Here is a 288358-nt window from a genome sequence, read left to right as displayed (position 1 = left end):
CAGATCCGAGATTCGAGATCCGGACCCAGATCCGAGATCCGGATCCAGATCCGAAATCCGAGATCCGGATCCAGATCCGAGATCCGGATCTAGATCCGAAATCCGGATCCTTTGGATCCGGACCCAATCAGATCCGGATCTTCGGATCCGGCCAGATCCGGATCCGGCCATCCCTAGTCCATGGATGACCATATGAAGATTCCCAAAATCATAATGGAGTTATCACCGGTCTGTCTTCGTCCTCCTATGCTCCTCTTGAAGAAGGCGGATTCTGACATGAATGAACACGGTATTGTGAAATGTTGTACCACTGCTTGTTGGAGCAGTGACGATGGGCGCGTGCTCATTCTAGTCATTAACGATGACGTCGAACAGTTAACATTGGTACATGTGTAAGTCGTCGGGTGCGGTAAACTGCGTGCTCAAACACCTCATACTTTGTCCATTGTTAAAGTATGTTATTAATTTGCTACAAATTGCACCCTATCTTATTATTCCAACCTTGGCACTCTACGATGTCCGACATCTTTAATGATGGTTGCCACCCCTTGCCTTGTCCTTTAATGCTGGTTTCACCGTCCTTTTTGCCACATCTGGAAGACACTAACCACGGCAGTTAGCAAACACCTGACAATTCACTGTTTCCGAAATTCTCATTCCCAGTTCTCTGGTCATCACAATGTGGCCCCTACCAAACTTTGTTACATCACCTGCCTTCGCCATTCCATGCATAAGCATCGCACTTATCGAGTGAGATTCCTGTCCCGCCTGCTGAGTCAACAAATTCGTTGACAGTCTAGTGGGAAGTCGTATTGCTTTAGCTAGTCAGTGGGTCATTCGAGAAAAAGAAAATTTTATGTAGAAAAGAAGTTTGTACAAAATTACAGTATCAAAAACTTAATCAATATTTAGATAATTAAACAATGCTAGAAATAAAGATTTCAATTTCGTTTCACATTTTAAAATGTCCCCGTCAGCCGAACTGGCGGATGTCGTCAACCAATGAGTCCGTAGTGTGCTGTTGCCAAACCTCTGGTGAGAAAGCGGCGAATGGTGCACGTAACAAAGGTAGATACTTGTATCATTAACAACGTCCAGTATGTTATAAGAATATAAAAATATGACGCTAATAACATATCTAATTGTAGCATGTCTTATTAATAATACTATTTTATGTTCGAAATGTCAGTTTGATTCAGAAGTTCGCGAGACAAACATATGAATGTAAATATAATTTAGATTACTTTGCGCAGGTATGTCGTTTGTAGCCACATTAAGATTCACACGAGGATCGAACATAGGACCTCTCAAACCAAAGGTAAATGAGAGAACTACGTGTTGTGCACTAACTCATGAAATATAAATACAGAGTACACGATGGCCCAGTGATGGATCACTCATTTCTGATGCTAAGTGTCGATCCAATCGTCACCAGTTTTTAGTGGAAACGTGTTCATGGGCTTTCTCGGAGGTTCTCATTTCCTCCCATTGTCTTAATTATACTATTTCTTCTATTATTAATACTTTCTGTTTATTATCTACCTGTTTTAGCCTGCAGGCAATGCAAACGGGAGTTGAATTTTATTTCTTGTTCAATGTTCCACATTTATGTACAGTGGTTAGGGAGACAATGATATTAATGAACGACTTGGTTGAATGAAGAAAGTGAGAGGAAGTGATAGAACACCATGAACACTGTGTCTGTCCAGCACAACGTTTACTGGGATTGAACCAGGGACTCCATATACCAGAAGTGAGCGCTCTACCACTGAACCAACGCGGCCGGAATCAATAATATAATTTAAATTCGTGAAATATAAATAAAACTGCATTTACATATTGCATGGTGGTATTTCTTCGTTGCAATCAGACCATCAAGTTGATACCCTCACTTTCAGATTCGACCGATTCACATGAAAAATAATTTTTAAAAAGCGTACACCTGAATTATTGTTTCCTGGGTTTGTCTCCTTAAATTTCGAGTTCTCATATTAGTCTAGGCATTTTAGGAAAAAGTTCAGAAAAAATTCCCGTAAAACTAACTTTTTAAAATAATTTCCTTTATTAATGTACTTTGACATTTCAAAAGTCCCCTACTTTCTGACGCGTGCTTTCTCTCAAAATGGCGGACATAAGAATTTTCAACTTGACGACTTTGGACGACAATAACTTTTTTCTTTATGACATTTTGGATACGTATCAAGTATATATACATACAGGAAAGACTGAAATTAAATTTTTATGATACTTATCTTCCCAAACTCCAATTTCGATAGATTAAAATTTCTTATATGTATACAAATGGCAACCAAAATGGCAAACAACTTTTTATGTTTGAAAGCAATTATATTAGTAAACAAATTTGAAAGGAGGAAAATTGTTTGAATAAAGGTTGAGGAATATGAATCAATATGAATATGAATTCAAAATATGAATCGGAAGACTTGTCAGTGTTGCCATCCATAGAAATTACAGTTTGACCAGAATTTGAATTATCCAAAAATCTAGGTTATGACAGAGACTAGGAAAATGAACTCAACGGCAATTGGTGACATATCATGCTGTCTATGTTCCTTGTTAAGTACTTTTTAAATAATATTTGTATTTTAATTCTACTATTTATTAAAAATTATTTATTTTGTACACGTGCCAATCATCATTGCACTGCAGGGCAATTGCACAATATTGCATGATCTGATGAACCACGATACTGCCTTCATCATATCGATGGCTGGGTCAAAATGCGTCACCTTCCAGGCAACAGCTGCTCGAGACGGGCACAGTAGGATGACAGCTGGTTGGTGATGGCTCCATTATGATTTGAGAAAGTTTTACATGGTTATCCATGGGCCCAGTAGTACATGTGGAGGGCACCATGATGGCTCCTAGATATCGGGAGGTTATCGCCGATCACATACTCTCATTCATGTCGGTCATATTTTCAATTGGAAATAGCATCTTTCAGCAGGTTTTTTTTGAAAATATGTAATTTATTAACAGACATGTCTAGTTTTATTATACTTGGAAAGGAAAAATTAATTTCTAAAAGTGAAGTTAAGGAATCAAGTAAAAATAGGTTGTATTTTTCTCGACTTCAAGAATAAAAAGGAGTATGTCCATTTCAAATGGATCTCGTTTCTTGTTCCCTCATACATAAAAAATAAAAGCGTGACAATAATAAAATTTCTAAGCTGCAGTGTTTCTTGCAGACATGATCTGAGGTCCTCCGAAGTTGATTAACTACCCTGTACCACGCCGGAGCTAAGGTAAATGAAGCTGCGATTTCTTGTCACTCTTACGTAGGGACCTTCTTTAGCAAATAGAGTCTCAGTGCAGTCTTCTAACACTTTGATTTTGTCCCTCGGACGATTTTTTAAAAAAGAAAGCCTGTTCAGTTGAATGTAGAAGTATTTTTAGTTATGTGTCCTTATTGAAATAGAAGCGGCGCCAGAAATTTTGAAAGGTTGTAACTGGAGAAAATTGCACGTTTTTTCATAACCTATTGTATCATAACTTAAGTTCTATAGCTTGTTTAAAACTTCTGTATAATCCAATTTCAAGTAGCTGGCTTTTAATTTTTAAATATTTATCTCTGGTCAGTATGGAAAATTTTATGTTCATTTTCGTGCAATGAATGACTAGGCGCACCATCAAACAAAATGTCTTTAATAATTCTTATATTTTTACAATAAATTAGAGGTTCGACCTCGGAAGGTTTCTCTCTCTTCATTATTGCACAAAATGACGGTGGATTTGGGGGGTGCAAAATATCAGCCGGTGTAACACTTGCGGATATTAACTTGTTTGTACTAATAATAGACTGAGAATGGATTACTGATTTAACACATTGCCCGAGAAAATAACTTTATCATCACGTCTCGGTGAGAAAACACAAAAACTAGAGCTATATTTCTGTTAATGAGGCGTGTAACCCCCTCAGGACCCACCGCTGTTCACGGAGGGTTTATATCTCTTACTTCTTTCGCAAAAAGATAAAAAGTTTTTGAAGGGAAGCAAAATGTTAAATGCTTAACACGAGATGGTATTAGCTAGTTTGTAATACTAATAGATTAAGAACGAATTATTGTTCCAAAACACTGATTTAAAAAACACTCTTGACGTGTTGTCTAGTTGAAGAAACACGAAATCAGTATCATTTTCACTTCAAGAAGGCGGAACCACTTCTGGATTTGCTGCTGAGCCACGGAGGGTTTATATATTTTCATTCTTACGCAAAAGGATGGATTTTTTGTTCGGATCGAAGAATATTATCTGCTCTAACCCTTGGGGATATTAGCAACAATAGATTTAAAACAGATTATTAGTGTAATATATTGGCAGAAAAAGTATCTTGTCGTCTTATCTCTTGAAATTGCTCAAAAAGAGTTATATTATCTTCAGCCGGGACGCGCGCCCCCTTCTGATTCCGCCACTGCGCCAAACTCACCCCATCTTAAAATAATTGAACATTTTTGAGATATAATTGAAAGTTAGTTCTAATTTCCTCGCCCTGCCCTCCTCGGAATTTACAGAAATTAAGTGAGAGTTATGTGTGAAGTGGAGATGAGGTGTACTATGTCTCCAGCCTCCCACCAAGGTTTCATTGCTTCCATACCAAACTGCATTACAGCTATTCTGCGAGCGATACCAGATATTAAGTAGGTAGTCATAATGTTCTTGCTGGTTAGTGTATTTTTGAATTGTTGAACTCAGCTCCTATGTACATAGTTTGGAAACTCTATATAGCAGTGGTGGCGCTGTGCTGCACTATAGAAGCAAGCGAAAGATTTTATTTAAATTTGAAATTCTCAACAACTCAAAGTTAAAATATTTCATCACCAAACAACAAACAATAAAAAAATCCTAAGTGTTTAAGGAAGCTTACGACATTTCCATGGAAATCTCTCCTTCTTTTGTTTGTTTATGTATATATATATAGACTTTTTTTTGAGTTTGGGTGAATTCACCTTAGTCTTTAACCAGGTTTCAGACTGAAACAATAGGGATAAATTTTAAGTATCAAACAAAGGACACTTTGTATTTCAAAAAACTGTGAGAATTTTCGAAATCTTATCATAGAACATATATACTCGTACATACGTATATATATATATATATATATATATATATATATATATATATATATATATATATATATATATATATATATATATATATATATATATATATATATATATATATATATATATATATATATATATATACAGGATGGGTCATTTTTTTGGAACACCTTGTAACTTTTAAACTAATAGATTAAAAATTGCTGAGGAGAGTATCGGCCTTTCAGCTACACACAGGCACTAACCACACTTGAATTTAGCTGTCTTAAGATCTCGATAAATTGGATGATTTTGACAATTTGTCAAAGATTTATATAGTCACTTTTCGAAAACGCACTTCCGTTTTTACACTTTCCACTCGGTGTTAAAATTGTGTATACGGAGGGAAAATGATTTTCCTTGAAATCTATTTGTCTGTTTATACTTTCAAATCCCAATTTTTCACTGCCTGTTTTTCCATTGATGGGGAAAGCAATCATCTTATACCACGAAATAAAAATTTCCAGATGACGTTTGTTTGTGATTTCACATATTTTAGTCACTGAAGACCTTTCTAGTTGCTGTATTTCTCCGTTTATTTTGTTTAGTAACGTAGGAAATGTTTCTCATTTTCTTTTATTTGATGCTGAGGATGTAAGTTGCTAGTTTATCAGATTTGTGAGTCTGAGCATTTAGAAAATTCATAGGAGGTAAGAAACTATTTTCTATTTTTTAAATCCAATATCTTGGGAACATTCCACTACTAAGGCACATTGAAAATCAATGACATAATGCCCTCATGCTGATTCTGAAAGGGGTACGAATTATGAGAATTATATTCCCAAGAAGAACCATTCATGACGAGTCGGAAACTCAAACTCGACCATCTTTAACCTCTGACAGTATTCGTGCAGGCCAAAACATTCGTGCCATAACGCGATCATTTATGGAGGGTTGCATATCGTCCAGGCTTGTGCGACTTTGGTTTTTCTCATTTTGCACCAGGATGCACCGCGAATATCAAACCACGATCAAAATATATTATAGATGGGTTCTTGCTGCTTCTATGGTGGAAAATAGAAGGTGGTCACTCAAACACAATGCAAAAATATTTGAATTTGAATATTTTCGACGTGCTTTTCGTTAGAAATATGAAGGACAAAATACGTTGTTTCCTATTTCCTGCAAGGCCTTCAAACAAAGTACTCATATTTTGGTTCATCCTTGTAACTTAAGTCGTTTTAGAGATATGAACAATTTTTTATTTTGGAATTTTTAACAATAACTCCCAAATTCGAAGGAATTTGAATTTGATTTTCTGGCCGAAGTTATCTTTGGGTATAAGGTACCTGTAGTACAAAAATCACAGCAATCCGTGTATAAAGGCACTTTCAACTGCCTTATGCGGCTATATCTTATAGGAACTGATTTTCCTCTTTAAACATTCTAAGGTATACGAAATAGAAATAGACGAGTATTGTTATTTGGAGTAACGTACGTTCAGATATAACATTTCTGAACCCATTTTTGACACAACTTGTTCCAGTTCGGAGATTGTATTTGATGCGCTGATGGTGAGACATGTATTTTTAAATAACAAAAGTGAAAATGTGTCGTGTGGTAGCATACTGATTGGTTTATAAATATATTTCCTAGTATGTATCATTATTTATTTTCCATAGACTACAGTAATGTATTGCTAGAATATCATTCAACCGTTTATGCTTCAATTACATCCCTGAATTAAAGTAAAAATATGATTATCTATAAAAGCATCCACATATCAGCATCCGTATACCAAAAATATTAGGTGGGTATACGAGGTATACTCGCGTATTCCCTCCATTACATCCTCAATAAGTTTGTAGCAGGGCCGGATTAAGGAAGGGGCTTAGTGGGACTGTAACCCCGGGCCCCCAGGTGGACGGAATTCTTACTCTGATCAAAATTTCAGAAATCATACAAGATACAATCATTATCATAAGATAAAATACCCAAGGCTGTCTATATGGTACATTATTTTATGGTACCCCTTCTTTGATCTAATATTCATCCTATAGTACAATAGCATTGAGTCTAAAAAGGTCAACACCTCCCATATGACTAGTGTAAACGGAAATTGAGTATGGGCATGAAATCATCTTATAGGTTTTCTCTTTTCTGAAATATCTTTCTCTTACTTGTAGGCTTGCTTCCTGCATATGTCGACAATTATCCTGAGAATTATTTATGAGACACAGAGGGACATCATCAGCATCTGAATTCATTGCATCGTCAGATTTAGGTATGACGATCCCCAACAGAATTTTCATCCGAATCCGATAACAAAATATTGGTGTTTCTTGGATCTAGTGCTGATTCATCTTCAGATAAATATGTTAATTCACTGGCTTCACCATTTGGAAGTTGTCTAACAGCTACTAACGAACGACCATCATAAAAAAAAACCTGGATCCATTGCTGTAGCAGAATTGCAGAACGACTATAGCAGTTGTCACTTACGCACTTCAAGGACATAAAAGTACCCGTAACCTCATGGTGTGACATATATGGCATATACATTTTTTCACATTCGTCCAATACGAACATACAAAATAAATATCATATTGTTGGAAATACACCTCAAAGTACTTATCTTGAATGTAATATTTAGCTTGGGAAAAGTGCGCACAATGTTTCCCCACAAAATTATTTTCACTGACAAAAATCCACTGTTTTAAAAAAAATACATATCAACGTTTCATCACCTAATACAACTCACAAAGAACACACCAGATTACACCAAAATCTCTTATTCATACACGTCAAAATCTCACACAGCAGACGAAACAGTCATTTTGCGCCTTTGATAAATCACACAAAAGCTAAAGGGAAAAAAAGGGGATATGCCATATATGGCAAGAAATGCGGTAAGCGGTTAAGACTATATGATAATTATTGGCAGTTTACTTTGAAGTGAAACTTAAGCTACAAGAGCAAGGGCTTAAAATTTAAAGTGGGCTGGGACGACAAATCAGTATCCTGTTAGAGTTCAGTTCCTGTTTCTGTGCGACGTTTTTCTCTTAAGAACATTTGTCCTTGTCCATTACTTTTTATTTTATTATTATTATTATTATTATTATTATTATTATTATTATTATTATTATTATTATTATTATTATTATTATTATGTATTAAACCAAATCTGGAACTTGTGATATTTATTTACTTCCATCATTTCATCCGGCAAATTAGTATGATCAGTACGAGAGGGGATGAAAACATTCACCTTGAACACACACACACACACACACACACACACATATATATATATATATATATATATATATATATATATATATATATATATATATATATATATATATATATACAGGAGTTGGACCAAAAAATCTAAAACGTTTGCAAAAGTGTGAAAATCATACCTAGTATGGTGTGGGGGCTGCTTTTGCGTCCAAAACAGATTGAATCCGACGTGGAATGGACGTATACGGCTCCTGAATTGTGGTGTGTGGAATTTTGTACCATTGTTCCTCTAAAACATGCCCCAGTTCCTTAAGGGATGCTGGTGGAGGGTAATGAGACCAAACACGCCTTTCTAACTCAGACCACAATGGCTCAATGATGTTCAGATCTGGTGATTGTGGGACCCAGGGAAGGTGTGATAGCTCCTGGTCATGCTCCTCAAACAATGATTTCACCGTTTTTGCAGCGTGGCAGGGTGCCAAATCATCTTGGTAGATACCATCACCATGAGGGAACAATATTTGGGCCATGGGTAGAACCTGGTTCCCCAAAATGGCCTCATACGCCTTAGCATTCATCATTCCATGCAGGGCTATAATGAGACCTGCAGAAAACCACGATATCACTGCCCATGCTGTAACAGAACCACCCCCATGCTTTACAGTTGGGAGCAGACACTGCACCATAGGCCTGAGACGGTGTTCTCCATACGTAAACACGACCGGTTGTTAGAAACAAGGTGAAGGTCGATTCATCGGACCACATTACGTGTTTCCACTGCTCATGAGTCCACGCCTTGTGGTCCTTGCACCACTGGATACGCCTCTTCGCATTTACTGATGTGACCAGGGGTTTGGTGATAGCGGCCCTGTCATGAATTTTCATTTTATGAAGTTCCCGTCGCACTGTTTTCGATGAAACCGGGTTCTTCAGGCCGGAATTGAGTTCAGACATAATTTTCATTTCAGTAGTCTTCTTTTTAGCTGCTACAATCCGTTTTAATGCCCTCCGACCCTATCGGACAGGATTGTCTTTCGACCACTGTTGTGCTTTGCAGACGTCATTTTCTCATGAATTGTGTATGTTCTCGTGACATTGGACACAGTGCTTTTCGATACCCCCACAATGTTTGCCACTGTTGCAACTGAAGCTCCAACCAGACGGGCACTAATGATCATGCGTCTTTGAAAGTCTGTCAGGTCGCCCATTTTACCGCACACTTTCACACCACGACACTCACAAGTGAACTTGTTACTGCTGACGGAAGAGGAAGGTCCACATGACACATTGAAAACAAAAAAGGATCGGCAACAGCAACACGTGTTGTACAGTGAAGGGCCAAAGTTACGTGTCCTGTATGAAACGCTTTTAGATTTTTTGTATATATATATATATATATGTGTGTGTGTGTGTGTGTGTGTCTGAATAGAATTTTACGTTCATTGGAGATGGCCCCCTCAGAATTTTCTTAGGCCCTTCATTGGTCCCCTCCTGAAAAAATTCTAGCTACGCTACTGTTTTAAAGAGAGAAAAAGGAAGATTTTACGAATACGAGATATAATGCAAGGAAATTTAGCTCTTCAATAAATGTTATATTAAGCACTACGGCAGTACGAATAAAGGCAGCGGCATTCTTTCCTCAATCCCACCATATGCACAAAATTCAAATGTAACAGAACCTTCATTCCTTTTCTAACAACTCTTCCGCGACCTTGCTAGATAATATCATTGTCAAATATATTTTTGAAGAGGGTATGGATCAACAAACGAAAGGAAGTCAACTGCTCGTGTTGCTTATGGATTGGGTGGCATTATCACAGTAGAAAGAAATGTCTCCAAGGGTTCTCCACCTTGTCATAAACAGTGTTCCTGCATATTGCTTTGGTTTAATGACAACAGTTAAGGGTTGAGAAAGGTCTGCATAAATGAAGTGCATATTATCGAAGTCCAAGCGACTAGGCTTTTTTGTCCATTGATTCAGGGAAGGAGCAAATACTAAGAAAAGTGGGCGGTACAAATCTGATTTTTGATCATTCCCGAGAGAAATTTTAACTCAAGTTTCTAATATCAGTGGCTCACAATCACTGTCCACTGCTTAATACTCACTTTTTTAATGTCTATTAGTCCATTTGTCATTTGTCGACATTTTCGTTTCTATCCTGAGTCTTTTTGATTTTGTTTCTTTTGTTTAAAATGATGTGTTTTCATTTTTCAATAATATTTTGTTTTTCATGTAATAATAACTGCCGACAAAAAAAGTGTAGCATTTTATTGGAAAAGAGACTATAAAACTTGAAAGAAGATGAGAGGCAAGTGAAGGCCCTAAAAAGTTTCCTTGGGCTTTTCTACAATATATCGAAAGTGATAATCATACAAATGCTGAGGTGGGGAAGTTATCAACACCGGTTACTGTTAACGAAGCATCTGCAACTGCAAGTCGACAAACTTTTGAAACTTAAGTTTACTTTAATTAATTACAGTAATTTGTTAATCAAAACGCAATAAATAAGGCCTCTTCGGTTACGGGTCTGAGTTTTTAATGTATTTCAAAATTTGTTTGAATACAACTAGTTTCCACGCAGTATATGCGTATATAAATCGAAAGGGTAACTGTAAACGAAGCCGAAACTGTAATCGAAAGGTCACTAGGATTTTAAATAACACATTTTGTTTTATTTTTAGAACTCTCTGTCAATCAAAGTACCTTATATATATACGCTCATTGTAGTATTATAACAGTGTAACAATCATTATCAATCCATTCTCTCGTATTAAATTCAGATGAGCGATATCTTTAAACAGTCTTAATTCAAAATAGAGTTTTGATTCTTAGTCGGTTCAGGGATGCACCAACAGAGGTGATCCGAGAGTCTGAATCCCCCAGAACTTTTAATTTTTTAAAAAAATTAGCATGATTTCTGGGGGCAAATACACAAAATTATTTGCATTTTGTAATTATTAAAATTGGAATTTTGTTTAGTATTTTCCCATAGTCAATTAATTATAATAATTTCGCCTTTTTTCGTTAATATTCGCAGGGAGACTACAGATATTGAAGAAATTTGCAATTGTATTTAAACAAAATTCAATCCATTACAACTTTCTACTTTTTATTATCATTTAGGTAGGGGAGCCGAAATATTGCTTGCTTATACTTAAGAAATACCTAGAACCGGCCAAGCTCATAACGCCGGACAGGTTAAAGATATCAAGAAATTACGGAATGCCACTTTATTGGTAGAAGGTTTGACGAGAAGCAAACAGCGAAGCTACTTAACGTTAAATTGACTACCATTGGAGCAGTGAACGTATTGGTAGAACCCCACCGTCTACTGAACGTCTCTAACAGTGTGATATCATATTGGGACGTCCTAAATACCACCGAAGAGGAGATTAAATCGGAGATGGATGATCAACATGTTGTAGAGGTAGCTCGCATTGAAAGTAAGAAATCAAGTGAAATGGTTGCTACTCAGTCACTGATTCTTACTTTCAGTTTGCCTACACTTCTGGACTACATGAAGCCTTTGTTATTACCTATTTAAGGTCCATCCCTATATTCCCAGTCCCATGATTGTTTCAAATGTCAACGCTTCGGGCACACCAGCACATCGCGCAATGCGAGATTTTTTTTTTTTTTTTGGTGCAAATTGTGGCCAGAGTAGTCATGGTGTGGAACCCTATAGAGCGACCAAGCCCTTCTGTGCAACTGCAAGGGCAAGAATTCTGCTTGATCTCGGGACGGTCCAGCCTTTCAACGTGAAAAACATTTCCGAGAGCTAATGGTTGTTGAGAAGTTCTCTGCTGCTGATGCTAAGCGTCGCTTAAAAGAAAGCATCCCTTCCTTGCTTTCGGAGCCCTTTGCTACTGTTGCAGCTACTTCTTGTAAAGCTGTGGTAACCCAGACATCCCACGTTTCCACCCAAATTGATCTTCTTCATGGCAAAAGTCCCGAAATTCCGACCCCAGTCGACTAGCGAACCTCACAAAACCCCAAGTGGAATTATGTTTCTGGGAATAATATCTTTATTTATACATTATTTTTTTGTAAACCCTGTATATGGGCATTTCAAATGGATGAGTATTGAAATTATACACTTTAATGCTATACAAAAACATAAGCCCGCAATTGGACGGAAATTCTTAAAATTATTCACCAATCTGATATTTGGCAGAATAATTTAGACCCCTTCGTCCCTCTGAGATGCCCATATCATCCCAAAATCCGGTTTCATTCAGTGTTTAGTATTTTCTCTTCGCTTTACATTTTCCAAAACTCTTTGCTCTGGTTGCAACTATTTCCGACGCTCTAGTATTAAGGCGCGTTTCTTGTCATTCTCTACTTGGAAAAGCATCGAGCAACACCGTTATTTTGCTCCAAGAATATTTTGGTTTTTCTTCAGTAGTAAGCACCAGAAATCAGGTAACAATGTATAAATTAGTTAAATAGACTCATTGGAAGCAGAAAGGCGTGTTGAACAATAAAATTCTGCAGTGAAAACAGTCAACAAATAGTGAGATATGGACTTCAACCAAGGGACACCATGTTCGTAAATGTTAATAATGATGGACAGGATTCATCGTAATTTTTGATCTTTCCAAAAACAGTTTGAAGATTAGTGTTTCCCTTGATAATTCCCGTTATCCTCAAAATTTTCCTGTTAGGTTACGATAGGCCTGTCCTAATATAGCTTTATCTGTATATGTAGTACATGTGAGTTTTTATTTTTATTAACATGGCGGTAGGTGTAGATTTCTTCGTGGTTGAATTTATTACTACAATGTCAGTGTAAGTTAGAACAGGGATTCTCCCTTATTCCTTAGTTGATCACAACGTTCAACACATTATGGGCTAAATAAAGAATCAAAAAGGGTTATTTTCCCTTCAGGAAAGGTACCCTTACCATTAGTAGTTTCAATATGTCCTTTCTGGGGCATTGAAAGTAATTCTGTAATTAGAGTACCATGATTTAATTAATAGGAGGGCCATTGGGCCCTGATTATTTCGTTTCCTTTTCATAGTGCATAGAACCGGTTTAGGATGGTGAAGTTCAGTAATTTGTTTGATTTACGTATAGTTAAGCTGTATTAAAAGATGTTTTAACATGTGTAGTGATATGTATTAATATTTGTTTTCTTAGTTTATGTGGGATGTAGCAGGTATGTGTGTGTAATTTAGTACGTTGACCGTAGAAGTGATGTGTGAGTGAAAGTATGATTCATTTCTTTACGGGCAGTGTATTGTTTAATTAGTCATCTTTTGTGGTCAGTTTAAATGCATAAAATTTAATTCGCCAAGCAAATTCATAGTAATCCTATTTATTGACTTTAGTATAGTTTCCATACTTTACTCGAAACTTCTCTCAGTTTCTGAGGGGTCGGATAATTTTTTTAGAAATTCTAAATTAGAGACCACATCATCATTCCGGTATGGCCGGAGTCTCCAAGGTCTCGGCGGGACACGGCGCGAAGTGAGATTTCCATAAAGCCACTGTCTTTGTGGAAATTTCGCTCAGAAGAAAGACTAGCTCGTGGGCTTGGAGATATTTATCTTAGGCTACATATTTAGTAGGCCACCTTTTTCGGCACATATGGAAGTATATTTGGCTGTGGATTATTGTATGTCGAATTTTGACCACTTTGTAGTTTTAGTGTCCTAGTTTATTCTTTTGGCTCGCTACTTTTTCTTTCTCTTCTCTATATATCTCTCTATTCTCTTCTTCGAGATTTTTTAAATTCTTTAACCTTCTTCCCCGTTTTGAACTTGACAAATAGCAACTATTTAACGTATATCATTTGAACCGGAATTACCAACTGAGATGTCGCTAGACATAATTCGTGGAGGTATTCGTTGATGTGGAATATTAAGAAAATGTTTTTCATCATATTTCGACCCACTGGAATAGCAAGCGATGGTTCTGTACACTATTAAATTTTACTTTCGTTTCTTTATCATTATCCGTTCAGCATTCTCCGTTGGATTATCAGTAATTTCTACTTTTGTTTCCATTGATTACCATAAATGTGAATATTGTCGTAGTTGTTTTGGTCTAAAAGTAGTATTAACAATTTTATAGTGATATGTTTATACATATTCTGTGTTCGAATTAAATATCTACTACTTTAAATAAAACGCTTAAGAATATGAATTTTCTTATTATTTGCGGTCAGTTAGTTAAATTATTGTAATATATTCGGATTCTGTTATGTGAAGTGTTGCAACCAAAAATTTTAATTTGTCGGGGTTATTAATTTGAAACTTTAAATGATTATTGAGTATATGTATATCGAGATATAAATACGTGTGGAATATAAATATAATATTAAAGTAAAATGTATAATGGTGAATTGAGTAAATAAATATATGTAAAGTGTCTTGGTACCTTACCCCGAATGGTCATTGGTTGCCATGGTTCCAAAATATCCAACGAATATAAAATATGAATTTTAGAAAATACCGCCGCATGTTAGATATTCTCTTCAACCTTTGTAATATTATTAAGTAACATATGTAATAGTTAACATCATCTGCATTACACTAACTCCATGTAGTATTATTAAATCTACCCTCAAGTTAGTAAAATGAAATCCTTCTGTAAAATTACATTTTGATTCCATCCCTCCTATACAAATTCTCAAACTTAACCAGTGTTTCCACCTCAGTAATCGTGCTCTTAATACACACGAAAAATCCTTCTGAACCTAGGAAATTCTCATTTCTTTATACGTTGTGTGAATCTAACGACAAATGTGTGCACCTGGTGATATCAGGTGATAGTGATTTAAAGATAGTTAGTGAATGAAATAATAAATGGTATGACTGAATAAGTAAAATAGTCACTGTGATACTAATGACGAAACTTCGTTCTCTTAATCCCAGAAATGGGAGAAATCTACGGACAGAATATGTGTCGTTTACAATTAGTAAACATAAGCTCATGTGTGTATATGAAAATGAAATGAAGTTAAATCCATGGACACCAGAAAGGATGCTTTGATAATACATGTGATATTATAGCTCGTCTAGAACTAGGAGAGAGGACTCGTGTAATTACTTAAAAATTTTTATATATGAGATAAAGACTCATTTTAACCCTCACCTCAAGTTTCTTTTTTTATTTCACTCATAATATTGTAGAATGTAACTATATTCAAGGACTTATACCATATTTCCTAAAAGTTATATATATATATATATATATATATATATATATATATATATATATATATATAATTTTTATCTGTCTGTTAATATATATACAGTATATATATACAATTACATTGCTGATATTCAGTTTCGTATGTGGATTGGTACATTTATATGTATGTTTATTGCATGTTTATAACATTCTGTGTTTAATTTCTCCATAGATGTAATAAATGTTCACCAAATGTAGTTAGATGGTTTCTTTTAAATTATTTTACCCATGTCAATACGCTGTCCTGTATGTATGTGCGTGTGTGTGAATGAATGATAAATTTAGTTTTTAAGTGGTAGCATTTAATATTGATTTACTATTATAGTGTTTATAATAAGTGTGAAATAGCATGTTATATATATTAGTGTATGATGGAAGTCATGAAAGATAACCAATTCTAAAGTAGTCTGAATCGGCTCTGGGAGAAAAGTCAAAATAACAGGATGAGTTTGAATAACGACAGCCTTTTCAGAAACCTCAAAAACTTCTATTTGTGGAAAATATATACATTACTTTTTTTAAAAAATTAATTTTGAAAGAAAACTTCTGTCCGTTGCCATAGAAACCGCCGTTTCTAGGGCAACAGGTCCTGTCACGGTTAGCCAAAATTGAAAGAAGACGTAAAAATTTAACGAAGATAAGAATGCAATGTACTAGTTGTAGAGTATTCGCTAAAATTTTAATTAACTTTGAACGAGGACGATTTATGAAACATCATCTACTGATTGAAATCCAGATTATTTTCTGATAAATTAAATTCCAACAAACTTTCTTGTTATTGTTAATTACTTCATATCGGACTCCCGAAGAAAACTCATCTAAACAACTTATTGACCGTGCCAATAGCGACTACTCTCAATCATGACTCCGTTTTCTTTCAATTAGAAATAGAAAAGAAAGAGAAGAAAATAGAAGGGTAAAAGAAGGAGGTAGGTAAGGAAGAAAGAAAAGAAATATGGTATTTTAATAAGAAGCAGATTACTGGATAATTCCGGAAATATAGTAAAAGGTCGGGAAAGTCGTTGAAAGATGAATCATTTTAAATGTCATTAACAACTAATCAATTTTGGAATGCTCCGGAATAGACACATGTTCCCTCATACCACCCAGACCTAGCTCCAGGCACCACGATCGTGGGGTTGCCCAGGCCTAGACCTGGAAACGAGAAAGGTGAAATTTAATTCTTTGTAATGTTATTCCAACCGGTGATTGATAACCATCCAGTATCTGAACTCTGTTCTCTAGGATCGACCACACATATGAATTAGCCAAGAGGAAAAAAAAAACTTATTAACTCAATATAAATTTATGTATCGTATCAATAAGAATTTCAACTTCCTGGAAGAAAGATGTCGTATTTAGGCTTATTTTGCTATTTTTGCTTCACTCCTCGAGCCGATCTAAACCATTAGTGACGGTCCTTCATGACCTAGGTTATTTACCTTAACACATATATTAAAACATGACACATATATTACAGATGTTAATATGACAAATGATATCACTAAAATTACTTAAATTAAATCTATCATGCATTCACACGCTCACTCACTCAGGACAGTGTATATATGTTTAAAGGAAAATCAACTAGCTACAAGGGTACAAATAGTTTATTACATTCATAGTGAAAAGAAAAGACAAAACAAATAATTATGAAAAAAAAATATTAAAAGCACAAATTCTTAGTTATATATTAATAGAGTACATAGTGTTATATTTTAGTAAATTTTATATATTCAATCATATTGACAAAAGAAAAGAAAAAGGAATTATTACATATATCATATCTTAGGCATGCTAAAGCAAAATTATGATTTGCGGCATACACAAAGAAGACACTTATTTCACTTTAAAAAAAAAATTGGACAAAGAGGAAAGAAAAAAAAACTTTTAAGCGTATCAGAACTTATGAGTCTCTACCTCACGTCGAGACATTAAAATATTAATAATTTTGAGCGTTCAAATCACAAATCAAGCACTACTCGTAGTGTCCAGAACATTTCGCTCCATTTAACTTCGTTCGTGTTTATATATATATCTCTGTATATATATATATATATATATATATATATATATATATATATATATATATATATATATATATATATATATATATATATATATATATATATATAGTGGTTTACAAAACCCATTCATTGACTATATTTAGGTTGTAACTTCTAACAGTTTATATCTGCAATCGCACACTGCTACGTTTCACCCATCTAGGGATTTCGAGAAAATCACTTTCACCAGAGGATGTTTCTCCTCTTAGACGGTCTATTTCCAAACTTATTAATCGAATAATTTCAAATTATTTATCCAACACTGGGACACGTCATGAGACCTTTCATTAGGATCACTTTCGTATATGTTTATATGCATGGTTCGGATTTAATAAAAAAAAAAAAAACGATCTTCCACAGGTGTACGGAGTATAAAGGTTCAATTTGAGGATAAAAAAAAACTGGTCAAGTCATAGGATACATATGCAGGTGAGAAGGATTCAAGGTGCACTTTCCACAATGGTTTTTGGTTGGTAGTTCAGGGATAATATTCGTTATGATGTGGGTTACGTTTAGACCTGCCGTTACTTTCCAATACATGCCATTACAGAATTACATGAGGTATCATTTACATTTATTCAAAAGAAAAGGAAAATTACTTGAATGCACGGCGGTATTCATGACAAAATCTACATTCTCACATTCGTCGGAAAACTCACTGGCAAACTATAGCAACCAATACACGTTTAGGGGGAACAGACACGAGCGCTCTTACATATATTCATAATACATTTAATATTATACTTTTACTATAAAATCATATTCGTATACTAAGTACATATACATCTCGACGTATTCATTTCTCTCTCTCTCTCTCTCTCTATATACATATATATATATATATATATATATATATATATATATATATATATATATATATATATATATATTTTCATATTCAAGAAATGCGCACACATTTAAATTAATCACCCCAATAATAAAATCTTTACAAGGTTGCAAACATTGTCCAAAACAAATGACTTCCGACATTACATATGAAAAAGAAAATCGCTTTTCTACCTGATACCGCGCATCTATAAATTTTTAACTTTTATATAATAAATTCATGCTTAAATAATGAAAAAAAAACTTTGTGAGGCAGGCACGTAACACAGAGCATTTCTAAAAATATAACTAGATAAACCAAAATACAATTTCTGGGCCCAGATCAACTACAAGGTAATCGAAAACCAAAACAGAAAGGAAAGTGACCAACGGATTACACAAAAAAAAAAACTTAAGAGGAACGACGGTGAAAGAACGTAATCGAAGTGTCGTCAAATACTAAGTCTTTGTTCATTTCAGCGATAGGTCAAAATGTGATGGAGGACCCAATCATTATCTACTCCATTCATGAATCGTGTCTTGCAACGTCTCAGCTGGTAATTTCAGATCAGAGTTGTAAGTTAAATAAATTGTAAGCAACAAGTTCAAAATCGGGGGGGGGAAGGTTGAAAATTTGAAAAAAAACTTGAAGAAATGAAGACAGAGAGAGAGATAGAGAAGAAGGAAGACGAAGAATAGGGGCGCCAAAGTCTTAAGTGAGAAATAACTAAAGCTACAAAGACAGAAGTCGAATTTCTATCTTAACAAATCCATAGCCAAAATATACTTAGCATGCCAAATGGGTGGTCTACTCAAATACGTAGACTCAAGGGGCGCCCTGCTGCCAAGGATGCAAGTTCTGTGTCCATCAGATCCCAATCCCACAAGAGTTGGCTTGTAAGATTGAAATCCGATCCCCGTATCCGGCCCAGACCAGCAGGATAAAAGGAGAGGGGGAAAGGGACCAGGTAACTGCGTCCCCAATTTTGAAATCTCTAAGTAAAAAAAAAAATATTCGACCCCTTAGAAAAACTAAGAAGGTTCGAGGACAGTAATGAAACTAGAATAGAAGTATTATCTAAGATATCCCTAACTAATGATTTGCCGAAATAAAAAAAAAATTAAATAAACTGAATTTTGGATCGGTGATTTCTATGCCAAACCTCACCGATAGCTACCCTGCGCAGACACGCCACGGTCTGGGATGTCGTTAATTTCCCTCGTCTAATTAAACTAAGAAAAGAAATGAAAATACTTAAAGGGACTAGGGGTCGACATCCGGGTACGCTATAAATAAATTTCAATAACTAATTGTTTTGATTCTGTAACCCTATCAGGACTGTCGCCTCCATGAACATTGTAAGCTAGCCTGAGTAGGTAACGTGAAGAAAAAAAAAATCTCACAGAGTGGTACATTCTATTTTTAAAACCGACCGGAAGATATGATTCACTACAGCCCTGTTGTCTAACTACTATTGTCTTTTCATAATTTATTATTCAATATGTCTAGTCAGCGATTATATGATGCTACCCATTCTATCAGATGGTATTACTATGGTTGATTACTATTATGACACATAAAACTACAAAGTATTACCGTAGTCCGACTATATGTCGCCCTCCGGTCCGCGTGATATCATGGTGCAGGGGTCAGAACCTGAGATGTTTGTAGTTACACGTATCTATTCAATATCTATATATCAGCACGAGACGAAGTATTCACTGGGCTACTATATTTTTAACTATATGGGTGTTCTATCTACTATATTCATTTACTATAATATTCATATACTTCATATTCATATTCATAATAATATTCATATAATATTCGTATCATCATTCTTTTCATTCACTACGACGCTATATCTTACGAACACCCTGTTTCCTCTATTTACGCCCAGCCTATATACACATTTCATCATAACACTTTAAAACTTATAATCACTACAAACATTTTCCCATTCCGATCACCGCACGACAACCTCACTCGAACCCAAGACTCTTTTACCACACACACAATACTATGTAATACCTGGTAGCTTTATTAAGAACGAAAAAAAAAATCCTACGTATGTTCACTGAAAATAGAATTATCCGCGATAATATTTAATGTTTATAAAATTCTGCAGCAACAATGAGCTTCTGCAGCCACGAAGAAAAATGAACATCTAATATAATTCCAAAGCGAAGAACTAGCATCATATCGCCCGACTTCTGTTAAAAATTTACGTATTGTTTATTTACTTAAATATCTCAATTTCTAGACTATGCAGAATGTTGAAACTTTCAGAATATATTAATTTTGGGTCACTTGACCTAACTGTACATTCATATGGGCTGTGAATTATACCTTCTAGGTTTTATTTCGGAAAGAAAGGTCAATTTCATGAAATCTAAATCACTAAGCATCTCGACAGAAGAATGGCGGTTAGTACTGACTTTTGACACTAGGGCTAGCGACGATATAATCAACCCTTGAACAACTGAATGTAACCTTGTACACGGAATTATTATACTATATTAAGTTCACTATTGTGCCGATGCTGTGTCATCAGTTATAGCTCAGAATACGCAATAAATAGATGCAACCAAATGGGGATGGAACTGATGCACAACACGGTACTTAACTGTAAAATTGTGGTTGAATTTAAATAAAATTCAAATGCTTCCAATTTAGAAAATGACTAGTTGGGGGAAAAGGGTGAGAGAAAGAGAAAGGTTGTAATTAAAGAATAGGAATGAGCACTAGCCTGATGTATCCAATGGCGTCGTCCTGGTCATCTGGGATGAATATCTGGAGAAGTCTGGATTAGCTGGTGACAGTCAACATCTGGATCTTAATCCTGTTGAACTGCAAGGGGCGTCGATGATGCGTCTTTGCGATGTTGTCCTTTACATTCCCATTTTACTAATCGTAATCAACAAATGTATCTGCGGCGATGAACCAGCAGAATGGTATTCTTTGAACTTGGAGTCGGTGGTCCTCCAATGGTGGGATCCGCTTCTCTCCGATGATCCTGCACCTCTCTTGATCGCGTGTCGAATACCCCTTGTTGTTCTGTTCCTCCTAGTTTTGTCCAACTCAAGAATGATGACTTAATCGGGAAGTATCAGGCTGTGCTCGAAGGTATGCGGAAAGGAAAGAAGGAAGCTAGTCGAAGTTTATTTAACAAATATGCATTTACAACAGGTGTCTGAGAATGTACACTTCTAGTCAAAGTTTTCTTCAATAAGTTTCCAAAAGTTCATGCTTCTTTATATCCAATACATAGTCACTTCATTTCCAATAGACAGATACTTCACACCCCCTCCTCGAAATCAAAATACACGAAAATTTTAATTTTCCGTAGTAGAAAAAGAAAAAATAAAAATATTGAAGAAAGTCCAAAAAAAAAATTGTTCGTTAAAGGTAAGAGAGTTCTTTGTGTAACATATTGTTTGTTTTGAATTAATCCTTGACCACAAACTGCAAAATGCTGAGTGTGCGTTCCTAAGACAGTTCATATAGTTCAGTAGGTTGACCTGAAGATATGACGACAGCGTCTCTGGGAAAATGGAAAATAAGAAAAAGAAAAATAAACATTAGTGCTTGCATAATATCATTGTGAGTGACATGTGTTAGTTTGGAGTTCCGTTAAGTGCTCAGGGAAGGGAAATGAAAGGTAGGAATAATACTAAATTTAATTATCACTTACACAGATTATCAAAACTTAGATACGTATAATAAAAAAAATCATAATCAAATAAATAAATATTTCATAATCCAATGTAGACCTCTATATATATATATGTTCCTCTAATGCAGAAAATAACATCAATATCACACGTGACTAATACGCGAAAAGAAAAAAAACGGTGTAATACTATCTAGCTAACCAAAGATAGTAAAGTTAAACTGCACAAGAAGGGTACTGATTTCAGTTTGAGAAAAATGAGCTTTAAGTTATTTAAGCTTAAAGCGTCCGTAGACTGGAAAAGAATTCCAAGATATGGTTATAGCCCCATATACTGGCTGTAATCAAACTATATGAAATCAGCACGACAGAACTATTCACCACATATAACCTACAACCCTAACTAACATATAAATTTTTCTTATCTTCATCTTCTTTCTTCTTAAATATTGTCCTCTTCTGGCATCGAATGCTGAACATCAATCATGGCATCGAATACTGGACATCTAAAGGATGGAGCATGGTTCTTGCGATCTTGATTTCAATCTTCTTACATCTTCTTAATATATCCATCGAAATATCTATTCATATACGTGTCGTTGGTTTTCTTCATTCTTCACATACTCACATTTGAAAAAAAATAAAAGTAAGAAACTTCTGTAGTGATACGCTGTCCAACCAAATGAAATGGTACAATTCTTGAAGATACTAACATGTTCCAAAATTCGAAGTATTCCAAGTTTCAAAGTGTTCTAAGTTTTCGAAGTTTACCACCGGTGGATTTGGATGCACAAATCAAAACCAAGATAAACTAACTTCCAAGCGTGGCCAGTGCTAAAAGAAAGTTCATCATCCATCTACAAGGTGTTCCTATGCACAATCCAATCTTCAAGAAAAGTAATCCACATACAAGTTACGTACGGACAGACGGACTAACAGATTCTTCATCAATGGGAAAATATATGGGGAGTAATCGCTGATAAATGTCCCAATTCTCTCTATCATAAACACAAAATACGACACGGTTTACGTCATCAAGATGTTCCTCTAAAAATATTCTTGTTGTAGCCAAGGCAATTTTGGCAGCTTCTAACTTCGGAAATTTAAATGCTCCAGTGGAAATGTTAGGTAATACAATTGTAGATAGGTCATTCTCCAACATCACTTTAAAACAATTTTTGTACGTCTCTCGTAAAATCTTCTTGTCTGAATTCCGTGGTCCACATGTCATAATTACATAATTAGCTGGTAGACGATAACCATTGGCAATTTTCGCTTCTCCTGGCTTCAATGATGATATGGTCAAACATTCTTCTAAAAATTCAGATCCAGCTGCGTCTTGAATGGCTTTATCTGCACCACCTAAAGGAGTTAAGGTTTCATTCGTTGGATTTACTAAGGCATCTGCTTTTATGTCCACTATGTTACCTTTATAAATACTAATCTTCTGATTGATGTCAGTATTACAAGCAAATTTCGGTTTTTCTTCTGTAGAATTCTTCCCTATAGTTGCCCACGTTGGTAGATTTTCGGCAATTACAACATCCTTAATATGAAGAGAAGGGATGAAAACTTCTTCTTCCAAACATTGTTTCCTGGGGTTGAAAATCTCTTCAGTTGGTGGTCCTTGATGGTCTTCGCGACTCGTCTTCTTCTTTTTCATCGTATGGTCTTCCGTGCAGACGTTGATAGGCATCTCTTCGTCAGAGTCTTCAAGGTGGTCTTCCTCTTCCGGGTTTTCCTTCTCATAAAACTTCTTCAATCTCTGAACTGCTATGCTGTCTATCTTGTAAGATCCTCGGGCGGTCTTATACTTAACAAAATATGAATTTGGATTTTCCACACGTTCAATTATGCCTGGACCAATAAACTTTCCGCTGAATGCTTTGGCGTGACCTTTCTTTCTTGTGGTGTCTAAAATCCAAACTTTTTCTCCTTCTTTAAAAGCAGGTTTCGTGTGTCTCTTGTCAAAAAATTTTGTCGCCGTTTTATGACGTTTGTAAAGATTTTCTTGCGCTTTATCTCTAATCTCTTGTAATTGCTGTAAACGAACGGCATTTTCTTCGTATTGACACGGGGTATTTAAAATTGCCTGATGAAGTAACCTAGGTTTGAAGCCAAAAAGACATTCAAATGGTGAAATTTGAGACGATAAGTTCTTGGTGACGTTAAGCGAAAAAACTATGGGCTGTAATAAGTCAATCCATTCTCCTAAATCTTTGTCACATAAAGCTGATTTCAATCGTTGTTCTATGTTTCTAATACTAACTTCACAAACACCATTACTATAATGCCCATGTACATTTACAAAACGCATGTTAGCACCAATCATAGCACATAATTCTTTAAATAGTCCACTAGTGAATGCACTGCCTTTGTCTAAGACAATTTCATAGAAAATTCCAAACTTTAAAATTACTTTGTGATAAAGAAATGAAGCCAAAGTACTTGCTGTAACATCAGGAAGGGAATCTGCAATTATGTATCTAGTACAACTGTCTACTACAACTATCATATATTTGTGATTTAACATATTATTGGGGGAATAATTCCCAGCTACATCTATGTGGATGCGATAGAAGGGGGGAACGGAGGGATAAGTAAGCAATGTGCCATATGGAGAACCAATTTTTGATTTCGATACTTGACATATCGTACATTCTTTACATTTCTGATATATATATTTCTTCATGTTGGGAAAATACACTGTTTTTACTAACATATCATAGGTTTTAGAATAACCAGAATGAGATGATCCCAATGCAGACGTATGACAAGCATTAAAAACTTTATAACGCAAAGAAGTAGGAACTGCAACTAAAAATCTCATACCTTGAGAAGTTTTCTGTTTTCTATACAAAATTCCATCCTTAATAGTAAAATATAATGCTTGGCGTTCTATTTTAGGATTTCTATTTTCTTTCTGTTCCAACCAAGAAAAAATATCTTTAAAAAACGGATCTTTACGCTGTTCTGTTGCCAGATTTGATTCATTTAAAATTGAAAATGAATTTGTGGTCTGAGTAAACAAAATTTTCGGATCTTCTTGATTCTTTTTCTCATCTTCCAAATCTCTAGGGGGGGTAGAAAAACGTGAAATGGCGTCTGCCTCTACGTTACTGGAGCCACTGATATGTGAAATAGTGAAATTATACGATTCGATCTCACTCAACCATCTAGAAATCTTACTTACATTCTTTGTTTGCTTCAAATAAATTAAACTATGACAATCTGTCTTCAAATAAAAATGACGTCCTAAAAGAAAATACCTAAATGAACGTAATGAGTACAATAATGCTAGTAATTCAAGCTGATATGGGTGTAATTTTTTCTCGCTAGGAGACGTTGCACGACTACAATAACTAATGGGAACTAGATTTGTGTCGTCAGGTGAATTTTGAGGTTGTTTGATTAGTCCAGAAAGAGCGAGTTTGCTGGCATCAAAATAGAGATACAGAGGATAATCAGGCTTGTATCTCATGAGACAAGGTGCTGAAATGATGGCTTGTTTAATATTATTGAATGCTGTCTCCTGTGCGTCCTTCCAACGAAAAGGAGCGTCTTTTTTCAACAAAGAAAGTAACGCTTCTGCTAATTGACTAAAATTAGGTAAATACGAACGAACGAAAGAAGCCAATCCTAAAAAACTTTTAACTTGTTTCTTTGTTTTGGGACGTTGATAGTTGGAGATTGAGTTAATTATCCGTTTCGAAATAGACAAACCATCTTTACTAACAGTGTGACCTAAAACATCTAATGAAAAATATCCCAATTTTGTTTTTTCTGGGGAAAGCTTTAAACCAATTTCTTTTATTCTTTGAAGCAACATACGAGTTAACTGCAAAATTTCATCAAAACTATCACTAGACCAAAAATAATCGTCAACATAGGCGAATATTTTATCTTGTGGAAGACCTTCTAAGGTGAGTTTCACTAATCTGTTCATACCGCTAGTAGATGTCTTGACACCCTGGGGCAAAAAATTAAAATGGTACGATCCCACGCCCGGAATCGAAAAAGCTGTAATAGGTTTTGATTCTTCAGTGAGGGGAATATTAAAGAAAGCTCCAAAAACGTCGCTAGAACATAGATATTTGCGTCCTGCCAAATTAGTCAAAATATCCTGGATAGGAGGAACCGGATAGCTGTCAGGAACCACTTTCCGGTTAATATAACGGGCGTCTTGCACAAATCTATACTGTCCATTCTTCTTTTTAACAAGCATTACCGGAGAATTATACGGACTAATACTAGGTTCAATGATCTTACTTTTCAATAAAATATCTACTTGTTTTTTGATCTCATCCCGTAGATGAAATGGTATCGAAAATTGGGGTCGATTTACTGGGATATTGTCTACTAATTCAATTTTATGCTTATATCCTTTAGCACAACCATAATCAAATTCATTCCAAGAAAAACTAGAATAAAATTCCTCTACTAAATCATATAATTGCTGCTGTTGATGTGGCAACAATTCAGGGTTAACATTTACTCTATATTTATCATAACCTTCAGGAAAAGATTTCGTATCTGCTGCATTAACTTGATGAACCTTATTATTAGTGCTATTTTGTTTCTTGAAGTTGGTATCACTGATAACATGTTCGGCAGAACCCAAAACAACATCTTTTTTTAAGTAAAGTTTACTTTTGGTAGGATTAATCACAGATATTACCGGATGAATTTCGTCTACAACTGATTTACGCACAAAAATTTCTGCCTGCGTATCTATTAACTCATTGGGAACTAATAAATTGCGAGTTCCTGCAAGATCATTTACTTTTTTCAATGTAACTTGAACACTTGAATTTGGAGGCAAAACAACAGAGCGAGCCACTAAAAATTGAGGTTTATATAATTTTGCTATATGGTTAGATATTTCTTCAAAAGAAACGTATGGCGGCAATTCAATTCTTGGAGGAATACCAAATTTAACAAAACTAAAAGAATTCTTATTGTGATCAACCATTGCAAGATGACTTTTCAAAAAATCTTGGCCAATTATGCTATTATACGGAAAATTATTATACACTCGAAAAGGATGCGTAAAATACTGTCCTCCTAATTTAAATTTCACTAAAGCGATTTGATCACTTCCTTGAGAATTTCCAGTGATACCACGAATAAAAGTCGTTCCTTTGAGTATTTTATGCTTATTGCTTAAACTATTACCAGAAATTAAGCTAACAGTACTGCCTGAATCCAATAGAAATAAATGCGGCTTATTATCAATATATGCTTTAACATGAGGCAAATCAGCTTCATATTGAATAGGAACATAATATCGCTTACTATTTTTAACATTATTACACATATTATTGTCTACTTTATTCCTATTATTCGATTTAACATTCTCATTTACTTTGCCTGCATTGTCGGAAGCAAAACGCTGTGAGTGAAAGAAAGATGCGTTGGATGGATTTCTTCGCTCCAAACGCGAACGCTCATAAGATTGTATACACACAGATTTTCCTTTGTGTGCGTGAGAAACTTTCGCGAGCGCTGTTCTTTGCACAAGATCTTGTAACTGGACTTTGATACTTTCTAACTGAGCTATCAATGTATTTTTTTCTTCAGGCTGACTTACAATTTCATTTTCGTTCTGAATATTAGCATCTAAAGTATTTTCTTTTTGCTGTATAGCATTATTACTAACAGGATGTATATTGTATTCGTTTGTTATTGCCAAGGACTTCAATTGCTGACTACGCATGCTGACAAGAAAATTAACTCTTTCCTCTAGACCTAAGGACTTTGCTAACTCAATAACAGTCTTATACGATTTTCTTACAACTACAGAATAAAATGAAGGCAATAACCCATTGATTATCAAGTTAATTTGTTCGGTCACTGGCATCTTCGGATCGTACTCAAGTATTAATTTCCATTTATGAAAAATGTAATCTAGGACAGATTCAGAATCTAACTGTTCTCTATTTCTCATTTCTTGCTCTAAAACTTGCGAAACTATATTATCTTCATAAGCCTCTATTAATTTCTTCTTAATTTGAACATACATGAGATTATCATATTCTGCGGTTGATTGTAAAGCTAGCAGATAAGCACGAGCCCCATTTTCTAAACAATACGGCAACAAATGACGTTTCTGTACATCACGTAGGTTATGAAGGACAGAAAAATCCTCAAAATGACTAAAAAACGACTGAACTGACTCGTTCAATTTGCCGGAAAATTTGGGGGGTTCTACTAAACGATCTATAGCAGAAGACATAACACTAGTATTCTCCATTATATCTATTTTCAAAATCACACTTATAATAAATATCTTACACTACTATGTATATATATCCAACACCAAAATGTAAATAACACTTCTTTCTTATGTACTAACACACACACACACACAAAAAATAATAATAACTTGGCAAAATTTTCTCTTCTCACCCACTTATCATTCGATTAAGATACAACAAAACAAAAAATTACTCTAACAGAGCAAATGAATAAAGTAGCGAGGGAGGGCGGGTGGGTTAAAAATAACTCTACTTAATTTGTCTCGACAAACTATAAATTACACAGTACAAATTACTCAAAATTTGGGATCTTAAAGCATCTACCGAATATTTAGAATCTTAATCTATCGAAATTTTAGGATCGTAACAAAGGCGTAAGCCTCACAATATCTCCACCATGTGCCGATGCTGTGTCATCAGTTATAGCTCAGAATACGCAATAAATAGATGCAACCAAATGGGGATGGAACTGATGCACAACACGGTACTTAACTGTAAAATTGTGGTTGAATTTAAATAAAATTCAAATGCTTCCAATTTAGAAAATGACTAGTTGGGGGAAAAGGGTGAGAGAAAGAGAAAGGTTGTAATTAAAGAATAGGAATGAGCACTAGCCTGATGTATCCAATGGCGTCGTCCTGGTCATCTGGGATGAATATCTGGAGAAGTCTGGATTAGCTGGTGACAGTCAACATCTGGATCTTAATCCTGTTGAACTGCAAGGGGCGTCGATGATGCGTCTTTGCGATGTTGTCCTTTACATTCCCATTTTACTAATCGTAATCAACAAATGTATCTGCGGCGATGAACCAGCAGAATGGTATTCTTTGAACTTGGAGTCGGTGGTCCTCCAATGGTGGGATCCGCTTCTCTCCGATGATCCTGCACCTCTCTTGATCGCGTGTCGAATACCCCTTGTTGTTCTGTTCCTCCTAGTTTTGTCCAACTCAAGAATGATGACTTAATCGGGAAGTATCAGGCTGTGCTCGAAGGTATGCGGAAAGGAAAGAAGGAAGCTAGTCGAAGTTTATTTAACAAATATGCATTTACAACAGGTGTCTGAGAATGTACACTTCTAGTCAAAGTTTTCTTCAATAAGTTTCCAAAAGTTCATGCTTCTTTATATCCAACTAGCAGCGTTCACCCCGCTTCGCTGCGGTCACCCCGGAACGCAATAAACTTTGTTACTTAGATAATTTTTACTTTTTCGCTTTCAAATTGCAGTAAATGTTAACATTATATCGCCTGTCATTTATGTTAACCCGCCGAGTGAAGCAGCGTTCACCCCGCTTCGCTGCGGTCACCCCGGAACGCAATAAACTTTGTTACTTAGATAATTTTTACTTTTTCGCTTTCAAATTGCAGTAGATGTTAACATTATAGCGCCTGTCATTTATGTTAACCCGCCGAGTCACGTGGTCATGCGGGTTGCATATACATACGTTTATTTTTACCTATGATGAACTATGGAGACTTGAATGGTCCATTATCTCAAGACACTGGTAATTAAAAATTAAAGTGATATGATAAAAACCATCTAGGGTCCAAATCCTAACAACCCCCCAAAAATGAAAGAAATCGGTTCAGCCGTATTAGCGTGATGAGTTCACAAAGGATTTGTACGTTCTCTTTTATATATATAGATACATAGTCACTTCATTTCCAATAGACAGATACTTCACACTATTAAATATTGTGTATGAGTTCACTTAATGACGGAATAATAAAGAATTTATCGCATAATAAATACTACACTGTCCAACACACTCTTTCATCACTTAACTACTACTATCACTGATACTACATTACAAATATACACATACTACTCGAACTACAAGACACATCATGCCACATTCATACTACACACTACATTAATACATGTTATGCTAATAAATATACACAGAAATCATTCAGATTTTACCATGTTAAATCGGCTCTAAAAGAAAAGGGAAGAAATGAACAGGGCCAACTGGCTCTTATATTTACTAAATCACATTCTTTACTTAACCTGTTTAATCAATGCCCTGAGGGGACATATCAAAGTATTAGCTAACAATAGGACCCCTGCCCTGAAGGGGCAGGAACCCGGAAACAAACTAAATGTTCAACTCATCCCGCTGGAAGCCGTACTCCCAATTTGGGAGTAAGATAGGAGCCCTTACTGAAATTTACACGTGCATTGTGATTACTGGACTGACTACCACAAAATTAAATACCGCCATGTATGTTAAAAAGAAATCACTCGCTACCTACATAAACAAATCTATAATGGACAGGTCTTGTAACCCTCAATTAGTAGGAAAATTGGGAGGTAGAAATATGATGGGAAACACTGATCTTCTGAACCGGTTTTGGGAAAAGAAAGACGGAAATCACACTACTGTTGAATCCTGTCCATAGCGATCCGCAGATGAAAACATGGCGTCACTGTTGCACTTACTATTTCAGCTTTTTTTTTTTTTTTTTTTTTGTTTAGTCCAGTTTTGACTATGAAATTTAATAGTTTTTGGCTCCTCGAGACTTCCAGAGATTTTTACATGTTAAAAAACTCCCAAATATTACCTTGTTTGTAGTTTTTCTCACTCCGTTGCGACCTTTTAAGCTCGACGATCGAAATCTGGCTGTTGTCAGCAAGATTTTCCGGCTTGGAATGGAATAATTGCGCCCTAATATCATAGCGTGGGTTTATCATCCAATCAAAACTAAGCATTTTGGCGGTGGGGCTTTGAAACGAATAAAATTTGGTAAAATCTGGATTAAACTAGATTTTAGAAGGACCTAGGTATCTAAAAGAGAGGTGAAGGGTGGTCCTGAAAATTCTGTCGAATTTTAGATTGGTTATTTGATCTGGAAAGTTCCGTCCAATAGTGGATCTATGTTTTCGGATAGCACTGACACCGTAAGAATTGTAATAATCCATTTACATATCCATATACAAGACTTATAACTAATTTAAAATATAAATAAAGATATTGATTCCCAAAACTATCATTCCCAATGAATTTTTTACAGTTTTTTCATGTTAATTTGAAATAGAATAACAAATAAAATTACGGATTATCTGAACAGCCAGAAATTTTTTGTTAAACGTCAAGTACAGTCGGTGCAAAAAATTTCGGGCACCCTCCTATTAAAAACATAATCTCATTAGACTGTAATGGCATATTACAGTTCCCCGGCGTCGTTAAAAAAAAATTTTGTTTGAATAACAAAATTTTGTTGAATAGAGTTAACATGTATTAATACTAATAAACTAACTACTCACTCATACTCTCATACACTCAAATGAGACAGTGTAACATTTACTTTGGGTATTGAGATAGAAGTTCCCGTTTTTTGTCCTCGGTACAGTTGAAAAGCTTAAGATTTTGGAAATTGTTAGTTCACCTTTTAGGTAGCAGGAAAACACGAGGCAACCAGTTCGCAATGTTCCCATCAAACGTGGGAAAACGTTCAATATCCCGGAGGGACACTTTAGAGCTCATACTAACATAAGCAGGGGAATAGTTACTGGGAATTAACATATTCTCCTGCACAATCGGAGTCGTCACCGGATTTACCACCGACGACGTAGTAGCGGTGTTATAATTACCCATATAATTAAAAGGGATTCTATTGGTCGTATTGAATATGTTGGGCTCCATCCCCGGACCAATCGCACCCGTGAACAACGACTCAGAATGGCACCCATCTCCTCTTCCCGGCAACACGCTATGTGATTGTATACCTCCATGTAAGGAGGGAGCACTCACGCTAGTGACCGTAGTCGTCACAACACTCGACTGATTCGGCACACTATTGGAATTGAACCACGACTTTGGTTCTGACCGATGCATGGGGTAGTGCGTCGCAATATCCCGTGCATCAACTGACGTTAAATTTTCTTTTCCTGCGCTACATGTAGTTGTTATCGCAGGTAATATTTCTGAGAAATCGCTACCGGGGAAAGGATAGGTTACCTCTGGTTTTCCGCAACTAGGTTTTGTCATTTCTTTTTGAATATTCGCTATCTCGTTTTGAATTTTCGAAATTTTCTGGTCAGTTACTTCCAGTTTGGTTTCCAATGATAAGTCTGACAAGGTTGACTTTAAACTATCAATTTCGGCCTGCTGTGTTTCTAATTTATTGTTAATCTTGTGCAATTTGGTATCTATTTGTTCGATTTCAGAATTTACATTATCTAATTTACCCTCAGTCTCCTGCTGAAGTTGCTTTAGGGACTGCTGAGCTTCGCATCTGACCAAATCAATTTCAGTAGACGTTTGCTCCCTCAATGTGGTTATTGAGGCAGCAAAGTCCGAACATATGTTGTCGATTTTCTGGGTTAATACCTCGAATCGAGATTCGGTTTCTCGTTTCGAGGTGTCAAATTTTTCATTTATTTCACGTCTCATCTCTCGGCTATTCTCATTTATTTCGCGTCTCATCTCCAGGCTATTTTCATCTATTTTTTCATTTATTTCGCGTCTCATTTCCCGGCTATTTTCATTCATTTCGCGTCTCATTTCCTGTAGCATTTGTTGTAATGAAAGGAGGAGAGCGTCATTATTAGACGACCCAGTCTTCCTTTGCTTTTCTTTGGGTTTATCACCAATTGGATCCCCATCTCTTTCATCATCATCGAGGTCAGATATCTCCACTGGAGATATTTGGCCTCGGTTCTTCGGGGTACTAAACCCTCGCTCACCGTCTGAATCGGGATGTTCATTTTCTTTTTCAGAGGATAAACGCATGGGTTCACGCGACTGGTGGAGCTTCCCCTCACATTCTTTACAATATTTGACTATCTCACCAGCCCGGACCTTTTCTGCATTTTCAGCAGTATCCTCTAAATTAATACAACTGAAATGTATCCATTTCAGCCCACATTCGTGACACCTCACTAGCCTACGGGAGACGCGAGCTCTTTTCTCACTACTTTCTAATGTACATTGTGTACATGAGACTTCCGCGTTCTCGTGTGATACGACTTCTCTATTGGTTGCCATAGCTTACACCCAAAAAGACACAATATAAACACATGCAATTATATACTTATCAACTAACAAGACTTATTATTCAGGTACTATTCATAAATTAAGGGACTCCTATCTAATTCCCTCCTTGGGTCAACTTCCAGCATTTTCAAATTTTAGAAGTCACTTTAGCAAATTCCTTCATTTCCCCCTTTCTACAGAGAGAGACAAAGATAGCAGAACAGCCAATGACTATAATTATTTAATCTCACTGTAACTTTTTAATTATGCACCTTTTGTGGCCAAGTCAATATGTGCTCGATCCTAAACAGTGTTTAATAAATAATTTCAGATCCGTTACCAGGGAAAACAATTGTTTCCATGGTAACTGTCCTATGTCAACGGTCGCCAATTTTGAAAGAAATACTCCTGTCCGTTGCCATAGAAACCGCCGTTTCTAGGGCAACAGGTCCTGTCACGGTCAGCCAAAATTGAAAGAAGACGTTAAAAAAAAACTAATAGTAGTAAACGAAGAAAAATAATACTCAACGTAGAGTATTCGCTAAAATTTTAATTAACTTTGAACGAGGACGATTTATGAAAGATCACTTACTGATTGAAATCATGATTATTCTCCAATAAAGTAACTTCCAATAAATCTTTTGTTATGGTTAATTATTCCATATCGGACTCCCGAAGAAAACTCATCGAAACAACTTATTGACCGTGCCAATAGCGACTACTCTCAATCATGACTCCGTTTTCTTTCATTTAGAAATAGGAAAGAAAGAGAAGAAAGTAGAAGGGTAAGAGAAGGAGGTAGGTAAAGAAGAAAGAAAAGAAATAGGGTATTTTAATAAGAAACAGATTACTGGATAATTCCGGAATTATAGTAAGAAGTCGAGAAAGTCGTTGAGATATGAATCATTCTAAATGTTATTAATGACTAATCAATTTCGGAATGCTTCGGAATAGACACATGTTCCCTCATACCACCCAGACCTAGCTCCAGGCACCACGACCGTAGGGTTGCCCAAACCTAGACCTGGAAACGAGAAAGGTGAAATTTAATTCTTTGTAATGTTATTCCAACCGGTGATTGATAACCATCCAGCATCTGAACTCTGTCCTCTAGGATCGACCACACATATGAATTAGCCAAGGAAAAAAAAAGAAAAAAAAATCAAACTTATAAACTCAATATAAATTTATGTATCGTATCAATAAGAATTTCAACTTCCTGGAAGAAAGATGTCGTATTTAGGCTTATTTTGCTATTTTTGCTTCACTCCTCGAGCCGATCTAAACCATTAGTGACGGTCCTTCATGACCTAGGTTATTTACCTTAACACATATATTAAAACATGACACATATATTACAGATGTTAATATGACAAATGATATCACTAAAATTACTTAAATTAAATCTATCATGCATTCACACGCTCACTCACTCAGGACAGTGTATATATGTTTAAAGGAAAATCAACTAGCTACAAGGGTACAAATAGTTTATTACATTCATAGTGAAAAGAAAAGACAAAACAAATAATTATGAAAAAAAAATATTAAAAGCACAAATTCTTAGTTATATATTAATAGAGTACATAGTGTTATATTTTAGTAAATTTTATATATTCAATCATATTGACAAAAGAAAAGAAAAAGGAATTATTACATATATCATATCTTAGGCATGCTAAAGCAAAATTATGATTTGCGGCATACACAAAGAAGACACTTATTTCACTTTAAAAAAAAAATTGGACAAAGAGGAAAGAAAAAAAAACTTTTAAGCGTATCAGAACTTATGAGTCTCTACCTCACGTCGAGACATTAAAATATTAATAATTTTGAGCGTTCAAATCACAAATCAAGCACTACTCGTAGTGTCCAGAACATTTCGCTCCATTTAACTTCGTTCGTGTTTATATATATATCTCTGTATATATATATATATATATATATATATATATATATATATATATATATATATATATATATATATATATAGTGGTTTACAAAACCCATTCATTGACTATATTTAGGTTGTAACTTCTAACAGTTTATATCTGCAATCGCACACTGCTACGTTTCACCCATCTAGGGATTTCGAGAAAATCACTTTCACCAGAGGATGTTTCTCCTCTTAGACGGTCTATTTCCAAACTTATTAATCGAATAATTTCAAATTATTTATCCAACACTGGGACACGTCATGAGACCTTTCATTAGGATCACTTTCGTATATGTTTATATGCATGGTTCGGATTTAATAAAAAAAAAAAAACGATCTTCCACAGGTGTACGGAGTATAAAGGTTCAATTTGAGGATAAAAAAAAACTGGTCAAGTCATAGGATACATATGCAGGTGAGAAGGATTCAAGGTGCACTTTCCACAATGGTTTTTGGTTGGTAGTTCAGGGATAATATTCGTTATGATGTGGGTTACGTTTAGACCTGCCGTTACTTTCCAATACATGCCATTACAGAATTACATGAGGTATCATTTACATTTATTCAAAAGAAAAGGAAAATTACTTGAATGCACGGCGGTATTCATGACAAAATCTACATTCTCACATTCGTCGGAAAACTCACTGGCAAACTATAGCAACCAATACACGTTTAGGGGGAACAGACACGAGCGCTCTTACATATATTCATAATACATTTAATATTATACTTTTACTATAAAATCATATTCGTATACTAAGTACATATACATCTCGACGTATTCATTTCTCTCTCTCTCTCTCTCTCTCTCTCTATATATATATATATATATATTTTCATATTCAAGAAATGCGCACACATTTAAATTAATCACCCCAATAATAAAATCTTTACAAGGTTGCAAACATTGTCCAAAACAAATGACTTCCGACATTACATATGAAAAAGAAAATCGCTTTTCTACCTGATACCGCGCATCTATAAATTTTTAACTTTTATATAATAAATTCATGCTTAAATAATGAAAAAAAAAACTTTGTGAGGCAGGCACGTAACACAGAGCATTTCTAAAAATATAACTAGATAAACCAAAATACAATTTCTGGGCCCAGATCAACTACAAGGTAATCGAAAACCAAAACAGAAAGGAAAGTGACCAACGGATTACACAAAAAAAAACTTAAGAGGAACGACGGTGAAAGAACGTAATCGAAGTGTCGTCAAATACTAAGTCTTTGTTCATTTCAGCGATAGGTCAAAATGTGATGGAGGACCCAATCATTATCTACTCCATTCATGAATCGTGTCTTGCAACGTCTCAGCTGGTAATTTCAGATCAGAGTTGTAAGTTAAATAAATTGTAAGCAACAAGTTCAAAATCGGGGGGGGGAAGGTTGAAAATTTGAAAAAAAACTTGAAGAAATGAAGACAGAGAGAGAGATAGAGAAGAAGGAAGACGAAGAATAGGGGCGCCAAAGTCTTAAGTGAGAAATAACTAAAGCTACAAAGACAGAAGTCGAATTTCTATCTTAACAAATCCATAGCCAAAATATACTTAACATGCCAAAAGGGTGGTCTACTCAAATACGTAGACTCAAGGGGCGCCCTGCTGCCAAGGATGCAAGTTCTGTGTCCATCAGATCCCAATCCCACAAGAGTTGGCTTGTAAGATTGAAATCCGATCCCCGTATCCGGCCCAGACCAGCAGGATAAAAGGAGAGGGGGAAAGGGACCAGGTAACTGCGTCCCCAATTTTGAAATCTCTAAGTAAAAAAAAATATTCGACCCCTTAGAAAAACTAAGAAGGTTCGAGGACAGTAATGAAACTAGAATAGAAGTATTATCTAAGATATCCCTAACTAATGATTTGCCGAAATAAAAAAAAAATTAAATAAACTGAATTTTGGATCGGTGATTTCTATGCCAAACCTCACCGATAGCTACCCTGCGCAGACACGCCACGGTCTGGGATGTCGTTAATTTCCCTCGTCTAATTAAACTAAGAAAAGAAATGAAAATACTTAAAGGGACTAGGGGTCGACATCCGGGTACGCGAAAATAAATTTCAATAACTAATTGTTTTGATTCTGTAACCCTATCAGGACTGTCGCCTCCATGAACATTGTAAGCTAGCCTGAGTAGGTAACGTGAAGAAAAAAAAAATCTCACAGAGTGGTACATTCTATTTTTAAAACCGACCGGAAGATATGATTCACTACAGCCCTGTTGTCTAACTACTATTGTCTTTTCATAATTTATTATTCAATATGTCTAGTCAGCGATTATATGATGCTACCCATTCTATCAGATGGTATTACTATGGTTGATTACTATTATGACACATAAAACTACAAAGTATTACCGTAGTCCGACTATATGTCGCCCTCCGGTCCGCGTGATATCATGGTGCAGGGGTCAGAACCTGAGATGTTTGTAGTTACACGTATCTATTCAATATCTATATATCAGCACGCGACGAAGTATTCACTGGGCTACTATATTTTTAACTATATGGGTGTTCTATCTACTATATTCATTTACTATAATATTCATATACTTCATATTCATATTCATAATAATATTCATATAATATTCGTATCATCATTCTTTTCATTCACTACGACGCTATATCTTACGAACACCCTGTTTCCTCTATTTACGCCCAGCCTATATACACATTTCATCATAACACTTTAAAACTTATAATCACTACAAACATTTTCCCATTCCGATCACCGCACGACAACCTCACTCGAACCCAAGACTCTTTTACCACACACACAATACTATGTAATACCTGGTAGCTTTATTAAGAACGAAAAAAAAAATCCTACGTATGTTCACTGAAAATAGAATTATCCGCGATAATATTTAATGTTTATAAAATTCTGCAGCAACAATGAGCTTCTGCAGCCACGAAGAAAAATGAACATCTAATATAATTCCAAAGCGAAGAACTAGCATCATATCGCCCGACTTCTGTTAAAAATTTACGTATTGTTTATTTACTTAAATATCTCAATTTCTAGACTATGCAGAATGTTGAAACTTTCAGAATATATTAATTTTGGGTCACTTGACCTAACTGTACATTCATATGGGCTGTGAATTATACCTTCTAGGTTTTATTTCGGAAAGAAAGGTCAATTTCATGAAATCTAAATCACTAAGCATCTCGACAGAAGAATGGCGGTTAGTACTGACTTTTGACACTAGGGCTAGCGACGATATAATCAACCCTTGAACAACTGAATGTGACCTTGTACACGGAATTATTATACTATATTAAGTTCACTATTAAATATTGTGTATGAGTTCACTTAATGACGGAATAATAAAGAATTTATCGCATAATAAATACTACACTGTCCAACACACTCTTTCATCACTTAACTACTACTATCACTGATACTACATTACAAATATACACATACTACTCGAACTACAAGACACATCATGCCACATTCATACTACACACTACATTAATACATGTTATGCTAATAAATATACACAGAAATCATTCAGATTTTACCATGTTAAATCGGCTCTAAAAGAAAAGGGAAGAAATGAACAGGGCCAACTGGCTCTTATATTTACTAAATCACATTCTTTACTTAACCTGTTTAATCAATGCCCTGAGGGGACATATCAAAGTATTAGCTAACAATAGGACCCCTGCCCTGAAGGGGCAGGAACCCGGAAACAAACTAAATGTTCAACTCATCCCGCTGGAAGCCGTACTCCCAATTTGGGAGTAAGATAGGAGCCCTTACTGAAATTTACACGTGCATTGTGATTACTGGACTGACTACCACAAAATTAAATACCGCCATGTATGTTAAAAAGAAATCACTCGCTACCTACATAAACAAATCTATAATGGACAGGTCTTGTAACCCTCAATTAGTAGGAAAATTGGGAGGTAGAAATATGATGGGAAACACTGATCTTCTGAACCGGTTTTGGGAAAAGAAAGACGGAAATCACACTACTGTTGAATCCTGTCCATAGCGATCCGCAGATGAAAACATGGCGTCACTGTTGCACTTACTATTTCAGCTTTTTTTTTTTTTTTGTTTAGTCCAGTTTTGACTATGAAATTTAATAGTTTTTGGCTCCTCGAGACTTCCAGAGATTTTTACATGTTAAAAAACTCCCAAATATTACCTTGTTTGTAGTTTTTCTCACTCCGTTGCGACCTTTTAAGCTCGACGATCGAAATCTGGCTGTTGTCAGCAAGATTTTCCGGCTTGGAATGGAATAATTGCGCCCTAATATCATAGCGTGGGTTTATCATCCAATCAAAACTAAGCATTTTGGCGGTGGGGCTTTGAAACGAATAAAATTTGGTAAAATCTGGATTAAACTAGATTTTAGAAGGACCTAGGTATCTAAAAGAGAGGTGAAGGGTGGTCCTGAAAATTCTGTCGAATTTTAGATTGGTTATTTGATCTGGAAAGTTCCGTCCAATAGTGGATCTATGTTTTCGGATAGCACTGACACCGTAAGAATTGTAATAATCCATTTACATATCCATATACAAGACTTATAACTAATTTAAAATATAAATAAAGATATTGATTCCCAAAACTATCATTCCCAATGAATTTTTTACAGTTTTTTCATGTTAATTTGAAATAGAATAACAAATAAAATTACGGATTATCTGAACAGCCAGAAATTTTTTGTTAAACGTCAAGTACAGTCGGTGCAAAAAATTTCGGGCACCCTCCTATTAAAAACATAATCTCATTAGACTGTAATGGCATATTACAAGATGGTTTCTTTTAAATTATTTTACCCATGTCAATACGCTGTCCTGTATGTATGTGCGTGTGTGTGAATGAATGATAAATTTAGTTTTTAAGTGGTAGCATTTAATATTGATTTACTATTATAGTGTTTATAATAAGTGTGAAATAGCATGTTATATATATTAGTGTATGATGGAAGTCATGAAAGATAACCAATTCTAAAGTAGTCTGAATCGGCTCTGGGAGAAAAGTCAAAATAACAGGATGAGTTTGAATAACGACAGCCTTTTCAGAAACCTCAAAAACTTCTATTTGTGGAAAATATATACATTACTTTTTAAAAAAAAAAAAAATATTGGCTGATAGAAATGTGTGTTCGATCTCCATTATAAAAATTCAAATACTGGATATAGGTTATTTAATATTTCGAAATAATAGACAAACAATTAAATTAAAACTTCTCGTCACCTAGGCTGGGTTAGGGCAACTTCCACTTGTACAGTTGCCTGGATCCAGGTCGGGGTAGTATGAGGGAACATGTGTCTCTTCAGGATCATTTCAGAAATGATCTTCGAGTAATAACTTTTGAATATGAATCATCTTTTAATAACTATTTAAGTTCCTTACCATATTTCCATAATTATCCAGTAATCCTTTATCTCTAGTTTCTCCTTCCTTTCACCTTTCCCTCATCCTCTTTTCCTCCTCTCCTACCTTTTCTTCTTTCTCACTTTTTCTTTTCCTCTTTCTAATAGAACTGAAGAGAGGTCGTAACTGGGAGTTGTCGCTATAGATACAGTCATTAAATTGCTTTGATGTTCCTCTTCGGAAGTCCGATATCAGTTAGTTAATCCTAAAACATACGTATGAACCAAAAATTTCAAAATTCATTTATTTTTATTTCACATTTACTAAATTATCATAATTACAAGATTTCCGTCTCAAAAATTAGTCAGCGACTACATTCCCCAATCACGACGTCATGTTTCTCTTCATTTTGATATATTTGTTTCTAAATTTTATTTAAGGCAGTCGTGTTGATCATGACGGGGACAAATAGCCTCGATGCTGACGTCCCCATTAAACCTTAATCAATCAATGCAGAGTATTGAATTTTACCCGTAAATTTTCCAATATGTGGCATGTCAAAACTTGACTAGCACCGTATAATGTTTTTTTTTTCAGTGGTTTGGAACCTTTTGATGTGATATCATGAAAAATTCAAATCTATATAGAAAGATTTGAGCAAGTGATCTCATCTTCTGCACTGCCAGAAGATAGAGAAATTCCAATATTTTTGTCCATTATGTATCTACCAGCGTACGAAGAGCAGAGGAATTTGTGTGTGCAGAAAATGTTAGCACAAAAACCTTATGAGGAATGAATGACCTCATGGTGGGGCATTATAGACAGAAAATACAAGAGATAAATGAACGATATTAATTCCACAATATCAAGCGGGTTAACTGTTGCAGATGGTGCCCGAAATACAAAATTTTGGAAAAAATAAACAGAATCGGACGAAATATCAGGTTGTAGGATGATTAATTAGGGAGAAAAGCGAAGTTAAATTCTGGACTATACTAGTTCGCGCATTCCTGTGATATTAGGTAAATAGGCAACAGAGCATAATATATCAGTGTTTCAAACTCATTGTTTTATTCACCAATCTTGAATGTATATACTGCAGTAACGGAAGGAAATACAGAAATGTAGAACGGAAACTAATAAGAGAGGAGTTACGTTAACCACATGTGGTGAAATGGGGCAAAATGTTGACCCTGTTCCATTTTATGGGGGCATAAATTTGTAAAATCCACGGAAGAAATACCATACTTGATTTCATAATAGGATTGTCCAAGTAATTAAAATATATCGAGATCTTACCTCTTTTTTAATAAGGTGGAAATGCGAAATGGACATTGTGCTCTTTACCATGTAATACTCCATAAGAAACTCATGAAATGAGGTGCTATGTGAAAGCAGTATATAAAGTGATCATAAACGTGTCGCAAAACTGCCCCATGCAAGAGATGTGTTTTATGTCATATAAACTTTTTTTCACTATCCTCTTGTATCCGTATACTCACAGTCACTGTTGCGCCTGCTCCTTACGAACACACTCTCTCGTTACTCCTAAGGCCACCTGCTGCGCTTCTGCCCTGACTCGGTTAGATAGCATTCGTACATTTTAGTGACCATCTACCATAAATTGGTTTGTATTTTTAAGTTAATTCGTGTTTTATGCACTGCAGTTTTTGTCTCATCCGTACACACTTTGTAATACTCTGTTCTTCTAAAGTCAATCTGCACCTGTTAATGCAAATCCTCGTGAAGAGAGACTTTCTAAGGTAGTAAGAGTGCATTTTCTGGTATGTGAAGTTCATATTTCATGAATATAAATATCCCTTTGTGTGGTAATCTAGTACAGAAAAAAGTATTTTCGTAAGCTTTTGAGTTTTTGATGTTCTAGGAACATGTATTTGATAGAGGGCTGCGCTCCCAAACTCCCCTCTAAAAGTTTGTTTACATAATACTATAGTAAAGCGTTGTTTATAGTGCTGGTTAGAAACATGAGAAGGAAGGATTCGTTGTTTTCATTATTTCTGAATAGGCATGGTTTGCAACCATTAGCCGTTGGAAAGTACTAATTTTGCGCAGCAATACAATACAGATGAATACCTACCTAGTGCAGAACAAAGAAAGTATGAAAATAAGAAACACGTGTGATTAAAGTTAAGAGTGAACGACGGAAATAAAAATAGATTAATTCTAGGCAAGATATATATTAATATAACAAGAAATAAATAGTAATACAACGTTGAAAAGAATTTTATGTGGGTCTAATCCGGGATCGCTATCTGCAGAAGATTACCCTATCAAGCAGTTGGAACATCAAAATGTGGCTCAGTTTGTGGTGATGTTGAGAAATCAAACCGCCTACTGCAATTTTGGGATATGCATAAAACATTCTTTAACATACTTTTTTTTATCTAAAGAACAATGTGACGAGAAGACAATTGTTAGCAGCACATTCAATTACATGCTGGCAGGCAGTGGGCATTGCGATAGCGGTAGAAAACACTGAAGAAAAAATGGTCTTTTTCAGTGGTTCAGCAGTTCAGCAGCAACAAATTTGTAAGATGGGAAAACAACGGACGGACTGTAAGAGAAAAGAAGCGAACAAGACTGGTTATACCTCGAGTGGTTGAAGTTCGCAACGGAGTATGTCTTACTACTATTCTTCATCTGGCTCTTCGACTCGAAAAAAAGGCAAACACGTTAAATGTAACAAATATCAGCGGTTGCATATACGAAGCAAATGTCCAGCATACGGCAAGTACTGCTTCGAATGTACTGGCTTGCACCTCTTTGCACCATCTTGTATTCTACAATCGCTGGAGGCAGAAATGAATTAGTTAAGAATTAAGGAGTTAGAGGTGCAAAATGAGAAAGAAATTGGAAATTCCGAAGCCTCAGGATCAACCTAGCAGTCTTGGAGGAGGAAAAAGTAACGGATTTATATCAAGTTTTGGCAATGAAGATGTTTGAGTACCAACCTGTAGAAAATAGCTTACCAGATTCGATGACTGTTGCTGAGAGTGTTGGAATAAGAATTACAGCTGACTCAGGAAGTAAAGTAGATCGATATAGTAACTTGAAGAACGAGACATCACTGAAATTGAAACGAAATTCTGTAAGAAGTAGAAACAAGCCTAAAGTTCAAAAAAGTGCTAGCAAATACCGGTCACTTACGTTACTGACTCAGAAGATGAAAGTCTAGACGAGAGAACGGAGTTCATGATCAGAAGTGCTAGCACTCCTTAATGGCGTGCAGATAAAAGTGTGGGAACTATGGGTTAAATAAAGAAAATAATATTGAGAAGGATTAGAAGAGAACATAAAACTAGATGAATTTGCGCTCTCTACACAGCGCATCATTCACATATGAGCAAGAATCTCCTTGTCATTTCTCACAACATCTGTACATGTCCCTTTACAGAGAAAAGTGAAAGATGTCTTGATAAAAGTCAGCAAGGGGTTTCATAAAAGGGAGATTTTTTCGATTGTTTTTCAATATCTCGCACCGTCTGCAAGATTTGAGCCTACTTCCGGTTGGAGTTTCTAATTCATGTATGATCACTGTTTCCTTTCTTCTTGCATGTAGTATGTAAGAAGCAAATACATTACACACACAATTAATTATAAGGTCAGTGATATATAGTGTTCATTGGGCAAAACACTTCAAACAATAAAGATTCATCTTAGACTGGAGAAGTGGTTATCCTTCGTTTTTCATTATCTTTGCCTATGAAACTAACGCCTGAGGGATACTCAACCCCAATATACAACGATGTTGTGTTGGAATGTATAACTCATAGAATATGATGCTTTACTTTTTTAAAACTTTCAATACTTCCAGTGTACCCCTAAAAATGTAAAAACGGACCTTTTTTTAAATATTCATTTAGTACTGGAGAATCTTACCAAATTTTGGAATCTACCAGTTGTGGTTTTCAAGATCTCACTGTCGAAAGGATTGGAAACAAACATAAACTTTTCTTTGCAGACAAACATATAAACTTAGCATTTTAATATATAGACTAGCTGAACCTGCACTCTCTACACAGCGTATCATTCACATATAAGTATAAATCTCCTTCTAATTCCTCTTAACATCTATACATGTCCCTTTACAGATACAAGTGAAAGACGTCTTGATAAAAAAAATCGGCAAGGTGTATCATAAAGGGGAGATTCTTATGATTATTTTTTCTCAATACCTCGCACCGTTTGCAAGATTTGAGCCTACTTCCGGTTGGAGTTTCTAATTCATGTATGACCAGTGTTTTCTTTCTTCTTGCATGTTTTCTTTCTTCTTGCATGCAGTATGTAATAAGCAAATACATTACATATACAATTAATTATAATGTGTTCATTGGGCAAAACACTCAAATAATAAAGATTCATCTTACAGTTAGACTGAAGAAATGATTATCCTTCCTTTTTCATTATTATTTGGCCATGAAACAAACGCCTGAGACACATACAACCCCAATATACAACTATGTGGTGTTTGAATGTATAATGCGTGGGATATGTTTTTTCTTTAATTTCAACACTTCCAGTGTACCCGTAAAAATGTAATAAAGAAATAATGGCCATGTTTTATAAATGTTCAATTAGAACTGGACAATCTACGCAAAATTTGCAATCGATCAGTGAAAACGTCATCTTTCTAGAACCTGTAGTTTCCGAGATCTCATTGTCGAAAGGATTGTCCACAAACATATAAACGTCCACAAACATATAGTCTAAAAGAACTCCAAAGATGGCAGTACGATTCATTTACATTGATTTTGGAGAAGGCTTATTAAAATACAAAGGCTTTGAACAATAATTTTAAAACATAAACTTTATGAAAAAGATCTATTTAAATAATTTATTTAAATTACACACACTTAAAATGTTTGTCTTTTTTAAACGTGAAATCACATATAATCGTAAAGGAAAGATTAGAAAGTCGAAGTTATAGGTTGGAGCTCAGGTGTTTTTAATTTTCATATTCAATCAAGGTGTCTAACCTCTCTTGTGTATGTTAATGTGCTAGCCAGGACCAAGTGTAGCATACGCATTTGTGAGCACAGCACACGTACAACACTTAGAGGGTTGACGGAAGTTTTCACTTTCGGAGGGCAAACTTGCTTTTTGAACCTCCTTCATCTTTTCTTTCATCTTCACCTTCATTTGGGCTTCGGCCCTAGGATTCATCATCACGACGACGGACTTTGACAACTCACATGGACAATCGAATCTCGGTCGACATAGTGGCTTACCACAAACTCTTCACGCTAATCCAAGCACTTCTCTAACACAATCGACATACCGAGGACCATCCACTCACACCCGGCATTTCTCATGGGGAAATGAGCCTTTGTTGAATACATCTAAAGATCGACACCCATCTAACGACTCTACACAACCTGCAAAACGTATACGGTCTCGTTCACCACTCGCTTCAATGGATATCGAGGTCGATCCACAACAGAATTCTACTATGGTGTCTCAAAATCTCACTTCAACACAGCCTAATATCGAACTTCTTTATCACTTCCTTCTCACTGACTACGACGCTAAATACACCAATCCAAAAATGATCTCTCTGCAAATAATGAAGTATGTTCCTCGAGTTCGGGATACTCTAGCTCAAATAGCTAAAACCAAAAATGGCTACATACTTAAATCGAAAGATCCAAATTTTAGAACAACTATACGCAATAAATCTTCTTACGAAATCTTTGGTAAGAATGCTAAATTGTCGAAACTAACGGACAAACGACAGAAGTAACCTCCACCACCTAGAAAACCACCCTTTCTATCGGTTGTAATCAAAGGAGTTTCGCCTGAACTAACAGATGCGGAAATTCAGAAGGAACTTAAACAAGAAGGAATTTCAGTTGACAAATACATTCGCATTAGAAATAATAATGGACCCACATATCTAGTCCATGTTTTATCACAGCAACAGGACACTATTCATTACCTTCTTCGATTTGGTGCACCTATCTATAAGCGAAGATATACAATGACCACATTACAGCCAACTGTCGTAATCAACCGATGTGGCTATTTTTCGGGGATCCATGACACCAAAACTTGTCATAATCTACAAGGGCTACCTAAATGCAACACATGTAGTAGTGGGCTTCATCCTACGTACAGCTACCGTTGCAAAGCTAAACCAGCACCAATATCTGAACGTCCGGAATTAACTGTACCATTAAAAACGACAGACACTTCAGCTCAACCTAATCAATCCATATTACCTCCACTCAGAGTAGAAGATTATCTCCGCTTTACCAGTTTAGTACTTCAAAAAATCTTTCCATTCCAGAGAGCCCATATTGCCCAACAAATCACATCTCCTGCAAAATCAATTTTTCACATAAATCTTCATGTCACCTATTCCAACAATTATGTTCATTTCCATATTGGGCCACTGGAAACTGCAGTATAAACCCATATATATACTTTTCATTATGGAGATTAGTTTTCTCTTTGTTAATATACGATCATTTTTACAACACAGACGTTTGTTAGAAGCTCTGTTACGACTCGAGGAACATATCAATGTATTTGCTCTCAACGAAACCGCATTAAAACCAAATATGCATTCCTAGATATCTACTGCTACGTCACGATTATTACGACCACATGGCTCGTGGCCAAGGTGTAGTCGCAATAGGACATTCTCCAAAATATCCAATTAGGATATCCAATTAGGACATATACCCCACAAGCTTTCGATAATATCCCGGAGTACCTACTTTGTTCCATATACTTCCCATCAATAACCATAAATTTCAGCACAATCTGTATTAGACCACGCCAACCTTTACCGTTAGAATATTTTCGATATATAGCGAATGTCTTTTCCAATATCATTATCATGGCAGATATTAACATCCATCCTGAAAAAACCCAAGCAGTAGTGTTCTTACCACCTAAAAGACGTTCCAGAGTTCACAGGAACTCAACTCTTCTCCGAGTCACTATCGATGGATATCATACATCCTACACCCACTGTCACCTACTTAGGCGTCGTCTTCGATTCTAAGCTCACCTGGAACGCCGACCTGAAGAGGCTAACTGATAAGGCTAAAAATCGATTGGTTCTCTTACGCCGACTCACTGGAACAACTTGGGGCTTAAAAGCGGATGTCTTGCTTCACATCTATAAGGCGTTCCTCCGCCCTATCCTCGCTTATGAACATACTGCCTGGTGTAATGCTTCTGCTTCTTATTACGAAAAGCTCTGCATACTGGAGAGACACGTTATTAGTCTAGCTTATCACCTTAAGCTACCATATCCCACATGGCTCACCTATGAATACATCTCCTTTCCGAAAATTACAGAACATCTTGCAGAACTCCGTATTAGATATATCAACTCTTGCATATACACAGGTCATCCGCTCTTTTTAGACATTCTTCACTCCGATGTTCTCACCGGCTCCACCTACCGGTACATACTTTCAGCATTAAACATATTTATATCTCTATATATCAACAACACATACCTGACTCCGGACGAACGAGAAATCTACGACATTTATTTCATTGCCGATCACATTCTTCATCTTTTTCCATTATTGCACACAGATCCTCACCATTAACAAGGGCTTACCCCTGTGTTCATTAGTCCCGAGTCACCCCGGGACAGAAGATATAACCCTTCATCTGTCTGATTAACACCTTTATGTTTGTGACGTGCTAGCACTTCATCTCATTTATCATTTTCACTCCTTCGTAATTTCATTGGGCACATGTTGCACCTATTCTATATTTTTGATTCTCTTGCACTGATGATTAAATATGTCTGTTTTTTCTCTGTTGCATTTATTTAATCTTTTCTCCTTTTGCACTATATAATTATTCAATCTTACAGTTATTGTTGCACTATGTATTATATATATCAGCATAAATTAAAATGAATGTAAAACGATGATATAAAATTAAATGATGAGTTCACAGCCCTCTTAATAGACGTTCCACTTCAGCAGTTAATAAAGAATATCTCTTAGCCCATCCCCTACCTTTTCTTGCGCCTATTTTGTATATAAGAATCGCATGCCAAGGAGAGGGCGTAACCTTCTGAGAGGCAGGAGGATAAAATGTTTTTATCATAGACTTCAACTTTACAAGAGAACCCATACTGTATCTTCTCCTTAACAATAAATAAATAAACAAAACGTTTTTAATTGCTATTATAGCATTTTAATAGATAGATAGGAATTGTTGCAGTTTATGATTATGGAATTCATGTGTACAGATCTAAAAATGAAATGCGAACTAAGGTTTTAGAAGTGGAGCAGAGGTTACGAAGATTCGGAAAAAAAAGGGAGAAATCAATTTGCGGAAAGTAAATAAATAAATAATAATAAAAAAGACTTGTCTGATGTTTGTTAGTGTTAGTAATTTGTCAGAAACTGCTTTACTTTTGGGCAATACCCAGGACAATCTCAGGATTTTTCAGTTTGATTTTGGACAATACCCCGGAGAATGCCAGAATTTGACAATTAATCAGCCAATGTTATTTATTATTAACCTGACAAAGTGTTAAGATTTTACAGGGCAGTTGAAGTTCGTTACTATGGGTTTTGTTTATGTGCAAGATATGTTAAATTAAAAAAGATGACCAAGTGTGGTTTATGTTATTAAAGTAGTTTTCGGAACAGAAGATGGTTCCGTTTTAAAGCTGGAAGTCTGGTGTGAAAATGAGATAGCTTCAGTTTTAAAAAGGTACGACAACATAAGGCTATCAGCTGGAAGGCTAATTATAGACTAACCTTGGTAGTATAGTGAGGGAATGTTTATATAATTAATGAGTAAAGAGATACATTAAAATATTAAGATAGCCAGAAGAGTGTTGTAACATTTTATTGGTAGTTTAACCATATATATATATATAAAGGCTACTAACTATTGAAAAAGTTAGCATTTTAGAATTTTAGAGCAGCATTTTCAAGCATCAATTCAGAATCATTTTTCAATACCAATACATATATGAAGCAGCATCTACAAATACTTTCTTGAGTATTCTTTCATTTGCAGTAACAAATTTGAACTACCTAGGTATAGACATCGGAATGGCAAAATGTTGCTACCTTGTTAAGCTATATTGATTGAGAAAACGGCAAATCTATTATCTCAAGAAGCTAAGCGAAATCTATATGTAAGACACACGTCAGAATGATACCATCAGTTTTTTCTTTCTTCTTCTTCTTCTTCAAGCAATCATACCAAGTTCACAATTCTCACTGCTTTTAAATTTGTCCTGAGCTTCGAAGTATTACAAATGAAAAATATTAAAATGTGTCTTTTGTTTTCTTCTCCCCGGTTATGATACAGTTACAATATTACAGAGTAGTATGCCACCTGGAGCAGATGATTGGAAGTTTGGGAACCACTGTCCTAAGCACAACAATAAAATGTTCAATATAATAATAGCTCAAGCTGGAAAGATGAGATTAAGCAGGGAAAAGTATCCGGGTCTAGATGTTATCATGCTAGTGCGGTAATGACTATACTACTCAATGTTTTGTCACATCAGTTCCACATCCCTCTCACATTATATTCGTATAATAAGATAGCTTGTTCCATTACTTATTATATTAGAGCTTCATAGCTACTGAAAATTACTTGCTGAAATCTTAAATTTCAATGCATACATTTCTTGAAGTTAATGTATTCGAGATGCTGAAATTCAAAGTTTCTTGAATTCGACATTCCTAAATTCAAGAAAGTCCTACACAACCATTCAAGGATCCACCTACTAAACGTTATCATATCATCGTACAAAATTTCAGCCTTTTTTATCAGTCAATTCAATAGTTATGAGTGAGTTTCATGATAAATAGCTCTCCCTGTATAAATATATAAGACCTTATGCAGAGTTGTTTTGACGTGTGATTAGCATCATACTAAAGGCCTGACTACTGCAGAAAACATATGTTACTCGACCTCTTTAATATGGCACTAATCACGCGTCAGAATGACTCTGCATAAGGCCCATAAAGTCTTGCACTGGGTTAAATGTATCATTTTCTAGGTTTTGTGTAAAAGAGTATTTTATGGAAACAAAAACCATTGTACTGCACTTTCTGAACGCACGTTTTACAGTAGCAAAAAATTGTGAATATTTAAAGTTCAATAATAGCTATGTGGCTTTTCGTATTACACATTTCTACAAAGAAGTAGCACAACATAGCATGTGATATATATATATTTATATATATAGGGTGTTAATGAACTATACCGACAAACTGTAAGAGGTGATTCCTCACATCAAAATAAGAGAAAAAGTTCATATGGACCTATGGCGAAAAGTGCATAGTTTCAGAGCTAGGGCTGTCCAAAAATCGCGAAAAAGCCAAATTTCAAGAGGTCCTATTTCGAATTCAGACTGTGGATGGTGGTCCTTATAAGCGTAAAGGAAGTTACGCATACGCAATTCAAAAATGCATATTTCATTAATGTTCAATGGGTATATGGATTATTAACTGCTGAGTGAAATTCCGAGTTATACCATCAACCGAATTTTGAGATATCCTCTGACTTTATGATTGGTCCAAACTAGGCAAACGATAAGTCTTGATATCAGTGAACACGGAATCCTTTGGCGCGATGTTGGAAGTATTAAGGATCGTCAGCACCACAGTCTCTCGTACTCGTGAAAACGCATAGTGTGATGTTTTCTTTCAACCTTATAAGTGAAGAAAACGTGAAATATACCGTGACGAAATTCATATCATAACACGTTATTGCGAACACAAAGAAACATGGAGCTGCAGATTCCTAACACTTCCGCCTTCCCTACGAAGCATTGGATGTGAATTGTTGTCAAGGTTTACCTCCTGCCTACTTTGGACCCTTCTTGAAATCAGGGTACATCTGAAAACTCTATTGAAAACATATCTGAGAATTACACCCTGTAGGGAATACCCTCTACATCTATTGACAATTGATGAAATATGCAATTTTGGATTGTGTATGCCTGACTTCCTTTACGCTGATAAGAACTACCATCCACAGTTTCTGGAATTCAAAATAGGGCCTATTGAAATTTAGCTTTTTCGCGATATTGGACAGCCCTAACTGTGAAACTATGCACTTTTGGCCATAGGTCCATATGAACTTTTTCTCTTATTTTGATGTCAGGAATTACCTCTTACAGTTTGTCGGTATATTTCATTAATACCCTGTGTATATATATATATATATATATATATATATATATACGAGGGTCATTCGGAAAGTAAAGAACGTTTTGCGCTAGCGCGTGCGCGTGTTCCCCCACCCCCGCTGCCGCTGGGTTATTGACCTGGGCATGCTTTAGCCTCAGTCTGACACCAGCTGCGATCCGCTACGGTCCGTTATTGCTTCGCTGTGCGACTGTAAAATGTGCGATACAATTACTGATCCCGCCAAGTGTGAAGTTCGTAGTGTGATCAGATTTTTGAATGCACGAAAAGTGCGTCCGATAGAAATTTATAGACAAATCACTGAGGTGTATGGAAATGTAATGAATGGAGCATCAGTTCGTAAGTGGTGCATTATGTTTAATGACGGACGGACGAATGTGCACGATGAGGAACGCTCGGGCCGGCCTTCTGTTGTGACTGACGAACTCAAAGGAAGAATTGAGCGGAAAATTCAAGAGGATAGGCGATTCACTATTGATGGGCTGCACGAATTCTTTCCTGAAATTTCAAGAAATTAAGGAAGCTGTTAGTGATTGGTTCAACAGTTTGGCGGCAACTGTGTATGCCGAAGGCATAGAAAAACATGTACCACGGTATGACAAGTGTTTAAATTTACACGGCGACTATGTCGAAAGGTAACTTAAGTAGTATGTAGTCACATAGTATGTAACACAAATTCCGCCTTTGTATATCAGTTATTAAAGTGTTTATACAAAAACGTTCTTTACTTTCCGAATGACCCTCATATATATATATATATATATATATATATATATATATATATATATATATATATATATATATATATATATATATATATGTGTGTGTGTGTGTGTGTGTGTGTGTGTGTTTGTGTGTGTGTTTGTGTGTGTTTCTCACTATTACTCAAAGTACTTTTATACGTATTCACTCCGAAAGCATATCTATTCGCAGTCCATTTACCTATTATAGCTACACTAGACCACTAAATGATTGGAAGAGAGTAGTGGCTAACGTTTTTCAACTGTAACTGGAAGTAAAAAATAGGAATTGGAGTGAAGGAGTACATTAATAATTAGAATTGAGGATAACCCGTTCGTTATATGGAGCTTCACTTGCATACATCAGTTAATTTTCCCCAAAATTAACGTATTCAAGACTCTTACAGTGCTAAGAGGTCAGATCTTTGACAGTGGTTCTTAGATATTTACTCTCTTGTCTAGTAAAATTAATGAGTATGGAAATAAAACACCCAACATTTATCAACAATAAAAAATCACAATGTTTACTAACTTCAATACAAAAAAAGCTACATCTTGTAATGTACAAGACAAGCGAACATAGAAATGTTTTATTTACTCTTTTCTTTTAAAAAAAATTACAAATTATTTTGCTATCTTACAACTTCTCATCAATAAATATAAATACACTTACCTATGTATGTAACATTTTTTTTACAAATTAACTACACGATTTCGGACAACATACATTTGATTTATATATATTTATATTTTTACATATAAACATGACGTTTCTCTATTTACAGTTTTACAGCACAACCAAATAGAGCGTCTTTATCACAACGCAGGTTCACCTCCCCCCATTAACTTCTTGTTATTAGTTCTGTCATCAGCATAAGCTTCGTTCTCACAGCCATGTACGCACACATACACAAACACCCATACATGCATAAGCTTATATCGTAACATCTCATTTAAAAGCACGAGAAGACTGAACTGTGTACCTTCTACTTTATGTTTGCCTTATCACACTGTTAAATCTAAAACAGCTTCTAGAAAGGAAAAAAAAAAGCAGAATATTATGCAGATTCCAGTAGTACTTAAATAGTGAAAGAAAAGCAAGAGAGGAAGCGAGGAACATACTATTGTACATTCATCTGCAAAACTGGAAACATCCCAATTATTACTTCCAATAAAAGCTTCGTAGTGTGTGAATACTGTTTTAATACAGTTCTGTCAAATAGAATATCATCTTTTGAAACTGAGAAAGCAGAATTAAATCTGTTCATTTATTGTGAAGTTATTGACATAAACGAACTATCTATACATACACAAACTTTTCTTAGATCTAATCAAATTGCTCCGCTAGTAACTTTTAAACGCAAATTAAAAGTTCAAAGTAGTATTCTTACTATTGTAGAGAAAAAAAGTTCTTCATTGTTTGATACACTGTTGCCATTCACTCTAAGAATACAACACAAAGGTATTAATAGCAGTTTTCAATGGAATTTAAGGCATTCGCTGTGCTATTTAATAAAAATACTGCTAAACAATAAACAAAAAATTTGCTGCCAATAATCTATCATCTTACGTTTATGCTATAAATTCATTTTCAGGGTTATAACAGCTGCGGACTCACTAACTAGAGTTCTGAATGCATCATTATTTCTACCGGCCAAAACCAATGGCAAATAGCATTATTAATTTCTCAAATACTATATAAACTTTTGTAAAGTGCATCAATTTCTGCACCATAAAGCATAAAGAGTTCACTCTTAATTTACATAGTTGAATAAGTAAGAAAAATCAAAAGTAAAAAAATTAAGTTTTTATAAGTAATAATGTACATTCACCTATTCATGTGAAGTTCATCAACTATTAAAATGACTCAACAACAAAAACAATTAGTTCATTGACTCTCTATTTAAAATTAATAGTTTCTTTTAAATAGTTAACACTTCTTATTGGATTTTATTATGATGCTTGATTACAAGAAACATCTATTCTTCACTAAAAGTTATTCTGTTCCTGTACATCAGATGTTATACAAATATTTTTCTTACTTTTAATTATTATTTTGTATATTTCATTGTTTATTATTACGTGCGAATAACATTTTTTTCAGACATATTCAGTTATTACGTTTATAGGTACAAGAACAAACTTTGAAACTTATAAATAAGCAAGAAAATAGATGCAGAAAATATAAGTGAATTTTGCACATTGTCTATGAGCTGATTTCATTCCAGTGAAACTAGTTGTAACAACCAACCCAAAACAAACATTAGCTGTTTTCAAACTAGTTGTAACAACCAACTCAAATCAAACATTAGCTGCTTTCAAAATTACCTATCTCTAGTTGTCTGTCAAATTTATATCTTAACCACTTCAACAATACTTACTTTAAACTCTAAACTTTAACGGAAAATCTATTTAAAGTAAGCTGTGAAGTTAATTTCAGCCAATAGTTGCGAAAAAACACCCAACATCAGCAGCTAAACGAATAACTAATAATTTATGTTAGCTACGAGTGAGTTTGTGTTATTAATTACCTAACTACTTTTAGAGAGTAATGTTATAAGTTTTATGTGTATTTGTTAGGAAGTTTTGAGGCTTCATTGTCACTTTTTGATTATTAAAATAGAATACGTGATTTTAAAAAGATGGCAAAAACATTGCATTATAATCTAACACATTAAGGCAATAAATAATCATCTCTTTTATTATTATTTATCTATTTTTAATATTTTTATGACTGATGCAAACACTATTTCTATTTATTTCATTCATTTTTCTAAATTTTTATCTGTCTGATGATAAGAGGAGCAGTGACACAATCCGTTACAATCTATCTACCAATTGAATTCGGTCCGTGGTGAGACCGTTATTTATTTTACTGTTCTACCCTTTCTCCAAAGCAACTCAGGGGTTCACTCAGCCTCTGTAAAATGAATAGTACCTGGTGGAGAACCTGGGAAGTAAAATTCCCATAGTATAGGGATGACTAGATCATCTCTAGAACGTGTCAAAGTTAAGAAAATGTGAAACCTTATCTCCGCATTACCCGCAGATCACCTCGGTCTGTCACGAATGGGAGAGAAGAGAAGAGAATGTATTTTACATTTTACATTTACCTTACCTGATTGATGACAACGAAATCGAAACCATGACAACTGTATACATTACTATATACTGTATACTGTATAACCATATTACTGTATACATTCATTAAATGTATTTATCCCTGCAAACTACTTAAGTACGTAACTTTGCTCATAATTTATTCAAATATTTCTATAAATATAAAATTAAAGTATTTGTATGATCACGAACTAAAAGTATTTAATTATTTCTCTGCGTTCTTATGCATGTAAAATAAGATGTATAAAAACAGAATTATAGTTTATGCTCCACGCATTCAGATTCTTCCATTCTATGTCATGTATCTACAAACATTTAAAGAATTAACATTTCGAACTTGCTAACTACATTCTTACACTTTCTTTATCAGTGTTTCAACTCAGAAAAAGTTTTAGAAATTATCGAAAACATATTTTACAACACATAAATAATTCTTTAAAAAAATACTTTTACAACGCATAAGTTTTTCTATCAAAGAATAGGAAAGCAAACATCGAAGTTTTTTATGTCAATAACTTCAGAACAGATGGACCAATATGCATATATGTATCTATCAAGAATCATGCGATAGTGTTGCGCAATCATTCCTCTTTTATGAAAATATTGTAGTCGAGAAAACGACTATTTGAAAATATTTTACTTCTAGCACTTCATCGTAATTGATTTACATTGCATGATTCAAGTATACGCAAAATTCATTATATTTTCAGTATGTGAATATGGATAAATTCTCTGCCTCGCTAATTCATCAATATAAAATTTTGTTAAAAATGTAAAATTTCTTTAGAAAGGTTAAAATTAAAATCCAAATAATTTTAAAAAGATGACAACAATGCTTAATATTACTACTTATAAACTACTGAAGAACTTGCTTGTTTTCATTATGATTGCCACTGGTCACCAGAAATGCGTACACGCAAAACTACGCTCCCACACGATGATATTACCGAAGGAACAATAATGCGACTTAGCAAAACGTCATGAAAACACTATCACTATGGCATCCTCACACAACAGAAGTCTTAAAAAGAGAGATTCCGTAATTTCATTTTTTTAAGAAATGTCATCCACTTGACATAATATTTCTTCATGTGCTATAAGAATGGTTAATTATTAGGAGGAGAAGCTTTTTTGTTTACTTTCGTCCTTTGGGGAGGCACTGGATTCTTCCTGCTTGTTTTTGGTCTCAAAATAAAGTTCAAATTGTACGCTGTATTCACGGCATAGTACACATTAGCATTTGGAGGAAGAACCATTTCTGAAAGAAACAAATAAAATAGGTTATGGAAAAGTATTTTTTCTACGTCTGCATGTTCTATTAACTATAGGTTTCGAACTGTTAAATTAATTTGAATAAGTTTTCGTGACTTAGAAACAATATGATGCTTCTCTATACATTAACGACAAAATGTAGTCAATGGCAAAACAAAACCTAGGGCTGGAAGACCACTTTTGCCTAGTTATTGTACAGCTGAAATCGCCAAGACAATGAATACAAAAGAATACGAGCTTATTTCACAAAAAGGAAAACTTAATTAAAAATGCATTCATATATCCATAAACTCTGTACCAGCAATTTACATGATTTAATAAACATACTCTATTAAAAGAGACCCACGGTGACGTAGTTGCTAAGACGTCTGTTTACCAACTGTGTGAGCCAGGGGTAAAAGTGTAGGGGAACGCGGGGGGACGCCATCCATCCACCTCGAAGAAATATGTACGGCGTCCCCCCAGTTCCTAAAACATTACAATGGGCAAAGATAAGCAGGGTAAACGGTGTGAAGTCATGCCGCTACCTACAGTCCCCCACCTTTCCAGATTCACTTTTACTTCCTGGTATGAGCCAGATTCGAATCCGGTGGAAAAGGGATTGGTTTTTGCGTTCGTTTTATCTTCGGAGTGTAGTATTGACCATATTACTCCCAATACGTACCAAAGTCAAGCAAATGTGAAACCTTACATCCACATCGCCCGTGAACTACCTCGTCTTGTTTCATATTGGAGAGAAGCACATCTATTTCTACTTTTTTTTTTTTTTTTTTTTTTTTTTTTTTTTTTTTTTTTTACATATGTACTCGTATACAATAGGAAAAGAGACATTTAAATACAAGATATTTAAACTCATTTACGCTTCTTTCTGAATGAATTTTTAAAAAAATATTTAAAGTGTGCATTTCATTATTATTGTTTCTCGTTTTTTATACCACCCCGAATTTGTCACATAATCAAGAATTTATTTCTGTTAGATACTATTAAAAAAGAAGGGGAAGTTGAAAACTGTAGCCAGTATTAATAATCTAACATCAAATTATGTGAATGATTAGAATCTATTATAACGTTCCATAAATGTGGAGTTTTGCCTTAAAGCGATCTCACTACTTCCATACTAAATACACTGATAATTAATTGTTAATTCCTTTATTAATACGGTATTCGTATATCCCACAAAGCATGATTTATTTATTAAAGAGAGATCATACCAAACCAACAAGAATACGCATCAATAAAATAGAAATTCATCCATCAAGAGAACATACTTGAAAGTCCAGAGAATAATATCATACATATGTTGTTTGCACAGATTCCAGTTCCAGTTACCTCCCTTACGGGAGATTTATATAAAGGAAGTCTCGACCTAGAGCCCTGTGGACTGCTTCGCTAATGTTATTTTAAATAAAAACTGTTTGAAATAAGATTATGTATTAAGATGACTCGTGCCAAAATGGCCGAATTAACCTGTTTTAATTATAATTGTTTTTCACACTGTTAATGTAATAAGGAAGGATAAGCGGCGCATGAACATATTGAAATTGAATAACAGTATATTAAAATTGTAACAAATAGCAAAATTGTCAAAAATATTGAAATGTAAATAGTAAAAATTGAATAAAAACTGAGAGCAAAGCTCCCCAATACTTAGTGATTACAGCGCCATCTCTTGCTTTGCACAGATTCATAACAACCAAGCATCCTAAATAGAGTATGTGCAATCTTCTGTGGCACTTTGAGTCCAGTACAAACATTCTGTAGTACTTTGTGCCCGTTTCAATTCCCAACAATTTCTTGTCTCACTTTTGTTGTGTTTCAATTGGAAAAGTGGGTTTTGTATCTAATTCTGTCCTATTAGTTTTTCATTATCTTAATATTTTTCTTAACATATCGCTTGGGATTATTTAAGTATTCTTTCCTGTGAGACTCTAAACCCATATCGCTTTTAAGCTCTGTTAACACGAAAGAGAATATTAAATATTATGACATCTTATCCTCCTCAACGTCATCCAAACCGATTCTACCTTCATTATGCTTATATACGAATAAATATAAGAATCATATATCTACGCTCGTAGTATGGCTCTGTATATATTTTCTCTACCTTGTCACCTTTCCAGATACAGATGATGGAATAGACTATTTCATTCTACGAGTTATAACGTAGAATATTTCGGCAATTCAGTGCATAATAAAAATCATTCTTGTTTCTGGTAAATCGAATATTTAATGTATGAATGCAGAAGAAATTTGCTTTAAATAAATCAAAGTTACTACTTAACTGCTTTCGCGTACTTTACTATATGGTGTAATAAAGATATGTGCAAGTAAGTTATTGTGTTTCAATCGGTATTTAATTGCTGCATGTTGTATAACAATTTTGTGTAACTCACATTCACATATAATCCTTGTAACTGTAATCTTCTTCTACTATATGAAACTAGACCTTATCTATTTTACACATGACTTTACTCAATTAACTGTCATAATTGAGTATTTACGAGTTCTACAATCTATTTAACAAGCAAAATAAAGTAAAATTTTCTTATCTATGTTCTGCTCTACACGCAGATCACAGCCTAATATATATATATATATATATATATATATATATATATAACAAATATGTACTAAAGCTGTACATAAAAATTAATCAAGGTTGTTATTTGGAGGAGAAGGGGTGGGCAATACATGCTTTTTAATAAATTGTACACTAATTAAAAAAACGCGAAACTCTTATATCGGTGTATACTCCCCCCTCTGCAAAACCTAAAATAACGCTACTCCAATTAATAACAGACTCCCTTTCATATTAAGAATCTTACAAAGAGTTCGCATTTTCTAGCTTCGAAAACGTCAGTAGAAGAATACCTGATTAGTATTTTCTGCTATAAATAAATCTGAATTGTAGAAATGTATTCTTACAATGTGGATTATTCAAACGGATAAGATTATACCTAGGTAAAGAAAGTGTAGACCAATTTAGATTTTGTAATATATATAAAAAATTGTACAATGAGTAATTGTTACATGTTGCTAAGGAAGAAAATTTTTTGGGGTTGCAGGTGTCTGTTTTCTTGTTATCTCATCAGGGGAAAAAATATCCGTTTTTTGGACAAAGTATTGACATGCGACGCGAAGTGGGTTATGGGAAGGGAAAATTTTGTTATTATTACATGTTTATTTCAAATTGTTGTACACAAGACATGTAATTTGGTATATGGCGCTTCTTTATAAAACGACACAAAATAAGTACACAAAATAATATTTTATGTGCTTAGCTTGGTACTTAACGAACCACGATAGTATTATTGTCTTGCAGTATGAAGAATGGTATTTAATTCATATAAAAATAATAGGTTACCTCACCCAGTAATGTTCCTCAATCTTTCCTCTTATTTCGGGCGTGACATTCGGACACTATCTTCAGGGTTACACAATGACTTAAGTCATTTTCCACAACACGATTTTTACATTGTTTATGTTTCAAATGGTAATTAATAAATATGGCGTAAATTTTATTGACACTTACGGTGGCTTACCTTTCCCAATGTGTTATATATTGCCCTTATTATTTTATTACATAGAAGTATAATAAAATATATGTATGTAGTTCTAATGTTAATGCACTAACTTAATTTACTAATAATCTTTCTTATTGATATGTTGGGTTTTCTTCCCAAGTATTGATAAAATTTATCCAATATTCATTGTGTGTCCCTGAAGATGAGTGTCCAAGTGTTCCACTTGAAATATTGGAGGAAAGATTGACTGAAAAATATTAAAGTGAGTAATTTAAGATACTACTACAATCTGTTCCATACGCTCGATAAATGATAGCTGTACTTTCATTGTGTACATTTCTTGAATTCAAATTTTGTACTAAATCTGTAGGCAGATAATAAATAAGTAAATAAATACTCAGCCAATAACGAACTTACCTTTCTCAGGCAAAACTTGTGCTAGAGTAAAATCATCCGGATGGCCCTCAATTCCAAGCTTCATCATGGCGTTTCGTATCACTTGGGGTGTCCTTTCATTGTTGCTTAGCATAATGCTTTTATATAATACAATTCCTATTGTAACAACAAAGTAAAACTGGTTAAATAATGTACATTTCTACTTTCTTACTATTATTGCAGGAATATTTTTTCTAACATATATTTAACTTAAGTAATAATAAACAAAAGTGTCAACCCAATACTTTGGAGAAATTTGAAGTAACAAGAGCCACAGCCACTGGGCCTGAGGAGGTGTTACGATACAATACGCTCTGCTATTTGGGCGGCAGAGCCCTTCATCGGCAGCAGCGTTCTCCGAGTTAAGATTAGTTTAATATTTGAAAAATAAAATTCAAGAACTGAATACAACTTCATTATCATATTCTTATTAATTAAAAAAATCAAAAGAAGTAAAAAGTACCTAAAAAGTTTCGTCGAATTTTCATATGGTAGCACTGAACGCTACCTTTGTTTCAGGGCTAATATATATAAAAGTAACGTTAGCGAGTATTTCCTCTTGTCTGTTGCTTGTGGCCGCTACAACTAGAAAGTGTCAGTTAGAGCAGGTCAAATATGAACACTAAACGGCGTTATAGGTTCTGTGTGTTTTATGAGTTTAAATTGGAAACAAGTGCTAGTAAATTGTAAAATAACACGCCAAGCATTCGGCAGGGATCAAGGAAATCAGTGAACAGTACAATAATGATAATAAACTCTTCAAACATTCACCACCTGGAACGTGTACAATCCCATCCAATGAGGCATTTAAGGGGTTATTGAGGCCGCTAATGATTAGACGTACAGGCATTCGGAGAACCATCCAATCGCAGTGCAGAAACCATTCATCATCACCTCCACCAGCTTGGAAAACAGTGTACTGTGCGTCCAAGCGCTGGCTCCCTTTTCTTGAGGTTCCTAGTGTCGCTTTGTTTATATCGTAGAACAGGTACTTTTACAGAGTTGCTAACGGCTTAAAGCGCTAAGAAACTAAACGTGCTAGAGACAAAACCAGAAAGTAGTCGAGAGGGAGAAGCAGTGTCGATAGCAGATAATACATGTTGTTAGTGCTCTGTATCTTATCTTTCTTCAAAGATCGGCGTGCGAACAACAGAAAGAATGATTATTTCAGAAATATAAAAACTTGTGCTTTCTTCTAATATTAAACAAGACGGCATGACCATTTGAAAATAATTTATTATTATTATTTAATAGTTGTGATGCATTTGTTGTGTCAGTACTGTCGCAAGCGGTAGGAATGACCCAGGGCCTCGTGCTTTAAGACCAATGAGCCTAAATACAATTTGACACTGATTTTTATAAAGACCCATCGATTCAATAATTAATAATGTAAATACAAACAATTACGAATTCGGATTTATTTACATAAAACATTACAGAATGGTGGCTTGAAACAAACTCATTATCTATTCTTGTAATATTAGGCCACTAACATAGGCGACAGGCCGTGAGCTTACTTTAACATTGCAATAATGAAAGCAAAAAATCTTTCATTTGTTTAGCACTAATAAGATCGTTGAGATTGATTGATTTCGAGAATTTATTATTATTAGCTATTAAAAAAAAAGTTACAAACTTTTCTTGCCCAGGGATCCGCGAACATTTCTCGCCGAGGGCATCGGAAGAATTTACTACACAGCTAGCTGTATGTTGACATAATGAATCGGAATTAATTTCTTTATAATAACTAGCGTTCGAAAAATGATTCTGTCCAACGCAAGTGTAATGTTTTACTGCAGTGTATATTTTTCGTAAGCTTTTCAGATTTTACTACGACTTTCAACATTGAAGCGAATGAGTAGACCGACTGATTTGTTTTTCTTTCTGCTTTGTCGGAAACAAAGGAGATAGCTACGAGATAAGACATGAAGCAGAGATTAAAAGGAATGTTCAGGTGGTGAGGTCAATGCAGATTTCGGTGAACTAGAAACACCTGACAACTCCTTGTCATACTTTTCGTGGGAACATTCGAAATTCCAGTACGATCAATCGGTCTGCACAACTGTCATACTACCCCCACAGAGCGTGAAACCACACAACGAGTGATTAAACGGAACGGGTGTGTTGTTAGTGAACTCTGCATAGATATCTCATTCTCATTAGTGTTCGTAATCGGTATCGAGTTGTAAGTATTGTGTGTACTCGATTTGTAGAATTAAACTTCTCTGCAAGTATACATCTAATATGTCAGTGTTTGGTGCGTTGGCGTGTCAGTGTGTTTAATATTATTGTTGCATTGTTCTTTTTGTCTATTGTTGCAAAATTACAATTGACTTGTGATAGCAACTAAGCTTCACGTAGTGTATGTCGGCAATCATGCCTCCGAAGTAAGCGCGGGTTTATCATAGCCAAGCGAGGTCTGTTATATACAATATAATTAAATTTTGTGATTCAGAGAAAAGAGATGGTGTAGTAATTCCAGTGTCAATAATTTTTTCAAATCCCCTTTAAACACAGTGTTAAATAATATTGCACAACATTATTAAATTAATAATGTACTGAATAGTATTTCAAAACCTTCGTACATTTCACACGACATGCGATCAAACAAAAATGCGTTGATGGTATTTTACTTGGGACGCAGATCAACATATTCTGTAGTTGGTAACCCTGCTGCCAAAGAATGTTTTGCTGTTCCAATTGTGGCCACGATCCTCTCGCCGCTCTGTCGACCTGTAAATTGCGATGATAATTCCAATGTGAGTTGACTGTAGCTCAGAAAGTGACACAAGTACATGCATAAGTTTTCTTATTGTCTCGTCAGGGAAAGGTTTCTTTTCTGGACAGAGTGATGACGTGCGATGCGAAGTGAGTAGTTGATGACATTTTACGGCGCCATTGTCACTGTTTGGTACTACATAAACCCACTCCAAATAACTAATACACCACTGCATTAAGAATAAGTACCACTATATGTTTGGTTCATTGCTTAGAATACCGAGCATCGAAAATTGTTGTCTTCTGACCAGACAATCAATGTAATTCTATAACCGCAGCAATTGGAAAGTATGGATCCAGTGCTCATAAATCGCATATATGTTATTCTCTCTCAGGAGACACGAAATCACATCCTTCTATTCATTCGTGACAATATCCAACCTCGTTGGGAAATATATTCTCATCCCCGTTCTCTCCATATTCCCCATATAATCCACAATTGAATTACTATTTGCTCCATTCACTAGACAACCAGATGTGGGAACGATAGTTGCGAACCCTCAATGAGACAATCGACGAACTGAATGACTTTATTGGTTCACGTACCGCTGAATCTCTAATTTGTGCACTGTGGGATCTCTAATTTGCGCAAGCGCTGGAGGCAGGCTATAGCTGCTAATGGGGATTATTTATTACTATTATTTTCCACGTACGTTTTACTTTGTCATTGTCTTTCTGTATGTAGGGTCAGTATCTATCAGAAATTTTGAATACCTAAAAAATGAACATGACTACTTGAAAAATTTACGAAAATAATTTTATGGAAGTTAGTGAAATACACATCATCGAAGAGAAACTTTTTTTAAATTTTCAAATTAAATGAAAATCATGTATAGATTAGATTGTTAATTGAAACACATTGATAAAGCATTAATTTAAATTTATCCATTTACAATAATCACTCTGATAAGTTTGATATTACTGATAAATAGAGTTTTTATACGCTGAACCTTATGACGTCTCTCGTTCATCGTTACTCTTAAGCGGGCATTCTATTTCTTCTTCCTTTCCTTTTTTCTAGTTTGCTTCGAGTGATTTAATCCAAAATTATCACATTATATCTTTTAATTTTATTTCATTTCGACTTACATAGCTCACGCTTGGATTTCTACATTCTAATTAAGCAACTGTACATATTATTTAGTAGAACCACGATTATCCCAACCCGGAATAACAGAGTTCCAAGTTCATCGAGGTAATAAAAAAAGAAAAAAAAATGGTGGAGCGAACGAGTCACGCTGTAGTGTATGAGCAGAAGCCGAGACCAATAATTTAACAAGAAATATATTAAAAAAAAAAAAAAAAAAAAAACTATAAAGGAAATTGAGAAAGTTCAAACGTTCGACCCCGGGATCACCAGTATAAAGCTCTCACGCACGGCTATCGAGCTGCTACTTGCTGTACTGTAGTATGCGGAAAATCTACTCATGCCTTCTTTAGTTTTTCTCTGTTAGAAACCTTCACGCCCTTCACGTAATAATGGAACAGCTCTGCAATCATGTGTACTGCTGCCAATTAAAGTATGCAGCTATGTTGTGTTTCGAGATTCGTTACATAATGAGTGCTAAGAGGAAAAGAACAGTTGAAGCCACTAAAAGATTCAATAAAGAAAAAAAAAAATTAAAAGTCGCTGCAGACTTCGGTGTTGGAGAATTACCATCGGTGACTAGAAAAGAAAGCGGATAGAAATCGAATAATGGTGCTCGCAAAAAGATGAGACTGATAACAAGCGAAAACTTATGAAAAGCAGTTGAGTTTAACGAAACAAAAAAATGAAAATGAAATCTGTAAGTTTAACGTCCCACGGTTATGCCGTTTAGGCTAAAGGAGACGGTGATAATGAGAAATGAGTGAAAATGGTGGAATGAAGAAAGTGGGAGGAAACGGGAGAACCCCGAGAAAACCCACGCACACGGTGTTTGTCCACCACAAAGTTCACTTGGCGGAGGCTGGGATCGAACCCGGGACCCCAAACACCAGAGGTGAACGCTCTACCACTGAGCCACCGCGGCCGAGTTTAACGAAACATCGAGTGCTTTATTTATATGGTTTACACAACTGTGAACAAAAGAAAGTCCACAGACTAAACCTATGTTACAGAAAAAGGCTATAGAATTCTATTAAGATGTAGAATTTACAGCATCGCAGAGAGTGGCTACATCACTGGAAAAGAAGATACGTAATCAGGCAGCTTAACATTTCCCGTGAAAAGTTATCATCTAATCATAAGATCATCGTAGTCATCTTTAAAGATGAGTTCAAAGCTCTGAATGAAAGTGAATATTTCTTCATTACAACAGATCTTTAACTATAACGAAACGAGTTTGAACTATCGTGTGCTTCCAATGGAAACAGTTGCTTCAAAACAAGAAGGTCTCCTTTGGGTCCCAAAAGAATCAAAAGATAGTCACACTCATGGCCTGCTCAAATACGGCAAGGAATCGTAAAAAGAAAACCCAGAAAACCTGTATTATCCTAAAAAATATTATCACGAATGTAGGGCTTTCGCTAAATATTTCATCTGTAGGAAGGGAATAACTTTGAAGAAAAATAATATCAAAGTACAGGAAGTAGTTTTGAAGTGTTCAGTTGTGCGTTAAATTAGAATGCAGTCATGTGATAGTTTCCAAATCGACCAAGAAGAGAGTTTTGTGGAGAAAGATAAAAGTAATAAAACAGTGTTGTCGGTAAAAATACAACTGAGAAGAAACAACAAAGAGAAGATTTTATGTAGACATAATCAGGTAAAATAGTAGAGATGAAATAAAGAAACAAGAATTGAAAAATATAAAATATAAATTAATAAAAAATGAATTATGAATTAATAATAAAGGAAAATGATGACAGTGATTAGAGATAACAAACATAAAGTATACAGGAAGAATAATAAATGTTAAACCTTAAAATTTTAAAGGGACACAAAGTATGTGGAAAATGAATTGGCTGTAATGAAATAAAGTATTATAGACGGTCAAAACCAGAAAGACGGTTCACAAATACGATACTAACAAATCTATCCATCTCTTTCTGGTAGCATAGTTTGGAGGAAATATTTTAAGTATATAAGTATGGAAGATACGATTGAATGTACTGCTATAATGGATTTGTATTCTCGACGGACAGATGACTTAATATATGGTTACCTGAAAACAAACAAACAAACAAACAAACAAACAAACAAAAAAGGTAATTAAAAGAAAGTACAAATAAATTTCGCGTATATTTCATCAGATAAAGAATGAATAATCTCCCCATAGCAAAGAGAGGAATCTGTGAAGCATATAAGCAACCAGCATGATAACTAAGTATAATGTTACCACGGAAAGAGCTCAGTGATGGAACTATAAAACATTAACAGTTGGTTGGCAAAGAGTGCAGGGCAAAGAAAAAAAAAATATATTAATAAATGCGTTACAAAGTAAATAAAGCATGAAATGTGAAGTATGAAGCACATCCGTAAAGTAAGATCACAACCTCAGTAGATAGACAAGTAAATTTTTGTGCGTAAATTTGTTATACTGGTTTTCACTGTCAGCCTTCCGCTTTTCCTCTCACAGCTGTTCCTAATTGCTACGTGGAGTCTACTGTGAGTAACACGTATTTACAATCGCTACGCCGATTCAGAAACCCGTCAAATGTGAAGTACGAGCTGTCAATCGTTTTCTCCAACCACACGGTGAGCGCCAAGAGGATGAAGCATTTATTTCCGTTTACAGAAATATCTTTTTGGACAAAACTTCCACGACGAAGAAGAGATCAAAAGCAAAGTTGAAATGTGATATATGATTCCAGCAGCAGGCGCTAAAATTCTAGAAATGCGGCAGACAAAAACTAGTACCCGACTTAACAAGTGTCTTGACAATGTCGGCAATTACATCGAAAACAAAAAAAGAGCTGTAGCACTAAATACGTTGTAGAGGCATTCTGACAAATACCTCAAGTTTTGAACGAATACTAGTCATTGTAACATTAGTTTCCGGACGTGCCTCGTATATGAAATAATAATAACGAAATAAAATGTAATAAATATAAAAATATACGTAAGATAAAAGTTGAAAGTATAGTAAGAATAAAATAGATGTATGGAGAAACGGAAATAGTGTTGTGAAATAAGACTGTGGCTGCGATCAAGGCTACGGGTGTTCGCCGATAGGATGGTAATGTATTCTCCTCATCTCTTGCTAAGGTACATCGTATATGCTAGAGATTACGGGAAGGATTTCGAGAATACCCACTCTAAAGGGTGTTCTGATGTGAAGTTCTGTGTTCTAAGAACAGGCAAATGGGAAGTTTGTGCGTTGCTGCATGAGTGTCGGTGATTTTTAACGAAAATCGATTGGGACATACTAATCTAGAAAGCTTGACAATGCGTATATTATTTATATATACGTATATGATGCACTCACTGTACAGCCTTATGTATGAAGTTTTTGATACAATCCATTGATATCAATTGAAATAGAATCGTAAGTTGTTTACACACATTAGAATGATAATTAAGAAAAAGTTCAGGCTATTTTATTTAGAACCCCACTCACCATCTGTTTCCACAGAATCAGTCTCAAGAGTAACTCGTATTATGTAAAAATCAGGCGATCGCAGTGGACTGGGACTGGAAGTGGAGTTGGGAGGAGCCACACTTGAATTCTTCCCACCGTCAGGAGTTTTTGAACTGCTCTGTGAAGGATTCCCCGAAGTGTTGGTGTTTGTACTGCTAATAGAGACATCCAACGAAGGTAGAGAAGAGCTGCTAGACGACGAAGACAATTGTGATGGAGACATCTGAAAAATTATTAAATAATATAGAGCAAAAATATATAGAAAGCATAACACAGAAGAAATAATTACATAACTACTTCCTCTTTATTCAATATAAACCATAGTTAACAAGTTTCGTAAACAAGTTCTATGATAACAAATTTCAATGTTAATTAAAACATTCTTGTCTTAAGATCTTATTTTTGGATCAAAAGATTCAATATATTTCAATCAAAAATTTTCTTGTACACCGTATATCTGGAGAATTACATACAGTGTAGCGAACCCAAACTATCACTTAACTCAATATGATGTGCTAATTTCGTAGAAAATACGAAAACTCGATTTAGGGAACGTTCAAAAATTTTGTGGCAACTGGTCAAAGAAAAGAAAAAAAATTCAATCAAAAATTTCCCTATACGCCTTATATCTCTAGAACTACATATAGTGTAGCCAAACCCAAACTATCACTTAACTCAGTATGGTGTACTTATTTCGTAGAAAATACGAAAACTCGATTTAGGGGCCGTTCAAAAATTTTGTGGCTCCTGATCTAAGATCTAATATTTTTCAATCAAAAATTTCCTTGTACGCCTCATAGCTGGAGAACTACATATAGTGTAGCCAAACCCAAACTATCACTTAACTCAGTATGATGTGCTTATTCCGTAGAAAATACGAAACGTTGATTTAGGGGCTGTTCAAAAATTTTGTGGCGCTTGATCCAAATTTAATTCTTGGCCAAGATCGCAATCTTTTGATGCATTTTTTGGATCATTCCTAAAATTCTTGGCCAAAATCGCAATCTTTTAATTTTTTTTTTTAATCATTCTTAAAATTCTGGTTCATTGTCATCTCTCGAATTTATACACAAAGTTCAGGTTCTACTCAAATACATCTACTTTGCAATAGCACAACTTTTTTCTCGGTTAGGGGAAGGGGATTTATATAATGTTTATTTTATTTAAATTTCCGCACGATTGTTTCGTTAATTATTTTACTAGCATCTTCAGAGGAACATTAACCACATTAAACCCTCATGTTGTACATATCTAATTTAATATATTACTAATAATTGATTTTTTTTTCTTTTGAGTAGGAGTAAGGCATTTTAGCATTTAAAATATTTTAAAAAAAGATTTTATCGATGTTCACTAAACAAGTTTTAAGTTCTGATTAAGTTTTCATTATTTACCACACCGTTCATAGTAACAGTGTGTTGTTGTTGTTTTAATCTTTTGTTTGCAAATTTCGGTTTTACGGTTTACTTTCATCATTTACTATAATCTTCAAATCTGGAAGCCAAAGATAATCAGACTATATCCATTTTCTTTATTATTGTCGTCTATTCTGATCTCTGTTGCTTCCCTTATCATTTCTTCTTTGTACTTTATTTTTAAAGTATAAAGAAAGAACAGTAAAGGAAGCAACATAAATTAAAATAATACACAACAATAACTGTATTTTTTACTTTCTTTAAATGGGTATATTCTGAATACATTTTGGACTCTTAGTTTTGAACATTACGGAGAAAGAAGAAAAATTGTAGAATCAAAATGAACTACTTCTCTTATGGTTCTTTCGTTAAGCTTCAAACTTAAGATTAAAGAACGAACAATAAGGGAAGCAACAGAAACTAGAACATAAACAATTTTATTTATTTTTACAAATGTATATTCTGAGACTTAGGTTTCCATTTTGAAGATTAAGACTACCAGAAACAAATAAAAGGTCATACTAATTCTTTCGCTCTGATTTTTGTATTAATTACATCAGAAACCATAATACCCTGTTGGTTGTTAATTATATATATATATATATATATATATATATATATATATATATATATATATATATATATATATATATATATATATATATATATATATATATATATATATATATAGATAGATAGATAGATAGATAGATAGATAGATAGATAGATAGATAGATAGATAGATAGATAGATAAACAGATATATCGGATGTTCTAAAAAGGGCGCCCAGGGAGTACAAAGCACTACTCTACAAGTCAAATTAAATCGAAAAAAATATATAATTGTATATCTTTCATATCTTCATCTAGAGACGCGAATTGCACTCTCTGGCAACGTCGCAGATAAAGAACCATGGAGTAGATCTATAAATCCATCAAACAGTTACTTGGTCTTTCCAGATGGTAGTTAATTTGGATAGACGTTGACACTAGCACCACATGTTAGTGCAACAATCGATGTAACCACTTGATGGATTCGTAGAGCAACGCTAATGGTTGTAATGAAGTTTTTGATTGCTCATAGCGCCTGGAGAAGCCCGCGGAGGGTATACTATTATATAGCATTTTTGCTTTATTTTGACCTATAGAATAGCGATCTGTTATTCGTGGGCATCATTTTTAGACACTCGATATACAAATACATTAAATATTAAAAATAATTATACGAGGTCCGGTACTCAAATTGAAATTGTGACAAAACTCATATACTATATATATATATATATATATATATATATATATATATATATTTAATTTCCCAATTTAACTACAACTCAAAGCGTTTCGCGTACAACAATTAGTTGTGAAATATACTGCCTCTACCTTTTTAAAACGTAGAAACCATTTTTTCCAGACGTTTTTCCCATGTCTGAGAGTCGTATTCATTACTAGGGTAACTGAAACCTTCGTATTTCTTTTTTTATTTAATTTTATTATTATCTATTTTTAATTTTTTAAATCCTTTTTACATCAATTCTGTACAGACGTGACTTTTGAGGATAATCGTGACACTATCAAATACTTCATCGAGCATTCATTGTGGAGATCTTTCTTTTAAAAATAATGAGTCAGTGATTGTTACTCAGCAAACATTTCTCCGACAGTTCAATATTCATCAGAATCAGTTTTCCGAGTCACAACACCATAATGTTGTGGGTTACAAATTTTAAAGAGAAGCTCACTATTGAGGAAGAGGCCTTCAGGAAAACCATGTACCATTCGAACTCCAGAGAATATTGAGCAAATAACCTGAAACATTTAATTTTCAAGAAGTAGATGCCGTATGTTTCATAACTAATCGTTGTAAGCAAAACACTTTGAGTTATAGTTCGATTCAGAAATAAAATAGCATATGTGAAATAATCAGTTTAGTCATAATTTTAATTTGAAATCCGTCAGTTTTCTCTGTTGGACTTAATATATTAGATTTTAAAAAATCATGGAAGCTGTTTTCAAGAAATTCGTCAAAGGAAAACTTACCTATTAGTAAACCAACATTTCTGGATTATTTCAATGAGAAATGGATTACGTCGTATTGAAGAGTTATTAATTAAATACGTACTTCTGATAAATGAACAAAATCTTTTGATGACCAAGGGGCTAGCGAGTGTCTTTTCTGTGTGTATGGTCTCGGGTTCGATCTCCATAGTAATACTTCAGATACAAACCCGATTAGAAACTCAGATACTATTTACATAGTAGAATCCCTCACATAGAAACAGTGCCGAACAGAAACGTTAAACTCCAATCACCCAATCAAAACTGTTAGAACTATTTCTAAGAAAGTCAACTGAGAAAACCTAACACACTAGTAAACTACCTTTGTCAAATTTTTCTAAGAGAAATTGAAAGAAATTCTGAGAAAAGTCCATCGCTAAAAATAAAATTAATTATCCTTTATGATTTTTTTTAGGAAATAAACGAATAATGTCATGCAAAGACTGGTCCGCTAACGGGTTTCACAGAGCAATGAAACCGTATGCAAGCATGTATCAGTCTCTCAATTGTTGAGGAACAGAGCAAAGGTGTAGTAGAGGCCCAAATACCGCCCCAAAAAAAGTCGCTTTGGGGCAGAGTACGTCATTGAATGGATTCTTCCCATTCAAACTTTAGTACAACAGTGTCCAAAGAATGACTTCTGGTAGAACTGGCTACTGTTAGTGTTATAATTATTAAACGTTATGCACAACATCCTCTTTCACAACGTAGATCAATAAAATAGCATCGGAAGAGGAACTCACAATGTATGCGATAAAACAAGATCCGGTATATGACGGCCTATGAGAATCTATTGCCACAGCATATTATTGCCAAACGATTACATGTGGTGCAATCAACAGTGAATCGTGCAATCCATCACAAATTGAGACTGCGAAAGCCCACAGTGCATATGGTAGCACCACGGGATATTGCGGGCAATGGCCACGGAAAGATCAATGGCAGAAGTTGTACGAGCGTAACCTAGCTGTTGACCGCTAGAAATTTTCTACAACAATGGACGAAGCATGGATCTGCATAAGCGATTGTGATCAAGTTCGAGCCAACACCTACAAAAAGTGTTAATGAAACGGCAAACAGTTAGTGTAATTTTGTGCGTCAATGTTCAAGAAGTTTCTAGAAAGATACGGTTCTTATTGGCTTCTATTACAGAAGGAAGCTAAAGGTTCGTAAGGTTGAATAAAATTGTCAAAAATCAATATTGCTAATTACCAACATGTCCTATGACCAGTTTACACAGACGAAATACATCATTGTACGGCGATAACACTCCTTGTGTAGAACTGCACCAGGACAACACTTCAAATCATATGACCGAAGCCTTCTGCCGACGCATGATAGCAACAATCGGTATCCATGTTATTTCTTCGAGAATATTTCCACTAACTGAATTTAGGTTTCTGTAATGGTGCCTTTTATTACGTTGGTTTCGCATAGTAAATGGTTTATAGAAAGCTTGCAAGTAGGAGTGGGACAACACATCTCTGGTACAGTAGCCAGAAGGTCTGTTGCAGTGAAAACTGCAATGTCGAGCGATGGGCCATACCGGTAATCACCACATCGAGCATGCTTGACTGTGACGGGATGATGGGATATATATACTGTATATATATATATATATATATATATATATATATATATATATATATATATATATATATATATATAGGGTTAACGTCCCAAATTACGTACTGAGGCTACGAACACTTTGTTGATAATAATGATTGTTCGGATGGAAATGAATCAGCCTCTCTACGGATATCAACATGATATTATGAAATATGGACAGATATTAAACGTCGCAATTGTTTGAGATAAATGCAATTTTTGATTTCCATCTTCCAGTAGACTAGCCTTATTTTCAATTAAAATAAAATCTCATATCTATGTATACGTAATTCGAAACTTGGTCACTCCTAAATTGAACATTATGACTTGTTCTCTGCAAATGCAAACAGACGAAAAAGACATCAAAAAACATATTTTTGCACGTAAGGATCATAAAACGTGTAAATCTGTTGAAAGCAAAATTGCAAGACTTCCCGTCTATCATGTATCGAAAGTGAGGTAAAGTAACAAGCTAAAGTAACTAAAAGAACTTTGAAACAAAAATATAAATAGTTAGGAAAACAAAGAACACTGATAACAATGAAAATTATAACTTACAAAAAATATTGACTTACAATAATTTTAAATGCAATAATCCATCGCAAATTTGAAAGAAAATCAACGATCGTCATTGATATAAAGCTGCATTAAAGCTGAGAATCAACTGTATTTTCAAGAAAATCGATGAAAACAAATTATTCAGGCACTAAAAGATACGTGATTTATGACCAAACTCAATAACACGCTGCCTACTATAATCAAACTGATACTAAAACATATCCCAATAAGCCTTTGATTATGACACTAACAAGAGGACAATACACGCTATGATTAGTGGGGTAAAATGACTTAAAATTACTATTAACTCTTTAAACTTTAATTTTAAATATGTTAATTTTTTTTTTTTTTTTTTCACAGTTGTCACTTTTCCTTGTAAAATAACTAGCAAAGTTGGTATGATAAAATGTAAATAAATCGACAAAAGAAAACGAAATCTTGTTTTACTGAAAAACCGATATACAAAAAAGATCAACATTATTTACGGAAAAGGTGTTTGTAGCTCCAGAAGTATTTGTTGGTGGATATGCAATGCGATTCTAAATTCCAAGAACTGTAATCAACACAGTAATAAGTAAATATTTGTTCTTGGCTTTAGTCAATACTGTTTACATATTTAAACCCCTTATTGTTAACCTTCTATAAAGAAACTGAAAGTGAATTGAACATTAAAATAAGGCAATTGCTTTTCAATACCAACCTTTCTATCTAAGGAGTTGTGTGGTGAAGACGGTAGACTATCCAAATCGCAATAAAACTGACTACTTGAGCTGCTAGATGTGCTGGCAATCGAATCATTTTTCCGATGACCCAACCTAGATAAACAAAAATTAGGGCAAATTAGGGTTTATACAAATTTAAATAACTCAATACTTCCTACATACTATTGAAATATAAATAATATTTTAATTAACTGATAAAAATGTACATAGTATTCTAGCGAATCTTTACCTAGTATAACTTTGACATGAGATACAAGTGATAAAATAGATTAGAAACTGAACACATCACTTTTTCATTTATCACTTTAAGCGCATAATGCCAAAGTTAAAGAAAAATAAAAATATTTGTAAAAAGGCGGGAATTAAAATGCTAAACTATAATAATGAATAATATACTGTTCTCATAAATATTATAGCTAAACTGACGTTATAGCTCTGGAAAAAAAAAAAAAAACTTACGAAACTTAAGAAGATACCAGTAATTTTTATTCTCGTTCTTACCCTGCACGTTTTTTGTACTTGTGTTCTTTGGCTGTTCCTCCAGTAGATGGCCCAGATGGCTCTATTTGGCAAGACAATTCGTACGCTTCTCGGTCATCGAGTACGAGGATCGATTCAAACCATTTGTCAAACGCTGGATCAGCTGGGATGTTATATGCATTAGCTGCCCCTTGAAGTAGCTTAATCTATAAAGATAACCAAGAGATTAAAAAGGGAACTAAAAGGTATCTTCAAAATATATTTAAAAGCTATTATAATAGAGTATTAGCCTTAATAAATAATATTCATGAATAGGATTCATATCTATCAGTAAAGTGACTTTATTGTGATACAATTCTGTTTATGACAGCAAATACTTAACTTTGCATATTGAAAGTGTTAAAAAAAGACATATGTAATTTTAAAAAGTTTACATGAATGACATTTTCAGCCATTATTATAAAAACTTTCGGCACAGTACCGGTATTATATAATACTGTTAGCTTAATAGTCTATCTGTTTGTGATTAATAATATATATGAATCAGGAAATATTAAATTTGCCAATGTACAAAGTATTTACAAAAAAGTGCCTGATTGGAATAAAAGTGCAATACAAATGAAAACAGAAAGTTCTCAAGAAGCATAATTGGTAACACGCTCATTTTTCATTCACAAGGATCCAAGATGGGAGAACAGTTTTCCATTAGGCCACATGAAATAATCAGAGCACATGAAATAAATACATTTAAAAAAAAAATCAAGCATCGTTCTTTTTTTTTTTTTTTTTTTGTGTAAATTATTTTCTATCATTTTTTATTTGCGGCAATATACCATCAGGTAAGACATTATAAAAATGTATCAGGGTCTCTATTTCTAGACTGCACGGGAGAAGCAGTAAAAAAAAAAAAAAAAAAGTTTTCAGGAGGCGCTTTTATTTTACCAAGCATAAGTATGAATCACTTATACTAACAGTACCAAGACACGATTATTCAACTTATGTTTAGAATTGACTTATACCAAGTTAACTGGAGGTGGAGCACGACACACAGATCTCCAATTTTGACTTATCTCATTTTGGCCAATTTCTGACTTTTCTCCCGTCCAGTCTAGATTTAAAACCCCATCATCTTACTATTTGTCTGGTGTAGTAGAGAAAATCCGAAGAAAAATCTCCCTCAATATACAGGGTGTCCCATGAGGAGATCACATCCCTCTAGTAATTCTACAGAGGTGAGACATAACACATTTGAATGTTGATGGAGTGGCCTTTCCAACTGTATACAGTACGTTGTAGTGTTGTCTTTGGAAGACAAGTACTCGGCGACAGCATTGCCATCTAATCTCCTAAAATAATCCTGTAAAGGGAAACCTCAAAGGATGCCATCTAATTTTCTTCAATAATATCCTTTCCAAAAACACACTACCACATGCTGCAAACCGGTAGAAAGACCTCTCCAAAAACGTGTCTCACCTATGTAGAATAACTATAGGATGAGCAATACATACTTTCGCTCAACATACTGTGAAAAACGGTTAACAATATGTAGCTCTCAAACTATTGAAAATAGGACAAATGGTCACAGATTTTTTTTTTTTGTTTGTTTGTTAGAATAACCTTCTCTATCACCTACCAAGGGACGCGATTTCATTTTGGGACACCTTGTATTCCAGTCGTATATGGTCTTCTTATCTATCACACTGAGTTCACGTATTCAATATATCATAAAACTGCACATAAATATTCCACCTGTATTTTGTTGGTAGTTTATCCGATTCTATGCCCATAATGAGACTACTTTCCAATTATATTGTATTGTCGTAACACATTCAACAGTTAGCTTTAAAGATACCAAATTATTATATCTTGCTTCTATATGGCTCACGACATTCCATGTTGTGTGCTACTTCTTTCTTTTCTTATTTTCAATATTTGTTAGATGCTGATTTTTTAAATTGCGGCTAAAAATCCAAATCGGCTGTACTTTATTTTATTTTATTCTATTTTTAGTTGGATTGCATTGTCAGTATTGACGGTAGATTTACTTTCTATTAACACATTCGATACCAAATTGCTATGTCCCATAACTGGAGATTGTCCAAATTATGAATTCTGCTAAGTCTTTATTATACTAGGTTATAAATGTATCTACTTGCCATTTGTAAAATTAGTATAATATATTTTAACTTAATCGCACTTCCAATATATATTAGATTAATTTATACACTTGTTGGTAGATGATTTGATACCTTGTGGTGATTAAAGTTTTAAACATATATGTAAATTGACTTATTTTTATTGAAATTCTCTCTCTCTCTCACACACACACACAATACATACACAAAAAAATAATTGAGATATCATCAATCTAAACTATTTTTGTTTTCACAATTAGTTGTCTTGATAAGTGAGGCCACAACATGTCTAATAGCTGTTTCTTTCCCAGCGATGTCTATACCGTAGATTTCGCCTGTAAGGCAATTTTATTCTTTAGTTATTTCTACATTTGATCATCTGATTGTTTTGTAATCCTCAGTTTCATGATTATGGTATATATTTATACATCTTACTTTGTTGCTTATAAAGTAGTATACACGATTCTCTCCCTGTACTGAAGAATATTTAAACCTGACTTTCCTTTAGATACCACTTTGTTTCAGCTTTATTATTGTTATTTAATAATTCTTGAGAGGAGGTAAGCTGTTTCATATTTAACCTCTTGAGATGATTTTATCCTTAAAAAGCATCCACTGTATTCCTATTTTTAAAGTTTCAAGATTCTCCAGAGATTGTTTAAGGAAAATTATGATTTTCATTTTGTTGTTTAAATTCTACTCTTGTTGTCAATACGGTAGGCTATCGTTAGAATTTACATTAGTTACATTACTAGTAACTTTTACATCAGTTACTTTATGTCCTCTTCCCGAAGAAGACTGTACTATCTGATTAGAGGTACTTTTCCTTGAATGTAGTATTTGATGTGAAGCTTTATCTTGCATTACTATATATGAGTATAATTGTGATCCTTTTTTATTTCAATTTTTGCTAGTACCAAGGGATTCGAGTAAGATCTGTTTTCTTGAATTTTTCCTTTCAGAGAACTAATTTCATTAATGACATATGTTGTTTTGCCATGATTTCCATTATTTTCTTTTGTCGGATTCTTTTAGGACAATTGGTAAAATCAGGTAATGTCATAACTCACAGTGTAAGCATTTTATTTCATTATTGCAGTGTTCAATTTCATGTGAATTTCCACAGCTTTTACGTATTTTTATTTTGAGTTTACACAAACTATAAAACTGGTCGTAATCAGAACATCCTTGTTTACATTGTTATACAGACGAAATGAAAGTTTCCATCGATACTGCAAAGTAATTTAATTACGGTAATTTAATTTAATTTCCTTCGCAATAATTGTGAATTAAATGTCAGTATAACTGAACTAGTGGGAAGTTTGATGTTATTTTGGTCTATACGAAAGATTCTAACTTGATGTAACCAGATGTAACTTGAGAATCAGATTTTATATCCTGTAAAACATCGCCCACTGAAATATCAGTATCTACCTCTTTGATAAATGCTAGTTGCAAACAGCAAGTAATGTGGGATATATGATTCACAATTATTATTTTCTATTATTTTATTAGTTACATTCTACTCAGAGATTCTTATCTATTATAGCTAGATTTAAGATCCCTGGGATTTCAGTGAGGTATAGTTTTCTACTTATTCTCATCGAAGGTTTTTTTTTTTCTATCTTCTGTTTCTGATTTTATTTCAAATCGTTCAGTTTACCGTCCCATGATTATGCCCTTTAGCTAAGGGAGACATGTAATTAAGGCAAGTGAATAATGATGGAAGAACGGTGGAATAAGAATGTGGGTGGCAACGGGAGTGCCCTGAAAAACACACGAACACAATATTGTCCACCACGAACCTGCTTGGCCGAGGATCAAACCAGGAACTCCACTCACCAGAGGTAAGAGCTCTACCACTGAGCTACGATGCCTTCTATTTCTGGTTTTAAATACACAATATATATGGTGCTACATGACTCTTTTTTTTCTATTTGCTGATGTTCCGGATTACCATTTAACTTATCTTGAAATTTATTGATTCTTAAATTCTCTAAAACCTGATCCTTATTTGTTGTCAGGCCATTGTTAAGTATAGAGATATTATCAGTATTTCTACCCTCTGAAAACCTGATCCTTTGAAATTCCATAGTGTCAGGTTGAATGTCACGTGTTTTCAATTCTGTACCATCAATGTTGTCACTTAAATCATATTTTTTTACTTTATGCCTTAACAAAAGACATCATTGGCGTTGGTTTAGTAAGTAAAGGTAAAATGAGCCTTAGAAATAAATATATAGGATAAATCTCATCTGGACATTAATTGTGAATACTTATTTCGAGAAAAAAAACTTCAGAGATTGTCCAGCACTAACACCACTATCACGGAGAACATGAAACCACACAACTTTTGTCCACAGTTTTGAAAACGGGAAACTCACAAACATAAAACTGTTTATGTGACCAGCAGGATCCATTTTCTTACATTATTTCTTAATACATTGATCAAGTACCTTTTAATATCATTTTATTATTGTTTGAATTTTAGAAGTGATAACAATCTTTTGCGTATCAGACGCCATGATTACCGAAAAGCTTATTTCTTTCTTTCTTAACCTTAATATCTTTTGGTGCAGGCTTATATCCCAGTCAACGGTATTGCTGAGTTATTATAAATAATCGTTTTTAATTGATGGAATATACTTCTAGATAATCGAACAGAACCAGAAAACTCCATAATCAGCAGATAACGCAAATTCAGTTTAATAAATTGTTATCGTGGACATCCCTACTGTTTTAATTTACTTATTTTCCAGACTTTACTTGGAAGTTTGTCATTCTCTGTATCATTTTACCATGGAGCGTAAATCTATATAACTGTTTATTAACAACTCAATTTATTTTTGTTTTTCTGAAAATACTATATAGACAATCGAAAGAGTCCGCAATTTATTTTGGTAGGTTGTCCGACACAGAAACTATAACTCATCCTTTGGGAGGTCAGACAACTCGACTGTATGGCCAAGTAGATATTTCAATCCATCGCCGTATGTTTTAAATTTCTAGGTCACAAATATCTTTCAAATTACACCGCAATATTAAACATTCCGTGTTCCACCGGATCCGAAAATAAAACCCTGTGCCACCCACGCTATATATATGCCTCCACAGCAGAACTCTTATATGTACAAGAGTCTTTTATTTTACCGTACACATGTTTCGTTTTATCTATTATACGTTTATCTTTTATTAGTGCTAGAAAGCAAGTAATATGAAAAATTAAGAACAATTGTCTATAGCGTTACTTTCACGAACTACGTATATATATATAACGTCGAAATAATTCTTTATATCTTCTGGCTATATTCTAACGTAATATAATTTCTGAATTAGTTGCTCTTTCAGCTAACTAACCTGAGCCAACACTTCGAATTCTTTCCTCCTTTTATCAAAGTTGATGAGACAATCTCCCACCATGTCCGGAATAGCTGTGTCAATCATTGTCAGATCTGTGAGAAATGTTCCCAGATAAGGAATTGTGCCATGACTAATTGTCTGTAAGGATTAGAAAATATAAACATCATTATTTTGAAGAAACAAAAACAAGTGCTAAATTCAAGTTAGATTAATCTAGTAAAAAGACTCAAATGCCTAAAAATCTCAATGTATCTTAAACAATAAAATTTCATTTTACTGTCAAAGGGTAAAATATTACCATTAAAGTTTCAAAATTCAAAAGAAAATTATCATGATGATGATTTGTACGGAAACGTTGCTAAAGCCTTGTATTTATTAATATAAGAATAAAATTACCAATCAGGGTTATCAAAATATTTAAGGAAAACTAACTACACCATAAATAAACAAGGTAAAAATCCTGCATAAGGTTGCTTCGCCAATTGAAAGATCAATTTATGAACCTTATTTCACTAGAATTAAGGAACCCAAATTAAATCAAGATAGAGGCATCTTGGACAATCGACGGATAATATTATAAACACAAGTTCATTTGAAGGCTTCTAGATTTACTGTAACATTCAATATAGAGACATGTACATTCTACAGATTCAGGACAAAAATTGCAGTTAAGAAGAACATTCTAAGATAATCACAAAAGCAGTCGAGTTTTCTTGCTAGAAACAATCAGCCCAGACGCTTCAGGGCCATTAGAAGTTGATATATAGGGTGTAAAGTCAAACGAACTAAAAGGTTATTAAACTCTCATTACATTCTCATATTATATTACGAGGGCGTGCAGTTAATAATGAAAACTTTTAACATTTTGTTAAAGCATTATTTATTATTCAAACCATTATAACACTGAAAAATTGTTATTTCATTTCTTTGATCATATTTATTGGTTTAATATAGGTAAATAACAAAACAAGTGATTATACGTTAAATGTTTCAGTGAAATAAATATAATTTAACAATGCCCAAAAGCACCGATAAAACACTTTTCGCCTCACAAACCTATACAGTAAGGGGTATCCCCCCCAATAATTATAACTCAAAGGGTCTTACTCTTTCATTAGCTTTAAGAGGAGGTGCCTCAATTTTCAAAATATAAATTTATTCAAAAAAAAAAAAAAATAGCAACGTGTAAATATTTTCTTTTTAAAATATATATAAAGTGCACAAAAGATGCGACTTATCCGTCAGCTTCTCAAAAAGGAATTTATTAGCAGGAACAAGATGTGACAAAAACAGTAAGGTAAAAATAGATTTAATGTGGCTGTTCCATTACAGTTAATAATTAATTAACTAATTTTTACTTCATGATCGGCAATTAAAACATCTTTAGTACGCTAAATATCTTATAGATTTAAATCTTGTTTCACATTATTGCCGTTTCACATCCATTCCCAGCCAACATTTCAAATATGTAGGTGCCTATACCCATCTTTTTTGTACATTATCCCAGTTTTATTGAAACTTTGGAATGACAATTTACTTTATTGCCTTCTTATAACCAAACCTTTAATAAAAGTTACTTTTTTTAAATATCAGATTGTCTAAAAAGTAATGAGCCTTCAGAGGTCAAAATTGAGAACTTATTTATTGTAATTTGAAATAATATTATGAAACCAAATATACACCATTTTGTTCGATGACCTTTTGACATTTTTCCGGTAACACCATAATTTCGTCAACATAGAACTTCTGTAGTTATGGTTAAAAATAAAAAAAAAAAAAAAAAAAAAAGGTTTTACAGACTTCTTTTCAAACTAACATAACAGCATTCAGAAAGTTCTACAGAGACCGAAACAAATTATAATCTGACGATGGCAGGTTTGGACTATACGTAGGTGAATTAAAACCTCCCAGTCAAGATATCTTCATTTCTACGGATCCTGAAAGATGTATACGGTTTGGCGTTGTCAGCGTACATAACACTCTTTCTGTTGACCAGTTCCAGTCCGAACCTATTGTTCTGCCCGGTGGCAGCAACTTGTTATGCACGATGCCCTTCCAATCCCACCAAACGCCCAGCATAGCCTTCTTCGACGTCAGTGGGGGTATGGAGCTTCTTCTCTCTTTTCGGCACGGTCTTTCATGCAGATTGCTGTCGTAGGTTATAGTCGTGATCAACGTCTTCTGAAACGGCTCGAGTTTGTTTGTCATGTCATGCTGGTCTTGCTCAACTTTTACCAGGATATCATCCAATTTTGTTGTGCTTGGTCGCCCACTGCATGGTTCATTTTGAACATCGAAATTTCCAGAATGAAAGCGACTGAACCATCTTTTGGATTTACTTTTGATAACGTATTTTGCCCATAAACAGCAAAAATTTCTTCACGGGCTTGAACAGCATCTGCGCTTTTATCGAGAAAAAAAATGTAAAATGTGGCGCAATTTTGTGGAAAGTTTACTCATTTTCACTTCGCAATACTTTACGTCTGATTATGAGGAATCCAACACTTTGTTCACATCTACAAGCTTCAACTATCAGCTGTAAAATGACGTTAGGTCTGAAATGCTGCAATTTATATGCCTTGAGATATAGGATACTAACGCCATCTCGTGCACAAAAAAAAGGCTCCAATACTTTTCAGACTACCTGATATGCATCTTTCCCAACCTAATTTTTATTTTCCAATATGTTCGTTAAACTAGTTTAAATTCAGGGTTGGAAGAAATGTATTATCCATCGTCCAAGCTTTCCGCAATGCGAAACTAAATAAATAAATAAAATAGATATAGAAAGTGTGTAGATTTACTTTATACGACTGGGAATCAAATTTAAGTTTTATTGAAATTAGGCTAGGTTTAGTTAGGAAAATTACATTATTTTATTACTAGCATCAGAAATATGAGCACAAAAAGAAATTACACAAATAAAACATATTTAAAGTAGGAAAATACACATCGTTTCAGAGAAATTCTTGGGTCAATTCTCTCTCAACGTTTGAATGATAGTAATAAATATACTACTACTGAAAAAAACATAAAGCGTTGCACGTTTTTGTTACGTTTGACAACCACAAACATTAATCGCTAATCGGATTATTACTTTTCTGATATGGTTTCGATAACCAGTCCTGTTGCCATCAACTGGCATACACTAATTGAAGAATAATGGGTTCATAAAGATTGTTAAATGTTATTTTTAATGTATTATTATAATTACTAATTCCTCTTAAAATAAATCACTAATGATAACAATCATTTCCTTACAATTGGTGATCACCTGAACACCTATACATACTAGCTCAAAATTTGGAGGCAACAGTTGTGCATAAATAAAACAATTTTAGTTACAACTAAACGCTATGTACAATACAAAGAAGTGAAATATTTTAAATTGTAAATAACATGAGTGAACATGTAATGCCCCGCTATTGTGCATCAGCACCACATTACAGGTATACTAAATTTTCTATGTGGCAATGTAGACATCGGCGAATCAGAAGATATAATTCTTAATTAAAATGTTTTCTAACCGTATTTAATAAATAAACAAAATATACTAATATGTAAATTCTTTGAAATGGTTCAAGAATTCATAAGTGGAAAGTGATTGAAGAATATAGGTAACGAAAAATCATTTGAGAAGTGCTGAAAAGGAATTAAATACCGCAGGTAATTTTAGTAAATAGAGAAAAGTCAGTTTTGTGGAGTAGTAGTAATGAAATACAAAATGCAGCACTAATTTAAAATTTAGGTCGGGAGAGACTTCCCTCTCCCTTTTCTCCGCAAATATGCTGCCACGATTAATATAAATGGAGTGATTGAATATAAAAATTATTTAAAGTCAAACAATTTTCCAAATCTTCATGTATTTAAGTTTCATTATTTGGATTTTATTACTGCAAATTTTACATTAAACATTCATATCAACTTAATGCTTGCATTGTTTTCTGTAATAACAGATGATTTACAACACAAAAATAATATCAAACTAATATACGTGTTTTAATCCAGAAGTTGTTATTATTAATTTTAATGGAGTACATTAATCCGCCCAAAAGTTGCTTATGCTATTTAATATTAAACAGAGGTATTAAAGAGTAAGACAATATAAACGAAAGATATATAATGAATAAAAGATTTATATGTATATGAGTAAGAAAATAAATAATACAATGAATAATTATGATGATGATGAATATTTAAGACGAAAAAGAGAAATATTATTTATAATGTGGCGGAAAGGAATATTAGTTTTACAAATAATAATAATAATAATAATAATAATAATAATAATAATAATAATAATAATAATAATAATAATAATAATAATAATAATAATAATAAATATTATAGATGAGATGGAATGTGTGTATATAAAAAAGTCACGGAAATATTGAAGTATACGGAATTCTGTTATTATTTTATGTAGAGTATTTTGCAATGAACGATATAACAGCTGCATATGTATCGCATTTTTATTTGTTTTATATTTGTCTTGGATTTAAACCATGTGCCTAAATTTTGAATTAGAATATAAATGATTGTTTTGTGAATATGTATTTTTCATTTATTCTAATGTACAATAACTTCATATTATGCGATTTTATCCAAATTTGAATCTGAAGACCTTCTGATTAGATTTCCCACGTGACTTCATGCAAGGATGGCGACTCCGCTGACCAGGGCCAAATTAATACACGTTAACATAAGACCAGAAGTATTGCCATATTCCTAATCATCACATCTCAAGATTACTGTTTATTACAAGAATTTGGTTTCCACATTCAAGAGCATTTCAAACAGTTGTGCCTAAGGTTGTTTCAACTACGTGTAACTGTTAATTCTAAGTATTGATGTACAATACCCCGGTACATCAACTATTTATTGATTTTAGGAAGGCGTACGACTCGGTTAGGAGAGAAACATTATACAACGTTTTTACAGAACTTGGAATACCGAGAAAGCTAATTAGATTAATTAAGATATGTTTAAATGAATCCCAAAGTAAAGTCCGGGTAGGAAAATTTTCATCCACGAGCTTTCACGTCGAAAATGGCCTGAAACAAGGAGATGCGTTGTCGCCATTGTTATTCAACTTTGTTCTGGAATACGCTATAAGGAAAATCAAAGATAGCACCCAGGTCCTAGAGTTGAACAGTATTCACCAGGTTATGGCATACGCTGATGATGTAAATTTAATAGGGATGATAGAAGAGCAATAGAAAGAAATGCAGAGATCTTATTAAGCGCTTGCAGGGACATGGGTTTAGAAGTAAATGCAAAGAAAACTAAATACATGGGAGTGCGTCGGGACCGTAATATGAATGCGTTAAAATATTAAATAATACTTTTGATAAAGTGGATACTTTCAAACATCTACGATCAGTATTAACAGACGAAAATCATATTCACGAAGAAATTAAATGTCGACTAAAAGCAGGGAGTTCGTGTTACTATTCGGTTCAAAATCTCTTGTCGTCGCGAATTCTGTCGAGGAATTTGAAGCTTAAATTATACGAAACGATAATCATGCCTGTTGTTCTGTATGATTGCGAAACATGGTGTCGCTTACTCTGAGGGAAGAACATAGACTGAAAGTATTTGAGAACAAGATGCTGAGACGAATATTCGGACCCAAGAGGAACGGGAATGGGGAATGGTGGAAACTTCATAACGAGGAACTACATAATTTATACGGTTTACCCAACATTGTTAGGGTCGTCAAGTCTAGGAGGCTTAGATGGCGGGTCATGTAGCTAGAATGGAAGAAAGTAGAAACGCTTTTAAAGTCTTGACTGGAAGACCAATCGAAAAACGACCATTAGGAAGACCTAGGCGCAGATGGGAGGACAATATTAAGATGGATCTGGCAGAGATTGGAATACAAAGTAGAAACTGGATGCAGTTAGCTAAGGACAGAAATCAGTAGAGAGCTTTTGTGAACGCGGCATTGAACCTCCGGGTTCCATAAGCCATAGAGTTAGTTAGTAAGTTAGTTAGTTAGTTTTCATATAAACGTAAGTTTATGCTCCGAAAACGATTGAAACTAACATGTAATATGTATGTAAAATGCTAGCGACTAGATTTGTAATAATCAGTCAGAGGTTATAAATGAGTCGCACAGTTACATTATGTGACGAGTAATGTGAACATGAGTTTAAAAATGATTTTTTTAAAAATAATTGTGTTTAATGAAGAATCTTAAAGAAGCAAAATGTGGTCTAGAACAGTGTCCACTCCATATGCCATATATATGTTAATTCCTTCGCTTCTAAGATTCTTCATGAGCCTGTATGTTAGTACATGTTTCTCAAACTTAATGAATTACAATATTTGGTGTTGCTCAGTTCACATGCAGAGATTGTGGTGCTTAAGAGCTTGTCATGCAGAAGCACAAATAATTTGATAAAAGATTAATAAAAATAACTTACGACGAAAGAGAAGTTTAAATATTAAACAAAGACTGAAGAGTTACGTGAAGTGAAGTAAAATGTTAAAGAATCAGCTGTGATTCTAACATTGCTGTAGTAAATATGAAAATTTAAGTCGAGACTCTCCCAATTCCATTCATTAATTCTGATAAATGATTAAAATGCTTACCCCGCTATTATTTAGCTGCTTCTGAATGACCTTCTGCAATTGCCTATCATTTTCTCCCACGGTGTCTGCGAATTTCGCAGTTCCTTCCTTCATAAGAAGTTCTCGCTGGGCAGATTGGTTATTGTCTTCACTGAAGATTCTGGCTAATTCTTCAAATAATTCCACCTATAAATAATAATAATAATAATAATAATAATAATAATAATAATAATAATAATAATAATAATAATAATTAATAATAAATAATTCAGAAAAAATACAAATACCTTTAAGTCAATAAAACATGATGATTTCATTTATACTTCAATTTAGATAGTATTCAGTAACATATACACAGAAATACAATTAATAATAGCCATAAGCAATTAATAATTAACATTAAATTTAGCCAACACTAAATTTCAGAATATCGTTAGGATTTTTAACAAGTAATAAATCTTAAAAGAGTCTTATAAGAAATAAACAAACATACCATCATTCCCATTTTTAGTCAGCACAAGAAGTCTAAATGTGTTTTATAAACCAAAACATACCTTTTCCCTCGGTAAAGCTTGCCATACTCGTTGAAGCCTATAAATTGGATTTGACTGCAATCCCGAAATAATAGCTTTCAGAGAAGAAAAGTTTTTGAGAACTCTCAATTCCTGAAAAAGAATCAAACTGTTTGTTAGATTCCAAAAAGTATATATTATTTTACAAAAAAAAAAAAAAAAAAAAAAAAAACTATTGAAAAGTTCGTAATACACTAACCCCACTAAATACAATTTCATGTATATAGATAATTTCACGATATTTTCATCCTATCTTTGATAAACAGAGATACTTTTTACATACAATGTATCTTTAAATGTATAATCAATACATTACATAATTCAGAAGGGTGTATAATCACATTTTAAATATATGAGCATATTTCTTACTTTCAAAAGCACTCCTATGGTACCACAGTCTTTGTTGCAGTCTCATCATGTCAAGACAAAATGTCCTACCTACCTATATATGTATGTTCAGTGGTGGCCACTAATCATGTTGCATCAATGCGCAACGACCAATTCTTTCAAGTAAAACAGACTTTTAATAACAGTAAAGCAATTTCAATTTACATTACTTTTGTATATAGTTTACATATATTTTCAGTCCTTTATATATATATATATAAAGGACTGAAAATATATTTAAACTATATACAAAAGTAATGTAAATTGAAATTGCTTTATATAAACATTAATTTGTTTTAAAAATGGAGAATACAATCACTAGCGGATCCAGAAGGATCGTTTGGAGGGGGCGGTTCGCTTCCTGGAAAATGAGTGTAGAATCAAGGTGACCATAGTTTTAATTTGCAAGAATGGGACGCTAATGAATCCGGGGCTGAAGGGGGGGTGTAAAGGAACCCGAATTTGAAAGTTTTTTCTTTTTTATGAAAGTATATTCTTTCCGTAAATTTAAATTAAATATGCACTTCCGTTTCGGAGGCGTGGCGGTGTCATGATTCACTTCACAACTAGTCACAGCCATGTATCAGACGCGCTGTCTTGCACAGTACTTGTACAAAACAAAATACTGTATTGACGATGGCATTCATTTTAACGAAAGAGTGTACAATTTGGTCTAATCATTTATATTTTGAATAAGAATAGCGGGACAACAGTTAAAAAAAAAAAAGAATCGATCTATGCAAAAATAGATAACGGTATACAAGCATAAAGAATAATACAAAATGTTCACAAATTACAAAAGACATTATGATATTTCTATGCATTTCTTGGTAGCTTAAAAATAATACAATAATGAATTATAAAATGATGTTCAGTAGTATATAGTACACAATGTTCCAAGTGGGCCAAAACATAGGGGAGCAATCTTTACAATTTGCTTTCATTTCTATTTATATCAGGATATAATTCAGCAGATTGAAAAGAAAGAAAAAAAAAATATAATATTCAAACTGAACTCCAAGGATGTATTACTGGCACCGTGATTATTCCTCTTGGCGATTGCCCGAACATGAATTCCGTGGATTTTCCCCGACATAAGAATGTTATGGTTTCTCCCTTAGAAGAACTAGCCTGCTCACACAAGGGCACAGATCAAGTACAGGAGAATGAAATGGATACACTTTCGAATGCATAATACTAATCATCACTGCATTTAAACACTATTATACTACTAACAGGAACCCAGAGCGACGGTTTGAAGTCAAACTACAGCAGTAACATATAAAGAAATGAATTGTGAATATAAATCCTATATAAATATAATATATTGCAGAACTCCTTAACCATATAAATTGCTAGTTACTACGAAGGTAAGTGCATAATTTATTCAATAAAGTACTGTAAATAATGTAATAACAAAAATATCAATACTAAACTTTCACTTACACAAACTCAAAAGAAATTTTGTCGGATCTAGAACGAAATGTGTATAAATTTTACATGAATTAAAATATGAATTAAAATTATATAGAATCACAACATAAGCCATTATAATGCATAAATAGTAAAAAGCATTATCAAAGCCTACAATAAAATGAACGAAAGATCAGAAATGTAAAACCAAAATGATGTTTCCGTTCATTACTGCGCACAAACCATACTTCTTTTAACATACCGACTGGTGATATTATTTGACAATATCAGATATTTGAAAAAATGTAAATTAAAATTGAATATTGAAAAAATTCACCTTTTAACGAAATTACCAATGGAGAATAAAGTACGTATAACTTGGTTTTCTTTCATCTCAGACATAATATGAACCCCGTTTGGCCTAATGACTAACACGCTTACCTTTGGTGCACGTGGTCCCGGGTTCGATTCCCGGTGGGAGTACAGTTAAACGAAAAAAAAGTGGTTCGGATTCCATTATAATCAGTAGGTCCACTTCTCCTTTAGCCGTCCTGGCACAATCGTTGGACGTTAAACAAACAAAACAAATATCATATGCATAATATATAACTGTTTATTAAAAATATACTATATAAACACTTTTTTTTTTTTTTTTTTTTTTTTTACGATTGTAGTTGTGCCCTTTTGTTTCATTTAAAAATTTAGAAAAGTTCGTTCATCTTTCTTGATTTTCTTTGCGATTCAGATACATCCAAGGAGTTCAACTGTAGACTCAGACTCATCACTTTCGGGGAGTACCCACAAGTTGAAAATAATTATGGGCAAAAACCACAACGGGCGGAAACCCACAGAACGGTCTTAGTCACCTTGTAGTTCATCTCTGTAAAAATTACAGCACAAAATCAAATCTACGTCCTTTCTTGTTCCTGGCAAATTTCGTGTTTCTAACCTTCAAAGATTCTTAGATATTGATATCATATTATAATAATTGTAATCCCCGTCCCTTTTCTTCCCACCTCTCCCCCCCCCCCATTTTATTAGAATATCAAAAAAACGTTGAAACGTGTGTCAAATAATTTTAAATGATATAAATATCAAATTTCAAGTCTCTAACCTTAAGGGATTCGGAGAGATGGCCACCTTATTAAAATAATTTCCACTCCATCGCCCCTTCCTTTCTTCGAATTTCCAAAAAATCCTTTCTAGTGATACCCTACGTCACAAATCTTTTCTACTGTCCGAATTTCAAGTTTCTAGCTTAAGCGGTTTGGCCTGTGTGAAAATTATTTATTCACTCAGGACTTCGTCTTTTATAATGAATTACAATAACAGCTGGCTTATGTTATTTCCCAAGGAAAGATGAAATGCCATTAAAAGCCACAATGAATACCTGATCCCTTCCTAATGTTCCCGTGTTGAACCCCAAGAGTCACTGCTCTCTTTGTTGATCTAGTACCTAGCAAAACTACCTTTGATCTTTGATGCATGAGGTTCTGTGGTTTGATTCCCAGTGAGTATGCATTGAACGCACTATAGTGGTTCAGATTCAACTTTAAATACTATTAAGTACCACACATTTTGATTAGACTCTGCTAGGCTTGTCACACAGATTGGATCGGTAGGGAGAAGACCATATTTATATTTCTCAAGAATAAATGCTGAAAGTAAAAAAAAAAAAAAAAACACACCTTTGGGGGGGGCGGTCGCCCCCTCCGCCCCCCACGTGGATCCGCCAGTGAATACAATCATTCGCAGACTGAGTAATTTCTATGACCATTCGCAATCGTGTGTAACTATCAGATTTCTATATCACCGAGCATTGGAGCAATGCTGAGTTTCTCTATTTCAATTAAGGGCTCTGGGCATTGCAAACTATTTACAATAGCATTCAGTTGTTTCGCTGAGCTCACGATGTGCGGCTCTGACACTCCAAGAATACTTATTTTAAGATTAGCATACCTGTGTCTTTGGTATACAGCAAAATTGTATTCAATGTATTCAAATTTAATTAAGAAAAAATTATTTGCCTAAGGTACTGGAATGGATATTTGTAATGACAGGGCAAAAGAGAAAAGAATTAAGCCCCAGGAGCTTAACAAAATTCTTGTTCTGAGTATTCCAACATTTAATGCTCACACAGTTTTTTTTTTTTTTTTTCTTGCACCAACGATAGGTCTTACAATAGGAACCAATGTAATTTAGATTGAATGGAACCTCAGCTACAAATCAGTATGAATTTTTGACAACGCTTGCAGAGAATTTGTGTATTATGTAAAGAACAACCAAAGTTCAAGTTAAGAGCTTTAATAAAAAAATATCTGCACTCTAGAATCATTTTATACCTGTTTTGAGTAATATAATGTTTTGAATTTGAGCACTTTTTTAGTCATTCATTATTGTTGGAAGCTTATAACAAAGTCTTCCATATTTTATATATTAAAACAAGTTGGCAGTCTTACCTGAAAGATATATTGAATGTATATGCCAGTATTGTAGTTTTGAAGTAAATACTTATACTTTTATTGTTATAAAACAAATGCTTCGCTTAAAATTGGTCCTTTATTGCTGTCATTCTTTCTGAAGTATTATTGACTCGTCACACAACTTAATACATCAGAGTTGAAGCAATTAGATTAAGACTTGAAGAAGAGTTAGATAAATAACTTATAAATAAAATGAAAAAATGCTAATTACCTGAGCAATATCTATCCACGTACAAATTATTTTTGCTCTTTCCAACGGTCGAACATCTGGATCCATGAGAACTGTACTAATAACACGAAAAGATACCGCATTGAATTGATTTACAGTTGCCAAAACAGTTGCTGCTTCTTGACTTCGATTCTTATCGCGTCTGGACCAAATTGCTCCCAGACATTGATGAGGAATTAGCTTTTTAAACAGTTCCTGGAATTAAAATACACAGCAATTACAATCTCGATAATTCAAGTTAGATTGATATTGTGGCTATCTCAGATAATCCGCAACTCAGATTATACGGATACAATTTTACACATTTTATTAAAGTAAATTTATTTTCAAACTGATCAATTATAACAGTTAATATATAACATAGCGTTGTGTTACTATTTCTTTTTAACTATATGTACACATTATTTAAAAAACTTACCCTGGACCTTCAGAAACTAGCAGAACAGTTCTATTTTGTTCCGTTTTCAATGCTAAAGAACAGCGTGTGTTTTTAATTATCACTTACAACATACAAGAATGTGACTGGTTTAAGCCCCTTCTGATATAGTTCACGATACAATACATAACTAAGGTACTAGTAATGTAATATGTATTCAGTACAATTTCAATAAATTTAATCTTGATAATCTAAATGTTCCGCATAATTCGAACAAAATAATAATAGTAATACGCTAACAAATAGCAATCAATTCATTTAATTCATGACTTAACTATAAAACGTATGTAAGCAAAATAATTATTAACTTCGTTTATCCCTTTTCTTTCTTGTTAAAACTGGAAACCTACTCTCTAATATTAAAGAAGATTGTTCTATATACAATTACTTACAGGTCTCCATAAAATATAAGAACACAAAACTGGAAAGCAATTGTATGAAACATACAATCCCTGTGTATGATCTAAAAGATTATTCTGATTTACAGTAAAAAATTTCCATCATTAACATTGTACACGATACACAAGATAACGTGTAAATACTGTACTGTATGTCACTGGTATTTTACATCATACGTAATCAAACTTTAATGACATATATAACACTGAAAGAAGGCATGAATAATACTGAAAGAATGCCTCTTGGAAATTTGAAACAGTGGAATACATCCTGAAATTTTGTGTATTTTTCTAAGAATTGACGTTTTACATGCATAATAAATATAATTGATAATAAATAATAAAAATAACTGATAATAAAATAGTATTTTTATTTATTTTAATTTACATACTGTCCCACGAATGCTCCTAGTACGTTAAATCAAGTAAATAAGTAAGTTACCATATCCATTCTTGTTAGCTGTTCTGCAAACTGCTGCTCAGGCACATCTGGAAAGTTATAGATCTGAATACTCATTCCATTAGCAAGCATCGGGTGAAGGTATAAATTAGCTGTTAAATGTTGTATCACAGATGATTCTGAAATTAATAATAATACAAAAGAGCTTATAAATATACATTAATTGTAAAAATCTGACATATTCTAAGTGAATTGACATTTATATGTTATTCAATGGGTAAGAAACTAAGATGAAATTATGTCGAGAAGAAATAATTTAAAGTCTGTGTTATACACTTGAATTCAATCAAAGATCAACAAACTGCTAAACCCTTCAGGATCAAGAGACATATGTTTCATTTATTTAAACTGTCCTAAAATTGTACTGAATCATTTAAAATGTTTCAATTTTTGTATATGGGCTGTTAAAGATACAAAAACTAGCTAAGTAAGCTTGAGTATGCTCTATAATAGTTTTGTAGTCAGCCTCTAGTTATGTATAACTATTGCCAACTACTTATGGATTCATGAAGTATATAGAAAACACTTCTTTTGACAATAAACAAATATTACTAATTGTTAACACAATCCACAGGAGTTTAAAAAGAAATTTACCATAAATAGAGATGTTTATGCTTATTTGTTTTTAAAAATCCCTTATTGACCATAGGGACATATTTGACTAAAATCATAACTAGGCAACCGCTGAATTAATAAACTTGCGATGACGGTCTTTGAAATCTACACGTCAGCTTTAGCCTAAATAGCTCAATTTTTTTTTCTCCCTGCGTACAATTTTTATGGTCCTGAAGGGATTAATCTTACAACATCCCTATTTATGCAATTTTTTCGCAAACAAATTAAACTTAAATCCCGATAAAACCAAGTACATCTACTAACGTTTACCAAGAAAACAGCATACCAACTACAGCAGATAGCCATGAATCATGATGTGTGTCAATTTACTAACACAGCAAAATATTATGTTTAAACAATAAATTTTCATCATAGGAAGAGCATGTAGACATATTAAGCAAAACGTTAACCTAAGCTACGTACATAATATGAACTATAGTATCGATCCTTAATCTGCAATCTATTTTATACCTGTACTATGTCATATTACATTATCATATTAAATATGGGATTTCTTTCTGAGGATCTTCGCCATAACTTCAGAATATATTCAAAGAACAAAATCGTGTAATAGAAATAATTATAAATTAACAGAAATTCCAGCCACCAACTGTATAAGACTATTTGCACTACAGAATACGATGACAGTTTCTTCATTGTGCATATTTGAACTACTTAAAATTAACATAGAATCGTTAGGTAATATTAAAAGAGATTTGATACAAGTATTCTCCCCGTGTGAAAAATAATTGAGCATGACTCGATGAATTCGAAAAATAACTAAATTGCTTAATACAAACAAATATTTAGTAATTGAAACGTTATGTAATAAATTATTATTATTATTATTATTATTATTATTATTATTATTATTATTATTATTATTATTATTATTATTATTATTATTATTATTATTATTATTATTAAAATATTTTATGTGTAATTTTCTTTAAAATTCAGCAGCTATAAGTTGTTGAAACAGAAGTATTATATTTGCTGTAAGTACTGTTTGAGGTATTGACGAATTCTACACTATTTTGTACAAATGTACAAGTAATTTAATTTACAGAATAATAAATAAATAAATAAATAAAGTTTTGTAGAGTATCTTCTATAATTTATAAGGTTATTTTCTACATCTTTCAGAGAAACATCAGTTACACTTAAGTTAAAATTACAGAAACTATATTTAAACAATTATTAATATTAGTCTATATGTAGTAGGCTTGAGTACAATGTAATCCGATCTATTTTTCCCTTGTTTTCGAGAAATGTTTAATTCATATTTGTAAATCATGTGTGTGATATACATTTGATTTCTGTAATCTATACTAAAACATGATTGGTAAATCATAAGAGCTAAAAAAAGAATCTCAACTTGCAATTACCTTCTTTCTCAAATTTCACTCAATTTGTCAAATAAATACGGCATCTTATCTGATATGCAGACAATGAAAAGAATATACATCCCAGAAGAATTCTAATGAACAATTGTAAGTCATTGTTCTTAAATACATGATGATAAAATATGCATACAAGTCTAAGTATAATTACTTTAATTAAGTGCCCGTTTGGTCAGATGGTTGATCAATGAAAGGTATCTCCAAACTGAAAATAATAGTGGAGGGGAAATTCGTGCAATGATAAAACATTTACTTTAAAAAAAAATATAAGACAACAAATCAAAAGACATATGCTGATAAATTTCAGGCACTTGAGGATTCTAACCTTTCTTATGACCTAGTGAAAATGTAAAATTCAGAATTTAAATTTGAACGATAGTCTTGTGAAGATGAACATGATTATTAGAGTGAAACGAAAAGGAAAATAACTGAATTTTAAAGTGCCAAATTACGTTTTAAAAAAAAACTGTAAAAATGTGGGTAATACATCAATCAACTTTAGGTTCAATCATCTAACCTCTGAAGAAAGTTTTTCTTTATTATAAACTATATAATAGGAATCAAACCTTAATAATTCTTTCCTTTAAAACATTTTACCTTAACAAAATTTTGTTAGAAGAGAAAACCACTATTTTCAACGTTCTCAGAACATTTTCGATGTTTCAGGTAATGTCACAGAATATGAAAATGTTTTAAGACACTATTTTTGGATACAGAAAGATATGAATGCAAAAGAAAATAACAAGAATCCTTCCGCGAAAGACGCCTGCAGAATTGTCTCTAATGATTTAGAAGCGATCATTTGAACCACGGACTCAATATCTGTTGTTAATCGTCAAGAAATCAATAGGCTGATGAAATCAAAATACAGAAAGAAAACGAAAAAAATAAAACATTTGCAACAATACTTGTATTTTTTTAACATCTTTATTTGTATTTATGGGCAAAATGTACTTTTAAAATATGCACAAGCTGTTCAAAAAAGGAAGAAGAAGAATATAAAAAGAGAAATAGAAGTAATATTTTTCTGTTGTTATGCGATGATATTTTGTTATGATAGTGATTGGACGATGTGAGTTTAGTTGTCATAGCAACGAAAAAAATAAATAATATAGAAATGAAGGATCCATCTTGTGAAAACTGTATGTACAATTTCTAGAAGTGTGTAAATGTTTAACTGTTATGTACTACAATAAAAAGGTAATATCATAATGGTGTTTAGAAGTATTTTGATAAATCAGTAACCTTGGTTGTATAAATATACAAACTGCGGACCTTACGTTACAAATTGGCGTTATCTGTACCAGGATTTCGTCATACATTTGGAATTAACGAAAGGAATTGAGAAAAAGAGGAAAGATTTTGTAAGGAAATCTAGAATTACCCTTTTCGATATATGTAGTCGTTTGCCAATGTGCCGAGTTAAAGCAGTACAGATGTCCAGTAAATAAATAAAAATAAAAATAAAAATAAAAATAAAAATAAAAATAAAAATAAAAATAAAAATAAAAATAAAAATAAAAATAAAAATAAAAATAAAAATAAAAATAAAAAATCCTATCTATGAATGGAATTTCTTACGGGACTAGAGAAATGAAAATGATTATTAGTTTAGTGGACGTTCGGACTATTAAACAGATGAAACGAAGAAAGGTAAGAAAACTGAAAAGAGAATGAAAAAAAAAAAATGGAAAAATCAACGACTGCGCTCTGGATTCCAATTCTAAATTAAGCCAAGTATGAAAAATAGTGATGAAGATCACGAAGCTCGTTCTGATCTTCGGAAATGACTCAAACAAGTATCATCAACATAATAAATAGAATTACTATATACATCAGAAGGATTCATGAAGGATATGATGAAATAATGCTTATGCTAGTATGTATATTACAATATGAAAAGAACACATCCCAGAAGAATTCTAATGAACAATTGTATGGCATTATCCTTAAATACATGAAGGTAAAATATGCATACAAATCTAAATATAATCATGTAAATATACACATCAGGGTTCTCATTAGGTCAGACAGTCGATCAGTGAAAGGTATCCTTCAACTTCAACTTGGAAGCCTTCAAGGAAACCTTCAACTTTAAAATCAGGTCAAATGCGATTATCCTTACCAAGTTTTACGATTGCATGTGATCGAACTGGTATATATAGACCATTTCCGCTGCTATTATAACATTTTCTCTTGTGCAGAACTTCGGAATGGTAGCGCAAGACGATACTACAAAGCAGAGCAGGGTTGCACTGATTCATGTGTCTCTTTTACACCAATGAGCTGCCTCTTCGGCATTTATTTTAAGCTGTTGATAATACTTCAGCACCAAAGCAATACTCAGGAGAAATCAGTAAAGCTCTGCAAGCATGTGAACAATATGATATTGTCAAATTCGATTCTATACCAATAATTATGCCAGAACTGAAGTTGGCACACCTCAATCCAGACCAAAAATAGCTATTCAAGAATTGTGCATCTTTGGGAGATTTGCCTCCGAGTTTGGCCAATAGAACTCCCAGAAGAATGATTCACTCCAGATGGCTCACTACAGCCAATCGAATATTACCTTTAAATATATATACACACACAAAGTAACCACTCTTTAATTTCGTGATTCTAGCTGCATACACCTTGAAAGTGTATGCGTCATCCTGTCAATGCGACTCAAGGTACTCACCACCTCCATGGGATTATTCAGAGAAGCACATACTTACTGAAAAATATAGAACCACCATTCACGATGTAACTCAACGGACTAGTTACTTCCCCAATCCGAGAACGTTCTATTGCTATGATAATGAACGAATGAAAGCATATCCATGAACTTGGCTCCCGAAATATCATGATGGCCTGAAAAGGTCACGGCAAATTCTCCTCGATACACCAGTTTGATATCCCGAAGCTAAAGCTTTCATCAGATGAGTATACTGGTGTGATTAATTGAAAGCAAGGCAACGAGCTATCAGGTACGCTCCACGTCAGCGAGTAAGATTTAGAGGAACTTATATAAACTGGTTGAAGTCTCATCATCGATTTGTGGCCAGAAAACAAGAGATCGGTTCATAAAACACAAATACACTTTCGAAAGGAACTATGAATCCAAGAAGAGTTTCTTTTCTTCCAGTGTCCCACATGAAGATAAGTTCAATCAGCTCTTCATTTTTTTTAAATTTTAATTGGCGACTATTTGAAGGTGAGGATTTTTTCCGTAGTATATTTCACTCTACCCTAATGATTATGGACCACCTATAGCTGTGACTGCACAATAAATGATTATCAAAATGCATGATATTATTTTGTCAAATCAACGCGTGACCACATGTTGTATAGCAGAGACACATGACATTTCAACAGGTTAGATACTTGAAATGATGAAACTACCAGAAGAGGATATGCTGAGTGACTTGTCAGAACTACGTGTGCAAAGGCTGGCAAGGTAGTTTCTTCGTATATTCGTGACTTTGGATGAGACGTGGGTGCACTACTTTGATCCTTGAGTGCAGACTCCAAAGTATACAGGGCAGACATCCTTAGTCTTCCACCCAAAAAGTTCAAGGCCCAACCAACGAAGGGCAAGGTGATGGCAGCTTTCTGGAATGGCAATGGAAAATTTTTCACTGGCTGTTCCAACAAAAAGACAATCAGTGGGCGTTATTTAACAAACTTAATTAATGTCATTAAAGGAAAACGACATGGAACGTTAACCAGTGGAGCGAATTTCCAGTGCGATAATACTCTCCCTAGACGCGCAACCAGAAATCTTTGTTGGAAGAGATCTAAAGTTGGAAGGTTCCGATACTACAAGTTATGTCTATGTATAGTACTGAACTGGTATTGTTCTATCCAGTGTTGAAGTGAAAAAAAAAGCAGAGGCGGTATGTTTTACTATGATTTTGACTCAACATACCTGTTATTTAAATATTGTCTTGATTACTGAAAACCCAGAGACGGTATGTTCTCATTACTGAAAAACCAGAGGCGGTATGGCATACCACCGCATACCGTCTCACTTCGTCCACTGGTTCTATCTACACGCGAGAAAAGATAGGTAATCTCCAAGTTCTTCAGATATTCTCAGAAAAAAAAGAAAGAACTAAATTATTTTGTACAAGAAAGAGAACACAGATGTAGAGTAACATCAAATTTCAGGTTATATCAATCAGTTTATGCTAAAGCAAGTGTAGTTTTATTAAGAAAGTGTATAAATATCTATCTAGTTACTAAGATTGAATAAGGTTCGAGCTGGGTGAACCTCCCGTAACTGCGTCCCTGCTGAAAGTAAAACATATTTTAAAATAGTAACGAAGTTTCTGGGAGGTCCAGACCCGGTGAACCCCTCCGTGGTTGCCCCCCTGACTTCGACCCACATCTCCACGTTCCTTAGCCACAATTCAACAACCGGATTTCAGATTTATTCCACATGAATGCTATTTTCCAGAATTGGTTTCAGTTTTAACCATCAGTTTCAGTTGGTTGGTTTCAGTTTCAGTTTCCTCTCAAACAGTGTAGCGATACAATTTCTTACATTTATAGAATTATTATACATGCACTATTTAAAGATTTTTAAATGCATACTTAAAGATTGCATTATTTTTGAGTATTAATTTATTTTTTATTGTTTCTCTGTTGTACTCTTTGACTTGGTAATAAATTTGTTACTTACTCTGAATAAAGGGAATTGATTTCTATCTCAAGGCTTATCTTGATTTTGTTATTATCAGACCAAACATAGTGATTTAAGTCTATGATTATAAACTTAGTGTTATAGTGCAGTCTTACCTTGTAACTGATCCTCTCTATGAAACCTTTCCAGACGATACTGTACTTTCCCTTCCAACTCTGAACCTGGTAAATATTGTTGGCAAAAATAGTGGAGTTGTTTTAGACACGGGTGATCCGGTGGGTCTTTAAAATCTTCTGGATAGGAGTCTAACCATACGTGCAGCGCAAGTATGAATGTTCTGTAACAAATAATTATTCTTTTTTTAGTGTAATTAGCACAATAGATCTCTTAACTGAAAGTAGAAAAGAGTATAAACATATAACTTAAATTTTCTTTCAAATACTTCCCGCCAATGTTTCAAATTAAAATGGAATAGTAACTATTATTTTCAAATATTTCCTAGAATTATTTACAAATTTACTTCGATATTCATCAGTTTCACATAATTTACAAATCTGATCAAAAAGTAAAATATACATATCATACCGAAATAAATTAGGTTGAGTCATAAATAACTTCCATTTTTTATCAGACATTTATTTTGCTTTCATTAAATAACAAAATTATATTAATTTCTTATGTATTCATCACTATTATGTATGACCTCCTTCCATCTTCCTGACAGCTTCTCAATTCTTTCTTTGTAAAATGTGGGGGCACGGTGGCTCAGTGGTAGAGCACTTATCTCTAATGTGTGGGGTCCCCGGTTGTATCTCCGGCGAGGTTTGTTTGTTGTGGACAACATTGTGCCTGTGGGGTTTCTCGGAGGGGGGTACTACCATTTCCTCCCATTTTCTCATTCCATCAATTCTTTCATCATCGCTCACTTGCCTAAATCTTCCGTCTCCCTTAGCCTAACAGGCATAATACTGTGGAACATAAAACTGAAATATTTAATTTCAATTCATTTCCTTCTAAAGTGTAATTATTTTGGACTAGAATAAATTTTCGACAGCCTGACTGACTTGCCCTTCAGAATTGAATGTTTTTTCCATTCAAAAAAGTTTTGTAAGGAACAGAAAATGTGGTAGTCCGTCGGGACGAGGTCCGGTGAGTGAGGTGGGTCGTAAAACTGTTTATTTTTTCTTGGGTCACCCTCGCTGTTTGTGTCGTGTAAAAGAATGACGATTTTATGATTGACGTGTGCAGAACGTTTTTTTTTTTATTTTTTTTATGGCGTTTCTCTTATTCTTCCCAGCTTCTGGACGTATGTATCCGTAGTAATCGTTAAATTTGACTTCTCGCAATCTCACCACATACACAATATAATCTTTTTTCCATGATATTTGCTTTTGGATCTGGAAAGGGTGATTGATTCTTATCAAGCCACTCTCTTTTGTGGATGATATTGTCATAAATAACTTATTTTTCATCGCCTGTTATAATTCTGTCTATAAGAGGTTTGATTTTTTGCAGACTTCTGGCGATTGATATGCAATCTTCTTTATTTCGTTCACGGAGGTTGTGAGGTACTCACACTTTTAGTTATCTGACGTTCCCTAATTTCTCCAGGTGGCGGCAAACAGTTGGTTATAATATACCCAACCTTTCTCCTATATCTGTTGTTGATTGACATGGATTTTGCTCGAATATTACCTTTAAGAGATTGTCGTCAAGATCGAAAGGACATCCCACCCTCGTTTTGTCTTTTAAGGACGTACCGTACTTCCAGAACATTCAATTTCTAACTCGGTTATTAGTCCTTCACTGTATACAATTAATATTTTTTAGCTGTCGCTTTAGCACTTTTGTCTCGTTTAAATTCCCAAAGTATAACATGACAAATATGCACTTTATCACTTGAGGCTAGGAACAACAGTTTAATGTAGCGTGCACCACACAAAAAGCACTTGTCAAAAGACTAACTGATCTTTTTAGTAAAAGCAGAATCTCGTTTGTCTTGGTGACTCACTGTGGATAGATATGAACAACAGATTCTACCTAGCTGCATCAAAGTTATTTATGATGACCTAATATATATATATATATTAAATGCAATGACTGGATCTATAATAGTAGAAAGTTTCTAAGTAATCACGTAAATTCATTTTCGATCATGCTTAGAATAGGTATTTTCTCTTTCTTCTTTTAAAATACATAAATAAATATATTCAAATATCACAAAAATCAGCCTGTCAATTATACCCTAATAAGCACCATTCAACGCACTCTAGCATTATATCTTTGCCTTCTGCTAAAAGTTCATGCTTTATGGTTTCATCAAGGAATACATATAATTTTGTAGCATATAAAAAAGCATAGCAGTACACCAGTCATTTATAAAACACCAGCACCAGTACTTATATGGTCCATTATTTGCAACACTTATTTTGTACAGTCTTTACATTTTAGTCTATATATAAAGTTTTAAGTTAGTTTATTTTACACGAAAAGGATATACTGTAATTTGACCTTATATATATATATATATATATATATATATATATATAAGCATTTATTCGACAGTCGAAAAGTTCTATATCTACTTTTAATTTTCGTTTGCAGGATTTTTCGATTCTTGGCAAAACGTAATTAACACCAAGCATTTTCATAAAATTTAGTAAAAACCAATTTTCGTATGCGAGCGAAGTCCACGGAAAAACTCATTTTCGGCCAATTATCGAAGCTGGTATGGCATATCGGTAAGATTCCAGTAAACTAAGATTCCAGAGATTACACTAACCGTACGATTTTAAAATAAGCCATACTATATTGAGGTATAGGCAGTGGTGCTATTCAGCCGGTTCGCACCGGTTCGCTAGAACCGGTTATTACAATACTTTGAGTTCGCAAAACCAAAAACTTGCACGCAGCTGAAAGGGAGAGCTTGTTTGGATACAAATTGTTCACTGCCAAAAACAATTGACCTATTTAAAGATCCTTGCTTTGCCCTGTACATGCCAGAAGATTAATGACGGGATGGGGAACGGCAAATTTTATTTTTAAGTGTCTTTGTTTTTAAAAATTCTTATAGCTATAAGGTTAATCATATGATCTCTCAAAACAAAGTATAAGCGTTTATTCCTTAATCTCAAGTGCTCAGATATCAAGAATGAAAATTGAGGTTATATGAGTGAAGTGGAGAGCGTTATTTATATTTGAAACACATACATACCATTATCAACAATTGTCGACCCATTGCTGGATGAAGGTCTTTCCAATACTTTTTGACAATCAATTAACTTGGATAATTCATTTTCAATACATTCACAGTGCTACATAATTTCATAACAACACCTTATTAGGATGCCGTGTAGGTCTCTGTCACTTATGGTATCCAGTAAAAACTTTGGTTTTGTCTACCATGTTTGATTTGTTTCCTAAGAGAATTATATCTACTACTACTACTACTCTCTTTCTCTCTTCCTCTATCTATCTATCTATCTATCTATATCTATCTATATATCTATATATATAAGCGTTTTATTTAAACGGTATCGCATCGCACTTTGCTACACAAAATCCTAGAAATGCGATACAAACGAAAAATTGTATCGCAAAATGCCATACATCTACAGTATGATCATAATTTATCACCGAAGTGGGCTATTTTTGCAACAGAAAACAGTTTATCATGATCTTTCTTTATAACAGAATGGTTCTCTTTCGATCTTACATACAGTTAAAGCTCAGTTATAAGTCTTCTTGCTAACCCAATGTTTACTTGTAGGTGCCTGTTGGCTCTCAAGAACACAATCTACTACTGACTACAAACTAAATTATTGGAAACAGACCGTAGAACTGATGACAGAGACCATATCCTCTTCGACACTTTATTCTGTCTGTAAAGCAAGTGGCTCAATAGACTTTTCCAATCCAAGACTCGAGCTCACGTTTAAAAACTAGATTACTACCTAAAATAGTATACCTTAGCAGTACTCTTTCCTGCCTTCCTATTTTTTCATATTTGTTTCATAGTATTGGCTTAAAAATATATATCTGTTTTGCTATGCTTACTTGTTTTACATTAAAGTTACGGGGGGGGGATAGTGTTCGGTTAAAATGTTTAAACTATGGAAAACGAACTGGATTGGAGTAGCAGTTGGCTACAATTAAGAACTGGACTTTGTATGAAATAAGTTTTGTTTTATGAAGTGACTTCGTGGTGTATAATTGCAATTACCCGTTTCTTTAGGTCATTATGGGTTTAAAATATATATATATATATATATATATATATATATATATATATACGGACACTTTCGAAAACAGCTACCAGCTTTAAACAATCTGTAGAATGTCAAAGTTAAAACTTCTTAAAAATATAATTGCTGTTACATTTTCCTTAACTTTGCTTTTCATTATCACGCTTCTTTGTGATGTATAGAAAATGTTTACTATTTCAATGGATGAAATAATAATAATATATTATAATAATATTTTTCCTGGCTGCCGAGAGTGCGATACAAAACTTACAAATTGCGATGCAAATTTAAACTTGTTTCGCATTTTGCTACGCAAAAGTCAAAATCTAAAAAAATGTTATATATAAAACCGATTGTTAAAAAATTAGAATAGCACCACTGAGTATAGGTACCTAAGACAGGGCTATGCAGAGCAATATACCATACTAATTTATTTCCAATTTGATCACTGACTTGAAGACGCGTATCAATTTTGATAAAATGGAGTAAATGTAACACTGTAGAGACCCTAACATGTAAGAAGGATATTAGGATGGGTTTCAACTTACAAGAGTGGTGACTTTATAACTTATTTAGTGGTTAACGATTTTATAAAATAGATGTTATGTATAAATATAGGCATGCTATTGATAGTATATATATAATATTGATAACAAATAGTAGATTACTTTCTTTTTCAACAATCACAATACCTTCCTCTGTGTTTTAGGAAATACTCTTTATACAAGAGTTTTGGTTACCTAAAGTAATATAGGTTTACCGACTTTTACGGTCCTAAATAATAAAGTAATCACGTTCTACATCAGTTTCTGTACAAACTCGTGTAAATTTCAATTTTGGACATTTTCAGTGTTTTCGAACCACACTTTTATTAAAATGAAATACAAATTCATACTTACTTCCTGTGTTGTTCTCGAAGACATTCTGGTATATCCAGTTTGTTGTTTGCTAGCTGTTCGTACCTACAAGAAAGGATAACAGATTGCATTAATTCTTTATTATTATTATTATTATTATTATTATTATTATTATTATTATTATTATTATTATTATTATTATTAAACTATTAGAACATAAAAGGACATATACATGTTGATAGACTCTTGCAGTTTTCAACCTTTGAACATTGGGGAGGGGGACACGAAAAAAAATGGTTGGATAGAAAGAAAACCAATCAAACTTTCTTTTCAGTGCTTACTCTTCTATTCATTTAAATTATCTTGAATACAAAATGGTATATATTGAAAAATTATATTGTTTGTACATTATCTACATCAGAGCTTTCTACCACCTCGCAGCCAAGATGTCAGATTTTTAATAGGGTGCTATATACGAGGAGGATCGTGTATATAAGCATTCCAAATTATTCCAATATTTGCTCTATCAATTACAAGTAATATGTGCGTCTCTGTTAGGATTCCTATGTGTTTCACTGATAGGAATATGTGTGACATCTTTAGGATAAATCAAACAACAATAGAAACCTGTTGTTACATAAATAATCTATCCCAGCAGAATAAACACTATCAACCGTCATTAAAAATTTTTTTGTGTGATTTTCTCGAAAATTACTCATAAGAATTAACCTTTAACTATGTCAATGTATAATAATTAAACAAAAATTAAAGTTTAAAGGTTAGTCATAAATTTTGGGCTATATCTCTTTAACCATGTTGTAGCTGAAACTGGCCTAAAATGACATACCATGATAAAACGACATACCAAGGGTTTTGAATGATTGGTGCAAAGAAGAACTCTTGAGAATTTTTAAAGCAAGCGTGGAGCTTGCAATAGTGATCCTCTGCAAATGGCAGAACTGAAGTTTCGATACAGACGTCCGTGAGAAATTATTTTTGAAAAGTAAGTATTCCAAATATTTGTAAAGGTATATTGTCGTCTTTTTTGGTTCCACAACGAAAAGCATGATGAGGGAATACTTCAGAGTGAGTTTAATGTTAATAGATGGCGTGGTTGTTGTACAGCATCAATTTTTAAGTTTACGAAAAAATGTAAATATCTTAATTGGTTTTCTCGAAACTTAAGCATAATGATTTACACTCACCCATATCATTCTGTTCAACTTAATAAGATATATTGATTAGTGTTATATCTCATCTTTAGATATTTTTCTTCTCGCTAAACGCTTATAATATTTTTTTTCAAAAACTTAGTTCATTATTTATTTTTAACATATAAAGGTTTGTGTCAAAAGAAGGGAGGAGTTGCAATAAAGAGTTGTTTCACTCATTAGTGATTTAAAAAAAAAGTATTGATTTTTCTAACTCATGCTCATATATGTAATGACAAATCAGTATCTATATAACTGACGTCATTGAGATGCGAAAAGAACAAAGAAGCATAGACTGTTTCCTCCATAAAACTACACTTTTTTTTTTTTTTTAAATTACTCATATTCTCGTCTTACGTACTTCATTGAGTCTAATGGAACACGGAAATAACCAAAATAAAAGCTCATGAATCTGGGGAAAGACAATACAATCGATAAGTTTTCCTTGACACTCATTCCTGCTGTGTGATGCTATCAAACACAGAAAGACGTGTCCATCCGCCCTAGTGATAACTGATAAGTTGGCAAAAGGCAGGAGTATAGTGGAGAGAGACGCTCTAGTACAGAATCAGAGAAGAAAAAAACTTTTTTTTTATTTCGGGGAAGATGAAGTTAAAAAAAATAAAAGCGCCAAACCAAAACCAAACTTACACCAAAACTGTTCAAAATAATGTTTTAAATGTTTGTTCTATGTATAATTTAGTATCAGTTTTGTGTTTTTACTTAAATTGTGTTTTTGGTTATGTCCCATCAAGCGGTCCGGAAGAGATGGATTTGGCACTATAACCTGGCAACAGAGCTAACGGATGAATACGTATTATATGTATTAAACTTCTATGTATGCTCCAATGTGCAGCTCAGATTTTCAGCAATATCCCACTCTAATGTGTGGCAACAAAAAGTGACAAGGTGTCAAAAACGGCTTTTTTGTGCCTACTGTCATTGAGGCTTATAAAAGAAGATACAACAAATCACAAAAATCGTAAAATTTGGATAAGGGCGTAGCTAGCAATTCTAAAATTTTACAAGAGAGCAGAAAAACAAACGTCCTTATCCAATTAACTAACGTATTCATACACTGTTTTTGGAGACAGGCGTTCGCTACTGAGCAGAGATATTACCTTAACACCACCTAGATACATACGGACATGCTCAAACTTGCAGAAAATATGTATATCTCATCTACCGGAAATAGATCGATAAGTCCTTATCCAAATTACAACTTCATCGAATGTATCAGTGATCTTTTAAAATATCTGTTCTTTCTTTACAAAGTTCAAAGTTCAATATACTCATTTGTCCATGTAATTCAGTTTAGTAAGATACAAAAACGTATTGCAAATGTTTTACCCTATTTTTGCCGCTTTATGTACTAACGTTTTGTCGGGTGTTTTCGTATTTTCGTTTCGGGTGTCACGTTCTTTTCATCCTGTTGTTTATGGCGTTGAAAATTCACAGCTCTGTCACATTGACACAAGGCGATTATTAGTAGTCATGGATCGTTATATGAAGAAACAACATGTTGCATAAAAGAATGTTATTTATTTATTTCTGCAATTCAACCAAATATTATCAATCAATACACTCACGACCGTGTATCATACAATTTTTCATTCTTTGATACCACACGAGTCCGTTAATGGAATCAGTCCGTTCACATTTTCATTGGTAACGTTGACTTGGATCATAGATATGCATATCTCATTTTTCTACTATTGAATCAAAAGCAGCAGAATTTAAACACATCGCTCCGTTAGATGACAAGTCCAGCGGTTAACATTTGCTGGACGAAATTGAAACTTCTCGTGCGTGATCCCTCTTACTGTTTATTGTTATTTTTACTCCACAGTTTATTGTTATTTTTACTCCACTGTATTTGTATCCTTTTCTGTATAATACGAGGTAGCCTCGGTCCCACCCAGCTTCAATTATCTAAACTGCTGTAATTCTTTGAACACTGAACAGGAGAAATAAACTGATACAACACACAAAATTATTGAGGTTACAAACAGGCCCCTACCCAAGGGGGGTCTCGGGGGCCGCTCCCCCTAAAATTTTCACGATAGGCTTGCAAATGAACTATAATGTGGTGATGAACTATAGTATGGTTGGATCGGGCCCCCCTAATTTATACCGCCCCCCCCATAACTTTTGGGTTGGCTACCGGCCTGGTTACAAATACAGTATAAACTTGTTGATCCGAATCAGATTTGTAGACATTTTTAATTTAATGTTTACATATATAATAGTAATTTTTAACTATGATAGCAAGAACGTAACTATAAGTATGACAAACACTCGCTTTTTATTTTGATTAAATGTACAATTCCTGCATAGAGCCCGACACTACTCCACCTGAACTATTAATAATAAAGGGGTTGCGTGACCGAGCTTCATTCAAACGGCACACGAGTTTGAAACAGAAGACAGTGGACCAATTATTTGTTAAGAAATGAGTTAAAAGTTACCGTAATAAACAGTAATTCTGCTTATTTAAGGATCTGTTTTGCTTATTTACCCATATTACCCGGATTATCTGGATTCTCGATTTTCCGGATCGCCTTTGGTCCCTGTTAGTCCGGATAAACGATGTTGTACTGTATAAGCATTCTCGGAGTATCGCGATAGACAGTTCGTCATTTGCAAGTTTTCATTTGTGTGTGTATCATATATACCTTTCAAAAATCTTCATTTTAACAATAAATTATTTAAAAGCTTGCTTTTATTACGAAAGGTGATTGGCCAGTCTGGCTGGAAAGAAAGAAAATATAATCGCTTTGTATATAAAAATGTTCATGCTAGATTGATGAACCATAAAGTACATATATATTAAAATAAAAAGCTGTAGCAGGGAAGTGTAAAATATAAGACTTAATATCATAAATTGTACACACAATAACGCACAATATGTTAGTAACCTGGAGTACAAATATACACTATGCTTAAAAGAAATTGTGCACAATCTTTTAAAGTAAGTGGTTCAAAACGACGGGGCTCGATTTTTTTTAATTACTTATAACAATAAAACAATTATTTTGTGCAAAAAGCTTGCATTGCCTCCTTAAAATTATTCATGTAATTCTGTTAAAATCCTTAAACCAGTTGAGAATGCTCCAAGAGCATCACCAGAACAAACTTAAAAAGAATGGAGCAGGAAGGATAACTGTCATTGTTTTTAGATGTAAAAGTAAATCTTTTTATCCGCTCCTTCTTCGCTTTCTCGCAAAAATTAGCAAAATATCATATCTCTATGACTTACAGTTCTCGAGATAGGCTGCTTAAATATCTAGAAATTCGAATTTTTTAGAGCAATATCTGGAGAACGGTGGCCAGTTGGCCATTAGACAGTTAATCAGTGGCCACTGGTTAATATTTGGTACCAAAATGTTCACCATTCTCTTAGCTATTGATCAATACCAATGCCATCTCTCTCTACAACTTATGGTTCCCGAGCTATTCCTCGTTAAATATCTAGAAATTGGCCATTTTTTGGCCAATATCACGGGAACGGTAAGTCGTAGAGAGATTATATTGATGTTAATCAATACCTAAGAGTATGGTAAACATTTTCATGCCGATATTAAGTGATGACCACTATATAACTGGCCACTGGCCAAATCATTTGAACAATGGCCACCGGTTACTATTTGGTACCAAAATATTTACTATCCTTTTAGATATTGATCAACATCAATATGATCTCTCTATGACTTACGGTTCCCGAGATATGGCTCCTTAAATCTCTGGAAGTCGACCATTTTTGGCCAATATCTCGGGAATAGTAAGAGTGACGCGAAAACTTTAACCACTTTCTCTGATAGTTTTTGATGCTCTATGGAAGGCAGGGTTCAAAATTGAAAAGATCGCAAATAACAGACAGGCAGACACACAGACATAGAGAATTCAGTAACGAAATTCTTAAGTTCGTTCAAAATGCTAAAAGGACTTTCAAAATTTAATGTAAACTTATATTGCAACATTTTACAGATTTCTTTATTATTATTATTATTATTATTATTGTTATTATTATTATTATTATTATTATTATTATTATTATTATTATTATTATTATTATTATTATTATTATTATTATTATTATTCACTCCATGTTAATAATTGTACAATGTTATTAGCGTTTAACCAGAGAGGAAAATGTCCAGAGGTGAGACACATACCAATCGACAGGCCCGCAACCAGAGGGAGCTAGGGGAAGCTTGCCTCCCCTAAACTTTTTGTGGCCCCTTCAGATCTCAACACAAAAAAACACAATTTAGATATGAGTAAGAGAATTTTAAATGACTTCCCCCCCCCCCCAAACGTCTGTGGCTGGTTGTGGGCCAGCCAATCAATATATCTCATTGATATGAGTGAGTGTAAATTATGATGTGTAATTTTCGAAACCTTCCAAAATTTTTCGTAAGCCTGAAAATTAATGACGTACGATAACCTGCTACCTCTGAAGATGAAACTTATACTGAAACATAACCTCACCAAGACTTCTTATTATGACATGAACAAGATGGCAGTAAGGTTACACAATATGCTCAATGAGAATTAACTCTAAAATTTTAATTTTAGTTGAGACACATATCAATCCATAGATCGAGCTGAAGAAACTGACATATTTGAGAATCAATTCGCATGCTTACTTTTTGAGAAAATCGTGATAAAACGATTTTTTTTGTAACGCTGTAGTGGAACCGCCTTGAAGTTTTTGAAATAAGCTACAAAATAGTTTTTTCTCTCTCTTTCTTTTTCTTGCAGAATATCCATTTCACACGTTCTCAAGAAAAGCTTCCTAATCGAAAAAAATGTTTTAATAGTTGCCAGATGTTTTAACGATCATTAATTAAATATTAATTCCTGCAACATTTAACTAATTAAATAAAAAATAATAAAATTTTAAATTGATTAATGTGATTAATTTTTGTACCGAATTAGTTACAAGCCTAGGTACATCAATAATGGATTATAACCAAATTTTCTGTATCTGTTTATTCACGGTCAGAAATCTTCTGAAAACACTATTTAGGACCTCAGGAACACATTATAATCAAATTTTAACTTCAAAACCGCGGACCCATTTATCAACCCCGCATATAGACGGTACAATCCATCACAATTTTGGGCAATTTTTTGAGGTTTTCTTGGTCTGAAATTTTCTGGAAACATACTATTTGGGACTCCAGGAACACACTGTGATCAAATCTGAACACACACACACACACACACACGTACAAAATAAAAGCGTGGGTCCTTTTATCTACACACCTACCAAATTTTATTTTAAGGTTTATTATTGTTTATATTTTGAATTACATTATTTATGGGGGGCACAAAATATCTTTTACGTACTTAGGACTTCTAAAGGATTTAATTCGGCCCTGTTCGCTGCAGTTAAGACACAACAATAATTTTCTACAGTATCTTACCAATGGAAATGTAATTCTGCCGACATGCAGACACAAATTGTTCCTCTAACTTGTGTTTAATTTTCTGTCAGAAACGAAGATTTTACATTGTGTTAACGTAAAGAGGTGCTAAGCGGTGTCCCTAATGTGTTTTGTGTTTTGGCACTCACATAGACGTCGCTGCTATTTCAATGATTAGAAGAAATATCTATTTTAGTTGACGCGAAATTTACATCTAATTGGAAAAAATTGCATGGTTTCGAACGGGAAATTTGCTGTTACGAAACTGACAACCTAAGTTACAGTTTTGCATATCGATTACAAACAGTAATCTCTCAATAATGACGGACTCTTCTTTAATTTTAGGTCTATGCTAACAGTTGGTGAGTTTTCCAAGCAAAATGTCAATAAGCACGCTGCATTAACAATCCTAATTGTGTTACTTGTAGCATGTTTGGAAATCATAAAAATAAAAACAGAAACATAATAATATTCATACTGAGTTAATTAGCTACTAAACTAATAATCGAACCGGTTGTTAAATGATTAGAATGACGGCACTGGATATGATATATCGGGAGCCTTCGCATAGCTCAGGGGTTTTCAAACTGTGCGGTGCGCCTATCTGAGAAGGCGCGAGGATTTTTTTTTTTAAATATCCTGCAAAAGAACATATTTATAATGCAACACGCCTACTAAAGTCTTCACCCTTCTCCTTTAATAATACATAGTAGACTATCCCATTGACTTTGGTGATATTTAAATGTGCTGGTTTTCATTATTTAAATTCCGTCTCTGCTCGTATTTTTCAATTTCCACATAAACATCTGACTTACCACAATTAATAATTATTAACACCGGCTAATAACATTAAAAGGTGTATTCAGTGTGTACAATCTAGATCACCTATGTTAATGAGATGTTTCCATTAGTGATTAATAAATGAAACATAATTTATCACAGTCATAGTCTTTCTTTTAGGGATACATGTCTTTATGTTGTGACACATTTCATTTTTGACAGGGGAGGTGCGTTCAGGTTTTGGTGGTTGAGGAGAGACTCAAGTGCAAAAAGTTTGAAAACCCCTGGCATAACCCATACGATTTTCATATTAAACTATAGATGCAAAATTGTAAGAGAGCGTAAGTAGTTCCACGTAATCGCAAAACTCAACATATCTTAACCTTTTTTTTTTTTTTTTTTTTTAAAGTTACAATCTACAATGATGTTCTCTCTTGCACCAGCACATGTCGCTATAAATGTACCCCAAACAACAATCTAAACAAAATGAAAACATTGGATATAAACATTGTGTAGGAGTATAACATTATATTCTCCCTGCTTCACATCCATCCATCCATCACCACATTTTGTTGTTTACCTCGCGTTGAGAGTGTGGAGTGGATTGCCAGCCAGGCAGCCGGCTAAAGAATTTATTGGGAATCGCGTCACGTAGCCACGAAGGCTTGAGGTCATCTCCCGGAAACTACAGCTCACGTGACCTACATACCACCACGTTGAACACCTTCACATGCTAAAATCTCAGCACTTCCACCCGTCACGTTGCTTGGTGATTTTTTTTTATTATTGTTATTAAAATTTTATGACAGGAACATACATACTTTTTTTCTCCTTTACAAGTATTGTTTGGTCTTTAATTCTTGCCTTAAACCAAAAGGCAAGAAGAAAACTCTATAAGCTTCTATTTCTAGATACAACGACGGACGGAAATTGACATTTGCTGATTAAGTTCTTGTTTTAAAAGACAGTTCATATCTCTGCTACTGTTTCCTGTCCTTGAATTGATTGTATTCTCATTTCCTACTTCTCTGGTCAGCAACGTAAACATTCGCTAGAAGACCATTAACCTACCTCGTTAAAACAAACAAAGCAAAAAAAGAAACAATAATAATAAATTCTGTACTGCAAGTACAGTACATATGTAAGTCCAGTATTCTAATGGTATTTACAATACAATCATGAAAACTCCACTTTCTTCCAACGCAGTCAAACTTTCGAATTTCGTTTATTTTACGATCCACTACTGTTTACGAGTTGACTATTTTATTTAAGACAATGTTCTTAACTGGTGTAGGTCTCCCGCGGCACGCGGTGCCACGAAACTTTCGAGGCAATATGATAGTGAAGATGAAAAATAAAAATATTTCAATATAATAAATTAGAAAAGAATTTTTTTAAAAAAATATTCCGAAAGCCAAAAAAAAAAATCATTTTTCACTGATACTTAAAAATGGACACTAGTAATTAATGGGAAAAAATTGAGTCTCTATTGCTAACTTGTACGTTAGTGTGCCGTGACCAAAAATAGGTTAAGAACCACTTATTTGAGGCAAAGAAGAATTGATAAACACTTTGACAGGAGTTAACATTGAAAAACTGAGAAACATGAAGTGGAATATTTAATTTTTTATTTGAAAATTGTCTAGAAATCTATAATAATAATAATAATAATAATAATAATAATAATAATAATAATAATAATAATAATAATAATAATAATAATAATAATAATAATAATAATAATAATAATAATAATAATGTTTACTTTTAATTTATTTATTTATTTATTTGCGTAAAGTCAGGTTTATTTACAAATATAAGCCTACCTGCAAAGTCAGTTTTTTTCGGAATACATTAAGGATCAATTTTTCTTAATAGATAGTTCTAATACCGAGTTTCGTCTTTCTAACACCATAGGCTCAATCTTTTTTGGGAAGTACTCAATTTTTTTGCATATATTTTGCCAGTTCCCCGAGCCAAATAACGAAAGAAAGGGCTTCGTACGCGATTAGATCTGGTGAAAATCTATGTGTGTAGAGAATTTAGTGGCTCTAGGTCACTTCTTTGTATGTGAAAAGTGGACGAGCTGATAACAGATAGAGACGTAGACAGACACACATATTTATTATTATTACTAAAGGTACGCGTAATAGAAGAATTCATTTCCACTTGTAATACTGAAAATGTCAATATGTTGCACGAGTAGAAACGATTGAGATTTAAAGCAGTACATTTCTGAACGGAGTGAGAATTGTAAGGTGATTTTATATGTACTATTTAGCAGGGGTGTCCATCACACAACTACTTGAACGCAATCCCCCCATCCCAAATTGCAACTTACTACTTTCTCTTCCCGGAAAAAGTAGCAAAGACTAGAGTTGGTTGTAACAAAACCAAAATAACTTACTATAGGCAAGGGGCAAAGATAGGCAGGGGGAACGGCGTGACGTCATGCTGCTACCTATCGTCCCCCCACCTTTTCAGATTTACTTTTACCCCTGTCTCATAGTAAACACAAGTAATCTGAAAGGTGGATCAGGCACATAGCCAAGGGGGGAGAGTCCCCCCCTTCGGAACCAGAAATGAAAAAAATAAGGAAGATTAAACAAAAAGAAATGAGAAAAAGAAGAATCAGCGTTAAAAATAAGAAGCTACAGCAAGCTTTTCGTTACTCTTTCTTATGAGGAGATTAGTATTACTTGTAATACATGGTGGCGAATGAGAGGGATATCCTGGAAAAGTCAGGGAATTTGAAATTTCTAGAAAAGTTACGGAATTCTCAGAATTTCTGCTACTACTCGTAGTCAGGGAAATTTCAAGCTTTCGAAAGCATAGTGCCGTTCTGTAACAGTGTGGACATTTTTTATCATAATTTTTCGTCATCGCTTCTCTACAGTATCAAACACGTTATATCGGAAACAGTTTCCTACTTCTCCTTTAACCTGTCATTTGGAACAGATAGTAGTTGATGGAATATTTTTAAAAAAAGAAACAAAAGAGTTATGTGAAAAGTTTTGTTAACATTTGATTTAACAGAGAAAGGAACGCAGATATTGTAAAATATTTTAAAAGGCATTGTTGAATATGTCCTTTTTATAATAGTGGATAAGGTCATAATGAAAGGAAAACCTGTTATATTTGAATGATCAAAGGAAGGAACTTAAATATTGTAAAATCTTTTTCAGCACTTTATTTTATTCTTTTACTCGAGATTTCTTCATATTTTGTTATTAAAATACTTACTAACATATCTCATTTTATTGTCCTGACAAACCAATATTATGTTGTCAGTAAAATAGTTCAGATTGACTGAGCTCCTGGTGTGCTAACCACAGTATTTCGTGTCAACCCCCATCCACCAGTACGAAAGCCTGGCTAAACGAACCAATGGCCAGTAAAATAGTTTAGAATGATCGAGCCCCTGGTGTGATTACCACAATATTTCATGTCACTGACCCCATCCCCCTTCCCTTTACGAAATCCTGGCTACGTGCCTGGATGGATGCATCACATTCATAATCTGGATTGAAGGAAATCCTTATTGTCCCTAACACGTAATAATAAATTACCGAAGCTGTATGTTTTTATTAGGGTTACCTATGAGACAAAAGTTAAGACTGTCTGTCTAAACGATGTCTCGGGCTGTGAAACTGTCTCGATTGGAAGAGCTCTGTCTCGTCTCCTCTCCGCACGGAAATTCTGTCTCGTCAATTCTCGTGGGTAACTTTATGCATTCTGCTTGGCTAGTGGCTACTAATAGCCACAATTATGGGTGCACCCCCAGAGTTCATTCAATACTCTCTTCCATTTTGGAAATGTTACAGGTCCTTCGAAATTAATGCCGCATCCACAGTCCATATACATATTGTGGTATATCCTATTATGAAAGGCAAAATCATCCTTTTATACGTAATTTTTATCTCTCATAATTTCTTGTGAAAATAGCCTGTCTCTTTTTTGAGTTCCAATGTGGCTATATGGTTTGTGTACGTGAATTAGGAGACCCAGGTTTGATTCCTGGCGGAAGCTCATGTGATTTGAATCATATGCTAATCTAAATATTCACGTCTCGTATGAAATAGTTTAGAATGATCGAGCCCCTGGTGTGATTACCACAATATTTCATGTCACTGACCCCATCCCCGGTGCTGAATTCTAATCCAACTAACTAACTTGCCTCTCACTTTTTCTTCTCCTGAACTTCGATTTCATTTGTCACGACTACGCCTGCGAATGTTAATCTATTCTCCTCCTTGCTTATATTACTATAGATTCAATAGTTACGTTGATTTCAAAGGTAAGGTAGGCCTAATCAGTTTCCACCATGAACTTTTTCTTATCTACATTTACTTTTGAACTGTTTCTACTTAAAGACGATATCAGAGGTTATAGGAAAGGGGGGCAAGAGTACGCAAATTTTAATTAAACTTATATATTTTGGTAAAAAATAGTTACAACGGAAAACTTTTACATGGAACACAAAACTTGAACTCTCCTTTACGAAATGTGAACTCAACTTTTATATACCTCTATTCTTAGAGGAAGTAGAACTCATAAAATGAAAACATTCAAATTCGTACTCTTGCCCCTATATGTGGGGCAAGAGTACGAAATCAAAGGGGCAAGAGTACGCACCCAAAAGAGCATTAACAATTATCACAGATGAAGGTGCTACTCCTTTATATGATGTGCATTGTTCATGCCACCATTCATGGCATCTTGCGCACTTGATCCAGTCTTCTATTGGTGGATCACTGTAAATGATATTGCATAATTGACACTCGTACACTACTTCCTCACTGACCTGAGGAGTTGTAGCTACAATTTCGGTTGTAGCTTTCCTGGTGCAAAATGATGTTTGCCATTGCTCTTTGGAGGGCACCGTTTCGAAAGTAAGTTTGCTTGAAAGGAGAGGATGTCAGAATCTCTGATTGACTTCGAGAAGATCAAGATCTACTGGTTGAGTGCTTGGTAGCAGTTGGAGGAGGACTGACAACCACCAAAGGAATGCATGGTGTAAATGGTCCACATGGGCCCCCTGCTTACCTCCCTTACTCCTAAGATCTAGTTTACTGGTTGAAAGTTTGGTAACCGATGAACGAGCAGCCAGCAGAGAAGTGTTTGATGTGGATAATCCGCATGAGCTCCTGCTTGCTTCTAGTGAGAATCCAGTTTTACTGGTTGAAGGTTAGGTAACAGATGAATGAGAACGAGCAACCGGCAGAAGAGTATTTGAAGTGGACAGTCCGCATGAGCTCTTGCTTGTTTCTAGTGAGGATCTAACGTTACTGGTTGAAGGTTTGTTAACAGATGAATGACAACGAGCAACCGGCAGAAGAGTGTTTGAAGTGGACATTCAGCATGAGCTCTTGCTTGCTTCTAGTGAGGATCTAGCGTTACTGTTTAAAGGTTTGGTAACAGATGAAGGAGGACGAGCAACTGGCAAAGGAGTGTTTGATCTGGATGTACTGCATGGACCCCTTTTTACTTCCAGTGAATCATCCGATGAACGATTTTGGGCTCTATTCAGATCTGATGCTTGATTTTTTGCTTCAGGAATGCTTTCGTCTTCAGACCTGGCATCTACATTTAAGTCTATCACATCCACAATAGAAGGAAGAAAATCTTCTTCAGTGAACACATCTGGATTCAGTAGGACAACTCCAGATTCTTGAAGGCTGGATACCAATGGTTGCAGCTTTGTAGTCATCATCATCATAGGTATTCTGCCTTTATTGGCAGGTCACTTGCCGCAGCTGAGAAGCTTCCATGCTCCACGCTTCTCCGCTAACTTCTTCGTCTTCGCGTATGATCTTTCTGTTTTTATATCATCCATTAATTGTAGTCTTCTTCGTCCCTCCCTCTCTTTCCCGCCACCATACCCTCTAGGACATCCCTCATGATACAATATCTTCTTAGGCAATGTCCCAATCAGTTTCTCTTCCTCTTCTTAATAATATCTAAAAGTGTTCTTTTCTCACCCACCATTTCTAACACTCTCTCATTCGTTTTACGCTCGACCCAACTAATTCTTTCCATTCTTCTCCACACCCGCATTTCGAAGGCTTCCAGTCGATTTTCATCACCTTTACGTAATGTCCACGTTTCCGCCCCATACAGTACAACACTCCACACGAAGCATTTTATGAGTCTTTTTTGTAGTAAGCCTCAGTAAACAAACTCGTGGGATGTTGGGATGGATGGTTCCTCATCCATTTATCACACACAGTTGAATATCAGGATTTCATCGGGTCAAAAAAGGAGCGATCTAATAGTTTCAAATTATGACTGGGATTTGGTGGTAAACTCAACATCACTATCCTATTTTGCCTGCAGAAATCAATCGCTTCGATTGAAATGTGATTGGTCTGATTGTCAACAAGTAAAAATACCTTTTTCGTAACCGAATTTGATCGCACATGTTGGTGTAAATAATATAACCATTCTACGAAAAGTTGTGAGTTGATGAACCAGAATTAGATATTCCCACAGAACCTGGCGGCGAACCATCGAATAATTCTTGTTTCATTTGTTTTGTGGGAAATATCTGGGGAATAAAGGAACCAGATGCACTCACCATGAAACAGCTGTTATGTTAACTCCAAAATCACTAGATACAGTTTTATTCACAACTGATTTTTAGTCGCCTTTTGGCACTTTATGAGGAACCGTGTTTATTCCAGTTTTGTACATGTTGTAGATATCCCGTGGAGAAAAGACGTTTTGTCTTACAAGATCTTTTAGACAATTAAAAAAAAAAACATTCAACTTGTGGCTTGCTAAAACCACGAGCTCTCCCCAGACCAGTCTTTGAAGGCTGTTGCAAAGCAATTGTAAAATGTCTACGACGGAAAGACTCTGTCCAATCTCTTTCTGCCATTCGATTCACACGACTAAACGATATGGGGCACCTAGTTACGTTCAGCAAAATTGTATGCCATTCTTCTTAGATCTTTTAAAGTTAATTCATAGAAGAATTGATCCAGTAATGTGATATATTACACTAATTCGTTCTCCATTTCTTCGGTAAATAGGCCTACTGGCTTTATTGTACCTAAAGACGTTGCAGATTCTCATTCAAAAAAAGAAAAGAAAAATCCTTAATTCTCCTTATATCAGTAATAGGAATGCATAGGATACAAAAAAAATCAGATAATATTTAGACCCTTTATAAAAATATATTTCCAGCTTATTCCATCAGTTACAGAATGCTTGCCACCTACAAGGGTAATTTAAAAACTTCCCGACCTATCCTTGATGAAGCTACATATTGTCAAATGTTAGGTTAGGTTAGCTTCATACATCTTTATAGAATCCCTTACCAATCATTGGGCTGATACCGCCTTATGCAGAGTCGTTTTAACGTATGATTACTAAAGGACTGACCACTACAGGAAACATACGGTAGTCGAACTTTTTAGTATGGCACTAATTACGCGTCAAAACGACTCTGCATAAGGCCCATTGAAATTTATCACTTAAGACTACTGACATTTAAGATAAAAGAGGACAAAGCGTACTATTTCTGAAACCTGAATAAAATAAGCAAGCGTAACGTTATTCAATAACTGCAGATGTCACTATTTCGCACGTTTATCTGTTTCGAAAACTCAAACACCACCTTAGATACTGTTATATAAGGAATGGAATTTAGAATAAAAATTTATCCCTCGTACATAAGAAAATATCAGGATTCTTCAGAATTCTTAACGTTAGAGGCTACATATGGGAACCAGTATTCGTAAAGTTTGCCGTCACTCTCTATTACAACGGAATCTACATTCTTTTTTGATTGTTAGTTCTAAATCAAATTGGATTCTTTTTCATAGAACAGAAGGGGCAAGAGTACGCACGCGTACCCTTGCCCCGTAGGTATCTGCGTACCCTTGCCCCCTCACTACACAATTGACTTTCCCGTGATGTTGTACAGCCAACTGTTGGAAGAAAGTCAATTTACTTCATCCTGTCAAACAATGGATATGTTAGAAACTGACGCTTTATAGTACTTTGAAATCGTTATAAAATTGTGTAAGTTATTCATTAACTACTTATGTTCCAATATTATATCGAACTATTAGAAAAACATAAATAATTACCTAGATAGTTTGTAGTTTACCGCAGCACACTCAAATTTGTTTAGGTTCCAGACGCCATTAACATCAAACTCCACGTGACGCATTATTGCCATACGCGAATATATTCACCTGATTTTAGGGAATCGTATCCTTACCCCCCACGTACTCTTGCCCCCCTCTACTCTATTTGTAGTTTCTTGCACTAAACCATTTTCTACATATACAAGAATCTCATTGGGGCCGTTCAATACTAGTTCTCTATTAATATCTTTAATTGTGTGTTGTATATGTAACTTAAAAAGTAACAGGCACAACAAGCTGCAACCCTGATTCAGACAATGAATTCCGAAAGAATCATAGATTATTTCCTATTTGTCCCTTACTGTTTGTTTTATTGATTCACGAGTGTACAAAAACATATTTTGGCTGGTAGCACACAGGCGTCCGATGGACGTCCCGTTCCTGGATATTAGGATGATTATGGGATGTTTTGCCAGTGGTCAATAGTCCACATCCTATAAATTCAGATCTCTGCTTGTCTCGGAAACTAGACTCTCTGCGAGATTCCTATGGAGTATTTCTCGGCCCTTTATGAGATAACTGGATGAACTTTGGACATCAAATATTGTCCCGCGACAGGACATCCCTTTAAAACCCAGTAGAAATCCAATCCTTAAAGTATCCTTAAAGTTTGTGTGTCTAAATGCTCTGTGACAAGAATCAAATGTGTGAAGCTTCTAAAGAACAGTCCGTTCATATGCTACGTGAAGAGAGATGCATTTCGACAATATCTGAGGGAGATGAATACAATCAAGTGAAAGGAATATTTTACTAACCTTCGTGTAAATAACACCCTGGACAAAAGTAAATCTAAGTGAAATCTGTTAAGAAAGGACATTTCATCATTTCTGAAGAAAGAAAGAAAAAAAAAAAAAAAGAAATAGCATTACTCTTAATATTAGTGTTGCGTGTTGTGGATGTGAACTCAATAGCAATGATTATTTAAGACCATTTGAACATGCAGTCTGTGTTCAAAGACAATTTTTGCGCGACACGTGAAATGAATTGTCATCGTAGTGAAAGCTTAATAAATTACATATAATCTAAGCGGGGAGGGGGGGGAGTTGTTGCACAAAACAACTAACGATACGAAAAACTTTCCCTTCGAGTCATGATTCAACGTCTTAAGATACGTTAGCACTTTTTGTTTCTTATATTGAGAAGCACTAACTACAGTTAACAATTCCCACGCAACAAAAGGACTCTATAATATTGTGTTTCATTTCAAGATTTTTTGAAAGAAAGAAAAACCTCAGTACACTTGGGTGATTGCCACAAACGTTTGTTGTTACACAATGGGAAGCACTACAAAAAAAAAAAAAAAAAAAAAAAGTGCATGTGCATCTATTGTTAACTTTTTTGTCTCTCAGCCTCTAAAAGACAATTACTTCCCTTACTTACATACGCTATGTTCTGTATCAAACCCCAAAATTAATTATGCTATTTCAATACTGAGTACAAGTAGTCTTAGGGGTCTTCATTTCCCATCCTACCACTTTTATTTATTTTTGGTAAACAACCCACAACCTACAAACTGCTGGGCAATTTTGGGAAGAAGGCCACTCGAATGTCTGCACCATTTTTCTTTCTTTTTAGCCCACTGATGGGGATTCTTTTTTCTTTTAAATGCAGTGGCATACGCACAATTTCATCAAGGAGGGTTCGAGCACTTAATTTCATATCATTTCAGGACAAGTGTGATTTATATATATATATCAGATGAAACATTTAAAATTGCTTTTGGTTTTTGGAAATATCTGGAAATGGCATTTTTAAAAAGTTGTTCGTCTCAAAGAGGACACTCAATGACACCACGCTTGACCCACTGTACCCCCGGGGGAACGGGAGGGGGGGGCAACTTTGAAATCTTAAATAGGGAGATACAAATTCTCCGAGAAAAATACGTCTTTTGTATTTAACATATTTTTGTTGCTTGATAGATGCCGCTGTAATCGACAAAAATCAAAATGGGTTATAAACAGTTGAAAAATAATAATATCTCAGGAAATACACATCAGATTAGGAAAATTAAAATACATAGTTTCGAAATTTTCGTAAATGCTACCAAATGACACCCTCCTCGGCCATCTCAGGAGGTTAGAAAGGCAGTTGTTCTAAAATCAGTAATGAGAAATCTCTGTTTTATAGCAAAAGCAATTCATTGCTTTGTCTACATTATTGATGTACAGTAATTTCTGTGACAGATGTTGATGAAATGGACAACAGTTGGAAACATTCGTTGGTTTGTTTAACAATGAATTAAAATCTAGTTCTCTAGGAACGAGATGGACGTAGTAGTAGTTTCTTCTCTTCGGAGTGTTTTTTTTTAACCCTTTTCTTGGCAAGGAGATTTGTGTTGCTCAGAAAAAATACTGGAGGCGACTTCCGTGCCATTATAAAATAATAGATAATTGCACATTTTAGTTACATGTTTTATTTAGACAAGGCTGCGATGTAATGTATCCCATAGGATACATTTCCAAAATAGGTAGTCAAAGAACGAAAAATGTTCAAAAAAATATGTATCCCAAAGGATACTTTGTCAAGAAAAGGGTTAAATGTGAGTCCCCTTAGCTGAATCCCTACGAACTAATGACTCTATATAGTACTGAGCATGCAATACTGAGTAGTGCTACCACTGGAAACGTTGACTCGTGAATTTTGTCTCAAAATTGATTTTAACTAATTGTTAAATGCTTCATGAGTTTTAAATTCTAAAATGTCGCTACACACCCTAGGAGGTTGCGTAACACATCGGTTGGGAACGACTGGTCTAACGGACTGCCAACGTTGGTTCCACGTAGTAATTAGCCGGTTTGCCGATCATTTGCCAACGTAATCCCTGCTTAAGAAGTTGTTGGCAAATGATCGGTAAAATCAAAGTTGTTGGATAAATTACACCAAACGGTTGGTTGGCCAACATACACTTTAAATCACATTGGGCCAAGTTATTTTAGAATTTTATTTTCGCATTTTCCAATTGCAAATTATGCCGCCCATTAACTTACGTAGAGTTCACCAAATGTGCTGCTAGGGTTACGTGACAGGGGATCAAGCGGAAAATTCTTCGCAGCAGAGCAGAGTCGCCTTTTTCTTCTTATTCCCTTTAGAATGCATATTTATTAACAATAATACATTATACCGTTGATATAATCAATCTGTAAAACAAGGTTGTTTCTACAAAAGTTGTCGACAATATAAAGAGATTGTTAGGTTCTCAAAGTATGAGCATAAACGCTGCGAACACCCACGTGTCAGCGGTCATTCCATTGCGTACCATTTATTTGTTTGGTGCAGTTATACACACACTATACACAAAGTATACAAAGAAATAAATTATGATACAGCGTTGGACATAGCTGTTCGCAGCTGGTATTTTCAAGGTCAAAAAGTTGTTCCTAAAGTCACCTCTACAAGTCAGTGGGTTATAAGGTCGTAGTATCATACCAAAAGGTAGTCGTTCTAATAGTTGGCGTACACCTTCTGACTTTTTAAATACATTATGAAATTTTGAGTTAAAGATAATACAAAAAAGGAATGATGATATACTCACTGAGAGAACAAAATCTGTGAAATATTCTGTCACAGAAATGTCAAATTAATTATTGTAGAATTCAACTACAATGGCTTTACATTTTAATTGCTTCTATATAAGAATATATGATTGTAATTACTTTATCACTAATTTGCTTTTCAAGTACGATTCAAAAATTGTTAGTTTTTATTATTTCTTGTACACGTAAATCAGTAAAATACTTAAATAATAATTTCATTCGCTTCTGAAAATACAATACAAATGCAAATTTAAATCTTTCGCAAATTACTATCCAAAAAGCAAAATCTAATATATATATTATTATTTCCAGTTGCCATGGCGACTTGATGTCCAAATTTTTTCGAATCCTGTTAGTAAGATAGTGAAAAAATCGTATAAATATATCTTTCTTCCAAAATTCCTTTTTTATTTATTTATTTATCTTCCTAAGACTATTTCAATTTTATAACCATATAAAACATAATTCTCGATAGGAATGTTTATAACATTGCTTAAGTTGTTTATTACCCGTACGTAGTCACGTATAATCCAGCTATTTACATAATTTCATTTTACAAAGAGTTATTAGACTTCTATAACAAAATCTCAAGCAGAATTTAATCTATAGTTGCTAGATCGTCTGCGTTTATCGTTCTTCGTAAGCGAGAGACTCGATATATCTAACATTAATTTGTGAGTATAAAGCAAATATTGGAAATAATAATAATAATAATAATAATAATAATAATAATAATAATAATAATAATAATAATAATAATAATAATAATAATAAGAAGAAGAAGAAGAAGAAGAAGAAGAAGACATGAAAATGTCGTCAATTTCTATGTATGTTTGCCAGTAATACTTTTGCTTAATGACATAACTATTGGGAGACTTAATAATGACACACGTAGTTCTTTCACACTGTGAGAAACTACAAATATGTGGTTTGCGGCGGAATTCTGTATGAATAAAATGTTAAGTATTCACATGTGACTGAGCGCCTTAAGAAATAGGTAAAAATTCATTCATTCAAAGTACTCACCGGTCAAGTAGAAGTGTAAGAACTTGCTTCGTGGTGGCGAAGGTCCTGTACGTGGCCAAGAAAACATTGATGTAGGTGGACTCCAGTTCTCCATCGTCCGTGGCCAGACTCTCAACCAACTTCTCCAGAGTACCTGCTTTCACAAATCGAACCCTTACAGTCTCCCATTCCAAATGCGATATCTCGTCATCGGAATCCTAAAAAAGAATAAATAGTTAAATATAACTTAACACATATACACTGTTCTTTTTTAAACTAAAAGTGCTAATAAGCCAATGTAATGTTTGTAATTCTGAGTCGCCAAAATTAAGAAAAGGAATTTTGCTTTTTAAAAAACTGCAAAAACGCTATCTTCTTATAGATACGTAAGGTAATAAATAAAAGTTTCCATCAAATGCATTTGCATTTCTCATAACAAACTTCGTAGTTTCGTATAGAATAATTACAACCTATAGTATAAACGTTATGGAGATTAGGAAGCCATCTGTTAAATTTCTCTTATATGATCAACTTTTGACCTCTAATATAAATTATTTTCTATTTTACATCTTCATTCAACATCAAGTTATAAAGGATAGGACCTACCTACTGTACTATTAACGTGGGCTCCGAATCACTACCAGCCTTGAATCTGTTATTGCTGGCGGGAGTACGGACCAACATGCAATACCAAGCTGACAATATAGTCTGTTCCTCATCACGCTATCTCGCCTACAAAAGAGCTCGATTATAAGATGAATCCAGGAGTCCCGGTTTGGAATTCAATTATTTCAACGAAACACAAAAGGGTAATGTTCTCATAAGGCGTTCTAGGGAGAATTCCGATTGGTAGGGAACAGGGAGGATTCGAAAGAAAAATTGTAGCAGGATATCCTGAGAATAATACGTTTAGGATTCTGAAATTGAAATACAACCACTAGTCTCTCTATGTGTTATTATTAGTAGCACAGTACTTTCCCCTCTTACGGTGGTTACACATACAAAACACTATGTCATTATAAGGAATGTCTAACTAGCACAAATTTCTCTGCATAGTAAAAAGAAAATTCTTTGTTAAAATTTTTCTCTGCAATTTCACTTCAAAACGGATGCAATCTGTGTCACTGAAGTCAGCAGACGCCAACCAAACTCCTTAGCTTCTTTGCGGAGAGTTCAATCAGCCAGAGAAAGCCATTTGAAGAACCTTTTTCCTCCCAAAACAAACAGACACCGGTCGCTTGACCGACTTTCTAACCATGTGCTTTGAAACTGAAATTTAGTGAGTTATTTTTTTATTTCATTTCATTTCATTTCATTATTTTATTCTAACGCCAGTCAGCAGGGAAAAATAAAGGGATTAATCAGTTTATACTGTCAACTTGTTAAGGTTCACAGTGTGCTTGTGAAATGTCTTTTATTCTTTATTGTCCTAAGCTGAAAATCAAGGATATGTAAATACTTCATTGACTTGAGTGCTGAGAATAGCGGACGTCAATTTATCTATCCTTCCTAACATAAGAAGTAATTCACACAGGAAGTAATCATTACTTAGTAAGTGCGTAGTGAGTACAGTGTGTGTACATTACAAGCTTTACAATTTCACATATCAAAAAATATGCTAATCTTGCAATAACAGTGTAAAGAGGTAAACATTAGAGCCCTATACATAGTCGTTTTTAATGACGTATTAAGAGTTTGATTAACTTTAGTGTATTTAGAAGCACTTTAGTGAGGTTAGTAACGATTTGCATCGAAAAGAGTTAGCCATAACTTTTGCGCAGGGTTGTTCAAACACGTTAGTAGAAATCAAGATAAAACAGAAATATTCTCTTCTACCTTCTTTTCTCCTATTGTGTTTCGATAATCCTACAAAAAAAAAAAAAAAAAAAAGTCGTGCTTGGTCTTTTTCGATGTGAATCGTTAACAACTTCATTAACGTTTCTAAATATGGAAGTTAGCATAACGTGATAGTCAAACTCGTAATACTATAATAAAAATGACTCTGAACACGAGTCTAGAAGTTTTAAAATTGAGCACATCATAAAATACGCTAATCTCGTATTACCAGTGTAGAGATATTCAGAAATAAGAACTAAAAATGGGAAGTTTTACAATTGCATATATCGCAAACATACGACAAATCAGAGGTAACAAATACCAGTCTACAATAACATTAGAATACAAATATTTTTTGAATTCTAATGTTTCTACTTCATAAAGCTTACTGTAGTAATTTTCAACCGGATAATCTGTGACGTTACAGTTTGCTGCTACCCTCTTGTAACCAACACGGAGTAAAGGGGAGCAAGCATAAAACCTGGCTTTCAATAAGAACAGAGTGACATCCAAACAAGAATATAGGTATTATAATCTACGGTGTTGCTGGTATACTACTCCTGGATTCATGACTACTCCTACACTACCAACATTTGTTTTTCCTATTTTCCTACTTCATCCCTTCCCCCTCCTTTGCTCAAGTATTTCTCTTGCAATGTATCAAATGATAAAAGCGTGATCCTACATCATACATCGACTAGTTGGAAATGACTGGCTTACGACTTGTAAACAAAACACTTGTACATCTTGAATGTTTCGTGAAGTAAGTCTTTGTAGACTGAAGAAAACAGAGATAAAATGCACGTAAATGAATGTAATATTAGTGAAAGGAGAAAACCGAGAAAATTCATGAACACAATGGTATTCATCGTACGCGTACAGCCTGGGATTGAACCAGAGACCCATGTACCAAAGATAAGAGCTTTATCATTGATCCAGTAGTCCCTAAAGCACAATGTGTTCTAGTAAACTAATATTTCCATATATTTCCTATATATATATATATATATATATATATATATATATATATATATAGGGTGTTTCAAAACAACAGCGACAACGTTTGGGAGGTGATTCCTGACACCAAGATAAGACAAAAGTATAGACCAACATGGGTGCACAAATGCTTCCTTTCAGAGTTATGGGCTGCCGAAAACATGAAAAAAAAATGAACTTTAAAGGCCCATAGCTCCAATACTATGGGACCTACTGTAGTCGTGTCAAGGCTTCACTTAAGAACTAATATATGACCTATCCAAATATCCATGTTTCAGAATCGTGCGATACTTCTGCAACAATTTGTATAGAGGTAGTTGGTGAGTACTTCAAATCAAATGCCCGTAAGCAAACTCCCTCTATAAAAATTGTTGCAGAAGTACCGCAGGATTCTGAAATATGTATTTTTAGATAGCGCATATATTAGTTCCTCAGTGAAATATTGACCCGACTACAGTAGGTCCCACAGTTTTGGAGCTATGGACTTTAAAATTTCATTTTTTCATGTTTTCGGCAGCCTATAACTCCGAAAGGAGGCATTTGTGCACCCAGGATGATCTACACTTTTCGTCTTATCTTGGTGTGAGGAATCACCTCCCAATCGTTGTCGGTGTTGTTTTGAAACACCCTATATAATGGCATTCGGAGTCTTGTATTTGTTTTGGACTTACATTCTAAGAACTATTATCACACAGCCTGTGCTTGCTCAATCATTGTGAGACATTTCACATTCGAAGAAAAACATTGACACAAAGCACCGACGGCAATATCTTATACAAAAACGCGTCTTTTCACTCAATAGAGAACAAAAACAAATTCTCATAATGTGATAATCACAATAGAATTTAAACATAAAGCCAGAAAGAAAGAAAAGCGGAATTGTAGTGCATTTATTAGCTATATAAATGAAGGGGGGATAGGGAAGCGGACTAGTACCATTATGACTATAAGCAATGTAAAAGTCGTACTTTAAAAAGCATTATTGGTACTGGGAACGCAATAAGTCTACCTTTTTGCTGCCAATCGGTTGCAGCAGATAATTCCTAATATTTGTCACATTATCTGTTTATAAACACACACCCATTAATTTATCCATCAATATATCCAAAGTTACGTAAATAACTAATCTACTTCCTGAAAGAAATATTTAAATTAATACCTAAAATATAAGGCGCTGAGAATAAGATAGTTACAACTAAAAATGAAATGAAATCTTTTTAGCTAATGTCCCTTGATATGCCCTGTAGGCTAAGGAAGACGGATGATTAACAGGTTGACTGCCAAGGTGATTTGAGGGTACTGGTCCCACGAGGCCAATATAATTTATTCTTACCTCTGGCTCGATTACGGATAGTTACATCATATTTTTGTCGCGATATTTTGTTTTTCCCGAAAATATAACAACGGGAGCCGAACACCATATGTGATGCTCATGGCCTCTCACAGTAATTTGTGACAATGAGCATCATATATCTAGGTATAATGCTCAAGGAACCTGGATAGGTTAGTAATTTGTGATATCAAACATGAGTAATCTATGGTACTCATGGCCCCACAAAGAAATAAGGTGAGCACCACATACGTATGATGCTCATGGCAGTCAACCTTAAGGCAAGTGAATGGTGATGGAAGAATTGGTGGAATTACAATGTGGGAGGAAATTGGAGTACCCCGAGACAATCCATGGACACGGTGTTGTTCAACCATAAATGTACTTAGCCGGAGATCGAACCAAAGACCTCATACACTGCAGGTAAGCGCTCTACCAGTGAAGTTACAATTAAAAAGAAAAAGTCCATAAAGAAGAACAGTTGATTTCCTAGAAGATTTCAATATATCATATTACTATTATGATCATTGGCTATATATCAGGGGTGGCCAACCTTTTTAGCTTTAAGGGCTGCTTTTCGTTTCAGAAATTATTGGCGGTCTACGTATCTGTTCACTAGTCCGCTAGAGGGAATCATAAAAACCAAGTACAGTGATAGATACAGACTGCACGGACACGGATAGATATAGAAACGGATCACCGCATGCTATCTTTCGCAACTCGCTGGTCGACTAGCGTTAGCCATCCCTGTTATACGCTAGAAAATCTATAGCAGAAATCTACAACAGAGTACGCCGATTGTAGGTATACATTAGTGGTGGGCGCACAAAAACAGGTTTTTAGAAAAACTGAAACCGGATATATATTACAATAAGCAGTTGATAAACTGAATTCAAGGTGGTCAGTTGCAGTACGTCTATTGTCCAACGTAATATAGTAAGTACATATCAACCACGTGAAATTAGTTTTCCACCCTTACCACAATTCACAGCTAGGTTATGCTTCTCGAATTAAAACGCCATAAATAAGGAACTTCCTTACTGTGAGTGCCAAAGTAAACGTACAAATTTGGCAATGACACATTATGGCATTCTGCGCAAGTTCATTCTCAAAATTTAATTCCTTAAGTATAGATTAACATTTAAATAAAATGTGAAACATAACACGAAAAACGGTCAAACAATATATCTATTTCATAATGAGACCGTAGTTATATCTGAAGAACTACATACAATGTAGCCAAACCCATAGGGATGCGTTCGAGACGAGTCGAGACAGAATTTTTCTGACAAAATTCGAGTCGAGACACAGCTCTTCCAATAGAGAAATATACATTTTTCGAGTCGAGACATCGCTTTCACAGCACATTTTCGAGACGAGACGGCCTCAAAACTTGTCTCGTGCGCATCACTACAAACCCAAACTATCACTTAACTAAGTATGATGTGCTTTTTGCGCGAAAAATACGAAAACTCAATTTAGGGGTCGTTCAAAAATGTTGTGGATCTTCACTCAAAAAATCCAATATATTTCACTCAATCAAAATTTTCTTGTACGCCTTATATCTCGAGAACCACATACAGTGTAACCAAACCAAAATTAACAATTTACTCAGTATGATGTGCTTATTCCGTTAAAAAAAAAAACAAAAAAAAAAAACGGAAACTTGATTTAGGCACCGTTCAAATATTTTGTATCCCCTGACTCAACAACTAATTATTGCCCAAAATCGCAATCTTTTGGTGCATTTTTTTTTTATTATACCTAAAATTCTTGGCAAAGATTTCAATCTTTTGACCCATTTTTTGGAACATTCCTATAACTCTTGTCTTTGTTGATAACAGAACACATAATCAAATAAATTAGTATCTTGTGTTGTAGCTGAAAAATAACTCTAGTTTATAGTGCAGTATTTATAATATGTAACGTTTCATTACGCAGTAGTTAAGGGAATGAACTACAATCTGTACTGACTTCCGGGTAGTGATCCACTTTAAGTATCAAGAAACAACATCTTGTATTTTAGAATTAAATCCTCAAATCGAAATGTATATTGACCATATAAGTTAAAGTACTCCCATTATTGGAAATGTAAAGTATATATAAAATGCTCTTATAAGAATGATAAAGCATAAGACGAAAGAGAGTCTGTATTTTTTTTCCTCAATATCCCACTTTCGAACAGAGAGCAAGCGAAGATTTATTCAAATGACATTGTGTAAAAATTTCAGAGAGGATGAGAGAGATAGGAATAATTTATTTACATTAATTCATTAAGACCTAATACAGTTGTTACTTACTGTGCAAATACTTTTGGTAGGTCGATGGTAGCGTACTTTCTTCAAATAAACGGTGTAGATGGCCCCCTCCACCTTCTCCTCTCCCCACAGTCTCCATGTTGGCTGCTGCAAAAACAAGGAAAAGAGCACCATTCAGAGAAAAGAACTTATTTACCGCTCATATAATTTCATGATAGTCATGTTATTTTAAGCTGTAAGCTAAACGTTTCCCTACACAAAATTTAAAACTTACTTCGCAACTTTTCTCACAGCGAGAAATCCCTCTAGCTGTCATATAATAGATTTCACTAGATGAAAAACATAAAATTGTGTTGTACAGCAAGCTAGCTATTTCTTTTACGTAAAATATAGTACCATTCTTCTTGCTAAAACACTTTTAAAAAATTAGACTTGGCAATTAAAATAACTTATATTAACAGAAGTATGAGGGACTTGTAGGATCATATAAATATTTGATAAAAAGTTTTCTTTACATTAACAATTTTGAGATGCCTATCTTGGGAATAAGTCATTTCCAAGAGTCTTCGTCCCACTGTACCTTAGAGCTTAAAATTGTGCTTGATTAAAAGCTCCAATTGTGTACATTTAATATTTGCTTTTAGCTTTCCCACAAAGCATCCCAAAAAACTCCAAATCATATTTATGCAGTTAATCACGGACTTCATTATACAGGCAAGCAGTAACGCAGGTAGCGACGTCTATTAGCATGACTGTTTATTCATCTATTAGCATGCCTGTTTATTATTAGGATTTGTATAGCGCAGGTAATAACATGTATTAGCATAACTGTTTATTATTAAGATTAGCATAGCGCAGATAATGACATCTATTAGCATGACTGTTTATTATTAGGATTAGCATAGCGCAGGTAATGACATCTATTACCATGACTGTTTATTAATAGGATTAGCGTAGCGCACAGACTGAGACGCTTACCGTTTAGTATTAGGATAAAATTCTACGTTTTGGCTGTTAGATTAGATATAACAAAATAATAATTTGTTAAGCTCATTTCGTAGGAATGCCGAAACAAGGCGAACATATTATAACCTGGACTTTAAATGTTATTCCGTCTTATTTATGGAAACTCTGGTCGGATCTTCGTTTCTTCTATATCATGTGTAAGTTAAAAAACTGAAATCTTTACGTTCCACGGTTATGCTGGCTAGGCTAAAGGAGACGGTGATGATTAGAAATGAATGAAATGGTCGAATCAAGAAAGTGAGAGGAAACCAGGCTTGGACCCACCTGAAAAAACCCGCCTTAAAACCCACCTGGGTTTTTGAGCTTTTTGTTAGTATATTATTGGTATAACTAAGGTGATCACATTGAAAGTTATTTTATCAGATTTTGAACTTTCTTTAGGCGAATTAGATGCTTTCACTTTAAGGTAGACAACAACATTCAACATACGACCTTTATAAAGTTCTGAATAAACTGAATGAATGAATAAAAAAAACTTCCCTTAGCTTGAGATAATTATAGAACAAATTAATGTGTAGATTATGCTTATAGCCTATTTGAAGTAAAATAAGCAATTTTATATTTTAGAAAAATACTTTCCGTGAATAGTGTGCTTGCTGACTCGGCGCCGCCGAGAGACGTTATCCCTCATACGGTGACGGGTTTAAGGTCATAGGTACCGGTACTAACAGTAGATATGTAAATACATTAGTAAAACTATTAGTATTATTTCTTACCTTTGGTGGTAACAAAAGTATTCAGTAAAATTTGGTTTTCCAACAACAACAGTCATTTGTTGCTACCCTTCAAATAAGCATTCTGTAGAGTCAATACCAGCAATAGCGTAAAAATTCTTTTCAAAATTAAGAAGCTTAATGCTCGGAGCTCCCAAGACTACGTAACGCTTACTATTTCAAGTGCTGAATTCAAACTTCAGTATTAATGGAAGTTTCGATGGACAGTAAAGCAAGCTGCATTTTCAGGGAAAACCTGTCGTGAAAGAAGTGTTCGGGAAATTCCCGCAATTGAATGCGCAAAGCATCGGAAATTAATACTTCAACAATAAAACTATTTATTTTACTGTGGTAGATATTTAATTTCATTTATTACATTTTGCAACATTTACTTTATAACATGTGAATTATAGGCCTATCTTTCATAATTGTTTTAAATTAATTTTCGGAAAAGAATAGGGTTGGTTTTTCACCGGTCTGGCCGGAAATATTGCTGTTATTTTGATTAAAGCCGGTGACCGGTGCACACTTCTTACTAGCCCATTTCTGACCGGTTTTTCAAACTTGTATATAGTTCAAAGTACAGATTTAAAAAATAACTTTCATTCTGTAAATACAAAACTCACCTTTCACCATCTATCAGCGATTAATATATTTTGTTCATCTGCTTACATAATTTTGAAGAGATGACAGGGACTATATCACGGATGGCCAATTCTGGAATTCGGAAAAAAAATTCTGAATTCCGGAATTTTCCGAAATCCGGAAAGTGAAATTTCCGGAATCCCGAAAATTTTGGCCATTCCTACTTTATAGCATTAGGCTTATTAGTGAATGTATTAAGGATATGCAGAATACAGGTACTAATGCACTTTTGTTCACGATAGTATTTTCCTTCTCATGGGGGGAGGGGGATCCGAACAGAGATACATCACACTTAGACCTATATCATAGGGAATTTTGAGGGTGTGCCGGTTTTTCTACTTTCCATAGTTGCCAACACTAGAAAGAACCGTCTTGCAACAAGTGCACGGGAAATTCCCGTAATTGAACGCAGAAAACATCGAAAGTGAACTTCAGCAATAAAACCATTTATTTTACGTTGAAAAATATTTATTTCATATAAAACATTTTGATGAATTGTGTCTTTGTTTCAAATTAATATAGCTATTTGGTATTCATATTTGGCGAATGTCACTGGGCTCCTGGGATGATCTACATTTGTTCGTTTGTCTGCCTGTACTACACAGTGTTCAACTTTCGGACTTTTAAATTTTCAGGATACAAACTAGAGACACACTAACTTTTCTGCATAGATTTTGGCGGCATACCAACGTAAAATTACAAAATGACTCTTTTAAAAAAATAGCGGATATCCACGCTACAAAGGGCAGTTTTCAGTGTTTCAGGTTGAAATTTTCAGAGTAGAAGCACGAAAGACTAAATTAGCTGTATATATTTTGGCGGCATAAAATTTCAAAATAGCGTGTATCCATGCTACAGGGTGCAATTTTTGGACTTTTTAAGTTCAAATTTTGAGGGTAGAAGCACAAGACATTCTAAATTTGTTGTATAGATTTTTCAGCTATCCAATAAAAAATTTCAAAATGGCGGCCATTTTTTCAAAACAGCAGTGAATAGAAAAATGTTGCAAGTTGTGACAATGACAATCTTGAAATATAAATCACATTTTAACATTTTTTCCCCAAAGACATTGAAATATTTCGAAAAAACCCAATTAAACCCGAAAATACCCGAAAAAACCCACATGGACCCAGGTGGGTTGGGTTTTTTCAAAAATACCCGGTTTTTTTCAAACCCTGGAGGAAACGGGAGAATCCCGAGAAAACCCATGCACACGGTGGTTGCCCACCACGAAGCTCACTTGGCGCGGGCTGAAATCGAACCAAGGACCCCATGCACCAGAGGTGAACGCTCTACCACTGTGCCACTGCGTCCCCATGTGTGTAAATTAATGTACAAGAGGAACCGTACGTTGAACAATCATCTCCAGATCTTAGAATTATCGTCTTGATTTCACTTGCATGTAGTAGGCCACCATCTTTTCCATTGTCTTTTCTTCAGGATAAATTTAGCCATTTGTATGTATGTGCATAACAGATTTAAAGATTTACTGAGAATGTGAAAAGTAATGTAAACATAATCATTCAATATACTGTGTACCTTCTCCAACTAGAAGAAACAATCTTTAATATATTTAATGCAATGTTATATATGAATATTATTTATCTTTAGTATATTTAGTAAATAGTATATTTAATGCAATGCTATATGAATATTATTTATTATACGTTCGTCGAATCAGAAATCTGAAGAATAGTAATGGAAGTACAGTAATTTGTTTGAAGATGTCTTGCAACCATTTGCGTTGTGTTGGAGACTACTATGGCATTAACGAGATCAATGACACAATACCATTAGTTTAAGTCGTTGCAGCCATTATTCAACCCAGTAGTAGCTAATTTGTTCAAGTCAGTGAGTGCTTTGTAGACTTGTTAAAATGTGATTCACTAAACAAGAAGAAGTAACGTAGTTAGGTATGTATTATATTCCTAGTATAGAAAAGTTTTCGCTTTATAATTTCGCACGGTATTTGATTTCAGTCGCGTAGTCATATACATATACGCACGAAAGGAGGTTTTGTTTCAAACTGTTCATATTCTTGATTTCTATAAAAGAAGAACGGAAAAGGGAGGGAGAATATCTCAGTTGATATATCATATTTGTAGTTGTTGTGTAGAAAGAAGGTATTTCAAATGAAAGTTTAAATTGAAGGTACTATAGTTGTCTTCTGGTAAAACACGAACACTAGCTTTACATACCAGAGAACTGAATTAAGACTTAAAAAAAAAAGCTTTCTAATAATCCTTCAAGTACTTTTACCATTATTATTTTTTGAAGTTTTATTCCATTGTTCATTTTCTAGGCAGAAAGTTTGCTATAATAATAATAATAATAATAATAATAATAATAATAATAATAATAATAATAATAATAATAATAATAATAATAATAATAATAATAATAATAATAATAATAATAAATGAACCAGCTTTCCGTCCAGTGATTTAGGAGACTTCAAGAACGGATGGAACCATTGCGTACATAGAGGGAGAGCTCCAAGTTTTCAACAAGGGGGAGTTCCTAGTTCCCTCTCCAATAAGATTATATGAAGAAAATATATATTTACCATATTAAGAAATATATACAAAGATCTTGAAAACAAATGAATCTAATAGTTTAAACTCTCTCCTTGATAAAATTATGTCTACATCATTGGATGGAAATGAGTAGTACTGGAAGAACTGGAAAAATGAAAAGAGTGGGAAGAACCCACGAAATCTCAGGAGATGAATACTTAAATTTTCCCTTAAGAGTTTGCTCAGATTAAACTAATAATAGAGCTGTTTCGTGGCTAAACGGTCAGCGAACGAACCTTTAGCGTGGGAGACCCCGGTTCGATTCCCACAAGGAGTTCATGTAGACGTCAAGCTGTAGGTCCATGTCTCATTTAGCCTCGCTGCTGAAAGGGACGTTAAACCCAAAATCAAATCAAGTCATATAAACTAATAATAATAATCTATATATTCAAATGCTAGGTTTATATGTTTCTCTCCATTCCTTTGGACAATGAGATCTCGAAAACCACAAGTGCTAGAAACATGCCGTTTTCATTGCTCGAATCCAAATTTTGTGTAGATTGTCCAGTTCTCATTCAAATCTTCAAAACCGTATCATTGTTCTAGTCAACAGTTTAGGGGTCGTTTTGGGCCCATAAGGTTAACATTGTTGCGGCCCAAACTACGATGTTAGGCAACCAGTAGAGAAGTTACGTACGGTTGGTTGACGGACATGTCAGGCGTTTTGCTTAAATCTGAATGGCAAAACCTATTACACGCAGGCAACTTTAAAGGCCTCAAAGGAAGCAATGAGGCGTACTCGGACTGATATGGATTTATTAGAAAAAAAAATATTTCCACTTGCTATCGTGTTACTTCTACAAATTTGCTAGAAACTTACTCCAACATCTATAGATAGCAATTCACTTCCTTTGTGAGTCTCCTATCCTTTACTTGTGTGAGTAAGGAGACATGCACAGCAGTGCCGGATTGGCCACGTTGGCTAATCGGCAATTGGTGGTCCCGTAGGGATTACGAGGCTTAGGACCTGTAGGCCTTGGTCCAAATTTTGCGATCGCAAATGCTTTCTTGAGTCTTCCTACCAAAAAGGTTGCGGGAGCCTAATTTCGTCTTTCCGAAAGAAGTTCTCTCGGTCCGCCCTTGCTCATATCAGGAAGGACCCGTGAGCCAGTAGAACTTCTCTCTAACTCTATGGCCTATGGAACCTTGAGGTTCAATTCCGCGTTCACAAAAGCTCTCCACTGACTTCTATCCTTAACCAACTGGATCTAGTTTTTACTCTGTATTCCTATTTCTGCGAGATCCATCTTAATATTGCCCTCTCATCTACGCCTGGGTCTTCCTAATGGCTGTTTTCAGATTGCTCTTGCAGTTAAGACTTTGAAAGAATTCCTACTTTTTTCCATTCTGGCTACATGACCTGCCCACCAGAGCCTCCTAGACTTGATGACTCTAACAATGTTCGGTAAACCGTATAAATTATGTAATTCCTCGTTATGAAGTTCCCGCTATTCCAATTCCCGTTTCCCCTGGGTTCGAATATTCGTCTCAAGATCTTGTTCTCAAATACTTTCAGTCTACGTTCGTCCCCCAGAGTAAGCGACCATGTTTCGCAACCATATAGAACAATTTCCATGTATTTAGTTTTGTCTGCATTTACTTCTAAACCTATGTCCCTGCAAGCATTAAATAAGACCTCTGCATTCCTTTCCATTGTTCTCCTATCATCCCCTACATCAGCATACGCCATAACCTGGTGAATACCATTCAACTCTAGGCCTGGTTGCTATTTTTGATTTTCCTTATAGCATAAAGTTGAATAGTAATGACAACAACACACATCCTTGTTTCAGGCCATTCTCGACGTGAAAGCTCGTGGACAAAGATTTTCCTTCGCAGACTTTACTTTGGGATTTATTTAAACATATCTTAGTTAATCTAATTAGCTTTCTCGGTATTCCCAATTCTGTAAGAACGTTGTATAATGTTTCTCTCCTAACCGAGTCGTACGCCTTTCTAAAATCAATAAATAATTAATGTACCGGGGTATTGTATTCCCATTTCTTTTCGAGTATTTGTCGAGTGGTAAATATTTGGTCGATAGTTCATCGATTAGGTCTAAATCCGCACTGATAATCTCCAATAATTTCATCTGCGAACTGGGTCAATTTTGCTAATAGAATATTTGAAAGGATTTTATAGAATGTTGACAAGAGAAATGCCTCGATAATTATTGTCGCCTTTCTTGTGATTGGAAAAATTCTTTCCACTCTTGTGGAAATTCTTCCTTGTTCCAGATAAGGAGAATGAGTCTGTGTATCTTTTCCCACAATTTTTTGCCTAAAGTTAAAATCAATTCAGCCGGAATTCCGTCTACACCCGGAGATTTGTGTTATTTTAATTTCTTTTTAGCGATTTCTACTTCTATTCGCTTAGGGTCTGGAATATACGGTTCTCGGATGTGTATTTCCCTTTCTCCACTCATATTAGTTTTTGGCTGTGTGTTAAGCAAATCGTAAAAGAAATCGAGTAAAACTTCAAACTTAGCAAAGGCCCCCTTTAAGCCGTAAAACGGGCCCTTGCGCTTATTCACTTTTCCCTATTGTCTCATGCGAACATCGATAAGTCAAAACCATTTGTCTCCTTTACGTTTTACGTTCACGTAAAATGATTTATTCCAGAATGTAGACAAAGAAAAAGTAACTGATTCGATTGCCTCATCAAGTGAAGAAGTGCGTTAAAACTTTCAAAGTTACTGAAATAACTTCAGGATTGCGTTTGATTACCTCAATATTATTGTAACCTTTTTTGCGATCTGTTTTGTACTACATGTTTATTTAATACAGAAAATATGATTTTGTCACTTATGTTTTGCAACTGACGTGTTATGTATATATATATACATATATATATGTGTGTGTGTGTGTGTGTGTAGGGGCCCTTTAAGGACCCGCGCAAAGAACCTTCAACTGGGCTAGTCCGGCACTGATGCCCAGTGGGAAGAAAATTCATGGTCATAACAGAACGATGCGTTGAGTAGACTGCGGAGGTACAGCTAGTCTACATATTAAAACGCTAGAAAAGTTTATACAGTATGTTCGTGGCCAATCCTTTCGACAATGAGATCTCGAAAATCACAAGTGCTAGAAACGTGCCGTTTTTGCTGGTCGATTCCAAAATATTGTGTAGATTTGCAAGTTCTCATTCATTTTTTTTAAAACTTGTTTTTGTTTTTCTATTCCACATTTTAGGTGTCGTTTTGGCCCTATTAGTTTAATATTGCAACTAGGTTGATACCCTTGTGAAAGCCAACTAGTAGAGGAACTACATATAGCGGGTTGATGGACATTTCAGGCGCTTTCCTTTAATCTGAATGAGAAAAGCTATTGCAAGCTGGAAACTTCGAAGGCTTGTGGACCCACAATGAGGCGTACTCGGATATAGAATTATGTTTCATTTGGTATCATCTATCACTTATCCCAATTTGCCACGAACTCCCCACAACTCCTCTTTGAGAGTCTTCCTGTCATTTACTTGTGTTCATAAAGGGACTTGCACAGATATAGTGAGAAGTGGAAGAAGATTTATGCTCATGTTAGAACTGTGCGCTGTGTAAAGCTAGTAATAATAATAATAAAGATCGGTTATAGCGTACAGTGTTTATAAAAATGCTATTGACAAGACGACTCCCAGAATTTTAATGTGTGTGTTTTTATATGTATACTCTTGTTCACACAAAACTTGAACACCAACCTCTCTTTTAGAGTTCCTGTATGATAGATATATAGATCTATGATAGAAGGGTTACATATCAAACAAATCTGAATCTTTGATATTTCATTTAGAATTCATAATATGGCCTTTAGAGGAGAGGTAAGTGAACATATATCTTTGGAACAATACTCTACGCGTATGTTTAACTAGGGGAAACGTAGTTACAAGAACCACAGGAATGACTGGGGGACTACAGAAAGCGATGTCTCCTTAACCATAGAAGTACATTTCCAGTTCACGCTACACAATTAAAGCCCTGCCTGTTGATCTAATGGCTAGCGCACTTACCTTTGCTACGCATGGTCCCGAAGTCAATTAAATGCTGCTAGCAAATTCAAGTGTCTTTCGTGTTGCTAAGCCTCTTGTTAAGGTACATTTTGTATTGTCAACCTGCACGCGCTACCGAGTAATGTTCGTCTCCTTGGCCACTGGAACATTAATTACATCGTACAAATAAAACCATTGGATTAGTTCATTTACTGAAATAGTGTGACTTGATATAATTTTGGACAATAGTTACACAGTCCATACAGATAAGAATTTAGTTCACTAAACATGTTTATTTAAATGCAATATGTCGAAAGCGTAATATGTTACATTCGTAATTCTCATAATGTTATAAAATACACTGAAATACGTTTTATGAAATTTGTGATGTGTTATGAAAATTTAATGTATATCTTTTCAGTAGTAGATGTGAAGCAGGAGCCAACAGTTTAATATGGAATCTGAGCCACACGTGCTCCAACGGGAATGGAACCACGAGATTACACACAGAGAAAGCACATACGTTGGGCAGTACTCGTGTACAAAGCATAATCGTAAACACAAAATGATCGACTTGTACACATTTTATTTTTACAAGTTGCAAAACTCTTGGGAAGTAATTGCTTCCATAATTTATTTTCCAGGGAATGTCTTCCGAGGATATACATTATTTGTTCTAACGATTCAATTAAGAATATTTTATGACCGCTGTTTTCTTCCAATTTATTTCACATGAAAAATAGAAAGAATAATTTATTGTAGGATTTAGAGTAGAATAACTAGGGATAAACTCCGAAATATGTAATACGCTCCTCTTTTGTTACAAACAAGATCTATGCTTTCTCTACGAATTCGCTTCTCCGTAAGCTTTCAATATGATGAAATGAATTAAACCAAAATGAAAAGATTCAACTCTATAGAGCTTTAGAAGAAGGCTGCTGTGTCTCTCGTAGGCTTCAAGAAAGAAGAGAAAACAAGGCCATAATGGTGGTAATAGACCGACAGGAAATTGATTGCACACGCCCATCATTTTGTTGGTTAATGGCTATTTTACGCGGAAATTGGTCTCAATAGCAGCATGCGATAGGAATTTTCATTAGCTAACAAAACTTCTAGCGAGATAACAAACTACGTAACTAATAAGGGAGATTGATCGTTTCTGGAACATTTTCAGTTAACGAAGTATATAAACGATACACAATTTCATTTTACATCTTTCATAGACGCCTATTTTTATTTGTTCTGTATAAAATAATAAGTATCAATTATATTTTTTAAAAAAGCAACAGATGTTAAAATATCATCACTGATTTCTCTTAAATTTTTAAAAATAATGCTTTTTTTCTAACAGATTAGTGTAAAATCAAACTAAAGTACGTTATAACTCATAAAACTTCGTGATGTTTACAAAATATTATGAAATGCAGAAATATGATCAGTTCATTTAGAAATGCAAGATCTTTACACAAGAATTTTAGGAATGATCCAAAATATGCATCAAAAGATTGCGAGCTTGGCCAATAATTAGTTTTTGGATCAGAGGCCACAAAGTTTTTGAACGGATTCTAAATCGAGTTTTCGCATTTTCTAGGGAATAAGCACATCATACTGAGTTAACTAAGAGTTTGGGTTTGGCTACACTATATGTACTTCACATGTAAGGCGTACAAGAAAATTTCTGATTAAAATATATTCTATCTTTTGATCCAAAAACTTAATTAATATTGCATTCTTATTTTGTTTGTTCAGAATTCTGCTTATAATGAATCATTTAAATTTGTAACAGAAACGTTTTTAAAAATCGAATGAGTCTAAAGAAGAACAGTTAAAAATTGTAAGTCATAAAACAGTATAATAAAGTAAAATAACTTCCTCTCTTACATATAAAAAATTGTAACAACAAATATTTAAAGTGAATGGAATATGAAGTGATGTTCAAGAGTATCGCAATTATATTTTACCATTTTAGAACCTGTTCACATATACAGAACGATTTTCTCCTGAATAACCAGTGTAACGAAAACAGCCCATATTTATTTAAGATTGATGTGGACATACTTTGAAAACTACGTTCTAAAATCGAAATACAATTTTGTTACTTTCACAATAATCTGAGAATATGATTAAGTATTTTATTGAATCTACTATTTAAAAATGTCCAAATATGATGTATTTCCTTTGGAAATTTTTTTTTGGATCAAAAGATTCAATATGTTTGTCAAAAATCTTCTTGTATATCATATATATGGAGAACTACACAATGGGTGGCCCAAAAGTAGGTATACAGTACCGTACTGATCAGCTCATTGTATTCTATACCCTTTCTTATTGTTATCCATGTTTCTTTATTATTTGTTCTTAATGTCTGTTTACCTACATTTTAAACTAGGAAGAGCCGAAGCAAACCCATAAACTGGAATGTTATACTCGATCAATGAAGGGTGTATACCTACTTTTGGGCCACCCTGTACATTGTAGCCAAACCCAAACTATCACTTAACTCAGTATGATGTGCTTATTTCCTAGAAAATAGAAAAATTTGATTTAGGGGCCGTTCAAAAATTTTGTGGCCCCAGGTCCAAGATTCAATACATTTCATTCAATCAAAAATTTTCTTATACGCCTTATATCTGGAAAACTACATATAGTGTAGCCAAACCCAAACTATCACTTAACTCAGTATGATGTCCTTATTCCGCAGAAAATACGAAAACTCGATTTACGGACGTTCAATAATTTTGTGGCTTCTAATCCAAAAACTAATTATTGACCAAGATCGCAATCTTTTGACCCATTTTTTTTTTTTTTTGGATCATTCCGAAAATACTTGTTTTATATAGTGCTTGCTAAGAAGCAATATTATTGTATAGACCACCACCACGAGTTCTTTTCACCAATATTTTGATTTATTCCGAAACGACACTCATATTAAAACATTAGTCGAATCGTTGAGTTCGAAAACCGGTCATCTCCATCGAAGCTAATTTGAGAGGAGTGATAAACAAAACTAAATTAATCAATATACATCTGGCATATACGGCATATATATCATTCTCGGACTGTAGAACTGACATTTTTCTTCTTTCCAAAAATAGAAATAACCCTATGAAAAATGTCAGATACATATTGATTAATTTAGTTTTGTTTGTCACTCCTCTCAAATTAGCTGCGATGGAGATGACCGGTTTTCGAACTCAACAATTCGTAATGCACATATCTCCAAACTTACAGTTTACCTAGTGCTGTCTATATAATACCAAATGAAAGAATTCTATCATATGGTAAATTGAACCTATTACTATTGAGATTCATCTCAAGAGTTGTCATGCTAACAAGTGCTTTCTCCAAGTATCATTAATAACAAAGGTTGATGCTACTCGAAACTTCAATGGCGTGTAATAACGTTACATGAAATTAAGCTATACAAACTCCCATCAACTTTCTTAGTCGTGTATTTTGAGGTACTCTTTCTTGCACTAGAACAGTTAACAAGAGACTACTCTCATAATTTTATATAATAAAAGTTTGTGAGGAGGGAAAAACAAATGAAAGAAAAAAAACAGATTGAAGATCCTCATCGTTCCAGAAGAACGAATAGTTTTTTTTTTTTTTAATGAACGTTTTGTATTCATTATGACGTCACTTTGAAGACAAGAGATTTGGGAAACACATTCATTGACCATGAAGGTTACTTCAGGCCGTCAGCGGAACTAAAAAGTTTCTAAGTTTAAGCACAATAATGCTACTGGGAACATTTTGTTATTCTTCCACTAGATGACTTATAAAAAATTACATTTTACTTAGACATGTTCTTACCACGTGTTTCTATAACCTACATAATTGCGAAGTTGTACTTCTTATGTTACTGTAAGTATTAGCAGTATTTTGCTGCCGTAGCCAATTGTTTTTTTCTTTCGTATTTCTTTTTTTTAATCTTCCCAACGGATAAAAAAACAACATGTAATAACAATTAAGAAATCCCCTTTTTACGTAGTTTCAAAAAATGGGAAAAAGAATGTTTTGCTTTCCTACGCGTCAATGAGAATTCCTAGAAGTCATGCAAGTTATTATGATGAGATAGGGGAAAAAGTTAAATGATACATTGGAAATTATAACCTGTTGTTCCTAGAACGTCAACAAAAACCGTTACATTTTAATGTTTAAACTACACGTGCGCAATAATAGGGAGTAGCTTGTTAACTCCTTACCAGTTGATTCATAAATAAGGAAGAGGATTTTTAATCACTCCTAATTTCATTAAAGAAAATTGCATTGTAACGTAGTTTTTTTTACAAAGTTAAAAAACGGCGACAATCTTGAATTTTCCCTATCTCAATCTTACTTTTATTTTATCTTTAAAAAAAAACTAGAATATTATAAAGCAGTCAAAAATTGAAGAATCTTTTGAAAATTGTCAAATACAAACTATTATAAATTCCACGAAAATCGAAAAATAAATGCAATGTGATCTCTATTACGTTCTGTAGCTATGTTTATAAGTTTTGACTTTGTTTAATTTTGCAAGAGTATATGAGTACGAAATGTTTTAGATTTGCAATAACAGAAAATGATTTAAATAACATTAAATTTAGCGTTAGGTATAATGGCTATACATCCTCTACTTATAACATTACATCTGGAGTACCTCAGGGTTCTAACCTGGGTCTCTTGCTGTTTTTCCTTTATACAAATTATTAACCTAATTAAGTTAACCTACATTAAAATCTTAACACTGTGCAAGATCAAGTTACGTTGCAAGATTAACTAATATTGATATATTAGTTAAATGGTCAGAGAATAAATTCTTACCTTTGACTGCTGCCAAAATTCAGGGTATAACTATTTCCAGGAAAATTTATATTTTGCCTTATAAATATATAATAGGTAATCAGGAAATTGTATTCGGAACTTATATTAAAGATCTTGCAATAATATTGGGCAACAAACTAATATTTCAGAAACATTTACAGGTAATCATCACATTCACAGTAAGGCCAGAAAAAAATTAACAAAATTAAAATGGTTTTGCCTTAATTTTTCCAATATTAATACTTGCAAAATTCTCTACATGTCTAAGGTGTGTTCTCATTTTGAATGAGTACGGTGATTTGGAACAACGAAGCTAACTATTTTCTAAATACTATTGAGTCTATTCAGAATAACTTCCTAGCCTGCTTACCAGGAAGTTCAAAGATTTCGATGATATGAGTTTGTCTAGTACATCTTTTGTCCTTAGCTGATATGCGATATATTTTCTATATTATTTAATATTATTTTTCATAATATTCTTCACGGAGGTTTCTATATTAATGGTTTTATTTCATAAGAATTCCTTACCGCAACACTAGAAATTTAGTTTTTTTCTTTACAGCTTCTACTGTAAAACCATCTATTTATAAAAACAATTTATACTGCAAATAAATTTTATTCTATTCTAAATATTTTTCAAACAAAATTAAAGTTCGCTCAAAATTTATCTAGTTATTAAAAAACGTTTAGTGTTATCTATTTAATTTAAAATGGTGTCATTTGAATTATTCTCTTTTTGTCTGCTTATTTATTTTATGGTTGTTAGTTCAGGATTTTAACTATCTCTTTCTTCTTTTAATTTTCTTCTAGGTTTAAGATTTGCTACTTTTTTTTAGATCTGCATGATCAGATACTTCATGTTTTTCTTTTACCTGTAATTGCAATTTAATTCAATTTTATGCAGTATACATTTTCTATATGATATAAAAAATAATATATTTTCAAACCTATAATTGAGTAAATCCAAAGTACAATTCATCCATATGATATTTTCTCCAAAGTACAATAAGACATTTTGCCCAAAAGACCAAATTTTACAATATTTTACAATGACTAAAATTTGTAAACATGATCACAAAATAAAATTAAAGACAATAATGAGTACGCACAAGAGAATGTTCCACATCATACTTGCTTTGTAATACAGATAATATATTAATATTAAAATTGTTATTTGTGAATTTTATTTCTTACTTCATGTTCTTTTATCTTAGTTAGTATGATTTTATTAATTATATGAATTAGTTTTCTTGTAATCTCCCCTGTTTTATTTATATCATATTTTATTCCTGTATAAGAACATTTATTAAGTTTATTGTATGTTAAAGTTTCATGATTTCGGCTGCATGTGCAGCTTCTATGTAGTACGATTATATATTGCATGTATAATTTACCTATAATATGTTCTACGTCATTATTGCATGAGTTTAATTGCATGTATCATATACCTACTACCCAGGCGCTCTAAATGCTGTTTGCTGCCTAACAAATAAAGAAATTATTCACTGCACCTGATGTAAGTACGCGTTTTATAAAGAACTAGTATTCTGATCTGTTAGTTGTAGGAGTCTTGCCCACGAGACGAGAAATAAGGTTTTCTTATTTTGTCTCGATTCTCGAATATTTTTTTCTCTTCTTTCTCGATTGTTGAGAGCTTTTCTCGCCTCGTCTTGAATTGTTTGTCGTTCCGCTTTTGTAAATTTATATACAAAATTTATGCTCTGATTTTAGACTTCCAAATTATGCTACACATAAGTGTCAGAAGTCTTACAGATAGGCTTTGTTCATCCGTCCGTCTGTTGACAGTATCAGAACAAAACCGGTACGAGATATCGAGATGAGATTTTTTTGTAATCGATTCAGCGTATCAAGAATGGATTCCATCCCCTCCATTAACTCTCTATTCAAACCAAAAGTGGTTCAAATTAGTTATTTCCGGTTTCAACATTTATGGCCATAAAATGAAAACGGTAACAGTTAGCGAGAACCGTTTTTTTAATTTATTTATTTATTTATTGCAAACGATTCAGTATATCAAGACAACGTACCATGATTATTTTGAACATTCTATCAAAACCGGTAGTGGTTCAAGTTTAATATAATTCACAGTTTCAATACTGATTTCCACAGTATTAAACCCTCCATTCAAACCAGAAGTAGTTCAAATTAGTCATTTCCGGTTTCAACGTTTATCATCACAGTACAAAAAACATCAAATACCGAGAAGCGGTGTTTAGCAAACGATTCAGGGTATCAAGGCAACACACCACGACTATCATGAACACATTACCAAAACCAAAAGTGATTGAAATTTACTACTGTTTCCAGTTTCAATACTGATTTTCGTAGAACAAAAACTGTACGAGATATCACGATGCATTTTCTTGCAATTGATTCATCATCCCAAAAATATGTGTCATTTCCTCTCTAACTTTCTTTCAAAGCAGGAAGTAGTTAAAATAAACCATTTTGTGTTTCAACATTTAATGCCATAAAACAAAATAGTATTAGATAGTGAAAAGCGGTTTTCTACAAACGATTAAGGGTATCAAGAGAACATGCCATTACAACCCTTAATACGTTACCAAAACCAGAAGTGGTTGCAAATTACTACTACTTCCGGTTTCAATAATTTCCGTGGGGTAAAAATAGCAAGATATATCGAGATGGAGTTTTATTATTTTTTTTTGCAATCTCCTCCCTTATCCCCTTTTTGACTCCGGAAGTGGTTAAAATTAACCATTTCCGGTTTTAACATTTATTTCCATAGAACAAAAATGGTAAAAGATAGTGCTAAGCTGTTTTTTGCAATCGATTCACAGTGTCAAAAGAACATATTATTACAACCTGCATCATTCTACCAAAACCGGAGGTGGCTGGAATTTACTATTACTTACTGTTTCAATACTGATTTACGTACAGCAAAAACGGTAAGAGATATCGAGATACTTTTTTTTTTTCAATCTTCTCTGCTTCCCAAGCGTAGGTTCCATCTCCTCCCTCAACTCTCCATTGAATCTGGAAGTGGTTAAAATTAACGATTTCCGGTTTCAACCTTCCTCGTCACAGAACAAAACCAATAAGACAGCGAGTAATGGGTTGTTGATACGGGTTCAACATCCGAGAAACAGGTTCTATCTTTGATCTTATTAATATATTGCAACCATTACTTTATATTTGTTGCAAAGGAATTTGACTTTTGAATCTCGCAGTAACTGTGTGATCACACATAGACCATTAGATGTACTACTTCATGTTTGTGTATTGAATACCCGTAGTTTGGAAGTTTATCTTAGTTTCACAGAGTAACATTCATGTCCTAAACGGCACAAGACCTAAATGGCATAAGTTCTAAAAATATAGGCACTGGACCTGAATTTTAGGTCTTGTTCCGTTTAGGATTAGTGCCGCGAAATGATTTTTAAGTCTTGTGCCGTTTAGGTCTTGTGCCTTTTTCATTCACCTGCTTTAGTTCTGAAATTCGCCACCACCACACGAAATTGCGACGACGCACTAATTAGTTGCCAATAATGTTACGAACGTACCTAATTCCAACGGCGACAGCTATATTTGTACTATTAAAATTATTATTATCATTATCTGTTCTGCAGTCATACATGAATTACATTATATAACCTATTTCATTCTAAGAATTAATTATATAATTGATTAAGAAATTAGTTTCTTTCAAATGGAGATACGAGAATCCCATGACAAATTCCTAAAACAGAATTAAATAAAAATGTTTAAAAAGCATATTTTACCAAATTTTTCTGAAACCAAGCAAGCATTCAGAATTGCAATATATATACTCTGTGGAGTGTATTTTCTTAAGAGTAGGACAAAAGCCCACTCTAACTTTCCAAAGGTAGGACAAAAGCCCACCAAAGTTTGCTTAATTAGGACAAAAGCCCACTAGATACTTCACAAGTGAACACTAAATACCGACTATATATATTAAGAACGCAGACAGTTACTGTATTTCACAGTGTGTTTTGATAGAGTTGATACGTATAAGCCAGGAAAAATCAGCAAATAACAATAAATTACTAATGTAATATGCAAGACAATACGTTTCAAGAAACCAATACATTTAGGGATGTAACCTGCAAACTTTTCCAGGGGAGTAGGCTTTTTCATATTAAAAGTAAACCAAAAGTATGTTTCCAAATTAAGAAAGCTTCAATAAGTCAATAAATCAATAAGTCACATATAACAAACGTACATAAATACACATATTATTATTATTATTATTATTATTATTATTATTATTATTATTATTATTATTATTATTATTATTATTATTATTATTATTATTATTATTATTATTATTATTAATAATAATAATATATCTTCAGATTGTTACCTTTTTGATACCTGGGTCTTGACAGTGCGTGAATTTAAAACTACAACTTGTGGGAAATGTATGAGTAAGAAATCGGAAACTGTTCATGAAAGTCCATTTGTTTGACTGTCTTCTTATCATCTTCTGTACTCTTATATAAAAGTGTTAAGATAAGTGACTTTCTGGGCATACTACTACAAGTAGAGTCGTTAAATTTTAATTTTAAAAAAATCATTTTCTTAGGAAAGCAGGATATAAGAGAGAATTTTTGGAAATACGTATCGTAAAAAGGGTGGGGTAAGATTTTTTTTTAGAGAGAGAGAGAGAGTATTGTATCTCGTAAATCTCTGAAGCTAGTAAAATGAAACTTGGCATATAAACTTTCCACTGTAAAACAGACAAATAAACAAATTAAAAAAAACTGAAAATTCAACACATAAAAGGGAAAGAACAAAGGGTGAACTTTCTTCAATGTTCGAATTCTCCATTACCTATTCAGAAAATATTTATAAAGCAAAGTAGGATTTGCTTAAGCGGAATGCGTAAAACTCGGTATTTCAACTTTAAGTAAAAGTAATAAAATATATGTTTCAGCGTCTTGAAAATTAAATTCCTAAGAGAGAAGGAGGGTTAATTTCTATAGTATTAAAATTTCCCACTGCTTATGAAATTTGGGCAGAAAACTCTTTTTCCTTTAGGTCTGGGTTCGTCCAGTTAAGCAAATGAGAGTACAAAATGGATGATTAATTAGGTTCTTTTAAATATTTTAACATGTTGACATAGTTTAATTTTTTTACAGTGTTTCTTTCACATTCCATTATAAACATTTTTAATTTGCTGTAATTATTAAACACAGACTAACCCCCACTTGGGAGGCCAAGAGTTTGTTTTAGGTGATAAGCCATCATTTGCCGTCCGTGACACAACCTTTGATTTTAACTTCACGTACAATAAAGGTTCAGGTCTAAAAAATGTAGCATATCCGAAATATTATTATTATTATTATTATTATTATTATTATTATTATTATTATTATTATTATTATTATTATTATTATTATTATTATTACTAAGATTAATAGTTAATTCCAACGGTAACACCTATGTTAGTAATACTAAAACTATTGTTAATAATGATAACGAGTAAAGAGTAGTTATTTACGAGTATGACAACTATTTGCTACGGAGAAAGTTGAATATGATAAATATATGTGTAAAAATAATTTACTTCTAATCAGCACAAAGAAAGCAAAATTTATGACGTATATAGGGTCTAACTAAAACACAACATTATGTTACTAATATGGGGCCAATGATGTGGGAATAGAAAAACAAACAAACGTTATGAAAGATCTGGAAATCACATTTAATAGGTTGTTAATATTTTGTCACCACACAAATGTTATCATGCAAACTGCAAGAAAGAACAATAGGATTTATGATTTATTATTTTAGAAAGATAGAATATGTATTTATACAAATTACTCGTAAGAACTAAGCTAGAATCTGGTTTCGTAATATGAAACAGTATATCTAAAACTTTTGACTAACAGATTGACAGTATTCTTGGCACGGACGCGATGGTAGCGCCACAAGGGATTTTTAGGTCCAGTGCCGTTTAGGACTTGTGCTACGAAATGATTTTTAGATCTTGTGTCGTTTAGGTCTTATGCCGTTTAGGACTAGTGCCGCGCAATGATTTTTAAGTGGACATAGTGTTCTGTAGCTACAGCAGAATCAGAACGTTGTTTCAGTACATTAAAAAGGATGAGGACTTGTCTAAGGAATTCGATGAGCCAAGACAGACTCAATGCACTAACAATGTTGTCTACACACAAAGACTATATTACCACAATAAAGGAATTCAACACAAAAGTGACCGACAAATTCTCCAGCCTTAAGCATAGAAAGCAGAGTATATGTACAGATAATTAGGTGAGTACCATTTATTACAGAAAATATTTTATGTTACTTGCTGTACTATGATCAGGGCTGTAGTCGAGGGTACACGGCGGTACAGGCCGCATATCCTCTGCTTAATTTCAGTCATTAGAGTGTACCTTCTGCTTCAAAGCGTACAGTACTTGCTGATTTTATTTCGTTTATATTTATTTATTTAATCGGGCCATGACTTCAATGATAAAGTGACTATATCACCTTTTTCTCTTATATTCTTAGCAGGTGTTCAAATATATGAATCATGAAAAAAAAAATCCGCGCGATTTCTCCTGCTGTTTCTTGAAGTGAGTTGGTTCCTTCTCCATAACTAAACCCATTTATGTTATTAATAGCGTGATTTAAGTAAAGAGTATCATCAAGAAAATAGCATGAAATGCTTTTAGACTATGAAACAGTAATGTATTCTTTCTAATTGAATTAATTAATACATACGATTTAAATTGTTTATTAAAAATGCTTTCTATGTCTTGTATGACAATCATAGATGATCACAAAACAAGGCATACCCTCTGAAAATTTTAAGACTACAGCACTGCCTATGATTATGCTTACTGTGTTAGTATGATAAGTTTTTCGGACCACAATTTCGAGTTTTTTAAGCAATTCACTTAATAATCAAATAATAACAATAATAATATCTTAGTAGTAGTAATAGTAGCAGTAGTAGTAACCATAAAGTATTTGTCTTGAGGATTGGCACACCCTACCTTTTATTCCACGAGCCGCCACTGAACTTATGTTTGAACAGAACATACCGTCCGACTCTATACACTATTGAACACCCTTTTAGTGCAGATAGATTTGTGTCTCTCCTTTCACTTTAAATGAATTGTGCTGTGCATAACATTTTACTAAAATCTAGTTATTCATAAAGGTCGATGTCTACCAAGAAAAGGAAAGAAATTAGAAATCGAAAGTACCACTGCGAAAGGCATGTAAGAAAAAATACACGTGAGATTAGGATTATACATGATCCCTTTCTACATGCTGAATTCTTGCATGCTGTCTACATGTACCCAGATTATCCGTGTAAGACAAAGAAAATATGATTCCAGAAATATAAGTTGCAAATTTATGAGCAAGATTAGTTTCTTAAGAAAGCTCACATTTCTCACGAGAATTTTTTTCCATTTAAGACTGCACTGACTAAGTGTTATATAATAATTCCACGATTAAATGTACGAATATTCTTTTGGCTGTAATAATACAGCATCTTACAGAAACGGTACAAGATGAAAATTCACGCTTTTATATGTGCTATTTGAAGTATTATTGTGTCATATATATATATATATATATATATATATATATATATATATATATATATATATATATATATATATTTATATATACATAATTTTAAAGCAGGGTCTAACAAACAAATTCTGTATCAATGATTTAAGTAATACTTGTACGTAAAAGCAAGTACGCAATTAGACATATTCTCAATTGTGACGGATTTACATTTTTTTAAAATCCTGACGAATCATATTATCTTCAATACTATTTGAATAAATCCGTTATGGTCGACTTGCAATTTTAAAATATCTACTCAAATGATAGATGCAAAAAACTGGTTGAAGTGCTTCAAATTAAAATTGATACAAATAAATGTACAAATGTACTATCAATGTTCATGGTACGTATATTCTGTATATAACGGACGTGACAGATATACATTATAACAATTAATAGAAAAATGAAATAAATTCTGCATTGTAGGATGAACTCCCTTTTTCTTATTTTTGAGATGCGCAAATTTTATTTCAAATTAACCGCATATAGGAAGATTTTAAGAAAGTAATTATATATATATATATATATATATATATATATATATATATATATATATATATATATATATATATATATATATATATAACCAAAGAATTAGAAAGTAAATTAGCCTAGATGCAAAGGTCTAAAAAGGGAAGGATAGAGAATGATACGCTTTTTTTTTCTTTCTTGATATAATGATGCCACTAATTTTCGCTGTAATCTCCAACTCTCTCCCAGACTTCCCACCTTTGGTCGTCTGAACTGTTGATGTTATTAAGTTTCGCTGTCTGCTGCTCTTCCACCTACAATCCAGCATACAATGATGACCATCAACAACGCCATCTCCTCCTCCTACAAGAACTGATGTGACTCATCGCCATGAAAACCCCCGAGATTGAAGCTGCCATCCAACCAATTCTCAGTAACAACTTTTTTCCCGGATCCGTAATGATGCGGGTGGAAATGAGATCACAAAGAACCAGGACGGGAACAAAACAACACATCACTGAGAAGGGAAGTCCTTCTATCAAATAACACATTTAACATGTTTCCTCATGACAAGAACAACAGCATTATTTCTGAACAGATTATACTTGTAGATACTGAAAGCTTGCATGAGATGTTTTCATTACTGCTCATTTATTTAGTTTACGATACTTTAGTAAAAATGGTACAATTTTATTCTTCTAATTTAAAAAAGAAAAGAAACTATTTCTTCAGTTGAACTTCTAAATCACTGTTCCTTCATACTTTTCTTCAAGCGAAGACCTCTTCTACTCCTGAAAATGTTCTACGGACAATCCAACTAGTGTTCTCTTTAAAAATAATGTTTTCTTGCTTTGTTTTAAGCATATACCACTATATCAGAATATATTTTGTATGTACATAGTATGCATGAATAAGCTATATAAATTTATACTGCTGATATATGTAAGCCATTCTTGGGTGGATGTGTAAAGTGAGGTAACTTCAGAAAATTGATTTTGAGATAAACGAAATTTAAAGTGCTGGTCTCCGTATAATCACACACTTACCGCGAGATTCAAAAGTCAAGTTCCTTTGCAATTAAAATGGCGATATGAGATACTGCTCTATACATACAGATGCGGAAGAATATAGGCTTTCTTCGTAACTATTTAACTCAATTTTCACAATTTTGAAGGTACCTCTCTTTACATACCCACTTAAGAATTATAATATTTACACTATTATATCGCATGATGTATTATTTGTATAATCTATAACATTTAAGATTTTGAAGTATAGCGTGTACAATATACAACTCATTTTTTTCTATCCTTTTTGGATTAATGTACAATATAAGAAGACCAGAAGATCAGACCTCGAGATCCACAGTTTGGGAAACACTGTTCTAAATCAAGTAGATCTAAAATTATTATTAACTTTTGAAAAAATCGCTATTAATTTGTTAGTACAATAACTTTAATTTACTTTTTACTAAAAGTAACGATAGTATATTATTAAGTGTTCACATATAGCGATATTAAATTTCACTTATACTTCGATAAGTTAACAAGAGAGTTGGTATCTGGTTATTGTTTTGCTTCTCAGTACTTGATACACGTGGGTACAGATGCGTACGTGTATCGAGTACTGGAAGTCAAGATGATGATAACCAAACCAAATACCTCTTGTTTACTTGCGAAGTGAAATATAATATCTGTATATATATATATATATATATATATATATATATATATATATATATATATATATATATATATATATATATATATAATATTTTTAGCACATTTAAAACAAAAGTCCACTTTAATAACAAGTTACTTTCTGCTTATTTTAACGATACATATTTTAGTATAGATGCAATACAAGTAAATTCATCGCAATATGAATCAAGACAAATATCTAGTTGGGTAGGTCAAGAGCAATCAGGCATACAATGAAGTAAGCAAAGTTAATATTTGGAAGAAAGAAGAACATGATTTCGTCGTATCAACTAAAAAAAGTATAAAGTTTAGGTATGATCTGAAAAAATGCACTGGTATTTTGATCTACTTGTGAATCTTACTGAAATACTAAATCAACGTGGTTTGGTCTGCAGCTGTCTTCAGTTTCATACAAATCCTTTCACACTAGGAAGGCAATGGTGTTTAATTATAACAATCACTGACAAAATTTACAAATAAACCGTAATTTAGAACTAATATTGATGCTATCTGTAAATATATAAAATCCAGCCTCTATTATCCACAATATGTCGAATCGAAAGTTATAAAATAATATGCAAATCTCTTACAAAAATAGAAAAGTGTACCTTTAACTTGACTATTTTGTCCATATTACTTCTATATGTATTCAACCTTTATTTTCACAATGCAAGTTATACTTAGCAATATTTTTACTTTTATGGTAAAAAATAAGATTTTGCAGTTCTTTTTTTATTTTTCTAAATTTTGCCCTTTGTTATTCGTGCACTCGCTTATACTTTTTATACATAGTGAAATTCGAGTGCAAAAGGAGTTTAGAACAATAAGAAAATTATTAAACATCTATTTCACAATATCATAGAAGAACGCATCAAACTAAGTTCCAAGGTACATAAATAAGAAAAGTCATGAATTTGTAATACTAAAGTTTACTGAAAATCTTTTGCAGATTTGAAACATTGAGTCTACATATTATGTGAACAGAATTTAAAGCCGAAACTTACTAAAAATAAACCGTAAAAGGATTTTATATTTATTGTGCTGCCAAAATGTCTTGAGTCGTGGCAAAAAAAAACGAACTAAAGCTCACACCCTCATACACCCACGCGTTGAGCCAATAAGGGTTCAGCTGTTGCTAACCGAGAGAAAGCGAGTGGAATACCTTCAGCCGATAGCAGAGCTTGCAACTTAAGACTAGGGATCAAGTCAATGTGGTATATTTATAGTAATGAATAAATCAAATTTCTCACTTGAATGTAATTTTAAAATAGTGAGTTTTATAATAGTAAAACTCTTGCGATAGTCCAATTCCGTTCAACTTCGATGACTTCCAGAAATTCTCATCTCAGTACGTCACAAATTACAATTAACGTGACAAAAGGAGCAAATGACCGTAGGGTTAACGAACTACAAATAATACACGTTAATTTTCTTTAAGCAATCCATACCATCACTATCAAAAATAGTTAATAAAAGTTACATCTTTCCTCAAGCCATTTAGTGAAGAACAAAAATTTACATCTGAATATAATAGCGTATAAATCGGAATCACAAGTTTAAAGATTAATGGTTCAATTTAAACTCACAAAATATACAATAGTATAATTTGTTTTATAATAATATTCGATTATGAAAATTTAAGCAAAATGTTACAACAATATTATATTAAAACATCATTCATTGTAAACATAAATTATTATTTAATATTACAAAATTGTTAAGGGAAAGTTTACTTCACTCATGAATGGGAAAATAAACGGTTCTCATAAGAGAAAATGAAAGTAGTTTTACCTTAAAAGTTAAAATTATTCATACGAAGATATCACATTCTACATATTATTCTTTTAATTATGGGAAAAATAGTATAAACTGATCAACTAGAGAGTAATTAAAGAACAATATCAAATGTTCTCACCATTTGAGAATTAATATTAAATAAAGACAATAATGGAGAAATAATTATTAAGAGCAAATAAAATTTGACCCTAAAATCAACAGTGCGTGTCACCGGATATTTGCAACCATTCCATATCAAATATACATTTATAAAGTCGTGTATGATAAAGTTGGTATAATTCCTAACGGAAAAATTAGGCAACCAACAGAACTATTCACATTATAAATGGTCAACATAACATGCAGCAGTTTTGATCACCAATATCTGTTATATGTAGTGGGTTTATTTTTTTTATTTAGTTTTACTGTTGATCAGAATAAGTTCATGAAAAATACAAAGGAATCACAAAAGTAATATACTTAAATAAATTGACCAATTAGTTAAAACAGGATATTTTAATTAAGCCGCAGAAAATAAGCTATTTGACACAATTTCAATTCTAATAAGTATCATAATTAGTGGCGTGTTTAACGGGGCCCTGGATTTTATTTACTATATTAAAGAAATTAAATATCTTGCAGAATTTTCATATTTCCAGGAATAAAGTTAGCAAAGTCTCCCGAAATAAAATCGTAAATACGATCACTTATCGTAATACATTGTCATGTGCTGTAAGGACGTTTAAAGTACATAGTTCGTTTATTTTACTTTAATATGTCCCTATACCTTGTGTACATGATCAGTCAAGAATAAAAGATAGAAAGTAAATTGACATTTCCTTTATATTGAGCCATTGTTAAAATCTCGAGTTTTGCTTTAAAATACTCGAAGTAGTCTTCAGTCAGAAATTTATAGACAGAAAAGATAATTATATAAGGAGTAAGCTCTTTCGTTTGTTTGTTTGTTTGGTATACATGAAATAATTTCCTTCACAACTGTTCTAGAAGAACGTATCAACAATTAAGTTCCGACTTGTTTTGCGAGTGCTTTATGTCTTGGTAAATGGAATAAAAATGATCCTTAAAGAGGGACAGGTTTTAAATATACCATAACTTCAGTGATATAATGATTATGTTGTGATAATTGACCACAAAAGTGGTCATTTGAAGTTCGACGGAAAGAGAGGGATCGCTGCAGCTACTGCAACAATGTTTTGCTCTATATATGAAAATTCCTAGAGTAATAGTTATTATGGCTTTTATTCATATTTACATTTATTTATACATTTTTAATAATGCCAACCAGAAAACGGGCAAATGTTGGACCAACTCAAGAAAAATAAATCAAATTGGAGAACTATCTCACTTAATTAGACTCAAAATAATACATCTGTTCCAACACTTTCTTTGACACAAACTAACATCAGTAGAAAGCATGTTGAACTTGAAGAGAATTAACTTCTGCCATTTCTTACGGGACAAGTAAGATGCAATGACGTTAACCAAAATATATATGACCATTTAACAGTAAACAGTTAATATGCACTGGAGAGAAAAACAAAGAATGTGTCGGGAATTCAGAAATATATCTTCCAAAAAGAAGGTAAAAAACCTGAAATTCTGTTTATAAAAATACATGTGTGATGAAGCTGGTTGGAGCGCAGGGGAAGAAAAGAAAATTCAATATCGTCTGCGATACGCGGGGGCATTTGATTATACACAAATAAATTTACCACCACCTTCCAGCTCACAATTAAGGGAATAGAAAAAAGTCAGTGCTTTTACTTTGTTAAACCAAAAAACGCATAAGTTCCTTAATTGCGATAGAAAGTCGTCCTTTATTGAGTTTGAAGCAAATCTCTACTAAAATTGTTTTGCGAAAAATTTCAATTAGTATGTACCCCAAACTTAATGATGCATAACTCGGAAACCAGAGCCTCCACACCATAATATTTCACGAACTTGTATACCAGGTCAAGGTTTATTTATTACCAAGCCAAATTTGATCCAGGCCGGATGAGTTCCGTTAAATTCGTACGATATACGTTTATAGTGTCTTAGATTTTTCAGAAAAAATAATCGATGAACGACAAAAACCTAACAGCTCTATATAATTGTAAAAATAAAAATAAAAGTTGTATATACATGTTGTATTAGGAATTATTGTTGTAGTAAGTTTCTCTCCCAAACCTTCTACCAGTCCTTGGTCCTTTGTTTCACGAAGACAAGAGTGTCATGTCATCATTTATTTCCTTCTCTTCGATGTTACCTCATGAGTCCGTCCAGCTCCAGCTCAAAAATCTTTACGGTTCAAGGTCAGGATTGCCTTCTCTCACCTGGAACAGTGCGTAGTTCCTGCACTTTCACTGTCACAAGGTCACGGTGTCTGCCTTATAATTCTTGCAGATGCATACATCACAGTTCGACAATGCAATTATATGTTTTAGATCGAGCTGTAACCAACGACTAAAGTAGAGGTACATCACGTAAACAGTCAACACACATAACATTCTACACGTAGCTTGTATTCGGATCTAGCAGCCTAGATAATAAACAAAATACCTCCTTCATGTACTACAAAATTTTTTTTAGCCCCTTTTATTTTTATGAATCCTTTTACGTCATGAATAATTTCAAACGGAAAACTCTCGGGCAGGGCTGGATTAACCCATCTGGAGACCTGGGGCTAGAATAAATAAGTGGCCCCTGCTGACTTCACCTAATGCATATTTGTGAAAGTACAGTAAAAAAGTTAATATGTTTCATATTTTTGGTCACATTTTATTTTATGATGTGATTGTATCTTGATGATTCTCTTTAGATAGTCAGTTCAGATTCTAATCAGAGTGGAGGCCCCTCTCCACCCGGAGGCCCGGGGCTCTAGCTTCCATAAGCCCCTCCCTTAATTCGGCCCTGCTCTCGAGTCATGATGAAAAGGTTAACTAAAGATCTTAGTGCATGGAAACACTTTTACTTGTAGCAAGTGCTGTCAGTCATAGGAAATATTTATTACTATATCATAAAACAAATTCAATATTTATTAAATAACACCTCGTTCATAGTACCAACACATGGAATAAGAAAAACTAAACTATTATGCGCAAACTGGTACAAAGCATTCTCTTGTAAGTTCCTTACTTTATACGATCACGCTAGTAGGCTTTATAAGATTGTACTGTTAGTACGTAGTACGTTTTATAAGATTGTAATGTTAGTACGTAGTACCGTAAACTGGGGTTACTTGGAAATGTTAGTACGTAGTGCCATAAACGGGGTTACTTGAAAAGTTTTTTTTTTCATACTCCCCCTTGTTATTTATCGCAATTATTTTTTCTTCTTCTTGTGATGTTTCTAGAGCTTAGTCCATGTTACCTTCTCCTTCAGTTATAATAAAATTTTACTGAGACTGAAGCCTCCCACGAGCAAAAATGTGCTGTTTCCAAGTACGCCCACTTTTGAGGCTACTTGGAAAATATATGTCTTTTCATAGTAGTAAGAGCTGTGTGAGAGATGGGACTGTTTGCAAAGAACCACTTGCAAGATCACACTTCCCTGAGAAGACTGATATGCAACATGCCCATGTTTCTTTCATAGCAATGTACGTATTCCTAAGATCTTTTAAATAAAAAAGAGGTTATTTTTGCACAACCTTTTAGTTAAACACAATAAATTGTTGAACCAATCTAAACTAACTACAGTGGTAAACCTGTCTTCCTGAAGGCTTACAGAACCAGTAAAACAAAAAGTTTTTGCAATATGTTTTTAGAAACGGTAGTTTTTCAAACAATGCAAGGGAAATTTTGGCAAATGTCAATACACGCATAAACTCTTGAGACTTCTTTAAGACACTACAACATGTCCTACATAATTTTATGAAATTTATGTATGTATCAGATCAGTAATTTACTTACATTGGTTTACAAAATTACCTAGTACCATTTTTACAAGTGTACATTTACCTTAACTCTGCAAAAATATTATATGGTACTGTGATAACAATAATAATATAACACAGTACAATAAGGACAAAAATTCACATATTAAAATTCTTTGGAATTCAAAGTCATATGGAAAAACAACTTGTTCCCTGCAGTTGTAGGTAGTTTCAGGCAAAACTTCAATAATGTAATCGTTGTCCGTCCCCTGATCAATATAATCATTTTTAGTAGAAAAAAGGAAGGAAATAAAAAATGGCCAAAGATTTTCTCAGAAAAGAAGTGGAAATCTAAAACTAATTCATCTCATTAGGAAACTTCTGAAAGCAATGATATTTAGCACAACCAGGTAAAAATCACTTTTCATAACGGAAACACAGGGACAATTTACAGAAAATTCAAAAAACACAAAAAGTATCAATTGCTATGAGAATTTTTAGACAAGTCTATAAATAAAACACAGAACTTATGAGCATCTACATTGTTTCTTTTAGGTGCCCACTTTTCAATGGTCTGGAAGAAAACAACGTATATGTCATAGTTCTCTCATTATTATACCATATAACACAAAAAATGTTAGTTTTCCAAGTAGACCAAGTTTATGGTATGGTAGTAGGCTTTATAAAATTGTAATGTTAGTACGTAGTGCGCTATTTAGGCTTTAGAAGATAGTAATGTTAGTACATAGTATGCTAGCAGACTTTAGAAGATTGTAATGTTGGTACGTAGTACGCTTGTAGGCTTTACAAGATTGTAATGTTAGTACGTAGTACACTAGTAAGCTTTACAAGATTATGCTGTTAATACGTAGTACGTTACTTCACACAATAACACTTGAATGAAAGTTTTTTTTAAAAAATCATTTTTTGCAACAGCAATCTCGGTCAAATCCGTTAATGGATCAGTCCGTTACTATCTTCACGGGAAACGGTGACTTTAAGAGTGACTGTCAATATCCCATTCATTCATAAATGCACTTTCGCAAAATAAAATTCTAGATATTAAAGCTATAACATGTGTTATTATTATTTATTAAGCTTAAACCTGCTATAAGCAACAACAGTTCTTCTTTATTATACTTTGTATTTATGTTTTAATGTTAGACAAATCTGTTCCTGATGACTGAAACTATTTTAACGCTGTTTGCTTTATATGATTGTTTTTATACTGTTATATTTCACTACTACATTTGTATATTTTGTCTAACATTGAATTTTAGAGTCCGTATTAGTTTTGGGTACAAATGTATTCCGTTATCTTCTGTATATCACAGTGTTATACTTGGCTAACTCTGTCTCGTAGCTCTTTAATCTCATAATTAAATTATAAGCAAGTTGCTAGTGGAACTACTCTTCTTGACAATAAAGACATATAAAGTAGTTCTCTGATAGAATACTATTTATTTCTGTGCGAAGCATATTTTCTTTCCAAATGAACAATCATTTTAATATTCTGATTTTATTGGTTTATTTGTATATTTATTTTAATGGTAAAAGAAAATAGTTTTATCCAAATTCGATACTTGCAAAACATACATATAATTAATGTAAGCTTAATTCATGTATTCTTCAGCATCAGTTTCATCTTAATAAGTAGCGTCACGAAAGTAACAGGTTATTGTACACCACCAAGCTTCAGTTTTTTAAAAATTTTACTCGATTTTCTCTAAAATTAGCATATTTACATTCACTTTTTTTTCGATTTTCTCTAAAATTAGCATGAATATTTACATTCACCTATATTCTCGATTTTTTCTCAAATTAGCATGAGCATTTACATTCACTTATTTCTCTTTTTTCTTTAAAATTAGCATGACCATTTACATTCACCTATATTTTCGATTTTCTTTAAAATTAGTATGAATGTTTACATTCCCCTATATTCTCGATTTTCTCTAAAATTAGCATGAATATTTACATTCACCTATATTCTAGATTTTCTCTAAAATTAGCATGAATATTTACATTCACCTATATTCTCGGTTTTCTCTCAAATTAGCATGAATATTTACATCCACCTATATTCTCGATTTTCTCTAAAATTAGAATTAACATTTGCATTTACCTATATTCTAGATTTTCTCTAAAATTAGCACGAACATTTACATTCACTTACATCATTTTCTTTAGTTCAATAAAATCTATCAATTGGTATATGTCTTATCTTCAGAAAATTTAACAATACAATTTCGATTGAACATACCAAGATTTGAGACTCTTCATATGTAATAGTTATTGTTGAAGATACCCGGAATTATATCTGGCTTCCTTGTGTTCGCTTTATGGTCACGAAAGTAGCAGAAAAATCGTTTTGCTTTTTATTATTTTTACACACAGATTACACATCATACGTGACATACCAAAAATATTACCTATATTACAATACTTTTATAGTATAATTGCTTCTCGTCTTTTCAAGTAGCTGTATAAACTTCCTATAAATTTCCAACAGTGCGAAACCACACGTAAAGAAACGTTCCGTGAAGTGATTTAAGAAAAAAAGTGTCTTTTTAAACGCAGCCATCTAAGATATAATAATTCAAATTTTCTTTCACTTCTCCTTGCACTAGTCACGTTCGATTTCTGCGTACCTCATTAGCTACTGAATAGTACCTACAAAGCTCGGAAGTAACTTTTTTGCTTCTTCGAAAGTGATATGGTCTAATTAAGTTAGTGGGTTTCCATTGGAAACACAGCAATAGAAGATTGATGCTTTTCTTCCTCCTCTCATGCAATTAGTATGAATTACTTAGCGTCATAGATGTTAAAAAGATCACTTCAATCCTACGAATTCTTTTGTTGACAGATATTCCATCGCCAAAGCCAACAATATCGTCTATTGTATTCACGCACTTCTAGACAGGCTACTCCAAAACCAAATACCCAGGAGAAAAATATTAAGAATTGGAGGAACACCCCCCAATAAATCTCAAATGTTGCATAAAATGATAATTTAAATTTATTTTCGGGTCTCTCACCTATCCTCAATAATTTTCAATCTTATTACTATGTAGTTGTTTTCACTAAATTGTTGTGGTTCTTCTAGTTGGTCTGGTGATCTTAGAGTCGAGTTTCTGGTTCGATTCTCGGTGAGAAAACTTTCCCATGGCGATTCGAATTCCACCTTAAGCTGTAATCCACATACGTCCCATATATCCTCGGTAGTAAAAAGGGGCACTTAACAGTAACCAACCGAAAAAAAAGTTTGTTCGGAGTTATCTTCAGATCTATTCGGAACAGCAACTTCAGATCTGCATGAAAACTACATCTACAACTTAACGTGAAATTCGAAGTATTTGTGCTTGTACAGGGATCAAATCCGGGATTGCTGCACCACAAAATAGCTACAATTAGCCTTTAAAAAGGTTCTATTAAATAAGAGAGCAATTCGAAGTATTTGTGCTTGTACAGGGATCAAATCCGGGATTGCTGCACCAAAGAATAGCTACAATTAGCCTTTAAAAAGGCTCTATTAAATGAGAGAGCAATTCGAAGTATTTGTGCTTGTACAGGGATCAAATCCGGGATTGCTGCACCAAAGAATAGCTACAATTAGCCTTTAAAAAGGCTCTATTAAATAAGAGAGAAATTCGAAGTATTTGTGCTTGTACAGGGATCAAATCCGGGATTGCTGCACCAAAGAATATCTACAATTAGCCTTTAAAAAGGCTCTATTAAATAAGAGAGCAATTCGAAGTATTTGTGCTTGTACAGGGATCAAATCCGGGATTGCTGCACCAAAGAATAGCTACAATTAGCCTTTAAAAAGACTCTATTAAATAAGAGAGCAAAAATGTTTTAAATAGCTCTAAATAAGAAAGATCCTCTACAGCAAAGTCAAACATAGATATTCTCCTTCATGGTCAAGTGGTTAATGCGCCACGGTTGCACACAAGACGAGACGATACAGAACTTTGGTGACGACATTTGAGACGAGACAGGGCTCGACCGATAGAAACATATACTTTTTTGTTTCGAGACGAGATTGCACTTTCAAGAAGCCTTTTAGAAAAAGACAGTCTCGTGCATTCTTACTGTACGCGTGAGTAGTGGTCCCGTTATGCCCGAATGACTCATCCTCATTCTCTTTTATGACCAGGATATTTGAACTTCGTTCCCTTTTACGGCTAAGATGAGTGCTTTGGTACCTCGATTCTGATTGGCTGAGAGAAGTCACGTGACGTTAGGCCCCGCCCACGCGGGAAATTCAAATTTTCAGGTCACGTGGTATGACGTCATGAGTCACCCTGACCTCACCAGGGGTTTTTGAAATTTGTTCCCTTTTACGGGTAAGATGTGTGTTTCTGATTGGTTGATAGCTGTCACGTGATTTTAGACCCTGCGATATTTGAAATTCGTTCCCTTTTACGGGTAAGATGAGTGGTTTGGTACCTTGAATTTGATTGGTTGATAGCGGTCACATGATCTTAGACCCTGGGTTTTGAAATTTGGGTATCCTCTTTGATGAGTACTTTGGTACTACGATACATGATCTTAGACCCGCTACACGCTGAACAGGTCACATGGTATGACGTCATGTTTTACCCTTGCGGGGAAATCCATTACTAATTCGTTTCCTTTTACGGGTAAGATGAGTGCTTTGGTACCTTGATTCTGATTGGATGATAGAGATCACGTGATTTTAGGTCCTAGGATTTTTGAAATTAGGGTGTCCTTTCTGATGTATACTTTGGTATCTCGATTCTGATTGGTTGATAGAGGTCACATGATTTTAGACCCATCACACGGTGAACAGATTACATGGGAAAACCCCTCACTCATTTGTTTCATTTTATGGATAAGATGAATGTTTTGGTACCTCAATTTTGATTGGAGGATAGAAGTCACATAATCTTACCCTCACCCCAATGCTAGACATTCAGAGTGGTATGACAGTGATCACCCTCGACCTGGATTTTTTTTAATGGTTATCCTTTTTGGTACCTTAAAGTTCCCGTGGAGGGTTCAACCCATCCTTAAATAACCCTTTTATGGTGTGATATTGTACTGAAGTTTACATTAAATATTATCGTTCTCTCTTTGACAGATAAGATGATTACCAGCTTTGTTTACCTTGATGGAGATCCTGTCCTTGAATTAGTAGCCTATGTCTCTGGAAGTAACAATGGTGAAAGAGGGGTGTTGCTTGTAGATTTCTTATAACACATTGTTGTGAGTTTAAGCGATTTTTTAAACGCTCAGTAAGCGCTTCATTAATGGAAACAGTGTTGCCAGATTTTTTTCTACCTAAACTGCTCCGATTCTTTTCGAAACGGTTCCGCAGAGTGCAAGAAATTTTAAACTAAAAATTTTTCGAACTAAAAAAAATTTGTAACTAAAAAATTTTAAAACAAAAAATTTTCGAACTAAAAATTTTGAAACAAAAATTTCAAAAAAATTCGAACTAAAAAAATTAAACTAAAAACTTTCGAACTAAATTTTCAAATCAAAAAATTTTCGAACTAAAAGGAATTTAAAAAATTTTCGAACCCAAAAAAAAATTCGAACTAAAAAATTAAAAATTTTTCGAAAAATATTTTAAACTAAAAACTTTCGAACTAAATTTTCAAATCAAAATTTTTCGAACTAAAAATTTTAAAAAAATTTCGAACCAATTTTAAAAACAAGTTTCGAACTAAAGATGTAAACCACATTTGAAAATTTTCAAATTAAAAATTTTTTCGAACTAAATTAAAAATCAAATTTTGGACACTAAAAAATTCTTTAATTATTTTTTCGAACAAAATCATGTAAACCAAATCTTGAATATATTTTTCACCTTAAATTTTCAAGATTACCATGATTTGAAAACAAGTGTTCAGGGTTTCAAGAAATAATAAAACATATTTTTTTTTCAACTTGTTGTATTTTAACGAAAGGTATGTGGTCTTCCTATACATGTTTATTAACATAATAAATACAGGATCTAATTAATGAATATGTTGGACGCGTCATCATCTTCGAATCTTGTAGACGTATCCTGTAAAGAAAAAGAAGAAACGACGGATTACTTTATGAATTCTCTTTTTTTCTGAAACAATAAAAATGAGTCAATATTGATAAGAGAGAAATAAAACTTACTCGTAAATGATGGATCTGTTTAGGTTCATCTTCCTCCTCGGGTACAGGATCACTGCATTTTTTTCACCGATGGATGTTTATGAACTCTTCTGGGTACTGCATTTTTCTAGGTGTTGCTCCTTTATGGTCAAGGTTCCTCCTTGGATACGAGATAACTGCATTTTCTTCCACTGATGGTTGTGTTGATGGTTTATGAACTCTTGTGGGTACTTCATTTTCTTCTTGGTGTTGCTGCTTTGTGGTTAAGGAGTGGAAAAAGGAAAAGGAAAAAAAGAAATGCCGGCCTTATTGGGTATTTACAGTTTTTTCTTCTTCATCTTCTTTTTCCAGTTCCATCTTCTGTTTTTTAACGTACCCGTACGGAACCGTATCATAGGAATTGAATTCTTTAAATCGACGTTTTGTGTACTGGATACTGTACATTTTTTCTTCTTTGCGTGTGACGATGGTATGGTCTTTAGTCCTGCATATCTTATGGGGGATAGTGATGGTGACTTGTCCACGGCATTGATTTGTAATCATTTCTTTTAGCGTGTTGAAATTTAATTGTTGTCCTGCATTGTAATTTAATGTAAATCCTCTAATTTTGCATATGTAACTGGTGACGTTGGTATCCGGATTGTATATTTCTAGGCTGTAATTTTTTGGTCCTCCACTGACAAATGTCTTGATGTATGCTCGTGGTCCATAAGACTCCATCTCGTCCGATAAGCATCCCAAGTACGTTGAAGGTTCAATGGTTGGCTCCCCGGGCTTCTCCGTAAATATTACAGAATCCGTGTCGAAATATAAAACACGTTCCTGCAACATTTCCAGGTACTTGTACAGTTCCAGACGTGCCTGACATGTTGTAAATGCACCTAACACGACATTGGTGTTTCGGTTTTGAACAGGCACATGTTCATTGTACTCCCAGAACGCATACAACATCGTATCATTGATGGGTACAATTTGATGGAGTTTAATGTCGGGGGAAGTGAGTTTTTCATAAAATTCTTCCGGCCGATCAATAATTGTGGTCTGGCTAAAGTTTGATCTTTGCGAAAGTTTTCCCCAAAGAGCATTAAGACAAAGCTTAGATAAACTTCTTCGTGTAGGATTATTTTCAATTTTGGACGGATCCAATGCAATACCTTCACGCTCCAGGACGGTTTGTATGAATTTTGATTTGTCTTCTTCGGTCACACAGGAACTGGGCCAGCCAGACGCTTCCATTTTTGATTTTAAAAACGTATTGATATATTCCGTGAACAAGCCACCTGTTTTCGTGGTGGGATCATATTGTTCAATGTCATAGTCCCAAATTTCAAAAATTTCCACTGGTTGATATCCCAATTCTACGGCTTTCTGGATTTCATATGATACCCATGTTCCAGTGAGGCATCGCTCCTGGTCGTTGTGCGTACACGTTGCTGTAGGGTCTGGGTTCATTTCTTCGGCACACGCAGCACACAGTGGAAACAGTAGTTTCTTGTTACATCGGTAAGGCAGGAGACCATGATAAAGATGGCGACTTGGTAATATCGTCATTTTGATTAGACCATTGACTTTATTTATTGGTGGTATATTTTCATCACCCTGTAGATAAATTCGTGGATGGCCTACAGGGTATTTAGCACACTTATTTACATAAGGATAAAGCGAGACAATATCGAAATATTTTATTACTTCCCCCGCTTTTTCGTCGACTTGGTGGTACAATTTCACGCAATTGGTCCTTCCTCCAAAAAAGCTATCTCTTGGATTTAATGGTCTGCGGTTCATGTACGGGTGATTCTTCAGATACGTCGCCATTGCAGGATTTTGTTTTAAGAACTGATTAAATTCACACTCCCACATTTCATGTACAATGTACCCCAATTCACGCAGTCTTGCATTTTTGCGTTGCGTTCGTTCATAACGGAATTCCATAGTGTCTTCTGGATTGCTGTAGATGGGCTGATTACGGCCTGTAGTAAAACATACTTTACACCCGTGGTAAAAGCAACCGGCATGCTCGTAGATGTGCTCCTCTAACGTCTCAGGATCTTGGTAGTAACCATCAACATGGAATCCCGCAATAAACACTTCTTTTTGTCGGGCCGCATGTAAGATTTGTTTTTCTTCGGTTTTTTCAATGTAGGCCAGCCATTGCATTGCAGCGATCGATTGGGTACTTCTCCATCGATAGCCATGTGCCGGTAGAATTCCTATGGTATTGGGTTTGAGGAAATTCCGGCGGAATACTAAATTGGAAGCACTGGCAATCGTGATCGTCTCCAAGAAGGGATTCACTTTGGTTTCTGTTTCAAATGACGTCATAAACGAAACGCATGCTTGTCGCAGTACATTGACATCTTGAATACAATACTTGAGAATTTCTTTCTGAAAATCAAACGTGTCATTACGATGATCGTTGTACCACTGCATGAACTTGTTTCTGTCTTCGACGGCCATTTCATCTGCACCATAATACTTTGTTTCTGGAAGTGGTCCAATATACGATTGATTCTCCTTGGTGTTGAAGAAATGCGGGAAGTAGCCTTTGGTTGCGGGTAAATTGAACGCTTTTGACAATTTACTTAATGCCATAGGTAGGAAGTTCAACGAGTCAATGAACGTCAGATTATTCAAGGTTAAACTCAGTATCTTGGTCCCATTTAATATGACGTCGGGTCTCCATTGGCATTGTTCTACCATAGCCTTTAGGATGAAATGTCCATCGTAGCCCTTAGCGTTGTGAGCGACACAGAAAATCCTATTTATATTGGGACGACGTTCCCGCAAGTACTGAAGAAAATTATAAACTGGATCCTCTCCTTGGAAAATATGCTGGCGCTGACCACACGTACTGCAAGACTGCTGGATATTATTGTTTTCAACACATGCGTAACATACTTGTTGTGCAACCAATAAATTTGGAATGTGTACATACGTATTATCGCCAATATTCGTGTCCTGCATAGATTCTATATCATAGAATATCAACAAGGCTTTCTTTGCGTGCATGAGTGAAGGAACACCAGGTTTCAAGCATTGGCGATCAGGAAGCATAAAACATTGATGCGATCCTGGAACAATCTTCTTACAAACATTGCAAAAGATCTCATTGCAATCATGATGTCGTTGTCCGGTATGCACAAAAGAATATACTCTGTAACATCTAGTACATTGCTTCACCATTTTGCATACAGGTTCCCCTTGATGATATACAATATTACGATGATTGTTAAAACATTGTTCGGCGTAAAATTGACGATTGCAGTCGTTACACAGCACTAGCGTTTGATTCGTGTCGCATAGAGGTCTCTGTAAGCATTTGGAGCATGTTACAGGACAATTTTTCACATGTCTGTTACGTTCACTGTATTTTTTATGGCACGCCTCACAGTAGAACTTGGTTGCAAAACAAGCAGTTAAAGATTGGATGATGTCAAAATGGCCAGCCAAACAAATCAAATTTATGGGAGTGCGATTTTCATCGTTCGGTCCCTCGTACATGATGTCATGGCCTGTGAAACTAGTATACACTGTAATTTTATATTCTTTGAGGTATGCCTGAAATTGTCGTATTTCATTTACACTGGCACCATGATCCAAATTGACTCCTGCATTTGCACATAGCGCATCGACTTCTTGGTCCACAACATATTTCGATTGGCGTTGATACTGCTTATAACGTTGCACATCTACATTCTTGTATGCCTTCAGGCCAATAGCAATAACAAGGGCGTACGCCAAACACCTTGAATCTTGATTTTGTACACGTACAATCCCTTTTTTGCAACGTAACAATTCTTCATTTTGAAGTACTCCTTGCCGCAAACCGCCATAGCCACGTGGAATATCGACACGATGGAAATGAACGGTGAATGGTTCGTGCAGGAGAAATGCATTGTTACTTTGTAACACTCTTTCAAAGGAGGCCCACATCGTTTCCAGTGTCAAGTTTCGTGCTTGGCGAAAACTCACCCAAAACGGTTTATTCGTGTTGCGTGGCGATATTACTGATAAACCAACCATCGCCTCATCGTCGACATTGGCTAACAAATGGTCTAGCATTGCTTGGAAACTGTTGTGTACATACTGTATGATATCGGTTCCTACGGGCGGTGCGTTGAATTGAATTTCGAGCATTCTACCTTCAATGTTAAATCGTCTATAATGACGCGTGATTTCATTGCGAACAATAAAACCCGATTCGCCCATGTTAATAAAAGGAGAAAACAAACACACAGGTACGGTAAAACAAATATGTAATGTGGGGAAAAAAGGAATTATGCAGCGTGAATTTACTACAAAAGAAAAGAAGAAAGAAAAATCTTAATCACCTGATAAACAGGAAATCATAACATTCATGATAAATTCTTAACTAAGCAATTCATGTAAAGGTCCTGAGTTTGATTCCCTGTCGGTGACGTTCAGAATCTCATTATGAAAGCACGTGTACTAGAAATCAAAGTTTTTTTTTTTTAAATAATTATGTTACTGAAATGAGTGTTTTATTGCTGTCAAACTCGAGAGCATTACATCAGCATGTAACTGACCTACCATTCTATAGTGATAAAAAGAATGCATGAAATGAATGAATGTTTCATCAGTGCTGAGATGTGATAAAGTACGCGTAAGCATTTTTTTCCCACTCACAACGACCTTTAAATGATGCGTTTGCAAGTTGAAGAGATTCATCAAGCATTAACGATACACATACGTAATTGTCGAAACAAAATCTGTATAGCGTATTTTTTTTATTATTATTATTGTGACTAAGCGGTTAGCGTACATGGTTCGGACGTGGAAGGTCCTGGTTCAAGCCTCAGTGGGTTTGCTTTTCCACGTCGGTGCATGTCAAACCTTTTCTGTAATTTAATATTCTCACACGTTATCATACATTCTTTTCAAAACTAAGCTAAATGGTTGACGTACACCTCATAATACATAAACGTACATAAATCGTCTATAATGACGAGTGATTTCATTACAAACAGTAAAACCCGATTGGACCATGATTAAAAATGAAAACAACAAACAGGTACGGTAAAACAAATATGTAATGGGAAAAAAGGAATTGAGCAGCGTGAATTTGAGTTGATTTTTTTGATTTTTAGTTTAGCGTCCCTTTCAGCAGCGAGGCTATATGAGACGCGGACCTACTGATTAACGTGGAATCCGAACCACATGAGCTCCCGCCGGGAATCGAACCCGGGCTTCCGACGCCAAAGGCGCGTATGCTAACCGCTTAGCCCAGGAAATCATAACATTCATGATAAATTCTTAACTAAGCAATTCATGTAAAGGTCCTGAGTTTGATTCCTGGCGGTGACGTTCAGAATCTCATTATGAAAGCACATGTACTAAAAATCAAAGTTTTTTAAAAAATAATTATGTTACTGAAATGAGTATTTTATTACTGTCAAACTCGAGACCATTACATCAGCATGTAACTGACCTACCATTCTATAGTGATAAAAAGAATGCATGAATGAATGAATGTTTCAACAGTACTGAGATGTTAGAAAGTACGCGTAAGCATTTTTTCTACTCACAACGACCTTTAAATGATGCGTTTGCAAGTTGAAGAGATTCACCAACCGTTAACGTAACACATACGTAATTGTCAAAACAAAATCTGTATAGCGTAAATCTTTTTAACCACATATTCATGCACTCGTGGCTAAGTGGTTAGCGTACATGCTTCTAACGTGGAAGTCCCTGGTTCAATCCTCGGTGGGTTTGCTTTCCCACATCGGATCGCTGTCAAGCCTTTTCTGAAATTTAATATTCTCATGCGTTATCATACATTCTTTTCAAAACTAAGCTAAATGGTTGACGTACACGCCTCTGGCCTTGGTTCAATCCCAGGTGATTGCTCGAATATCACGTTAAGCTGAAGGGACGCTAATGATTTCAAAGGGTATCGAACCATATTATTCTCAGGCATAGTTTCTGAAATTTTGTAATGTATTCTTTTCAAAACTAAGCGCACACATCTTTGGCCATGGCTCAATTCCCGGCGGGTGCTCGCTGAAGGGGCGCTAAACCATATCATTTATCGTGCTTACTTCTAATGTGTGGGGTTCCTGATTCGTACTCCCACTTTCCCATTCCACTAATTTCTTCATAGTCTAAATATTTCGTACTAAAAGTAAAACACTGTATGAGTGATCCACCCCCACAAATATAAAATAAAAATGATTTTCGAATCTTGTGTGAAAAATAAAATCTCACAGAACTTACCTCAAATTCAATGAACAAAAAGTCGGTGCAGTAAAGCTTAAATGAAGACACTTCTAAAAAAGCAGATCTTCTTCACTTCACAGTTGAGAGCGATGTAGGATTTGAAAAATGAAATTTAGATTTTTATTTAGGTCGTTGTGAAAACGATGTCATCATCAACCAATCAGAAACGAGGAAATTTATAAAATGACATCACAACGAACCAATCAAAACGCTCGCTGCTTTTGTCATGAATCACGAACGAAAACGATGTGTAACAATCGATCGTGACGTCATTCAAGTTTCTCAATAGTTACAACATCTAGTATCGCAATTCCGATGCCAATTCCCTTCTGCCAGGATCATGTCACTACTTGTCGTAACTGTGACGACATTTCATTTTCCTCATATTCCATACGAGAATGTCAATGTTTGCTTTTTTCCATGAATCATGCTGACACGTTCGTAGTAAAACAAAAGTAATGCGATCCGCTGACGTTTGCATTTTCAATCATATGTGCTTCTATGTCTACACACAAAGAAGTCTATCAGCATTTTATTTTAATCCACGTTACACTGTCAGATTTATTTTCTTAAAGTATATGTGTATCCTTTTCAAGAACCATGGTTCGAAACCCCCCAAGCACGATTAAAAAACCGAATTCATTCATAGCTAAGCGGTTAGCATACACATCTTTGGTTTGAAAGACCTGAGTTCGATTCCTGGAGAAACATTTCTTAGGATTTTTCTAGAACTTGTTTCAATTTCTAGTTCGAAAATTTTAAAAGTTTAGTTCGATAAAAAGTTTGATTTGAGAAGTGTTACACTGTCAGATTTATTTTCTTAAAGTATATGTGTATCCTTTTCAAGGACCATGGTTCGAAACCCACCAAGATCGATTAAAACCGAATTCATTTAAGCGGTTAGCATACACATGTTTGGTTTGAAAGACCTGAGTTCGATTCCTGGAGAAACATTTCTTAGGATTTTTCTAAAACTTGGTTTCAATTTCTAGTTCGAAAATTTTAAAAGTTTAGTTCGATAAAAAGTTTGATTTGAGAAGCGTTACACTGTCAGATTTATTTTCTTAAAGTATATGTGTATCCTTTTCAAGGACCATGGTTCGAAACCCACCAAGATCGATTAAAACCGAATTCATTTAAGCGGTTAGCATACACATCTTTGGTTTGAAAGACCTGAGTTCGATTCCTGAAAAAAACATTTCTTAGGATTTTTCTAGAACTTGTTTCAATTTCTAGTTCGAAAATTTTAAAAGTTTAGTTCGATAAAAAGTTTGATTTGAGAAGCGTTACACTGTCAGATTTATTTTCTTAAAGTATATGTGTATCCTTTTCAAGGACCATGGTTCGAAACCCACCAAGATCGATTAAAACCGAATTCATTTAAGCGGTTAGCATACACATCTTTGGTTTGAAAGACCTGAGTTCGATTCCTGGAGAAACATTTCTTAGGATTTTTCTAAAACTTGGTTTCAATTTCTAGTTCGAAAATTTTAAAAGTTTAGTTCGATAAAAAGTTTGATTTGAGAAGCGTTATACTGTCAGATTTATTTTCTTAAAGTATATGTGTATCCTTTTCAAGGACCATGGTTCGAAACCCACCAAGATCGATTAAAACCGAATTCATTTAAGCGGTTAGCATACACATCTTTGGTTTGAAAGACCTGAGATCGATTCCTGAAAAAAACATTTCTTAGGATTTTTTCTTAAACTTGGTTTAAATTTCTAGTTCGAAAATTTTAAAAGTTTAGTTCGATAAAAAGTTTGATTTGAAAATTTTTAGATGTGATTTACATCTTTAGTTCGAAACTTTTGTTTTTAAAAATGTTTTAGTTCGACAAAATTTTGTTTCAATTTTTTTTAGTTCGAAATTTTTTTTGGGTTCGAAAATTTTTTGTTTGAAACTTTTTTGTTTCAAAATTTTTTTGGGTTCGAAAATTTTTTGTTTGAAACTTTTTTGTTTCAAAATTTTTTGTTTGAAAATTTTTGTTTAAAATTTTTTTTTAGTTTTGAAATTTTTTTAGTTCGAAAAATTTTTTAGTTTAAAATTTCTTGTACTCTGCGGAACCGTTTCGAAAAGAATCGGAGCAGTTTAGGTAAGAAAAATCTGGCAACACTGTTTCCATTAATGAAGCGCTTACTGAGCAATAAATCGCTTAAACTCACAACAATGTGTTATAAGAAATCTACAAGCGACACCCCTCTTTCACCATTGTTACTTCCAGAGACATAGGCAACTAATTCAAGGACATGATCTCCATCAAGGTAAGAATCATCTTATCTGTCAAAAAGAACGATAATATTTAATGTAAACTTCAGTACAATATCATGATACCAAAAAGGGTTATTTAAGGAGGAGGTTGAACCCTCCATGGGAACTTTAAGGATAACCATAAAAAAGGGACAAAATTCTAAAATCCAGGTCTAGGATGGATCGCCGTCATATCGCTCTGTATTTCCCTCATGGACTGGTGGGGGGGGTCTAAGATCATGTGACCTCTGTCGGCAAATCAGAATCGAGGTACCAAAACACTCATCTTACTCGTAAAAAGGGAACGAATTTCAAAAGTCACAGGGCTTAAGATCACGTGACCTCTATCAACCAATCAGCATTGGGGTACCAAAAGGATTCATCTTACCCGTAAAAGGGAACGAATTTCAAATATCGCAGGGTCTAAAATCACGTGACAGCTATCAACCAATCAGAAACACACATCTTACCCGTAAAAGGGAACAAATTTCAAAAACCCCTGGTGAGGTCGGGGTGACTCATGACGTCATACCACGTGACCTGAAAATTTGAATTTCCCGCGTGGGCGGGGCCTAACGTCACGTGACTTCTCTCAGCCAATCAGAATCGAGGTACCAAAGCACTCATCTTAGCCGTAAAAGGGAACGAAGTTCAAATATCCTGGTCATAAAAGAGAATGAGGATGAGTCATTCGGGCATAACGGGACCACTACTACTGCGTGGTTTCTAATTCAATCCCCAGTGGAAGCATTAAGCCTCTGATAAAAATTCGAGAGCTGCTTCAATTTTTACGTTGACCAATATATCTGGTTTCCTATAAGCTCCAGTCAATCCAACGTAAGCTTTAATCATTATTTATCTACTAGCTGACATGCCCGACTTTCCGCACAGGGAGTAGAGGTTTACGGAAAATATTTCAATCTCCTTCTCCACCATCCTATATAGATAAAAAAATATGTATTTTAACATAATTTCAGTTAACCAAATTTTTCATTGTTGCTGCAGTTTAAATATGTTTCAAAATAAAAAGTAAACTTGTTCTGTGTAAATAATTAACCAATTGTCATTAAATTTTACCCAAATATTACGACTGTAATGCCACTGCTACGGCTGTTTCCTCCCTCTAGGGAACACTCTCAGGAAAACTAATATACTCGAAATCTAAGTTAGGCCATGATCAATGTTTCTTCCAGACTTGCTTTAGGGGTCGGTCCCCCCCCCCCCGGAGCTGAGAATACCACCGGAGGAGACCAAAATAATACCTCTATAATATAATAATAAATAGAATAGTACCTAGTGATGGGTATATTCCCGGGAAGATATTTCTCGGGAATATTCCCTGGGAATGTTCCGGGGAAGATTCCACAAAATGGGAATTTTCCGGAAATTTATGTACAATCACAAAGAAAATTGCATTATATTACTATATTATGATTTCAAAATTAAATTCGTTTTTATATTGCAGTATATTATTACTGTTATCCCTAGAGAAGTCTTTAAAATGTATATTCTGAACGGTATTGTTATGTTATTAATATTTTTTATTATATTTAGAGAGTACGCATAAATGTAAATGTATTTACAATATGTTCTATGGAAGAAATTATGTGTGAAAAAATAGTATAGTAAGTCCACATACTTTAAAACCGCTAATCAGTTTAAATTCATATATAAGTGGATTTTCTAAATTTGACTCTACTACTGATATTATAAACATATTAAATTTTTAAATGTTATAAACAAATTAGGTTGGGTAACTGCCAGAAGACACATGTCCCACCATTTTATCAACATTTGCGCATAAATATTTATGTTCACAATATCTGCAAGATACTGACTTATCTTTAGAATTTTGCACGTAACATTGCCGCACAGGACCTTTCTTCCTACCCACTTTCTCGAAACTTCCTACGTTAATTCACATGTAAGAGAAGTCCAAGTACCTCTTCAGAAATTCGAGTTAGAGAGAGGAGACAGCCCGACGTCTATTACTAACAGTGGTTCGGGGTTTATTTAAAGTACTTCATCTCTATTCCTACATAATTTCTACATTACTTTACAAACTGGTTCCTTTTCATAATTTGTAAATTAGTACTTGGCTACATTTTAGTGCAAATGGAAATGGAACTTAAGAAATCATATTAATATTTGTATAAAGTACAGTTAACGAATTTTAAATTTTTTAAGCTCCAAATTATTTAAAACCTTGAAGTAAATCATAATAAATGAAAATATAGTAATTAGTCACATGGTTCTTATAATTTGGAAGATAAATAAAGAAATGGAAATAAATTCCTTCCCGGGAATGTATATGCCAGTTAAGAAAACCCGCGAATATTCCCATTTTTATTTTACTTCCCACCGGGAATATTCCCACTGCCCATCACTAATAGTACCGTGTGAAAATAATATGTAACCCTCCGAATATTAACTGTGCCCCCGGAACATTTTTTCTGAAAGAAACACTCCCTATGATACACTAAAAATCATCATCAAAATCCGTGCAGCGCTCTAGAAGAAATTTTCCCACTAAACACAATTCGTTTCAATTTTATATGTGTAGACAGAATCTATTTTTTTACGTACTGAATTCATTTTATACAAAATTAAAAAGTTTAAACCAATCGCTGGGAAGTTATGTTATGTATTGCTCAGCAGTTTTCTGGTAATTGAATTTCCAGGAATTTTGCTTCATTATGAATTCCACAAAAAGAATAACTCTTCTGGATTTTTTTTTTTTAATTTTTTAAATGCAGCTGAGAACCATTTATCATAATTAACAACATGCTCTGTAACAATCTTTTGTTTACATAAAAATGAGAGTCTGCATTCATTGCACGGAGCATTTCAACCACAGATGGATCTCTCTCCTTAAACAAACGAAAAAAAAAAAATCAAGCTTTCTGCTTTGTAATTTGGTTATGCTGTTATGTAAACTTTCTTCTGCCAAGAGATTCATATCAAGAACCAACAAGGAAGCATTATTTGTATATATATATAAAACTACGAGACCATATTAATAACGCAAACGCCTTTCCACATCAAAACCCAACGCGATTTCACTAAAAGCGAGCTCTAGTGTTTCTTTACGTAAAAAGATTATATTAAATCACTGAACAACATGTAATTATTATCTCATTAAAAGTTCCTTTTTAATACAAATTCCAATCCACGTATTAGTGACCTACGGAGTGTAACTTTGAGATGTACGCTGTACTCTTTTAGTTTAGATTTTCAAATATATATTGGTTAATATTGTATATATATATCTCAATGTTCTAGGAAAGTAAAACTAAATCCAATAATATGCTTTATAGGCGTTATCCATGTGCTAATATGTTAGCTGCCACTTTTTGAAATCCGGACGAAGCTGAACAATACCTATAAGCATAGTAGTTACAAGATATGCAATAAATACCGGTAATAAATAGATATTACCTACTTTGCATTATCCAGTAACACACATATGATTTAGAACAATTACAAAATGCCTTAAAATGTAAATATTTTTAAAATTTAAAAAATATTCCTCACACATTATATTAATATACATTCGATGTTAATACAACGAAAATAGTTTCACAGTTTGATGCAACTATAGCGTATTTGTCCCGAATTGAAAGTTTGCCAAAAGGATAGTTGCAGGGAGAAGTCTTGGGTTATGTGATGTTCAAGTCTAAACATACTGCATATTTACTCTTCTAGTTCTTTATTTAGTTAAAATAGATCGCATAGAATCTAGCATCTTACTTCGGTATTTCACAGGTTTTTACCACTATTTCATATTTTACATTTTTAAGCGCAAAAAGCTCGAGAAAAAAAATAGTACATTGCAATAAATTTAAGCATTTTACAAATATCCTTGACGTGCTAGCACCTAACATTACAAATTGGCAACTTCAAGTTGCATACTATTTTAGGAAAATATTACTGTTGAAGCGTAGTATATTTAGTCAAGTAGGAATATATATAAATTTATTTATTATACAGTTAGTTGTCACCTTAGGACTGCCACGACTTACGACCAGTTGTAAATATTAGGTTAGGAGGTTATTATTATCAACGACCTATAATAACAATAATAAGAGGGATAATAACAATAATAGATATGTCACCATATAGAGAAACTACTGTTACTAACATTGTAAGATCATAGAATCATATAAAATATTAAAAAAAAAAACATTAGATATTTACATCATGGTTTCATAAACAAATGTCATTTTTAATTTCATTCATTTTATAGTGTATTGTATAATAACATTACGGAAATATTTAGAGCGCTTCGAAATGTGGTGGTGGAGGAAAATGGAGAAGATAAAATGAACAGAGAGAGCAACAAACGAAGATGCTTTAAAACGGATAGGAGAGAAGAGGACACTTCTAGCCAGCATCCTTCGTAGGAAGACCAATTGGATTGGACACATCTTGCGAAGAAATTGTCTTCTTCGTACCACCATACAAGGAAAGGTGGAAGGAAAGCGAGGAATACGAAGAAGAAGAACACAACTGGTCGATGATTTGAAAAATAGACGAAAATATTGGGAGTTAAAAGAAGAACCTGAACACGAGAAATGTGGAAGAAACATTGTCAGGCCCAAATCTAAAACTGAAAAAAAATCACTAGTCCCAGGACCTGCAGAAAGGCAAAGTACTTAATAACAGTATAGTACGCTACCAGCTGGCGACTTACAATCAAATCCACTAATGACTGGGCAGTCGTAACTGAAGTCGACCATAAGTAGACGACTAGCTGTATTAAGTAAGATTCAATTATGCTTCATAGTCATATATTTAAGAAAATGTATCAATTAGAACTGAACTGCTGAGTAAAATACAACACACTCATAAAAATAACTTTTTTCAACAACAATTGAAAATCCTTTTCTTTCAGTCACACGACTTCCCCATTCATATATAACCAAACCAGTTTGGTCATAATTAATATACATACAAAATAAGAGCTTACAGATCCATGTTTACGAACTTTGCATTATCAAGTCTTTACAACAAGCTTGAACTAATTATTTCTCCATTATCTCATAATCATCTGTGTATTTCTGTTTTTTTTTTTTTTATAAAAAAAAACAATACCTCTACTATCTGCATTAGGAGCAATTTTCGGTATTTATTCTATTCAACAGTGTAATCTGGATAGTTATTCACGTAGTTTCACACAATAGCTGAAAAAAGACGGGTGGGAAAACGAATAAAAAGCAATCAACTAGCTTCTATGCAGAGTAAAAATTAATTCCCGTAATTTCATTTTTTTTTTTTTTTTTTTTTTTTTATACAGCAAGGTTCCTCTGACAAAGTGTTCTATATTTCCTGAGAATGACGTTCAATTTCTAATGCAAATATTTCATTGTTCTTGCTCCACTCTTAAAAACTTTCCCCTTCGTCACATACACACACACAAACACACAATGTACATACTGCATACACGTATTCACATAACTTGGGCCATAGGAATGGAACTCCGCTGCCTCTGTATCTATTTACTACCTTCATTATCACCACACGGCCGAAACAAGCAAGTTTTATGCATTTGTTACTACAATCTAACTTCCGGTTCTAATGAGTTTCAGGCTCTTTTTTTCTCTTTCTCTCTCTTTTTTCTTTCTTTAAAACAGTAAGTTACGACATCGAAATTCAACGACCTTCCCGACGACGACCTGAAATGGTAGCATTGGGAAAAACAAGAGTAAAAAGCAGTTTTACACAGCACATGCTACGGAAGGCCATTCTTTTTGCTTCTTTGAATATGCTACAAAACTTAATTTCATTAATAACATGGACTATATTGACTAACATAGGGAAATGCGTTTACCAAAATACATAAGCCGTGGTTAAAGATTTGATTCCCTGATAAGCGCAACAAATATTTCGTTGCTGGCAACCATTATGAGGCAAATTGGGGAGCTATACCTATTTACGAGGTACTGAACTCTGATCTAGAAAACTGGAAATAACGGCTAGCGTAAGCCAGATATGCGAACAACATATTATCCAATTAAAAGCAGTCTTAACATTCATAAACGTTTGTGGACCGTAACGCCAAAGAAAATTTCGAATAGCTTAGTAAAAAGATTTTTAAAAAAATATAAATAAATAAATAAATGAAGTCTTCAGAGTTAAAGTGTTCTCGGCATGATGTTTGTAGTTGAGAACCACGATATAATCAATTACGCTGCCATCCACAGAAAAAAAGGCGAGTACAAGAGTCACAGTGTACACAATCTGAAAATTAAAATTTGGATGTTTGCCTTTTCCCTTCCCCTTCCTCTTCCCACTCCAAAACTTTAGAAAGGTGAATGAATATCTGAGAATATACAACATTTAAATCATGGTGTTTCACGGACAGAATTTGCACCCTGAGCGTTGTAGTAACCCTCTAATCCCAACAGCACTACGGGTCGTATATTAAGAAGAATGGAATACATTGGATTACATGAGGAATCGATTTTCGATTGTTAATACCTTCGAACCATACAATGGATCACGTCCATCAGCGAACTCGATTCCTAACTATCGATCTTCTACAACTTGGCCACAATTCAAGATAATCCATCAAGTAGTTCCTGAGATATTGTGTCTCCCGGACGGATACACGGAAAGACAGTAAATATGAGCAGCTCGGGGAAAGATGATGGTAAAGCACTATCTCCATTGAAGTTGAGTTATTAGGTGAAATTGGTTGGGACCGGATCACAAAACAGTATATAGCTAGGACCTAAACATAGCAGGGGAAGCTTGCTTTGTGTGTGGAATTACATTGCATTACGATGGGAATGTTGAATTTAAAAAAAAAAATACTGAAAAGTTAAAAAAATCTCGCTCATTAATATCTTCCCCCGAGCCGCTCATATATGAAAGAAAAATTAAACAAAATCTTTGAGTTTAACGTCCCACGTTTATGCCGGTTAGGTTAAAGGAGACGGTGATGATGAGAAATGAATAAAATGGTGGAATGAAGAAAGTGGGAGGAAACGGGAGAACCTCGAGGAAACCCATGTATACAGTGTTTATCCACCACAAAATTCACTTGGCGCGAGCTGGGATCGAACCAGGGACCTCATGCACCAGAGGTGAACGTTGCACCACAGAGCCACCGCAGGGTCTCCGACGTCAATCATATATGAAAAGCTTTAGGTCAAGAAAAAGAGTTAGACAATAGTCCCAATGCTCATTTTTGTAGTACTTTGAATGTTGTAAGAGGCTAAGTTATCTGATAATAATAATAATAATAATAATAATAATAATAATAATAATAATAATAATAATAATAATAATAATAATAACTTTAGTCTGACAATTATTTACAGATGGTTCGAATGTGACTAGAACTGTCTCCTATCAACTGTTTTTCCATATTTTTTTTGCGCTATTTAAAGATGCCACAGACAAAAGTATACAATAAACAAATAATACAGGAATATGTGTGTATACAGGGCCGGATCCAGGATTCTTTGAGATGGGAGTGCACTACAGTACATTTTAATTAAATTTGAGTTTTTCAAATGCCTTTAGGCATCTGTGATGTAAATGAGGAATTCCTTTGAAAATGCTAAGTGTCTGTTCTCGATGAATTCTTTTCCTTTACCCTTCAGAAAATTGACTTAAACTATTGATTTTACAAAACTCACTGCTAGCTTCTCACTTTAGGTAGTGTATATTTACAACGAAGGGGAGGGGTGCACGTGCACCTTTGCACCCCCCCCTAAATCCGGTCCTGCGTGTATAGATATAAGAAATATTAAGTATCAAATAAAACTTGAACTAAAAGGAACGTAGGTACAGCTTGAATCAGTGGCGTTTCTTCAAGGGAGTCACATCGCTAAAATAATTAAGTTTAATCCATACAAGCTAAGAGAAGAAAACTTCAAAAAGTTATATTCAATATTTACTAAATTAGATAAGCTTTTTTCTCGTAGCCTGTAACGGTAAAATTTAATTATCTACGGATGTAGCTGTAGCTTCCCTTAAGAACTGCCACTGAGCTCAATACATTTGAATATAACGTTTCTTCTAAGCATTCTATGTTACATATGTAGATCTACAGTTTAACATGAGATATGAACAACACACAGCCAGCACCACTGAAGGTTAAACTCACGTTAACATATGTACGCTAGTCCTAATTTGTAGATTATCATCCCACAATGGTTGCATACTTGCTGCAAGATGAGAAACTTTCATAGATCGGTTATCCGTTACTATCTTCATTTCAATGTACGAATAACGCTTTTTAAACAATCCTCTTTAATAGTGATATTCTTTCTCCCTATTTATACCTTCTCTTGCAACCCTCAAAATACAAGTTCTTTTCAAACTTTCTTAAAAACCTTCTCTTGTTTGGACAGTTAATCATGATTTTAGGAAAGCGTACGACTTGGTTAAAAGAGAAAAGTTCCACGAAATCTTGGGAAGAATTTGGAATTCTCAAGATATTGTAAGCAGCGAAGGCCTATTTGAACGAAATCAACAGTAAGGAAAAATAAAGAAGTTTCAATGACTCCTTCGGTATTCATAATGGTCTGAAGCCTGTAGATACCTTATCATCATTACGCTTTATACAGTGATCAGAAAAGTCAAAGACAGTAACAGTGGACTAATGTTGAGCGGTCTTAACACAGCACGTGGGTAACATAGACGAGATAGGAGATGATATATCACTGCGGGGAAAATATGACTATTCTGTTTATGATAGTTAAAGAAAATACGACTATTCTGTTAACATCAGGTAAAGAAAATACGATCACCCTGTTAACGACATGTACAGAAAATACAAATATCCTGTTAACGCACGTAAAGCAAATGCGACTATTCTGCTAATGTCAGGTAAAGAAAATATGACTATTCTGCTAATGGAAGGTAAAGAAAATAGACTATTATGTTAACGACATGTAAAGAAAAAAGATTATTCTGTTAACGGCAGGTAAAAAAATATGACTATTCTGTTAACGGCATGTACAGAAATTACAAAATACACTGTTAACGGCATGTGAAGAAAATACGACTATTCCGCTAATGGCATACATATCTGCTGACGGCAAGTAAAGAATTCAACTATTCTATTATTGACATGTAACGATGAAATATTAGGGGATGTAAAGAAAATAGGACTATTCAGTAAAGGCAGGGTAACTATTTTACATTTTTTGTTTTATTTTGAAAAGTTTTGGACTTTAGTTTGAAAATTTTTGGACGACTCTTAGCCTAAGGTAATTGGTGAAAAAAATTAGGACTTGAAACTTGATAGTTAATTATTTACATATACCTAGGTACAGAACACCAATTCAATACTTTTGAACTTTAGGGACAAATCATGGTCTAACATCATTAAGAGAAAGTTAACGTAGTTATTATCCGATCATTATCAAAGGTTCAGTTTTGTTTAACATCATTGTATACGATTTTTTAAGTTTGAAAATGTTTGATCTTGTTAATTTTATATTTTTTTATTATTCTTTTAAGATTAAAAATGTTATGCAATCATTCAATTTTTATTTTTTTAAATTATTTCTTTTAGTTTAAATAATACTTGCAGTCATTTAAACGTTTTTGCAAATATATATATATATATATATATATATATATATATATATATATATATATATATATATATATATATATATATATCATCACTTACAAATTTAGATTTAAAACTTTAAAAGCTTTGGGAACTTTTACTTAAAAAGTTTTCAACACTACTTTTAAATTTTATTTCAATATGTTTATTTAAGTATTTTTTCGAGTTTGAAAATGTTTGCACTTATTGAAAAGTTCTTAAAAACTGTTGACCAACTATTTTAGCTTGAAAATTGTTTGCACTTGTTGAAAAGGATTTTTTTTTTTTAATTTTTAGTTTAAAATTTTTCACTTCCTGAAAATTTGTAGCATACTGAAGAGAATTTTACTACCATATTAAATTTTTAGTTTTGACAATTTCGAAAAATTTAAGAAGTGATCCTATATAATGCTCCCGAAATTTGAGGGGTTGGGCCAACGTAACTATTGCTTAAATTTAGAGAGGATGGTCCTAGGTACTCCTGGATCATGGTCTCTGAACTAGGGACTCAGGGATACCTGAAGCATTTGGCGATCATCCTTGACGAACTACCATCTAACTTTACAAATAAAAACTCCCAAGTTGCATAATATTTTAGGATGATTCCAAATCTCTGTAGATAATATTTACTACATTTAAAAAAAATAGACTATAGATACACTTTTTGTACTTGGTCAAATAGGAAAATAATTAGCATTATCAATCCCCAAGGGTTTGCAATTTTTTGTTTCTGCGATGATGAACCTCTGACAAAGAGTTAGTTAATCTGCATGGCAACGAGGTAAACATTTTGCTTACAAGATTAGATGGAAATGCTACTATTTTCCCCTGAATCGCTCAGTAATCACAAAATGCACAAACATAAATCAAAATGAGCTCTTAAAAGTTGGAAGGACCTATTAATATTGTCGTAATAATTTTCTTTTGCTGTACCAATATGTATACAGAACAAATGATCTGTTCACCTCTTGATACAATTCTTTCGCAAATACAAGCTAAAAAGCATGGCTCACGCTACAAAACAAATTACGAGCAAACGTCCAAGTTAATTATCAGACTCTTGTGAAATAACAATGTGCTCACCTTACATTACATTTTAAAGGCGTTTTCTACAGTTTGTGTATGAATCATCATATGTAAGATAAAAGCTGCAGCACACACAGCATGGCATTGCTAATAGGAAAGAAAGGATCATAACCCACACGTTTTTGGACCATTAAACAAAACTGGTTATGCGGGAAATATAGATCGCCGCATGCGTGTGTAGTGAAAGATTGAGGGCGAAAAAGACTATGAGTGTCACCGAACTCACACAGTTTACTACATATTTTATTTGATAGGGTTGTTCGGAAGCAATACCAAAATACTTCGGGAAATAGACCATGATGGGTGCACAAACGCGTTATTTTGGAGCTACAGACTACCAAAAATTGGTCCAAACGATAAAGTGAAAGGTCGTACCTGAAGAACAAAATGTCGAATAAAAGAACATAATGCTTAATTGGAGCCTAGATTTCATTAGTGTAGCAATGGTGTGAAATAGGGGCGGCAACAAAGTTAGCCTCAAAGCGCGGAAGATAAATCATCAGTCTTCTACAAACGAAAAATAATAAATCACGAGCTAAACACTGGCATACTTTCCATATCCAGTAAAACATGGATGTAATCTAGGCTTAAAATAATCACTGTTATTTAACCCTACGTCTATGCAACATTTCATTTTGCGGTTACTATCATGCCGACCAATTTTCTGTGGACTATAATTTTGAAATGACACATCTTTGCGCTTATGTTGGTCTAATTATTATTATTAGTAGTATTATGTTTGCATGTGAATTCATTTTCAAAAGCTTTTTGAAGTTGTTTCCGAACACCCTGTATATTTACTAAAGAGAATGATAAGTTCTCGTTTCCTTACCAGAGCTTGGGATCTAATCAATTGTGCGGCCAACATGGCTGCAGATAAACGCTCCTGTCCCTTCAATTCTACGAGGCAAATACCGAGATAGTATCTTAAACAAATACCGTAACTGAATACTCGCTGTAGAAAACAATGTAAGAGCCACCTTGAAATTGTTTCACTTATTTTATTTTTCTAAATATCTTTATGCCTTACTTAGATTTTCATACTTCGTTATATGCTAGGTTATATTTCTAAGCAATAGTATTTTATATTTTGTGACGCGAACTATTGTGTTTGGCACTTACATGGTTTCTACAGCGAGTCTTCAATTGTGACATATACCTTAACATTTTGATCGAATTCCTTCTGAAAGTCTTTTCCCGTTTTCCGCTGTTATGCTTTAAAAAACCTAGCAATGAGAATTTGATAGGTAATACATAGCGTATAATGTATAATAAAATAAAATAAAAAAATAGTGAATATTATACATTGCTCACAATTTACATAAGTGTTTTATTAACTAATTGTGATAAGTATATTTATTTTGGCATGGTCCTGTATCTCTTTGTGCAGTTACATAGCAAAGGAAAGGGGAGTCCGGACCTCCCCCCTTCCTGAAAAATTTAAGGAAGGATGAAACAAAAAGAAACGAGAGAAAAGAAGAACCAGCGTTAAAAATAAGAAGCTACAGCAAGTTTTGGTTACTCTTTCTTATGAAGAGATCTGTTTTACTTGCAATACATGGTGGCGAATGAGCGGGATACCCTGAAAAAGTCAGGAAATCTTGAAATTTCTAGATAATTACGAAATTATCAGAATTCCTGCTACTAGTCAGAGAAATTTCAAGCTTTCGAAAACTTAGTGCTGTTCTGTAACAATGTAGACATTTTTAATCATAATTTTTCGACATTGCTTTTCTGCAGTGTCAAACATGTTATTTCAGAAACAGTTTTTTACTGCTCCTTTAACCCGTCATTTGGAACAGACAGTAGTTGACGGAATAATGAAAACAAAAAAAATATGTGGAAAGAAAGTTCTGCTAACATTTGATTCAACAGAGAAAGGAAAGCAGATATTGTAAAATATTTTACAAGACATTATTGGATATCTACTTTTTATAATAGTTGAGGTCATAGTGATAGGAAAATTTATATTTGAATGAACAAAGGAAGGAGCTTAAATATTGTAAAATCGTTTTCAATACTTTTTTTATTCTTTCATTCGAGATTTCTTGATAGTTTTTAATTAAAATACTTACTGGCATATCCTCATTTTATTGTCCTAACAAACCAACATACGTTGCCAATAAAATAGTTTAGATTGATTGATAATCACAGTATTTCATGACACGGACACCCCCCCCCCTCCTTTACGAAATCCTGGCTACGTGCCTGCTTTGTGGCAAGATAATATGTTGGGGAACGATCTACACTGTGGGCTGAATTTTACATGATGGTCTATGCACCCATAAGCTACATCGGATTGAAGACTCAGTCGTGCTTCGGAGTCCACGTTAACAGTAGGGCTCAACCTTCATACACATAGTATTGTATAAAGATACGAAACACCATCGATTGTAATAAGTAAATATTTATTTTGTAAGAGAGACGTGTATCTATAGCAAAAACTATAGAATTCTAGGTGGCATGACACAAATCCGTAGACACATAAATTAAAATTGCTTTTAATATTAATAAGAATCTTCGCTATTGTCCTTCACTTCCTTTTTTATTTAAGCGAATAAACTAAAGACAATACAGGTCACGAAGAATTTAGAAGCTAAGTCAAATAGTATGCATGCACTAAATGTTATTAAATTCAGACAACAACTGTAGATTCGTTTGCAATTCATTGACAACAGAAATGTATAGTGTGAATGTTGTACTAGTGGCTGGACCATTTACGAAGAATTTCTTCTGAACAACATAGAAGTGTTAACACAAAAGCAAAAGAAATACAGAAAAAAATAGCCAATTACTAGGACAATTTGTTATTGCCACTAAGATTCCAGCTGCCACACAAGTGGACACCAATGTCGTTAGTTATTTACTTCAATTATCTTGTACTACGGAAATGGTCAGAAGAGAACTCTTTGTTAATGGATTTATTGTGTCTATTATTGTCATTCATAAAAAGAATGAACATCTACACTATTTCTTCGTCACTATATAAAAAAAGATCAATCAAATCACACTTAAGCCTCAATACAAATGGACATTTTATTCTGTGTATACGGAATTGAAATTAAAGAAGTAACAAAAGACATTTATGGTTATTGATTAAAAAAAAAAAAACACTCAGCTGTAGGGTCCCTCGCAACAATGCTGCGACGGAAGAGGCCTATTACAGTTGACGGCTTTTGTTGATGGAATCTGACATGAATGCGGCACACTCCGTCACACACGATGTCTATGAACTATGTTACATAATGAGCGCATCCATTAAATAACCCAACATCTTTTTTTTGTGTTGAACACCGCTAACTTTCCTCTTTACAGAGAGTACAGTGCCACTCTGACTATGAGTGTAACGGTCATAAGGAGCTTTTGTCTCTTGCGACGCTGGTGGATTGGATAATAGTGGTATGATACAGATTCACTTTAGAAATTATGCGAGTGTTGTTTTTAGTGCATTAGAGATAAGTGGCATAAACTAATATACGTACTTAGGAAAAAGTAAATATATCTATTATGTTGTACCATTAGTTAATTTAATTAAAATCTTCATATATATATAGTAGTCTTGGTAAATAAAATGTTCTTACCCATCCCATATTATTTTACCAGTTACTACCCAGTGGCGGATAAAGAAGGTAAAAAACTAGGAGGGGGCAGCCAGACCCCAGTCTATGATAGGTATATCTCGAGTTTACTATAAACTTTCAAAAATATATAAATAAAAAACTTAAATTATTTTTGTCACTCAAAAAACTAGCCCCCCTTCCGGCCCTGGCCTAGATTCGCCACTGTTACTACCTCTGAAAGAGTGGACTAAATCAATTCGTTAATTAACGTTCCACGGTTATGTTTTTCACGCTAAAGGAGACGAATAATTAATAGAAGTGAATGATCCTGAAATGATTAACGGAATGTGGGAGGAACGAAAGAACCCTGATAAACTCCATATTCACAATCTTGCCCATCACAAACTCAAATGGCTTGTGACTGAATCAGGGTCATCGCGCGTCGCATCAGAGGTTAGCACACTACCAATGAAAGTGAAAAAGTGGAAAATTCGTAGGATGTTACAATGAAAGTATATATATATATATATATCGAATAGAATTAGGAAGTGAAGTGGAAAAATATTTATAGGAGTACAAAGACAAATGGTTGAATAGGCTGTTTCAGACTTACGTATATCAAGTGGCAGTGTATAGATATTATTTACGCCACATCCGTTCAAAGAGATATTCAAATAATCACACACTATATAGTTGTGTAGAACCATGTTAGCATATTCGGTAAGCAATTCTCAATGCACATGCACATCGTTCTAATTGCATAAGGCACTTATAAGTGAAAGATATCTGGTGCAGTGAGTAATTCTGTATGTCCGTAGGTTAAAACTGCTCGGATAAATGGTTTTTATGTCCATGTGACCTATTTGCTTCCAATTCCAAGACGCTCTTGTCACCCGTTTTGATGGATTGAGGCACTGAACTACTTTCCGATTGATCGTCGTTAGTTTTTTTTTTTTTTTTTTTTTTTTTTTTTTTTTTTTTTTTTTTTAGGTCAGTTAAAGTAAAGAGTCAAAGGATACACCTAAATATGAACCAATTTTATTAGATTACCTTCTACTCGAATATGCAATCAAGATGTACTTTATTTTACGCAATCAAAGATGTACGTAGACACACTTTACTTTCCTATGTACTTTACGCTACAGCGATGTTGTGAAAGGAACGTAGGTATATATGTTTTTTGGTGATTGGTAATAAATTGCGCACCACCTTACAAAAAATAGACATCCGAAACAGTCTTTCTATATGTGAGAATCGTAGGTATGTTTCGCAGGTAATATGTGAACTTTGCATCTTCCTATCATTTAATGCTAAGCTTTCAATTACAAAATTGTACGTAAACTACTGCTTTCAGCTAAGTTAACATTGAGAAGGCATACAATATTACTAAAGATTATCGTTGCCCAGGCTTTCCTTTCTTATTCGCATAACATTCTCGTGTCTTCAATGCTTTGTAACTGAAAAGTATGCGCACTTGCTTGATACAATATTTCTGATTAACATATTTAGTGAAGGCACACCTATGCAGAACTCCCACTTCACCTTCGACTTAAAGGCAGCAACGTTAGCCCCATCCTCTTCAGTGGATTGAGCATGTGACATACACGTGTGTATTGTTGCTGTAGAATAAGAAATTTATATATATCTTCTTCAGGCTTTTAACTAACTACACAATTTGGGAGTCTTCTGTGTGTCAACACAAGCAAACATAAAAAGGCAGAAACAACTGCAAGGGAAGAAGTGTAACCCCTAGTGTCAAGATTTTTTTTTCATTTCTTGCTTAAAAGTACATCTTGTTCTTTGTTTCGAAGGGTGGTTGAGAATACAAAAGGGTTGAGAACGGAAGATATCAGTCTAAACGTAAAGGATTCGTTTGTTTTCATATAACAAAAGCAAAAGTGGGTTAAAATAAACATTAGATTTCCCTTGTTAAACTCAAGACAGGGAATGAGAAAAAAACAACACACGGTTGTTACTAGTGAAATAATCCAGAAACAAGTATTGTAAAATTGTTTGCATAGAACTGTCACCCGTATTTACTTAGTTTGAAATAAAAATAATAATGATAACGTTTTAGGTATTATAAAAACTTAAAGCACAAGAATATTACCAGAGGTTTGAGTACAAATCTCAATGTTTTAGAAAAGCATTATACCTATTGTAGTAAATACAGTACATTGTCATACAGTTTAGACACATTGTTTGTTGAGTTTTGAGACAGAAATTTTAATAAGATATCTGTGATGAAACAGGAGAAAGTGGGAGGAAACAGAATTACGCCGAGAAAACCCACGCACACGGTGTTTATCTATCACCGAGTCCACTTCGTGTGGTCTGGGATCGAACTAAGGACCACATTCACCAGAGGTGAGTAGTCTACCACTGAGCCACCGTGGTTCATTGTAGTAAGATAAATTTATGGTTAATACTAAATAAAAACAATATTTGATCGTTTTTTTAACGTCAATCATTATTGAGTTGAAGTGGACTAGTGGAGTTAAGCGCCCAGTTCGACAGCGATGCTATACTGTACAAGACGCGGACCTATAAATGGATGGATAGTCAGAGAATTTAAATATTCTGCTCAGGAATGTCGCTTCAAGATGAAATCGCTGTTAGGACGTTGACTATGTCCCGACAGGACAGCTGTTTCTCTTAGTATGTGTTTCATTAATATTGATGGAGTACTAAAATTTTGGGATATTACAAACTTTAAAAAAAAAAAAAAAAAAAAAAGCACAGTAGAGTGAAAAGATAACGTGAAACAGAAGAAAGGAGAGTTTTTTTCTATGTGTTTCCAAGAATTAGAGCAATTCTCCATAATACCTGAGATGAACCAAAGAATAGTCACAGAGAAGATGGACGCATAATGCAATTTATATGAGATAAAATGTTCCGTGTCATCTATGTGCTAGAAAAAAATGTATCGTATTGTAATTGTTAACTCACTCGTAATCAATAAGGAAAACGCAGTTTGGGAAACTTAAGATAAGTACCATACTAAATCAATACTAAATAAATTATGAATAAATTTTCTTCACCAGCTTCCGCTGTGTTTTCAAACTTTTTTTCTATTGTGTTTTCTATTATATTTTAGTATCGTTTCAATAACTGCTGTTAAAATTATTTGCATGATAATTTTATTTTAACTATTCCAATAATGATATTCGAAGTATCGAATATTCCAATAATGCATTTTAGCAGAGTTAGTTTTAACCTTTTTAATGTTTGGTTGGAGGAGTTTCTTCTCATACTTCGAAAATCAATAACTGTGAATAGCGTAATAAATAATACAGCATCTTAAAAGGTAATGAAACGTACTTAAATTTGATATTTAGAAAATACACTATAGAAATTCAGAGAATTTCATATTGGAGGAATAGTAATGAATGTGTATAAGTGGCTACCTGTGTAATGAATGCATAATTATACAATTGTTGTACACGTGGTATCACTAATCCTAATTCTTAGCCTGTTCCCCTACTCCAACTCATCCGTTTTTGAACCACACAGAAAAGAAACTGGCCATAGGCTCAGCTGCTCTACCTAGCTTCGTTAGGGTAAGTGGGCTATAACTTACCTTTGGTCAGGACACTCAAGACAGACAAGGGAAGGTTTGTTGAACTTAACTTGGTAAAATACGAAAGGAATTTAAAATAATAAACAATTTAAAAATTTAATAGAGTATTCTAGTCTACAACTGCCTCCCTTTTAATTCAAACTAATGTGAAACGATTTCAGGTTTTCGTAATTCAGCAAATTTAGAAACAATATGGTGGAAAGCCTTTGTGGTAATTTGATCGAGAAAACAGTACATCTGACCCTGGATTTAGTATTTAGAAAGCACTGTAAAACAGTGATAAATAAAACCCTCGTGAATAAATTATTAACATTGTCAACCTTAAGGGTCTTCACTACAGCGAAATTAAACTATAGCTAATTTTAGAGTTTTTCTGCAATAGGCCTATCTTCAAAACAAATAAAAATATTCGAAAAGCAGAAACGTAGTGAGTAAGACAATACGATTTTGCATGTGATACCGTTATCACAACTCATCTATCTGTTTTCGATTTGCAACTGTAGATAAATTTAGCATTTTTGACGGGTTCCGTAAATAGCAGCATATTGAAAGCAAGTAGGTGAAATGTAGTAAAGGTATCACATGCAAAATCGTATTATCTAGTTCACTACGTTTCTGCTTTTCGAATAGTGTTATTTGTTTCTTTTGAAGATACTACAGAAAAACTCTAAAATTAGCGGTAGTTTAATTTCGCTGTAGTGAAGACCCTTAACGAAGGAACTCAAGTTCAATTCAAAGTGGGGCTGGAATCGTGGCCGGAAGAACGTGACTTTAATAGCACATCAAACTGTTCGTCATGTCTTTTAGTATTCTGAAAGGAAATATTATGCAATTAACGAGTTCTCGAATTTGTTTAACTCCCAGATAAGCTTCATATATATCATTTACGGGGTCGCGGTGACTCAGTAGTAGAGCATTCACCTCTGGTACATGGGATATGTGGTTCGACCCCAGCTCGCGCAAAATGAGCTTTGTGGTGGGCAAACACTGTGTGCGTGGGTATTCTCGGGGTCCTGCCGTTTTTTCCTAACTTCTTCATCCCACCTTTTCATCCATTTCTCATCATCACCGTCTCTTTAATCTAGCCGGCATAATCATGGGACATAAAACTTAAAAATATATCACTCATTACTTTGCTGCAAAATTCAACTTTCTAGATGGTACGCGAAAACAAAACTCAAATTCCTATATTATTCAGCTATTTGATTTTCACTTATTTAATTATTTGATATTCAGTAATTTTGAAAATTGAACTTTCAAAATGAAAAATGTACTGAGTAATTATTTTAATCAAAGTTCCACAAAGCTAATGTTCAACTGTTTTCCGTAGCCACAATAGTAATTTCCAGGAGAATTTTTCCTTGTCTCTACGGAACATGAGTTTGTCACAAGGGAGGAACGAAACGATAATTAAAAAGACAGTAAAAATTCTAGCACGCGCTTTCTGGATATATTGATTTTTTAAAACATGAAAAATAAGATACCAATATTATTTAGCCAGCCTATGAAATATTGAGGAAATATAGGCAATAAAGAAAGAATGTCGTAATTTTATTTTAGTATAGGCCTGTGTGTGTGTGTGTGTGTAATTGTTAAAAGCAACGGAAGGAGAGGCCTGAGAAAACGCAGTCATGCGTTACCTTCCTACTCCTCTATCCTTTCAGACAAGAAAGAAGGAAACAAAACATGTTATTTGAAACCGGAACACATACTCAAAGACACAAGAAAAGGAAAATCGTGCGTTTTAGTGCGTGTATGCATGCCGTGTGTATGCGTGGTGAAAAGAGAAACAGGGAGAGACATAAAGAATTTGTTTAATTCTATAAATCCAACTGCTGTATCGTTTTATCACTTGAATGTTACAAAAAGAATATACAAAATGGCGCTCCACGTACAAACCCAAACCAGGATAATCCAGGGTAGTAGTAATAATAAAAGGTACATTTAATACTGAGTGTTTAAAGATTGCTTGAAGCTATAGCCTCCGAAAAGCTTCTTTTTCTTCTTTAGATTTTGGGAAAAATATTTATAAAAGTACATCTTTAAGCAAACCAGACTTTGATAAGTAGAAGTCTGCGGGGATGCGGACGTATTCTTAGTTTCTGTGTGAATTGTGGATATTTGTGAAAAGACTAGAATTATCGTGTTCTTTCTTCTAAACACTGTTAATTATCGACGTTTTGTATTAAAGTTTGGTTATCTCTTGGAGCAAATAACCGCCACAGTAAAATTGTGTTTCCTTGGATTTTCTTCTTTCTTTCTTTATGCAAATTTATTTGAGATGACTTACTCTTCTTTCTGAAGGACCTTGTATTTCCATTTCACCTTTGCGTTTTGAACAAAGAACGCCCATGTCTTACGAGTAGTGGGGTTAAGAGTAAATAGTGATGTGCTCTGAAATGAATTGATGAGTACGACACATACAAATTTGAGAAATTTTCTTGTCAGAAATTTGAGTTTGAGGTTAAGTTAAATACTATGTTTTTCCATTAATTTCACATTCTGTTTGTACGAATTTTAATCCATTTTATTTCAAGTACTTAACTTACAATAGAAAAAGAATGTATTTAATATTTGGCTTCAATTTTATTGATATAATATGATATATTCACAAACCGATAAAAGGGGGACGCGGTGGTTCAGTGTGCTAGGGTTCCTGGTTCGATCCCCTGGGAGTATGTATGTGGTGGACTAAATCGTGTCCGTGGGTTTTCTTGGATACTCCCGTTTTCTCCCACATCCCCATTCCACCAATTCTTCGACCATTATTCACTAACATTAATAATCAGTCTCCCTTAGCTTGAAAGACATAATCACAGGACGCTAAACTGAAATATTTCATTTCATTTGCAAATCGATAAAGAAGTATTTACAATTATGTCAGAAACTATTTTGAAATCATAAGTATCATAAAATAAACAAGTTGTATAAATTTAGTACCTCGTTATCTGTCGATGCAGGTGCGCATGCGATATTTTAATATATGTGCAGCAGACCTCTATTAATAAGGGTTTTGTTAATTTCTTAATATTGCTTTCCAGAAGCAGGTTACACAAGATGAGGACTTATAGTAGATTTCAACTACATGCACACCCACTGAGAATCGAACTTGGTAAAAAGTGTACGGCCCAAACGGCTAGTAAGATTTAAAAAAATTCCCTTACTTTAAATTGAAAACATCATATTTGAAGACGGTTTCCGCTCTTACATTTTAGGATTTAGATTTCTGGGCTTTCGGCATCTAAGGCCATTTAGCCGTTCACGTTTTGAGGGATGACGTCCCTCGGCGAGCACACAATCCGGGGATAGGGAAGGAAGGAAGCGGCCTGGGACCTATAAGTTAGGTACCACCCCGGCATTTACCTGGTGTGAATGAGGAAAACCCATGAAAACGTCATTCAGGGTGGCTGGCCTGAAAAAGCGTTTTTACACTTTTTCGACCGAATGCCCCCACCAGGAATCGAACCCAGGGCCGCTCTTACATTTTGTTGTAACTGATAATAAGAGAGTTACCTTATGTCAGGGGACTTTTGAGACACCCTGATACGAACAGAATCTCGATTGAAGAAATTAACTATAGCATCATGCAAAGATGACTGGTATTAAACTAACCACTAACATACCCACTTTTACCATCTTCCATATCATTTTTATACGTATCTTCATATGGTAAACAGCAATTTGTCTATACCTGGCAGAATGGAACGGGGGCTAAAACCCAGTAACCTCCTCTTTACATACGCTAGTGAATCTAATGATCAACAATGATAATGATCAATAACTTTAACAATTATTATTTCTAGTATAATGCTTTATTGTAATTTAACATTATATTATGACAGTGCATTTGTTAGTGAATTCTTGTAAATTTACAGAGTATTTTACCTTGCACCTTCAAGCGGAGTGAGACAAAATAATAAGAATAATAACGATTATAGTAATTTAATGAGGTTTTATACTCAATTTGATATTCCTTTCGCCATTAATAGTTAACTTAAGATTTAGTTACTCCAAGAAAATGATATATAGAGAGATTCTGTCTTTCTCTTTCTTTTTTTCCCTTTCTTTTCATGGACTGGTTCACACAGAAATCAGAATCTGCCGCACCGTTCGTTTCACATATCATTCCATCATAAACAACGCTGGTAAAACTTTTATTGTGAGAATCCTCTCATCCTACGTCACGATCATCCTCATCTTTCTACCAAAAGCCTTTCGCTCACGAGCAGCTCTTCTTCAGAGTTCAAGAGAAGAGCTGTACTTCTGCTCTTTTTATTCTTCGTCTTCAAACAACAACCATCATCTTTCAGCAGCTGTGTAATAAGCTAAGGAAAAACGTGAAAGTGCGTAAACTACTAGACAACAACAAAGAGGGAAGGGAAGATAATTGTTGCCATAAGGAAGAAATATAACGTGCAATCTCGTAAAGGTAAAGGAAAATACATGGCACTTTGCGTGTTACAATAGGAATATTGGGCTTTTTTTTTTTTTTTTTTTTTTTTTAGGTATTCATCACGACTTAAAAAATACAAACAGCCAAAAAAATATTCACAGTTATGGAATGTGTGATTAAATGTTTTAAAATAAACAGATAAATGCATTTATATTGTCTAAAATATTGCGTAGTATATCAGACAATTAAGTCGCCAGAAATTATGTTTCATATTTCAGCTAAATATGTAAAAGTTGAATATTCGAGTGAAATAAGAAAATACATCAGGAGTTCAAAGGACACTTTGACCTTATCATATTTCATAAAGAGGGTTCAAAGTAGTGCTCTTAAAATCATTCGAATATTTGTTTTGAAAATTCCATAGTTATTCGTTATCCGAAGAATTGTTTAAATAATTGCTCTTTATCCGAATAATTGATTGAATAATGAATATTATTCGATTAGCAAATATTTCAAGAAACCATCATTTGAATATTCGAATAATGGAATTATTAGAATTTAACAGCACTAGCTAAAAAGAATTCCCTTTCATGAAATTTGTGGTTTTAGTTTTATAACGCTTTACGGCACGTTGAGGACTGGAAAGAAGACTACACCATGGAAAGCTTCTACCTACGCGAACTTGAGAATATTGTTACAATCATTGTAGATATTACTAATAAATAAGTCACATTTTCAAAGGGAAAGTATAAATTTCGAATGCTGCATGAAACAAAGTATGTTATAGAGAGAAAAAAGGATTTCAGAAGTAATGATTATTTTGAAGGTTGTTTCGTTTGTACTTTCTATGGACTTCAAAAGTACACGTCTATAGCCAAAAGTAGACAGTTTATAAGTAGAAAAATGGAAGCTCACCCATGACTATGGAAGCCTTATTTACTAGACAAACGTTGAAACTGTCTCGTCTCGAAAAGGAATCTTGAAAGTAATGTCTTGTCTTGAAAAGTGTTACTGTTTCTATTGGAAGAGCTCTGTCTCGCCTCGTCTCATGGCTAACCTTATATGGCATTCGGAAGGAACTCATGAATGTTAGTTCGGATCCTACATTAAGCTGTGAATTCACGTTTCACATGACCTCAGTTAGGGTTGTCCACGAGATGAGACGAGACAAGACAGAATTTTAGTAGATTCGAGACGAGACAAAAGCTCTCCTAATAGAAACATATATACTTTTCGAGACGAGACATCACTTTCACGACTCATTTCCGAGACGAGACAGCCTCATCACTAGCCCCGGTACTGAAAAGGGGTATTGAACTCCAATCAGCTAACCAACTAACAATAAACACACATTTTCGTTTCACTATAGCTAAGAGATTTACGAATATATTCTTGAATTCATAAAATTTAATTAGGCAATTTTTCGACAACTTCCACTGGAGAAAATGTCTGAACCCAGCACTGACACAAATTCAGTGAAGTTTTCTGAGGTCTATTCTAATTCGCTTCACGAGAACTCTTAAAATCCGTAGTAGAATTGAGTGGCTCGGAGAAAAAAAATAGTAAATGACTTTTCTAAACTTTGAATAAATTAAAAAGGAAAGTTCAACATTCCCCAACGCAATGCTATGTAACACCAAACAAACTTCCCCTGTCATCTGCAGGTACATTTACGCAGAGCTAAAAATGGATCTGAAAAGGTAGGGGGACGGTAGGTAGCGGCATGACGTCACGCCGTTTCTCCTGCCTATCTTTACCCATTGTAATTTTTTAGGAACTGGGGGACGCCTTACATATTCTTTCGAGGTGGAGGGACGGCGTACCCTGCGTTCCCCCTCACTTTTATCCCTACATTTATGAAATAAAATTACTTATATACTGTTCTCTGGTTCGATCCCAAGACCATTCCACCCAATAACTCAATTTCACCGGAAGTGGCGCTTACCATTGTCTTCCTCCGAGCCGCTCAATTATTGGTTTCATGGATCTCTAAATTAGAAATCATTTCTTACTACGGAATGCTTCTTAATCTAAGAAAATGCGGAAATAAAAGTTATATTAAACAGCACTGCGATCACTGCACTACTTATATTTGATCTTCTTAAGCAGACTACTGACTGATAAGAGATTTCATTCCCTTATAAATCTTTTATCTTATTTACCTTTTATTATCAAGAAGATTTCAATGCTTCAAGAAGTTAGATTAATTTATATATAGATAACAGCAATAATAATAATAAATCAGTGTTCAGATGAACGAAATAGGATTTCACAACTGAAAGGCATGGAATTTAATTAGACCATACAGCATTATTGGCATTATTGTAATGTCAAGTCTCGAAATCGATTGAAAATTTAACTCAATTAGTCTATAAGAAAAAAAAAGGAAAGAATGAAGAATACTGAAGAATGTTTCGGAAAGAACGAGATAGGATGATTGGACACATTATGAAACATGGAGGAATCATGCTATTTGCTAAAGAAAATGGCAGAAAGGAAAAATACACAAAGAAAGGCTGCAATTGAAGATACTGACTATATAATGTAAGGTTGTAGGGAAGAAAAAGTACAGAGAAATGGAAAATCTGACTCAGAATAGGGAAGAGTGGAAAGCTATTTCAAATCAATCGAAAAATTGCTAAGCTGAGAAGAATATATGAAAGTGAGAAACAGAAAACTGAAATGAAATCTTTAAGTTTAACGTCCCACGGTTATGCCGGTTAGGCTAAAGGAGACGGTGATAATGAGAAATGAGTGAAATGGTGGAATGAAGAAAGTGGGAGGAAACGGGAGAACCCCGAGAAAACCCACGAGCACAGTGTTTGTCCACCACAAAGTCCACACGACGCGAAGTGAGAAACAGAATTTAAGCATATGAATGGAAAATGCACAAGTTCGATATGAAACGGATGCATGTGAATTATTAGTTGTTGAATACAATTAGTCTTTATTTCTTCCACATTATCAAACCGTCATTAGAACTAATAACACATAGTCATGTGGAAAGTATGATAAATATTAAAAATTCGTGGATAACATTTGATAATAATGATTTCATGGGCGTACAAAAATGGCTTCTCGCTTTCCTTTGTGCTGTTTTAATCAGACAGAACACACAAAGATAGCGTCATTAGCTGTTCGTGTCAAAAGCCTCTACTTTTTTTTCTTTCTTTCTTATCACTTTGTAAAGTACCTAGTGGAAATGATCCAATTAAATTTCGTTTCGTTTCCTCGCAAAAGACAAACGAGTAGCACTCATCGTAAAGCCTTCACACGATCACTCGTTGACACGTGATTTATCACACTCTACTACTACTACTAATAATAAAACTCTAAAAAAAACTCAAAAATATATTCTTTGGTTCTTGTTTTATCTTCAAATTTCTCACTGACTCTAATTTTACTTGACTTACATGATGCCCAGCAAACTAAAATAGGATTGGGAGCAAACGAGCTCTTCAGGCATTTTCAATGTAATGCAGAAATTATTGCCTTTTTGACTGATGTTCCAGCAGAGTTTCCCATTCGAAATTAAACCACAATTTTGTTGTGCCTTTTGTTAAAGTACGCAATTTCTTACGTTTCACAGGTATAATTCATGTTTGGAAGTTCTGAAAGGAGAAAGAATGCTGATGATTTTGATTCATGCATTATACTCTTACGGCAGGCCAATGACTGGAATAACTAATAGTGTATACACTAGAGAAGCGTTGATCGTATATCTATATATATATATATATATAAAAGGTTCGTTTCGAGTTCTAGAAAATCGTTCTGGTGACGACAGGGGCGGATCCAGGACAGATTTCTGGGGGGGGGGCGGTGGGTTGTAATACTGCTACTTAGTGCTAATATATATATATATATATATATATATATATATATATATATAAAGTTTCCTCTTCTGGGGAGCAATCGTCCTGAACGCCCCCCCCCTTCTGGATCCACCCGTAGGTGACGATAAGAGAACTTCGTCAATGATCCACAAGTAGGTAGCGCTGGTATCAATGAAAGACAAAACTGATTTCTAAGAAGATTTTCTATTCGGAATTAACATTTTTCATTTAAAAACAAACTAACTGTACGAATTGATGTATTGTTTTAAACAACAGTCACCCATATCACTTTGAAAATCCCTGTACTCACATTTGTGTTGATAGAAGGGTATGCTCCAAAAACTAATTTTCTTTATATCTTTTAGATCTTTCTTTCGAGTCTCATTCATAAAATATTGCGTCTACGGTTGTGAGTAGAAAGTTAGTTAATAAAAATACACTTAAATTTCAGTCAATTAAATAAGCATTTGGACAAGCATAATTTGACTATCCTATAAAGAGTGCGCTGGATTGGCCGAACCAATTATTTAATTGGAAAGTACGTAAAAGAAACGATCGTTTTTTTCCTTGTAGTATTTAAACAATAAAAAACTTCTTATGTGTGTCTTCAAATTTCTTATTATAAGAACCATAATCTACATCAAATAGGAAGATAATACATTTCACGGAACGTACGATTAACGAAAGGTAGATTAGGAAATATATCGAGCTCAGATGAAGAATTACTTTTATATTCACATGAAAAAAACTAAAGAACAGTATCTTGCTACTGTCACAAAGATTGGTATGGAGTTTAACGTTTTTTTCAGCATCAAACTTACATGAAGTGTGTACCTAAGCTTAGGATGGGGTTCGAAACATGATCTCCTACAGGAATCGAACCCGGATCTCCCGCGCAAAAGCCATATGTCTGAGGGAGTTCTACATAAAGAATAATGGCATTACTTATTCGTACGTAGAACGAATTTATGCCTTAATCTTTACGATAGGTCGAGTCCATCCTTGCCTTGGGCATACGTCGGTAGCTCAGTGGCAGAGCGCTTAAACCTGGTGGGTTGGGTCGTTGCTTCGATCCCCGACCAAGTTAAGTTTCTGGCGGACGACATCGTGTTCTTGAGTTTTCTCGGGGTATACCTGTTTCCTCCCACTTTTTCATTCCACCCATTCTTCCATCATCAACTAATCTGCCTTAATCATCCGTCTCACACAGCCTAAAGTACATAATCGTGGGACGTTAAACTGAATGATTTAATTCCATTTCATTTCGTTTTGAGCATACGTGTTTCTATTCTACTGTTTCTTTCACTATGGTTGACTATGCTTTAGCTTACAGAACGTTGGAAATATCAAATCCAACAAAGTCAAAAGGCAACCCAATGATTTGATATCTTGACGATCCCGATATAATTGCAATTGTCTCACTACTCTACTCAACATTAGGATTATCTACAAGACATGAGTTGAGGCTGTCTCGTCGCCCCAATAAGATGCCTTGTTATAATTAGTCTCGGAATGCTTGGAAAACCTATGTTTAGCCTCGTATCAAAATTCTGTCTCCTAAGCAATTCTATTCAACATTATTTGTTCTTGATAAAGAGGAGGCAGGTAGTTATGACCTTGTAAGCAACTATCTACTCTTGGGAGCAAACAGTTAGATGCCCATGACTTAATATCATTAAGAGCACGCAAGAAATGTACTGCATTGCACTAGCAGAAAAATTATATACAAATTTTCGAGAACAAAGTTTTGAAAAATAAAACAGTGTACAAATAGATGAACAAGCAGGAAATGGAGAAAATTACGTAACGCGGAACTCATTACAGCTGTATGTCACGAAATACATATCACACAGACAAGTTGAGCATTGTTAGGACACTTTGCTTGATGGGTAATACATGTTAAAGATGATTGGATAGGGCACTAATTGGAAAGCCTTCGTGGGGAAGATTTTTACATCAACCAAAGGTAAGATATAAGAAAATAACATGAAGATGGATCATAGGGAGATGGAATACAATATGGACTGGATTGGTATTTCATAGCAAGATTTACACAAGTCTTTGTGTGGTGATAAGAAAGTCAAGAAAATTCAATGCGCTGTTCTTAGCTAAAACACACTATTAAAAATATCACATCTCGTGAAGAATTTTCAATACGTGGCTTGAGGTCGGGAAGATCTTCTAATTCACAAGTTTTCTTGTATGAATTTGGTTTATTTTTATCCATTGCCTACGTAACTACAACCAAAGCGATAACAAAATAAACGTTTCATTGCATAATTATAGTGACTAATGATCCTTGATACTTTTCAACCTCTTCAAGTATTTTAGGATTGAGACATTTAAGTGCTGGTACCCGCATTTCCTACTGATCTTTGTTTCCCATACACAATGGGTTTTGTACAGAATTCAGAGGAAGAACAGATTGTGTAGCAATGACAAATATCTAAAAAAGATTGATTTGAGTTCTAAAATCAATACAGATAATGAACGTATTCTCCTTTCAAATTACATGGATGTAGCTAAATTACGAACGTTTCATCCATAAAGAAATATACTATATGTATGAGATAAAATCTGCCTGCTAAGATGTATATGCTCATACACATATACAATATTATTTATGCATATAATTATCTTCACCTTAGTGAAAAAAAAAAAGCATTTAATATACCAAGCAATTAAAGCTGATTTAAAGCCAATCTTAGGTGACCATGTTAATTGAAAGACTGAGGGACATCTCTACTTTCATGAGAACACACAAATCGGAGATTAGTTAACGCCCGCCATTATATAGCAAATGAGCTTGACACATCAACACTAAATGTGTCTGGATATCTCAATTCTGCCTATTGTGACTAAATTTTCTGTTATCACGATAGGTAAATCCTGATTATTTTCCAAAACAGTATGTTGGGAAATACCCATTCCTTTTGTGTGTGACGTTAGTGTTTATTGCAAAGTATCCTTCTCCTAAAACCAAGGCAACTTGAATTCCGATTATATGTTACTTTTCTGCAAAGCACGTTCTTTAGTGAATAGTGTCCCAGTGCAGCCTTCTAGCCTGTATGAAAGACAAAAAACTAAGAACAAAGGCGTCATTTAGGGGAGCAATTTCCACCCTGTATTTTTTTAACGTCCCATAGTCATGCCTTTTAGACTACGAAGTTGGTTTATTAATAAACTGAACGATTATGAAAAAATTGATGGAATAAGACCGTGGGAGGAAATATAAGAATTTCACGGACACGATGTTGTCCACCACAAATTCGCATGGCCTGAAATCGAACCAGGGGCTATTTGCAACAAAGATGAACGCTCTACCACTGAGTCACTGTACCCTCATATACCGTGGCGTACGCAGAATTTTATCAAGAGAGGTTCAAGCAGTCGATCTCATATCCTTTCAGATCATGAGTGATTTTTGTATGCATTTATCTATGTATATCTTAATATAGTAAATGTTTATTTTCCATCCCCCGATTCCCGCCTTGCGTACGCCACTGTTTAAATATATAATCAATTGTATAGTCATATAGTAATGAAAAATGTGAAATTTTACAGCATGCATGCCTTTAACCTGAAATGACACTCCTGAATAAACGCTAACATAACCTAGAAAAACGTTAACTATTACTCTTGTGAAACATGGATAACTTAATAACTAGCCCAATAGGCATGCACATATTCCTCCCTACCCAACCTCCAGTGTTTCTGTTTTCAGTTGTTTTAGGCCTACATGTGAAACAATCAACAATATTTTGCAACGAACGCTTCCTTAGAAAATGAGACTCCGTTTACTAAAGTATCCAAATATGAGCTCATGTCTAAACATACCGTTGAAAACAATCCATCAATCAACCTATGTAATAATCTGGTTACAGACAGATAGTCAACGTTGAGAAACTGCCTCAACCCCTTGTATTACTAAGTAAATGACAAGAATCAGAGAGAGAAAAGCGAATGAACATCACAACGTAGCTGTCGTACAAACAAGTCATATATGATTTTTTTTTCTTTCTTTTTATGCTGTTGTTTACAGTCAAACTTCAAAAGCCGTTTCTGACTCAGACATTGACGCACAGATTCTTCGCAGTTTGATGTTCACCTAGTTAGCAACTTTTTATTTTTCAGTCTACATTTCTAACTACTAATACATTTTTTTTTTGTGCGATTGTTCATCACTCTTCGTTCTAGCTAGAAATGCTTCTTCTTTTTTAAAAAATGAATACGACACATCACGATACAATTTCAACAGAGTGATCTCCTTTAAAAATATCAGGGGCGTCTTTAAAGGAAAGTAAAGGGAAAGGGGAAATTGTCAGTTACATCTAATTGATTTCATTTAAGGGGAAAGAGAGGGGTAATTGCCCCTAAAGTTTACGATACACAGGGAAAACTGGGGTATTCGCGAACACTGAGGTAATGCCGAACACCCAAGTTTACGCCCAGGGAAGCTTGTTAGAAAACAGATGATTTTGCTACACGCTAGCGGAGAGACCTGGAGAAGTATAGCATAAATTTGGTGACAGTCAGTTGAGTGGATTGCTAGGAAGAAGACGTTTTGTTGTTTTTGTCGATTCATTTATAACGTTGATTCACCAATGTGGGCAAAGTGTTCCCCTATATTTGAGCATTAGTTCTTTAAAGCATTATTAGCTTTATTAATTAGAATAGTTCGCTATATTTATTATTTGCTTTATTTATTAGTTATGTCTGTAATTATAATTCTTATTAAAGATTTAAATATTAAATTTAAATATTAAATTCGATACTAACAGTGGTCATTTTCGATCATTTTTATATCTCCTCTCTCACCCTCATGCAAGTTGCGGGGCTGAATTTGGAGTTAAACGGCATCGGAAGTGTCACTGTTCATCTCAGAGACCCTAAAAACTATGGGTTCAACACCAATATCGGTCATTTTTGATCATTATCCCACTCCCCTCCTACAAGTTGTACCATAAAAGTGAAATGATAAAAGCTATCCCAGGCTACGTTGAAAATTTGATCGAGATCGATCGGGTGGTTCAAGAGTTATGAAATCACAAACATGGTCAATTTCATTTATAGATACAAAAACGTGAAATTATTTATATCGATTGAGAACCCCCTCTCTGTCTAGTGATGATTTGAGAAATCCACGCCCACCTCCCAGTAGGACAACATACATCATACTGGAGGTTCGTTAATACTGTACTAATCCTGAGCATGTACACAGAATCGCAGATAATGACTTTGTAGAGATGTGTCCCCAAACTAACCCCTGAAATCATTACTGTCTCTCCAAGCAAAATCTAAAACAGATTTGCAATGTTTTAACACAAAAAGTGGTAAATTAGATGAAAGACTAATAAACAGAATCAAGCAATTCTATTAATGGAAATGGAAATTAAGTATTATGTACGTAGGAGTTCTTCAAAAATACGTTCCTATTAACAAGGAACAAACGGATATGACACAGTCTCGTTATCATCTCGTTAAAATTGCCTTTTGATAAATGAGTTGTGACGAGTTGTTGACTAAGCATGGCAGCTGCCAAAGATCGCACTCCTACTTCCATGAATCATATTCAATTAATATAACACAGAGTCACAATATCCAAGGAAAATTTCCTCTAATTCTAAAATGAATAATATCCTTCTCTGATGAATGTACTACACTCTGAACCCAAATGCTTCAAAGTCTGAGAACGTGGAGTACTAAAGACTTCATTACGTAATGTAAATAAATTCGCCTCGTACTTTGGCCTCACTAATATGTTGATGCAGATGAAAATCAGGAAAATTACACACATATGGATGCATATTTCTAATATTTATTACATTCGTTTACTATAACTATGTACACTCATGTCCAAAATTGACGCATGTCTATAAATATGTTATTCTAGGAATATAATTTGATAACGAATTCGCCCGGTATTTCTTATAATGTTAGTATGTGTATAATCGGCAAAGACATGCATGTGGTAAATTTGATGTCAAAAGAGCAGTAAATAAGAACAATAAAACGAAAATAAAACTTTGTTCTCCATTTAGCAAGATTTTGTTTTACTCATTCTAATTTTCGTATTTATAATTCTTTCCCTATGAAATTTACCACAAATATACATTTCCCGATTATACACATAGTATCAGTATTAAAAGTGACCTGCAACACCATTATCAAATTATATTCATACAAGAAGACAGTTATGGATATGCGACAATCATTTTGGACATGAGTATACATAACCTCAAAGAGGGCGGTTGCAACTACTGTTAGATTACATAACCATAATTTGTTCGTTTAACGGGACACGGTGTTTCAGTGGTACATCGTTCACCTCTGGTGCTAGGAGTTCCTGGGTCGATTCCAATCCATGTGAGTTTGAGGTGTAGAACATAGAGTCCGCGAGTTTTCTCGAGCTTCTTCCGTTTCCCCCACACCATTATTTCGACAATTCTTTCATTAAATCATCCGTCTCCTTTAGCCTACAGGACATAACCGGGGAACTTCAAATTGAAAATTTCATTTAATTTTCACCCCTTATTTCTATTGATAATCTTCAGAATTCCTGATAATAACTTCATTAATTCATTAATATAGACCGTAGTATATGCATTATAAATTGTACATTTACTTTCTTGTGAGTACAGAAATGAACTTGAACTATAATCCAAACCAAAATAATCAATAATCTAAAGAATAAGAAAAAGTATGTTTACTCTTTTCATCGATTCCCAACCTAGGGTACATGAATACTCATTAAAATTACACTCATTAATGAACTCAAACTATGTAAAATTATACTCAAATAATGCGTAATCATTAAAATTAGACTAAAAATTTTAATGGGAGTGTTTGGTTTAATTAGAACGGAAGCAGCCCACCACCGCTCACATTCTCTTTAATTATAATACATAATTCCGTACACTAAAAAAAAATTGTAATTAAATTGCCAAACTTCAATGTAAAATCATTTACCCTTCATTTTGTAAGTAAATATACATTTTCTTAGATTAAATTACAAAATTTGCTGTTATTTTTTTTTTTTTACAAATTTACAGTAAATTTATAAGAAAATATCATATTTATATTGAGAAAAATGTAATTTTACACCATTTCATAATAATTTTACTTCATAGGGGTAAATTGATTTACATTTTGAGGAGTGGCAAACATACTGCCAACATTTTGTGTAAATTTACCTATGAATTTTTTAGAATGTACACTAAGTATGCCAAATGCTTAGAAACAATTTATTTTGTGCTTTTTTCCTGATATATACCTAGTCTAGCCATAAATTCTGTCACACACTTTTTTGTGAATATCTGAAATACGGTTTGAGATTTTTCAATCTGCTTTTAATATGTTATAACCACATATATTCTTTACAATTGGCACCAATCAAACTTCAAAATGTCCACCATTGGCACGCGCACGGGCTTTGAGTCTCTTGGGCCAGTCATCTATTGCAGTACGGAGAGTATCAATCGGAAAATCCGCCACTGCTGCCACCAAGGAACGCTTCAAACTTTTAAGTGAAGGGTCTTTTCTTGCAGACCGTGTCTTCTAACACTGCCCACAGTTTGTAGTCCAGAGGGTTTAAATCGGGGCTACCAGAAGGCCACTCAGCACTGAAGATGAAATCTGATACATTGGCCTCCAACCACTGTTGTGTCATCCTTGCCTTATGAGCTGGCGCAGAATCTTGCTGGAAGGTCCAGTGATCATTGTTAAACATGGTGTCACTCAAGTCCTTCACAATAGGCTCCAGAACAGTTTCCAAATATACCCTGGCACTTGTTTTTACACCTTGCTCACAAAAGTGAAGTCTGGTGTGGTCTTCATAGCTCACCCCCCACCAAACCATGACTGAGAAGGGGTGATGACCTCTCTGAACCTTAGGAACTCTCCCACGAGCTTCTCGAGAGCTTGCTGCATATATCCTATCATTTTTGCTGTTAAAGCTCTCTTCAATGGTAAAGATTTTCTCCTCGGCAAAGAGGATTTGCCGATGTCCATTGTTGGCGTACCGCTGTAGGAGCTGTCTTGCTTCAGTTTCCTCTGCTGCTTCAGCTGTGGTGTGAAGAAATGCTCCGTGCTCCGCCGATAAGCACTGACCTTCAGGTCTTCAGAAAGTAACCTGGACAGTGATCTTGGGGCCATGTTGAGCTCCCGTGCCATGACCTTCTGCTTCCGGAGTGGATTTCGCCGCACACGAGGAGTCACTGCTTTAACAGCTGCCACTGTTCTCACACTACGAGGACGACCATACCTTCGTCGGCCACGTACACTGCCGGTCTAAGTAAACCGCTGGATTGTGCGGTAAACAAATCTCTTGCTGATTTTCAGAAGTTTCAGCAGTTTGAAAATCTCACTTGGTGAATTTCCACCCTTATGCAAGGTAAACACTGCAACTCTATTTTTGAACTCACTCCATTCCATGCTTAAGCGAAGCAGATCCACCCGTTCTCTTTCCCTGTTGGACACACACTGGCCAGGGCTGACCTTGAGCTAAATTGTACCTTGCCACCTGCACAACAGGTTCTACAGTCAAAGCCAAAAGTTTGTGACAATATTTATGGCTAGACTAGGTATTAAATGTACGAGTAATTAAACTTGTACATGATTCGCTCTTCCACGAGTTAAGTATAGCAAACGGTTTCCGGTGTCGCCAATTGTAAGCTGCGAGTCAACATGTGAAGGAACATAAATTTCATTCATTTATTATACACTAGTACACCATGTAACGTATTAACTACTACACTAATGCACTCAAGACAAATACACAATAAATTAACGAACCAAGAGCACAAAACAGAACTAGGCTATAACAGAACAAAAAAAAAAAAAAAAAAAAAATCCGCAATAAAGGAGAGTAGTCGCAGAAATCTGGTTTCGTAAGCGGTTTTGATAGTTCACGTGACTGTTTCATTGATTGCTTACAGCTGAAAGCTCAAAGCTTAGTGGCGGATGAAGCAATACAGGTAAGCCCAGTAGCCTATTAGATCAACACGAAAAACAATTCCATGCCAAATATGATCCAGTTTTAAAGATGTTGATCACTCTATTTCATGCTTCTTTGTAAGTACACTGTACTCGTAAACTTTTGGAAATGCCATCGTACTTCAAGCAATTTGGAAAATAAAATGAGATGTAGTAAAAAATCGACTGAACTGTGACTTGGTCGAAATACAATCCGACGTTCAGTCATTTATATCACTAAATGCATATATCTATATCTATATCTATATCTATCTATATATATATATATATATATATATATATATATATATATATATATATATATATATATATATATATATATATATATATATATATATATATACTGCAATGACTTTTTTTCAACTACCTGGATAAAACGAAACAAAATTAAATTAAATTAAAATAAAATCTATAACGCCTCGTGTCATATTCTGTAGAACCAGCCGACGCTTGATATAAGCCATGAAATAATAGTTTTAGAAACAAAAAGATAAGCAAAAATATTAAAGTCCTGAGAAAACTCGCACTGCCTGGAATCGAAAAACAGATCCCTCTAATTCATAGTATATGCTTATGGGGTCAACTCCTTTACCCGAAATCCCTAAAATCGAAAGTATTAAGTCAGTCACTCGAATATTTAAGTTTAAATTGTTATGCTTCCGGTTATAACCGTTCTGCATATCACAATACGGAAGTTATTATAGATTTTAAGAACGTATATCAAAGGAAGGTCATCTACTGGTTGACTAGAAAGGAAAAAAACGCACTTAGTAAAATATAGTACTTACACTTCTGTTAAAATTACAAGACACCACGGATTCTATTATATGGAGAATATTAATTGACACATGCAAATGAATATCTACGTGATGTAGTCTTTATTATTTAGTGCTTGTACATGGGTCGTTCAGAGCAAAAGAGAATCAAATCCAATTCCCAAAGTTGTGAGTAAAAAGAAAAACACGTCTTGTACGACACGCTTAAGAACATGGAGAAGCTAATAATACTTTTTTAAAAACATAAGAATTACTTACAATATCTGGACATGAATCTTTTAAACTCTGAAAAGCACTTCAGACAGAGATCTTAAAATTGAAATGTGTACAAAATAACATTAAAGTGGACTTGATACCCTTACGCACTGAATGTGTCATACGTGATATTCCTAACCCTGCGTTTCAATTTCTCTTCACTCCAGATCCATAATTTTTAACTTTTATATGATCCCAAAATCATAAAGGATAAGAACTGGACATCATACTTCTTGCTTTACTCTCTGAGTCTATTTCTGCTCTAGGAAATGGGATAGTCTTGTTTCCGGACAGAACATCCACATATAATACATATATATTCTTAGTAAAATAATGTTTACAATATATTCATACTTGTTCACTACTTCCTCGCCTAAACCTAAAGTGAAATACTCAGTAGCGCAATTGCAGACACGAGAAAATGGGACTGACTTCCATTCTCATCCGCCAGCACTATTTGTATCACTATTATTACTAACAATCCATTCTTATAATTTCAAGAATTTTGTGACAAATTAAAATGTGGACTTAATCTAATTTTTCGGTCAAGTCTAATTTTTCAGACCGTAACAGTACTTGACTCATCCTATCCCAAGATCAGAATTCTGGATGTGTCTTATCTACTCTGAACAGAAGCTTCAATCTGCTAGTTGTTTTAAATAATGTAACGTTATATGGTTTAGGAAAAGGAGATGGATCATTGATAAAAGTGAATGAAAAGTGATCATTAATAAAAGTATGAGAGTTTATGGAATGAGAATGTAGGCGGAAACAGGAGAATCCACGGACACGATATTGTCCACTAGAAATTCATCGAAATTCGGCGTGATCGAATGAGAGACCTCTAGTATCACAGCTAAATGTTGAAATAATTAGTATTTCAAAACTATGCAAAAAAAAAAAAAAAAGAAAGAAAGAAAAAGAAAAAGAAAAAAAAGAATGCAGCAAATGTTTAAACACTTTTCTTCGATGTATGACAAATAGTCAAAGGAAAAGCGTAGGTTTGCCACAAGGCAGGAGTTCAGGCTGTCTCGTCTCGAAAATATCGTTAAATGCTCTTCTCAGAAAGCATATCTGTCTCTATTGGAAGAGCTATATCTCGTCCCGTTTCGTGCACAATCCATGGAAAGTGTGCAAAGATTATAGCTGGACTCCCGAACATCGTTAACAAAAGTAATTGTTGAATACAAGACTAACGTGGACAAGAAAACCACTGATTATCTTTAAGTTGATGTATTTATAATTTTAATAGCTGTTTGCAAAGGATGAAAAGAATGCTTTAGATAACGCACCTTCACATACCACGTTGTGTTGGAGCCAGTGAAGTTGTTATGATGATGATGATAAGCCCAACACGGGATAGAAATTCGTCCCCTGCACCTTCCATTCGGGACTGATGGGAGCGTCTCTTCTCGAAGGCTCCTTGTCGTCGGTGAGTCATCGGTGTACCAAATCGGCTCACTTGCCCGTCTTCTGGGCCATGTGGCCCAAGCTGGGACACAAGTGGGAATCAGTTTGGTAACTTAAAAATTGATCTCCGACTCTGAGGACACTTGATTTCCACATTTAAGAAACACAAACATCACTAACACACGCACTTCCTTCACTTCACACACACATGAATAAAAAAGAAAAAAGTACCCTCATCACAGGTACATCATCGACTGTTTAGACCTCACTTCCTGTTTTGTATCGTACCTGCGCGCGTAACTATGACGTCATTGCGTTCATTCGCAATTATCTTTCTGACCTTCGATACAGAATATGCTTAGTTATATGCTGGCTGAATAGTCATTGGGCTCCACCTGTCGCCAAGTGTCAACACTATACAGCATTGTTCACTTTTGTCGCAGCTGCGTTAATATCATCTTCTTCCAGTGGCTTCTTCTTCTCATTTAAAAGTCTCCAACACGGCAAAAAAGATTCTCCATCTATGCAAATGAGCAATAATAAAGGATAGGATGCAAAAAGTAGGTCTTCACTAATGTTCCCAACATATAATCTCATTACCAGTTCAAAAATAATATGGTATATGCTTTAAAAATTCCCATTCTCAGTTCACAAACTTTGACCTACATCAGTTCTCTCTCTCTCTCTCTCTCTCTCTCTCTCTCTCACACACACACACACACACACACAGATAGAGACTTTGGAGATACAGGGCGTTCATCTGTATAGTTTCCGGGCGAATTTATTTATTTTAAAAGAAACAAAATAATAAAATGAAAAGTTTGTATTTTCTTGAAAGATGCTTATTTACTAGAGGTCATTAGTGAAAAAATTCTGTCAATTCGAGATTCAATATTATAAAAATTCAGCAACTTATAGGCATAGAGATTGGCAGCAATGACTCAGTGATAAAAGTACACAGCTTACATCCTGAGTACAAGAAAAGAGTCAACTTCCAGATTGGTCAAGCTGGTGCATAACGGACTTCCAAACATTCAACATGCGTGGTCGACACGTTCGATCTTTGCTGGATTTCTTCTTAACTACAAGTCCACGCTTCACGTAAACCGTAAAAGCTAAATCGTGAACAAATAAACCATAGGCTTCGTGAATTTAGCAGTGGATATTTGTCACACAATATTGTATTTTCTTTCTTATCATGTCATCTATTATTTGCAAAAAAAACCGGGCCAAAACCTCGCCACCCAAAACATCGCGTGGCCAAAACCTCGCCGCCAAAACCTGAGATCAAGCCAACGCTCAAGAATTATCCAAATTTCAACACTTCCTTACGAGGAGCATTTTGCAACATACCTTCTTATGGTACAACGAGAAGATTTGTACCAAAATGTAAAGGTTCTGTGCTTAGTAGTTTTTTTTTTTTTTTTTTTTAGATCTGAAGAACGGCAAAATTCATTCAATGTCTTCCATTCCATTCCTCCTTAGGGCATGCATTTCGCAAAATATTGTCTTATCTCGAGCTTGTGCCCTTGTGGAGCAAGAAGATTTATACAAAATGTCAAGTTTCAAAACCTAATAAGTTTTGTAAATCTGGCGATAGAACATTCTACATTGAAGAAATCGTCGTGAAGAGGTTTTATCCTGACGACATTTCTTCCCAGGCGACACTACGTCTCGCTTAATTTAGACCAGGCGAGGTTCTGTGTCGCGAGATCATTACAACGAAGTTTTGGTCAGGCGAGATTTTGGGTATGGCGATATTTTGGGGCGCGAGATTTTGGCCCGGCGAGATTTTGGCCTGCGAGGTCTTGGCCCGCGACGTTTTGGGCGGCGAGGTTTTGGCCAGGCGGGGTTTTGGCCTGGTGAGATTTTGTCCCGCGAGGTTTTGGCCAGGCGAGATTTTGGGCCGCGAGGTTTTGGCAGGCGAGGTTTTGTCCAGGCGAGGTTTTGGTCCCCGAGGTTGTCGCCGCGAGGTTTTGTACCCAAACCATTCAATTTAAATTTTAAATTCATTAGGTTTCTCCAGTAGGAGCACGGACAGTAGCCAACAACGGGTAATGGTCGGCCAGCCAACTGCCAACGTTGACTCCACGTGTACATTGCAATTGACAATTTTGCCAATCTTTCGCTAAGCAAGTTAATTCCTAACGTAACGTAACGTATCGAATTAAAGTTGCGATTGGGAATGCGAGGTTGAAATTGTTGAATAGATGACGGTAAATTATCAGTTGCCCAACATACTTTAAAATACGGTGGGCCAACGTATTTTACGACATTGTTAGACAAATAACAGTAAATTGTCAGTTGCCCAATACGCACTTTAAAATACAGTGAGCCAACATTTTTTACGACATTGTTGGATAGATGACAGTAAATTGTCGGTTGCCCAACACACACTTTAAATTACAGTGGGCCAACATATTGTACAAAATAACGGTAAATTGTTGCTTACCCAACATACACTTTAAAATATGATGGGCCAACATATTTTACGGGATAAGTGACAGTAAAATGTCGCTTGTCCAACATAAACTTTAAAATACGATAGACCAAGGTATTTTACGACATTATTCGATAGATGACTGTTAGTGTTGCCACGAGACGAGACGAGACGAGACTTCAGACTGTCTCGTCTCGTCTCGTGCAAAGCATGTCTCGTCTCGTGTCTCGTCTCGAAAAAATGTACTCGTCCCGTCTCGTGTCTCGTCTCGAGAGGTTCTGTCCCGTCCCGTCTCGTCTCGTCTCGTTTGTCTCGTTTTGTCTCGTCTTGTCTCGTAAAAATATAGCAGCATACCATGGGAACGAAAGTAAAATGTAGCAGGCTGCACCATGCTAATCAAGATACAACTAACAAGGGAAGAGAGGGAGATTATATATCGAAGTGGAAGATGGTTTATATACCAATCGAAAGCACTAATGACGCCTATTACAAAACTGTAATAAAAATTTTCCGAATGCATATACTGTGCGAGTTATATGAATATACAAGGTGCCCAGAAAATCCATTTCCACCCCTTGAAATCGCAAACGATGAGACAGATGCCAAGACTGGAAAACACGTTTTTGATCATTAGAAAAGTACAATGTATCAAAGCAAACATTGTTGTCCCAGGGCCACCCGCAGAGTCCCAGGCAGGATCCAACTCAAAAATTACAAAAGGTAAGGGGGTCAAGTAGTATATCGTTCGAAACTTCTTAGGAAATGAAAGAAGACGAACAAGTACCAACTCTCTAAAATTACCCTGTGCAAAATGGCGGCCGGTCAAACTGTCAGCAAAAACGTCATTGTAGAGTCTATGGTCACCCTCCAAAGAAAGAAAAAAAACTGAAACGGTAAGACATATGTCAAAAAAGAAAAAAACGTGTGTCATCTTTTCAAAAGTACAATGATTGAAAGTAAAAATGTTTGTCCCAGGGTCCTCCACAAGGTTCCAGACGGGGTCCTACTCAAAAGTTTCAAATGGCAAATATGGTCAAATAAAGCTGTTGAGAAATAAAAGAACACAGAACAAGTCTCGATCCTCTAAAATTACCCTGTGTAAAATGGCGGCCGGTCAAAATGTACATCTTCATTTCGATTTTCTGAGCACGTTCACTTTCCATTTTGCAATCGGCACTTGTTTTTATTCTGAGACATTTGTACGTATTTACTCTTCCTGGTGCAAGGAATTCTTTCGTTTGAATCATTTTATAATTGATAAACCAGAAAACGAGCATAAGTGCCACTGTTGTTCAGTCATAAACATAAATAAGTAGAGGTAAGAGTCTTTACTTCTGATGGCTCCAACCTCTACTTATTTATGTTCGTGGAAGTACATTATATGTTAACTAGTCAGTTCTATACTCAAAGATGTCAAATGTTGTCGTTTCTTTTCTTTATGTCTTAATTTGCTTTTATTTTATTTATTTATTTATTTATTATTTTTTATTTATTTATTTATGTTTTTTGTTTATTTAGACATTACTGGGCTCAAAGAGCAGAATCTCACAGTAGGGGCATTTCCTTTCTTTCCGTTGATTACAAGAATTAAAGTGAAAATAAACTAAAACCCGGTTACAGAAAGAACAACTAAAATGCAAGATGTTTGCACAGTATTATCGTAGAGCGTCCATACTTGTTCTATCTGCTTTCATTTAATAACAGCTTTAAACGATGTGCTACTTGACCTCCCTTGCCATTTGAACAATTTGAGCATGACCCCGCCTGGGACATTGTGGAGGACCCTGAGACAAATATTTTTACTTCCAATCATTGTACTTTTGAAATGATGACACACATGTTTTCCTGTTTTGACATCTGCCTCACCGTTTCAGGATTTTTTTGGGGGTGGCCATCGACTTTACAATGACGTTTTTGCTGACAGTTTGACCGGCCGCCATTTTGCACAAGGTAATTTTAGAGTATTGAGACTTGTTCCGTCTTCTTTCATTTCCCAAGAAGTTTCGAACGCTACTTGACCCCCTTACCTTTTGTAATTTTTGAGTTGGACCCCGCCCAGTATACTGCGGGTGGCCTTGTGACAAGAATTTTTGCTTTGATACGTTGTACTTTTAAAATGATCAAAAACGTGTTTTCCAGTTTTGGCATCTGTCTTATCGTTTGCGATTTCAATGGGTGGAAACGGATTATCTGGACACTCTATATATTCATATAACTCGCATAGTATATGCATTCGGAAAATTTTTATTACAGTTTTGTAATAGGCGTCATTAGTGCTTTCGATTGGTATATAAACCATCTTCCACTTCGATATATAATCTCCCTCTCTTCCCTTGTAAGTTACAAGTATTACCCAGAACACAAAAGACAAGGAATGTCACAGTAGCTACACCGTGAAGCCTTCACCTCTGGTGTATGTGGTAGTCGGTTCGATCTCGGTTAGTGCCATATGAGCTTTGTGGTGGACAAACATTGAATATGTGTGGGGACCGCGGTGGCTCAGTGGTAGAGCGTTCACCTCTGGTGCTTGGGGTCTCGGCTTCGATCCCAGCCCCGCCAAGTGAACTTTGTGGTGGACAAACACCGTGTGCGTGGGTTTTCTCGGGGTTCTCCCGTTTCCTCCTTTAGCCTAACCGGCATAACCGTGGGACGTAAAACTCAAAGATTTTATTTCATTTCATTTTTCATTTTTCGAATGTGTTTTCTCGAAGTTCTCTAGTATCCTACCACTTTCTTCATTCCACTAATTTTCCCATCGTCATCCATTCGGCCAAAGTTGCCTAAAGGTCTTAGAAATAAATTCAAATAAGCTCACAAGGCAAGGACAAATAGTTTACAAGATAATATATCTCTGCTGTTAGTTGTCTGAGGCTTCTCGACCCTGGCTTCTCTTTTTACATTCTAAAACATTGAAATTTGTTTTACCAGTTTCAATACACGAATATACAGTAAATTGCTCATAGGTACGTCGAAAATGTAGACACTAATGTTAAATAATGTTTACACGACAAGCAAAGTTCGATGTAAAGGTGTCATCATCTCCGACACTATCGTATACTATCAGCCCACTTGCTTTATAGTGTCTGTATATATATATATATATATATATATATATATATATATATATATATATATATATATAGAGAGAGAGAGAGAGAGAGAGAGAGAGAGATGGAAAGATATATAGATAAATAGAGAGATAGATATGTGTGTACACTTTGATTTCATATATTCCAGCCTTTAGGTTTCACAGTGTTAACCCATAACAATCCAAAAACTACTTTCCATTTTAGCATATTTAGATTTGTTGCAATTATCTTTTTATTAAAAAAAGGTCGGAACCAAATAATTTTATTGAGTAATGGAAAGTATTTGATTGAAATTTTATATGTTACTGCACACGAAGTGCCATAGTAATGGGAGCTGAACGACACATCGGACGAAAGAATGCGTTACTGCACACGAAGTGCCATAGTAATGGGAGCTGAACGACACATCGGACGAAAGAATGCTTGGGGCCAGTCTTCTCCTCCATGGTTCAAATCTGTTCCCATAACCGCGGGGTGTGTGCTACTATGTGGTAGTTTCCCCGTTTGTGTAACAAACTCATGACAGTACACCCAGATTAGCTAGTGGCTAAAAAAAAAAAAGTTGATTTTTGGGTGGCCATTTTGGAATTAAAGTTTCTTATATTGTCGGGATCTATTCGCAATCATACAACGTACATCTTCATACCAACCGAGCGGTCTGCGGCGATAGATCATCGGCTTGAAGGCCCCGGGTTGAGTCCCGGAAGGGTCATGTAGGATTTTAACAACATTTGTTTTTTCGTATTGTGTCAGGGGGAAAATCGTACGGGATAAAAGGATTTCAGTCTGAAAAAATGGAGAGAATATCCTCCCCAGGATACTTTAATGGGAGTAAGGAATTAGTAAAAATATAGGATATACATTTTATAGCAGGTTTAAAAATATGGTTTGGGTATCCTATTTCTTTTCTGTTAATTATGTTCTTCAATGTTCGAATTTTGATCATTCTCATAATATTTTCTGTTTTCAACGGAGTTCCATGAATATTATACCAAATGTTCTTTAAACTTATTAAGTTCGAGAGGTTTTACATGCCTGTAAGAAACAATTTCTGAAGATAATTCAGGTCCTAATGAATATTATTCACTAGGAAAGGGAAGTATTCCCCTCCTCTCAACATGGAAGCAGAGGGCAATTTCGCACTCTGGTCAGATCAAACATTTCCGCGTAACAAAACGAAGGCAGTGTTGTCAGATTCAGAGCAACAGACTTCCCGCTCAAAGCAATGACATTTCCCGATCGCTTGCAAAATTTCCCGTCAAGAAAGAACATCAATCATTAATTAAATAATTCATCATTAATGATTAATTAATTAAGCATTATATTAATGATTTCAAATTAAAATCAAATAGCATGAACAATCAATCAGAAGTACATCTTTCCCTGCGGGAGGAGAAATCTACTATAGGGCCATCCTTTTTATTTTCTATCTGTAGTTTATTTGGTATAGAGAGAAATATACATTTTTTGTGTGTGTGTATGTCAGGGGCGGATCCAGGGGGGGGGCGATCGGGGCGATCGCCCCCCAGAAGAGGAAACTTTCTTATTTTATATATATAAATAAAACCCATCCCAAAGTTTGGAGCCCTTAAAAGTAGCAGTATGACAACTTACCCTCCCCAACAGAAGTCGGTCCTGGATCCGCCCCTGTGTGTGTGTGTGTGTATGTATGTATGTATGTATGTATGTATGTATGTATGTATGTATGTATGTATGTATGTATTTGTGTGTGTATATGTATGTATGTGTGTGTGCTACTTCCCCTCTCTTCTCCCTAACATTCCGTGAATAACTGGGCAACAAATATAGTTTAAAAAAGGCCGTAAACCCTTCCCCCCTTCTTTCTTCTCGCAGAAAATGGATATTGGCCCGATTAACAAGTAGTTCCATTTGGTTCGGTTTATAAACTTCCCTTGTTGTTGTGGTTACCTTCAAAGACGCTTCCAATCGATGTATTATTCCATGCTCATTTTTTTAAATACCCCAGAGATGAAGACAAGAAGTAAGAAAGAGAAGACATGAACAGGGAGAAGATTTGACAAAATTTCCCATTTTCAACCAGAATTTCCCGCATTCCCGCCAATGCTAAGAATTTCCCGTACGAAGGTCCCCCTGTAAAACTTCTTTACCTAAAGTGTTGTTATTAGTATCATAAATTTGCTAAAAGCAAACAATTTGAAGGGTTCGTCGATAATATCTTTGCTTTCTTTGTCCTCCGCGCGCCTTCCACACGAAGAGGTGAATTTTACAACATGACTGCTGTATAGTAAGTGAGCGATTGGTAAAATGGTAAAAGTGTGTTTTTATGTATATGTGTATGTGTGTGTGTGTGTGTGTGAGAGAGAGAGAGAGAGAGAGAGAAGACAACATTTTAGTTGCAAGATGACATACTTCAATTGCCGTTTTCGGTTCATATAGCAAAAAGAATACCGCCACCAGAGAATAAAGACAAGTGTAGACCTTACCCAGTTTTCAAATTGAATAGATGGTGGTGGTAGTTCGATTTCTTGACCTTGTAAAAACCTTCCCTGTCTTTGATTTTGTTTGTCATCATTCCAGCCAGAAATAAAAAAAATGAAAATTCCTCAGTTTACAGCAAGGGGAATTGGGGACAAGACATTAAGGATGATATTCATGGAAGCTCATGTATCACGATTGTTTCATTCAATAGACAGAGGACACTTTTCTATGAAGGCTTTTCAACATGTTTTCTCACAAAGGGGATTTTCCTTTTGCAATCTATATGACCACTGGCAATTTCAATCTTGGCCATTCCCGCCAGCGTTTTCATTTTCGAGACACGAGACGAGACGAGACATTTTACGGGACGTCCCGTCTCGTCTCGTGTCTCGTCTCGTTTTCGAGACGGGACAAGTAGTCTGTCTCGTCCCGTGTCTCGTCTAAGAGAGTTCTGTCCCGTCTCGTGTCTCGTCTCGTTTACGAGACGAGACAAGACGAGACACGAGAAATGTCTCGTCTCGTGGCAACACTAATGACTGTACATCGCCGGTTACCCAACATATACTTTAAAATACGGTGGGCCAACGTATTGTACAAAATTGCTGAATAGATAATGGTAAATTGTTACTGGTCCAACATACACTTTAAAGTACGATGGGCTATCATATTTGACGAAATTGTTGAATAAATTAGGTAAATCGTCGATTTCCCAACACACTTTAAAGTACAGTGGGCCAACGTATTTCACGAAATCATTGGATAGATGACGGCAAATTGTCAGTTGCCCAACACACACTTTAAAATACGGTGGATCAACGTATTTTACGAAATTGTTAAATAGATTAAGGTTGCCTAACATACACTTTAAAGAACGGTGAAACAACGTACAGTATTTTACAAATATAGTTTTGCAATTTCCAATCATGCCGATACGTAAGGTTCATCAAGTGTTCTGCTTGAGAAAATAATTCGCCTTATTTAATATGTAAAGAAGATACATTAAGATGTCAGAACAACACAGAACACTAATTTACATATTCTGAATTGATAAACGCTATTATATAACAAACGCCATACATGTGTACAAAAGATGTTCCTTGCACAAATTCTATTGACGAACAGCGCGCCGGAACACCACAAGTAATAAATATAGTAAAGCTCGAGAGCAATCAACGTTGACACATGTTTACTGATGCAGAACGCAGTATTGTCAAAACGATTTCCATCATATGACACGGTTTGATGGTCAGATGTTAATTCGCTTGTTGTCATCCTATCATCGTATCTATCGCTACTTGTCTCGCTTTAGACGAAACCCAACACAACCATCCAGTGTAAAATTACACAAAAAGTACATAACGGCAATTTTTTTTTTTTTTTTATCATTTAACAATCGCCGCAATATATTTCTGAATATTTCGTTAAACTCATGACTAGTCTTTCGGAATTAAGCATATCTTCAGAATAGAAACTATTCACTTTTCCTTTTTTTTTCATGTATTATTTATGCTGGATTTTATTTCTCCCTTTCCTTCGCCTACATTTATGATTTTTTCATGAACGAAGCTCGAGTTCCAATAAGTGAAACGCGAAATCGATCTCTGAACTATTTTCGTCTCGCACGGAAAGTTACAAGCAAAAACGTTGGCGAGAAATTACTTCGACGCTATGGCAGATACGATACCAACACTCAAGAGATGACTGTGTTGTAGCTACGTACTCGTTCGTATATGAGTTGAAGGCAAACTTTCATTTATTTAACAATATCAAAACCACCATGCCCACCCTCCTACCTTATATATATATATATGTCTATATTTAACTTGATGGAAAAATGCAATATACAATACATTCAAGCAAAAATAAATTTAACAGCTTTCCAACACAGAATAAAAATATAAAATATTACCTGTATAAAGTGGTTAAAACAATCAAAATACATTTCAATTTCAAATTAAAATACAAATTCATCCTGTCATGCACACCTTTCTCTTGGCTGATACGAATCAGAGGCGAATCCACGGGAGGGGGGGGGGTGATCGCGAATCCGAAGAGGAAACTTTCTTATTTTATTTATAAATAAAACCCATCCCAGAGTTTGGAGCTCTTAAAAGTAGCTCTAAGTAGCAGTGTTATAACCGCCTCCTCCCCCCAGAAATCCGTCCTGGATCCACCCTTGATACAAATACACTTAAAATTAGTGGTGGCTCTTAAGGGAAATCATATCGGTAAAAATTAAAACTTTATTGCTACAACCTAAAGGGAAAAAACTTATCTAATATTCTAATTCCCGTAGACAACGATTAGGACATTAGGTAAGTTTTTCCCTTAGCTTTAGCGACAAAGTTTTAATATTTACCGATGTGACTTCCCTCAAGAGTCGCCATTGCTTTAAAATTATTTTCCAACTTACACGAAAGCGTTCACACATCTTCAATATATAACCTCAAATACTGTCGTAATAATGAATCATCTTTTTCCTTAGTTATAAGGAGGCCGCGGTGGCTCAATAGTAGAGCGTTTACCTCTGGTGCATGGGATCCCGTGTTCAAACCCTGCTCCCGCCACGTGAACTTTGTGGTGGACAAACACCGTGTGCATGGGTTTCCTCGGGGTTCTCCCGTTTCCTCCTACTTTCTTCATTCCACCATTTCATTCATTTCTCATAATCACCGTCTCCTTTAGCCTAACCAGCATAATCGTGGGACGTAAAACTCAAAAATTTCATTTTTCATTTTTTCGTTAGTTAAAACTTTATTCATCCAATAATAACTCGACAAGAAGCTCAATCTCGCTAATTACGACTTCAAGATCAATAAACTTATCACGATTATTCCCCGATTGAAGCAGTTATACATATAAGTACTCAAGTAATCTCAGTTCTCTCCGCTAATTTAGTGGACAGCGCACGCCTTTGGTGTTGCACAGGTTTTCAGGTTCGATTCCCGATAGAAGAACCATGAAATTTGAACACATTATGGTGGTTTGAATTCCACCTCAAACTGTAGATCCTACGGCCCATACTGCCTCAGTGCTGAAAAGCGACGCTGAAGTCAAAAAACACAATATAATGTATATGAAATTTCAAATTTCTTCCTTTTCCTAACTATACTCGCAAATCTTTAATCACCTCTTTCCTTTCTTTTTTTTTTTTTTAACTAACATTTCAAAACTAAACATCAGTCCAACAGTGGCTAAATAGTTTGAATTTCCACCTCCACTGCAAGAGGTACTAGTTCGACAATGATAGGAAAAAGTATATACAGTATGTTTTATATACCCATACCTCGATGTTAAAAGCAATCATTAAATTTAAAAAAAAAAATAATCATCTAAACGATCCAAACGACTCAATATATTCTGAACATACTAGTTTATTTATAATTAAATTCTAGACAACGCCAACATAAAAATTACAGTTACTGTTATGCGATTTAGTTAAACGGATGATCCTCATGACATTACAATATACTTTATACTATATACATTAAAATATAATACTATATAATTTTACTTTACAATATAAATATTACTATTACACTAACTTTATACTAGTTGATAATCATGCACTCCTCAAACTCTTTCAAACTATATAGACAGTAGTCTATAAGCATATTTTTAATATATCTTCTGATATCTGTTAAATTCATTTCATGCGTAGTTTGAGGGAGCAAATTAAAATGTTTTATACCATTATATTTGTAACTTTGTTGTGTCTTACATAATCTAACATGAGGAGTATCAATGCTAAACTAAGACCTAGTATTATATTCATGTATATTTACATGTACAGTAAACAAATCAGGGTTCTCTTTTACGAACATTAAACAGTTCTAAACGTATATACATAGATGGCACAGTCATGATTCGGTATTTTTTAAACAGTTCCCTACAGAACGCTGTGTCTGGTAAGCCTTCAATATACCTAACCGCTCTCTTTTACCATCTGAAAATAGAATGAGCTCCAGTAGAGTTACTCCACGATAAATTTCCATATAGTAAGTGGGGATGAAAGAAAGCGTAGTATGATGTTATCATTAGTTCATGTCCCACACTTCTCCTAAGCTTCCTCAACGGATAGAGAACTTTAGTAAGCTTTATACATAGTTCTTGTGTGTGCGCTATCCAATTTAATTTGGCGTCCAAACGTATTCCTAATAGCTTAACTGATTCAGAGCTATTTAAATTGCATGTGAGATTGCTCAGATAGAAATAGAATATTTCTGTTTTTGATTTATTTAAAACTAGATCATTGGATTGAAACCATAGAGAAGACATCTTTACAGTTTCAATATTTTTACGCTGCAGGACCTTTATACTTTTATCATTTGTTATTAGAGTAGTGTCGTCAGCATAAAGAATGGATTTACACGGTAAGTAGTTTGGCAAGCCATTCATATAAATAATAAAGAGAAAAGGACCCAAAATCGAACCTTGAGGTACACCAGTTAGAATTTTAAGTTCATTAGATCTCGTATTTTTAATTTCAACGATTTGACGACGATTGCTGAGGTATGATTTTAACAGTCCGAATTCGATTCCCATTATTCCATAAGACTGTAATTTAGTTACTAAAATATTATGTGGCACCGAATCGAAGGCTTTACTTAAGTCAAGAAGAGCGTCACAAGTATAGGAGCAAGATTCAAATTCATTAATTATTTCTGAGACGACAGATTACAGCTTTGATAGTGGAAAGTCCTGATCTAAATCCAAATTTTTTTTTTTTTAAGAAATTTTGTTCAAAATATAAAGACACTTGGGCTTTAATGCAATGTTCAATAATTTTAGAAAAAACTGGCACTAGCGAGATCGGTCTATAATTATTAAGGTCTGTTTTGTCACCTTTTATATATACAGGCACAGTAATATTAATTTTGAGACAATCAGGAAATATTCCTTCACATAAAGTCCAGTTTACAAGGTACGTTAAAGGATGGAGAATAATGTCAATTATATGCTTCAGTATTACAGTAGATATACCATAGGAATCTTCGGAGTAGGAGTTTTTCACATTCAACACCATTTTTAATATTTCGTTCATACTAACTTGCGTCCAGTTAAATACCACTGACACCGATTGTCTCATATTTAGCATAGCTGGGTCTTTATTACCACTGACATTATTACTTACATGTTTTACGTTATTTACAAAGAAATTGTTAAATTCGTCAGGCGTTATACCTACAAGTTCATTTACAGTTCCACTACTTATTTCGTTTTTTATTACAGACCAAGCAGCTTTACATTTATTGTTAGCATTAGATATGAAAGCATCATTAGCTTTAATTTTTGCTTGACGTGATTCTTTCCTGTAGATTCTCTTTTCTCTAAGGTATCTCTCTTTATCTCTCACATTACGATTCTTAGCTCTATAATGTAAATTAATAATGGTTTCCCTTAGTTTAGCTCGGTTTGGAGTGTACCAATTTAGTGGATTCTTATTTTGTTTTTTGTTTTTTTTTTACCATAATTAAGTCTTCTAAATATTCTTGGACAGCAATGATTAACCCACTTATTAATTATAATTAGAAAACTATTCCAGGCATCTGATACATCATTACATCCCAGTATCTTTTCGTTTAAGTTAATTTCACTTAAAACAGACCTTAACACCGAAATGTTTTTATTGCCTAAGGATCTATAACTTATTTCATTCGTAATTGACTCACCCCTATCAATTTTAGACATTATGAGCCAGAGACCACTGTGATGTGACAAAGATGGTTCTATAGTGCCACAGGATATGTTAATTTTATTTACATTCGTTATGACATTATCAAGACAGGATTCTTTTCTTGAAGGTTGGTCGTTTGCGTGGTAATACCCTAAGAATCTAAGAGCGTCACATACTGACCTTGTACCTAAATTGTCAATTTTGACATTAACATTTATGTCACCCATATACACAACTTTATAACTCTTATACCTTTCAATCGAGCGGTAAATTGAGATACTATTAGCTTAATATTGTTGAATATGATACCAGTCAGTTCAACCACGACAAACATCCAAGAATACCAGATGCACTTCCAAACAGTGTCACAGTCCACAACATTACTTGTGAATATTAATAAATTGTAGTGTCTCGCTTATTTTGGAAGGTAGAAAATTGAGTGCAAACGTTGAATAAAATATATCAGGGGTGCCCACAAGGGGGGAGCTATGACGCAAACTGCGTCATTGAAATATTTGAGGGGGTTAAAAATCTATATAAATATGTTTGAGGAGGTGTAAAAATTAATCGAAAAGATTTTTTTTTCATGGAAGAACACCTACGGATAGACAATTGAGGGGGGTGCGTCATGGACATGAGGGGGGCGTGGGCACCACTGAATATATACTTCTATTTTGTATTAATATAATCTAAAATTGCTGTAATATAATTTTGTTCTAATGTTTAAAAAATTAATACTTCAATTTTAATTATTAAACAAAGTACCTCGCAAAGAGCTTGTATTAAGCACACAAAAATAAAACAAAAATTTACGGTTTCGATAATTCAAAAATAAATACAGATTCTGCAAATGATCATAAATGTACACGTTGAATAAAATGTATTGATATAATCTAAAGTTGCTGTAATATAATTTTATTCTAATGTTTAAAAAATAACTATTTCAATTTTAATTATTAATATGAAACAAAGTACCTCGAAAAGAGCTTGTATTAAATAAATAAATGTACACTTAATACACATAATAAATAAATGTACACTTTTACGGTGTTCTTTCATATCTTTGTCATTGCTCCCTCAGTCTTCATTTCTGCCCCCCTAATAAATCAGGCTGGCTACAGGACTGACTAGCTCCTACTGTGAATCTTGACCTAAACTTACACGGGCAAAGTTTGGAGTGCATATTTGTAATATTACTCCAGTACAAACTAACGGTTAATTTGTGTTGAAATCCTAGACAAATTTCTTGAACGATTAATCTTTTCTTCCTTGACATACAATATCTTATATAATACAAGTATCTTATACAATATAAGTAGTATGTATGTCATTTCTAGGTATAAGTGCGTGTCACTGTTAAGAATGTGTGTGTCACTGTCAGAAGAATACAAACAACAATACGAGATACAATTTCTTACTTAACAAAGTACCCTTTTACACATATACGGTAAAAAAATAAATACAGAAAAACAATATGTTCCAATACAATAAAAATTATCATTTATCAGTTATTATAGGCAACGAACGACATACCGGTACTTTTTACCGCTATAAAAATTTGTTTTTCTTAAAAACTACGCATGAGAATTGACTCTTCCATTTCATTTTGTTCAGCTCAGTGAAATCTATAGATTCTTATATGTCTCCTCTTTGGACGTTTTCCCGTAATTCTCTAATAACATTGTAAAACTGATGGAATTCTGAATGATATCATTTACGAGAATAAGTCAAAGATTATCCGCAATGTAGCTGCAACTTTTCTTACTATTCATCTGACCTCTGTACTCGTTTATTTTATTTCTTACGCTGTTGTGGTCATGCTATGAAAGTTTGGTCCTAATTCCTTCATTTGTCTCCCCTTTGTTGGAGATAGATCACGGCCGCTCCATTGCTCAGAAGTTTGCATCAAAGAGGAACAATGAGCAGTGATCCCTTTCTTTTTTTCTTTTTTTTTTGGGGGGGGGGGGATCGAAAGGTGTATCATTGGCCGCAATCCATCGAAGACTTTCGGCACAATACGGAAACAGTGTCTTGCAGCAATGGAGTGTCTACGAATGGATTGAAAAATTCAAAAATTGTCACACATGTGTTACGCACGAGAAAGGTGCCGTAGATGGTCGTCCAGCTCCTTCCTCGTGCGTAACATTTGTGCGCCATTTTTTAATGTTTCACGGATTTCATGAATTGATTGCGGCCCCTGACACAAGTACACCTTCCGACCACAAAAAACGGATCACTGCTTGCTGTTCCTTTTTGGTTCAAACTTCAAATGGAGCGGCCATGATGTATCTGCAACAAAAGGAAGACAAATGGAGAAATTAGTATCAAACTTTCATAGCATGAACACAACAGCATTACAACACAATAAACGAGAACAGAAGTCAGTATGAACAACGTAAAAAAAGTTACAGCCAAATTGCGGATAATTTTTGACTTACCCTCGTATTTAAAGTATATTGCTTTAAATAATAATAATAATAATAATAATAATAATAATAATAATAATAATAATAATAATAATAATAATAATAATAATAATAATAATAATAATAATAATAATACTAGGGGCAGGAGTTTTTCGCAAGTTGTGAAATCGCGAAAGTTTTCCGACAGAGCCGAGAGTTGTTTTTTTTAACGAACTATGTCAGATTGAGTAAGGAAATACGTATTTTGAAGTCGCGACAAAATGCGATAACTGACATTTTGAGCGAAATATGCCGCAAAACGCGACAAAATTGCGAATATTTTAAAACGTCAATTTCAGTTATTAGAGTTTGTATTAGAGTTTGTTTTAGAGCTTGTAAAATTATTTAATTAGAGACAAAATGAGAAATTTTATATCTCAAAATGCGACAAAATACGAAATTATAATTTCAAATGCAAAATATTTAATTTCAAATTACGAAAAACTCCTGCCCCTAATAATAATGAGTCCGTTTCAATTCATGACTAACAACAAATTTTACTGATAGCTACATGGTCAGCGCATTGACTAAGCTTTCCACGATGGTGAATTACTAAATGGAGAGGCATTAAAAAGAAATTATATCATCCTATCGTTCGCTTTTAAGATATGAATTCAAACAATTCTCCCAGGAGATAATTTACAAGCAAATAACAAAATAAAACTTTTGTACTTAATTCAATCAATCAAGTGGAATAAGCATTAAAATCAAAGGACAGATTACGAATATTTTTATGCACTTTTGCCTTTGTATGGAAAGCAAATCTGCTGAAAACACAGAAAAACCTTGGAACTTCTTCGGAATGCTGTCCTTGGACCGATGCTTAAATATAAATTCACTAACCATATACTTTCTCCTTGTCTGCAGAAAAAAATAAAAAAGTATGGAGCGGAATATATAGTAACACGCCAAATTATTATATTTTAAAAGAAATAACGCTAGTCGTAAATTAAGTATACAGTACGTTGAAGGAAGCTCATCACGGCGCAAGTGCTTCTTAAGAACCATCTAAAAAAATAAAATAATAATCATCCGTGTATTTTATGCATTCTCAAATGAGGACATGGAACAGTGCTCTTGAGAAGGGGACATGGCCTTATATATGATAAAAAAGGTTTAATTACATCCAAGTGCCGCTTCGTCAAATACATTTTTTCCCCGAGGTCAAGAAACACAATGGTCGTTAAGACGCTTCCTTTGCAAGCAGGTTTAAATACATAAGAAAGAAATGAGAGGAAGGGGGGGACTTCACACTTTCCAGTTATTTCATTAAAAAAAAGAGAAAGTAAATTTTGCACTGAGCATGTGGTCTAGTACTTGGTTTTTATTTGAATCTTTCAGTACAGTATACCAAGCGGAGAATAAAGAATAGTTAATGTATTGTCCCTTTGCGGGATAGGGGTCCTGGAATTGAATTTACAACTGACAACTGCCAGTACTGATTAATCCAGGCTCTGTTACCTTATTAATATGAACGTTATGTACACTGTGATTCCCGTAATGATCAAAAGAATATAACACCACACTGACATTGAGTTCATTTTTATTCGCTATTAACCTTGAAATTATGGATATCACCAGTGGTGTGCGCAAGGTGAGGGTTTCGGAGTTTTAATGTCCCCTTAAGTATGATATTATGCAAGAATATACCCAATTTAACAAAATACGATACGTTCAGAATCTCCTGAAATAATATGAGCATGGGATCTTAACCCTCCTTAATGAAATTCTGCGTACGTCACTGGGCACCACTATTACTTAGAATAACAGCTACCACACACCATAGTTGGAGATTGTCATATGAACACGGAAAAACATGGAATGCTATATAGTGTGGATAAGTAAAGTACTAACATTATGCGCTTGTCTGCATTTTTGTTAGTAAATAATATTTGATGCAATAAAGTGTCTCATTATATTAATTCATCATTGAAGTAATTTATCTCTAAACACATGTCAGTGAACTTTTTTCTTCTGGAGTTAAAAATAAATAGCCTTTAATATGTATTTATAGTGTAATTTTACTAAAGATGCTGGTATCGGCTAAAGGTGTCGGTATGCTGGACCCTAGATTCATGACGGGTAAAATATTGCATATATTATTATTAACTATATACGTATTAATATATTATATTCTGTTAATATATTATTATTAATTATATTATTATTATTATTATTATTATTATTATTATTATTATTATTATTATTATTATTAATATTAATAGTAATAATAAATGTCCAGTAGTATATCACTGCAGTTTTGTAACTAAAAACTCTTATATGAAGATGCTTTTATGTCCAGTTCTTACATCTTAATTTTATAATGCAACGAACTTAATGATAATAAATATTTCTTAGTGATTTGTTTTTTGCCTTCTTCTGTTTCTGTAAACGGGCGAAAGTAAGCTGCTATTGTTTGTTTTAAAAAGGCACAAACACTGAATGTCAATAACAACACACATACAGTACATTGTTTACATGTTCTTCAGCATACTAATCACGCTACCAAAATGTTCTACAAACCTCTTCTAAATTAATGGATAAACTTTGCGGAAAAAAAATTAAGGGATGTTTTCATTTAATCCTCTTTCTTACAATGGATTAAAAAAAAAACAGATGTTTCCAAATATTTCTAATCGCTGAATACAATTAACTGACTTCAAGAATGAACAAAGATTCGCAAGTGATTTTCTAGAAAGAAAGAAAAAAAGAAAAGGAAAACAATAAAAACACTGATTTTCAGTAAAACTTAATATTTACTATTTGATATTTTGAACTTTTCTCGTTAGCACCCATTTTAAGTCAGAAAAGAAAATATTTTCTTCTCATTAAAAACGTCTGATGTGTACCACCAATATATATATATATATATATATATATATATATATATATATATATAGATAGATAGATAGATAGATAGATAGATAGATAGATAGATAGATAGATAGATAGATAGATAGATAGATAGATATAGAGAGAAGATTCCAGTGGTCCCTTTAAAAATATTATAGGTCCCCTTTACTGGCTTCCCTGTAAACATTTCTGTCTACGCTATTGCACGAGAATGTCTTTTAGGCTTTAGAAAACGGATGATTGATGAAAGTGAATGATTATGAAAGAATAGGTAAGAATAAGGGAAGAAACGAGAGAACCCGAATAAAACTCACCAGCACGATCGAGGTATTTATAGTAGAGTAGAAGGAAGACAGAAAAAATCTGTGTGTAATAATGTATTTGTTATAAAATAAATAAGTGTGTTTACAGATAATTGAAGTTAAATGTAAGATTTCCGTTCATTGTTTTATTAAAGTGTGATTTGCGTTGATTGTAAATAGATTACGGTTGCTCAAGATAACATATTAGCTTATTTTTTATGATCTAACAGTTTAATAACATTTATAGAAAATGCACATTTGTAAGTTTACTCGTAACTAATAATATTTGATAATACTAGATAGCTTAGTTTCTAAACTACTAACACTGCCTATTGTCTTTGCGTTAACACTATTAATTGATAACTCTATTAAGTGCTAATTCTAAGCAAAATATAGGAATTTCGAATAGAATTGTGGAATAAAAGTCATAAAATCATATTTCATTCAACTTTGACATCTACCTTGCAACGAAGGACGTAACATTTCAGAGGGATATTCCATACACCATGGACATAGCACGTACAATATGTTATCTACTTTTGATGAATCCATATTCCAGAAAAAAAAATCCACCCTAATTCAAATCTCATTTGATGACGTTAACTGAAATATAATTGAAAGAAGGCCGAATCAATAAATACTGTTTGACATATGACGTAGGCCCTAGTTCTTCCTCACTTCATTTCATAAACATTGAATTACGCTGCCGTGAACTTCAATTACTTTTAATTGCGCATTGATAAAAGTTCAAAGAATAGACAAACAAAATGCGCATTACTTTTCTTCCTTTGTTGTCAAAATTTCATGTGCATTAACACTTATATGAAGAATGATTTATTATTATTATTATTATTATTATTATTATTATTATTATTATTATTATTATTATAAAACGCACTAATTTTGAGTCTAACTGAATACACATATATGAACATACAGGGGAACATACCCCATCTTCTAGGTGCACCCATTGTTTTTAATCTTAATTTGCAACCCCTAATTTGCAGAGATAATCACGTTTCTGTATCATGGTACAAAATAAAGAAAACTAAGGTACTACCAGTGGCGTATTTAGGGGGGTGGCTTCCGGGCTTAAGCCCCCCCCGAAATCACTTAGTATATAAAGTAAATGAAATATCTTGCAGAATTTTCACATTTCCAGGCAAAGCCCCCCCCCCCGAAAGTTAGCAAAGCCCCTCCCGAAACAAAATCGTAAATACGCCACTGGGTACTACATATGTAATTAATAATAGTACTTACGCTAAACTCGACAGATGCTACAATTCGCATTTAGAGAAGTTTCAACCGATATCTTTTGCTTTTATGAAACCAACTGTATCCAATTCGTCAGCGATTTGACAAAGAGTCATATCTCAAAAACTTCACTTTGTCATCAATAAAGAGTAAATAAAGAATAATAAAGTATTATTATTATTTATAGAATATATATTATTATTATTATAGAATTATTATATATTATGGAATAAAATTAATAAAGAATAAATAAAAATAATTCTCTACAGGGAAAGTAGTTAAATATGTAATAACTCGTCACGTATTCCAGATAATGAAACAAAATATACAAATTAGTAGGCTGATACATATTTAACTGCTTTCTCTCGACGGAATTATTTCTTCAAATCGTTGACGAATTGTATATGTGAAGGACTGAATAACTCTACTTACTTTTAAAACAATGTATTGGATTAAATGCTTTAAAATTTACGGCGCCAGTGGCAGAACTATGCACATTATTTTCTTTCACAGTTCCCAACACTACGTCTACAGTTTTCGTATCTACGATCATATTCATGCTTCCGGACTTGCGATGTGGTCCAATGGTTACGGGCTCAACAGGTCTATAAATGGCTGCGACTCATGTATATTTTACAGATAAGCAAGAAGAAAGTGTTGACACATATGGACAAACAGGAAAACAAGATCGAAAAATTTTGTATAATTTCGGGGAACATTGGTATGCGGTAAAAGAAATTTTTTTATATAGACTCAGGTGGCAAATAGTATTGCCCCACGGGGTGAGATGAGACAACGAATACGATTTTCTCGTCTCATTTAATAAATTTTGAAGAAATCTAGTCTCCTCTTGTTTTTAGAATAATTTCTTCTCTCTTCTCGTCTCATCTTGTTCTATAAATCAATGTACAAAATTCATGCCCTGATTTTTTTTCTACATTTCATCTAAAGAAGTTTTATCAGAATCCTTCCACGTCATGAGAGATTCGTGATAATATTTAAATCATATTTATTATTGAATTATATTGTGTAACGACTTGCGTATTTTTTAAAGGTTGTTAAATGTTCTTTTGTGCTTGTACACAGTCATTTTATTAATTTATAAGTGTTATACTATGAATCATTAACACTAAAACAGTGTTTGAGATCTAATACTTGGGTGAACTAGTGTTCCTGATGACACTTGCAAAATGGCTCGTCTCGAAAACAAGACGAGAAATGTCATGTTTTTCGTCTGGTCTGAATTTTAAAAAGATATTTCTCGTCTCGTGAGCGAAAACTAGTAACAAAGAAAGTTTTGATATCTATTAACAGGCTCAGAGAAGGATTATAACATCTTCAGAGGCCCTAAGCACTTAAAAGATTTTGGAGCTCCCCATAATATATATAATTCAAAATATAAACAATAATATAGCATAAAATAAAAAATGTTATTTATTGAAATCAAACAAAACTCACAGAACCATGGAAAATAATGTTTACTTTCGTATGTTTCCATTTTATTTATATGTGGCTGTCTAAAATGTATTGAGCCTTCGGAGATCAAAATTGAGAATTTATGAATTTTGCTAGCTTGAAGATAACATTATAAAACCACATAAAAACTCACTTTCCGAAGCGAGGCATTACATTTGAGACAACTTTTTGAGACAAGACAGCTTCAACTCTTGTCTAGTAGGCTAAATTATAAGTTTTTTTTTTTTTTTTAGCAAAATGCCAAAAATTGCATGATGCTAATAACGTTCTATTTTCTTTTCTTTATTTTTTCTTTTTCTTTATTTTTTTTATTACAAAAAAGCACAAATCCTTTCGAAACCTATTAGAATATTGACTTAGAAGAAGATGATAAAGAAGGAAAAAGAGAGAAAATAAATTTGCTACAGATAACTCAAAAACATTAATGATTGTTTTTCCTGGTCATCACAAAAATGCAAAGTAATCAGAGGCGTCATTTGGGGAGGATCAACGGAAGCAATTGCTCTTCTTAGAAGCTTAAAAAATACTATTTTTTTCATAAATTGTATAATAATATAGTAAAAAAAAGCGTGAAATTTTTATGTTGGTGGAGAATTTTGCTCCTCCCAAGGAAGATCTGAAATGAAGTTGCTGATAACTAGTTCAAAATTTCAACATTTAGAATTATATAGAATTGTATACAGAAATATTACGAACTCATCAATATTAAACAAAATTGTCATTTTTGGATTTCTAACAAATTCAAATTTAACTTCGTCTCATGAAAAAAAAATGTTTTTATTCATGGATGAACCTTTTTTGTGTCACTTATTATTTAGTCCTGTTGTGCTCTAAAACACAATGAAACGACATTCTGATGAATTTATTAATGGAAGGAAACCAGACTACCCTCAGGGAAATCAGTGTATCTCTAAACTCATATGTCAGAATCAGAGGTCTGGCGCTGAGCACCACTATCTAATCACATACATTTATTACATGGGTCATACTTTTTTCAGTGTTAGAAATATATTGCTGGGTGTTCGGCATCTATGGCCATTTCAGCTTGTCATGTATGAAGGATAAAGAAGTTCCTCGATGATCACACTGTTCGGAGAATCGGAGAAGGAAGAAAGGAATGAGGAAGCATGAGATCATTATACAGGGTGTCCGAGAAGTCCTTCCCTGATTACAGAAATTGATAACTCAGGCTAGAAATAAGATAGAAATATGAAACTGGTGTTGAATTGTTTACAAACTATAAAAGTCTTTGTCTGTGTTAGGTTTGTTCTGTTTTACCAAGTCTCATTTTTTTTTTTTTTGTTTTAGGTTTGTAGTACGTAAGTGGCGATGGATTGGTCGTGACGGACTAAAAGCTTGGCCTCCACGCTCTCCTGACATAACCTCATTAGACTTCTTTTTATGGGGTTATGTCAAGGATGAGGTCTACCGAACACGTGTACCAGATCTTGAAACCCTGCAGCAACGAATAACCACAGTCGTTGCATCGATCCCTCCAGTGATGTTGGCTAATGTGTGGATGGAAATTGAATATCGCCTAGATGTGCTACGTGCTACCACGGGTGCTCATGTGGAAGTGTACTGATGTGACCAAAACTTTTATAGTTTGTAAACAATTCAACACCAGTTTCATATTTCTATCTTATTTCTACCCTGAGTTACCAATTTCTGTAATCAGGGAAGGACTTCTCGGACACCCTGTATTAGTTACCATCTTGTTATTTGCCTAGCGTAAACGAGCAAAACCTAGGGAAAACCTCACTCAGAATGGCTGGCCTGAAAAACACTTTTTTTCGATCGAGTGTCCCCACCGGAAATCGAACCCGGGACCGTTCGTACCAAAGACGACAGTGTTAGCGACTGCGCTCGCGGAGTATTTTTTTTTTTCAGTATTGTGCTTACAAGTACGAGCACGTACATCACTGTTAAGAGTATCTGCATCATTCTTTAGGATGATATGTGTTATCGTTATAACATACACACGAATAGAAACAATCTGACACTTAACAGTGTATGTTTACATTTACATTAAGTAACTACATGAACAGTTAGTTCCAGCGGAACACTATCAATTATTATTGGTAACGAGGGAACGACATAATGCTTTTTAGCGCCATAAAAATTTCGCTTATATCGATTTTTCTCAAAAACTACGCATTACCCTCCAAACATCTAATTTCGTTCAGTTTGACGTCGTCAATCAACTCATATACACAAAAATTAAACTTGTTTCTAATGAATTAATAATTTATATCTATAATTAATAATATATTATTACATTAACCATATACTGTGTACTGTCGTCTCGCTAGTGTTATAATGAAAAGCTCAATTAAGGTATTCTTCAGTACCGGTATGTATTTTAATAGGTGGCGTGGTAGTCGTACAACATGAATTTTCAAGTTTACAAAAAAAAAATCTTGACATTCTTGGAAACTCACGCATAACAATTATACTCATTCATACAATTTTCTTTAGTTCGGCGAGATCTATCGTTTGATATATGCCTCACCTTTGGATTTTTTTTTTTAACGCTAATAACATTCTAGAATTAAAGTAACGTTAATCTACCAAAATATGACTTTCAGAATGTAGCTTCTCACGCCTTGACCATTCCACGTAAGAATGTACTAGGATAACAGAAAAGAAAAGGTGAAGATTCCTGCTCTGCAATCTTGCAGATCATGCATTGAAACATCTACTACAAATATTGGCATTGCAACTCAAAAGGCTGAGAGAGTCATGTCTTTTTCCTTCCTCAGCATCTATACACCATGAGAAGTTAAGAACAAAACGAAAAGGAAAACTTTTTAAAGTTGAAGTCTTATCATCTGTTGGAACTCATAAAGAAAGCACGTAGCGCGCGCTACTTCGAACTCGATTATTTTTCTTGTGGCTCTCCTTTCATTACAAACTACCAAATTACATAGACGAATTGAATTGAATTGAACTGAACCGCAATTCGTGTTGCAGCAACTGTAATACAGTATCTGTATTCTCTTTCTTTTCGTATATTTTTGCTCAATGGCTTTCTTGAGTGGGATGCGGTAACGGTCTTCTTCAAATAAACTTCCCTCCGCAGAAAAGAAAGAGGCCTCTCATTAGTTGCACGCTAAATGTAACGTTTTATTCTGTTGTTTTCATACTCGCACAGAGTCCACTCATCTGTACACAGTTCGTTGACTACATGCTCTCTTGAATTATTCTAACACCCTATAATAGCAACAGTAGTGTACGAATCATGATTATTATTTTTTTTTTTTCGTTACAAATAAAGAAGGAAAATAAAAGTTAAAAAGAAAGATTGAAACAGATGCAGTTCAATTGACTGGTAGCAAATTGATTCACGTAAACAATGTTGTTCACGTTCTTTACAATACCAAAACACAAATTTTTGTCCATCATCCTCAGCAGCTGCGTGTTTTCGATGATAACTTCATTTTAAAATAATTAGTTGGAGTTCAGCGTCCCTTTCCAGCACTAAGGCCATATGAGCCATGGACTTAGAGAACCAATGTAACATTTTAAACTTCAAGGCTCTTTTACCGGGATGAACTCAGAATAACGTGTACCAAAGAAGAGCGTGCTACGCCGCTAGACTAACGGGAGGGTTACGAAAAATGAAATGAAATCTTAGAGTTTTACGTCCCACGGTTATGCCGGCTAGGCTAAAGGAGACGGTGATGAGAAATGAATGAAATGATGGAATGAAGAAAGTTGGAAAAAACGGTATAACCCCGAGAAAACACACGTATACGGTGTTTGTTCACTTGGCACTAGCTAGGATCGAATCAAAGACCTCATGCACCAGAGGTGAACGCTCTACCACTGAACCATCGCGGCTCTGGGAGGGCTGCGAGCTGCTTGTTGTTTCAATATTTCAACTATGGGAGTTCGACTATTTTTAGGTTCCAAACAAAAATTACTCTTAATGAATCTTAAACCTTTATTATTGTCTTCTTGGCTCTCACTTTATTTGTTCAATCTTTCTTGTATACAATATTCATTATATTTTTTATCTATTGTTCTCATTAATCTTAATATTTATATCTTATGTCCTTTCGACATGTATAATTCTATCTTGAATCTAAATTTGTTTATTCCTCAGTTCCACAGACTTTTGCCTGACCATCACTGCCTAACTCGGTATGCGCCATTATTCATAACCTTTACTGCCAACACCCCCACCTCCGAAACAACTTATACCAGACATATATATTTCTCTTTTCTTTCTTTCTTTCTTCTACATTTCAGGAACTCGTAATTTTGCTTTTTCCCCCCTTTCTTTACTTCAAAGGATCTGAATAAACTACGTGGCACCATTCGTTGTCTCTTCAGCCAGGTGCATACCCTCCAAGATTGCTCCTTAATTTGGCTGTAATTAACAATCCATGAATCCTTGTAATTGTCTGTCATATCTTCCTGATCGAAATTCAAATCAGTATCTTCCCAGCACTTGGAGATTCCGATCGAACTGTTCACCGACTTGTTTCAACTTCCCCACTCTTGCACTTCTGCCTACCAACCAGTGCAAGACTTCATCTCCTCTTCTTTCCCTTTGTCATTTGCAAAGATGCTGGCAACAATATCCTTTGCATATTCATTTGATTTTGCAGCGAAAGCGATTTACGTCCTGCAATTTCACTTAAGTTGCTGGAATGCCTTATTTGAGTAATCATAGCTGTCACTTTGCTTCGATTAGGAACAGTTTTTGGCCCCACTTGCTTGTCATGTAAAATCTGGGAAACTTTAGGGTTCTTGATCTCATTTGTTCATTTGTTTCAACTTTTCCAGGGGCCAGGTTTAAAGATTTCGTCATAATTTATTTTATCGTGTTCTTTAGAAGTTTAATTTCATCTCCTAAATTACTACCTGAAATGAACGAGATCAAATTAAACTTTAAAAGAATAAAATAGAATAAATCACGAGCAAATCTTTAAATTTGTCCCCTGGAAATATTGAAAAAGTATATATAAGATATGCCCTCAGGAGGGTCGGTAAGCAACTCTATGTCGTTCTCCCCAAGCCTTCGGCTTGTCTATGAATTATTAACCTGCACGCTAGCGACACCTTTTGATGTCAGGTAGAAGGCAGCGCAGCTGGGGACAACTCTTACTGACTTAGTCTGACTGAACTACAGATGTATTGAAAATTAATATAACTGGCAGATTAAGACGTCTTGTGTTTAAAACAAGGATTAAAAATACCTGAATATTTTCATCTAGGTGTTCATAAAACCTTCTTGCATATTGACGTTACTCATAGACTGAGATGTGTTTGTATTATAAACAGGATTTTATCTCTGATATCGCTCTTTCCTGAACTGTTTCTAGCACATAAGCAAACATTATTAATAAAGGACTATTCTAATTTATATTTTCTTATAGAAGAACAGTACTTGTCCTCCGTTTGTCGTTTCAGTAGCGCCGCCGGCAAAAGACAAGTGAATGAAACAAGAGAGTGGAATACAGAGGAACAGGTGGTTCCTCACCACAGTCTTCTCAGACAACCAGCGACACACTTTCTGTTGCTTCCGGCTAACCTTAATTGCATTATCTCCTCCCAAACCTCCTGAACGAAGCAAGAAATAAAAAATAAATACACTAGGAGTAGGTCAGCAAATGTGTTGACTATTTTGACACCTGAATATTGGATTAAATTTTTCGATTTGCATCTCGACATTAACAATCGTAAAGAAAAACTTTCTCTGACTCGGTTCACGGATGTTGTTAATATGCTTTCTCCTTCATTCTTTCTTTCCCTATTTCAGTAGACAGGTGAATGGACTGGTCGTCAGAAATTTTTTGATGTAATCGCAAAATTACTTTTGCTTCATCGCGAATGAAAGAGAAATCGACAAGATAAATAAATGATGAGGATTGTATACATAAATTAACAACTAAAATACTTTTTTTTTTCTAACACGAATACCTGAATCTTGTACAAATTAAGTCCTGAATCAATTACTCCCAATATATTTCACTATTATGTCATATTACTGGTACCTTCCTCTGTCAATTCCACTTGATACACACTCAAAAGTAACGTGGCTACTGTTTTACAGCAACAATGTTCTGTATCAAGATTTAAGCTTCAAGTTTACACCTAATGAAAAATACTTATGACAGAAGACCATACTTTAAATATGCAAAAGGCTATAATTACAGATAAACGTTGTGGTTTTCCTTCGGCCAAATTCTGGGTTCGTGCCGATATACATTGGACCTCGTTAACTCGAACCTCGATAATTCGAATTCTTTGATAACTTGAATATTTTGACATTCTTTTGAACTCTTCATAACTCTCAATTGTTAAAATAACTTTTGTAACTCGAATGTTTAAAAACTACAACCTCGATATGCCGAATTTTAAAGGTTTCATACCCATGTTTAAATACCTCGGTAACTCGAACTTTCGTATTTCAGAACCTGTACAAGTCAAAGTTTTTCTCTCTAAGTCGAATTTCTCTTCATGTAACCTCAATACCTCGAAGCTATAGCTCTATGCTTTTGAGGAGTTCTATGTAATAAGGGCCCATAACGAGAAACTATGTTCTGAGAAAATCGCATGTAAACATTTCACATATATATATATATATATTTTTATTTAACGTTTATACATGTGCATCCTACTAGAGAAAGATAGATTTATTCTTTTCCTTCTACAAAATTCAAAGAAACTAACAGTTTATTTCACTATAACATAAATATGAATGTTTTTTTAAAAAGCTTTTTTTTTTTTTTTTTTTTTTTTTTAGGGAGAACGACTTTGCAGGATTCTCGCATACATATGTACATCGCAGCAGTCATGTGATACACTTTGTGGAAATGAATAAAGAAACGTAATTCCAAAGTAAGGAACAAAGTATCAAGTAAACATAACAATATATGTATAACAATAATACACTAAAGTAGTCAATTTATTATGTAGAAACTCGTTTGAACTCGTGCTAGCAATTGCGAATTGTTCGACGTTGTTCAAACAACTTTGGCACCAATATAACTGCAGCACACACTCGCTTTCGTCTCAAGACGACCTCTATTCCTTCACTGTAGCAACATCAAGACTTACGATATCGCAATGAAATTTTGCAGGGATATAGAAAATACCAAAGAATTTAAAAATGGCCTATTGCGGTATGGGTCCCTATTACATAGAACTCCTGAATTACATGCTTACTTTCAAAATTTGTATCTACTACGATCCCGTTACTATTTTCTACCAACATTTTTAGAACACATTCTTAAAGCATATTCCTCACTGAGTTCCTAGTTTGGATGTTAAAACTGTCGCTAATGTGTCCAAAATCCGCTTCATTTGAGATCTACGTTATAATTTAACGAAATACAAAATGCTTCTGGATTCGCCTAAGTATGAGCGTCACTATAGAAAACAAAGCGGTACTATTTGTCCGACATATACTTGTAATTTGGCGAATATAAAACATACTTTTATAGTCATGTGGATTGAAAATACGACAAAATTAATTTCATTTGTCTTGTGATTATGAAAGAAGACTTGTGTATCTTCTCTCTTTTGAACCTTGAAAAATAGGCATCTCTCGCCTTAATGTTACCCTTATGATAAAGAAAGAAACAATTAATTCTGAAATCAGTCTGAAATTAAGTGATTATCGTTTCCTTGCGACTTGATTCCTCCTTTACACACATATAGTATAAAAATGACAAGGAATATATTTGCCAGAATTTACATACAAAAATGTGTTCTAGTTCTTATGGTCCTTCAACCAATTTCCATTTCCACCAATCAGAATTCATGTAACTACATTTTATTATATGTATGAGCGGACATCTTCAACATTTTATTTTATTCATTCACTTATTTTATTTTACTTTCTCGAATAATTTTGGAATGTATTGACCAATTCAAATATAATTTCTGACACGATACAAAGGAGTACATTCTTTGTTAAATCATTTGAATTCAATTTTCATATATGACCCAACAGCTCTAAAATTTCTATTCACTTAAGAAAATATAACGACAGATATTTACTTTTGCTGGTGATTGTACAAAAGGAGTATAGCCTATAACTTTAAAGACAGACTTATTAACTTTCTCTGTGCTCAGATTCTTCCCTCGAACGAGTGTGCGTGTCTCTTTCATTGCCAGGTAATCATAGTTCCGTTCTCCGTTTCTGGACTCGATCAAGCAGAAACACACCCGACACATGAAGGTCATACGAGCGAATGGCATGCACGCATGGACGGAACAATGTTTTTTTAAACAACGGAAAATGCGAGTTATAAGAGAGAGAGAGAGAAAAGGAAGTATTGGGCTCTGCGTTAAATTCTTAGCAGGAGTATCCATAGATCCTTCGTATAGATGACGAACAGACCACAGCTAAAAAAGTTAAATATATGACAGTGTTTCTCAATACAGGCGTTAACGCCCTACGGTGGGTGTTCTCGTTTCCAAAGGGGTTGGTGAAACAAAAAAAGGCGATTAACAAGTGATACTCTAAGGGGTCGTTTGACATTTCATGATCTTTTAGACTTTTAAGATCCCGTTACTATTTTCTACCTACATTTTTAGAACACATTCTTAAAGCATATTCCTCAATGGGTTCCTAGTTTGGATGTTAAAACTGTAATTGTCCAAAATTAGCTTCATTTGAGATTTTAGAAATTACCAGTACTACAAGTTTAACCTTTTCTACAAATAATAGGCTAATGTCGATTCTTCAAAGCTGATTTTAAGAACTGAAACCTTTTCTGTTTCCTAGATGCTTCGTCCATGTCTTACATTCCGACTTGTGCATGGATGGATTGGGTTAAGATAGCGCTAGGCTTGAAATGGTTGAGAACCACTGATATCAGTCGTCGCACAACTTTCTCAGCTATTATTATCAAATTTCATACAGAAGAGCCAATTCGTTTATGGCCTACTATCCCAATTACCTACCTTTTATGGATTCAGCTAGGGATGCCCAATTTCGGAATTTTTACTTTCCGCAATCCGAAAGTAAAATTGGAAAATCCTGGATTTCGGAAAAATTCCGAATTTCGAAAAATCTGGAATTCGGAAAAATTCCGGATTTCGGAAAAAATCAAATCTCGAAAAGAATATGGAATTCGGGAAAATTCAGGAAAATTTTTAATTCCAGAATTTTCTAAATTCCGGAATTTTTCCGAAATCCGAAAAGTGAAATTTCTGATTCCGGAAAATAAACTTTTCGGAATCGGATTTAAACGGCATCGGAAGTATCATTGTTTATCTCAACCACCATGCAAACTATGGATTCGGCATTAATATTGATCATTTTCGATCACTTTTATATATCTCTACCCTCCATCTCCTCCAAGTTGCACCATAAAAGTAAAATAACAAAAAGCATTCCAGCCCTATCTATACGTGGAAAATTTGATCGAGATCGGTCGAGTGGTTCAAGAGTTATTAAGTCACAAACATAATCGCTTTGGTTTATATTTATATGGAAGATCCATTGGAGTAGCCTATATTGTGTAATGACTTGCGCATCTTTAAACATTATCAATTTATAGCTTTTAACTATGAATCACGTCAACACTAAAACAGTATCTGAGTTCTAAAAATTGGGTGAATTATTGTTGTCCACAAGACTCGAGAAATTTCAAGTCTCGTCGGCAAGGGCGATGATTTCTCTGTAATTTTTTTTTTTGGGGGGGGGCTCATTCAGATGCAGAAGGCATATATGAGGATTTTAAGACAAATTATGTATTCAAATTATGTCAAATATTGTATATTCATAAATACAATGCAGGGGCCCACAAGAGCTTTGTGGGGCCCACCCCGCTGGAATCGGCGCCCTTGCTCATCGGCAACAACTATTCGCCAATAGCGGCAGAATGCCTATGATGATGATGGTCATGAAACACGTAAATCCTTTTCTTTCTTTTCTTTACCTAATACTTTCTTTCATTCCTATGGTCGAACAATATGGGTACAAAAAAAAAAAAAAAAAAAAAAAAAAAAAAAAAAAAAAAATGATCAAAGGCATTCTGAGACTCAAACGTCACACACCACAGCACACACTCTATACACTCCCTCTTACGGTTCATGAACGTTCTTGCTTGCTGGGTCCACCCTTTACAGCGAAAAAGAAGAAAAAAAAAGGGATAAAAGTCACGTTAGCTGGCATGAGATTCTATGAGATTCTCATTGATGCATGAATACCAGACTCCTCGTACGCAAATCTATAATAACTTGAACCTACTTATATGTATGTCTTCAGTTTATCGAGAAAAGAACACAATTTATGTTCGAAATTAGTTAAAACTTATACTAATGACAGAAAATTCATTCTTTTTCATTAACGTTGTCTTGGCTAACCTAAAAAAAAAAAAAAAAAGTACTTGCTCAGTCCGTCCAAAAAATAAAAAAATAAATAAAAACAATGTAAATACAAGAAAAATGGTCACTCTCTCTCATTGGCGCTGGAAATATAATTACGGAAAAGGTAAATGAGGACACTTTGCATTGCTCTTAACATCATTTATGTCTCTCCTTACTCATTTTTTAATCACGAGAAAGTGGTAAACAATTTGAAAGAATAAAAAGTACTATTTCATTAGCATGAAAAACGTAATTAAAACAAAACAAAAAAAAAAGTAGTTTAACGACGCACGTTGTGTTATAATGCTACAACTCCTTCCACTATTCTCCTACAAAAATTATAAATTTTGTCATTACATCCATCACTAGGCAACATTATTAAAAATCTTTGGGAAATAGGTACGTTAGTAAAATCGTGTATTTTCTATTTTGAACAAAGGTGTTCCGTAACGTTAGTTAATTTCTTCTGGCTGTAACAAGGCCATACAAACAACCTTAAGGCAATAGTGTTTCCCATGTCCGCTATACAACGTTAGAAAGCAAATATTAAAAAAAAAAAAAAACGAGTTTTACATAATATAAACAAGGCTGGACTGAGAGTTTATATACATGAGGTGACAAATTTGAACCGATTTTAATCCCACGCTAAGTTACTGCATGTAGTAGTAATGATCACTGCTTGGTATATCTTCCAGTTGCTAACGTTTGTCAAGGGTCTAAATTTTTGACAGACTTTTTGACCAAAAAAAAAAGGAATATTGGTCTGACTTTGATCCCACAATAAACAACACTTTTAGCAAGAGGTATAAGAAGTTAACGTTTACAGTGACAAATTAGAACAGAATCATGAAGAATCCATAACATATATATATATATATATATATATATATATATATATATATATATATATATAGATGGTGATCAGAAAAATGGAAACACCTGTAGTTGGCAACACGTCAGATGTATGGGTTGGCAGTGGCGTCGTGGCGCCCGCAGCGACGGACCGCTGGTGCTGGAGTGTTAGGTCGGTGTCCATACTACGTCAGGCGCAGTGGAACAGCAGTGTCCAGTGGCTGCAGCAGACGGAGGTAGTGTAAAATGGGAGACCTCTCAGATTTTCAAAGAGGGAAAATTGTTGGTGCGCTGTTATGTGGAGTGAGTGTGACGGCAGTGGCTGCTGTGTTAGGTGTGTCACGTGGGACAGTGCCGAAGGTGATGACGGCCTACAAAACACACGGGAAAACCACATCGGAGAAGCGGAACAGTGGGCGGAAGAAAATCATGAGTGACAGGTCACGCCGGGTATTAAAGCGCATTGTCACGCAGAACCGTCGTGCCACTGCGGAGCAAGTGACGGAGGAACTCAATCAGCACCTCCCCCACCCTGTTTCGACAATCACAGTCCGCCGCGAATTACATGACATGAACTTACGGGGTCGTGTTGCACGGGCCAAACCGCTCATCAGGGACCATAACGCTTTCGCACGCCGCAAATGGTGCCGCGACCATGCAACTTGGACCGTTCAGGACTGGAAACGTGTAATATGGACGGATGAGTCATCCTTCACCCTATTTCCAACCACGGGCCGTGTTTATGTGTGGAGAACGCCCAAAGAAGCTTATGATCTGCAGAGTCTCCGCCCAACTGTGAAACATGGCGGAGGCTCGGTGATGCTGTGGGCCGCAATATCATGGTTTTCATTGGGTTCTGTGGTCACACTTAGCGGACGAATCACTGCCAACGATTATGTCGCAATTTTAGGAGACCACTTGCATCCTATGGTCCGGATGTTGTTCCCGGACAATGACGCCATCTTCCAGGATGATATTGCACCCATTCACACAGCTGGCGTTGTTGCAGCGTGGTTTGAGGAACATCGGGATGAAGTTCAATACCTCCCCTGGCCCGCCCAATCCCCAGATCTCAACATAATTGAACATCTGTGGTCCGTCTTGGAAACACGACTCCGGCGACTATTTCCACCTCCATCCTCTCTCACAGAACTGGCCGATGCCCTGCACGAGGAATGGTGTAAAATTCCACTTGCTACCATTCACGACCTCTATTCCTCCATCCCACGTCGCATCAAGGCTGTTGTGAAGGCGAAAGGTGGCCTGACACCATATTAATCTGGTAAGTTGCAATTTCGTTCAGGTGTTTCCATTTTTCTGATCACCATCTCTCTCTATATATATTACTACACATGTGCTTAGCATTATTACTCAAGCTACCGACCCCACTGAGAAGCTGATAATAATATGGACTACAACAATATTTGTCATCAACTCAGATGTACGTTAACTCAAACAAGCCATAGGCATTCCTTTTGTAAGCATACATCCACCAATAATGGTCTCTTCATCTACTATCATTCATAAAAATAACACCTTCACACTCCAAACAACATAAAATTACACAGAGAACTGTGGTGGCTTAGTGGTAGCGCGTTCACGTCTACTGCGTGGGGCCCACGGTTCGATGCTGGCTAGCACCAAGTGTTCTTGATAGTAGACAAACATTGTGTACATGGATTTTCTAAATACTCTTCCATTTCCTCTTATTCTCTTCATCCCGTCCTATCATTCCTTATCATTATCCCCGTCTCTTTCAGACTACAGGGCACAACCGGTGGTCATAAACTGAAAGATTTCATTTCATTAAATCATATTATTTTTCAAAAGAGTACGTATTAAGATTTTGCGGATTGCTACATTGGCCAAGCATGTACGACAACCGTACCTCGGCAGCAATGGATCTTGGAAAAGTGCCCCAATGAAAAGGTAAGAAACTGAAGGCTGTCAACCAAAGAGAAAAAATACCAATGCCATCATAACTTGAAGAAGAGAGGATGCCTTCATTGAACAATAAAACAAGAAATTACGAATTACTCAGTGTGAAGCTCGAAATTCTCATGCTAAATACAATTTTTGGATATTCATTGGACTAAATAGACAGAATGTTCGATATCCTTTCTCTCTTGTGTGGGAGGTAAAATAATATTTCTCGGTTGGATTTGACACTTTGCGATTCTTTGCAATATGTTGTTGTATTACAACTTATCTGGAAAACTCTAGTAGAAAAAAAAACTCATTTCATTCCATGTTAATTGATATGAATGACTGCAGCTCGTAGCTATATTTAGCAGCACATTTCGAGGGTAAAGGGCGGATCCTGTGTAATTAAGTTATTAGTAAATGTGCTATTAGTGTTTATTCTTGACAAGGAAACGCCACTTTTCTGTTAAGTCAACATCTTAACTCAAACACTATGGATCAAAGAAACTATCTTGTATAATGGCGCTGGAGTTCATGCCCTGATAATGCACCACTCATTTAAACGTGTGCATCTGAATGGCTAGACTTCTTCACGAGTTGTAAACCGTCAATGTCTTTACGAAGTGGCGAATATACCAATTCCCATGCATCATAAACCGGTGAATGTACAAATTCTTGATTTCGAAAAAAAAAAAAAAAAAATGAAGCTGAAGGTACTAAATTTTGTTAAGAATCATTGTAAAAAAAAAAAAAAAAAAAAAAAAAACCTTTTAAATAATATTTAATGGAAGCTTCACACATTGTCCGGAAAAAGTACAAGTTGGTCTAACATAAACAGCAAGTGTTGTGTCTATGTACAACGTCGACGGTCCCGTATAAACTTCATGAGGACCTAACAATAGTTCTGGGAGTTATACCATGAAATTCTTCAACGACTGACAATGTTAATATTGTAATTAATCAACCTTATAAAGTGCATGTTCAAGCATATCTTCAACATGCGTGTACTGATTTTTGATTATTCTTTCTTAGTTTCAAAGAGTTTCTTGTAGGTTCATATAAATTTTTATCAGGTTCTGGTAAATGTTGTTGTAAGTTATACCATGGAATTTGTCAACAGTTGATGGTGTTAATACGAGTGATGTTCAAGTATAATTCCGTAAGCATAGATAGCTTTATTTATACCAGGATGTTCCTATAGGTTTCCCACCGCACATCATATGGAAAATTAAAACGCAAGTTAACAGTGTAGAAGAGACTTTACTCTGCAAAATACGAATCATTGTGTTCTATAGTGGATACTCGTTTTCCCACCAAACTGTGAATGTCCTGTACACACCTTTGACTTGCAATCAAAAACATTTGCACCTTATCCTTAATACCGAAGGTTTTACCATGAAGACACGGAAGAAATGATAATCTCAAGATGCTAAGTCAGGACTGTACATTGGATGCGCTCACAGTTCAACATCTTTCAAGTTACGGAATTTTTCCTGGGTGACAGGAGACTTATGACGGGGAGTATTGTCCTGCTATGTCTATCAACAGACGTTATAGATTGATGGAATGTGAGTTGCTTTGCGATACTGCTTGATACATTCATTCCAGTTGCTGACAGTACAGCTCAGCGTTCATAGTATGACGACGAGAAACAAGTTTCCGGTGGACAGGACCTTCATAATTCCACCATACACTAACCATCTTTTTATGCTAAACCGACTCTGTTTCGCCACAGGGGTTCCGTTCTGAAATATATTCAACCATTGATAATTGATGTCTGCGTTTCGACAGTAAAGCCATTTTTCGTTTGACATCACAATTCGTTTCATGAAACGTTGATGCATTGCATTTTTAACAGTGTTTTGCACACTTCCACCCTTCGTTATACCTCCTCAGGAGTGGGATCCGTTTAGGACAATTCGATATCGTCTGTACACCTTGTCAACAGTCTTCTGTATGGTTGGCTTTGAGGTACTCACCTCGGTCGTCAACAAATGGGTGATGGTGTTTGGATTCGCTTCCACAGCTTGGCGTACAGCCTCCACGTTGATGGTGAGGAGTCTTCCTACACGTTCTTTTCCTGGCGAGTCATAGTCACCCTCTTTAAATGTTGTGAATCACATGTTTGCTCTGTCGTAACTCACTTTACATTCCCTTTTCGCCACACACATATCTTGGGTGTGTATCTCAGTTGCAACTCACACAACAGGAACTCATAATCAGTATTTTTTGCCGCTCCACATTTCGGTTCAGAAGACCAGACGAAAAACGACCATTAATGAATATATACCAGGGGAAGGTATATTGGTTGCTGTGCCTCTATTAGCTACTAATGTTTCTAAAGATGCTGAAAGTTCATGTTCTGACACAGTGGGAAACTTAGGGGACTCCTTGGCACATATGGCCACGAGTGTTTCATGGGCCGATCCATTTTATAGGAACTTAGTGTTCTGCCTTTAGGTATCTAACTAAACAAATGGGTAAGCAAAAAAGTGGGGAAATTAAATAAACTTAACATAAAAATAATCGACTTCAAAATCACACTAAAAAGCAAAAGATCAAAAATATTAACCGACTTCAACAAAAGCGCGAAAAAGCACAAATTATTATTATTATTATTATTATTATTATTATTATTATTATTATTAGTAGTAGTAGTAGTAGTAGTAGTAGTAGTAGTAGTAGTAGTAGTAGTAGTAGTAGTAGTAGTAGTAGTAGTAATAATAATAAAGCGCATAAATCCAGAAAATAATCAATTACTATTATGTATAAAAATGTTTGAAGTCTGTGCCAAGCCAAAAGAATTAATGTCTCATAAAATTACTATCCAAACTAATTTTATATATTAGGCACTAATTTGGCTTGGCACCATTTTTATAGATAATAGTAATGGATTATTTTCTGGTTTTAAGCGCTTTATTATTATTATTACTTTGTGCTTTTTATATATAGTTTTATTCTACAGGAATTTTCACTGACATAACAATAATGTTCATGAGCACTGCATTAACAATGTAGCAGATACTTAAGAAACCGAATTTAATTTGAATTACAGACGAACGCACAATTTTAAAATTCTAGGCCTTAATACACTGTAATTCTCTTCCTTTTTTTAAATGAATTGGAAACTTCAATCTGCATTCGACTTCCCCATTTAAGTATCACGTATCTATAATCGAAGTACAAAATGAAAAAAAAAAAAAAAAGTAGGCGACCTTGAAACCAGGCTCGCAAAACAAGATGGTCTTGTTCCTGTATTGTATGATATTTCAGATGCAACAGTGGAAAACTCTTCTAAGTGCTAAGTGCTCATCTGCCTCTGGCCCAAATGCAAGTTCCTTTAGTATCGATATGGAGGATGGCCTTGTTTCAGTCTGTTCATAGATACTTCATTATATGTTGTCGCTAGTGCTTGCCACCATATAACATATACTCGTTTCGATTTGCAGCTCATTAATCTATTCTCGCCTCATTAAAAATATAAATAGCTATATCAGCGTTTATAACCTTAAATAATAAATAAATAAATAAATCAGGAAGAACAAAGGAAGGAGTAAGTATTTGCTTTCTCATTGTTCTATTCAATTTCAGTCATTACCTACCGTAAAACAGTGTATCAGCATATTGGGATAATGAATCTATAAAATTTATTATACTTTTATAGTGTTTTTTCTGGTGACATTGTCCTCTGTCCAAGATCAGGCATTATTATGAAAACTCAATTGTAAGCAGTCGTTCTTTCAGAAAAAGTGTTCCGGAGGGGCACATGTAGTATTCCGGGGGGCATTACTGGTACTATTTTATTCTTATTATATTATAGACGTATTATCTTGGTCTCGTCCGGGGGGCACTCTCAGAGCTCTGGGGGGCAGTGCCCCCCAAAAAACATGCTAAAGGAGGTGTAAATGAATTGTTGTGAAATAATAATGTAGGAAGAAACGGGGGAATCTCGAGAAAACCCATGGACACAATGTTGTCCACTACAAACTCACATGGACTAGAATCGAACTATGGATTCCTTACAGCAGGAGTTAGCGTTCTACCCAGTAGCGTAGCCAGGATGTGTGTTTGGGGGGGGCAAGTGCTGTTATAGGTACATATATAAAAATTACAAACAAAAAATATATAAACATAAAAATATATAAAAATCACAAACACCAAAGTACCAATGTACATTGTAGGACCTCTTTGGGGGGGGCCCTCTGGGCCCCCCCTTTCCCTACGCCACTGGTTCTACCACTGAGCCACCGTTCCCTCTATTCTGAAATTTATTTATAATTTTTGATTGTGCCTAAAATTTAGAACAACGAAATTTACTAGAATCAACCTTTCTTCTAGCACTATCAGACATTATCTACATCTATGTTGTATTGAAGTGGTGTTATTTACACCAGGTAAGTAAAGCACTGCCACCTATATTTTCAGAAAAAAAGAATGAAAAGAACAAGATCATTTTGTAAGAAAAGAAAGAGTACAGACGAAGCAGAAGATCAAATCTTTGTGCTACATTAGGCTAATCATTTCTCTAACAAACAAGCATAGTTTTATCACGAAAGCGTAAACAATTCTGGTCTAGTTACGAAGATTTGCAGAGGGTTCGAACCCGGTGAAGCCCCCGTGTGGGTGCGTCCCTGCTGTATACAAATATATTTTCATTTTTATATAATTCGTATTTCTCGTAACCAAACCGCAACGTGGGTCATTTAACGCTGAAAAGGGATCTGACTTGTTCATGAAGTAAGAATGTTTTATATCAAAGGAGCATTAACACGCAAATGACAATCGTTATGATAACGTCACAATTACATAGTTTTTCTTCATGTAACATCTAAATTCCAATTCTCAATATATTATTTCATTCTAGCTTAAATTATATTTCAATTTTCCATATACTCTTTTGGAACAATGCAGAGAAACCATAAGTCACTCTTATCTGTGCTATACTGGAACCGCTTTCAGGACACTCATGTCAGACAGAACTATATTATACAGTATTTCATATAACAATTGTTCATTCATCCATATAAAATCTCATTATATATTTCATTCTTGTTTATCTTCGGAACATTTTGCTTAGAAGTGTTATAACAAACTGTGATCTTACAGTAGTAATAATTTCTATGATTGAGACAGAAACCTATTAATCTCTTCGATTTTGGTTATCTAAATGTTCCCTATTCATGTATTGCATTAGTTTCGTTCTTTAAAAAAGGTCTATTATGTATTTTTTCCTATTTTCACTGTTATCATGGGCTTCTCAGCTTTAGCTATAATAACTAATAATACACCGTATATATAGATTTCTAATGCTGTAACTTTAAAACAATTTGATGAAATAAGCAATGCTTAAGAGTTAGTTAAGATTAAAGATTCACTAACTACCATAAGAGTGAGAAGACTTGAATACTACGTGGTCATAGGAACCTTCGATTTGAAAATTCTGGAGTAGTTAACTAGTCAATAAACTTAAAAGTATTTGCTTCTGAGATGGATTTTCGATCAACATTCAGAATTGAGATATTTTTCTAGTACCATGTACTCCTTGGGAGCCCATCAAGAAGGATAGTGTGGGGATTCAAAACCCCTCTCTGGACTGAATTGAGGATATCTCTAAATTTTAAAACTGATGATTGTGAAATCTTCGAGCACTAGCCTGTGGATCATGAATATGAGAGCAATTGACGTCAAGTAGTACATCACGTGGGTTCAAGACCTGTTGAAGCCCCCATATTTTAACTCGCGCTTTCTAGATGCATTTCCTACGCTTGCCAAGGTACTTCTTGGGTTCTTCCATTAGGGAGATTCATGTCTGAGAAGCAAGAGAAAGTTGTTCTTTCTCGCAAATTATAAATCTTTACGCCTATATGTCTTATGGTGGCATGATCTTTAATCCACCTCTGTTGCAGGCGAAGTACTGTGGTGGGAAACAGCCTCCTACTGTGAGGATAGACCAGTGCACCCGTCAGCTGCACCGAGCCCAAGTCGCGAGTTCAGTCCTCATAAGTCATAAATAAGGACGCAAAACTCACTCAGCGTACGTCTTTACCAATTACACAATATTGTTCATACTCGCATTACAATTAGGGATGCATTCGAGTCGAGTCGAGTCGAGATTTAAGCCTGTCTCGACTCGTCTCGAGAAAATGTTGTCTTGACTCGTGTCTCGACTCGAAAATATGTTTCTGTCTCGACTCGTGTCTCGACTCGACAGTCTCTGTCTCGACTCGACTCGAATTCGAGTCGAGACGTCTCGAAATTCGAGTCGAGACAAAATGTACGAGTTAAAATATACGCACACATCAGCCAGACCATCATGACTACCTACCTAATTGTCAGTATGTCGACTTTTGGCATGGATAAAAACGGCGACACGTCTTGGCATACACGCAATCATCCTTGATAGGTCGCTGGAGAGAGCTGGCACCACATGTGCTCACTCAGGTCACCTAATTCCCGTAAATTCCGGGAAGGGGGGCGATGTGTTCTGACGTCACGTTCAATCACATCTCACAAGGGACATCACTCAAATGTCCGGCTCCAATTTCAATGAAACTTTTTTTGCTGATAGAAGGCATGTATGCATCATTACTTGTGATGACAAATTTTTGCCATGGTGCACGTTTTCTATTTTTTTAAATAACTTTTAAGAGTTGTGATGTGGTTATTAGAGATTACCACAGAAGTCCCTTACTACCTTTTGTAAACGGAGCGTTAATGAAGAAAAGTGAAGAAAAACCATGTGGATACATATAAGTCATGGGGGGAAGTCGTATGGTAGATATGACCTTGATGGCAGCCATCTTGAAATCCGCCATTTTGAATTAAGGTCAAGTTTTCAAAATGGGAATAGGGTAATATGATACATAATTTCGGGCTAGAATTTAATTAGAAAAATAATGGTGAGGTTAGTTTTAAGATACACCCATTTGGGGGAAAGTTACAGGCATATTAATTGTTTTTACTTACTGTGTGCGTAAGTCCCTTCTTACTTTCGTCTCAAGACCTGTAAATCGATCGCAACGGCAGAGCCCGGTTTCGCACTAGTGTTTAGAAATCTTTAAACTCACTTGAGGCAATATTTGTGGATTATTGTATTGTATTTTGCCTTTAATTAAATTTGAACCCACTTCATGATCTTGTGTAAAGTATCACTAAAAGAGAATTTCTGTTTTTATGGAGAACGTAAGCATGATTAGCGTACGCGTCTTTGGTGCGGGAGACCTAGGTTCGATTTCCGATGGGAACTCCTGTGGTTCTGAACCCACGTTAATTTGTAAGTTCACGTCTCATATAGCCTTGATGCTGAAAGGGACACTAAACTCTAATCTAATACTAAATACAAATATTTAAAGAAAAATTATGACGCACCAAGATGACGTGAATTTGGCTATCAAATCCATTTTGTGTTTTCAGTTATTTTCTAGTAGTATTTTTTCTAGGCATCCTTTCAAAAGACAGTGATGCAAATTTCGTAACTGCGAATTCCTGTTAGAAGCCATGAAATTATCCGATTAGATGCAAAATTTCCCGTCCACTAAAATAGATACCGTAAATTTACAATATCTAACAATAAACAATTTTGAAAGATATCGCTTTCGAGGGAAAAAATGAAGTGAAATCTTTGAGTTTTACGTCCCACGGTTATGCCGGTTAGGCTAAAGGAGAGGGGTGATGATGAGAAATTAGTGAAATCGTGGAATGAAGAAAGTGGGAGGAACGGAAGAACCCCGAGGAAACCCACGCACACGGTGTTTGTCCACCACAAAGTTCACTTGGTACGAGCTGGGATCGAACCAGGGTCCCCAAGCACCAGAGGTGAACGATCTACCACTGAGCCACCGCGGCCCCGCTTTAGAGGGGCCATGACGTATAGTTGAACTCATTCTCGTGGTATGAAAGGCATTATTTATAATTATGCATGATAGGATCACAAACAAAATTTAAAAATATTATGTGCACTTTCTTTTAACAAACATTATATTGTCTTTTATGGTGTGGAAGGGGATGTTATGTTCGAAAAAAAGTCCTTAACACGATTCTTGTTGCTACACACTGCATGTTTCTAGCCACAGAAAAGATGCAGCGATAGGTAGGCTATTTTTCAATTGCTTTACATTAGCTTGATGTTTCAAGTCTTTTGTGTGTTCACTTTTACCACAAAAGAGCTCAATATTAACATGTCTTACATAGCTTTGGTTCGATTCTCAACACGGACTGCAACTACCTGTTAAATTGTGCATCCGAAAGGCACTCTTTGTTAAACCTCGCTTATCACCGCTCATCTTAATAATATATATAACTTCACCTCGAAGCAAATGTTGCATTTCTCTCTTTCATCCTAACACAAAACAAAACTAACCACAGCTGTGACACGAAGGAGCTATTTCAAAAAGAAACAAGCTGTGCTTCATAGAGATGTGTACCAAATGATAGAAGTATAAAGTATTGTTTTCTTTCCTGTTTATTGATATCAGTTGGTGTTCTTAATGAGTTTACTCATTAGTTTAGAAAGAGTATATATGGAATTTGGACATATGTTGTACGTATTCTCCTGAGAAATTGATGAGACCAGAAAAATTATAAGGACAGATGGAATAGGTTTAAGCGCATCTACGTGATTTTATCAAATATTTATTCTCCATAATGGTACCACGCGGAAAACTTGGTATAGGCCTACTTTTATCTTTGCCTCCCTCTGTTAGCTGTTTTGTATCATATATATCGGATGGTTTTGATATTTCTTCTGATCATTAAAACAACAATGGTACCTGTGTGCGTGCAGAAATGCAAAAGCACAAGGTAACTTCCTATTTGGTTTGGAAACAACAAACCCATTTCACGTGTGCGAGAGAAATTGAGCACAGCGAGATGGGGTGTTTACTCACGGTCAGTTCGCAGCAGGAGTCCATGGTAAAAATTTGCTATCTCGAAAACACTCGCAAAACCTTACAAATACAAAAGACTGCGCTTCAAAGAAAGTTTTGACACAGATGTTTCAATTTTCTTTTAGCATCGTTCTTCAGCAAAAGAGTCGGTTCATTGTATTCGAAAAAGAGAAGGGAGAAAGGGTGAATTTATATTTTATGTGGGGGGTAACGTTGTAAGTAGTATAAACAATACATACCGCTTCCGACTCTGTACGCATACGTTCCGGAGTTCACACACACACACACAGAATCAGAGTCCTCACACACCAAGTGTGAGAGCTGTGCCACTGAGTCAGAGCGGCCACGGGGCTAGGTCGAGTCCACTTTACGTTCATAGTTTCTTAGTACATAAATGTTACGATTATGAAATAGATTTTCCTTAATGAGCTGCATAAAAACAAAAGCTTTCGAAATGCACTAAACAATTAGCTCGATTTGAGTGTGAACTTAAAGTTATATCAGAGTGTAAATACGGATACGCACCAAAGCTCGAAAACTTAATACACTATTTCTCCTATATAGTCAGCATGTATCAAGCAATCATTCAGCTTTCATTTGAGAGGATGGAAATCGAAGGCTTCTGAACAACTATGCTACTAATGTGCGGAATGTATTTATCTTACAGTGAACTGCTTTGATGCCAAGTGGCCTAACTCCAAAATTGAAATTTTCCAGGAGTGAAAGTTGAAGTTCAATATCTCATGAACAATCCATATTTCTTTTATGTTGGGAACCAAAACCATAACTACTGTATGTAGTTCATTGTTTTATAACTTAGTGTTTACAAAAATCCTTTTAAAAAATACCTATTCATAGAAGTGGATGGTACTTATCTGTACTAGTTCTTGGCATCCAAGCAGTCCATTTATTGTAATACTAGCTTAATATACCCATTCTTCGCATGGGGGCTGTATTTGGAAGTCAACACCTGTGGAAGTATCACCATTCATTTCAGTGACCGTGAAAACTATGGATTTGACACTAGTATCAATCAATATGGGCTATTTATAGATGTCTCGGTATTCCTCACCCGCTGACACCCGGCCCGCATACAGTAGTAGCTGAATTTGCAAGTCATCGCTGATGGAAGTGTCACCATTGATCTCAGCGACCGTGAAAACTATGGATTTGACACTAATGTCGATCAATTTGAATTACTTTTACTACATGTCTCGCTAAACGCCTCCCTGAGACCCCCTGGTTCCAATTTTGACAAAAACGCTTCGCCTTAGACTGGGACCTGGACCAAGGTATCCGTGACCAAAATTTGGTAACTCTCGGTCAACTTGTCTGGTCCCCAGGTCGGTCCCAGTAAACGTTCCCCCCGAGACCCCCCTGGTTCGAAATTTAAAAAAAAACGCTTTGTCTTGATCTGGGGCCTGGACTAAGGTACCCGTGACCAAATTTTGGGAACTCTTGGTCCACTCGTCTGGTCCCCAGGTCGCACAGACAGACAGACAAACACACAAACAAACTCTTTATTTTATTTATATTAGATAAAATATACTATGTAAAATAGTCTCTTATCATAATATGTGATGTACAACAAATGTTACATTATATATTATCCGTAGCTCGTGATATGCTGCAACATATTAAAGCCTCAGAATAGTTGGGCAAGTGAATAATCCAGAAGTTACGTAACCCTATTGCGTTCATGGGAACGAAAACACAATAATTATAACTATGCTAAATTACTATAGACTACCAACTGCTCATTCAGAGAATTTATGAAGTTCACTCTATCGCAATAGTTTTATACAAACTAGATTTAGACTACGGATAATAGTTTTATACAAACTAGATAATCAATTATTATTATTATTATCATTATATTTGCAGTACAACCAAATACAACGACATTAACTATTAGTTCTAATTAACTGAATTGAGCTGAAAATTAAATCTTGATCTTTAAAGATTAACTATTAATTTTATGCGTTCTGTACCTTTCTAAAGGAATAAAAGCTGGAATTGGTTTCAAGGCTGTTTCTGAGTGAAAACTTTCTTCAAAATAATATTAAAAATTATAGAAAGATTTTCGAGACATTCGAGTCGAGTCGAGATTTTTAAGAGCCGTCTCGACTCGACTCGTGTCTCGACTCGAAAATTCGAGTCGAGAAATACGTTTGTCTCGACTCGTCTCGAATTTTACAAAGTGTGTCTCGACTCGAATCTCGACTCGAATTCGAGTCGAGTCGAGTCGAGATTCGAGACATGTCTCGACTCGAGCGCATCCCTAATTACAATAAGCTAGCAACTTATAACCGCTAATTATTCTTTTGTGTTATTCAACTGCGGAATCCACAGTATCCATTCCCATGACAATGGCAACTAGTAACGATAGGTTAGTTCCTTTGAATTACAGAGGTTTAAAATTATAAATTCAGGAAAATGCCCGAAGTACGAATCACTTAAAAAGAAAAGATAATCCACGCATATTAAAACTGCCAGAACTGTAGAGAATTACCTACGATAATTTTCTTAGAAATCTTTGTTGTGGGTTGTTGAAAGATGAGTTGGTTGATGAGAAGTGGGCATCAAATGAGAGGAAGTATCTTGTCCGTTGCCTGAGAAAAGATGGAAAAAGGAAACATTGGTTTGTTTCACTCAAGAAAGGAAGGCCAATTAGTTTCGTGCGTCGTCCAACGCAAATAACGCTGTCGCCTCGCAGCCAACGTCTATGAAAGCAGCAATTCTCCTTAAAAGCATGTCATTTATGGTTGTTTTCGTTTTGTCTTCCGCTTGCCATTAAACCTCATTCTCACACAAACAAATCAACTTCCTGTTATTATCAATCTATTGTGTTCTTTTTATATTGTTCTTGCATTTTCCTTTCTTTCGTTCTGTTTTTGGTTATTAATAATTGACTCCAAGAAATCAAGTACTCCACGATCAATTCTTGCATTTTATTAAATGGTGAAAATTAGCTCTACTTGTATTGACATTTTTTAAAATAATAAAATCCAAAGATTTTTTTTTTTAACAGCAATAATTACTAAAAATGTGCTATCACGAAAAGCCCAAAAATTGTTAGAGTATATTTTATGAGGAGGAATCAACATCATAATGTGGTTGCCACCACCAGTAAATCTTTTACAACGCAGTCTACGAAATTTTGACTTAGACCTGTTGGGTACATGAGTTGTGTCTTGTAAGATAACAGATGTTAGAGTTGTAGTCTAGAATTGCCTACGAGATAAGAAATAAGATTTTATCGTCTCGTTACATAAATTTTAGCAGAAGTCTCGTCTCGTCTCGTATGTACAAAATTTATGCCCTGATTTTATTCTTAATTTCGTCTAGATGTTATCAGAATTCTTTTGCGCCACCACAGGCCCAAAAAGGATATGATATAATGACATTTAAACCACATTTATTTTTGGAAGTATATTGTGTAATGACTTGCTATTCTTAAACTTTGATAAATATTCTTCATTGTGTCTTCTAGAATCATTTTATCCGTTTGTAGTTTGTTTTTTAATGAATTATGCAACACTAAAACAGTATTTGAGATCTGAGAGTTTTCTGAAATGGTGTTGCCTACAAGATTCGACTAGTCTCGTCTCGATTCTTGACTTGTGGCAACACTGATGTAGTCATATTTTATATCAGATGTTTATAATATATCTGTGAGTTTCTTTAAAGTTTAACGTCCCACGATTGTGCTTCCAGGCTAAGGGAGTCGACGGTGATGATAATGAACAAAATGGTTGAATGAAGAAAGTGGGAGGAAAAGGGAGAACGTCGAGAACACCTATGGACAAGGTATTTGTCCACCAGAAGGTTACTTAGCGAGAGCTGGAATCGATCGAACTATAGGCGAGAAGTGGACACTCTACCACTAAATCTGCGACATTGTTCATAAGAGTGCGTTAGGAATGTTGTGAATACCTGAAGTCTAAATGAAAATAGTTATATTCGGACAGTAACAATTTCAGACGATTTTTCGCGGGGGGAAATTTCAATACGCAGGGGGTTAAAGTAGTACTGCGAAAATACGGATAACCTTATTGAGCACGAACGGAGAATTGCTCCCGGGAGGACTTTCGTAGTTTTGAGGGGATCCCCCTGAAATCATCACCGTACTTTGGCGCCAACAAATTGTATTATTCAGAGGTATAGTGGATTATAAGTAAACCCTAAACAAATTGAATGTCTATCTATAGATTAGATGAACTATGAAATAAAGAATGGACTCCAATTAAGAGTGGTAGGCTTATTTATAAATGTAGATGTAAGCCTTGCGTCAGGATTTAGTATTCTTGTGCAAAGTGTGACTTCCTAACCTAACTGGTTTAAAGGTACATCTTATATAAGCCTATTACATATATTATTAGTAAATTAAACCATGCTATTTTTAAAGGTAATTCACATATCGTAACATGTGGAATTAGCACAGATCCCTCAAATGTATCTGAAATATTTTAAGGTTTGACATAAAATTAAGTTTTTAGTTTTATGTCCCACAGTTATGCTCTTCAGGCTACAGAAGTCGGATGATTAATAAAAGTAAATAAAAATTTAGAAGGAGGAGTGATAACGTGAAATGAAAAGGACAACTCAGGGTTTCAGGGACATACGATATTGTCCATTGCGAACTAACATGGTCTGCGATAAAACCAGGGAGCCCTCGCACCAGCGCTCAACGCTCTATCACCGAGCCATTGTACACCCATAATTAACATTCCTATAATTATATTCAACCGAGTAAATTCAGGCAATTAAGATTTGGTTGTTTGTTAGTAATCCAGCTGAAGGATTGCATTTCAGTTTAACGTCCCTTTCAGCAGCTTGGCTATATGAGACATGGATCTACAATTTAACGTGGGAGCCGAATCACACGAGCCTACACTGGGAATCGGACCCGAATTTCCCTCGCCACAGGCGCGTACGCTAACTGCATAGGAAAATAGGGAAACAGCAGTATTTAACACTCTCGTTTGAAAACATGATTAAATTGCCATTATAGTCAGACCGCAGTAATTAATATTATTATATAATTTTACACAATTAAAAATCACAATGTAAAGCAAAAACAACTCATGAATATCGAAAGAGTTAACCCGTATTAAAATTACGGAAAATTTTTACGTGAAAATTAGATTATAAAATTTATATTAAAAAGAATATTAATAAAGGTGTTAGTCCTCAGATTCAAATTCATCTATCAACTACAACGTCTTGCCACGCCTAACTACAGTTAGATGTTTCTCTACAGCTTCATTTCATCTATAGCGTTCTCTCAGCTAAACTTTCGTACAGGAAACACTTGACATGGGGATCGTCCCAGAAATTGCAACTTCATGATTTCTTCAGTGGATATTCTTATAGTATGGAATGTTATTTTCCAGGGGTTCTCAACCTTCTCCATTGGCGTGCCACTAATGGTACACGTACCACAGACTGAGAAACCCTGTTGTAGTCAGTATTAATTTCAGAACAACTTCCACTCAAGAGGAATACAAATACAGGGTAAAGAACGCTAAGAAGTACATACACACACATGAAATTGATTAATCTCAACACAGATTTATTATACGATTGTGGTTCTTTTTGTCTTCCGTTATATATAGGATCTTGTTATCTAAATCTTTATTCACTCACTAATAAACAGGTTATAAATGTTTTATTAAGAGATTTTATGAAGATTAGGTTTAGGATTTAGATTTTTGGGTTGTCGGCATCTATGGCCATTTAGCCCGTTACGTATATGAGGGATTACGTCCCTAGGCGAGCACACTATCCGGGAAAAGGGAAGGAAGAAAGGATTGGGGAAGGAAGGAAGTGGCCTGGGACCTATGAGTTAGGTACCATCCCGGCATTTGCCTGATGTGAATGAGGAAAATCCAGGAAAAACCTCACTGGATGGCTACCCTGAAAAAGCTTTTTACACTTTTTCGACCGAGTGCTCCTACCGAGAATCGAACCTGGAACCGCTCGTACCGAAGGCGAGAGCGAGATTTTATGAAGAAATAGAGAGGAAAGTTACAAGTGATTTCTCGTTTTTACAGAACATTATCATATAAATACTCAAAATCCGTAAAAAGGAATAAATTCACATTTTCTTAAAAGATAAATAGAGAAATTTGTTGTATAAAAGCTATTGTCTAAAATTAGCTTTAACGTAACATCGAAAGAACAAAAGTGACAATGAAAAGGAGGTAACCTAGTCAAATAGTAAAACCACAAAATGTTTTACTCATGAATTCCTGGTTAGCAAAATTACATGAATTTTGATTTTTTTTTTTAACAAGATACAAAGGTATATAGTACCAGTATGTAGTATAAGTGCCAAAAAATAGGATGAACATCCTCATAAATGCGGGCCACACCATAGGGGCCAGGCAAAATCTATGAGATTCTACACAGATGAGCTGGGACCAAGTGCGCACCCACCAATTTTTGTTGGGAGGAGTCCTAAACCGAAAGACTGGAGGGTGTTCGGACCGGGTGGATCTTCCGTGAGTTCACCACTGCGACAGACAACCACAAATATATTATTTTAAAAAGAGTTACAAAGTTTTCCGGTGGATGTCCGGACCCAGTGATGCCCTCATGGATACACCCATGGCTGGGACCGTAAATTGGAAGTCGAGGAATGGCGTAAGAATACCTAGATACGCCATTGTATACTGAATAACATAATAATATTGTATTTTTTTTCCTTTACAGGAAAATGTTTATCAACCAAAAGTCTACAGAATCATGATATACTCCGATTAATTTTTGAGCTACCTCGTAACTTATGGTTAATGGTTCGTATCCCGTAAGTTGTACGTACAAGTTTCACATAATATGTGTGGTGAAAAGGAACCTTGATTTTAAAACAAACAGTTTGATTTATTTCCACCCAAGAGGAAAGTAATAAAATAAAGAAGTACGAGATAGAATATATAAAAGTGAGAAAATAGAACAAATTTTTGGAGGGACGAATTCTTTCCAGGATCAATCTCAGAAACCATAAGTACTTAGAAATATTTTGATAATACATATGTCTCACAATATTTCGTATCAAGACAATTGAAAATTCTAATGTATTATTATTATTATTATTATTATTATTATTATTATTATTATTAAACATAAAAAATCTGTCTCCATGCTGAATTTGAAATTCATCGTATGTCACTCATCCTGTTACGTACTTTCTTTTAAAAAGATAACCACCAAAGAAGCAAAAAATAACACTTTTACATTAGCAAAACACGTTTTCACCATGAATTTTAAACATTCAGCATTCTGAAAAGTACGCACAATCACGCGTCCTATATACTGTACGTACTATCACCTTTATATTCGTTTTTGATGTACGTTGTTGAATTACGTTCAGTCAGCAAATAACAACTTCGCATTTCTAAACGTATGCATACTCAAACACATTTTTCAAGGCCTTTCCCACCGAAGTTGCTCTTTTCCACTGCCTTAGGGACTATTCACACAGACCGTCATCGCCAACACTTTAACGGCAGCAAAAGTCGCTTATTTTAAATAAGTACACATAGCCGCCTGCAATTCTGTCGGCTACCAGAAGTGACCAACTGTCACGTTTACCATTGTGTAGAAGCAAATGTTATATTCGCAAGTAAATGAGTACGTGCTAAGAAGGAAGGAAATCAATGTTACCGGTCCGGTAATTATTATACGCAATAAAATTAAGTTCGATTTTTATACATATTTGACCCTGGTGCAATTAATAATAATTGACTTTTACCGAAAAATTATTATTTTCGTTAATTTAACTGAACTAACTTCTCATTAAGTTACAACCGTTCCGTAATTTTAATCAGAAATATACGAGGTGTGGCAATTAAATAACGAGACTGCCCACCTCCTGTCGCGCAGGATCGTTGGGGGGTTGGGGAAAGTAGCTAATGATGTGTTGTTGATCTTGAACCTTCATGAGCAGCCACTGTTTCATGATTCTGAAAGCTTTCCTTTTCTTTGCAGGCTTGCATGAAGGGAACAGTGTTCTGTAGTAGTGCCGGAATCATGGTGAACAGTAAAGTTGAGCAGCGCATTAACATCAAATTTCTGGTGAAATTTAAAAAAAAAAAAAAAAAAAAAAAAAAAAAAACGGCGGAATGATGTGCAATGTTAAGAGAGGTGTATGGTGACAATGCTATGTCACATGCGCATGTTTTCGAATGGCACAAACGATTTTCAGAAGGTAGGGAGGAGGTTGAAGATAATGAACGACAATGAGTTCAAGAACGGACGAAAATGTTCAAAAAATTAATGAACATTTGCGGAAAGACAGACGTCTGAGCATTCGGATGATCGCAGACATGACGAAAATTAACTTGCATGACAATTTAAACATGACAAAAGTTTGTGCAAAAATTGTCCCGAAAAACCTCTCTCAGGAACAAAAAGACATTCGAAAGACCATCTGCTGTGACGTCATGGAACGACTCAAAGCAGAAACAGACTTGCTAACACATGACATTACATGTGATGAATGTAATGTCGACTTTCCAGTATGACCCCGAGACTAAGCGTCAATCCATGCACTGGAAGACTCCCACATCGACAAGAATGAAAAAGCACGAATGACTAAATCGAAAGTGAAGGCAATACTCATCGTTTTTTTCGATATTAGGGTTATCATCATGAATGAATGTGTGCCTCAGGGCCAAACGGTGAATCAGACCTACTACAAAGAAGCCCTAATCAAGCTGAGGGAAAGAATAAGGAAGAAGAGACCGGATTTGTGGAAGAACGATGCATGGATTCTCCACTAAGACAATGCGCCTGCCCATAATTCCCTTTCTGTGAAGCAGTTTTTAGCAGGGTGCACCGACATTGCGCAAATTTTCCCACGCTTATCTGTTGACACAGATAAAGCCTTAATGAGCAGGCAACAAAATTGGAAATTGCGAAAAAAATCTTGTGCAACGTTGCCATCATTACCATAAGTATATCGACTAATAAAAACAGTCACCAAAATGCAAGTCGTTTTAACAAAAAAAAAAAAAAAAAAAAAAAAATACAAAGTAATGGATAACAATAGCATTTTCAGTCATCTATATTATATGTGTGCAATGGCGTCGTTAGAGAGGGTGACTGGGGAATGTGTCCCAGTCATTCATTTTCCGTATCATATCTAACTGTAAGATTAAAACTGTAAGAATATAGTTATTGAAAGCAAATAGTTTTGAAATACTGTAAGGAAAACAAACATATATAAAATAAACAATATATATAAATATTTCTAGAAGTTCTCTTGAAATATCGTGAACAGACGTTCGACCAATCAGAAATAAAGATTTGTCTATATCTTCCAGTTTTGGCCAATCAGAAACAAGCACTTGTATACATATTTCAGGTGTGTCTACCACATATCTTAATAACTATCCTTTCACCTTTCTATAAATGATACTTAGATTTGCATTTGCGTCTTAGTTGTTCTTAGGTGCTGTGAGAAACATTTGTTATATATTACCTAGGTATTATCGTATAAATTGTTACAAGAATGAGTGGTCAGTGTATTAGAGATAAATAGGGCCCCTTGGCAAGAAAGCTCGCCCCCTTGAGTGATGCAGCAACTTATATCTACGTGTACCTCCTACATGCAGTTAGAATTCTAAAGCAGCATGTCGAATGTTGTGTCTCGCCGCGGTTTTCAACGAACTTAAAGAGTTCTGGAAAACTACATAGAAGACGGTTGCAAGTAAGTAGCTTCCTTTTGAATTTCATCTATAGTAGCACATGCTTCAATAACTCTTAATACTGCAAAAACTGTTGTCCTAGTTTGAACACAACATTAATGGTTGTGCTGATATGGTATTTTCTCTCAATGCAACTTAATTATAGTGAAATTTTCTTCTGTCTTCATGTAAGACGTAGATTAAAATGCAGGTTTTGATAGTTGTAAACAAATTACGGACCAAGACTATAAATATTTCTTGAATCTAGTGTTATAAATGTTTTAGTGTTTTATATAAATTGTCAATAATTGTGTGCATGAACTAAGGATCTTTTTATTTTATTAATTTTAGGTATCCACCTGTCATGTGGGCGTCTATACCATCCACGATGCGTCGGACGACAAATGGACCAGAAGCTTTTCACAGACATTATAATAGTCAATTTTACTTCCCTGCTCCTGATATTCATACGGTGATTTCTGCTTTGTTAGAGATCCAAACGGAAACTGCCATGAAAATAACGTCCATATTAAAAGGAATTTCAAAGGCCCAAAGACCAGCAGAAGTCAAAAGGAGCGAGTTTGTCATGAGGAAGTATGCTGAGTTCAGGAATTCGCAGAGAAACTATGAGAAGGCACGTATGACATTTTTAAAAGCTGTAGGATTTAAATTTCAAGCATTCAAACTGTAAAATGAAATTTTCTGTAAATAAGTATGTTGCTTTGTAAATATTAGAATGCAATAAAATATATCTCATAAAGGAATAGCTTTATACATTTCATTTCGATGCAAAATTTCACACAATTCCTTAAATCCTGTTGTTGGCAACGTCGCGGCGGAAATTTGCGCAATTTCAGCACTTTCTGCTCCTCGTTAATAAGACATAAATTACTTAGATTATCAACGATCTAATCTTTAGAAAAATTTGCGCAATGTCGTTGCATCGTTTTAGCAGCCAAACGCATTCCTGTGCTCGATCATCCTCCGTATTCCCCAGACCGGGCTCCCTGTGACTTTTATCTATTCCCAAAAGTGAAAAGTGCATTGAAGGGAAGACATTTTCAGTCTGTGGAGGAGGTGAAACGAAAAACGGCACAGTTGTTTCACAGGGTGACATCTGATGACCTACAGAATTGCTATGAACAATGGAAGGCACGTATTCACCGGTGTATAGAGAGGGGAGGGGAGTATATTGAAGGAGATAACAGTTAATTGTAACTTCCTTTGCGATACATCACACTTATGACACCAGTCTCGTTGTTTAATTGCCACATCTCGTGTAGTATTTACATATGTAAAATAAATATTTCTATTAAACAGAATCTTATATAGAAAAAAATTAATCGGAAGGGATTGTTAGATGTGTTAAAAATTCCGTTTTCTATTAACTTATTTTACCATAGCCAGTGTTTTATCCGAGGATGTTACGGAGGAATCCCCCCCCCTCCGCAAAGTTCGAGAATTCCCTCAAAATTTTTGAAGATACAGCTGTAGCACACACTGTAGGTGATAAATATGGTTATACCCCTCCTATAGGGTATAACCCTCCCTCCCCTCCTAAGAAATTAAATTCTCTCTGAAATCAAGGAAACTGGATAAAGCGCTGGCATAGCTAACATGCGTACCTTCGAAGCACGTGTTTCCCAGTTCGAATGTCAATGGATGCGCTTTATAGTTTCAATTCAGCACTGTGAGACAGTTAGAGGACTACTTGAATTAAAAGGTTTTTAACTTTAGCATTAAAAGCAGATGTAGAAGTACACTACTGATTATATATATATATATATATATATATATATATATATATATATATATATATACTTCAAATTCAAGAGGGTTCCAATTGCCGCCTCTTGCAGCCCAAAATGATGCCTCTGCCCTGGTACTACTCTTAAATGCAAGTAAGAAGTTAACAATCTTTTTGATTATAAAATATTAATATTAAAGATCTGATTCTAGTAATACTTTTGTCGTGCTTCGTTGAAAGCCATGCATGTCATGAAACAAAACGTTCTTCTGTGTTTTGTCACTGCATGTAATGACGTTACGACACCAGACACTGCGCTACATGGTTGTGTCCATTCCGACGAACACTGTTCGAATTTTCGAAGTCGGTTTCATGTGTAGGTGTCACTACGAAATGTGAATATGTGCCCAAATAGTCACCTTCAGTTCGTAACTTTCTGTTGAGGACTAAAATGGATGAAGAGAAGCTGATAAACTTAGTACGGATTAAAGAATGTCTGTATAATATGTTGCACAGAGATTACTGTAATAAGCTACTAAGAGATAAAATTTAGTAACAGATAGGACACGAATTACGACTGCCAGGTAATTAACATTATCATCATACTAATAAGATTTAAAAGAAATACTTGTATATCAAAGTACAAAATCTATGTTGAATGTATGTGATTCATAGGACACGAATTTTGCCCTATAAGGGAAAGAGTTTTCAGGGTCGGGGACTTGGTGGCTAAGTGGTAAAAACCAAATCTCTGGCGCGTGGAGTCACTGGTTCGATCCCAACTAGCGCCAAGTAAACTTTGAGGTGAACGAACAGCGTGTACATGGAAATGGAAACGGAAAGAGTTTCCACCTCTGTTCGTAAGAGCTTTAATAGGTTCTATGCCGTGGTGATCGTTCTTAGTTTAATCTCATGGCCGACTGTACTGATTGAGAATTCATAATTCAAACTACAATTTTTAGATGCTTAATAATGATATTGATAATAATGATAATTACTTATTATTCTAAAAATGTTTCCTGCCCACGAACTAGCTTCTGTATGTTATGAAGTGTACATTTTAATGTCTGAAAGTTCAATTTTTATCTAATAGATTGTACTGTCCCTCTGAGCATCAGAAACATATTTTTTTTTAATTGATTGTTTACTGACACAGTAATAAAGAACGGAAACTCTTATGTCGGTGAGCATCTTGTTCCTCCCTGGTCAAATTTGAAATGAAGCTCCTAATTCCACCTTATCGTAAGGTTAATCATAACAAAAAATGCCACCTTGTTTATAGTGCAATTTTTTAGTTCCGATTATTATGCTCTCTCGAAATCAGTAGCGTCATTTCAGATTTTGCCGGGAGATTGGGGGGGGGGATAATGTCTACCGACAAAGAGTTTCACGTTTTTATTAATATATTAACCTATAAATGCCCTTATCTTTTTTGTTTTGTATTTTGATTTATTTTGGAAAATATATAGTTTTCGACCTATTCTTGGTGAATTTAGTGTCATTTCTTTTTGCTGATCTCCCATTGGATAATTATGATACTGGGTCAAAAATGACCCGGGGAGCTTAAATGGCTTAATAAACAATTTTCAACATGCATTTCTCAGACTCAAAGGGGAAACTGCTCCTGCCCTTCCCAAATTACGCCTTATGACTTCAAGTGATTAACTGTGGGCGCTCATTCTCACAAGAAAAAGAAAACACCTGTGACAATTTAAGAGAAGATTGCCTGGCAACCCTGATGCAACCCATGAGGATCACGTCCCAGTTTATAGAAGTCTGCTGAAATTCGATATTTTATGACCGACAGTTTTGTCGGTTTGTGTGCAAAGCCCCTTACTGTTGCTCATACGTTAGGTATGAAACAAGCTGGAATATATCTACCTGCGATTATTTAAAAGTGTTCTAAACTGAGAAAAGACAGATATGAGCATATTTTGCCGTTTTATAAATACCAAACACGTTAACCCTAGATTCATTGCAGTCTCTGCGATTAATGTATTGGAATATTAAGCGTGTAAAATAGCTCTACAATGAAAGTGCAATCAAGCCGCAAGCATCAGGTCCCAGTATCTATCAATTTCCATCAGATGTTACGTAATGTAACTTGGAATGTGCTTAATAACCTTTAGAAACAATGGAATCAGTGCTAAAATAACTATACAAAGTTATATATACAGCGTATTCTTCGTACATAATCTCAGAAAATTTAACAGTCCGTTGTAGTTATTCGATCATTTTTTTTTTAAATACAATTTTCAAATGGCGTGCTGAAATGTGTTCATTACATTGTATCAATAAGCGTTTGTCCATCGTGGTAAACAACGCTTCAGAAACCTCTGGTCACTTCTCTATATCTGTTTAAAAACATCACATCTTGTTTGATACTTATTGGTTCATCAACCGCGACAAAAATTGGTACTAAATTACAAATTAAAATGTACGTACTATTCATCACGTAGTTTCGTTGAGTTTAATTTTACTTCTCTGTGTAAAAACTTGGAAATTGTTTTTTGTCATACCTGCATAGAGAAGGAAGACAGATTCCTCCATTGGTCACGTCTAACTGGAAGAATGTGTGTAACTACTTCTTACACAAGTCCACTTACACTTACTATCCATGATTCTCGACGAAAAATGAGGTACTTATGATATAAAACAATAAAATAGAATAAATATAAATTTATTTATTTGTGTTGTAAATACAGGCCACAGCCTATGATGCTATGATACATAAGACTATAATTTTAAAAAAAATAGTTATATGGACAAATAAAACTGACTTTTCTATATTTAAATCAGACTTTTGTGGTACTGATATCCTTGTTATACAAAATAATAAGTTTTGCTTACCAATCAAATTGAATACCTAACATTTAAATTTATTTATGTTTTGAGTACTTCTGAGGTTGTTGAACAGCTTATTACATAATCTACATGAAGGATAAATATTAGAGCAAGCACTTGCGTAATCTTTGTCTAACTCGTACAAACATGTTTTGATTTTTATCTTGTATTATAAATACATGTATTTAAATTGTAAATAAATAAATAAATATTTTTTTGTTCATTATAAATATTATATTCTTATACAACTGTGGGACTGTTAACGTAACATTATTTTAAACGTATACGTTTTTTATGTGTATTTCTACATGATGGGGTATATTTCATGCTACAAACATAAGATATTTCGAATACAGCAAATACCATTGTATTTACATTAGTAGGGTCTATGCAATTCCCGAAAATGCTATTCCGTAACTAAAAAGAGCATAGAATTTCGTACTGTATAGAGTAAGCAATGATAAACTGTCTTGCAATCTACCAATGATAAAGTAGACGTCGTTTAATCCTCTATTAAATTTCTAAATACTGTTATTTCACTGTAGACTGAAACGTTCCACTATATTTACTAAGGTCCGTAAGCAATCATTTATATTAGTTATTTGTACTTCATGAAACAATTTATAGTACAATGTTAATATCATCAGCATGGAAAACTAGTACTATAGATTTATGAAGCCTATAGATTGAAATGAGTTATACTAGGAAAATAATATCAATTCTAACATAGAATACGTTTACAAATTGCAGTTACTGACGAAGAGAACGTCATACGTCTTTCATTTATATTAAGGTGACTGTACTTTATGATATTTATTACTGAATTATAACAAAAAACGAATCATGTAATATTCCTTCTAGTACTACGTATTTTTATTACTCAGTTGCATGACGCATATTGTCAAATGCTCTAGAAAAATCTATAGATTATTATTAGCAAAGCCATGAATCCAGGACTATTTGATTATCTATCAAAAGATATGCTAACACTGCTTGTCCAGAATAATTTGGAAGAGAATACAAAATGTACAAAGGAAAAAAAACTGTTATTAAAGTAATACCGTTTACGTATTTTGAAATTATAAAACATCCACTTTGCCTTGAATTGCAAATGACAAACCTGGAAAGTCACAAAGTATATCAAGGTCGCGGAGAAGAAAGGATAGACGAAAGCGATCACATGCAACTTTCTAGTTTATTGCATTCTTTTAAGTTGCAAGAATTTGCTGTTTTTGAATCAGATTTATCTTCACACTTAATACATCTACAAAAGCATGTAAATATGTACATACAATGAGAGCAATGCTGTTTTTGTTATTTATTAATTTTCTTATTTATTAACATAGAGATACAACCATGAAGGCAAATTTGCGTTGTATACAGTTCATAATAAAGACCAGAAGGAATTTTGGGGAAATATTGGTTAATTTATGCATATATATTAAAACATTCACCTGGTAGAACTGAACAAACTTGGAAAAATTTCAGTCGGCCGTGGGATATGAACCTTAGAACTTCAACTTTCGAAGTAAAACAGTGAACTAATAGTCAAGTCTATGTTGGTTAAATACGTCATTATTTAACACGACTTACTGCATATTTTGATATTTACGAATATTATCATGCAATTGGAATTTAAGAAGAATGTTATTTTTGTTTCTACAGTACATCATGTTAAATAACAATTTCTACTCTACGTACACTAAAAATAATTTACAGTATTGTTTTACAACATACAGTTCGTTTAAACTCTTTTCAGGGTACTGACTTAGCAATAAATAGCTCCCCCCTTTTGAATTTGTAACTGAAACAGATAAAATATAAGAAATTCTGTATTATTTATTTACTTAGGCCTATTTATTAAACTGAAAACTGGACTCCCAAGCATTACTGTCCATGAAGAACTATTGAGAGAGAGATGAGTTTTATTGGAGGAAAGGGACGAATTGAGGGAAAAGTCCAGGAGAATCCCCACCAGATACGAGATAAACTTTCCCGGGTAAATTCTGAATATCTGAACTAGATAATCTATTAAAGAGAGCACTTGCTGAAGAAAGAAAAAAGAACTCAACTCTGAAGGTATCAAATTTCCTCCACCATTGAATGAAAATATACGTTCTGACCATATTATGAATACATACACATATCTGATTGATTAATGATAGTAGGAAATTACTTTTACAGTACTGCTCCTAAGCGAAAAGACCTTAACTCCACACTTTTCTTAAATCGCTATATTGGTATGGGAATGTTCGTTGTACAATTCTGCATCTATCTAAAGGGAAATTGACGTGGTTTGACCAATAAGTAGGGGGTAATGACGTCATGAGTGTTTACCTTATGTTCAAAACTGTAACTGAAAGTAAGCCAAAAGACCTTAAGTGGCAATTCATAAGCAAAAATATTTAACTGTATTACCACACATATTTTAGATCGTGAAAATATATTTAATAACGTTTTACTGAGCTACAACAAATTTGAACGTACAGCCTAAGCCAAAACGCGTTTTGCTTATTTTCTCGAAAGTATGTGAAATGGAGATAAGGCCTTTTCGCTTAACAGGGCAGAGTAGTGGGTGATGCTATTTGTTAAACAACTATCTACCATTAATATAAATAGTGGAAAATATATTTACTCTTTATTGTATCTGTTAGCGTTTAATATTTTTCAAGATTTCTAGGTAGGCCCGTGCCTATACCCGGCCTACTCGTTAAAGCCGCCACTGAGGGGCGCATCATTGCAGATTGGTTGACTGAATTGAATTTTTGCGTCTCTTTCAATATGAGATGTGGACAGCAAAATGTCTCAAACAATTCTAATAATTCTTTTGCACAAGTTAAACTTTCGGCCTCGGAAGGTTTGTCTCTTCGTTTTGTGCTAAAGGATGAAAGATTCAGAGAGGGAAAATATTACTGGCTGTAACACTTGGAAATATTATCTAGTTTCTACAAACTGGGAGCAAATTATTTGCTTAATATATTGACAGAAAACATATTCTTGTTGGTTCGTCTTGTTGAAATAACACAAAAAGAGAGATATTTTCCCTTGAAGAGGGAATCCGCCATCCATACAAAAACCTCGGAGAATTATTGCATTAATTATATTTTCATAAGCTAAAGGTGCATACTGTTCAGTCAATGATATGGAACATTTTCATGATACACTAAATCTTAACACTACTTATTTTTAAAACACCATTTTAACTTTTAAAAGAAGGAAGTCCAGTTCTTCTAGGTGATGCATCCGGTATTTGACTTACTCCCCTCCCTTTGAGGGGGGAATCTAAAAATCTACAGGGGAGACTATATTCATCATCTACATATATATCTTCAAGAATTTGGGGGAAGATTCTAGAAGTTTGGGAGTGAATACCCCCCCACCTAACATACCTGGATAAAACATTGGATGCATGGTAGCAGAGTTTAATAGTATTTCCTGTGCGGGAAAATTTCAATTCACTTGGGCCTCCCATTGATATCAACAAGGCGAATTTGAGTTACCATGTGTTAGTGTCTTAATTTTGTACGCATGTGTGCCACACTTGACAATAACCCTTTAACGTTGCAGTTATGAACAGTAAATACACTTAATATAGCAGCTCGATGTCGCAGTGTACGAAAATCTTGCTCAATGTCATCTACTTCAAGTTTACATAAGAAATCACTCAACTTCACACTCTTCTCAGGACACTCCTTTAAAATTACATAATAACACTTATTTCATTTATGCACTCTTCGTAGCTCAAGGGAAAGAAATTTATATGAAGGTTCTTGTATAGCTTTATCTGTAGACATGTCAGCACAGTTGAACACTTGGGTAGATAACGAAATTTTGTCCAGCACTTTTTTTTTGGGGGGGAGGGGATTCTACAACTTTGGAGAGGTAATTTCATCCTCTAATACTGATGAAATCAGAAGTTTTTCTCAGGGAAGGAGGAGATTTCAATGCACTTTGGGTGAAAAGTAGTATTACGAAAATATTGGGAATCTACATTGAGCACAATTGGATTACCTCCAGGGAAATATTTCGATGCTCCGAGAGGGAAATCCCACTGGGCCACTCTCTAAATTATTATATTTCGTAAATTACAACATGATTTCTAGTTTTAGTTCAAAGGCAGTCAATACATAACGAATATTTATTCACCCATGTTTGACTATCTTTTAAGCGTGAATTTAGATCCATATTTTGTTTCAAACTATTAACCCCTTTCGGCATGATTTTTTTCTTTTAGCGAAAAAAAAATCTGTATTGGAAATCCTCATATGGGAACTTGAAAAATGAATTAAAACATGAATTTTAGATTTTTCACTTAATTGCGACGAGAAGTAAGTAAGTGCCATATTTAACACAATTACAACTCACAAAGAACATGCCAGATGACACCAAAATCTCTTATTCATACACGTTAATATGTCACACAGCAGACAAAACAGTCATTTGGCTCCTTTGATAAATCATAAAAAAGCTAAAGTGAAAAAAAGGATATGTGCCATATATATGACACGGCATGCGGTACGGGGTGAATATGGTGATGGTATTGGACTCAAATGGACTGAAAAAGTAATTATCTTGTTGTGACAGAAAGTGCTTCAGATAGAATTTTAGTCTTGATTATGTCAGAGTAATTAGTTATGAGATTTTTCGTTCATGACGAGAACGCACTATTCCCTACTCTGTATAGTTCTTCTTCCTGAACATTTTACACAGTATGCAAAACGAGGTGTACTTAACAGAATTTTTATCTCTATATACGTACAGGAGCTGATTGATTGATCAACACCTACACCAAACTCCTAAAGCTAGAAACAGAAGCATTTCTGAAATTCGACGTGAAAGGGTGTGGTGGAGTTTTCAATTATTGTAATAAGATACCCATATCTCGGAATACCTTAGGGTTAGAGCAGTGGTTCTCAACCGATGTGTCGCGACACACTGGTGTGTCATAGTCCTCTAAGATGTGTCGCGAAATTTTACAATTTAAAAATTATGAAGAATTTAATAATAATTAATTAAAATCGAAACAGATTATCCCAGTCAACACCTCCAGCGGTAGAAATAATGCTCAGTGCCATATAGAGTCATTATAAAAACTATTTGGTTTCACTATTATAATAGATATTAATAATAATAATAATAATAATAATAATAATAATAATAATAATAATAATAATAATAATAATAATAATAATAATAATAATAACTTTATTTTCAGTGCCGTGAACAGCTCATTGGCAAAAATACAGCACTATGTTAAGACTATTATACAATCATTTAAAACAGACCAGAAAATTTGTGATATAGAATGAATATTAGTAGGTTAAGACCCTTGTCAGAAGTTTTAATATATTCACATTACAAGATTAAAGCTGATTATAAAATAGGATTAAAAATTTAATAATAATAATAATAATAATAATAATAATAATAATAATAATAATAATAATAATAATAATAATAATAATAATAATAATAATAATAATAAGCATATCAAACAAGTACATCACGATGTCCTGAACGTTCAGTAAAGTGTGTCAGTCGAAAAAGGTTGAGAACCACTGAGTGAGACGCATGGAATTTGATCTATCTAGACTTCAAATTGAACTTTCAATATTTGGACTTTTCATTTAGTGTATAAAATTAAACACACGTGTTTCAGCGTTTTTGGATATTTGAACGAGAAAAAAAAAAAAAAAGTTCGCTAAATGTCTGTGCCTCGAAATTTATTAGATTTACAAAAATGAAATTTGGCATTTATACTTTTCATTTAAAATAAATTAAAACGTGTTTCAGCATGTTCTGATATCTAATCTCATTTGTTAGTCAGAATATAAGGATTTAAAATTAACGGTAACTCGATAACCATATAGAATTCGGAGAATATTTATTAACATGTTAATGTTGCCTAAACAAGGGAAATGGAATGTATATACTGTGTCATCGGCGCAAATCTGTCTTCAACATTGAGGAAGACGGGTAAGATTTTTTTTTCTTTTTAAGCAATGTTCAAAATATGAAGTTCAAAAACAATGCTGTGAAGGATCAACGGAGCAGAGTTTCTCGTCTTCAACATTGAGAGGCGGGCAGATTTGAGGCTTATTCTGGGGGGGGAGGGGGAATCATATTACGGTAGATGAATCTGATTTCTGATGTGAACTAGTTGTTTATTATATATTATCAAGCGATGTAGATGAAGTGGCAATCGGACACAAACCATCACATTTCTCCCCAAAAAAACACACATTTCAAATCGGATTATTGGGGGATAGTCCCCCCTGTTCCAAGATTGGAAGGACATGTACCCCTCAATCCTCCGGGATTTGTGCCAGTGCTGTATGTCGTAAGATATATTTCAATTGTACATTACACATGTTTTTATATCTTCAACAGAAATAATACATAGATAAATAAATCGTTTTGTAAGCAATGTATGTCAAGATTTCAAAAACACTTGTATCGCTAGAGAGGATATTTCACTACAAAGAAATTTACTTTTTTTTTTTTTTTTTTTTCATGAGAGGGAAAAGGCGTTTCTAATTTTGATTTTTAAAATATTGTATTTTCAAATTACAAGTGCACAAATATTTCGTTGTACCTATGTTTTAAATGCAAGTATTCACACCTAGTTTTCATAGTTTAAACAAGAAGTTAATTGTAAATAGTTTACAAGTTATTCTCTTTTTCTTTTGTCTGCTAATAAAATTCACGTCTTCTGATGACATTGAGGTAAAATTTCATTCGATTACAGCAAATAAATTCAAGTAAAAATAAAGTCCATTCATATTCTGACATGAATATAAATTTATTCTTTTGCGCAAAAGTGAATGATATTTTTATATTAAAAAATCTGGATTAAAAATATTCTTTTCTTTTACAATCCTGATAGGCCTAAATATTGAAATCTACCGTTAACCGAAGTTGTCAACAATAAATTTTGAGAATAAGGTTTTCTACCTTACAAACGTAAGATGTTATTCACCTCACGCGAAGAAAAAAGATCAGCCATCCATGAAAAGAAATATTTTTTTTTCTTTATTTATTTGTTTGACAAACAACAAATACTACTTACCAGGCTATCAACATCGAGGCTCATTCTTCACCAAACATGATCCCGTACTCGCAGCATCCCAGCCTTGTTATTCGACTCCCGAACAGAAATCTTAAAAACTTTCTGACACTTCTCACAGTCACCGGGTCACTTACACCACTACGAAACGAACGAACGAACCTTTGCTACTCGCCATGTCAGTCATTCGCTCGCTCACCTGTTGTTCTGTTATTTTTTAAAGAAATCTGACTGCTTGACAGCTCTCCTTCCACACTTCACAACAAATAATTGCAGCTTAATTGCTGCACACAGAAGTATTTTAGCATTTTACCTTCACCAAACCATCAACAAACTGCACTATTCTAGCAAAACAACATCCACCGCCACAACACAAACCTACGTTACTGATTTGCATGATCCTGAGCGATGGGAATTGTTGCTATAAAATCTCGTCCTACAACTTTCTTTTTCCCATTTAATTCTTGTGTGTACGCGTCTGCAGTACACGTTGCTGCCATCTAGAAGCGATCTTTGTAACTATAACAACTGAGCCATCGCCGAGCGAACGGAAAGCGAATGATGTACCGACTAGCAGTGTCGTGGGCAGTGATACAATGGAAAATACAATTTATCGTTTGTTTTAGACGTCTCTCTCGCGAGTCTCTTAGCAGATAATATGGATTCAAGAGTTCCCACTTTTTAAGATTCAGGTGGGGGAGCCAGGTCGGGATTTATGTATTTGGAGGCCCGGAAAATTTTTCGATTTTATGTTTAGAGCAATATTGTTAGTTTATTTCTACACTGCTAATTGTTTGCTGGTAATAAATTCAAAAGTTACGATGACATTTTACTTTTATCGACCTCGTATCATTTTCGTCATCTTATCTCCCATGCGAGTAAGATTACTTTCATAGATGGGTAAGAAGACAAGAACATATACATAAATTGGTTATTTTATTTCAAACACAGCATTTTGCAGAATACACTAATAAATTAAATACAATAATATGAACACAAGCACAATATGATCTCACAGATATATGCTTTGATTTTTGGCCTCTGTTGTAGACAATCCAATACAAGCAGCATGGGCCCAATTCTGACACACATTACAGAAGTACCACGTTTCATTTTTACCACATTCATTACGTACTACACAAACCTCTTCTCCAATAACATCGTCGTCATCGTCTTCGTCCATGTAAGTTAATGATATGGAAGAGTCAGAGGTGTCAATAGATAATTAATCCTTAAAACATTTCTTTTTGTTCTGAGGAGTTTTTTCTTTTCGATTCTTTGTTTCTTTTTTCAAGGTAGGCCTATCTTCTTTTTCTTGTTTCACTTCTTTCTCGGCTTTTCTTTCTTCCATAGTTTTTCTGACAGGAGTGCTGGTGATAAGCAACGAAGGTAACTTATTTCGCTTTTTCCTTACTTTTTCAACTGCTCTAGGAAGAAGGGGTAGTAGATCAATGTATGGTATTTGCATTTGAGCGTTCAGAGTCTACATGAGATGGTCCAGGTTCAGAAGTGGAGGAATCAGGTTCTGCAAGAGTTGATGCAGGCTCAGTTTGTGTGTGTGTGTGACAGACGGAGCAAGATTTGGAATAGAAAATTTAGGTACAACAATACTCAGTTTAGTTACTGAGACAGATGATGCAGGTGCTGAGTTAGACACTCTAGTTGTTGAATGTTTTGTGGTATTCATTTAATTGCTTCGTTCGCTGTAAATTCAGGGACATATTGCTTTTCGATTGTCAATGATGGCTCGAAATCAGAATCTGACAATTTAATGACACTAACCTTATAACAATGAAACCCTTTACTGCGTGATTTTTCGTGGCTATGCCACATTGAATATGGCAGCAACATACTTTACGCTTATGCTTTCTCCTGGATATACAATCAAGCAGTCATCACAAGCACGGCTATACGCAATTTTCAATAGACCATACAGAGAAACAATTCAATAGACCATTCAAAGGATGCATGTGGTGGCTTCTGTGCGAAGGAAATCCTAAGAGACTAATATGATTTGCTCTTATGATATGGAACGAATGATTGTCCATCAAAAGGAATACGAGATTTTGGCAGTTGGTCTCACATTTTTTAATGAAATGTTCTAACAATTTCACGAAAGCTTCTGCATTCATCCATCTGGACTCATTGCATATACCAGCAGAGTAAGTAGGGTTGCATTATTCAAAAAGTGCACCTAGAGAAAATAAAGTATGGTGGGACGCAGTTGCCAACAGCAACTATATATTTTTTTAAATATTTTTATTTTGGGATATATATGTTTAAAACCCCTTCCCTATTGGAATATGGTTTTTAATGAAAATAGCATCATAAAAGCTTGGTCCAAGTAAAGTACTACATACAAAACTTTATATCAAGTGGTTGAGCGATTTTCCCTTGATGTGAAATGTTATAACCTCAATGTCATTTTTATAAATTGAGAAAAATATAGGAAGTATCTCCTTATCGTCTTTAAAAGCGCAATTCCAAAAGACAGTGAAACACGTGTCTGCCTGATTTAACGAGGAGTTTACTCGTATATACAAACTTTCATCTCCCTAACGTGAGCGGGTTGTGAGATATTCAGTTTTTGGGTACATTTCTGAATCCTCCTTTGCCCTCTCTCCTTGCATTTTAATGAAAGACATTATATAAACCCACCTCGAAATGAAGTGAAATTTCTGGTTTTATGTCCCACGATTACGCACGAAGGCTAAGGGAGACAATGATGATGATGATAAATGAAATGGTGGAATGAATAAAGTGGAAGGAAACGAAAGAACTCCGATAAAACCTACGCCTCCGATGTTTGTCCACCACAAAGCCCACTTGGTACGACCGGAGATCGAACTAGAAATGTACGTTCTACCACTGAGCCACCGCAGTCCTAAAACCCACTTCGAACCAAGTTATAACTACGTTCAATAATACTTTCGAAACAGTTCGGGAATTCTTCCGTGATGCTAGGAGAGACGATCTCGATGTTATGTTTATTTTCATATATTGAGTAAATATTATAGTAATTTTACTCGTTAATCTTCTTAGAAGCAGAAGTTTCAAAAGCATGGGAACACGTATTCACTTATTTTCAAAGAGGAGTTTATGCTCTATGTTTCGAGTTTCATCTCTCTAGCTTTTGGAGTTTGAGACACTCTAATTTTGTGATAGATTTTGAACCCTCTCTTGCCCCGTTCCCTCAGGATCGCATTTTACTCAAAATTGCATAATAAAATCTCAATCCAAAGTAGGTATTAACTATGTTCAAAAATTTACTCGTTTACTCGTTTGAAACAGTTCACCCCTTTTTCCGTGATGAGGAGCCATACAACGTCGATTTCATTTTTACAGCATACTAGCTAAACATACGCTGACTACACATCTCATTATTCCAATGTGAACATGAATTCCTTCATACTTTCTCACAAAAAACGGACATAAACTTGTCATCCGGACATCCGAATCAAACCGAGTTCATTGGATAAACATGTCAAAGATATATGTTCATGCACAAACAATTAGGTGCCATGGACAACGGAGTAAGTCCCTGGGGCCCGTTAACCCTGTTAGTATAAAGAAAATCGTAGACTCGCAGTGAAATAGCTATTGCATCAACACTGTTCATTGGAGAGTCGTGGGTTATAGTTCATTCTCTTCAGCATGATACAAGCTTTTCAGAGGTGATATGTATTGGGGCCCGTAACGTACTTGAACAGGAAAAATTGGGAGAATGTCGGGAAAATTCCCTCCAGAAATCCCCATCAACTTTGGACCCTCTGAAGTGGCCCCTGGTTTAAGCACACAATCCAAATATATCTCAAAAAATACTATAGGGGATAAGAAATGACTGTACCAAGTTTTATATTAACAGATGGAATAGATATCAGAGAAACGTTTGTATACCAATATACGCTTTCCCCTCATACTTATTCCATCTATCAAACCAAAACTTGGTATACACATTTCTTATCTCCTACAAGGTAAGCAAATGACGTTTAAGTACAGATCAGCTTTGCATTACCAATGCTACAAATACACACTCAAATTTTGGTTACGTACGACCCACGTAGTTTTATAGAAACGGGAAAGTACCTACCCTGTGTTTCTTCTAAGGTTAGTGAACATTTTCTTGACATGACGTAAATCGCATGTCACAAAGCAATAAGTTAAGTAAACAAGAATGGATAACACAAGGAGCGCACAATACCGACAAAAAAAGTTAATGATTACTTACGGTTCCCGAAAACTCTCATGTAATTTAATACATATAAAAAAAACGAAAATTGTCAACGAATAGTGTTGTACCCGAAATGAGACGAGACATACACGAACTGGTGGAATTTAATACAACTTTCAAATTTTAATTTAGAACCTACTCACGACAGTATTTTAAAAAAATAAACGTGATACTAAAAAATAAACGTAATATTATTTTCACATCGACCCACGTTCAAGAATACTTTTTGGATTAAAAGATCCAATATATTTCAGGAAAAAAATTTCTTGTAGGCCTTATACATATCTCGAGAACTACATATAGTGTAGCCAAAACCGAACTAACAACTTACTCAGCATGATGCGCTTATTCCGAAAAAAAAAAGAAAAAAAATGAAAACTCGATTTAAGGACCGTTCAAAAATTTTGAGGCTCCTGATCCAAAAAATTCAATATATTTCATTGAATCAAACATTTTCTTGTACCAAGTTTCACAGAAGTAAATCCCCACGTTAAGCGGGTTTGCATATCCAGGCTCCTAACTATGAAAACATTTACGATCATTCCAACCCCAATTATTTCACAGATTCAACCTGTTGTATATAAGTTATTAGGACGTAAAATTGAATGTAGTTTATGCGAAAAAGACTTTTAAGCATTGCAATACCTGTAACGCCCAAATATTCACCACAAACTTATAGTTGTATCGACATAAACAAAAAAAAAAAAAGTGTGGAGCAGGAAACCACTTTACATAAAAGTCTGAAGAAGCTCAGTGAAGACGTACGAACTGGTCGAAAGGTTTGGGTCAATAGTCTATCAATCATAAGTTTATGTGTTCAAACCCTGTAGGAAGTAACCCTTTTGTTTTTTCCCTAAAAGTGTGTTCCTATTTTCATCAGAGGACTGAAAATATTTCTTTGAATACATCTTTGGCAACTAGTTTTCTCTCAAATTCGATTAGAAGGGAACATTATATGAATTGCAAATCTAAAATCCAAAGCTGAAAACAAAATATTAAGTATGTTCAATATTTCATTATTATCCTTTCATTTGTAATGAAAAACTAATTATCAGCATTGATGATTTCAGAAGATTCTCCCCGGGTAATGACCAATATATATGAATGAGAGAAAACTGATAGAACATTATTAGTCCACTTCAAGCATGATCGAAAATATGGCCACGAAGGGGGAAATTTATGTCGACGGGGTCTCAAATTCTCCCGCAGGTCATGCCCTGAAATCATCACTGTTTGGAAAGTTTCCTTAACGAATACCTAGATGGAATATTACATTTATTTCTCGTTCTACGTTTTGAAATGACAAAATAATAATTTTAAAGAGAATTATAATACGATACGCATAAAAGTTTATAGAACTAATGAAGTAGATAGTATTGTGCAAGTTATCGATTTTAATCTGATTAAAACTCGAATATTCGTTTGCATTCGTTTGTCGCACTTTAAAGTAAATCCTCTCTTTATATAATTTTTACTGGAAAGCATGTTTAACTCCAATTACTCAATCAATATTTTTAATAATATATTTTTATTGTAATATTTTTACTATTCAATGTCGTATACACTTCATTTCCTAAAGCAAAACCTCGCAAATGTATGTTGGGCTAGTGAATATTATCAAATAAATTATCATTTAGTTTACGTAAATACTGCATCGCCTGCTTTGAAACTTCATACTTTAAATAATAATAATAATAATAATAATAATAATAATAATAATAATAATAATAATAAACATCATCATCATAAAATCATAGCCATATCTCATAAGAATTTCAGGCTTACTCAATTAATGAATTCAACGGGTCTCTATCCGAAGTTGTATTTATTCGAATCCGATAGAAATACAAAGAGAAGCTTCGAGAACAAGTAAAAGAAAAATGGTACTTTTGTGGGACTGGAACTAACCTTTAAGAGTTCTTAAAAATTTACAGACAAATGCCTTAGACACTTTGTTTCTTTTCTTTAAGTTAACTGATTCACTGAACGTATCTGAGTAAGTTGTCTCTATTTTCTACTCGGTTATACACGTTTTACAATCATTTCCTTTAACCTTGAACGACAGGAACACGAATACAGAAACATTTAGGATAATTAAAATTCCAAAGTTCCCTCTCCGGAATCTAACCCGGGACCCCGTACACCAAAGGCACACGTACTAGCCACTATACTAGCGGTAAGAGCGATTGAAATGTATTTTGAAGTGTCTGAAATTTATGCCTATTTCGCCCTGATGTAATATGTGTATTGATGTTTTTATGTTTATCATATTCGTTACTTTGAGGAGTGATATATGTTATTCATATGGGTTCTATTACGTATTCATTCATAAATATTATATAAATTATCAGAATTATTCATGATTTTTCATGGAATTTCGCTGGTGCATGCACAGTAGACAGACAGTGTAATTGGAAGGTGAGTTCAACAGAGATTATGTATTTCGCCGACATTATTTAATAGCTATATAGAAGAGATAGCAAAAACGAGTCTACCAAATGAAGATGGAATTTCGGTAGGAGATAAAATGATGAGGTGTATACGGTTTGGGGTTAATATGTTTGTTGTTGCAGAATCTAAAAAGAAAATTAATAAGAGTTAGAAAACTTGAGAAAGGTTTCTGAAGAATATGGGATGAAAATAAATGTTAGGAAGACAAATTCCATGGTGATTGAAACGACGCGATCGGTGTCAAATATAGAAGTAGGAGAGGGGAAAAACAACAGGTGACTAGTTTTCGATATCTGAGCACTATTATTAGTGATGATATGACATGTGAACGTGAAATAAAAGCAAGGATAGAAATGGCGTAAGAACCCTTTAGGATGAAGAAAATACTATTTTGTGGGACCTTGAATAGAATTGAAAATAAAAGACTCATAAAATGCTTCGTGTACTGTATTTTACTGTATTTATAACGCAGAAACATGGACATTACGCAAAAATGATGAGAAACAATTCAAGGCTTTCAAAATATGTGCGTGGAGAAGAATGGAAAGAAATAGCTGGGTCGAGAGGAAACCGAATGAGAGGGTGTTAGAAATGGAAGGAGAAAAATATTAAGAAGAGGAAGAGAACCTGGTTGAGATATTGGTTAAGAAGGAACTGTATCATGAGGGATGTGCTAGAGGGTATGGTGGCAGGAAAGAGGGAGGGGACAAATTAGACGATATATAAACAGAATTAGGCTATTGGCGATATCAAAACAGAAAAATCGTATGTGAAGATGGAAAGGTTAACAGAAGATCGTGGAGCATGGCAGTTTCTCAGTCGCGGTAAGAGACCCGCTGCTAATAGCGGAATATTTCTGATATAATGATGCTGATGATGCACAGTATAAACAGAAAAATCCACTTTACTGTCATTGCTAATACTAATCACAAAGCAAATTTCTACAGGCTGTCAAAATGCCTTGCTCTAAAGGCTGTAGAGCACTATTTGTCGAGTAACTATGGAACAAACTGCAATTCAGATAGATAGGCGTATGGACTGTGACAAGAAAACAGTGAGGAAATTGATTTAGTGGTATGAAGAAGGTGGTGAATATTTCACATCTCGGCCAAAAAGTGGGAGACCAATAATAATAATAATAATAATAATAATAATAATAATAATAATAATAATAATAATAATAATAATAATAATGTCAGGTATTTATATTTATTTCCAGCAAGTTTTTAGCATACCCTTCTAGTGCAGTATTATTTTTTAAACGGTCATTAAAAATTGTCAAGCTAAATTTTAAAGAGTCATTATAAGTGATGCTTTATTTATTTATTAATTTATTTCACAATTCCTTTCTGCCAGTAGCTTTCGCCCCCTTACTCCCTCTTCATGCTTAACCAGGAGGAAGCTGCGCGTCCTCAGGTTGGGAACACTGCTTCCATTAAGGAATTCTGTCAGCCTGTTAGAAATTTGCATTTGGACTAATATCAGTAAACTGCATTCTTCTGTTTGTACTGCGCAAGCACCAGTAAATATCCATGGAAGATCATGAATAATTCTGATAATTTATATAATATTTATGGACGAATACGTAATAGAACCCATATGAATAACACGTATCATTCCCCAAAGTGACGAATACGGTAAACATTAAAAGAATCAATAGACATATTACATCAGGGTGATATAGGTATAAACTTCAGATACTTTGTACATTTTATTCACTCTTACCACTGGTATAGTGGCTAGTACGTGTCTTTGGTGTACGGGGTCCCAGGTTCAATTCCCGGTGGGGAACTTTGGAATTTTAATTGTCCCGGATATTTTTGTATTCGTGTTCCTGTCGTTCAAGGTTAAAGGAAATGATTGTAAAACGTGTATAACCGAGCAGAAAATAGAGACAGCTTACTCAGATCGTTCAGTGAATCAGTTAACTTAAAGAAAAGAAACAAAGTGTCTAAGACATTTGTCCGTAAATTTTAAGAATTCTTAAAGGTTAGTTCCAGTCCCACAAAAGTACCATTTTTCTTTTACTTGTTCTCGAAGCTTCTCTTTGTATTTCTATCGGATTCGAATAAATACAACTTCGGATAGAGACCCGTTGAATTCATTAATTGAGTAAGCCTGAAATTCTTATGAGATATGGCTATGATTTTATGATGATGATGTTGATTATTATTATTATTATTATTATTATTATTATTATTATTATTATTATTATTATTATTATTATTATTATTATTATTATTTAAAGTATGAAGTTTCAAAGCAGGCGATGCAGTATTTACGTAAACTAAATGATAATTTATTTGATAATATTCACTAGCCCAACATACATTTGCGAGGTTTTGCTTTAGGAAATGAAATGTATACGACATTGAATAGCAAAAATTTTACAATAAAAATATATTATTAAAAATATTGATTAAGTAATTGGAGTTAAACATACTTTCCAGTAAGAATTATATAGAGAGAGGATTTACTTTAAAGTACGATGTAAACGAATGTTATAGTTTTAATCCGAGTAGAAATCGATAACTTACACAATACTATCTACTTCATTAGTTCTATAAATCTGTATGCTTATCGTATTATAATTCTCTTTAAAATTATTATTTTGCCATTTCAAAACGTAGAACGAGAAATAAATGCAATATTCTATCTAGGTATTCGTTAAGGAAACTTTCCAAACAGTGATGATTTTAGAGCATGAACTGCGGGAGAATTTGGGACCCTGTCGACATAAATTTCCCCCTTCGTGGCCATATCGATCATGCTCAAAGTGGACTAATAATGTTCTATCAGTTTTTTCTCATTCATATATATTGGTCATTACCCGGGGAGAATCTTCTGAAATCATCAACGCTAATAATTAGTTTTTCATTACAAATGAAAGGATAATAATGAAATATTGAACATACTTAATATTTTGTTTTCAGCTTTGGATTTTAGATTTGCAATTCATATAATGTTTCCTTCTAATCGAATTTGAGAGAAAAGTAGTTGCCAAAGATTTATTCAAAGAAATGTTTTCAGTCTTCTGATGAAAATAGGAACACACTTTTAGGGAAAAAACAAAAGGGTTACTTCCTACAGGGTTTGAACACATAACTTATGATTGATAGACTATTGACCCAAACCTTTCGACCAGTTCGTACGTCTTCACTGAGCTTCTTCAGACTTTTATGTAAAGTGATTTCCTGCTTCACACTTTTTTTTTGTTTATGTCAATATCACTATAAGTTTGTGGTGAATATTTTGGGCGTTACAGGTATTGCAATGCATAAAAGTCTTTTTCGTATAAACTACATTCAATTTTACGTCC

The 288358-nt window shown here is 34.5% G+C and overlaps 2 protein-coding genes across 2 annotated transcripts; both read right to left on the bottom strand.

Annotated features, from left to right (window-relative positions):
- Window positions 1–52992: 52992 nt before the first annotated feature.
- Window positions 52993–278833, bottom strand: Rgl (Ral guanine nucleotide dissociation stimulator-like). The gene is made up of 15 exons (XM_081745578.1): window positions 278361–278833; window positions 131801–131905; window positions 125360–125556; window positions 105264–105326; window positions 100276–100457; window positions 93455–93591; window positions 92161–92373; window positions 87649–87759; window positions 87116–87280; window positions 80516–80656; window positions 75045–75229; window positions 74522–74636; window positions 68163–68406; window positions 60829–60963; window positions 52993–56873 (listed from the first exon to the last, which is right to left on the bottom strand). The coding sequence occupies exons 1-15, from the start codon at window positions 278382–278384 to the stop codon at window positions 56722–56724; spliced, it is 2169 nt and encodes a 722-aa protein (XP_081601704.1). The 5' UTR covers window positions 278385–278833; the 3' UTR covers window positions 52993–56721.
- On the bottom strand, window positions 166861–168363 carry LOC145679726 (uncharacterized). Its single transcript, XM_081750293.1, has 2 exons — window positions 167070–168363; window positions 166861–166968 (listed from the first exon to the last, which is right to left on the bottom strand). Exon 1 carries the CDS (start codon window positions 168282–168284, stop codon window positions 167355–167357), a length of 930 nt encoding a protein of 309 aa, XP_081606419.1. The 5' UTR covers window positions 168285–168363; the 3' UTR covers window positions 166861–166968; window positions 167070–167354.
- Window positions 278834–288358: the final 9525 nt, after the last annotated feature.

Source organism: Thermobia domestica, chromosome 2 (genome assembly GCF_964235325.1).
Source record: "Thermobia domestica chromosome 2, izTheDome1.hap1.1, whole genome shotgun sequence".
Classification (NCBI taxonomy): Eukaryota; Metazoa; Arthropoda; class Insecta; order Zygentoma; family Lepismatidae; genus Thermobia; species Thermobia domestica.
The sequence above is the reverse complement of the archived record's forward strand: the minus strand, read 5'-3'. Positions and strand labels throughout refer to the sequence as shown.

Excerpts from the sequence above, each read along its gene's own strand:
- LOC145679726 (XM_081750293.1), bottom strand. The coding sequence starts at position 168,284 with ATGGAAGCGTCTGGCTGGCCCAGTTCCTGTGTGACCGAAGAAGACAAA.
- Rgl (XM_081745578.1), bottom strand. The coding sequence starts at position 278,384 with ATGAGCCTCGATGTTGATAGCCTG. Across the intron at positions 131,906-278,360 it reads GCCTCGATGTTGATAGCCTG|CAGCCAACATGGAGACTGTG; the intron begins GTAAGTAGTATT and ends TTGTTTTTGCAG. Across the intron at positions 74,637-75,044 it reads AAGTACAAAAAACGTGCAGG|GTTGGGTCATCGGAAAAATG; the intron begins GTAAGAACGAGA and ends TTGTTTATCTAG.